This window comes from Homo sapiens, chromosome X (assembly GCF_000001405.40).
Source record: "Homo sapiens chromosome X, GRCh38.p14 Primary Assembly".
NCBI lineage: Eukaryota > Metazoa > Chordata > Mammalia > Primates > Hominidae > Homo > Homo sapiens.
The window spans coordinates 44102942-44391299 of record NC_000023.11 but is presented as its reverse complement, the minus strand read 5'-3'; the positions used below and the strand labels follow the sequence as shown (position 1 = coordinate 44391299).

At 39.7% G+C, this 288358-nt stretch overlaps 1 protein-coding gene and 2 pseudogenes across 4 annotated transcripts, besides 4 other annotated features; 2 read left to right on the top strand and 1 right to left on the bottom strand.

Annotated features, from left to right (window-relative positions):
* EFHC2 (EF-hand domain containing 2) lies at positions 47628–243428 on the top strand. 4 transcript variants are annotated; one of them, NM_025184.4, is made up of 15 exons: positions 47628–47753; positions 78544–78732; positions 118464–118614; positions 130002–130225; positions 140855–141106; positions 142384–142497; positions 142890–143028; positions 149011–149179; positions 155853–155995; positions 158623–158819; positions 161521–161651; positions 212736–212933; positions 214916–215008; positions 227273–227378; positions 242404–243428. In NM_025184.4, the coding sequence occupies exons 1-15, from the start codon at positions 47712–47714 to the stop codon at positions 242503–242505; spliced, it is 2250 nt and encodes a 749-aa protein (NP_079460.2). In that variant the 5' UTR covers positions 47628–47711; the 3' UTR covers positions 242506–243428. The 4 variants fall into 4 exon arrangements, with proteins under 4 accessions (NP_079460.2, XP_047298492.1, XP_047298491.1 ...); XM_047442536.1 differs by lacking the exon at positions 242404–243428 and adding an exon at positions 213092–213093 and having other exon boundaries at positions 227273–227356; XM_047442535.1 differs by lacking the exon at positions 214916–215008.
* Positions 80764–83930, top strand: RRM2P3 (ribonucleotide reductase M2 polypeptide pseudogene 3; annotated as a pseudogene).
* On the bottom strand, positions 104661–107234 carry TATDN2P1 (TatD DNase domain containing 2 pseudogene 1; annotated as a pseudogene).
* Positions 116823–117117: a silencer, noted in NCBI's record as "tiled region #13194; HepG2 Repressive non-DNase unmatched - State 24:Quies". NCBI's record gives its function as "represses a minimal TATA promoter and a strong SV40 promoter by Sharpr-MPRA in HepG2 cells {active_cell/tissue: HepG2}" and the evidence as "EXISTENCE:reporter gene assay evidence [ECO:0000049][PMID:27701403]".
* Positions 136982–137834: an enhancer, noted in NCBI's record as "H3K27ac hESC enhancer chrX:44112712-44113564 (GRCh37/hg19 assembly coordinates)". NCBI's record gives its function as "activates a minimal SCP1, AML or CMV promoter by ChIP-STARR-seq in primed H9 embryonic stem cells {active_cell/tissue: H9 hESC(primed)}" and the evidence as "EXISTENCE:reporter gene assay evidence [ECO:0000049][PMID:30033119]".
* Positions 137835–138688: an enhancer, noted in NCBI's record as "H3K27ac hESC enhancer chrX:44111858-44112711 (GRCh37/hg19 assembly coordinates)". NCBI's record gives its function as "activates a minimal SCP1, AML or CMV promoter by ChIP-STARR-seq in primed H9 embryonic stem cells {active_cell/tissue: H9 hESC(primed)}" and the evidence as "EXISTENCE:reporter gene assay evidence [ECO:0000049][PMID:30033119]".
* Positions 162572–162621: a silencer, noted in NCBI's record as "silent region_20782". NCBI's record gives its function as "represses an Ori minimal core promoter by ATAC-STARR-seq in GM12878 lymphoblastoid cells {active_cell/tissue: GM12878}" and the evidence as "EXISTENCE:reporter gene assay evidence [ECO:0000049][PMID:35858748]".

Genomic DNA, 288358 nt, shown 5'->3' with positions numbered 1-288358 from the left:
ATATAATTTGACCAGGGTTACAGAATTAGGATATAGACAGTTAGAGATTAGAATCCAGCCCTATCTGACTTCACAAAGCCGGTGTTTGCCTCATTTCACCATTAGTCTGTCAGGGGATAGTGGTAGCTCTCCTCCCTGCACTGTGCTTCAGTGTCTGGGTTTTCATTTGGGTCCTTCCAGAAGCAATTCTTTTAAAAAAACTAAATAAAATAAATTTTGGCTGGACAGTGGCTCATGCTTGTAATCTCAGTTCTTTGAGAGGCCAAGGCAGGAGGTTTGCATGAGCCCAGGAATTTGAGAGCAGCCTGGGCAACATAGCAAACTGTCTCTACAAAAATTTTTTAAAAATTAGCCGGGTTTGGTGGCATGCACCTGTAGTCCCAGCTACTCAGGAGGCTGAGTTAGGGAGGTCAAGGCTGCAGTGAGTCGTGATTCTATCACTGCACACCAGCCTGGGTGACAGAGCAAGACCTTGTCTGAAAATTAATAAATAGTATTGTGTATATTTAAGGCATACAACATGATGTTATGAGATACATATATATATACACACATATATACTAAAATGGTTACTATAGTGGAACAAATTAACATATCCATAACCTCGAATTGTTACCCATGCTCCACCTCTCTACCCCCTACACCCACCCTACCCCGTGGCAAGAGCAGCTATAATCTATCCATTTAGCAAAAATCTTGAGTAAAATACACTATTATTAACTATAGTCTTCATGTTATACATTGTATCTTTCAACTTGTTCATCCTTCCTACATATCTGCTACTTTGTATCCTTTGACTTATATCTCCCCATTCCCGGGCCTGGTAAACACTGTTTTATTCTCTCTCTACATATTTGACCTTTTACAAACTATTCCACATGTAAGTGAGATCTTGCAATATTTTCCTTTTTTTCCCCTCCATTCTCTCATGTGAAATATTTTTCTTTCTGTGTCTGGCTTATCTCACTTAGCATAATGTCCTCCAGGTCCACTTGTGTTGTGGCAAATGGTGGGATCTCTTCTTTTTCTTGAGAGAGACAGGGTCTCTCTCACTCTGTTGCCCAGGCTGAAGTGCAGTGGTGTGATCGTGGCTCACTGCAGCTTTGACCTCCTGAGCTCAAGCGATGCTCCTGCCTCAGCCTCCTGAGTAGCTGGGACTACAGGTGTGCTTCACCATGCCTGGCTAATTTTTAAAATTTTCTTGTGGAGATGAGGATTCACTATGTTGCCCAGGCTGGTCTCAAACTCAGGAAGGCTCAAGCCTCCTCATTTAAGGCTGAATAACATTCTATTGTGGGTGTATATGTGTGTGTGTGTGTGTGTGTGTGTGTGTATATATATATGTATAGATATATGTACATATATACATATACATATATATGTATATATATGCACATATATCTGTACATATACATATATGTACACACACACACCACAGTTTCTTTATCCATCTGTACATTGATGGACAAATAGGTTGTTTCCATATCTTGACTATTGTGAATAGTGCTGCAATGGACATGGAGTTGCAGATATCTTTATGAAGTGATGATTTCATTTCCTTTGGGCATATACACAGAAGAGGTATTATTGGGTCATATGATAGTTCAATTTTGTTTTTTTTTGTTTGTTTGTTTTTTGTTTTTTTTTTTTTGAGACAGAGTTTCGTTCTTGTCTCCCAGGCTGGAGTGCAATGGCGTGATCTCGGCTCACCGCAACCTCTCCCTCCCGGGTTCAAGCAATTCTCCTGCCTTAGCCTCCCGAGTAGCTGGGATTACAGGCATGCACCGCCAAGCCCGGCTAATTTTGTATTTTTTTAGTAGAGATGGGGTTTGTCCATGTTGATCTGGCTGATCTCGAACTCCCGACCTCAGGAGATCTGCCTGCCTCGGCCTCCCAAAGTTCTGGAATTACAGGCGTGAGCCACCGCACCCGGCGATAGTTCTATTTTTTTTTTTTTTTTTTTTTTGAGACAGTGTCTTGCTCTGTCCCACAGGCTGGAGTGCAGTGGTGCGATCTCGGCTCACTGCAAGCTCTGCCTCTGGGGTTCAGGACATTCTCCTGCCTCAGCCTCCCGAGTAGCTGGGACTACAGGCGCACGCCACCACGCCCAGCTAATTTTTTTGTATTTTTAGTAGAGACGGGGTTTCACTGTGTTAGCCAGGATGGTCTCGATTTCCTGACCTCGTGATCTGCCCGCCTCGGCCTCCCAAAGTGCTGGGATTACAGGCGCGAGCCACTGCGCCCAGCTGATAGTTCTAGTTTCAAGTTATTTAGGAACCTCCATACTGTTTTCCGTAATGGCTGCATTAATCTACATTCTCACCAACAGTATACAAGAGTTCCCTTTTCTCTACACCTTTGCCAACACTTATCTCTTCGTTTTAATAATAGCCATCTTAACAGGTTTGATAGTGTATCTCACAATGGTTTTGATTTGCACGTCCCTGATAATTAATGATGTTGAGCACCGTTTCATGTACCTGTTAGCCATTTTTATGTCATCTTTGGAGAAATACCTATTCAAGTTCTTTGTCCATTTTTAAATTGGGTTATGTGGTTTTGCTATTTAGTTGTATGAGTTCTTTCTAAATCTTGGATATTAATCCCTTATCTGATATGTGGTTTGCCCAGGGTGCTGGCTAACTTGGTATTTAGCCTTAACTGACTCACGTATCCCCACCCCAGCCCCCATATGAGAGTGGAAGGGAGTTCAGGCGCCATCTTGCCAGGAGGGAAGACCACTGTGTTGTGCAGAGAGAGAACAGTGGTGTTACTTCTCTTACCAGAGGAGTCTTTCTTAGACATATGATTGCCCAGAAACCCAGTGATGCTCACCATCTATAGGGAGATACAAAAACAAATTATATATGACAATTACTGGAGAGGACGGGGGTATGACAGAGGATATGCTGATTCTTCTAGATGCTGTGTTCCAGCTTCTTTGTATGTTACATAACATTCTCAAGGCTCTCCCAGGTCTCTTAGCAATTAACATTTATCATTAAAATCTTATCTACAATTATACTCCCCAACATAAATTGTAGTTTCAAGCTTTTCCTGGTCTTTCCTTCCCTAAGCGCGCAAGTAATTCAGAGGCCTGCAAAATAGACTAACTCCGTAGGGGATTTGATGTCCCAAATCACACTGAAATCTCCGATTTCACCCAAATTTACCAAGAAGGTGAAGCTTTAAAATAAATCCCACTGAAGCTCAAACGTAGAGGTTGGTAAGCTGTTACTGTTAGTTTGTTCAATACTTTTAGTAACAGAAAAATTTCCCTGAAAGTAGCCAAAGAAGTAACTGGGCTCAACGACATGATGAGAGGGCCTGCTCAAAGCCATCAGAGTAACATTTGAGACATAGACATAAGGATACTTCCAGAGAAAACAAACTGTTTCTATATTTATTGGGTTGTTTGAAAAAAGTAATCTGAGGATTCTAGTATTTGGACATGCAAATCCAAATGTAGTATTCTCTATGGATTACACTGTATGACTTCTCAAAAACTGGAAGTTAAGTGTGCCACTTAAATAACTGATTTTCTTGCTAATAAAAATCCAAATTCCTAATCAAACAGGACATACTCGTTGAGTCAAATACTCTTTGGGACTAAGTTATTCAATTGTAAACTAGGCATCTTGATAATTTCTTAAAATTTTCTGGGAAATTTAGGAAAAGTATTCAGTAAGTCATTTCTTCAGGAAACAAAGTCAACTTTTGGTCTGAAAACTACATGAAGTTTACATAAGCAGAATGTAGTTGAGTTCCCAGAAGATCTCCAATCCATAAAAAATGATGGTTCTTTTTATATTATGTTCACTCCTATGTGTACACTTTTACATAACAGGGATCATCCTTTTTGTATTGTCCTATAACTTGTTAGATTTACTAAACAATATGTGGTAGATCTTTGAGTGTCAGTCACAATTAGTTGGCATCTTAACAGCTGCATAGTATTCCATTTGGATATATTTACATAACTGATCTCCTTTTGATAGATATTTAAGCCATGTTCAATTTTTCCCTATGATAAATAATATCTACCTTAATTGAGGATTTACTATGTTCCAGGTACTATTCTAAACACTTCATATATAATAACTGCTTTAATCCTCACAGTAAGAATTATAAAGTAAATATATTATTATCCCATTGTTGATGAAAAAACTGAGGTGAGAGAGGTAAGCAACTTGTCCAAGATTGTTCAGGTAGTAAGCAGCTACAGTATCAGTATTGATGATCAAACTCAACACCCTTTCCCAACCCTTTCTCCTTTATCCACCTCCACCATTACACTAGAAAAACACCTTCTTTGCAGCTGGGAGAAGTCAATGAGACATACAAAGAAGTCTGCCGGGAGCTTCTTGAAAGACTTTGCATTTCTTGCAGTCTTGAACATGGAAGAGATAATTTAAGATGATGCAGCTATCTCACCATCTTGCAAGTATAAGGAAAAGGTCAAGGGCATTGCAGAGATGCTAGACCTGACATTGTTAAGCTTGAAACCAATGTCAGGAGCTGCCTGCTTTTAGACTTCATATAATGTGAGAAAAATGAACTCCTATTTAAACCATTGCTGATTTGCTTTTCTGTAACTTGCTCCTAAAGCATTCCTACCTGATACGTAGTCATCTGTGCACATCCTCCTATATACTTTAAATAATCTCTAAATTACCTACAATATTTAGTACAATGTAAATGCTATGTAAATAGCTGTTGTACTGTATTGGTTTTTTATTTGTATTATTTTTATCATTGTATTATTATTCTTTATCTCTCTCTCTTTTTTTTTTTTTTTTTTTGAGACAGAGTCTCGCTCTGCCACCCAGGTCGGAGTGCAATGGCACAATCTTGGCTCACTGCAACCTCTGCTTCCCAGGTTCAAGGGATTATCCTGCCTCAGCCTCCTGAGTAGCTGAGATTACAGGTGTGTGCCACCATGCCTGGCTAATTTTTGTATTTTTAATAGAGACGGGGTTTCACCATGTTGGTCAGGCTGGTCTTGAACTCCTGACCTCGTGATCCACCTGCTTCAGCCTCCCAAAGTGCTGGGATTACAGGCATGAGCTACCGTGCCCGGCCATCTCTATTTTTAAATATTTCCCGTCTGCAGAACCCATAGATAAGGAGGGCCAACTGTATTCTTGAAGTGGAGCAGGGACTTGGGTCAGGTGGTCTGCATCCAAAACCCATGTTCTTAATCTCTGCACTGTTGTGCACATTTGTATATCTAAACAAGCTGGGACAAACATCTCTGTGCACACATACCGTTACAAGAAAGAGGTCCCAATCCAGACCCCAAAAGAGGGTTCTTAGATCTTGTGCAAGAAAGAATTTCGGGTGAGTCCATAGAGTAAAGTGAAAGTAAGTTTATTAAGAAAGTGAATAAATAGGGCCCAGCACGGTGGCTCACACTTGTAATCCCAGCACTTTGAGAGGCTGAGGTGGGTGGATCACGAGGTCAGGAGATGGAGACCATCCTGGCTAAAACGGTGAAACCCCGTCTCTACTAAAAATACAAAAAATTAGCCAGGCGTGGTGGCACACGCCTGTAATCCCAGCTACTCGGGAGCTTGAGGCAGGAGAAGTGCTTGAGCCCAGGAGGCAGAGGTTGTAGTGAGCCGAGTTTGCGCCACTGCTCTCCAGCCTGGGCTACAGAGTGAGACTCCGTCTCAAAAAAAAAAAAAAAAGAAAGTAAAGAAATAAAGAATGGCTACTCCATAGGCAGAGCAGCAGCATGGGCTGTTCACTGATTATACTTATTGTTACTTCTTAATTATACGCTAAACAAGAGGCAGATTATTCATGAGTTTTCCCAGAAAGGGGTGGGCAATTCCATGGCATTTGTAAACTGTCATGGTGCCGGTAGGAGTGTCTTTTAGCATGCTAATGCATTATAATTAGCGTATAATGAGCAGTGAGGACAATTAGAGGTCACTTTCATTGCCATCTTGGTTTTGGTGGGTTTCAGCTGGTTTCTTTACCTTATGATGTTTTACCAGCAAGGTCTTTGTGACCTGTATTTTGTGCCGACCTCCTATCTCATCCTGTGACTTAGAATGCCAAACCTCCTGGGAATGCAATCCAGTAGGTCTCAGCCTCATTTTACCTAGCCCCTATTCCAAGATGGAGTCACTGTGGTTCAAATGCCTCTGACAATACCACTTCTCTTGCTGTTTTATTAAGGAAGACAAGTTTCCAGGATTACCTATCAGACACTCTACTTGTGTCCAAACCAAACAGTATAGATAAAGGATGGGGGAGATAAGTTTCAGCAGCAGCATGCGTGAGAACGATTGAAGTAATTTAGTATAAAGAACATTCCTTGAGTCATCTGTGTGATGCTGAAAATCTAACTTGACCTGAGGTGTATGTAGAGAATTGTGATGTCTCCATGGAAATGCGGTGTTTAGCTCTGACAACACAAATGAAGACATTTTCTGACAACAATATGCTGAGTGAAAGAAGCCTTACAATAAAGAATGCTGTCTTATCACAGGTGCATTGAGAGGCAGACACCAAGACAACATTAAATGGGTAAAAATTTTATCAAGGAAAATGACCAAGAGAGAAATAGAGAGGGAGCTGGGAAAAGCTGGGAGAACTGAATCTTTCCAACTGCTTATAAAAGCTTTGACTAGGCCCTTGGGTAATCAAGAGAGCAGCCTGGGCTGGGCACGGTGGCTCACGCCTGTAATCCCAGAACTTTGGGAGGCCGAGGCAGGTGGATCACCTGAGGTCGGGAGTTCGAGACCAGCCTGACCAACATGGAGAAACCCCATCTCTACTAAAAATACAAAACTAGCCAGCTGTGGTGGCACATGCCTGCAATCCCAGCTACTCAGGAGGCTGAGGCAGGAGAATTGCTTGAACCCGGGAGTCAGAGGTTGCAGTGAGCCGAGATCGCACCACTGCATTCCAGCCTGGGCAACAAGAGCAAAACTCTGTCACACACACACACACACACACACACACACACACACACACACACACACGAGCAGCCCAGAAGATGGGCCACCAAGGATTTACCAACAGGGTAGGAGGGCACCTATTTCTTTGCCCTTGTTTTCCCCAGGAAGCAACATATGAATGGAGGAGGAAGTTTGGGTCTAAGGAAAGTAATAAAGTGTTATTATTACTATTTTGCATAATAACAGGAGGCTTGCAAATCAGTGCAATCAAGAATTAAGAAGGAAAAGATTTTTTGTAGAAATATTTTAAAACATTTAAAAGTAATGTGGTGGTGGAAGTGGTGGTGGTATGTGAGACAAAGAGAGGGAGAGAAAGATCCATTCACCAGCTCCCTGTTAGATAAACGAGATTGAGAAGACACTGTGCCGTGCTCTCTGATACCAGCCTGGGAACACCCACATCTGCCCTGAGCAGCTGTGCAGGGCTTGGAGTCACTTTGGAGCAAATCATCCGGGAGAGAGGGGCTTCATATATAGCCAACCCTTTCTTATCTACCAGGTGACTTACTGGGGTTAGACACAGCTTAGTACAGTTTTAACATAGATTCTCATTCTGAAAAGTAAGGATAATCTGTTATCTCCCTTTTAAATGCATCTAAATGCTTTAACTATAATGAAGGTTTACTTCAAGAAATTTGTAAATCTTCTTTCATGTATAGTTCAAATCTATGTCTAAGGGACTCATCCACGGTGAAAACAGAAAGCAGCTATTGATCATCCTTCATACCATTGTGTTTCTTGTGCTTGGAAGCTTTTATTTTTTTATTTTTAAATTCCTACCTTTCATTTTTCTCCCTTCTTAGATAATTAATCCCAGTTTCTCAAGTTTAGTCCTTTCTTTTAAATCTTGGGCCTTTGAATTCTAGTAAAGTGCTTTGCCTCTTGAGGTTACACTTTCTTTTTCAGGGAAGTTACAGAAAGATTACATTGTTCACGTGAAAGTTGTTAAAAGGTTTAACAGTCTCTTTGCCTTTTATGTCCATTTCTAGGTTCCTGTCTTGTTGAGAACAGCTATACTGTTTTGTCAATTACCTTGTTTGTTTTTCCAAAAATAAATTTACATTCTCATTGAGTTTTCAGGAAAGTTGTTTGGAGTACAGGGCCAGGATGAAGACAAGGCAAGAAGGCCCTCATCCTGACCCTGCTAGGGTGGTTTAAATATGGTTTTGACCAGAGGCCTGGAGATGAAATACATAACCCTCTGGGTTCTCTCTTGCTTCATGGATCATGGATCATCACTGACCTATGTTCATGCTATTCTGTTGAATCAGGCATGTTCAATAAACAACATTGACTCTGGGGGAAAAAGAATTGCTTCTTAAGGAATACAGGACCTGTAAATATTAAAGGAACGTTTTCTCTCACAGGGATTGTGGTCAACCAAACTCTCTCCAGTGGGAAGTGAATTAACTCAGAGCATCAATCTAATTAGAAAAGCCATAGCAATGGTCCTCAAGAGAGGAAGACCTGGAACAAAATCACCCAGGGAACTACACACATTGCTTCTCCCCTTCTCCCTACCCTCCAGGGTCTGATGGGGGTGAGCATGGCCCAGGGGAAATGGGCACCAGTGGTTTTGACATGTTTCCCAGGCAACGCAGAGAGGCAGCTCTCCCTCACCCAACTGGGAATCACTGGGCAAGAGACATACCCAGTGTTACTTATGAAAGTTTAAGATACATACTCTTGATTTTACTAGTAGAAATTTATTATGCAGAAACACTTATACATTCATTCAAAGATAAATGTGCAAGAATGGGAATTACAGCACTCTGTAATAGTAATGTTAATAATAATAATAATAACCTTGATGTACATTAGTAGTGGACTGGTTAAATTTATGGTTTAGCCATACTGTGGAATTCTGTGCCTTGGTTAGAAAAAATGAGGTCGGCCAGGCACGGTGGCTCACACCTGTAATCCTAGGACTTTGGGGGGCCTAGGTGGGCGGATCACTTGAGGTCAGGAGTTCAAGACCACCCTGGCCAACATGGTGAAACCCCCATCTCTACTAAAAATACAAAAATTAGCCGGGCATGGTGGTGCACACTTGTGATCCCAGCTATTCAGGAGGCTGAGGCAGGAGAATTGCTTGAACCTGGGAGGTGGAGGGTGCAGTGAGCTGAGATCATGCCATTGCACTCCAGCCTGGGCAATAGAGCCAGACTCCGTCTCAAAAAAAAAAAAAAAAAAAAACAGAAAAGAAAAAATGAGGTCGATCTTTATGGTTCCAATTTTAGTATATGTGCTGCCAAAGCAAGCATGTGTTCGATCTTTATGCACTAACATGGAGTGATCGCCAAGGTATACAGTTGGGTGGATAAAGTAAGTGGCAAAATGATATGTATAATGTGATATTTTTGTAAAACAAACAAGAACAACTAGATTCTTTGTATACATGTTTAAGTGTATAAAAAATTATGGCAAGAGATACACAAATTCCTAGCACTGGTTGCTTAGAAGATGAAAGTAGAATAGGGTGGAACTTTCGATTTTTAAAGTGGACTTTGGAATTTGAACTTTTTTTTACAACTAAAATTTATTCATGAATTATTTTTGTCCAGTGAAAAAGTCAATTAAAAAAAAATTAGGCTGGGTTCAGTGGCTCATGCCTGTAATCCCAGTACTTCGAGAGGCCAAGGCAGAAGGATCATTTGAGCCCAGGAGTTCAAGACCAGCCTGGGCAACATAGCAAGATCCCATCTCTAAAAAAAAAAAAAAATAGCTGGGCATGGTGGTGCATGCCTGGAGTCCCAGCTACTCGGGAGACTGAGGTAGGAGGATTGCCTAAGCCCAGGAGGTTGAGGCAGCAGTGAGCTGTGATTGTGTCCTACACTCCAGCCTGGGCAATACAGCAAGGCTCTGTTTCTAAAAAAAAAAAAAAAAAGAAAGAAAAAGAAAAAGAAAAGAAAAGAAAAAATGCCCGATAAGTTTCCTTTGCCTCACGTGGTCCTCAATCTCTTCTCCATTACCCTTATGAGCCTCAAGATGACCCTGAGAGGTAGCATTTTCCAGATTTTATCCAAGCCAATCATGATCTCTCTGTTTTGTTTGTTTGTGTGTGGCGGGGGAGTGGGGGAGGTTGAGAAAGATTCTCACTCTGCCACCCAGGCTGGAGTGTAGTGGTACAATCACGGCTCACTGCAGCCTCCATCTCCCAGATTCAAGTGATCCTCCCACCTCAGCCTCCTGAGTACTTGGGACTGTAGGTACATGTCACTGTGCTTGGCTAATTTTTAAATTTTTTTATTATGTAGAGACAAGGTCTCACTATGTTGTCCAGGCTGGTCTTGAACTGGGCTCAAGTGATCTTCCTGCCTCAGCTTTCCAAGGTGCTGGGATTATCAGCATAAGCCACGGTGCCGGGCCTCTCTGTTTTGAATACAGCTTAAAATGCGGACTTAAATTACGAATAAGTAATTCTTAGTCACAACAGGTCAGGCCCACATAATCCCCCACTGGGATTAGCCAGCATCTTCCCAAATGGACTCAATGTCTTCCATTCCAACCCCCTTTAGTGTGTCCCAAGAGATATTTCTTCCTAACATAAACCTCAACACATCTCTTTCTTGCTTAAAATTCTTCCGGGATTAAACATTGCCTACAGGACAATATCAAAATTCGCAAGCATAGTTTCCAAGTCCCTACACAATCTGGCCTCTGACAATGTTTTCAGTTTTACCTCCTGCCACTTGCCCTACCCTTTGGCAAGCTAAGTTAGTGACAATTCCTTGAATATGCCATTTGTTTTCATTCTTTGGGTCGCTGTACATGTGGAATATTGGGGTTTCTCTGATGAATTCCTACTTATCTTTCTAAACTGAATTCATGTATCTGAAACCTTTTCTGATCCACTTAAACTCTATCTCCTCTACTTACTCCATGTCCTGTATACCTGGTGCTTTAGACATTTGTGTTTTTTTAACCTGTTTTATTTTTATTTTGTTGTTGTTGTTGTTTTGTTTTGTTTTGAGACGGAGTCTCACTCTGTCGCCCAGGCTGGAGTCTAATGGTGCGATCTTGGCTCATTGCAACCTCTGCCTCCTGGGTTCAAGCCATACTCCTGCTTCAGCCTCCTGAGTAGCTGGGATTACAGGCTCTCGCAGCCACTCCCAGCTAATTTTTTTATATTTTTAGTAGAGACAGGGTTTCACCATGTTGGCCAGGCTGGTCTCGAACTCCTGACCTCAGGTGATCCACCCACCTCGGCCTCCCAAAGTGCTGGGATTACAGGTGTGAGCCACTGTGCCCAGCCTTTTTAACCTGTTTAATTGTCCTATTAGACTTTTAACTCCTTGAGCACAGTGACTTTGTTTTCTTTAATATTTGTATCTCCAATACCCAGAAGGCATATGATAGACATTAAATAAATGTTTAGTCCACGAATAAATAAAAAATGAATACATAGTCAATTTAAATAAATTTGGGGAAGATAAGGATTTGAAGAAGAGCATGTGCAAGAGAGTCATTATTTGAAATAATCTCCCAGGAGTAAAAGTTGAAGGCCATTGATCTGCAAGATTTGGGCACCAGATGATATAGAAGAATTCTCAGGAAGTAAGAGCCTTATTTGAATAAGATGTGATTATGATTGATTTCAAATATTTCTTTGCCTTGGAAGCTTTGACTTTGCTTTATATAGGATTGTATGTTACAGACACATCAACTACACAGCAAAGAAAAAAAGAGGTAAAAATCAGACCCATACGCAAACTCAGTACTAAAAATGTAGTTGCAATTCCACACACAACAGATGAGGTGTGGACTTAAAAAAAAAAAGTGACTGAAGTGAAGAAGAAATGTTGCCCAGAGGTGTATTTTTATTTTTGTTATTTTACTAAGTACCTGCATATAAAAATTGATATTAAAAGCAGCTGAAGCAAATTCTAATGGGTGGGGAATGATTTTAAAACAGAAACAGTGGGCCACTGCACTTTCTTGTAATTACTCATCTGGGTAAGGGCTTCAAAATGTATTAGCCATAAAGGAAAGACTTCAGACAGACATCTGCAACCCAAAATGCTTAGGCTGTTTCAATTATGATGACTATTTTAAGTATTCACTCACTCACTCTCTCTCTCCCTTTTTTTTTTTTTTTTTTTTTGAGATGGAGTCTTGCTCTGTCACCCAGGCTGGAGTGTGGTGGCGTGATCTCACCTCACTGCAACCTTCACCTCCCAGGATCAGTCGCTTCTCCTGCCTCAGCCTCCCAAGTAGCTGGGATTACAGGCACCCGCCATCACACCTGGCTAATTTTTTCCTTTATATTTTTAGTAGAGATGGGGTTTCACCATGTTGGCGAGGGTGGTCTCGAACTCCTGACCTCAAATGATCCACCCACCTTGGCCTCCCAAAGTGCTGGGATTACACCGTTTCCGATCCTTCTTTCTCTCTCTCTCTCTCTCTCTCTCTCTCACACACACACACACACACACACACCCTCAAGGCCCAAATATATGTTGATTCATTTTACTAAAAGGCCTTTGCTTTAGATCTTAAGAGATGGGAATAATGACACAAGCCACGAGGAGAGAAAAAAAAGCACCCATGAGATAAACTGTTACCTCAGTGCAGTAAAGAGTTAACATAGAGTCCTAACTGCTTATCCTTAGAAAGGCTTGCTCACAAGGTTGGCTCTTAGCTGGTATCCCAGAACTTGAATTTCAGGAGGGTTCCCACCATTTCTAGAATTGGTAAGAGTGGCTCACTGTGCCTAAACTTCATGCAAGCAATGCGGTTTATGCTGAACATCTATCTGCTTTCCTTCTGGGAGTCTGGAATTTGGGTACCTGCCAGGCAAGGGGTACTTCCATGACCAGCCCCCCAGGAAAAGCCCTGGGTGCTGAATTTCTAATAAGCTTCCCTGGTAGACATTTCAGAACTCATTGCTGGGGAAATCAAGTACATCCCTTGTGACTCCACTGGGTGAAGATTCTTGGAAGCTTGCTCCTGGTTTCCTCCAGACTTCACCCCCATGTGCCTTTTGCTTTTGCTGATTTTGCTTTGGGTCTTTTGGCTGTGATATATCCGCACCATGAGTATAACGGTATGCTGAGTCCTGTAAGTCCTCCTAGCAAATTATGGAAACTGAGGATAGTCTTTGGGGTCCCCCACTCCTCCAACAGCAGTTTGGATGCTTTTACAACCTTACTTGAAAATTATTCTTATTTAATACTCTCATACCCTCTCCTAGCATATTTTCCTCTTGGATGTGCTGCAAATATCCAGTCACAGAAGAGCCGGCGTTTAAAAACAAATTTCATTGTTACATACATAGTCCTACAAAACAAAATATAGCTAGAAGTTAAAATTTCCCCCCAAATAAGCCAGCCATTTCTGTCTAAACTTAAAGTATTAGAATATTGTAACTGACTTGATGAAAAAATCCATAGGCACTTGCCACCTTTTGGGAATATTCTGTTTCCCTGTCAAGTCACCTGCCAGACTTTCTAAAAAAGAGGAATGTCTGAGATTTCTTTTTTTCTCTTTCCCACCTGGCAAATCTCTACTCAGCCATTGTGTTAGTCTGTTCTTGCGTAGGTATAAAGGAATACCTGAGCCTGGGTAATTTATAAAGAAAAGAGATTTATTTGGCTCACGGTTCTGCAGGCTATAGAGGAAGCATGGTGCTGGCATCTGTTTCTGGTGCAGCCTCAGCAAGCTTCCAATCATGGTGGAAGGCGATGGGAAGCCAGCATGTCATATGGTAAGGGTGAGAGCAAGAGAGAGGGGAAGGTGCCACACGCTTTTAAACAGCCCAATCTTGCATGAATTAACTGAGTTAGAAGTCATTCATTACTTCAAGGAGGCACCAAGCCATTCGTGAGGGATCTGGCCACGTGACCCCAACACCTCCCACTAGGCCCCACCTCCAACATTGGGGATCATATTTCAACATGAGACGTGGAGGGGACAAACATCCAAACCATATCAGCCTTCAAAATTTATTTCAGATGTCTCCTCCTCAGTGCAGTCTTCTTTTGTAAAAAAAAATTTAACTTTTATTTTAGATACAGAGGGTACATAGGCAGATTTGTCACATGGGAATAGTGTGTGATGCTGAGGCTTGGAGTATGGATCCCATCACCCAGGTAGTAAGCATAGTACCCAATAGATAGTTTTTCAACCCTTGCTGCCCCCTCCCTCCCCGCTTTGGTAGTTCCCAGTGTCTATTGTTCTCATCTTTAAGTCCATGTGTACCCAGGGTTTAGCTCCCACTTATAAGGGAGAACATTTGGTTTTTTGTTCGCACATTAATTCGCTTAGGAGTATGGTCTCCAACTGCATCCATGTTGCTGCAAAATACATGATTTCATTCTTTTTTATGGCTGTGTGGGATTTTATGATGTATATATACTACATTTTCATTATCCAATCTACAATTTATGGGCACTTGGGTTGATTCCATGTCTTTGCTATTGTGAATAGTGCAGCAAAGAACATATGAGTACATGTATCTTTTTGGTAGAATAACTTATTTTCCTTTGAGTAGATACCCAGTAATGGGACTGCTGGATCGAATGGTAGCTCTGTTTTAAGTTCTTTGAGAAATCTCCAGACTGCTTTCCACAGTGGCTGGACTAATTAGCATTCCCACCAACAGTGTATACGCATTCCCTTTTCTCCACAACCTTGCCAGCATCTGCTGTTTTTTGACTTTTTAATAATAAACATTCTGATTGGTGTGCGATAGTATCTCATTGTGGTTTTGATTTGCATTTATCTGATGATTAGTGATGTTGAGCATTTTTTTCATATGTTTGTTGCCTGCTGATATGTCTTATTTTGAGAAGTGTCTGTCCGTGTCCTTCACCCATTTTTAATGGGGTTATTTGGGTGTTTTTTTTTTGCATGTTGTTTAAGTTCCCTATAAATTCTGGAAAATGAAATACCTAGGAGTATAGCTAACCGAGGAGGTAAAAGATCTCTACAAGAAGAACTAAAAAACACTGCTGAAAGTAATCAGAGATGACACAAATAAATGAAAAAACATTCCATGCTCATGGATTGGAAGAATCAATATCATAAATATGGCCATACTGCCCAAAGAAATTTATAGATTCAATGCTATTCCTATCAAGCTACCAACGTTATTCTTCACAGAATTAGAAAAAAAAAACCTATGATAAAATTCATACAGAACCAAAAAAGAGCCTGAATAGCCAAAGCAATCTTAAGTAAAAAGAACAAAGCAGGAGGCATCACACTATCCAACTTTAAGCCATAATATAAAGCCCAGTAACCCAAACAGCTTGGTACTGGTACAAAAACAGACACATAGACCAATGGAACAGAATAGAAAACTCAGAAATAAAGCCACACACCTACAACCATCTGATCTTTCACAAGGCTGACAAAAACAAGCAATGGGGAAAGGATCCTCTATTCAATAAATGGTACTGGGATAACTGGATAGCCATATGTAGATTGAAGCTGGACTCCTACCTTTCACCATATACAAAAATTAACTCAAAATGGATAAATATTTAAATAAAAAACCTCAGATGATAAAAATCCTTGGCTGGGCACAGTGGCTCACACCTGTAATCCCACCACTTTGGGAAGCTGAGGCAGGTGAATCACTTGAGCCCAGGAGTTCAAGACCAGCCTGGGCAATATGGCAAAACCCCATCTCTACAAAAAATACAAAAATTAGTAGGGTGTGGTGGCTTGTGCCTGTAGTCCCAGCTACTCAGGAGGCTGAAAGGATCACTTGAACCTGGGAGGTGGAGGTTGCAGCGAGCCAAGATCGTGCCACTGCACTCCAGCCTGGGCAACTGAACAAGACCCTGTCTCGAAAAGAAAAAGAATAAAAAAAAGGAAAAGAAAATAAAATCCTATAAGACAACCTAGCAAATACTCTTCTCAACATTGGCCTTGGCAAATAATTTTTGGCTAAGTCCCCAAAAGCGATTGCAACAAAAACAAAAATAGACAAGTGGGACCTAATTAAACTAAAGAGCTTCTGCACAGCAAAAGAAACTATCGGCAGAGTAAACAGACAACCTACAGAATGGGAGAAGATATTTGTAAACTCAGAGAGGCCTTCTAAACACCGCCAGGCTAAGTGGGTCCTTCCTTTATCACTTTGCACGTTGTATTTTGTGCCCACCTCTTCTGTATACTGATCATGTTACATTAAGATGGCTTCTCTCTCTCTCTCTCTCTCTCTCCAGAACTTTGAGGTTCAAGACTATATCTAACGATCCACCAATTCCCAAAGCATACCTAAGTAGGTGACACAAAGCAGGGACCCAGAGATGATTGTTTACCATAGGGGAGGAAAAACTTCTTCCACCCTCTTAGTGTCTCTGGCTGGGTCTAAAAACTGAACTGACAAAGTGAAATTAACAGGAAAAAAATCACACAAATGTATTTAATGTAAGTTTTATGTGACATGGAACCTTCGTAAGGAAATAAAAACCCAAAGAAACTGTTAAACCTGAGCAGTCCTTTCTGTACCTGCTGTTTCTCAAATTCCTTCGGCTTAAAACATTGAACATGCCAAGGTGCCATATTTTGGGGATAGTGTGTTCTGAACTCCATCATCGCATAATATTAAATGAATCATTAGGCATCTATTTAATTCATAGATCAAATATATTTGTGTTTGAGGGACACAAATCTTTTACGAATTGTGGTACTCTGAGATATAACTGAACGATCTTGAAAATTTTTTGAAAACTGTAGAGCATTATATTACTTTTGATTTTTAGTAATTATCATCATCATTGAGAGTTTGTATTATTATTATTACTGTATAAAAACACAAGTCCTGGAATTTTGAAAATCTGAAGTTGAGCATTACTGTTCTAGCTGTTGCTGTGGAGCCAGACAATATCTCATTACACAATATTTCATCTTTTTAGAAACTGACCAAACATGATCACAGAGGAAGCAGCAAAGGGCTAACAGTTGTACTACTTTAAGGCAAACCAGGTAACAAGAAAGTACTATGGGCCAGTGGCTCTGGTCTCTTAAAGATCAACAAGGACCTCCTACTTAGCAAATACAGTGGCCTTTTCACCTTCAACTCTCTGCAGTGTCTGAAGCTGTTGCCTTCCTGTTTCTTGAGAGACTCTCTTTCTTTGCTTTCTAGGACTCTGCACTCTATTATCCACCTTCCAGTTTTTCTGTCCCTTCTCTACTTTCTTCTGTGGCTTTCCTTCCACCTCCCACCCCTTAAATGTGTTCATTCCATGATATTCTATCCATAGCCCTCTTTTCTTTCTATTCCCTCCCTTAGGAAATAAGATAGTTAACAATTATTAAGCATTTACTATTTAGTTTAATCCTCAGACTATGGTATAGGTAATATCTCCATTTAAAGATGAGGAAACTGAGGCCCAAAGAGGCTAGGTAAGCAGTCCAAGACCACATTACTCATGAGGATAGAGGCTGGGATTGAAACTCAGACAATCTGGTTTCAGAGTCCAGGCTCTTAACCACTCCATCACTCTTTCTAGGCAGCATCTATGAAGCAGGACCCTTTGGTTCAGTCTGGAAACCATTTGTAGTAGAATGCTGAGTCTGGAAGACCTGAGGATTGGCTGGTTTCTTGTGAATTCCTGAAAGGAATCTCGATCTCAAAATCAGTTTATTTAAAACAGAAGCCGCCATTTACTCTGAAGTTGTGAGACCAGGCAATTGAAAAATTCTTGGCAACACTGATCTCACACTTGTTTCCCTTATGACTTTCCTGTCTCTGTTATTAATGCTACTGTTCATGCTTTCATCAGACACCAAATCTGAGTTATCTTCGGGTCTTTCTCTTTCATTTTCCAAATCCAATCTGTTGTTTAGTTTTGAACATTCATGTATATAATTTGTCTTCCATATTCACTTCAAATCTCCCTTGTTATTTCTCATCTGTTCTCATATGTTTGTAATAATCTCCCAACCTGTCCACCTGCCTCATTTTACCTTCCTTTACCATTCTATAGAGTAGATCTCTACTGGCTGATAAATAATAGCCTCACTCCTTAGCCTCACTTATAAGCCACTTCTCAGTTTGGTGTCAAATCATCACATTCTCAGCCTTATCCTATCCCCAACTCCAACCCAACTGTTCTACCTGTCAATTCTTTTTATGTTTTGTTTTGTTTTTGTTTTTGAGACAGAGTCTCACTCTGTTGCCCAGGCTGGAGGGCAGTGGTGCAACCTCAGCTCACTGCAACCTCCGCCTCCTGGGCTCAAGCGATTCTCCCACCTCAGTAGCTGGGACTATAGGTGCACACTACCAAGTAGCTGGGACTACAGGCACACACCACCAAGTAGCTGAGACTGCAGGAGTGCACCACCAAGCCCAGTTAATTTTTTGGATTTTTAGTAGAGATGGGGTTTCACCATGTTGGCCAGGCTGGTCTCGAACTCCCGACCTCAGGAGATCCACCCTCCTTGGACTCCCAAAGTGCTGGGATTACTGGCATGAGCCACCATGCCCGGCCTCCTGTCAATTCTTGAATGAGTCTTGGGCTTTTCCTTATGTTTTTCCTTTTATCTGGAATGTTCTTTTCACCATGTCCACATATTGGAAGTCCACTCACTCTTTAAGGCCATTCTCTAATGCCAACCCCATTCATTAAGTCATCCATCCATCCATTCATCTATCCACCCTTCTTTCCTTCCTTCCTTTCCTTTCCTTCTTTCTTGTTTTCTTTTCTTTTCTCTTTCTTTCTTTCTTTTCTTTTCTTTCTTTCATCAAATATTTAATGTCAGACACTGCTCTAGGTTATCAGTGCAAACATGTCCAAGGCTTAGCCTTGCCCTCCAGATATCCATAGTCCCACAGGGAAGAGAGATGGGTAATATAGAGCATGCTATAATCCACACATGCACATGGTGGCAAGGGAAGAGAGCAAGCAGATCAGCTAACTCTTCTGAAGGGGATAAAGGAGGAAGGCATAATGATGGAGGCTTAACAGATAAGTTGTTTGAGTTCCATGACTGTATCAATTCAAAGTAACCTCTTAACCCTCCACTTACTTTAGGTAAGACATAGACATCACAACCATCACGCATTGCATAATACCAGGCACACTGTCATCTTTTGTGAAAAATATTTAAGGGAGGAATGAACACATTTCTACCAGATTGTAAGTTCCTGAAAAGCGGGGGTGGTGGTTCTCTTAGATTGCATGCTGTAAAGTGCCCACTAAGTAATCCTTCAATTAGGTACATCTGTTAAATGCCATTGATTGGAATTAACTTTTCAGTTGGGCACATCTGAATGCAGTGGAAAGCTTATTTCAGGATTTAAGAAATATTTGCATCACTTTAAAGGAGCTTATTAAATTCTAAAAAAACATCCAATTTAAAAGCCTTTTTATTGAACCAAGAGTGAAAGTAATGAAAACCAATTTCGTGAAGTTAAAAAAACAGTGAGACTCTTAATAATAATTGTTTTTGAACTCCCTATTGCTTGACTCAATACATTTTGTCTCTAGGTAAAACTTTTCCATCCTCCTGGGAACTCCCTAGCCAATCCCAAAGTTACACAATAATTGAAGTTGTTAACTACTCTGCCAAGTGCAGATCATTTGCCTGGGAGTTTGAATCACTTTTAAAACTTGCTAATATTGCTTGTGGTGAAGGAACACTTCATGGATGGTTCAGAAAATTCCTGCAGATTCACTTCAGGTTTTTTTCTCAAGTTAAATTAAACTATTATTAAATTTCATATGTTTTGTTAGACATAGCATGTCTAGTCCAACTGTATTCTTATGAAATTACTTCGGGGTGTCTGGATGTGTTATATTCTCTATATCCATCATTGGATCTGTTGACATTGGCTAATTCCACCTGATGAGACTCTGGGGGATTTGTACTTTGATGTATTTCTTGAGTTTTTAAAAATAAAGAGCATTTCTCATTTTTATAAAATCAATTATGTCATTACTTGATTTAAAAAATTTTACTCTCTGTGTTTCAGATTCAATTCAGACAACAAAAGCCTATTGAGTTTCTACTATATGCTAAGATGCAACGTTGAACAGGATGGGGTCTATTCCCTCAAGGACTTTTTAGCTCAGCTGGAGAGAAAAACATATTCATGGACAAAACATGTATGCTGGCAGTATGCACAGGGGACAATGGGAACAGAGGAGGAGGTCTCTTAGAAGAGAGAGCCCTGGCATGACAAGGAGGACAAATAGTAATTGACCAGGAGGCTGGGGGCAGGAAAGGCAGAGGTTCCAGCATGAGCGAAGGGTTAGAGATAAGAAACGACGTGGTTTATATGGCTCACTGCAAGCCTCGCTAGGATTACTGGTGAATAACGTGCTTTTTGAGACAAGGTCTTGCTCTGCCACCCAAGCGATCTTCTCACCACAGCCTCCTGAGTAGCTGGGACTACAGGCGCCCAGTTCATTTCTATACATTTTGTGGATAGATACAGTCAGTATAGGTACAGTGCTGGGTATAGTCAGTATGGAAAGATACTAGAGAGGTGTCCAAAGGCCAGCTCAAGAAGGGCTTCTTCGCTACTCCAAGCCAGCCATGCCATGCTAGGGAGCTTAGCAGGAAATGAGGCACCATGGAAGGGTTGTGAAAAAGAAAGTGACGTGGTCAGATTTGCAATTTAGGTAAATCATTCAGGTGGTACCAGGTATGGATGCGAGGCAGGCAAGACTAGAAGCTGAGACCGCTTGGGAGGTCTTTTGCTACGATTCTTAGATTGAATTAAAGCAATGAAAGCAGGAGTAGAGAAATGAGTGGTGGGTTTGAAGCATATTTTAGTGGGTGGAATTACCAGGGCTTGGTGTTTGATTGCTGTGGAGGGTGAGAGGAGAGCCATAGGTTCATCCTCAGGTTTCTGGTTGTGTGTCTTTTGCTGAGATGAAAGACAGGAGATAAATTTCAGGGGAAAGTGTAATGAGCACTGTTTTGGACTTTTTGGATTACAGGGGCCAATGGACCACCCAAGCGGGCCCATGCAGCAGGAATTTGGATGGGGTATTCTGTAGGGGAGGAAAAAATATTTTTTTTCTTCTACCCTCCTAGGTTCTCTGTTTGGGGCTCAATAAATTAGGTTGACAAAAGACAGATTAACAAGAGAAAAGCATACATATTAACTAAATATAAGTTTTATATGACATGAGAGTCTTCAGAAGGAAATGAAGAGCAAAGAAATCATTAAACCTGAGCATCTTTATACTGGTGTGATAAAGAGTGAAGAGTCATGAAAAAGTGTGATAAGATAAAGCGGTATAAGCTAAGGATAGTTAACCGGGGGAAATTTAGCAAGGCCTGTTCATTTGGATTCTTCTTGGTGTCCCATCTTCGGAGATAAGGATGCCTCTTTCTTCTAGGTCTAGGGAGGGCACCTCTCACATGAGGGTCTTCAGACCTGCTTCAGGGGAAGGTCAGAGAGTCCTTTCTGTACCTGCTGTTTCTCAAATTCTTTCAGCTTAAAATATTCAATATGCCAAGGTGCCATACTTTGGGGTAGCATGTTTTGAGCCCTATTGATTCTAAAGCTTAGGGGACATTTCTGGGCTAGGGCATAGATTAGGAAGCACTTATGGTTAAGTGCATGAGGTCAAGTCGTATCAATCAGAGAGCATGTTAAGAAGTTATAGACTGAGGATGAGAATCAGGGAGATTGAGAGAGGAGCGTGAAGGAGACACAGAAATAACATTCAGGGGTCATGAAAAGAGGCCCCAGAGAGTGCAATGCTATTGAAGCTGGGGCACTAGGGACTTTCTAGGAGGAACTAGTGGACCCCAGTGTCAACTGCTTCAGGACAATCTAGAAGGTAAAGACAGTAAATGTCTGGGCCAGGCACAGTGGCTCATGCCTGTAATCCCAGCATTTTGGGAGGCCTAGGCAGGTGGACCGCTTGAGGTCAGGAGTTCAAGAACAGCCTGGCCTACAAGGTGAAACACTGTCTCTACTAAAAATACAAAATTTAGCCAGGAGTGGTGGCATGCACCTGTAATCCCAGCTACTTGGGAGGCTGAGGCAGGAGGATCGCTTGAACCTGGGAGGTGGAGGTTGCAGTGAGCCAATATCGTGACACTGTACTCCAGCCTGGGTGACAGAGTGAGACACTGTCTTAAAAAAAAAAGACAGTAAAATGTCCATTGGGTTTGACAATCAGGGGTTCATTTGTAACCTTTGTCAGAGAGGTTGCAGCAGGTGAAAATAAATATTCTAACCTTGACCTGCACGAGGGCAGGCCTATGGGTAATGGGAGATTTATTTCCCAACTTAAGCCAGTCCAAGTCAATTAAGCATCTTTATACAGTCATGTGTTGCTTAACAACAGGGATAGGTTGTGAGAAATGCATCATTAGGGTGATAGGGTGCGGACATCATAGAGTGTCCTAACACAAACCTAGATGGTATCGCCTACTACACACCTAGGCTATATTGTATAGCTTATTGCTCCTAGGCTACAAACCTGTGCAGCATGTGACTCTACTGAATACTGTAGACAACTGTCACACAATGGTAAGTATTTGTATTTCTAAACATAGAAAATACATAGTAAAAATATGGTATAAAAGATAAAAAAAGATACACTTGTAAAGGACACTTACCGTGAACGGAGCTTGCAGGGCCAGAAGTTGCTCCTGGTGAGTGAGCGAGTGGTGAGTGAATGTGAAGGCCTAGGACATTACTGTACACAACTGTACACTTTATATACACTGTCCACTTAGACCACACTAAGTTTATAAAAATATTTTTTCTTGGCTGGGCACAGTGGCTCACGCCTGTAATCCCGGCATTCTGAGAGGCCAAGGTGAAAGGATTTCTTGAGCCCAGGAGTTTGAGACCAGCCTGGGTAACATGGCGAAAGCCCTGTCTCCACAAAATGTATAGAAATGAGATGGGCGCCTGTAGTCCCAGCTACTCAGGAGGCTGAGGTAGGAAGATCGCTTGGGTGACAGAGCAAGACCTTGTCTCAAAAAAAAAAAAAAAATTTCTTTTTATTTCTTCAATAATCAATTAGCCTTAGCTTACTATAACTCTTTTACTTTATAAACTTTTTTTTTCATTTTCCTTGTTTTTGAGATGGATTTTCACCCTTGTCGCCCAGGCTGGAGTACAATGGCACGATCTCGGCTCACTGCAACCTCTGCCTCCCAGGTTCAAGTGATTCTCCTGCCTCAGCCTCCTGAGTAGCTGGGATTACAGGCATGCACCATCATGCCCGGCTAATTTTGTATTTTTACTAGAGACGGGGTTTTACCATGTTGGCCAGGCTGGTCTTGAACTCCTGACCTTAGGTGATCCACCTGCCTTGGCCTCCCAAAGTGCTGGGATTACAGGCATGAGCCACCGCGCCTGGCCAACTTTTTCATTTTTTAAACTTTTTGACTCTTTTATAATAAAACTTAGCTTAGAACACAAACACATTGTACAGCTATACAAAAATATTTTCTTTCTTTACATCCTTGTTCTATGAGGTTTTCTCTATTTAAAATTTTTATAAATGATTTTTTTCCTTTTTATACTTTTTTGTTAAAAATGGAGACATAGGCACACACACTAATGTGTGCTAATGCCTAGGCCTACACAGGGTCAGGCTCATCCATGTCACTGTCTTCCACCTCCAATTCTTGTCCCACTGGAAGATCTTCAGGGTCAATAACACGCATGGAGCTGTCGACTCTTGTGATAACAATACCTTCTTCTGGATACCTCCTCAATCACTTGCCTGAGGCTGTTTTACAGCTAACTTTTTTTTTTCAATAAGTAGAAAGAGTACACTCTAACATAACAATAAAATCATTTTATAGTATAGTAAATCCGCAAACCAGTAACATAGTCATTTATTATCATTATCAAGTTTTAGGTACGGTACATAATTGTATGTGCTGGATTTTTATACAAGTGGCAGCGCAGTAGGTGTGTTTACAGCAGCATCGCCACAGGCATGTGAGTAATGCATTGTGCTATGGCATCACGATGGCTACTGCGTCACTAGGACAATAATAATTTTTCAGCTTTATTATAATCTTATGGGACCGCTGTCATATATGCAGTCTGGCATTGACTGAAATGTTGTTACGTAGTGCATGGCTGTATCGCCATTGCTGGTGTGGGGAGTGCATCTTAGGGTGCCATTCCACTCAGAGTGTAGCCCTTGTAGGATCCCAGCCTTGTTTGGGCCCCGGGCGTCTTTCTTGCTCCTGCAGCCTATAGACTTTAGTAGTGTCCTAGTTACTGAGGTTGAGAAACTAACCTGGGGTAGAGCAGCTGACACCATCATTGCCTGCTCACTACTCTGATTCTCAGTATCCTCTACATTTTTGGATCCTACGAGTTTCCTTACTTTCATCAAACTCAGCTATCTATTTAAAAGGAATTTATTGCTTTTTGAATCCAGGCTTTATACATGCCTCCTAGTGTTTAAAAGGATAGCTATTGTATAATATTGCCAGAAATGAAAGCATAGTTCTTGTTCTGTACATTTATTAAATACATCGCATGTACATAGTTTTTCTTTAGCCCCACGTCTATCTTATTTTGTTGCTTTACCACCTTGCCTTGAGTTCTTCCTTTATTAAATTCTTCTAAAGCCTAAAATACTCTTGTGGGGATTTTCTTTTCTATTCCTTGTTATGAGGTATTATTCATCCAGTATGTTGCCAGGTTCAGTTATTTTATTTTATTTTTGAGACAGAGTCTCCCTCTGTTACCCAGGCTGGAGTGCAGTGATGTGATCTCAGCTCACTGCAGCCTCCACCTCCCAGGTTCAAGCGATTCTCCTGCCTCAGCCTCCCGAGTAGCTGGGACTACAGTTGCACACCGCCATGCCCAGCTAATTTTTGTATTTTTAGTAGAGACAGGGTTTCACAGTGTTGGCCAGGCTGGTCTTGAACTCCTAACCTCAAGTGATCCGCCTACCTTGGCTTCCCTAAGTTCTGGGATTACAGGCATGAGCCACTGCACCTGACCCAGGTTCAATTTTCTAATATTTTATTTAAGATTTTAGCATCTATGTTATAAGTGAGATTGACTTGTAGCTTTTTTCTTACTCTTTTCTTCGTTAACTTTTCTCTTTCCCTTTTCCACTCCTTCCCTTCCTTCCATTTTTTCTCTTTTTGTCTGGTACTCATGTTAGGATTTTGCTAGTTGGCATCACAGAGAGTTGGAAATGATAGATTTGTAAGTTCTTTAACAGTATAACAAGAGAGAACCTGTTCTTTAAAGAGCTAGGAGACATCTCTCATCAAACCTTCTGGACATGGTAGCGTTTTTGCATATTTTTGGTTACCTTTTACATTTCTTCAATAGTTATTGGTTTATTCGGGTTGTCCACTTTTTATATTAAAATTATTACATAGTCAAAGGATACAAAATTTCAGTTAGACAGGAGGAGTAAGTTCAAGAGATCTATTGTACAACATGGTGACTATAGTTAATAACAAAGCACTGTATACTTGGAAATTGCTGAAATTGCTAAGAGAGTACATTTGAAGTGTTCCTACCTCAAAGTATGTGAGGTAATGCATATGTTAATTAGCTTGATTTAGCCATTCCGCAATGTATACATATTGCAGAACGTCATCTTGTACACTATAGATATATACAGTTTTATTTGTTGATTAAAGAGAAAAAATTAAAAACCCATTGAATTATACACTTTAAATGGCTGAATCCCCAGCACTTTCGGAGGCCGAGGCAGATGAATCACCTGAGGTCTGGAGTTCGAGACCAGCCTGGCCAACATGGTAAAACCCCGTCTCTACTGAAAATACAAAAAATTAGCCGGGCATGGTTGCAGGCATCTGTAATCCCAGCTACTCGGGAGACTGAGGCAGGAGAATCGCTTGAACCCAGGAGGCGGGGGTTGCAGTGAGCCGAGATTGCACCACTGCACTCCAGCCTGGGCAACAAGAGCGAAACTCCATCTCAAAAAATAAATAGGTAAATTGTTTAGTATGTGAATTATATATCTCAATAATGCTGTGACTAAAAATTACCATATAATAAAATTGACTGTTTTTTCTTTTGATGTACAGTTCTATGAATTTTAATACATGTAGATTTGTGTTACCCCGCCACAATCAGCATACAGAACAGTCACAATGCCCCCTAAACTTCCTTGTGCTCCCTTTATAGTCACACACCGTCCTCACCTCTAACTTCTGGCAACCATAGATCTTTTCGCCATCACTATAGTTTTGTCTTTTCAAGAATGTCATGTAAATGGGATCATACAGTATGGAACCTTACGTCAGGCTTCGTTTTCTTAGCAAATTGCCTTTTAGATTTATCCATGGTGTTGCATGTATTGAGAGTTCATTTTTATAGATGATTAATAGTTAATTTTATGGAGGTACCATAGTTTGTTTATCCATTCAGTCACTGAAGGACATTTGTGTTGTTTCCAGTTTTTGGCAATTACAGTGAAAGCTGGTATGAATATAAGCTTACAGGTTTGAGTTCACGCAGGTGTTTGAGCCTATGTTCTCATTTCTCTAGGGTAAATGAAAGGAGTGGGATATCTGGATCGCATGATAAGAGTATGTTTAACTTTATAACAAACTACTAACTAATTTTCCAGAGCTGCTATACTGTTTTCCATTCCCATCAGCAATATATGAGAGTTCCAGCCTCACCTGTTTTTGTTCACTTGGCTAGTCTTTAAGTTTCTCTGTAATGTTGATGGTGGCTTGTTGCTGTATGTGTTTGATAAATATTCATTGTGAGCTTTTGTGGCTGAAATCTATTTTTACTTATTTGGATTGTGATCTGTTGTACTTTCTGTAAATGATGATTGATGTCGTTCAACCCCTCTGGAAAATCTTTAGTCAATACAACTTTGAAGGTTGCTTTTTCAATGTTCTAGTTTTTTTTTTTTTTTTTCCTGGAACTCTATTAAGCATATGTTGGATCCTCTCATGCTTTTCTACCTGCGTCTTTTTTTTTCATTCATAAATTCCAGTCCTTACCCTCTTTGTTTTGCATCCTGGGAAATTTCCTGTCTTCCAAGTCACCAATTCTCTCTTCAAATAAATCTAATTCTTTAAATTGTCCATTAATATTTTAGTTTTAGTGGTTACATTTGTCATTTCTAGAGGTCATATTTCAATTATTCCTCATCTTGTTTGATGATATATTGTCCTTTTCTCAAATTCTTATTTCTTTACTTTAAACATATTTTAAATGTATTTATGTTACAGTCTTTATTTCTGATATGATTTTAACACCTGCTCTAATTTTTTGCTTTTTTACTCCTATGGTTCTCTCTCTCAGAAAAGAAAGAGGTAAGAGCATCTCTTCTTTGAAGGAAAATAGATCAAATAATGAGGGTACACTAAGAGCCCAGACCTCAATATATGCATGTAAGAAATCTATACTTGTACCCCCTAAATCCACAAGTAATGAGTAAAATGATTCTTAATTTGGTAACTGGGAGGCAAGGAAGAGATCAGCTTACCAACCTGTTCCCTACAATTTTCTCTAATGGAGCTGCCAGTAAACATTGGTGAAATAGTTTTTCTAAATTGCATATTTCAAACTCTGTTATTTTTGTTTGTTTTTTCTTTGTTTGTTTTTCAGATTATGCCAAAATTTGTAGATCACAGAAAATGGAAAATTATTATGAAAATTATATTCCATATAATATACTTTGAATACTTCCTGCATGGAGAACTTTTATGAAAACCTCAACAAAAAACCACATTTTAAAATAATTTTAACACATATGTTTATATGCCTAGATATTACTCTCTCAGGCTCTGATCTTCCTGTTTCTAAAACAAAATTTAAAAACAAAGTGGAATTTATTGAGTGCATATTATGTGCATGCTACAACTCTAAGTGCTTTATGTATATTTTTCATGTAATCCTCATGACCATCCATTTTATAGATGAAAAACTAAAGCACAGAGAGGAAAGTGATTTTCCCAAGATTCCTCAGCTAGTAAACAGCAGAGCTGGAATTTGAACACATGCCTTTCTTTCTTTAAGTCTTGTTCTTTCTAGGAAGTCATTTGACTTTGGTAAGAAATAGTGATAATTAAGGGAGTTGCTTGCCAAGGCTTATTCTCCAGTTCGCTGCTTTGCCTCTTTTATAATCTCCCGTAAGAGAACTCATTTTCAGTTTTTTTTTTTATTATACTTTAAGTTTTAGGGTACATGTGCACAACGTGGAGGTTTGTTACATATGTATACATGTGCCATGCTGGTGCGCTGCACCCATTAACTCGTCATTTACATTAGGTATATCTCCTAATGCTATCCCTCCCCCCTCCCCCACCCCACAACAGGCCCCAGGGTGTGATGTTCCCCTTCCTGTGTCCATGTGTTCTCATTGTTCAATTCCCACCTATGAGGGAGAACATGCGGTGTTTGGTTTTTTGTCCTTGCGATAGTTTGCTGAGAATGAGGGGACATGGATGAAGCTGGAGACCATCATTTTCAGTTTTAATAGTAATCTTGTAGCAGGACGAGTCCCAGACAAAACTCCTCAGACACCGGATTAAAGAAAGAAGAGGTTTTTTATTCGGCTGGGAGCGTCAGCAGACTCGTGTCTTAAGAGCCGAGCTCCCTGAAAAAGAAATTCCTAGCCCGTTTAAGGGCTTACAACTCTTAAGGGGTCTACGTGAAAGAGTCATAATAGATCGAGTAAGCGTGAGGAACATGACTGGGGGCTACATACATCAGCTAACAGAACAAAAAGTTTTACAGTGCTTTCTCATACAATGTCTGGAATTTACAGATAACACCAGTAGTTTTGGTCAGGGGTTAATATTATTATTGTAACCACCAGGGCCAGGTGGTGGCGCCAAGGTCATCTAGCTATTTATCTTACTTCTGTTTCTTTCCAACTTTTTGCTTTCTCCCTTTTCTCCTGTCTTATAAACTAGGGAAAAGGGGAGGTTGGGGAGAAACTGGGAAAGACAACACGAGAAGTGGTGGTCTCATACCATAATCTGTGTGTAGCTTACTCCCAAATATTCTATCTTCAGTCCTAACATCTTTAAACTCCCCTGAACTCTAATATCAAAGATGTGAAACTGGATGTTACCTAATGAGTATCAAGAGGCACAGTTGTGTAGTAGTAAGGTGCGAAGGCCTTGCATGTGGACTGCCAAAGTTTTGAATCCTGCTTCTACTACTTGCCAGATGGGTAACTTGGGCAAACTGCTCAAATTCTGTGTCGAAATTTTCATTCATAAAAAGAGAATAAGATAAATTTGCTATTATGTCTTAAACATATAATTTCTAAAACTAATCTCTTCAATCTCCCCCTAAAAGCACATCATCCCTCTTTCTAACTTCTCCCAACCATTAGATTTGGGTTCTTTCTTGTCTCATTAGCCCCTAGAGCCCTTCTGTGAAGTGTTTTGAATCTATCCCTTTCTTTCCAGTTCCTTGGCTATAATACTTTACTTCTGTATGTATTAAGAACTTTTTTTTTTTTTTTTTTGCTGTTTTGAGGCTTTTTCTAAGGGCTTTTCTCTTTTAATGCATTTTTGTTCATATAATACGCTTTGAATACTTCCTGCATGTCTCTGATTCTTTGTTATTGTTTTTTTAATTCTTTCTTTTCTGATGATGAATTGTGAAAAATCCAACTGTTACAGAACAGAGAAAATGAAAGACTGCCAAACTTGCCCTTGGATATGACCACTATCAACAATTTGGTGCACATTTTATTTAATATTAAGCAAAACCACTATTAAAATTTGGTGCATATTTTATTGGTGCATATTTCCACTATTATCAATTTGCGCATATTCTATGTAATATTTTATGTAACCACTACTAACATTTTGGTACATACTTAATATTACATGTAGGGCTTTTCAATATTATCATTTAACCACATATGTTGTTGACATATTTCCATGATAGTGATATAGACCTATCTATCTCGTTGTTTTTAAAAAATTGGTTTTATTCAACATGGCACATGTTTACCTATGTAACAAGCCTGCACATTCTACACATGTACCCTAGAACTTAAAGTATAATAATAAAAAAAAATTGGTTTTATTTGGCTGGGTGCGGTGGCTCACACCTGTAATACCAGCAATTTGGGAGGCCGAGGCAAGTGGATCTCCTGAGGTCAGGAGTTCGAGATCAGCCTGGCCAACATGGTGAAACCCCGTCTCTAACAAAAAGTAGCCGGGTGTGGTGGCACATGCCTGTAGTTCCAGCTACTCTGGAGGCTGAGGCAGGAGAGTCACTTGAACCCAGGAGGCGGAGGTTGCAGTGAGCCGAGATCGTACCACTGAACTCTAGGCTGGGTGACAGAGCGAGACTCCACTGCAAAAAAAAAAAAAAAAAAAAAAAAATTGGTTTTATTTAATATTGATTGAACACAAAAGAATATGAAATTTGTGTAAGTTATAAAGAATTTTTATACAATGATCACCCACGTTCATACCACCATGTTTAAGGAATAGAATATTATCATTACCTTTAAATTTCTATTCCCTTTCCCCTCAAATGTAACCTGTATCATTTATTTCCTTTTATCATTTTCTTGCTTTTCTTTATAGTTTGCATATATGTTTGTGTAGCTAAACAATATATCATTTGCTTTTGCATGTTTTTGAGATTTATAGAAGTGAATCATTCTGTATGTTGTCTTCTGCAACTTGACTTTTTTCCTCTCTACGTCATGTTTCTTTTAGGATTGTGACTGGAATAACGTTGAGGAGAATTGATATCTTCATGATTTTGAGCCTTTCAACCCATAAATGTTATTTATCCATTTATTTAGGTCTTCTTTAATACCTTTCAATATAGTTTATGATTTTCTCCCTAAATGTCTTGCCCATCTTTTGCTAGATTTTTTCCTAGATCCATGTCACTTTTTAATATTATTCTTAATAGTCTTTTTAAAAATTAGTTTTCTAGCTGTTTGTTGTTGGTAGATATAAATGCAATTGATTTTTTTGATGGAATGAAGCCTCTATTTAACGTCTAGAAAAAGGAAAACAACACATTTATTGCTTTTTGGATACATGACAACTTCCGTGAAATTCTATAAATTTGGTTGGGAAAGATGGACACAAACTTCAGGAGAGTGTTATTTAGAGAGGCAGAGGGAAAGGAATCAAGGAGAGGCACAAAGAGGGCATTAATGGTATTCATAATATTTTATTTCTTTTTGAAGTAAATATGGTAAAATATTAAGATTTGTTAAGGCTTCATAGCTGGTACATGAGTGATTGTTTTATTATTCTTTGCACTTTTTGGAAACAGATCATAATTTTAAAAATAAAATATGCAATGTTAGACATATGCTCAAGATAAATTACTTTTATGATGGATGACCTCAGAATCCATTTAATTCCATCAATTATTCTAAATTGGACATTGCAAAATGGGAGCTGTGTGCTGAATTCAAGCTCCAGATGTAATTTTTTTGTGCCCTATGATTAAACAAATGGATCAGTAAACACCAAAGATTTTACATTAGAATCTGGATTTCAGAATTCTCTTAAAACATTAGAAAATCTGACCTTACTGTGTTTCCATGTGGTAATAGTCAATTAGATATAAGTAAGTATTGGCTGCCTCTATGTGTTTATATTATATTATATTATATTATATTATATTATATTATATTATGTTATATTTATCATTTAAAGATTTCAAATATTTTCAAAGACAGAGAGAAGAGCATAATAATCCCCTAGATTCCCATCATCGGAATACAGCAATTTTTGGTTCATGGTCAGTTTTATCTATTTATTTATTTAAGAGGCAGGGTCTTGCTCTGTTGCCTAGGCAGGAGTACAGTGAAATTATCATAACTCACTGTAACCTTGAACTCCTAGGCTCAAGGGATCCTCCTGACTCAGCCTCCTGAGTAGCTAGGACTATAGGTGTGCACCGTTAGCCCGGCTAATTTTTAAATATTTGTAGAGACCAGGGGTCTTGCTGTGTTGCCCAGGCTGGTCTCAAACTCCTGGCCTCAAGTAATCATTCTGCCTCAGCCTCTAGGAGTGCTGGGATTATAGGCATGAGCCACCACACCCAGCCTGTTTTTTATTGTTAAAATTTTATTTTTTAATTGACAAAAAACTATATATATTTATCACATACAACATGATGTTTTGAAATATGTATACACTGTGGAATGACTAAATTGAATGCTAATTAACATATCCATTATCTCACATGTTTATCATTTTTTTGTAGTGAGAACACTTAACATCTACTCTCAGCAATTTTTAAGAATACAATGTTATTATTATCTACTTTCTCAGCAATTTTTAAGAATACAATATGCTATTATTAACTATACTCACCATGTTGCTCAATAGATCTCTTGAACTTATTCTTTTTATCTAATGGAAATTTTGTATCCTTTGGCCAACATGTCCCCAACCCTTCCTCTCTCTCCCTAGCCCCTGGTAACCACCATTCTACTTTCTGCTTTTGTCAGTTCAACATTTTTAGATTCTCTAAATAAGTGAGATCATGTGGTATTTGTCTTTCTGTCTGTCCCTGGCTTATTTCACATAACATAATGTCCTTTAGGTTCATCCATGTTGATGCAAATGACAGGATTTTCTTCTCTTTAAAGGCAGAATAGTATTCCATTATATATATGTATATATATATATACACACACACCACATTTTCTTTACCTGTTCATCTGCTGATGGACACTTAGGTTGATTCAATATTGTGAATAACGCTACAATGAACTTGGGAGTGCAGTTATCTCTTCAACATACAAATTTCATTTCATTTGAATATATACCCAGTACTGGGATCATATGCTAGTTCTGTTTCTTTCTTTCTTTCTTTCTTTTTTTTTGAGACGGAGTTTTGCTCTTGTTGCCCAGGCTGGAGTGCAATGGCGTGATCTCTGCTCACTGCAACCTCCGCCTCCCGGGTTCAAGTGATTCTCCGGCCTCAGCCTTCCGAGTAGCTGGGATTACAGGCATGCGCCACCACGCCTGGCAAATCTTTGTATTTTAAGTAGAGATGGGGTTTCACCATTTTGGTCAGGCTGGTCTCAAACTCCTGATCTTAGGTGATCCACCCGCCTCATCCTCCCAAAGTGCTGGGATTACAGGTATGAGCCACCGTGCCCGGCCTGATATTTCTATTTCTGAGGAACCTCCATGCTGCTTTCCATAATGGTTGTACTAATTTACATTCCCACTAATAGTACACAAGGGTTTCCTTTTCTTCACATCCTCACTAACATTTGTTATCATTCACTTTTTTGATAATAGCCATTCTAACAAGTGTGAAGTGGTATTTCATTGTGGTTTTACTTTGCATTTTCCTGATGATTAGCGATGTTGAACATGTTTTCATATACCTGGCTACTTGTATGTCTTCTTTTGAGAAATATCTATTTAAATCTTTTGCCCATTTTAAAATAGGGTTACTTGGTTTTTTGCTATTGAGTTGTCTGAGTTCCTTGTATATTTTGAATACTAACCCCTTATCAGATGGTTGGTTTGCAACTAACTCCCATTCTGTAGGTTCTCTCTTCCCCCAGTTGTTTCCTTAGCTCTGCAGAAGACTCATGGCCAATTTTGTTATATCTATTTTCTCTGTTCTCCTGAATTCTAGATTATTTCAAATTCTAGATTATTTCAAAGCAAATACCAGATACTTAATTTCATCCATAGTATTTTATTTTATTTTATTTTATTATTTTATTCTTTGAGACAGAATCTCACTCTGTCACCCAAGTTGGAGTGCAGTGGCATGATCTCAGCTCACTGCAGTCTTTGCCTTCTGGATTCAAGCAATTTTCCTGCCTCAGCCTCCCGAGTAGCTGGGATTACAGGCACACACCACCATGCCCAGCTAATTTTTGTATTTTTAGTAGAGATGGGGTTTCACCATGTTGGCCAGGTTGGTCTCGAACTCCTGACCTCAGGTGATCCGCCTACCTTGGCCTCCCAAAGTGCTGGGATTACAGGCGTGAGCCATCACGCCCGGCCACATCCATAGTATTTTAGTATTTATCTCTAAAAGATTAGTACTTTTAGAAACAATAACCACAATATTATTGTCACGCCTAAAATCGTTAACAGTAATTCCTTAATATAATCAACTATCAGTCAGTATTCAAATTCTCCCAGTTTTCTCAACTTTATTTTACTGTTTGTTAAAATAGAAATTCAAATAAGGCTCTTACGTTGCACCTGGTTAATATGTTTTTGAAATCTCTGGCATCCAGTAGTGAGATCTAGACCAGCAATGTCCAATAAAATTTTCTGTAATAATCAAAATATTCCTTATCTGTGCTGTCCAGTGCAGTGGTAGCTACTAGCCATATGTACTATTGAGGCTTTGAAACATGACTAGTGCAACCAAAGGAATAGATTTTTAATTTTACTTAATTTTAATTAAGTAAAAATGTTGGCTTGGCGCAGTGGCTCACGCCTGTAATCCCAGCACTTTGGGAGGCCAAGGTGGGCAGATCACAAGGTCAGGAGATCAAGACCATCCTGGCCAACATGGTGAAACCCCGTCTCTAATAAAAATACAAAAATTAGCTGGGTGTGGTGGAGCATGCCTGTAATCCCAGCTACTCGGGAGGCTGAGGCTGAAGAATCACCTGAACCAGGGAGGCAGAGGTTGCAGTGAGTCGAGATCGCGCCACTGCACTCCAGCCTGGCGACAGAGAGAGACTCCGTCTCAACAACAGACAAACAAACAAACAAACAACAACAAAAATGTTTACTGACAGCTTTATTGAGATAAAATTCACATGCCATAAAGGTCACCTTCTACAGTATACAATTCAGTGGATTTAGTATGTTCACAAAGTTGTACGTTGTTCACCATCTACTCCAGAACATTTACATCACCCCTAAAAGAAGCTCTTTAGCAGTCACTTCTCATTCTCCCCAGCCCCTGCCAACCACGAATCTACTTTCTGTCTCTATTCTGAATATTTCATATAAAGGAGTCCTATCATATGGGCCTTTTACGTCTACCTTCTTTCACTTAGCATCATGTTTTTAAGATTCATCCACAGTGTAGCACGTGTCAGTTAATTCATTTCATCTTATGGCTGGATAATGCTCTATTGTATGCATATCCCTCACTTTGCTTATCCATTCATCAACTGATTGACATTTGGGTTATTTCTACTTTTTGACTATTATGAGTAATGCTGCTATGAACATTCCTGTACCAATCGTTACGTGGACATATGCTTTCAATTCTCCTGAGTATGTAACTAGGGTTGGAGTTGCTGGGTCATATGTTAACTCAGTGTTTCATTTTTTTGAAGAACTACCAAATGGTTTTCCAAAGTGGATGCAACACTTTACATTCCCACCAGCAAGATATGAAGGTTCCAATGTCTCTACATTTTTGCCAACACTTGTGATTTTCTTTTATTTATTTATTTATTTATTTATTTTTGAGATGGAGTCTCACTCTGTCACCCAGGCTGGAGTGCAGTGGCACAATTTCAGCTCACTGCAATCTCCACCTCTCGGGCTCAAGCGATACTCCTGCCTCAACCTCCCGAGTAACTGGGATTACAGGCGCCCACCACCACACCAAGCTAATTTTTTGTATTTTTAGTAGAGACGGGGTTTCATCATGTCGGCCAGGCTGGTCTCGAACTCCTGACCTCAAGTGATCCACCAGCCTCAGCCTCCCAAAGTGCTGGGATTACAGGCATGAGCCACCCATCCCAGTGTGGTTTTCTATTTTTTAGAAAAATGATGGCCATTCTAGTGGGTGTAAAGTGGTATCTCATTGTGGTTTTGACTTACATTTCTCTAATTACTAATGATGCTGAGCATTTTTGCATGTGTTTACTGGTCATTTGTTTATTTTTGGAAAAATGGCTGCTCAAATCCTTTGTCCACTTTTAAATTGGGTTATTTATTGTTTTTCTTTTTGTAGTTGTTCTTGAATTGTAAGAGTTTTTTCACATATAGATTCTAGATACAACTCAGTTGCTTATTAGATAGATGATTTGTAAACATTTTCTCCCATGTTCTGAGTTGCCCTTTTACTTTGTTGATGATTTCCTCTGAAGCACAAAAGTTTTAAATTTTGATGAAGTTTAATGTATCTGTTTTTCTTTTGCTGTTAGCGCTTTTGGTGTCATATATAAAAAATCATTGCCTAAACCAAGTTCAAAAAAAAATTTACTCCTATGTTTTCTTTTAAGAGTTTTGTAGTTTTTGCTCTGACATTTAGGTCTCTGGTCCATTTCAACCTAATTATTGTATATAGTGAGATATCCATGTCTTGGTGTATGGCAGGTGTACAATTCCCTTCTTTTGCATGTGGATATCCAGTTGTCCTATCATTTGTTGAAAAGACTGTGCTTTCCCCCATTGATTTGTCTTAGCATTCTTGTCAAAAATCAATTGACAGTAAATGTAAGAGTTTATTTCTGGACTTGCAATTCTATTCCTTTGATCTATATATGTGTCCTTACCAGGATCACATTGTCATCATTACTGTAGTTTTGTAGTAAATTTTGAAATCAGGAAGTGTGAGTCCTCTAACTTTATTATTTTTAAAGATGGTTTTTGCTTCTTTTTTTATTTTTTACTTTTTTTGAGACAGAGTTTCACTCTTGTTGCCCGGGCTGGAGTGCAATGGCACGATCTCCTGACGTCAGGTGATCCACCCTCCTCGGCCTCCCAAAGTGCTGGGATTACAGGTGTGAGCCACCGTGCCCGGCCAGTTTCTGCTTCTTTTGTAATACTTGTATTAGAACATAAATTTTAGGATTATGTATTACTACATAAATTTTAGGATTACCTTGTCCATTTCTGCAAAAATGGGCAGCTGAGATTTTGGTAGGGATTGCAATCAATGCGTAGGTCAATTTGGGGGCTATTGCCATCTTAACAATATTTAGTCTTCTTGGCTGGATGCTGTGGCTCACACCTGTAATCCCAGGCACTTTGGGAGGCTGAGGCGGGTGTGTCACCTGAGGCCAGGAGTTCGAGACCAGCCTGGGCAACAGAGCGAGACATCATCCCTATTAAAAATACAAAAATTAGCTGGATGTGGTGGTGCATGCCTGTAGTCCCAGCTACTTGGGAGGCTGAGGCATGAGAATCGCTTGGACCTGGGAGGTGGAGGTTGCAATGAGCTGAGATTGTGCCACTGCACTCCAGTCTGGGCTACAGAGCAAGACTCTGTCTCAAACCCCCTCCCCCAAACCCCACAATATTTAGTCTTCCAGTCCATGGAAAAGATGTTTTTCTATTTATTTAGGTCTTCTTTAATTTCTTTCAATGATGTTTTACAGTTTTTAGTTCAAGTCTTGTACTTCTTTTGTTAAATATATTCATCTGTATTTTATTCTTTTTGATGCTATTGTAATTGCAATAGTTTTCTTGTTTCATTTTTGAATTGTTTGTTAGTACATAGACATACAATTGAGTTTTGAATATTGATGTATTCTACAACTTTACTAAATGTGTTATTTTCAATTGTTTGTGTGTAAATTCCTTAAGATTTTCTATATACAAGACTATGTCTTCTGTGAATAGAGATTACTTTTTCATTTCTGATCTGGATGCCTTTTATTTTGTTTTAGCTTAATTGCCTTGGCTAAAACCTCCAGTACAAGTTGAACTGAAGTGGTGAGAAGGAACATCTTACTCTTGTTCCTGACCTTAGGGTATAAGCATGCAGTATTTCACTATTAAGTGTGGTGTTAGTTGTGAGTTTTCATAAACTGCTTTTATCAGATTGAGGAAATTCCTTCTATTCCTGGTTTGTTGAGTGTTTTTATTGAAAAATGACATTGTATTTTGTCTAGTACTTTTTCTGTGCCTATTGAGATAATCATATGGTTTTTGTCCTTTATTCTGTTAATATGGTACCTTACATTGATTGATTTTCAGATGCTAAACGGACTTTGCATTCTTGGAATAAATCCCACTTGGTCATGGTTTATAATCCTTTTTATAGGTTGCTGGATTTGGTTTGCCAGTATTTTTTTGAGGATTTCTGTGTCTCTATTCATAAAAGATGTTGGTCTATAGTTTTCTTTTCTTGTAATATCTTTGTCTGGTTTTGGTGTCAGGGTAACACTGGCCTCATAGAATGAGTTAGGAAGTGTTCCCTTCTCTTCTATTTTCTAAAGCATTTGTAAAGGATTGGTGCTAATTCTTCTTTAAGCGCTCAGGATGAGGACTTGACATGTGGATATAACCAAGGAAGCACAAAATAATGAAGAAGAGTGCTAGCTTTCAGGAGCTGAGAGGAATGGGGCAGTGATATTTCTGAAGATATCAAGAGAAGGGAGAATTGACAGACAAGGCTTCGCTGGAGGAGAAAAGGAAGTTTGTGCAGAAATACCATCAAAGGCACTCCTTCCTGCTGCCAAGGGCTCTTGCATCTTGTAGAAAGGCTCCAGATTACAAGATGACCTCATTCCGCAGAAGAAATTCTCCAACCGGGCAAATATTTCCTTGCTCTTAGGCCAGTTTGAGCTTGCTTAGAAGTGTTAGTTCTGTTGGCCTCCCCTGCGCTTTCTTCATCCATGGGTGTGTAACACAGGCTCTTTGAACATCAAGAACAGTGCTTCCCAGTGCTGGTCTTGACATGTCCCAAGGTGTCTTCGGTTATTTCAGGGGGTGTCTTGTAATTCCCAGAATTAGTTTACTTTAAATTTATTTTAAAAAGAGCTATATACCATTTCAGATGTTCCTTTGTGGTAGACGTGTCATGAGAGGCAGTATGGGAAGATATGTGTCACAGAAGGGAAACGAAGCAAGATATTACAACTTATAAAAGACTGAGAATCTCAGATCTCGGGTGTTTGGAAGTGTTCACTCTGTCCTAATCACTGATTTGTCCCAGTGTTTGGAAGAGGTTCTGGCACATCAGAGTAGAAGTTCAATAAATATTTGTTAAATGAGAAACTATGGAATCAATTATTCTAAAACTCTGTGTGTGTGTATGGGAGAGCAGACATTATGTGGCGAGTATCTAAATAGGTACAAAATGATAAAGATATCATTGTCCCCAAAGGAAGTGGCAAGTATGAACATGCAGGTAGTAGATGGATGTGTATGGTAGCCTTAGGTCCTAGACTTTTCCAACAGCCCTAATTTAAGATATTTTCCTTTATTACTCCTTAAGAAAATAATTCTTATCAGAACTGCTTTTTGCTTTGTAAAATATCCTCACTGTGAAAGGCAGAGGCCTTCTCTGTGTAGATTGTGGCTGTGATGGAGCAGTGGTCAGCATATGTGAGCTGTGGCATATTAAAGAGAACACTCCACTTGGAATCAGAAGGTGCCAGTCCCACCTTGATGAGTTGCCACATAGGTGGGATCACCATAAACATTTATAAACACATAAGGAAACAATCCACCATGAAGGAGAGTCAGCCAACACAGGAAGCAGGGTAAGTGGCACCCCATGAACATAAGAGATCAGAATTGTTGGTTAAGGACTCTGCTAAGTATGCTTAAAATGATTAAAGAAATAAAATTAGCAAGGGAAATTATAAGAGTAAGACTCTATTTAAAAGAAAGAACATATAGATTTAAAAAGAACAAATGAGATTTAGAGAAATAAAATTAAATTTATTGAAATTAACATTTTAATGTATCAGCTATGTTCACTTTAAAAGGAGTTTAATATTACTTGGTAAAATTGAAGATGTGTGTACCCTATCTCTTAAAAATGTTGTAAGTACAAAGGCAAACACTAGAACAAAAATACAAGCCTTCCTAAATATTCAAAGATATTTATAAATTATAATAGCAAAGACAACAACAGCATGAAGAAAGAGAAACAGTAGATATACATAATATACATGGTGATTACAATATAAAATAATATATTGAAGTTGAGACCACAAATATGAATCTTATCAACAAATGTGAATGGGCTTAACTCACTTACTAAAACAAAAATATCTTCAATGTGGCTCATAAAGCAAGACCCAACTACATGTTGTGTATGGGAGATACATCTAAATCAAAATAATTCAGATGGGCTAAGAACAAAGGCATGGACAAAAAAGTACCAGGCAAATGGAAATAACAAGTAAGTGGGGGCTGAGATCCTGATATCGAAGTAGAATTTAGGCCAACAAATAATTAAATGTGACCAAAAAAAAGTCAGTTTCACAAGGTAGGTTTAACAGTTATGAAAATCTGTGCACCAAATAGCCATCTTTAAAATGCAGAAACTACAGCTGAAAGGAGATACAGATAGAAACACTTGGCTAGTAGGAGAGTATAATACACCACTCAGAGCAAAACAGATCAAGTGGTAGAAATATAAGTAAGGATATAAAGTTAACAGCATAGTCAATAAAATAGATTTATTGATCTATACTGAACTGTAGAATCTAATAATAGAGAATACACCTTCCCTCTCAACTGCATATGCGATAGTTACAAAAATTGATCAAATATTAGATCACAAATAAAGCATCAATAAATTCTACACAATAGAAATATTAAGGGCCGGGTGTGGTGGCTCACACCTGTAATTCCAGCACTTTGGGAGGCTGAGGTGAGGGGACAACCTGAGGTCAGTAGTTTGAGACCAACCTGGCCAACATGGTGAAACCCCATCTCTACTAAAAATACAAAAAAATTTAGCTGGGCATGGTGGTGTGCGCCTGTAGTCCCAGCTACTTGGGGGGCTGAGGTGGGAGAATCGCTTGAACCCGGGAGGTGGAGCTTGCAGTCAGCCGAGATCTCGCCACTGCACTCCAGCCTGGGCGACAAAGCGAGACTCCATCTCAAAAAAAAAAAAAAAAAGGAAAGAAAGAAAGAAAAGAAATATTAAAACAATTCTTATCAAAGTGCAATAAAACTAAGAACAAAATAAAAGCCTCCCCCCCAAATCTTTTCCAACTAGAAACTGTTAACATTTTCTATTAAACAACTCTTGGGTGAAAGGGAAAATACAAGCCAAAATCACAGAATATCTAAAAAGCAAACAAATCAACAACAACAACAAAAAGCAAGTAATGAAAACACTACGTATCAGGATATTGGATACTTTTAAAGTAGAGATGATATGAAAATTTATAGCCGTAAACACTTATATCAATAAAAAAAAGGATGAAAATGAGTGAATTATATTGTCAACCTTAAATAATGATATTCAGGCTGGGTGCAGTGGCTTACACCTGTAATTCCAGCACTTTGGGAGGCTGAGGCGGGTGGATCACTTGAGTTCAGGAGTTCGAGACCAGCCTGGCCAATACGGTGAAACCCTGTCTCTGCTAAAAACACAAAAATTAGCTGGGCATGGTGACAGGCGCCTGTAATCCCAGCTACTCAGGAGGCTGAGGCAGGAGAATTGCTTGAACCCGGAAGGTGGAGGTTGCAGTGAGCAGAGATGGTGCCACTGCACTCTGGCCTGGGTGATAGAGCGAGACCCTGTCTCAAAAAAAAAAAAAAAAAAAAAAAAAAAAAAGAGAGAGAGAGAGAGAGAAAGATTCAGAAAATATGATTAAGTGTAGAGGTTATCCAAGCACAAAACTTGAGGATGGCCACTGGGAAAGCACAGACTCCAAACGAATAGCGTCAGTGGTTTTAAAATGGAGAAGTTAAAGTTTAAATTATATAGGCAGAGACGGAGATGATCCAGCAGGATTACATTTTCCATATAAGACCAGTGCACATGCGCCACAGTGATTTGATTGGTTGCAGATTGCTACATTCCAACGAAGATTACTTTATTACTCTGTGAGGAGGGGTAGTGACTTGAGTCAGGGGTTCTTATCTCTGGAGCTATTTGGTCTTAATTATTTACAGGAAAAAGAGAAAAAAAGGCAGAAGTTGCAGCTGCATGCCTTGTGACCCAGGTTGCATAGTTAGAATCCTCTCAAGGCTCAGGGTAATTTAAAGTTCCAACAGATTTAAGTTTGAATTATTTAATTTTACAATATCAGCTTAAAAAGTGAAAAAAAGAATAACAAATGAGTCAAAAGAAAGCACAAGGAAGAAAACAATAAAAGTAAAAGCAGAAAAATAGTAAAGGTTAAGAATAGAAAGCAGTGGGTCAAATTAATAAATAAAAATTGTGGTTCTTTGAAAAAAGTAAGAAAATATGTAAACCACTAGCTAAATTAATCAAACTACTAAAGGGAGAAACATATTTATACAAAACAAGACAAAGAAGAAATAGGCCGGGTGCGGTGGCTCACTCCTGTAATCCCAACACTTTGGGAGGCTGAGGCAGGCGGATCACGAAGTCAAGAGATCGAGGCCATCCTGGCCAACATGGTGAAACCCTGTCTCTACTAAAAATACAAAAATTAGCTGGGCATGGTGGCGGGCGCCTGTACTCCCAGCTACTTGGGAGGCTGAGGCAGGAGAATTGGTTGAACCTGGGGGGTGGATGTTGCAGTGAGCCGAGATTGCGCCACTGTCCTCCAGCCTGGCGACAGAGCAAGACTCTGTTTCAAAAAAAAAAAAAAAAAAAGACATAATGTGGAATATGAATAGGCATGAACAAACCAAACTGTTTTGTAAATGAATAACATAAGCATTCTAAACAGGGAGGGGGGCAAAAGCCTAAGTAATTTTTGAGCCTAATATTTTGACTGTGTACATTAAGACCAAAGAAAAACACTGCAAGCAAATATTGAACTCTAGTTACTAGGTTTGTCTCTTGTTTTACAAAGACATGAGTTAGGTGTTCTGAGGCTGCTTTCAGGGTCTTGTAGTATAGAGCAAATAAGTAAATACAGTTGTCCCTCAGTATACACGGGGGATTGGTTCCAGCACCTCCGAATATACCAAAATCCTTGAACACTCAAGTGCCATGGTTGGCCTTGGAGAACCTATGTATACAAAAGTCAGCCCTCTGTATATGTGGGTTTTGCTTCCCACCAATATTTTATTTTATTTTTACATGGCAAAGTTGCAACAGTCAGCACAGCAGAGAAAGGGCTGTCTGCCCCACGAATAATTTTAAAAGTCTGTGTATAAGTGGACCAATGCAGTTCAAACCTGTGTTGTTCAAAGGCCAACTATATTTTGAGGATAATGGGAATGAGATTTCTTACAGCTTGAGCAGAGCGTCACCAGTGCAGAAAGGGGAATACCAGCAGGGACACTATTATGTTGATTGGAATTGGAGGTATGAGCATAAACTTATGACTTTTAATATATCTTTTTCTCTGTATATCTATATCTTCATCTTTCTATCTGTAGACAGAAACTTGGCACATTTCACCTTAGCCCAGTGATCAAAGAGAACCTCATCATTGATGGTAAAAGCACATTATGTGCCTGTTCCTTTGATGAACTAGAAGGACACAACAGTCCTCCTGTGGCGTTCTTGTCCAAAAGCCATAAACTGAATCTCCTCATGAGGAAACATCAGTCACACCTAAATTGAAGAACATTCTACCAAATACTTGGCCTAGGCTTTTTTCTTTTCTTTTTCTTTTTCTTTTTTTTTTGAGATGGAGTCTCACTCTGTCGCCCAGGCTGGAGTGCAATGGCATGATCTTGGCTCACTGCAACCTGTACCTCCCAGGTTTAAGCGATTCTCCTGCCTCAGCCTCCTGAGTAGCTGGGATTAAAGGCACCTGCCACCACGCCCGGCTAATTTTTGTATTTTAGTAGAGATGGTGTTTCGCCATGTTGGCCAGGCTAGTCTCGAAGTCCTGGCCTCAAGTGATCCGCCCGCCTCGGCCTCCCAAAGTGCTGGGATTGCAGGCGTGAGCCACCACGCCTAGCCATGGCCTATCCTTTTCAAAAATATCAAGGTCACAAAAGACGAAGAAAGATGGAAGAACTGTTCCCAATTAAAGGAGAATAAAGAGACATGACAACCACGAGACATGACAATCAAACACCATGTGTGTTGTTGCATCAGATTCTGGGTCAAAACAAATTATTTTTCTTTTTGCTAAAAAAGGACATTATAGGCCAGATGTGGTGGCTCATGCCTGTAATCCCAGCACTTTGGGAGGCCAAGGCAGGAAGATTGCTTGGAGCCAGTAGTTTGAGACCAGCCTGAACAACATAGTGAGACCCTTGTCTCAACAAAGAAAAAAAAATTAGCCGGGCATGGTGGTGTGTGCCTGTATTCCCAACTACTAGGGAGGCTGAGGTGGGAGGATCGCTTGAGCCCAAGAGGTAGAAACTGCAGTGAGCCGTGATTGCACCTGGGTGACACAGCAAGTCCCTGTCTGCAAAAAAAAAAAAAAAAAAAGGACATTATTGGTACAATTGCAAAATTTGAATATGTATTTTAGATTAGAAAATAGTATTATAAGGCCGAGATGGGATTGCTTGAGGTCAGGAGTTCGAGGCCAGGCTGGGCAACATAATGAGACCCCATGTCTACAAAAAATAAAACAAATTAAAATAGCTGGGCATGGTGGCACATGCCTGTAGTCCCAACGACTTGGGAGGCTGAGGTGGGAGGATCACTTGAGCTCAGGAGGTGGAGGCTGCAGTGAGTCATGATCATGCCACTGCATTCTAGCCTGGGCAACATTGTGAGACCTTGTCTCAGAAAAAAGAAAACAGTATTGTATTAATATTAAATTTCTGATTTTGATTATTGCACTTCAGTTATATAAGAGACTGTCCTTATTCTTAGGAAATACACACTGAAGTATTTAGGAGTCAAGGGGCATGATATCTGCAACTTAACTCTAAAATGTAAAAGATATATATGGGGAGAATGACAAAATTAATGTGGTAAAATATAAAACAATTGGGGAATCTGAGGAAAGGATAAATGAGAGTTATTTGGACTGTTCTTGCAACTTTTTACTAGCTTGAAATTATTTCAATTTAAAAAGCAACAGGGAATTTTAAAAATGTTTGTAAGAACATGTAGGAGAATAACTGTTCTTTTGGAGTAGTATAAGATTTTTGAATTCACATACAAAACACCAAACAGGCCAGGTGCAGTGGCTCATGCCTGCAATCCCAGCACTTTGGGAGGCCAAGGTGGGTGGATCACTTGAGGCCAGGAGTTCGAGACCAGCCTGGCCAACAAGGTGAAACCCCGTCTCTACTAAAAATACAAAAATTAGCCAGGTGTGGTGGTGCATGCCTGTAATCCCAGCTACTCAGGAGGCTGAGGCAGGAGAATCACTTGAATCCAGGAGGCGGAGGTTGCAGTGAGCCTAGATCACATCATTGTACTCCAGTCTAGGTGAGAGAGTGAGATTCCATCTCAAAAAATAAAAAGTAGAATAAATCAAAAAACCCACCAACCATAACTGAAAGAATGATATATTTGAGTAAAGTAACAAATTTATGTACAATAAAGAACTCTATATAAGTGGAGTTAAAAGACAAACGACAATGAGAAAATATTTGCTATGCCTCGGATTAGTATCCAGAATATCTCTATATCTATCTATCTATCTAAAAAAAAAAAACTACAAATGACCGAAGAGAAAAATCTGCAAAGGATATGAATAGCTGAGTCACAGGAGAAAGTAACAACCATGGGAAAACATGACCAACTGCTTAGGGAGAATTAGGGAGAAACAAATTAAAATAACAATAGTATACCATTCACACTTATTCAGATGATTATCCAAAATTATATAATTTGGTAATACCTATTGTTGAAAGGATGAACGGGGAAGGGGACTTTCTTAATTGGTTTATCTGTCTGTAGATCATCTAGCAAAATCTAGTAAAGATGAAGCCATGCACTCAGATATGTACGTAATTCCATCTTTCAGTATGTGCCCTAGATCATTGCCAAAGGAACAGGCAGAGTCGCTCACTGCAGCATTGTTGGTAACTAGTGGAAAATTGGAAACAATCTAATTGTCATCAACAGATGAGAGCAGATAGTTAAACAATTTGTGGTATAATCATACAATGCGTTTAAAATTAATGAACACTACATGTGTCAATGTGTAGAAATCTCAATAACAGAATTTTATTATTATTATTTTCAAGACAGAGTCTTGCTCTGTTGCCCAGGCTGGAGTGCAGTGGAGCAATCTCAGCTCACTGCAACCTCAGCCTCCCCGGTTCAAACGATTCTCCTGCCTCAGCCTCCCAGTAGCATATTAATATTCTACTAATATTTTTAGTAGAAACGGGGTTTCACTATGTTGGCCAGGCTGGTCTCGACCTCCTGACCTCTTGATCCGCCTGCCTCGGCCTCCCAAAGTGCTGGGATTACAGGCATGAGCCACCGCGCCTGGCCTCAATAACAGAATCAGGCAAAAAAAGCAAGTAGCAGAAATTTAGAGTGTAAAATTTATAAACACAGAAGCAATAATGGATATTGTTGATGAATAAAAAAGGAGATACAGTCCCTGCCCTGGAGGTATTTGGGGGCATTTAAAGAAATGTCAAGTAAACAGGTAATTACAATGTAGTAGGATGAAAGCCACGATCAGAATAGACACCAAATACAGATGGAGGCGGCAGGAAGAAGGTGAAAGAATATATTGAAGAAATGGCAATACCTTCTATGCCCCACTCCCACGCTGGCCTCAAGTCCTGAAAGACAAGAAGGGGTTACTTATGTGAAAGATAGGAAGGAAGGGTGTTTCTAGACGATAGTGTTATTTGCAAAAGCCCCAAGAGGAGAAACCGCAGAGCCTGATTTAGAAACTGCCAGTGGTTTCTCAGAGCTGGAGTAGATGGAGGAGGGGGCAAAGAAAGGGATGGAGGGCATTGGTAGGTGCCCTCTGACAAAAGCTCCTCAGACCAGGCTATAAGGAGTTTCACCACCTTCTGAAGGCGGCGGGAAGGCTAGATTATTGAAGCAGAAGAGTAACAGCTGCACCATGAATTATAAAAACGACGGCTCTGGAGGCAAGATCAGTTAGTTTTTTGTGTGTGTTTGTTTTTCTTTTTAAAGAAGAAAACCAGGCAAGAAACAATGGGATCGCAGCTGAAATAGACGAGGTGGTGACTGAGAGAGAGCATCGAGTCCAACCTTTAGGGCTTCAGGGAGGGATTAGACGTAGGTGTCGGGAGAGGAGGTTCCTGGCCCGGCTATCTTGGGGTGAACGATGGAGTGACAGGGGTTGCGATTTGTGACACCTGACTCCGCCCCGGCCACCCCTGATTGGGCCTTACAAACGTTTAGTTCAAATACAAAAATGGGCCGGACACGGTGGCTCATACCTGTAATCCCAGCACTTTGGGAGGCAGAGGCGGGAGGGCTGCTTGAGCCCAGGAGTTCGAGATCGGCCTGGGCAACATAGTGAGACCTTGTCTTAAAACAACAAACAAACAAACAAACAACAAATATAAAAATATCCAGAAGAAAAACTGAAGGCGGTGGTTACCATTACAACGCGTTTTCGTCAGGGTATATGTGGCTTTAGATTCATCTTGAACGTTTTAATTACAAAATAAAAGCTGATGTCTATGCAACATAGGAAAATATCGACTTGTGTAACATCTCAGTGAGCACACGGGCGTCATATTACTTTCTGTACTTTGCTGTGTGTTTGAACCACATAGCAAAAAACTGTTGGCGACAAGAATTGGAAAAGCAAGAAAGTACAAGAAAGGCTTTGAGTTCTATAAGGGGGTTAAACCAGAAAGCGGCGGGGGCAGGGAACAGTCAATCTTTGTGTGTGCACACTGCGTGTGCAGAGAGAAGACTCCTCAGGAGACCAGGACCTGGCTGAGTGTGTGCGGGGATGAAGCGGGTGGAGGGGAACTGGGGCTGGGGAGGAGGTACGCGCCGCGGAGGTGTCCCCCGCCCCCCACGATCCTTCTCGCCAACCCCCCGCCCCTCCTCCCTCCGTGACGCCGCTTCCCGTCTCCAGGCAACGTGGGGGCCAAACAACACGGCCGGGAGGCGCCGCTGCCTGCCGGGCCCTCTCTTCTGGGACCCTGGATTTTCGGACACTGAGCGCCATGGCCCTGCCTCTGCTGCCGGGCAACAGCTTCAACCGCAACGTGAGTAGGAAGGGCGTCCGAGGTCACAGCTCCCGGCTGGAGTCTGGGGTCCAGGCAGGGTCGTGGCGTGGCCACCTCCGCAGACTCTCCTGGAGGCCCCATGCTGCTGCCCTGGGTTGGTGGCAACTTGGACCAAACTTTATAGGCTGCTTCTCCCATCTCTCCAGCTGCATCTGAATGTTTTTCCTAATTTAGAAATATATAGAGAGAGTCCTTATAGGTGGCAGGACCCTCAAAGGTAACAAATAATAGTGACGATAACCATTGGGGGTTTAATGTGTGCCAGGCGCTGTGCTTTAATCACCTTATGCAGCATCCAGTGTCCCAACAGCCCTTTGAATTAGGTAGTTTTTATTCCCAGTTACTATTGAGGAAACTGAGGCACAGAACCACACAGTCTCAGTGGTGAAGCTGGGTTTCTTTCAAGCAACCTTGTCTCCACAGCTCAGGAGCCTAATCATTATCCCCAGTATCCTGTGTGAAAAAAGATACCGTTTCAATTATCAAATTGAAGAAATCTGGCACTTATCAAGAGGGGTAGGTGGCAGATAAGAGTTCTATCAGCCTGTAAAGTTTACTCCCAAACTTTATAGAGACAGGCACCCAAACTTGGAGGGATTTTTTTTTTCTCTATTTATAATTGGGAGGGGTTCATTTCTTTTTTTTTTTTTGAGACGGAGTCTCGCTCTGTCGCCCAGGCTGGAGTGCAGTGACCCGATCTCGGCTCACTGCAACCTCCACCTCCCAGGTTCAAGCGATTCTCCTGCCTCAGCCTCCCGAGTAGCTGGGATTACAGGCGCCCGCCACCACACCGGCTAATTTTTGTATTTTTAGTAAAGATGGGGTTTCACCATGTTGGCCAGGCTGGCCTCGGACTCCTGACCTCAAGTGATCTGCCCGCCTCGGTCTCCCAAAGTGCTGGGATTACAGGCTGAGCCACTGCGCCTGTCCTGGAGGGGTTCATTTCAAAAGAAGATGAACGTACAGAACAAAGCAACACAACACAAAAAACCCTGAGCATGAAAGAACTTTTGCCAATAAATAGCACCTCATTTAAACGACAGCAGGAAAATGATTCAGGCTTTTGTTTATACTGGTTACTACCCTTCACTTGGGTCAGCCATCTGTGTCTGCAGGAGAAGCTAATTCCCAATTAGATGGGAGGGAATTAGATGGAGCCACTCAAGGCAATTGTGTAAACCTTTGATAACTTTAGAAAGCAGGCAGCAGATTGAAGTATTTGGCTTTATGGTTTCCAAACACTGTCTGTATCTAAGTTGTTGGCCCTGAAGTACAAGTTTTTTCTTTGTAGCTTCACGCCATTGAATTCTGACCCCTACACGTCTGGTCAGTCCAACTTTGAACACTGATTTGTGCATTTCTTGGTTGATGGGCAGAGGCTGGCCTTCCAGCATAGCATTGCCCTTTGGTAAGTTTAAGCCAGTCACGCAAACAAGAAAGGCCCCTGAGAGACGGGACATGAAAACAGATTCCAGAAGTAAAGAAGCATGCTGTGTAAAAGTAATTTTAATAAAAAATGAAAGTAAAGCCTACAGCTTTTTGCCCAGCAACACTCTGATTACCAGTGCCTGCCTCCTGCAGAAGTATCATAGCTCTCACGTGCAGTGATTAAGGATGGGAAGGAAAAACAGTGGATGGATGAAATATTAATAAATCTGCAAGGTTCTGCGTATATTTTTGCTTTTTAAAAAACTTTAAGATCATGAAGTACAACACATATACAGAAAGATGCACAATGGATGATCACAAAATGAATATCAAGAAATTAAATATGGGGGCTGGGCGCAGTGGCTCACGCCTGTAATCCCAGCACTTTGGGAAGCAGAGATGGGAGGATCCCTTGAGCCCAGGAGTTCGAGACCAGCCTGGGCAATATAGTAAGACCTCATCTCTACAAAAGATTGAAAAAATTAGCCAAGCGTGGTGGCACATGCCTGTAGTCCCAGCTACTCAGGAGGCTGAGGTGGGAGAATCATTTGAGCCTGGGAGGTCGAGGCTGCAGTGAGCCATGATTGCATTACTGCACTCCAGCCTGGGCAACAGAGCCAGACCCTGTCTCAAAAAAATAAATAAAATAAAATATGACCTGTTCTCCAAAAATACCACCCTTGACTGGGGTTGCCAGATTTAGCGAATAAAAATACATATCTCAAATACTGCATGGAACCTGTTTATGGGAAAGGATTATTTATTGTTTACCAAATTTAACTGAGAATCTTGTATTTTATGTGACAACTCTACCTATGAACCTTTCTGTTCATTACCCCATCTCTACTCTCCAGATATAACCACTGTTCTGGCTCCTATCACTATAATTAGGTTTTGCTTGCCTTTGAACCTTTTATCAATGGAAATGTTTGGTGTTTATTCTTTTGTGACTGGCTTTTTTAGCTCAACAGTATGTTCGTTAGATTTGTCCATGTGGCTGTCTATAGAGGTAGTTTGTACATTTTTATTACTCTGTAGTATTGCATTGTATGTTTTTCACATCATTTATATATACATTTTACTCTTGATAAATATTTGGCTTGTTTGGGGTTGTTAAGAATAGTTTTACTGTGACTATTTTTGTTCATGTTTTTTGGTAGGATTGCTAGATCATACAGTATTCGTATGTTCAGCTGTAGTAGATGCTGTCAAAGTGATTATACTACTTAAATTCCCAACAGCATTTTATGTTCCTGTTGCTCCACATTCTTTCTAACACTTGGTATTGTTAGTCTTTTAAATTTTAGATATTTTGGTTGGTGGGTATAGCAACTCTTTGTAGTTATAATCTGTACTTCCTGATTCCTAATGAAATTGAGCATGTTTTACACGTTTGTTGGTCATTTGTATGACCATTTATTGGTCACTGCTTTTTTTTTTAGACGGAGTCTTGCTCTGTTGCCCAGGCTGGAGTGCAGTGGTGCAATCTCGGCTCACTGCAACCTCCGCCTTCTGGCTTCAAGCGATTCTCCTGCCTCAGCCTCCCGAGTAGCTGGAATTACAGGCATGCGCCATCATGCCTGGCTAATTTTTTTTTTTTTAATTTTTAGTAGAGACGGGGTTTCACCATGTTGGCCAGGCTGGTCTTGAACTCCTGACTTCAGGCGATCCGCCCGCCTCAGCCTCCCAAAGTGCTGGGATTACAGGCGTGAGCCACCGTGCCTGGCTTTATTTGTATGACCATTTATTGGTCACTACTTTTTTGTGTAGTACTTACTTATCTCTTGTCTAATGTTTACTGGGTTGTCTGCCTATTTCTTAGTGATTTGTAGAAGTTCTATATAAATTTTGGGTATCTTCTTGTCTGTGATTGGCCTTTTCCTTCTCTTAATGATGTTTTTGATGAATAATTTTTGGAAAAGATCACTCTTTCTCCATGTCTCTGCAGAGCCACTTTGTCAAAAATCAAGCATCCAGCTACGTGTGGGTCTATTTCTAGACTCATGAATATTTAAAACATTTATTTACTTTATGCCTGAGAACAATGGGAGTGTGTGCGTGCATGTGTGTATGTGCGTGTGTACTAGAGAATGACAGTACCTTGGACTCATTCAACAAATCAGTATTTATTTATTGAGTATCCTAGTATATGCCAAAATTAGGTGACTACATTTAAAAAATTGTTACACTAGCCTTGGTACTAAATGTACTGTGTGTTGCCCACAAATTAATATTTTAAAAACTTGTACTTAGTTAAAAGATTGGATGTTCTCTGGCATAGAATGGTTAGAAAGTCAGTAAAGCCATATCTGGCCTTTTAGTCTTGCCCTTCCCCCCTCCCCTGCTTGCTGAATTAAATTACCAAGTGAAAAACCTTGGCCTCCTGTAGATAGCATAATTACTTGGCTGTTTGGATTTAAAATTATAACACAGCTAACTTTTATTGCTTTTCCATAGAATTGAAAAGGAACTTATGTGCCCCTTACTTAGCTGCCAGTGGTCAGTCAAAAGCAATAGATTGATTTCTGTCCACGGCTAGGTGATACGCAACCTGTATTTCTCTCTCTCAAATACAAGAAGTATGGTGCCTTCTAAAATATGAACATTTGTACCTCTGATGACATTACAATTATTTTGATATGAGTTGAAAACCTTAGGGAAATATCACAACTAAATTCTAGATACACTGTATCTTTTTTCCAACAATTTCCATGCTGAACTTGTATTGAGCAAGAGAATCTTGGGCATATTATCAAAATTGAAAATATTAAAATTAAAAGGGACATTTCCAGCCAAAGCCAAAAATCCTTTCTGCAGTATTTTGGACAGATGGTTGTGTGGCCCATCCTGATCCTGAGTGTCTCTAATGAATGATGAAGAGCTCACTCTTTCTGCTTTTTTTTTTTGGAGATGGAGTCTCGCTCTGTCACCCAGGCTGGAGCGCAATGGCGCCATCTCGGCTCACTGCAACCTCTGCCTCCCAGGTTCAATCGATTCTCCTGCCTCAGCCTCCTGAGTAGCTGGGATTACAGGTGTGTGCCACCACGCCTGGCTAATTTTTGTATTTTGAGTAGAATTGGGGTTTTACCATGTTGATCAGGCTGGTCTCGAACTCCTGACCTCAGTTGATCCACCCGCCTCAGCCTCCCAAAGTGCTGGGATTACAGGCGTGAGCCACCGCGCCTGGCCGCTCTTTCTGCTTTTAATGAAGCTACCTTGCCACCATCTTAGGAGGGTTTGCTGTAAATAGCCCATCATCTAATTTGTAGTGAAGCAAAGTCCTCCTTAAGAAAAAAGAAAACATATTTGAATTTGCAGCAATAAAAAAAAAAGGAATTTAATGAATCATGACCAGCTTTTTTTTTTTTTGAAAAGGAAAAAAGAAAAAGAAGAGAGTGGGGTAGAATGAAGAATTAGAGTGTATTATGCTTGAGAGGAGTTAAGTGTTGCACGGACCTTTTTGTCCTTCCTGTGTGTGCTTGTGTATGTATGTGAACTGGCCTGCACTAAAATATGCCTATTACTGTGGTTGTGCAATCAGTGTTTGAAAAACACTCATTCGAGCCATCTCCATCTTTTTTTTTTTGCGATAGGGTCTTGCTCTTTCTCCCAGGCTGGGGTGCAGTGGCAGGATCACAGCTCACAGTTCACTGCACGCAGCCTCAACCTCTCGGGCTCAAGACATCCTCCCACCTCTGTTGCCACAGTAGCTAGGACTACAGACATGCACCACCATACCCAGCTAATTTTTTAAATTATTATTTGTAGAGATGCGGTCTCACTGTATTGTCCAGACTGGGCAATTCTTATTTAAATTTAGATCTTCAGCTTCTTTCAAGGTCAGATCTCATCTCTCACCCTTCAAAGAGCCTTGTCAGCCTTTCTTAATGTATATTTTTAAATTTTTTGAGGTAAATTTCATGTAACATGAAATTAACCACTAACTATTTAAAAGTATACAATTCAGTGGTACTTGGTACATTCACACTGTTGTGCAACAACTAACACCTCTAACTAGTTTCAGAACATTTTCATCACCTCAAATCTCAATCTTTTCACCCTGGAGGAGTCTTTGAAATGATTTTGAGGTCTTAGAGAACTCCTGCATAAAAACTATATCTATAGCCCATGGTACATTAGCACAATCTGTGATAATAAATATGTAATTACATAAAAAGATGTTCAACATTATAGCTATTAGGGAAATAAGAATTAAAATCAAGATGAGATACCACTGTATACCTATTAAAATGGCTAAAATCCAAAACACAATACCAATTGCTCACATGGATTTGAAATAACAGGAATTCTCACTCATTGCTGGTGGGAATGCGAAATGGTAATTTCTTATAAAGTTAAACACACACCTGCCATATGGCCAGTTCCGAATTTATGTGAAATAAATAAATTCCCATAAATAATTCTGGGTTAAACTCAAAATAAGCACATATCAATTTCATTTTCAACTGGAATGAGAATATTGTAGCTATAATAATCCAATAATAATTGTCTTTTTAAAGTAAAAAATGGTAGTTTTCTGTGGATCTCTTGATTTCAGCCAACTTATTTACCTACTCTTTCCCTTTCTCACAAAGGGTTATCAACCCTAAAGCAAGTGGGAATGTAGAAGAGGAAACTTCAGGTTGTTTTATGGTAAAATTTTCTACTTGATTTATTTTTCCTTTTTACCTTATCCAAGTAGGCCTAAAAGTTCTCTATAGTTTCTATTATAGAGGGTGCTATTGAGGAATGATATATGGTATATGGTATGAACAAAAGTAGTTTTCTCCCCTATTAAAAACTGAAAAGGACTTTTTACCAGCTTTTTTGAGGGAAAAAAAACCCAAAACAGATAGTTAAACTTAGCTTACCTTTCTTTCCTTTCCATACATTCAAAAAACTTTTCAGTCAGCATAATATAAACATGTTAAATAATTCAAGTTATTTCTGTTTATATCTAAGATGGAATTTACTTTTTCAAAAAGTAGGCTAAGATGATTTAATTTAAATAAAGGTTGTAAACTCGTAATTAATGCTGTTTTCAACATCAAAATGTATTGACAATGTTACATAATAAAGCTACTAAAACTATATGACAAAGCATTATGAGTAAAAATATAACCTAAGATATAATTTTATACAAGACTTAAAAATTAGGTTCTTTTACTGACTGACATGATTGGGCTTAAATATAGGCAGTTACAAAATTATAATCTTGATTTCTTTATAGACCTGTATGTACATAACAGTCTTATTTTTTAAAAGCTAAAAATAAATAATAAAATTTACCTCTCCACTCTGAAATCTGTGTTTATATTTTGCCACATAAATAATTCCGGGTCAAGCTTGAAATAAGCACACATCAATTTCATTTTCAACTGGAATGAGAAGATTTCTGGCCTTTTCAATACTTGTTAAACAAGGAAAGCTTTGCTTACATGTATAAGAAGTTGAAAATTATAGCAAAATGGTCATTGCTCTCCTATGAATGGCAGGATGCTTACTTTTATGTAAATTTTGAACTGGCCATATGGTAGGTGTGTGTTTATCTTGATAAGAAATTACCATTTTGCATTCCCACCAGCAATGATTGAGAATTTCTGTTATTCCAAATCCTTGTAAGCAATTGGTATTGCCAGTGTTTTGGATTTTAGCCATTTTAATAGGTGTATAGTGGTATCTCCTCTTTTCTCTCTCTCTCTTTTTTTTTTTTGAGACTGAGTCTCACTCTGTCGCCCAGGGGAGTGTAGTGGCGCGATCTTGGCTCACTGCAACCCTCTGCCTCCCAGTTCAAGCTATTCTTCTGCCTCAGCCTCCCGAGTAGCTGAGATTACAGGTGTGTGCCACCACGCCCGGCTAATTTTTGTATTTTGGGTAGAGACGGGGTTTCACCATGTTGGCCAGGCTGGTCTTGAACTCCTGACCTCAGGTGATCCACCCACCTCGGCCTCCCAAAGTGCTGAGATTACAGGCCTGAGCCACCACACCCGGCCTGGTATCTCCTCTTGATTTTAATTTTTATTTCCCTAATGGCTATGATGTTGAACATCTTTTTATGTGCTTATTTGCCATCCGTATATCCCCTTTGGTGAAATGTCTGTTCGTGTCTTCTACTCATATTTAATTGGGGAGTTTCCTTACTTGAATTCCTGACCTCAGGCGATCCGCCTGATGAGTTTTGAAAGTCATTTTTAATATAGTCTGGATACAAGTTGGGTGCAAGTCTATTATTGAATGTATGGTCTGTAAATATTTTGTTCCAGTCTATGGCTTGAATTTTCATTCTCTTAAAGCAAGGCTAAAAAATATGTACATATATTTAAGGATAAAATATAACATGAGTTCAAAAACTATTGTTTTCAATGCAAATTAAGGATTATAGGGTTTTTACTTCTTTGATTTTATATATTTACATGTAATCTTGCTTCATAAGTACATTAGCTGAATTACTTATCCTAACATAAATAAAAATATACAACCATATAATAATTTTTAATTAATAATAACATTATTAACAATTTGAGTTTTGAAAATAGTTTAAGATTTCTTTATAGCTATTTCTGTTGTGAGAGTATATCCCACCAGGAATGTATAGTCAAATTACTGGGTTTTAGTTTCATTTAAATCATTGCTGTCGGTATGGTTAAGTCACCAACTCAGTATCTAGTTAGGTTCATTTGTTTCATTGTGCTTTTGTTTCTGAACTTAAAAAAAGGCATTTGTATGGTCTCAAAGTCAAATTTGCAAAGTAAGTTACTTTCAGAGAGCTCTAGCTTTTATCTCTGTCTCTTCAATCTTATTCTCTCCCTCTCTCCATAATAACTTAAAGAAAAAACTTTATTTAGTTTGAGGTTATCCTCTTTCTCTTCCTCCTTCTCTTCTTTCTTTTTTTTTTAATTTTTAAAACAGCAAATTGTTAAATTTATTCACATGTTCCCCTTTTATTCAATACTTGGTAGCATAATCTACACAGTCTTTTGAACCTTCCTTTTTTCATTTTAACAGTATATCTTGGAGATCACTTGGTAGTGGTATATAGGGCTCTTCCTCATTTCTTTTTATAGTTACATAGTACTCCATTTTGTAGACTTACAATAGTTTATTCAACCATCCCCTTTTGGTGTACAGTTACATTATTTCCAGTCTTTTGTTATCCAATAATGTTGCAATAAATAGCCAAACTGTGCTTCAAAAGACACTATCAGAAAAGTGAAAAAGCAGCTGACAGTGTGGGAGGAAATATTTATAAAGCATATTATCTGATAAGGGACTATATTCAGAATATGTAAATAACTCCCAAAACTCAATAATAAAAAGACAAATAGGCCAGGTGCGGTGGCTCATGCCTGTAATCCCAGCACTTTGGGAGGCTGAGGCAGGCGGATCACCTGAGGTCAGGAGTTTGAGACCAGCCTGACTAACATGGAGAAACCTGTCTCTACTAAAAATACAAAACTAGCCGGGCGTGGTGGCGCATGCCTGTAATCCCAGCTACTCGGGAGGCTGAGACAGGAGAATCACTTGAACCTGGGAGGCAGAGGTTGTGGTGAGCCGAGATCGCACCATTGCACTCCAGCCTGGGCAACAAGAGTGCAACTTCATTTCAAAAAGCCAACAAACAAACAAAAAGGCAAATAATCCAGTTTTGGTGGTATGGGATTGCTGGGCAGACAAAACAATTGCTGTCTACTATGCTAGATCACAGGATAGTTTTGATATAAAGAATTCTGTCACTTTGTTCCCAGTAACTATTAAAATATCCTTGAAATTACATTATTTCAGATTGGGCCGCTTATTGAAGCTGCCATCCATACTTTGGAAATAACATATTCCATTGCTATTCCTAAATGTTCATTTGAATTTCAGGAATTAGAGTCTCTTTGCCTATGTAGGATTCAAACACCTAATTTTGGTCACCATGCATTCTGTACTGAACTTCGTAGCTCTGTCACCTAGGGTACATTTGACTATAAGTCACAGAATACCTGACTAACAGTGGTTTAAGCCAAATTAATTTTCTCATAAGAACTTTAGAGGTGTAGCAGTTTCAGATTTAGGCAGTGACTGATGAATGTCATAAAGAACCCAGGCTCTTTTTATCTCTGCATTCTGCCATCTTCAGAATATTGGCTTTTCTTTCTTAGGCTTGTGACCTCATAGTTGCAAAATAGTTGCCTCAGTTCCAGTCATCACAACTACATGTAACCATGTTCAAGACAAGCAGGAAGGAGAGGGAGGGGAAACAGCTCTTCTTATATGAGAAAACAAAATGTTTTCCAGGAGCCCCCCAGTAGATTCCCTCCTTCCATCTTATTTGCTAAAATTGATGCACATGGCCATCCTTTACTACAAGGAATGCTGGGAAATTATCTTGTTTTTTTTTTCACCATCTACTTTTGGAGGTGGGAAAGGGAAAAGAGGGTTCAATAGTGGCCAACAAACTTTGTCACACCAGCCACAGACAATACCTGTGAGTCTGGTATTGTCAGACTTAGTAGTATCCCTTTCATTACAATTTGTGTTTTTAAATTATACAAGTAACACATGAGTATATCAATATTGCGAAGGATACCAAGAATACTGTTCTTTGTAAACTATCTTCTTTTCCATAATGGGAAACAAGCCTAATACTCCAGTTAATCCAGCATGTTCACTGTTTGTCCTTTGGGTATATTTTGGACTTTTCCACTCAATTATTAGTTTGTTTGTCCCCTTGCCTGATAGCAGCATCCTCATGCCTCTTCCTCTTCCCATCTAGATCCTGACCTTCCCTCAAAACTTGGCTTTAATCCCCCCTCCTCATTAAAGCCTTCCCCGATCATCTCAGCAAGAACCATCTGTCTACATAAGCTTGCATGCTCATATTGCCCATTTACCGCCTTATTTCCTGCGTTGTGTTTTGTGTTCTTTATGTGTGATCGTGGCAGTCCTCAGTTGACTAAGAAACTGTGATTGGTGGCTCTTTGGGTTGCCCTTCACGTTCTCAGTGCCTTCCTTACACAAACCGGGTCCTTAATAGGTGATTGTCCATTGCTGCCTCTACCTGCAGCAACCATGGTTGAAACATAGATGGAAATAAACACAGCTTGGGGGAATCTTCTCTGGAATTAGTTTCCTGCTTATGTCTTCCGCTGCTGCTGTGGAACAAAATAGTTCTTGTTTTAGCAATAGTGAATATAAAGGATGAAGAAAGTCATTTGCTTTTGTGGCTTAAATAGGAGATAAGTCTCTCGGGATACATGGTTTATACACAGCAGCCAGGGCAATATGAAGATGTCCCTATCTAAATTGTGACACAAAGCCTCTCTGTGGCCTCTTGCACCATGCTGAGGGATAGTTTTCTCTCTCTTATTGGCATCCAGTTTGGGTTTTCCTGGAAGCAGCAGGTTTGTCTATGCATATTCATCAGTCAGGACTCCTAAGGAGACCATTCTCCCCTCAGTAGGATTCCGGCTATGCTAATGGTAAAGGGATTTCTTAGGCCATTTCCTGGGGGAGTTTATTCTGTTTCTATAGTTGCAGAAAGGGCAGAGCCAACTTCTTGCAGAGGGGGGATTCCCTAAAGCAAAGGGTATTGAGGGATGTGCATTTTTATTTCCCCCTTACCCAGGCCCCTGGGTGCTCAAATTCTACCTGGTGACTCCAGTGTGGCAAAGTGAACAGCTTGACCAGCTGAATACTGAACAAATTCTTTGCTTTCCTAATGGTATGTTTGACATCCCAAAGGAGGGAATGGTCAAAACAACTAGATTTTTTTGGGGTTGGGGGTGGGGGGAAGTTTAGGTCAATTGCATGGTTTAACTGTAATTTAGACTACCTTTTCTTCTTCACATGAATTTGGTAATTGAAACATACTGTTCTGTTAAATTCAAGCACAGATGTTTGTTTAATCACTTACAGGACTATTTCCATATCATTTCGGTTAGAGTTTAGTCATTTGTTGCTCAGCTGTGTTCAGACCTAAACTTTATAAAAGGCACGTGAGTAGAGCCTCTCCTAGTGACTAAGGAACGTGGACCTTCTCTTTCCTTTTTTTTTTAAATTGAAGTTTTTATTGAGATAATTGTAAATTGACATGTAGATTCACTTAAGAAAGAGTACAGAGAGGTCCTATTTACCCCTCACCCCATTTGCCCCAATGGTAACATTTTTCTTTTCTTTTCTTTTTGTTTGTAAGATAGGGTCTTGCTCTGTCACCCAGGCTGGAGTGCAGTGGCATGATCATAGTTCACTACAACCTCGACCTCCCTGGATTAATCGATCCTCCCACCTCAGCCCCTTGAGTAGCCGGGACCACAGGTGCACACCACCACACCTGGCTAATTTTTAAAAATTATTTTTTCTAGAGTTGGAGGGTCTTGCTATGTTGCCCAGGCTGGTCTCGAACTCTTGGACTCAAGCGATTTGTCTGCCTCGGCCCCCCGAAGTGTTGAGATTACAGGTGTGAGCTACTGTGTCCAGCTCATTTTTCAAAGCTATAGTATAATATCACAATCAGTATCTTGACATTGATATACTCCACTGATCTTATTCAGATTTCCCCAGCTTCACTTGTATTCATTTGTATGTTTGTGTGTGTGTATTTAGTCTAACCTACACATGTGGTGCAATGTATACATTTCCACCACAGTAAAGGTATAAAACAGTCTTATCACCACAGGGATTCCTCATGTTGTCCTTTTATAACCACACCTCGCTCCCTTCCACCAACTCCCCCAACCCTACCATTCCTAACCCCTGGCAACAACGAATCTGTTTTCCATTTCTAAAATTTTGCTATTTCAAAATGTTACATAAATGGAGTCATAAAGTATGTACCTTTTGGAATTTGTTTTTTCCACTTGGTATAAGTCCCTGGGCATTTATCCAGGTGGTTGCGTATATCAACTGTTCATTCATTTTTACTACTGAGTAGTAGTTCATGTATGTATCACAATTTCTTTACATTTGCCTTTGGAAGGACATTGGGGCTATTTCTAGTTTTTAGCTATTATGAATAAAGCTGCTGTGAACATGTATGTACAGGTTTTTGTGTGAGCATACATTTTCATTTCTCTAGGATAAGAGCCCAAGAGTGTAATTGCGTGTTATTTGATACTTACATGTTTAATTTTATAAAAAGACAATCAAACTATTTTTGAGAGCAAATTACCATTTTAGATTCCCAACAATATATGAGTGATCTAGTTTCTTTGCACCCTGGTCCGCATTTAGTGTTATCACTATTTTTATTTTAGCTGTCTGAGAGGTGTGTAGTGATATCTCATGGTGGGTTTAATTGGCATTTCTCTGATGGTTAATTAATTGAATATCTTTTCATGTGCTTATTTGTCATCTGTATATCCAGCTAAGTGAAATGTCTGTTTATGTCTTTGGCTCATTTCTAATTGGATTGTTTTTTACTAAGATTTATTTATTTATTTATTTGGAGACAGAGTCTCACTGTGTTGCCCAGGCTAGAGTACAGTGGCATGATCTTGGCTCACTGCAATCTCTGCCTCCCAGGTTCAAGTGACTCTCGTGCCTCAGCCTCCCAAGTAGTTGGGATTACAGGCATGAGCCACCGTGCCCAGCCTTGTTTTTTTTACTGTTAACTTTTGAGAATTCTTTATGCATTCTGAATACTAGTCCTTTGAGATGTGGTTTGCACATATTTCCTCCCAGTATGTGGCTTATCTTTTCATCCTGTTAACAGTATCTTTTGTAGAGCCAAAGTGTCTCATTTTGTTAAGGTCTAATTTATCGGTTTTTTTCTTTTATGAGTTGTGCTTTTGGTGTCAAGTCTAAGGACTCACTGCCTAGCCCTACATCATGAAGATTGTCTCCTGTGATGGTTTATTTTGAGATGGAGTTTTACTTTGTTGCCCAGGCTGGAGTGCAGTGGCACAATCTCGGCTCACTGCAGACTCAACCTCCCAGGTTCAAGCAGTCCTCCTGCCTCAGCCCCCCAATAGCTGGGACAACAGGTGTGCACCACCGTACCAGGCTCATTTTTTTTTTTTTTTTTTTTTTGTAGAGACAGGGTTTTACCATGTTGCCCAGGCTTGTCTCAAACTCTTGAACTCAAGAGATGCACCTGCCTCAGCCTCCCACAGTGCTAAGATTACAGGTGTGAGCCACTGTGCCTGGCCTCCTATGTTGTTGTTTTTTTCTAAAGGATTTATAGTTTTACATTTTATATTTAATGTGATCTGCCGGGCATGGTGGCTCATGCCTATAATCCCAGCACTTTGGGAGGCTGAGGTGGGAGGATTGCTTGAGGCCAGGAGTTCAGGACCAGCCTGGGCAACATAAGGGGACTTTGACTCTACAAAAATAATAATACAAAAAAGCCCGGTGTGGTGGGGTGCAGCTGTGGTCCCAACTGCTTGGGAGGCTGAAGTGGGAGGATGGCTTGAGCCTGAGAGATGGAGGCTGCAGTAAGCTGTGGTCACACTACTGTACTGTATCCTGGGGGACAGTGTTTGACCCTGTATCAAAAAAAAAAAAATTCTGTGATCCATTTTAAGTTAATTTTTATTTAAGGTGTGAGATTTAGGTCATGATGAACTTTTTTGTCCTATAGATGCCCAGTTGCTCAAGCACCATCTGTTGTAAAGGATATCCTTCCATTGAATTGCTTTTGAATCTTTTACAAAACCATTTGAGCATATTCGTGTGGGTTGTCTTTTGAGTTGTCTGTTCTGTTCCATTGGTCGCTGTGTCTATCCGTCTGCCATTGCCACACAGTTTTTATTACTGTATCTGTATAGTAAACCTTAATATCAGGTTCAGTTCTTCCTCCCACTTTATTTTTCTTTGTCAAGATTATTTGTCTTTTTTTTGTTTTTCCTAATATATAAAGAAAATTACTCTTTAGGTCAGTTAATAATCTTATTCTGCTAAAAAAATTAAAAGATAGCTTTTAGAGACTGCATGCGTTAGTTTGTAATGCTTTCTCCTGAAAGTAATGGAATACCTGACTAATAGAGGCTTAAAGAAGCAGGGATTTATTTTTTTCACCAAGTAGGAAGCCTGGAGGTGTTACCAGCGGAGGGTGTTCAGGTTCTTGGCATCGTGAACAAAGAATTGGACAAAATGCACAAACAAAGCAAGGAAAGAATTAAGCAACAAAAGCAGAGATTTATTAAAAATGAAAGTACACTCCACAGTCCGGGAGCGGGCGGAGCATAGGGGCTCAAGAGCCCCTTTACAGAATTTTCTGGGGTTTAAATACCTTCTAGAGGCTTCCCATTGGTTACTTGACGTAGACCCTATGTAAATGAAGTAGTGGCCCAGCAATCAGTTTGACTGGTTGCGGAAAGCAACCAATCAGAGGCTGAAGTGAAGTTACAAAGGTTACACCCTATGCAAGCATCTGATTGGTTGTGGAAAGCAACCAATCAGAGGCTAAAGTGAAGTTACATAGTTACACTCCTATGCAAACTTTCTGCAATCAATCAGAGATACTTTTTGCTTTCTGCAGCCAATCAGATACTTTCAATTTTCCATCTGCCATGCAGAAAAAGGTGGGGGTCACGGGGAGATTGCAAAGGGAGTAGCCTCCCTTGGGTCTTTTTGTTACTTAGGTGTGGAAAGTTGTGGTTTTCCTTTTGATTTAGTTCTAAGAAGTCAGCGTAAATTGGCCTTAGGTTCCCTGCCTCCAGACCCTATTCTCTTGCTTCAGAGGTAGATGGCTGCTGGCACATGTATAGAGGCTCAGCATTGTCTCAGCCAGCATTTCTGCAATCTTGCCCATTATCCCAAGATGGCTGCTGCAGCTCCAGGGATCATATATACATTTCAAGGCAAGAAGAGGTGAATGAGGGGAACGTGACCTGTATCTGTCCCTTGGCTCAAGAGAGCAAAAATCCTTCATAGAATTCCAAAACAGACTCCTAAAAAGAGGCTGAGGAAACAAGTGCAGTGTGTAGCTTTTTCTGGAGTTTTTAAATGGAGACTTGCAAGGGAGAAGGAATTTGGGAATGGCTGCACGAATCAGCTACCGTGAGCCAGTGGTTTCAACTTACTTTGGGTAAAATCTTTAGAATTCTGTTTATTGATTGGTGCCTTAAGTTGAATTATTTAGAGCAAAAATATCATAGCCTTATGAGAAAGATTCTGCAGATCTCCAGATCTTATTGATTTAAATTTTGTTTTTCACTCTACTGATTTAAATACATTATTAAATGTATAAAATCAATCTTATTGTTATATTGAGTTGATGGCTAAGAATCATGAGCACAACACTTTTTCAAGTTACTTTTAGAAAGAGAGGAAATTAGCTTAAAAAATGTTTGAGATTTTCTTTGACGTGCCTTTTTAATTTGCACATTTGGGGTTAGTTTTTGAGTGATTTAGCTTAATTAATAAGTAATGATGGCTTTCATGCTCTTATAGTCTTACATTCTTAGATCCCACTATACCTGAGGCAATTTTGTTATTTTCTCTGGGAGGTTCACAGTATCTGCTGAATGACTTTTTCTTCTCCATGAAAGTACAGCAAAAAAGAAAAGAATAAATGAATTTTTAAAATAAATATTAGACGAGGGAGGAAAAAACCCCACACTATTCACAGAATAGAAGCAAATTAGTCCAGAACCTGATCAGGCAGAAATATCTAAGAATGATAGTTTTAGATAATTCTGTATCAAATTTTCTATTAACCTAAAAAAATAGAAAAATAAGTTGTGTTAATGTTTATTGAAATATTAAATATTAACTATCTCTCTTCAATTCCCAAATTTCCAGTAACTGCTGGTGACTGTAGAGGGATTTCTACAGCACTCTCTTTTAATACTTCCCCAGCTTTTAAGGGATTGAGTCTAGATCCAATTATTTGGTCTATTTCCTCCCTTCCGGGTCATGGTGGATGTTTTTGCTATTATATTTGCCAAAAGCAAAAGTAACAATTCAATCCTGATGACTTAAACAAGGAGACATCTATTACTTTTCTCAAAAAGCACAAAGAATATGAGGCCCATTGCTTAAGGGCTCAGGTGTTGGGTTTGCATTCCTGGATTCACCACTTATACTAGTTGAGTGACCTTGGGCAAATTACTAAAACTCTGTCTCTCAGAATCCCCATCTAGGCCAGACACAGTGGCTCTGCCTGTAATCCTAGCACTTTGGGAGGCCGAGGTGGGCAGATCGCTTGAGCCCAGGAGTTTGAGACCAGCCTAGTCAACATGGTGAAACCCCGTCTCTACAAAAAATACAAAAATTAGCCAGGTGTGGTGGCATGCGCCTGTAGTCTCAGCTACTCAGGAGGCTGAGGTGGGAGGATCGCTTGAGCCCAGGAGGTTGAGGCTGCAGTGAGCCATGACTGTGCCACTGCACTCCAGCCTGGGCTACAGAGTGAGGCCCTGTCTCAAAAAAAAAAAAAAAAAAAAAAAAAAAAATCAGACTCCATGCATAAAATAGGGATGATGATAGAATATACTCAGAGATTTTTCTCTCTGAGGATTAAGAGCATTAAAAAATTTGCATATCTCATTTATTAATGAGGTTAACTATATTTTAGTATGTTTATTGGCTATTTCCATTTCCTTTTTTTGCAAAGTGCCTTTTCAAATCCATTGCCCATTTTTCTGTTGGGTTTTCCTTTTCTTAGTGTACATATATATGAGATAAAGAGTGGTCTTTCCATATGTGTATACAATGTGTAATGAGCAAATCAGGCATATTTATCACCTCAAATATTTATCATTTCTTTGTGTTGAGAACATTCAAAATCCTCTCTTCTAGCTTTTTGAAAATATATAATAAATTATAGTTAAACATATTCATCCTACAGTGCTACAGAACACCAGAACTCATTTCATCTATCTACTGTAATTTTTTATCTGTTAACCAACCTCTCCCCACCTCCTCTCCTTCCCCTTTCCAGCCTTTAATACTCCCAATGATTAAGAGAATTTAATGTGGCCAGACATGGTGGCTCATGTCTGTAATCCCAGCACTTTGGGAGGCTGAGGTGAGCAGATCACTTGAGCCCAGGAGTTCAAGATCAGTCTGGGCAACATGGTGAAATCTCGTCTCTACAAAAAATACAGAAATTAGCAGGGTGTGGTAGTGTGTACCTGTAGTCCCAAGCTACTCAGGAGGCTGAGGTGGGAGGATAGCTTGAGCCCAGGAAGTCAAGGCCGCAGTGAGCTGTGATCACGCCACTGCACTCCAGCCTGGGTGACAGAGCAAGACCCTGTCTCAAAAAAAAAAAAAAGTTTAATGCTTCTAAAGTGCTTAGAACAGTGCTACAATTGTTAGCTATTGTGGCAATAGAAATGACATTTATATTGGCTTATCTAGCTCATGGCTTATCTAGTAAGCTGTCCCATTCTTACCAGGCACCTCACACTACCTGCCTTTGTCTTGTGGTTGTCAAGCATCTGGGCTTTTGAGTGTAGGCTAGAAAGAAACAAGAGACTGCTGTGCTGGAGTTCTGAAATAGAGGTTGCAAACAGATCAACAGCTCCTGATGTAGATGACTATAGCCAGCTTCTCAGTTTGGATTAACTTTACGGTTTCTGTAGCGGCCTTGATAACTAATTGATTAATCAACTTATGCATGTGATAAAATTGCCCTTCCAATTTTTAGCAACGAGGAAGGGGTGCTGATTGTAGCTTTGAATTTGATATGAAGCAGAGTCTGGATTTGGCTGCCACCTTTCCAACAGTGGTGGAATGGGAATCAGGGAGTTGAGATGCCAAGGAGCACTGACCTAGGATCTAGGAATAGTTATGTTCCTAACTTTATCATTTGCTAAGACATTTGCTAATTTCCTTAAATTGAGACTGAGTACCAATACACAGTCACTATGGCAAAGGCAGGTTGCCATGCCATCTTAAGAGGCTATAATGGCAAATCTCAAGTTTTTGTAAGTGTCTGGGGGTGTGTGTGCATGGGGGCAAACATTTTAAATAAGTGCCCTATGGACTGTTACATCATATCAAACAAATTCTCAATGCGTTAGTTTCTAAGGTATAGAATTCTGAATTGAAATTTCAAGCTAATACTCTAATAGTGCAAAAATGGAGTTTTGCATGCTATGTCAATTAGAATAACAATAGCAATTGGCATCACTGGACTTAAAAAAAAGTGTGTGTGTTTTGTTGTTTTGAGTTTGAATGTGTGAATTCACAACTCACAAGCCAAGAGTTTTGGAGAGGTTTTAGTAATAGTTCCTTTCATGCTAAAAGCATTGTTTTAAATAATTACGTGTGGCTGATTTTATTTTATTTAGCAAGAGAATTGGAAATGATTAACAGGTATCTGGATAATACTCTTTGGGTGGAGAATTTGCTCATAAATTTAGCTGCAACTTGGTTGAATGAACTGCATTCTGACTTTGATATATTTTGGTTTCTTCTCAATTTTTATAGCATTGTTGGATTTTATGGGCCCCACATGCTTCCACACAACTCTGTTGGCCTTGGTGGATTTTAATGTTTAAAATTAAAAGGCCCCATCATATATTCTTAGTTATTGTTACTATTATAGCTGGACAAAGATATGCTGGTAAGAGTTTGTAGCAATTGTGTGTGTGTGTGTATGCAGGGGTTGGGGGAGGTGGGTTTGCAGTGGTTGCTGCCCCTCAAAGAAGCAAGCATGTAGCTATCCAATGGGTTCTTCTTACCCACTGCCCAGATAGAGCCGATTTCTCAAAACAGAGGAATTGCAATAGAGTTTCATACACTCAGAGCCAGCTAAATGGGAGACCAGAGTTTTATTACTCAAATCAGTCTCCCTGAAAATTTTGAGACAGAGGTTTTTAAAAGATAGTTTGGCAGGCAGGGGCCTAAGGAATGGGGAATGCTGATTGGTTGGTTTGGGGATGAAATCATAGGGAATTGAAGCTGCCCTCTTTCACTGAGTCAATTCCTGGATGGGGGCCACAGATCAGATGAGCCAGTTTACCTGTCTGGGTGGTGCCAGCTGATCCATCAGAATGCAGGGTCTGAAAATTATCTTAGGTTTTATAATAGTAATGTTATCTATGGGAGCAATTGGGGAGGTTAGAAATCTTGTGGTCTCAGGCTGCGTGATTCCTAAGCCATAATTTCCAATCTTGTGGCTAATTTATTAGTTTTACAAAGGTGATCTGGTCCCCAAGCAAGGAGCAGGGGTTTGTTTTGGGGAGGGGCTGTTATCATCTTTGTTTCAAATTTAAACTATCAACTCCTCCCAAAGTTGGTTTGGCCTATGTCCAGGAATGAACAAGAGCAGCCTGGAGGTTAGAAGCAGGATGGAGTCAGGTAGGTCACATTTCTTTTACTGTCATAATTTTTGCAAAGGAAGTTTCAGGCATACCTCTTTTGACCTTGTTTTTTCCAGCCCCTTCTCTTTCTCTTGCAGCTGTGGTAGTGAGTAGGAAAGGAAGGTTAGCCTTGTGGAGGGCTCTTGAATTTCAATCCACCTCTTCAGCCTCCTTTAGAAATACTAGCAGAAATGAGCCTCATACCCCGTAAGATGTTGTTTAAGTGTCTGATTTTGCTATTTAAGGCTCTCTATGGATTGATTTCCACATTAACTCTTCAAAGTTCATGTCCCACTACTATAGGAAATGCCCCTGTATCTAGCTGGGTCTAGTCCTGGTCCTTCAACATGTTTCAGTGTCTTTTACTCTGCCCAAATTCAGTGCATGGTTCAAGGTTCACTTTAAGACTCAAATTCTACATGATTTTTTCTCTGGCATCGACTGCTCCATAGTATACTCCTTTGAATTCCTGTAACCCTAATCTATATACATAGGGTTGGCTGTTTGCTACAGTGGATTGCCCAAAAAATAAATCATAAAAATAGATGGTATGTTTAAGTTGAAGAACTATTGACTCATGCCTATCAGGCCCTGTGTTAAATGTTGAATGTTTCTTATTCAGCATTTAACATGTGGCCCTGCTTCCATGGAACTAAGAGGAACAGTGTTAAAAGTGACATTTAACCCAGGAATGAAGATCACATAATTTATGTATGTTCATGGAGCAAATATTATTATGGCTAAGAATGTCATAAAAGTGGAGATAAATCTATAAATCTATTTGTGGAAAAGAACATATAAGCTCTTGGGTTGGTTAGTAAGGGAGTCATACTTGGTCCCTTTTTTTTTTAGACGGAGTCTTGCTCTGTCACCCAGGCTGGAGTGCAGTGGTGCGATCTCGGCTTACTGCAACCTCCACCTCCCAGGTTCAAGTGATCCTCCTGCCTCAGCCTCGTGAGTAGCTGGGATTACAGGTACGTGCCACCACACCTGGCTAATTTTTGTATTTTTAGCAGAGACGGGGTTTCACCATGTTGGCCAGGCTGGTCTTGAACTCCTATACTTGGTCCCTTTTTATTGGAGCTCTGACTCAGTTCTCTCTAAAAGCCAATACCAAGTCCTTCCTCTTGAGAAAACAAAATAATAAATGCTAACAGGCAGGCACAGGCACAGATATTCTCTCACTTAGTCCTAACCACTGTCTCGTGAAGCAGGTATTATTATTCTCACTTTAGACATGGCAAGCCTCTGGAGAAGTAAAGTGACTGCTCCAGCATCACATGACCCATAGAGGCAAAGCTGGAAGGTGAATGCCAGGCTTCTGATGCCAGGTCTCCTGTCCTATCCTTTATGACCCTATTACTCCCTGGTGCTGCTCTCCATTCCAAATGTTTGATTATTAGATTTAAGGGGGTCTAAGCCAGGTAACATGAACAGGGAAAGATCAGCTGACAATATCTGATTGTTTGAAAATAATCCACAGCTTATGTTCTATTCATTCGATAGATGCTCATTGAACACCTACTATGTGCAAGGCCCTATAGTCCTTACTGTCAGAAAGTACAAAGCCTAGTATAAGATGCAAGTATATAAACAGGAAACTATAGTATAATATGGTGAGTACAGTGATGGCTGTACAGGAATTATGGGTATAGAATGAATGAATCAAGAATGAACCTTGTGAGATTGTTTGTCTGTACCACTGCTGCCCTTTCAAGGAGCACGTGTATTATTTTTTAGAAAACATTTTATTCTCTGTTCTAGGCACTTGGCCTGGCCCTGGTGATACAGCTGGGGGTGGGGGAGGGGAAAGGGTAAGTTCCTAAATAGTTAAAGAGAGGGTAACCTTCCAGACTTTAATAGAAGATCTATGCAGGAACAGAATGTTCTGCCTCTGGCAGTCAGAGAAGACTTTAAGAGATGACATTTAGATGATCTTTTATTTATTTCTTGCATTTTTCTGAGCTTGGGTTATTTTAAGGAAATTATAAATACTAGAAACTCAAGAGTTTTGATTTGCAATACCTTACCTAGAGCTGTTCAAAGAGCCATATGGTTCACAAGCTATTTCTGTCCCCATGATTCTGCTGAAACCATTCTCGTCAAGGTCACCAGCCACCTCCATGTTGCCAAATCAGGGGGTCAAGTCTCAAGCCTCGTCTTCATTTGAATTATTAGTAGCATTTAACACAGTTAGTCACGTGTTCCTTCAAATGCTTTCTTTAGGTAGTTTCCATGATACTAAACTCTCCTGGTGTTCTTCCCATCTTACCAGCTGCCCCTTTTTAGTCTTGTTTGCTAATTCTACCCCATCTCCCTGATCACGTAACATTGGGATATTTTAAAGCTCAGTCTTGGACTTCTTTTCTGCACTATCATCATTCATTCCAGCACTGTAGCCTTAAATACCATCCATCAACTGATGTATATCAAATTTTTATATCCAGCCTCGACTTCTTGCTTGAACTTCAGACTCCCATATCCACCTGCTAGTCCACATTTCTACTTGCTTGTCTGAGTGGTATCTTGAATGTAACATGTCCAAAATAGAATTCTGGACTCCTGTGCCTGCCTCCTACCTCCAGAATTCTCATTTAAGTTCTCTCCCACCATTCTACATCCCAGCACCTAAAACTCCATTCTTCTCGTTGTTCAGGCCAAAATACTTGGGGTTGTTAATAACTCATCTCTTTTTCCACACCCTACATCTAATCTATTGGTAAATCCTTTTTGTTCTACCTTCAAGATACATACAGAACTTGATCACTTCCACTGTCTCTACTTCTATTAACCTGGTCTAGGCCACTATCATTTCTTGCCTGGACTATTGCAATATCCCCAGTTCTTTGTATTGTGGCCAGAGCGATCCTTTCTATGCCCTGCTCAAAACAAAATCCAGTGTTCCTTAAACCTCTAAGGCACTGGCCCCTGTTTATACTCTTAACCTCATGTCTCAAGTTAGAGGACTCTAGACCTTTCAAACACCAGAATAATGTGGTGTCCTGCAAGGTAAGGCCTAACAGGGGAGGTTGTATGATAATCCAGAGTGCAGGAGTGAATGGAGGGGAGAAGGGACTCTCGGTGACTGCAGACTACTGTTTCGTGAAACATGAAGATAGAGGATGGGAGGGAGTCAAGATGGTAACGAAAGCAAGACTAAGGGCACTGAAGGAGGCTTTTCTTCCTCTAAGAGTTGAAAGACTTGAGTGTCTTTATGAGTTCATTGAAAGGAGGCCATGGAAGGGAGAGGCTAATGCTGTTGATCACTGACTTATCAGGGACACAAGTAAGCCAGTACTGCAAGGAGAGACAGTTAGGACCCACGTGAATATGGAAATCATAAATTGACTGCAGTCACTTTTGTTTGCTTAGTTGCATGGCTTTATCCCACCACTTCACTCTGTCTTCTGGCCAGAGCCTTCTAATTATCTTCAGTCTACTACCAGCCCTTTTGTTATGCCTGCCAGTTAATCCCAGTGCCTTCTCCCTTGTTCTGCTCCAGGCTCCTGAACACTGTGGATGTGACACAGGTCCTGAGGGTCACATTGCTTCCTGGATCACTATTCTTTGTCTCTTAATTCCTGCCCTCCTCCCAGGTGCTTTAAACTTATCTACTCCAAGCCAGTTGCAGTGGCTCATGCCCGTAATCACAGCACTTTGGGAGGCCAGGGTGGGTGGATCACCTGAGGCTGGGAGTTCAAGACCAGTCTGGCCAACATGGTGAAACCCTGTCTCTACTAAAAATACAAAAATTAGCTGGTTGTGGTGGTATGCACCTGTAATCCCAGCTACTTGGGAGGCTGAGGCAGGAGAATTGCTTGAACCCAGGAGGCAGAGGTTGCAGTGAGCCGAGATTGCACCACTGCACTCCAGCCTGGGTGACAGAGTGAGACTCCGTCTCATAAAAATAAAAAAATAAAAAAATAAAAAAAATAAATAAAATAAATAAAAACTTATCTGCTCCTGTGACATTTGTTTGATAGGGTCAGAGGCTGTGAAACTTTAGAAGCATACATGCTGTCTTTGGAATTTAAAAAATGTATCTACATGCCAACCGATCCATTATTTACTTAATATCTCTCTGTGAATTGAATCACTTTTGGAAAACTAAAACATATTTAAAAGGGAAACTTTATATCCTTACCATAAATGAAAACCACATCATTTGATCTAAGTGGAAGGTCATGGTAAGAAAAAAAGAAATGAAAACAAAACAGTGTTTTTAGATTTGATGCCTACAAAAAGTTAGGAGCCTGAGGCCTGCTTTCTTTTTTATAGGCAAGTATTTGGGAGGTATAGTCAGTACTACCAAATTGAGACTCACCCTTGCCTTAATCGAAAGGAAGAGGATAGAGGAAGATGAACATTCTTGCGCGCCCTCTGAAATCGTCTCCATTACCAACTAGGGTGGCATCCCTGGAAAGAGTGAGGCCCGGGTGTTTGTGTGCAGAGACAGCGCAAGGGTTGGCATGCTGTGGCTTGCTTAATCAGTTTCAGTTTAAGATTGGTTGAAGATCTTCATGTTAAGATATGGCAGTGGCCTCTTTAAAAGTCTTTTGTGCCCGGCGCAGTGGCTTATACCTATAATCCCAGCACTTTGGGAGGCTGAGGCAGGCGGATTACTTGAGCCTGGGAGTTTGAGACCAGCCTGGCCAACGTGGTGAAACCCCGTTTCTACTGAAAATACAAAAAGAGCCAGGTGTAGTGGTGGGCACCTGTAATCCCAGCTACTTGGGAGGCTGAGGCAGGAGAATTGCTTGAACCTGGGAGGTGGAGGTTGCAGTGAGCTGGGATCACGTCACTGTACTCCGGCCTGGGCGACAAGAGTGAGACTCTGTCTCAAAAAAAAAAAAAAAAAAGTCTTTTGCCTTCAGACCTTCCCCCTTCCAACCCACCCTGCCCACTGTTAGTGGATCTGTCTTCAGACGTGCTGCCTCATATTGTCCCTGTGTCCCTCGGGAAACTTTAATGGCTCCTTGTTGCCTATTTGATCCAGACCACAATGTTCAATTTGGCAACCAGTGAATCTACCACTCAAGTTTTATGGGCTTCCTGTATCTGCAGCAATATGTTAGATGGTGAGGGGACATAGAAAAAGGCAGAAATATACACCATGGTCCCAGAGTTTAAAAAATGTGTCATCTAGTTGAGACAAATCAAACACGAGTATGTGCACATATTATGGTGCATGTACACGACGAAGGGCTGGTGGTCAGAGAAGGCCTCATGAATCTGCCCATCCCTGGGCTTGGTCATCATATAGCTCATTTGTGGTGTGTGAATCTCATGCTGGCTGGGGTTTTCTTTTTTATTGTGGTAAAATATACAAAGTATAAAAGTTACCATTTTAACCATTTAAATTATACAATTCAGTGGCATTTTGTACATTCACAACGCTGTGCAGCTGTCCCCACTGTTTCAAGAAAATTTTCATCACTTCAAAGGAAACCTGTACCCGGTAAGCAGTCACTCCCCATTCTTTCTTCCTCCCAGTCCCTGCCAACCATTAATCTGCCTTCTGTCTCTATGAATTTGCCTATTTTGTATATTTCATATAAATGGAATCATATAATATGTGGCCCTTTGTATCTGGCTTTTTTCTCTTAGCATAATGTTTTCAAGGTTCATCCACATGGTAGCACGATATCAGTGCTTTGTTCCCTTTGGCGGCAGAATAACATTCCATTGTATGGATATACCACAACTGTTTAACCATTCATCAGCTGATAGACATTTGGGATGTTTCCACCTTTTGGCTATTGTAAATAATGCTGCTATGAACATTTATGTGTAAGTTTCTTTCTGTGGATGTATGTTTTCAATTCTCCTGAGAATATACTGAGAAGTGCAACTGCTGGATCATATGATGATTCTATGTTTAACTTAATGAGAAACTGCCAAACTGTTTTCCACAGCAGCCATACTAGTGTACATCCCCACCAGCAAGGTGTGACAGTTCCAATGTCTCCACATCCTCACCAACATTTATTTTTCATTTTAAAAAAATTATAGCCACCCTAGTGAATGTGAAGCGTTATCACAGTATATGTATGTATATATGTATTTATTTTTGAGACAGGGTCTCCGTCGCTTAGGCTGGAGTGCAGTGGTGCGATCATAGCTTCATAGCTCACTACAGCCTCAGCCTCGTGAGCGCAAGCGCTCCTTTCACCTCAGCCTCCCGAGTAGCTGGGACTATACGCATGCACCGCCATGCCTGGCTAATTTTTGTATTTTATGTAGAGACAAGGTCTCACCATGTTGCTCAGGCTGGTCTCAAACTCCTGGACTCAAATGATCTGCCTGCCTAAGCCTCCCAAAGTATTGAGATTACAGGTGTGAGCCACTGTGCCAGGCTTCATTGTACTTTTGATTTACATTTCCCTAATGACTAATGGCATTGGACATATTTTCATGTGCTTGTTGGCCATTTGTATATCTTCTTTGGAGAAATGAGGGTCGTGGTCAACTCAGTATACCACTGGAGGCTATATGAGTAAACAGCAAACTTTCTCATAAATGCAGAATGTTGGCAAACTGACAAACTGCGTCTGCCACCCAGAAGGAATGCTGAGGGCAGTTATGCCCCAAGTGCAGTGTTTATTGTGATTAGGTACATCAGAAGCCTGTTAGTAATAATATGAACCTGTGATCAATTAAGGAGCTGACCAATCATTACCTCCTCCTCCCTACTCATTCTACCCAATAAATACGAAGGGCTGTGGAAGCTCAGGGGGGCTGCCTTTGCTCACTAGAAGCAGGGAGCTCTCTTCTTCCCCGGACCCTTCCTTTAAAACAGTTTCTTTTGTCTTAAGTTTTCATTTCTATGTTCATCCCCCTTCGTTCAGTCTCGTAATGACGGTCTCAAGTAGTAACAATAGTAACTCTTGTAATGACGGTCTCAAGTACTAACAGTAGTAACTGTTGTAATGACGGTCTCAAGTACTAACAGTAGTAACTGTTGTAATGACGGTCTTAAGTAGTAAAAGTAGTAACTGTCGTGGTGACAGTCTCAAGTAGTAACTGTGGCAGTCTACCACATCCTTTGCCCATTTTTAAATTCAATTGTTTGTGTTTTTGCTGAGTTGTGAGAATCTTTATATATTCTATATAATAGACCCTTATATGATTTCCAAATATTTTCTGTCATTCTCTGGGTTTCTCTGTTTTTTAGAAATGACATCTCACTCTATTGCCCAGGGTGGTCTTGAACTCCTGGGCCCCAGTGATTCTCCCAGCTTAGCCTCTTAAAGTGTTGCTGGGATACAGGCTTGAGCCACCTCACCCAAACTTCATTCTATGGATTTTTTCACTCTCTTGATAGTATCCTTTGACACACAGTTCTAATTTTGATGAAGCCCAATTTATTTTTCCTTTTGTTGCTTGTGCTTTTGGTGCCACATGTATGAAACCCATTGCCAAATCCAGAGCCATAGTGACTGGCTTCTATTCTAGGGTTGGGAGCTGTGGCTTGCCCAAGGCCATGTCCCCAAAGTCTCTCACAACTTAGCACCCAATGGATGCTCACCAGATGTTTGTAGAAGGGATGACTATGTAGTGGGATGTGAGCTGACCCTTGGTGGGGAGAGGGGTTTGTGTAGAAGTATAGCCTGACCAGGGACATGACTTTGAATAGACATTAAGGTACCTTATAAGCTGTAAGATGTGGTCTGACCAAAGAGGAGGGTACACATGAACAAATTGTGGAATTCTGGGGGACAGGTAGCTGAGTGAGGCCTTCAACGGTGGCAAGGGCTTTTTCCATGTGATTATGGAAACCTAGATCCATGGAGGAAACTTGTGAGTAGTGGAGAAAGCTCCTCAGGGGAAGGAAGGCTGGCTGTGACTTCATCTTTATACCATACTCTCTAGAATAGGGCCTGGCCGGTATTAGGCTTTAGTAAATATTCCAGTGGCCTGATGAGGGAGACTTTTAAGATATTTACATGAGAGGCTTTTCATGATATAGTCCTCCTTATATATTCTACTCTAGCTCGCCCTCCTTCCAAACTTGACCTTGACTTTCTTTTTTTACCAGATTCGCCCCTCTCCTAGGTGCTGTCAGCTCAGCTGCAGTACATCACTCCTAACCCTGCTTGGAACATCCTTGCCTCTCCTCTCCTATCTAATTCATCTCATTCCTCCAGGCCCAAGACAGTATCCAGTTATCCACAGAACCTCAACACTACTACTCCAGCACATCAGTGTATGGCTCTAGTCAGCCATACACTTAGCTATACACTTACCAGAGCTTAGGGTCACATGATCTTAGGTTCAGATGCAGGCTCCACTAGTTACTGTGTAAGCTTGGGTGGGCCAGTCTCCCTCTCTCTGCCTTGGTTTCCTCATTGGAAAAATGGCAGTAATAACACTGCTAAAACAGTTCTGTGACAGTGAAATGAGATAATAAATGAGATATAAAACCCTTAGTAAAGCATCCAGCTCATAGTAAGCGGTCAAAAATGGTAGCTGTACTGTTTTCTAGTTGTTTGCTGTATTTGGCTGTTCTCGTGTTGCTATAAAGAAATACGTGAGGCTGGGTAATTTATTAAAAAAAAAAGGCTTAATTGGCTCATGGTTCTGCAGGCTGTACAAGAAGTGTGGTGTTGGCATTTGCTTCTGATGAGGGCCTCAGAAAGCTTCCAATCATGGTGGAAGGCAAAGGGAGAGCCAGTGTATCACATGGTGAGAGTGGGAGAAAGAGAGAGAAGGGGGAGGTCCCAGACTCTTTTAAACAAGCAGATCTCATGTGAAATAACTGAGCGACAACTCATTTATCACTAAGGGGATGGTGTGAAACCATTCATGAGAGATCTGCCCCCACGATCCAATCACCTCCCACCAGGCCCCCACCTCCAACACTGAGAATCACATTTCAACATGAGATTTGGAGAGGACAAACATCCAAACGGTATCATTTTATATATCTAAATCTTGCTTCCTCCGCAAGATTGTGGGTTTTTTTCTTCAGGGCAGGGGCTGAGTCTTATGCTTATTTTAACTCGTATATTTGGCACAAAGTTAGGACTATAGTAAGTACTTAAGAAACATTTGTTGGTTCGAGGTGACTTTGTGATTACTCGGAGTTACTTGCTTTAGGAGACAGTATATCATTATTGAATTCTATATTATTCTACGATTCATTTTCTGAAACCCAACTTTTGCTTTGTTTTATGGGGATCTGGGACTGACTTGTGGTAATCTGATTGTATGTGTGAGCAAGTGTGTGTGTGTGTATGTGTGAGAGAGAGAGACAGAGAGAGAGAGTGGAGGGAATGGTGGAGGTAGCGACAATTGATTCCCTAAGGGACAGAGCCAGCTACAGCTCACCATCCTAACCACTGCATCTAGCTTTCCTCTCCCAGCCCTAGAGCTGGGCTGTTATCTGCCCAGGGCAGCTGTTATGGCCCTGACTCCCCTGGGGAGGGCTGCTCAGGCCTTCCTCATTCTTCCAGGCTGCCTTTACCACAAAAGGAAATGAGGTATTTTTGACCTTATCAGACTTCTCTGCCAAGGCATCATGTTTTGCAAGAGGCTATTGCCCTGGCTATATACAGTCCTGGGCAGTGTGCTAACATTAAAGAAGCAAATTCAGGATAATGGTTACCTCTGGATAAGGGAGGCAGGGCTATGAGCTCTGAGATAAAGCTTCAGTTATCTCTGAGGTATTTATTTTTTATGCAGGGCTGTGGGGCATATGAGTGTTCATTTATTATCATGAACATTGTATAATCTTGTATTTGCTGCTTATCATTTCTATGCATGTATTATCCATAAATATTACCGTATTTTTCGAGTATTTTCCAGCTTTACATATGTGTCGTGAAATTTTATGTGTACTTCAGCTACCTATATTTTTTGCCTGGCAGTTTTTGAGATTTGTCTATTTTGTTTGTTTGTTTTTTTGAGATAGAGTTTTGCTCTTGTTGCCCAGGCTGGAGTGCAGTGGCATGATTTCGGCTCACTGCAACCTCCGCCTCCCAGGTTCAAACGATTCTCCTGTTTCAGCCTCCCAAGTAGCTGGGATTACAGGTGCCCACCACCATGCCCGGCTAATTTTTTATATTTTTAGTAGAGATGGGGTTTCACCATGTTGGCCAGGCTGGTCTAGAACTCTTGACCTCAGGTGATCCTCCCGCCTCAGCCTCCCAAAGTGCTGGGATTACAGGTGTGAGCCACTGTGCCTGGCCTAGATTTGTCTATATTGATACGTGTAATATTAGACTCTGTATTAATATTCCATGTTATAAAGAGATGTATCTTTTCTGCTATTGGGTAGACATTTCAGTGGTTTCCTATTTTTCACTTTTGCAAACAATGCTATAACAATAGTCTGATATGCAGTTCCTTGTGCCTAAGACAAGATACTTCTGTAGGAGTGGATTGGCTAGGCCATAGGACATATATGCCTCTCTCTTTGCTCGTATTGCCACATCGCTCCTCAGAGTGATTGTCCTACTTTACCTTCCCACCAGCAGTGCACAAATGTTGATGTTGGCCATGTCCTTGCCAACCCTTGGTAGTTGTATCTGTGCTTTCTCCTCTCTCTCCAGATCACCAGAAAAGGTGGGAGTTAAGGTTTTTCAATTAAAGGAGAATGTCAGCTCTGAAGAATTTCCTGTTACATTTACTTTAATGAGGAAAAGATTTTGTTCTCTGTTTTGGTGAAAATAATGTTTAGACTTCTGTGGAAAACAGTTACATACACTTTTTATTCTGAAGCAGAGCAGTTTTTTCTTTCTTTCTTTCTTTTTTTTTTTTTTTTTGCTGTTTGCATTCTTGGCAAACAAGTAGGAAAGACCAATTAGCAAGCTAATGTTCTAAATATTTACTTGCAGTAACAGTCATTTTTTAATGTTTTATATAGCATGGAACATTAGGTTTATGTGTACTGCTTTTCAATGTTTTGAATTGATTAAAATGAATTAAATTTAAGAATGTGACACAACTTTATGGATAAAGATTGATCATAATTATTTGCCACTTTATTTGCATTTTGTGAGGGAAAAATACATGGTAAGAAAATGTGTTGACATTTTACAAACAGGTTAGAAAAGTCATAAAGAGTAACTTTGGCTATTTTATGTTGTCTCTTATGTTCACAGGTGGGAAAGGAGAAGTTTCACAAATCCCAACATTGGGGCTTTTGCAACAATGTTATGATGTTGGTGAGTGATGAAAAGCCTGGAATAGGTGGAGAACCACTTCTGGGGCAAAAGATAAAGCCTAAATGTAGCATATATCCTAAAGGAGATGGAAGTGATGTACCATCATGGGTAGCCTTTGATAAACAGGTAAGTCACATGACACTGGGAGGAATGCAGTCTTAGCATTTTACAGATGCTAAATAATTTAGTTTTGAGAAAGTAGGAGTCTTCAGTGTAAATGTTAAGGCTAGTTCTTTTTCTTTTTGCCTTTTCTACTTATTATTGCCTTTATTTTTAGTGTTTTATTTTTAGTGTTTCTCCCTTTGTCTTTATTTGTTTAAATTGACAAACATAATTGTATATATTTATGGTGTACAACATGATGTTTTGAAATATGTATACACTATGGAATGGCTAAATTGAGCTAATTAACATATGCGTTACCTCATGTGCTTCTCTTTTTTTGTGATGAAAACACTATTGTCTTACAATTTTCAAATATACAATACATTGTTATTAGCTATAGTCATTGTGTTATACAATAGATCTCTTAAACGTATTCCTCCTAAGTGAAATTTTGCTTCTTTTGACTAAGGTTAGTTCTTCTGAAAAGATAAATTCAAGAACAAAAGTATCCTAAACAAAGAAAAATCATTCTTGCTCTGCTCTTTTTTATCAGGCACATTGGTTGCAGAATGCCAAATGTTTATCTTTCTTGGCTAATGCTTATTAACCTTTCTCTCATCTCCTTCACTGGACAGGATAATCTGTCCTATAGAAACTAAGAGTCTCGTCAGATTGTCACTTTTGCTTTTGAGTTGCCATTGACTAAATAATTGTGTTTGAGTCTGAATGTGGCTTTAAATAGGAATAGAAAAATGCCTTCTCTTCTTTTCTCCATACTAATTAGTAATAAACCGTAGTAATGATTCCCCATCCCTAAGGGCTAAAATGTGATGTGGCAAGAAGAATAGTGAAAGGAAGTGATGCCATTATTAGACAAGAGTTGGAATTTTTTAATGTATATGTCTATACACATACACACACATATACATATGGACATATTGGCAGTTAGAAAAAGGAATGTATTTGAATATTTTTTAAAAAGGCTAAGATCAGAGGAAAGAAAAGGCGACCAGCTATATGGATATGCTGTGTTTATCAGATAGCCCTGTATCACAGCCCAATGTTCTGTTCTCCAGAAAGAACTAGTTATTAGATTATTTTAGATCCTGTAATTGAAAGATAGTTCAGGACTAGATAAAGAATTGAAACCATAGCATGCTAAGTTTACCAGGTGGTTTTTAGCAGCTTTTAACATGGATTGGTTGGCAGTACTTTGATTCTAATTAAAATGTCCTCAAATTGACACATCCCCATGTCATCTGTGATAGGGTAGATCAATTAGAGTGCACATTTTTTTTTGAAGCCTAGTTCTGACACTTATAGTGATCTAACAGACCACAGGGAGGCTTCCTTCCTGGGAAACCATTTCTCCTTTCAACATGGGCCAATATTCTTTTCTTGGATTATTTTCAGTACCTGGCTCAGTGCTGGACCCAAAGCTCAAAAACAATTCTGGGCTGACTGACTTGGGTGGATTATGCATAGTTTTCTGTTACTCTCAATCTTATAGGATGTTTACTTTGCATGGGCCAAAGAAAAGATTCTATTTTTACCTCATGTAAAATAGAGGGTATCGACAATATTTTAAACTAATCCACTACTGAATAAGTATCGTAGGCCACAATGTATTAATATTAAACTATTCTCTTGCATTTCAAGTCGAAAAGTCATTTCATGTTTTTCTCAATATTTAATATGTGCCTTTCAAGCCTATTTTGCAGGCCTTTAATTACTTATGTAGAATATTTCATGAATCTGGAATAATTTTAGCTTCAGACTACTTGAGTAAACGAAGAGCTTGCTCATTTCAGGGCTAACTAAATGCAACATAATTCTTTCAGTTATTTTGTTGGTCAACTTCTATTAAATATTCATTGAGCTTTAAATGAGACACTAAGACTGAAATATTTACGTGCTCTGATGAGACTGTGAACTACAGACTAGATCCTGGTTAATACCCCAAGCAAATTATAAAGCGCTTTCTACATTAGCGGTTCAACAAAAACAAGTCAACACTTGTTAATCATTTGTCTTAAAAATGAGACATTTTCAGTGCACCCCATCCCAGCCGCCCGGTCCCGGCCCCTCACTCTCCTTTGCCGCGCTACCACCATGCTCTCCGTCCGCGTCCCGCTGCTGCACATTACGGACCCGCAGCAGCTGCAGCTCTCGCCGCTGAAGGGGCTCAGCCTGGTCGACAAGGTGAACAGGCCGCCGGCCCTGAGCGGGACCCGGGTTCTGGCCAGCAAGACTGCATGGAGGATCTTCCAGGAGCCCGCGAGCCGAAAACTAAAGCAGCTGCCCCCGGCGTGGAGGATGAGCCGCTGCTGAGAGGAAACCCTTGCCGCTTTGTCATCTTCCCCATCGAGTACCATGATATCTGGCAGATGTATGAGAAGGCGGAGGCTTCCTTCTGGACCACCGAGGAGGTGGACCTGTCCAAGGACATTCGGCACTGGGAATCCCTGAAGCCCGAGGAGAGATATTTTATATCCCATGTTCTGGTTTTCTTTGCAGCAAGTGATGGCATAATAAATGAAAATTTGGTGGAGCGATTTAGCCAAATAGTTCAGATTACAGAAGCCCGCTGTTTCTATGGCTTCCAAATTGCCATGGAAAACATACATTCTGAAATGTATAGTCTCCTTATTGACACTTACATCAAAGATCCCAAAGAAAGGGAATTTCTCTTCAATGCCATTGAACGATGCCTTGTGTCAAGAAGAAGGCAGATTGGGCCTTGCGCTGGATTGGGGACAAAGAGGCTACCTATGGTGAACGTGTTGTAGCCTTTGCTGCAGTAGAAGGCATCTTCTTTTCTGGTTCTTTTGCATCGATATTCTGGCTCAAGAAACGAGGACCGATGCCTGGCCTCACGTTTTCCAATGAACTTATTAGCAGAGAAGAGGGTTTACACTGTGATTTTGCTTGCTTGATGTTCAAACACCTGGTACACAAACCATCGGAGGAGAAAGTGAGAGAAATAATTATCAATGCTGTTCAGATAGAACAAGAATTCCTCACCGAGGCCTTGCCTGTGAAGCTCATTGGGATGAATTGCACTCTAATGAAGCAATACATTGAGTTTGTGGCAGACAGACTTATGCTGGAACTGGGTTTTAGCAAGGTTTTCGGAGTAGAGAGCCCATTTGACTTTACGGAGAATATTTCACTGAAAGACTAACTTCTTTGAGAGGAGAGTAGGCGAGTATCAGAGGATGGGAGTGGTGTCAAGTCCAAAAGAGAATTCTTTTACCTTAAATGCTGACTTCTAAATGAACTGAAGATGTGCCCTTATTTTGCTGATTTTTTTCCATCTCATAAAAAAAATCAGCTGAAGTATTATCAACTAGCCACACCATGAATTGTCCATAATGTTCATTAACAGCATCTTTAAAACTGTGTAGCTACCTCACAACCAGTCCTGTTTATTTATAATGCTGGTAGTATCACCTTTTGCCAGCAGGCCTGGCTGGCTGTGACTTACTATAGCAGTGACAATGGCAGTCTTGGCTTTAAAGTGAGGGTTGACCCTCTAGTGAGCTTGGCACAGCAGGATTAAACAGTCATTTAACCAGCACAGGGAGTTGAAAGTTGAAAGATGCAGCCTCACTGCTTCAGCGCAGATTTCAATGTTTACTTAAATATAAAACTGGCACTTTACAAACAAATAAACATTGTTTGTACTCACAAGGCGATAATAGCTTGATTTATTTGGTTTCTACACCAAATACAAAGCATTCTCCTGACCACTAATGGGAGCCAATTCACAATTCACTAAGTGACTAAAGTAAGTTAAACTTGTGTAGACTAAGCATGTAATTTCTAAGTTTTATTTTAGTGAATTAAAATACTCGTTAACCAACTTTAAAGTCAGTCCTGTGTTTAGATAGATACTAGTCTGTTGGTGCCAGATAGAAGACAGGTTGTGTTTTTATCCTGCGGCTTGGGTAGTGTCCTGGGATTCTCTGCCCCCTCTGAGTAGAGTGTTGTGGGATAAAGGAATCTCTCAGGGCAAGGAGCTTCTTAAGTTAAATCACTAGAAATTTAGGCGTGATCTGGGCCTTCATATGTGTGAGAAGCCGTTCCATTTTATTTCTCACTATATTTTCCCCAATTTCTAGTTGATAAGAAAAAACTATTGAAGAGTTTTTTTTTCTTTTTTTTTTCTTTTAATACAAGAATATGTCTCTTTTTATTGAGGTCTTTTTTATGTGCTATGATTAAATTAAATGAGATAATGCTTTAAAAGCACTTATATGTGGGAGCTAAGGTAGTATTGTAAAACTTCAAGTCATCCTTAAACAAAATGACCAACCTAAGATCTTGCTCCTGTTAAGTGGTGAAATCAACTAGAGGTGGTTCCTACAAGTTGTTGTTTATTCTAGTTTTGTTTGTGTGTAAGTACGTTGTGTGAGTTAATTCATTTATATTTACTATGTCTTTTAAATCAGAAATTTTTTATTATGTATGTCCTTTTAGATTTTACCTGTAGTTCATACTTTAAAATAATCACCCAGTGTCTTATTCTAGCATTGTCTAAATCTGAGTATTATCTAGGGGAATCTTAAACTTCAGTAGGAAACCATGAGTTATTCATACAGTTTCCATTCAAATATTAATTTCAGAACGAAACAAAATTTTTTTTTTTTTTTGAGACAAAGTCTCGCTCTGTAGCCCAGTCTGGAGTGCAGTGGTGCGATTTTGGCTCACTGCAACCTCTGCCTCTTGGGTTCAAGCAATTCTCCTGTCTCAGCCTCCCGAGTAGCTGGGACTGCAGGTATGTGCCACCACACCTGGCTAATTTTTTTATTTTTAGTGGAGATGGAGTTTCACCATGTTGGTCAGGCTGGTCTCGAACTCCTGACCTCAGGTGATCCACCCACCTCAGCCTCCTAAAGTGCTGGGATTACAGGCATGATAAACAAATATTCTTAATACGGCTACTTTGAATTAATCTGCCTTTATGTTTGGGAGAAGAAAGCTGAGACATTGCATGAAAGATGATGAGAGATAAATGTTGATCTTTTGGCCCCATTTGTTAATTGTATTCGCTATTTGAACATTGTCCTGTTCTATTGTTAGTTTCCTTCATCATTTATGGTATAGTCAATTTTTAAATCTCTGTAATATAATACATTTTCCTATCTTTTAAGTTATTGTTACCTAAAGTTAATCCAGATTATATGGTCCTTATACTTGTACAACATTAAAATGAAGAAAGCCAAAAAAAATAAAAGACGTTTTCAACTTGTTGCCAGTTTTTCCAGTAGCTTTTAATCCTAGCAATATATCTAGCATTACACTCTCAAATAATACAAAGTAAAAATAAAGACAGTTCTTTGGAAAGTGTATTAAAATTAATATTTGTAGTAGATGCTCTTTGTGCCCACCCAGATCCATGCTGGGGTGGTGATCCCCCACCCCCAGCTGTGACAAATGGTTTGACAAACAGCTCACACCTGTAACCCTCTCTGGAGACTTGCTCTTGGCTGATGGGAGTTGCATCTCTCAGAGACACCTGAGAGGTTACACTGGCCCCTTTCCCCTAAGAGGGGGCAGCTAATAACTGATTTATCAAGGGTAAAAAAAGGTCAGCTTCCTTGCCTGAAGGGGGGATAATTCTTTGCTATGATTCAGGCTCCATAGCCCCTCGTGCATCAGACCAAGGCTACACTTGACCTGAGAATGCATCCTTGCTTGCGCGGTTCATTTCCCTTTCCTTTGCTGCTTCCCTCACTCCCTTACAGGTTTCTCCCAAGAGTCTGCCCTTAATAAATCACATGCACTAAAATCCCTGTTTCAGGCTCTGCCTCTATGGAACCCCAACCTAAGACAACATTCCAGGTTTTAATCCATAATTCTGAAAGCAACCACCAAAATGCCTTGCTCAAGTAGACTATCACATTACAAGCAGAGAAAATGCCTTTTGCAATCATGAAAAGGAGCCAGTATTTGTTATCCCGCATGGCCCCTGCGGCAGACACTTCTAGCTGTTTATCCTTTATGCATTCTACCCTTCCTTCTTATAGGCAGAACGGTTTTATGCAGGCTGGAATTGTGCCCACTTAAATGTGTTACCTCCCCAGGCTCCTTGCAGCTAGGGCTGGCCGCATGACTCACTTTTGGCCAATGATATATGCATTAAGATTTATTGGGTGGGGCTCGTGGGAGAGTTACTATTTTTCTAATGAAAACAGGCTCAGCAGGTATGATTTTCCTACCCTTTGCCCTCCTTTTGTTTTTCCTGTCTGGAACTAGTGTTACCGAACCAAACTGGGTCCATTTACCTGCATGCAAGGGAAAGCCAAACGCCAAAGCACCAGGTTTTTGCAGCAAGAAAGGTTTATTGAGTTGATTGGCAAGGAGACAGGAGGAAACACTCAAATCTGTCTCCTGGAGCTGGGGGCTGGGTCGGGTTTTATAAGCATAGTGTAATGAGGTGTGATCTGATTGCATCTTGCAATGAGGTGATGCTGGGAGGCATAATCTGATTGGATCCTGCTATGGGGTGACACCAGAGCACGATCTCTTTGGTTCCTGGATCCTGCCATATGGGGTCCACTTCTTAATTCAGTCCCTGTTCCTTGGTCCAAGCACTTAGGTTTCACCTGTGCACACTTGGTTCAACTGGGCATGCTCGGGTTGTATGACCTTCAACCCTGGGGTCCACGGCAACTGAAAAACAACTCACGATTTTGTTTTATAAAAGTTGAACTAGATTAGTCTGGTGCGGTTACACTAGGACATAATTCCTAGGGCACAGCAGCTATCTTGTGAGCATGACAGAGATAAAGGAAACCTAGGTCCTTGTTGGCATCATGGAGCCACTGTTTAAGGCCCAGGCTGCCTCTCTTTGGACTTGTAGTTATGTGAGAAAAATCAGGCTATATTTCAGAGATTCTCAACCTAGCAAGGTATTTGGAAATATGTGGAGGTGTTTTGAGTTGTCACAATGATCAGGAGCAGGGCCAGACTAGGGTAAGGCAAATGAGGCACTTGCCTTCGGTGCAACATTTGGGGTGCCCCAAAACTCAGCAATTAAGCTAGATAATATTTTATTATCTAATTATTATTATTATCTGTTATTAAGCTAGTATAATATTTTAAAAAATCAAATTAATGCCAGAAATTCATGATGAACAAAATGCCAACATTTTAAATAAAGACAAGATCAGCAACTGTGCCATGGAAGTTATATTGGAGCCTGAGGCAAAAGGAAAAATCAGTAATACTGATCCAATCTTCATTAAAAATTTGGCATTTTGATATTTTGTTTCTCCTGGATATTTTGCATTAATTTTGTTTTATTTTATTATTTTTTTTTGAGGCGGAATCTCGCTCTGTTGCCCAGGCTGGAGTGCAGTGGCACGATCTTGGCTCACTGCAACCTCCGCCTCCCAAGTTCAAGCGATTCTCCTGTCTCAGCCTCCCGAGTAGCTGGGACTACAGGCACCCACCACCACACCCGGCTAATTTTTGTATTTTTAGTAGAGACGGGATTTCGCCATGTTGACCAGGCTGGTCTCGAACTCCTGACCTCAGGTAATCCACCCCCCTCAGCCTCCCAAAGTGCTGGGATTACAGGCATGAGCCACCACGCCTGGCTTGCATTAATTTTGATGTTTTAAATCGCCTCACCCTAGGGCCAGCCCTGACCAGGAGGTGCTGCTACCATTGAGTATCCAGGGGCCAAGTGTATATTTTATATCCTGCAGTGTGGGGAAGGCAACCCTACATTGGGGAAAAATTGTTCTACCTCAAATGCCAATACTGTTTCCACCGAGAAACACAGTGTGTGTACTACTTGCTTAAAACCCGTAGCATTGGGAGAATTTCTAAAAACAGGCAAAAGAATTTTGCTTAATACTGCACCCACCCTTCAAAGACTTCGTTATTTCATTGAATTCATTTAAATAAAAGCAGACTATGATGGGGCCAAGACAAAAACAAGACTATTCCATAATCATAACTGTCTGAACACAGAACACGAACACTGTCCAAGTCACAAAATGCATCACTCACGCCAGTTATTTCCAGTCATCATCCCAGTACCTCCATGAGTAGGAAGCAAATATAGACGGTTGTCCTCATCATATAAATGAAGAATCATTCTCAAGGAGAAATGGAGCAGGAACCAGAGTCTGAGACTGGGTGTTGGAGGCACTGATTCTGGTTCTGGTCCCGCCATTAACTATATGTGTGATTGTGGCTTAGTCACTTTACCTCTCTGAGCCTCAGTTTCCTTAACTATAATGCAGGACTTGGCTAGCTGATCTGTAAGGCCCTTTTACCTCTGGCAATTTACGTCTAAAACTTGACTAAAGTCAAATTCAGCTTGTTTATCCTAGAACTGAGCCCAGACCCTGGATCTAATGGCCTAGGACTCTCTAATTACATCAGGCACCCACTACTTCATTATTAATTGAAATTTGGCATTTAGCAGTTTATGCTACGCTATGGTGGCTGTATAAGATCTATAGTTAGCTGCTTTTATAAAACGTTGGAATATTTAGAAATATACAAATGACTGAATGTTTTTATATGACTTTCGTCTGGAAGTTAAGCCCCATTTACATAGACTCTACAATTTTGCTCTCATTTTTCATTTGTCAACAGCTCCTAGTTAGCCTAATTTGTTTGCTATTTCACAAATGACTCAGTTATAGTAAGTGGCAAGATAAAAGTTGATCTTATGGGATATGCATACATTTGAAAATATTATTTCTTTTTTTTTCCATCTATTGTAAACATAATGGTTATAATCAAAACTACTGACCGCACAATTGAATTTTAATCACTTACATTAATTGACATCGAGCTTGTAATGAGCTGATTATTTATGTAGCTGATTATTTATGTAGCTGTGTGACTCTATGATTTGAACAATATAAAAATAAATTTTTAAAATATAATTTGGTCCCCTGGGTCATCTTGATTTTTTTTTTTTTTTTTAGATTAAACAAGTTAGTTTATTATTCATTTGCAGCAAGGGAAAAAACATACCCTAAGCAACTGTGGGATGTCTAATGAAGCAGGTGTTAGAAAAGGCTTATTATAGGATTTGGGCTTGTGTTAAGTAATTGTGGGGAGTGATTAAGGAAGCAGGGCTTTGCTCTGGATTGGGTGCTATCAGGAAGTAGGGGTACATCTACAACTGGGTATCTTAATAAATCTCAGAGGGAGAGAACAGACTAGAGTGAGTCTATACCTATAATTGGGAGAGAAGCAGCTGTCACTTCTGTGAGCCAGGAGAGGGGGATGTTTGACATTTCATGGCTGGACAAGGTTCATTTTCTGTGTTTAGATGTGACTGTGGAGTGGTCTTGGTTTTGTCTTGATCCGTCACGGTCACAGAGTGGCCTTGTCTGATGTTGGTGGTCTCTGAAATTATTCTTGTTTAGCAGGAGAACACCAAGGCCTAGCTGTGGATGCCAGGCCAGCTTGTAACAGCACCAAGACCAGCTGATAGTATAGGCCGGCTCCTGGATGTCAGGGGCTACTTTTCTCTTTCTTACCCAGTACTAGCTAGAATTTTTAATTTTCCTGCGGTAGGATTAACGAATGATCAGGTACATTATAATTTCACTTGCTTAACAAAGAACAATACGTAAATACAGATTCTTGAAGTTTTGCCTAAAGCCAGTTAGGAATGTTATAAAATATAATCAGAATATATAAAAATAAAATACAATTAAGCTTTTAAAAAAACTGGAAAATACATTAGATATACCATTAAACCATACCCGAAATTTCAAATGGAAATCTTTCTATAGGTTTATATAATTCTCAGATTATCTGACTCTTGCTATTACCATGTCATAAAAGACACCAACATGTATAATTATAAGACAACGTAATTGCAATACATTTGCCGTTTTAATCCCATGTTTTACATCACAAGTACACAGATCTTCAGCTATTTAGTTTTAGAGAAGAAATAAAAAATCTTGCCTGAAATCAACCATGTCATACCCCAAATTCTCAACTATGCATTCTGCATTTGTCACTAAGAATAAAACACTTAGTCTTTAAATTTATATTAAAGTGATAAAGCTTCCAATTTCATTGTATTATGTAGGTTTCTTTAATCTTCTTTTGAAATTCAAAAGGCACTTAATAAAAATAATCCCCAAGTCTGGAATAAATGTTTTTGGAATAAAAAGAATGAGAATCATAAATGAGCCTTTTACTAAAGAAGAGAGTTCTTCCTTCCCTCTTTTCTAAAACCTAGAATTTAGCTATTTGACAACATTTTAAGGCCCTTCCCTCAGGCCAAAACTTTTTATCAGTAACTAGGCCTGTGGCTTATTCTGATTAGTCCAAAGTTAAAATTGTCTTTTTGAACTTTAACTTTTGTAGGTACCACTACATCCCCATTAGAATGGCTATAATTTTAAGACTCTTACCACTAAGTGTCGGTGATCATGTAGAGAAACTAGAACCTTCATACATTCCTGGTAGGAATGTAAAATGGTGCTGCCATTTTGAAAGACAGTTTGACAGTTTCTTAGTTAAACATATACTTGCTGCATGACCCAGTAATTCCACTTCTATGTATCCATCTAAAAGAAATTAAAACATGTTCACACAAAAACTTCTGTGTGAAATGTTTATAGCATCATTATTCGTAGTAGCCAAAAAACAGGGAACAACCCAAATGTCCCTTAAGTAATAATGGATAAACAAAATATGGTATATCTACATAATGAAAACTATACAACAATAAAGAAACCTAATGATATATATGTTACAACATGGGTGAACCTCAAAAACATTACACTAAGTAAAAGAAGCCAGACACAGAAGACTTCCTATTATATGATTCCATATATATGAAATCCTAGAAAAGGCAAATACATAGGAAAAAGCAGATCAGCAGTTGACTGGGGCTGATGGTGGGAGAGGGGACTTTTGTGGGGGAAGTGATAGAAATGTTTTAAACTGGATTGTGGTGATGATTACACAGCTCTGTAAATTTACAAAAAGCCATTGAACTGTATGCTTAAAAGTAGTAAATTTTATGGTATATAAATTACAGCTTAAAATATTAGTTTGTTTGGGTTGCCATTGTAACTGCCCAACTGGTTCACCATGCCTGCTGCCTAGACAGAGCCCATTTATCAAGATAGGGGAATTGTAATAGAGAAAGAGTTATTCACACAAAGCTGGCTGTTCAGGAGACCAGAGTTTTAATATTACTCAAATCAGTCTCCCACAAAACTCAGGAATTGGGTTTTTTAAGTATAATTTGGTCGGGGGGGGAGTGGGTTGGAAAGTGGGGAGTGCTGATTGGTCAGGTTGGAAATCATAGGGAGTTGAAGCTGTCCTCTTGCACTGAATTGTTCCTGGGTGGGGGCCACAAGGCCAGATGAGCCAGTTTGTCAATCTGGGTGGTGCCAGCTGATCCATTGAGTACAGGGTCTGCAAAATATCTCAAGCACTGATGTTAGGTTTTCCTTTTTTTTTTTTTTTTTTTGAGATAGAGTCTCACTCTATCACCCATGCTGGAGTGCAGTGGCGTGATCTTGGCTCACTGCAACCTCCATCTCCTGGGTTCAAGCGATTCTCCTGCCTCAGCCTCCCAAGTAGCTGGGACTACAGGCGTGTGCCACCACGCCCGGCTAATTTTGTGTATTTTTAGTGTAGATGGGGTTTCACTGTGCTGGCCAGGATGGTCTCGATCTCCTGACCTCATGATCTGCCCGCCTTGACCTCCCAAAGTGCTGGTGTTACAGGTGTGAGCCACTGTACCTGGTGATGTTAGGTTTTATAATAGTGATCTTATTCATCCCCAGGAGCAATTTGGGGAGGTTTAGAATCTTGCAGCCTCCAGCTATATGACTCCTAAACCATAATCACTAATCTTGTGGCTAATTCGTTACTTCTGCAAAGGCAGTCTAGTCCCTAGGCAGGAAGGGGTTGTTTTGGGAAAGGGCTAGTATGTTTTTGTTTCAAAGTTTAACTATACACTAAGTTCCTCCTGAAGTTAGTTTGACCTATGCCTCAGAATGAACAAGGACAGCTTGGAGGTTAGAAGCAAGATGGAGTTGGTTAGGTCAGATCTCTTTCACTGTAATAATTTTCTCAATTATGATTTTTGTAAAGACGATTTCACCATAACAAAATACTACAGACTGGGTGGCTTAAACAGAAATTTTTTTTCTCACAGTTCTGGAGGCTGGAAGTCCAAGGTCAAGGTGCTGGCAGGGTTGGTTTCTCCTGAGGCCTCTCTTCTTGTCTTACAGATGACTACCCTCTTGCTGCCTCATCCTCTGTGCACACTAATTATAGTTATTTTGAACATAAAATCCTTGTCATTTATAAGATTTTAGTTCACAAATTAGGAAGAAACTGATAGTCACTATTTGACTTGTTGACTTAAATTTTAGGCTGATTTATATTTTGTTCTGAACTTTTAATCTATAAAAGTCATGGTTATTTATGTATTCTTCCCCCCCGAGTTCAAACCAGCTGCAAGTTTATTTGAAATATTAAAAAAAAAATTATTTACCTTCCTTTATTTTGTATTTGCAGGACTCTGCCCTATGGTAAACTCACTTTTTGTAACGCTGATGGTGGGTGATAGCACAAATGCCATAGACCATATAATCTAGCTGTATTCTTAAAAAAATTTTTTTTAAAGTAATTTTGGACTCACAAAAAGTCACAAAAATAGTACAGAGAGTTCCTGAATACCCTTTTCACAGCTTTCCCCGATGATAACATCTTATATAACAGTTTGATATACCTTATCAAAACCAGGATTTTACCTTCTGCAACATGGTAAAACAAGAACAAAAATGCAGGAAATCAGCATTGGCATTGTGAACCCCAAAGTATCTGAGACAGGTCTCAATCAATTTAGAAAGTTTATTTTGCCAAGGTTAAGGATGTGCCTGTGACAGCCTGAGGAGGTCCTGACGACATGTGCCCAAGGTGGTCGGGGTACAGCTTGCTTTCATACATTTTTAGTGAGACATAATACATCAATCAATATATGTAAGATGTACATTGGTTTGATCTGGAAAGGCGGGCCAACACAAAGCCGGGGAGAGGCTTCCAAGTCACAGGCAGATTCAAAGATTTTCTGATTGGCAATTGGTTGAAGGAGTTATTATCAATATAAAGGAATGTCTGGGTTATGATAAGGGCTTGTGGAGACCAACGTTTTATCATGCAGATGCAGCCTCCAGGAAGCAGGCTTCAGACAGAATAGATTGTAAATGTTTCTTATCAGACTTAAGGTCTGTGTTGACGATAATGCTGGTCAACTTTTCCTGAATTCCAAAAGGGAGGAGGGTATAATAAGGAATGTCTGGTTCCCCCTTCCCATCATGGCCTGAAACTAGTTTTTCAGGCTAACTTGGGAATGTCCTTGGCCTAGAGGAGGGATCTGTTCAGATGGCTGGGGGGCTTAGAATTTTATTTTTGGTTTACAGTATAATACTATTAACTAAACCGCAAACTTTATTTGGATTTCACCAGTTTTTACATGCACTCACTTTTTCCCCCTTAGTTTAACAGTCCTGTGGAATCTTATCCCATATATAGATTCATGTAACCACCACCATGTTCAGGATACAGAATAACTGTGTTCTTTAGGATTTTGCTGTTTGAGTCCTCATTTATTGAGGTAAACTTCATTTTAATTCTTAAAATCAACTTTATTGAGGTATAATTTATATGTAATAAAATGAGCCTTTTTTTTTTTTTTTTTTTTTTTTTGAGACAGAGTCTCACTCTGTTGCCCAGGCTGGAGTGCAATGGCGCGGTCTCTGCTCACTGCAACCTCTACCTCCTGGGTTCATGCAATTCTCCTGCCTCAGCCTCCCAAGTAGCTGGGATTACAAACGCCCGCCAGCACGCCTGGCTAATTTTTGTATTTTTAGTAGAGACGGGGTTTCACCATGTTGGCCAGGCTGGTCTCGAGCTGCTGACCTCGTGATCTGCCTGCCTCAGCCTCCCAAAGCGCTGGCATTACAGGCATGAGCCACCACACCTGGCCAAAATGAGCCTATTTTAAGTATACAATTCCATTAGTTGTGACAAATGTATGCATCTGTGTAACCACCACCCCAGACACCGTCTAGACGTCTCTGTTGCCTCAGGAGGTTCCCTTATTCCCCCAATTCGTTTAGCCCTTTCCCATTGTTCTGACTTCTATCACCATAGCTTAGTCTTTCATTTTTTTCTCAGATTTCAGATAAACGGAATCTTATGGTGCATCTGCCCTGGAATCTAGCTTACTGTTTGAGATTTAAGATTTGAGGCGCAGCTTTGACAATGTGTATATAAACAAAGTGTAGCAAATTCATGTAATAATATACTATAACAGATTTCTGGGCATTTTACAGTCCTTTTTAGTCCTCTGGTTTGATATCCCTTTACTTTAAAACATTCTGCTTCAGTTTTTTCAAATTACTCTTCTAACCTCCTTCAGAGGTTTTAAAATACTTTAAGATGTTAATAACACCACATTATTCAAAGATATGAAGAAATGCTTATCTCCATTCTTTTTTCAATGTTGTCCCATTTCCTTTTCTTTTATTCCATCTCTCTCAACCTTCTTGTCCCTTCCCTTCTGGTGTTTTTTTTTTTTAATTTTATTTTTATTTTTATTTTTTTACCTTTTTTCTGTTTTCTTTTCTCTTTTATTGGACTTCTGTCTCTTCATCCTCATTCTCTTTACTTTCATCCATTTTTATTCATCTTCTATTGTGAGTGCCCTATTTAACTTTCTTCCTTTCCTTACTTTGTCTTCGCCTGTTTCTGGCCTTGCAGTTGCTGACTTCTCTTCTTAGGAGAGTATCATCATTGTTGTCATCATCATCATCATCGGTTTTTTTTTTTTTTTTTTGAGATGGAGTCTCGCTCTGTCGCCCAGGCTGGAGTGCAGTGGTGCAATCTCAGCTCACTGCAACCTCCACCTCTCGGTTTCAAATGATTCTTCTGCCTTAGCCTCCTGGGTAGCTGGGATTACAGGTGCACGCCACCACACCCAGCTAATTTTTATATATTTTTTTTAGTATAGATGGGGTTTCACCATGTTGGTCAGGCTGGTCTGGAACTCCTGACTTCGTGATCTGCCTGCCTCAGCCTCCCAAAGTGCTAGGATTACAGGTGTGAGCCACTGTGCCCAGCCCATCATTGATATTATTATTACTAGGGCCTTTCCCCTTCCCCTTTCCCCTAGGGCTGGACCCAGGGTATATATGTCTCTCCAAATGGAGTGTTGTCTGAAATTAACTCTGTGTGCAGTGTCTAGGGTGTTCTTTGGAAACATGGCCTGCCTGCAATACCTCCTTAATGAGAGGCTCTTTGGTATAGTAGAAAGAACAAGGCTTTTCAGTTAGACTGAGGTTTAGAACCTGGATTTACCATCTATTACCTATTTCATCCTGGCCATGTTTTTAACCTCTCTTAGCCTGAATTCCCTCATCTGTCAAGTGGGAATAACAAAACCCACCTTAGAGTTGCCGTGAGTATCAAATGGGTAATGCATGTCAAATGCCCAGGTCATAGTAGTCACGAAGAATTATTTCCTTACATGGGGTGGGGAGAGCAGTTTTCCTAGGGGAAGTGAAGCATAAGCTGGGACTATCCCAATGCTCATTTGTGCTACAGGATTCTTGCATTTTTCTTTGGGAAAAATTCTGGGATTTTCCAGAAGAATAAATTTGGAGATGCTACCACTGAGCCCAGTGAGTTCTAAAAAGCAGCTATTAAGCTATCATTGTATTGCTCTTTCCAATTGTTCTGGGCACCATTTATGTTGAAATTAGGGTAGTTCATAAAATCATATATTGTTTAAACAAAAGATTTTGTCATGTCTCTTCTATTTTAGCAAATTTACTTAATGGTCTTTTAGGAGGAAAGGTGATAAATAACTACCTTTTAAATTATTTTATTTTTTCATTATTCTGAACTAATAGCAGTCAGTAATAGGCTGCTACAACTGTATTTACATGCCTATTATTCATAACTGTACTCATAGATTTTATACCATGATCCTCTAGGTTCTAGAAATTTCATGCAGGTCCTTTTATGTTTAGTTGAAATTGTACTTCCTTTGCAGTCTACCATGTTCCCCCCTTTTTTTGGCTTAAAATATGAAATATGTTTTGCATGCATTTTATTATTTCTCTTTGATTCTACTTGTTGATATTTTTCATTCAGAATTTCAAAGCATTTATTTTTGCATTTATATTTACATATCAAAAATATCATATTTTAATAGTTTTACATATTAAAACTATTTTCAGTTCTGGTCTACTTGGCTTTTACAGTCAGCTTTATGAATTGAAGCTTTGGTTCTTATGGGTAGGTAATGGAGATAATATTATTGTGTGTTCCCAGCTTTCTCCTTTTCCACATACCCTGCCTGCTAAACAAAAATTTGTCTTTGCTCACTCCACTTTTCTCCACCTCCATCCTCTAAGGATTCTTCTGACTTTTTCAGTTGTTCTTATGCTTTGTGGGATATAGGAAAGGAAGAAGTGGATAGGAGGGAGAGAGAGTATGAGTGGGAGAGCACTGATGGTGATGAAATGTGAAACTCGTGAGAATCGAAAAAGAGAGAAAAGGCTTTTTTGGGGGAGAAGTGTGGATGTGCAGCATAAATTGGATCACCTTTAGATTTTCCTTGGAGGTCTAAGTGAAGATGAAACAGGATTTTCAATTGCTATTAGTTGCTGGGCCTTTTCTTTGAATATACTACCATGCTGAGACTAAGCCACACTGGCTTATTATTTGAGTTACTTCTAAATGTTAACTTACTAAATGATATATTTTTGTGTATGCTTACACAAATAAGAGAACTGCCATTACCCACCCCTCTCCCAACACTGATCAGTTGACCTAAGTCCTCTCGTCTCCCTCTGAAATCTCCCTTTCATCAGTCTGCTTCTTTCCATGGCCACTGCTGCCATCCTAGTTCATCTTTCACCTGGAGAGTAGCCTCCGTTGAAGGCATCCCTGCCTTCAATATAATTCCCTTTCTCAACTGCCCACTCTGCTACAGAGTTAACTTTCTAAAATGTTTAGACTCCTTTGACCTCCTTTGCATGGCTTAGGGACCACCTATATTTTGGCTCTTGTACCTTTGTAGTCTCATCTCCTTTGCTCCCCCATCACCACTCAACCCTTAGCCACACAAAATGACTTGCAGTACCCCACATACCGAACACTCCTATGCTCCCATAACTTTGCACATGCTGTTCCCCTTTGCAGAGAATGCCCTTCCCTTCTTGTCCACTTACTCCGTCTTTCAGCCCATTGAAGACCCATTTCAGATGTTACCTCCACCATGATGCCTTCTGCTTAATACTTTCAGGTGACTGGCAATTCCCTCTCCTTTTGGAGCATTTTCATAAACCCTTATTACTCTTCTCTGTGTCCTCCACTGAGCAGGAGTGAGTGGAGATTTTGTGGCAGTTCAGGGCATAGTGGTTAAGCTTGTGGCCTCTGAGGCTAGGCATCTTGTGTTCCCAGCTGTCTCATTCTCTTACTTTGAGACTGTGTGTAGATTACTTAACCTCCCAAATCTTGAATTCTATAAAATGAGAATCACAGTATTACCTACTTTATTGGTGTTTTGTGAGGAGTAAATGAGATAAGAGTATAAAAGTACTTAATACAATGCCTGACCCATTATAAGTACTTAATCAGTGTTGGCTATTTTATTTAGCTTTGAATTCTCAGAGCTTAGCACAACGCCTGACACATGGAAGACAACTTGGCAATATATACGGAGCTACAATATTATTAAGTCTTTCCTAATGGCTTTTAGCTTTTATCTCCAATGCATTATCATTATTTGGAGGTACCATACTCTGTTTTGCAGTTATTTGCATATAGTCTTATTCCCCTTACTTGACTGTGTACTCTTTGTAGCTGGAGAGATTGTCTTATTGAGTGTTGTATCCACAGCACAGAGCTTTGAACTTAGCAGGTATTCTGTGGCTGGTTTGGTTTGTATTATTTTCCATTAGTAATGGAAGTACCCATTTTGTGACCTTGGTTGGTGATGCACTTGTGGGAAATAAATAACATACTTTGGGATCATTAAAATCCCATTAAAATCATCCAATGTACTGGGAGGTCCAATTTATTGGGTAATTACTAGAATTATAGAACAAATTCTTTGGACTGGAGGAGAACATAAAGGGCATCATATCCAAGCATCTTTCTTCTGACTCTTTTGCATGGAATCCAGCTTTTAAAAAATATTGCAAAATGATGGCATGAAGGAGTGTTTTTGCCTTGGTTCTCATATTATTCCTGCTAATTTTACACACACACACACACACACACACACACACACACACACACACACACGTTGAGTATACCAAATCTGAAAACTTTTTGAGTGCTGACATGATGCCACAAGTGGAAAATTCCACACCTGCCCTCATGTGATGGGTCACAGTCAAAACACAAGTGCACAACACAGTTTATTCAGCATCCCAAGGGAAGAAAAAGCCCTTCCAACCCCCTTCACCTACAGTATAGATTCTTTGCACATGTCCAGATTCCCCCAAACAAGCATGCCTACAAAGTGTAATAAAATGGCACATGTGCAGGCTGGATATGCCAACGGCACGTTCCCCACAATTCCCCGTGTAGGACCAAGACCTTCGTGCATTACTCATTGTGTATTTTTGCTTATTCTCTGCTCTGTGGTGTAAAGATATTGTTGAAAATGTCAAATAGGTCTGAAGATAGCCCTATGGGTAAGAGGAAGGATTTATGTGTATCCATAGCATAGAAAGTCAAGCTGTGGGAGAAACTGGACAGCAGTGTAACTGTGAAGCATCTTACAGGAGAGTATGGTGTTGGAGTGACCACTATATATGACCTGAAGAAACAGAATGATAAACAGTTGAAGTTCTATACAAAAGTGATGTATAGAGGTTATTAATGAAAAATAGAAAAACAGTGCATAAAGCTAAAAATGAAGGTCTCAAACATGTATTGAAAGAGTGAGTCCATCAGTATCACAGTGAACACGTGCCATTTAATGGTATGCTGATTATGAAACAAGCAAAGAAATGGCAAAAATTTTGCCATTGCTTTCAATGGCAAAAACTGTAATTATTTTTGCACCAACCTATAATAGCTGAAATGGTTCTAAATCAAGGTGATGATGAAGATGACATTGCTAACTGTAAAAAAAAGTGCCTATAGATGATGTGGTGAAATTGTGATGGGATTATTGGATGACTAGAGCCATATGCATCCATAACAGAACAAGAAATCATGTCAGTTGATAAAATCAGGGGCACTTATAAGACAAAAACCTCTATTAATGAGGCTGATAACTCTGGAGGAAACATTTAAGAAAGCCATCCAGCAGAATGCCTCCTCATCTCTAGAGGACCTACTTCCTGGTCCCTCAACTTCTTCTGATGTTTCTTCTCACCTAAAAAAATAGAGTGTATAAATTAGCTGGGCATGGTGGCACGTACCTGTAATCCCAGCTACTCAGGAGACTGAGGCAGGGGAATTGCTTGAACCTGGAGGTGGAGGTTGCAGTGAGCCGAGATCGCACCACTGCTGCACTCCAGCCTGGGCGACAGAGCGACACTCTGTCTCAAAAAAAAAAAAAAAAAGAAAGAAAGGAAAAGAAATACCTGAGACTAGGTAATTTATAAAGAGGTTTAGTTGGTTCATGGTTCTGCAGGCTGTACAGGAAGCATGGCACATCTGCTTCTAAGGAGGCCTCAGGAAGCTTCCAATCATGGTAGAAGGCAAAGGGGGAGTGAGGCACTTCACATGGCTGGAGCAGGAAGAAAAGGAGTGGGGAGGTGCCACACACCTTTAAACAACCAGATCTCATGAGAACTCACTATAGTGAGGACAGTACCGAGGGGGAAATCCACCCCCTTGATCCAATCACCTCCCATCAGGACCCACCTCCAACATTGGGAATTACAATTTGACATGAAATTTGGGTGGGTACACAGATCCAAACCATATCACATGTGAATAAGTGTAAGAAAATTATTGCTTATCCAAAGCATATAAATTCAGTCAGGAATGATGATTATGCCAAATAACCACAGATTGTCCATATGAGTGGCTGAGATAGTGACACCTTTGCTTTCTGATGGTTCAATGTACACAACTTTGTTTCATGTGCAAAATCATTAAAAATAGTACATAAAATTATCTTTAGGCTATGTGTATAAGGTGTGTATGAAACATAAATGAATTTCTTATTTAGACTTGTGTCCCATCCCCAGGATATCTCATTATGTATATGCAAATATCCCAAAATCTGAAAAACATCTGAAACACTCTGTTCTCAAGAATTTCGGATATGGGGTACCGAACCTACATATGTACATACATATGTGTTTCTGTGTGTGTGTGTGTATGTGATAAATGAAAAATATTATAAAAGATAAAGGAACAATCATATATGTATATATATACACACAAAAAAACACACATATATATAATTTTTTATATGGTAGGTGTTTTTCTTTTGTATTTTTCATATTGAATGTCAGTTTTCTTGATTCAGTTTATAAAACTCCATGATTAGCAATGTGATTTCTGCAGGATAGGGTGACCCCCTTTCTTCTAGTCCTAGTATCATTTTTCCAGGAAGTCTGATTTTAAACAGTGGTTTGGAATCTCTTCTCTTAGTAATATCAAGTGTTTTTTAATTGCTTGCGCAATAGACTCCATAAGGATGTGAAGACTATTTTAGATATGGTTTTGACAGTATTTTCAAGCTTCCAGCTTTGCATCCTACACTGATTTATATATTATTCAGTATTTTTATACATTCATTTTCTCTCCAAAGCTGTTATATATACATAATTTTCTTAATTCTTTAAATAGTGCTGTGGTTATCACTGTGGTTAGCAAGTGTTGATTTTCTAATTTTTGCTGAAAGGTTAATCAGTGAACAAAGAGCTTAAGTGGTTTGTACCAGTGATGTAGTTAATTAGTGATAAAGCTACGTGAACATTCTAGCATTCTAGCCACTTCCCTTTCCATTTTCATGCATCATAAAATCATGTCTTATGCAGACAAGTAAAACTAAATTTTATGAATGCTTATATTGCCCATACAGGTGCATTTTATCTTAAACCATAGATTTAGTCATGAAAACTTGAGTATCGATTATAAATAGGTTTATGATATTTTTGTAATACAAAAAAATTCTTTGGAAGTCATCCCTCTGTAATTTATCTTTTTTGTTATTCATTTATGCAACTTACCTTTATTGACCATCTCTTATGTTCAACATGCTAAATGAGATTCAGGTTTGTATAACTTGAGTTTTCTTAAAATAAGATACGCCTATATAAACACAGTATCCATAGGAACATAAATTTATCAAAAAATGAAGTGAGAGGAAAAAAATAAGAATTTGGAGTGAGATTATAACTTGAGCATTGGTATTTAGATGTACCCCCACCTCCACAATCCCAATTGAAATCACTGCAAAATTTTAAAATGTGGAGAAACTAAATTCATGCTGGAGGCCAGGGAGGTGTTCCACCTTCATGTTGCAAACTTTGAAGAGTTTCCACCTGATATAGTGCAGATGGGATGATACTGAAAGAATATACCCAAACGAACTTGCAATTTCACTTCCCGAGAAAGTGACAAGAATCGAGTTGGGGGTTAGGACAACCTGTAGGGGTTTCCACATGGTTTACTTTCACAACTATTGATGGCTTAAGAGTGTCACTAGGAGACCCAGAAATATAGTCACACTGAAGTCAAAGCAGGCCCTGCATTCGGGCTTTTCTCTGATGGAACAGGCAACGGCATACAAAGGACTGGCCACTCTTCCTGGAGTGGAGGTTGGGTCAACTCATAAAATGTTTATATGGAAAATTAGAAGTTTTTCCTGCTGGGGACTACCCATGGTTCCAGCTCCCTTCCTACTTCTCTTGACCACTCTACATGAATTTATATTAACCAGAGAGGAGGTATCTAAGAACATTAGGATAGATGGTGAAGGGAGTGAAAGAAAACCCACCCACCCACCCTATTTTGTGGAAAACACCAGCCTAGATAGACTGCTCTTTGTTCAGGAATGAACAAAGAAACTTAAGGTTTCTGAAAAGATTCTACAACATAAATGGAGAACATAGTATTCAAGAGGCAGAGGAAGAAAAATACTTATTTTAAAAGTATGTTTTCTACAGAAAAAAATAAGTATTTTTGATAACAATGTGCTTTGTGTAAGGAAGTATATAATACAAAGTGAGAAGTAAAAGCAAATTAAAAATATTATTGAATGAGACTGCAGGCAAAAAGTCAAAGGGAGATTGCTGAAGAAGGATGAAATGTGAGGAATCTAAAAATGCATTATATGTAGTAAAGAAAAGTATTAAAACTGGGGAGAATGGGATGAGTGATGGAAAAGGTAAACTTGAGAAATTCTCCTGAAATGCAATGGAAAAAGATAACAGAGCAATGAGATGATGGCAGGTTGGACAGAGGATTGAGCTCTAACATGCAGACAATTGTTCCTAAAGAATTAAAGTCTAGATTAAAAGCAACCAAATTGATTAAGCATACCATAAGAAAACAATACAAACAAAAGCAACTTTCTGGATTACAGAAAGACGTAGACCGGGCCGGGTGCCGAGGCTCACGCCTGTAATCCCAGCACTTTGGGAGGCCGAGGCGGGCGGATCACGAGGTCAGGAGTTCGAGACCAGCCTGGCCAACATGGTGAAACCCCATCTCTACAAAAAATACAAAAAATTAGCTGGGTGTAGTGGTGGGTGCCTGTAATCCCAGCTATTCGGGAGGCTGAGGCAGGAGAATCGCTTGAACCTGGAAGGTGGAGGTTGCAGTGAGCCGAGATTGCGCCATTGCACTCCAGCCCTGGCGACAGAGTGAGTCTCTGTCTCAAAAAAAAAAAAAAAAAAAAAAGAAAGAAAAGAAAGATGTAGACCGGCAGATAAAATACTTATTCTGTACCAGAGAAAATAAAAAAGAGATCAATAATTAGATCTACCCTGACAAATTTTCAAGGATAAAGCAAGGAAATTACCAAGCATCAGGATAGAAAAAGTAATTTAACCCTCAAAGGCAAAGTTGACATTGGAATTCTCAGCAATACTAAATGCCAGAAGACAATGAAGCCATGTCTATAACTTTTAGGGGAAAATGTGACTCAGAAAATCTAAACTCAGCCAAGGTGTTATCATTAGTGAAAACAGCAGTAAGATCTCAGTTATATAATTTATCACTAATATGCTATCCACATACTTTTCCTGAAAAAGTTGCTTAATTGCTAGTCAATTAAGAGATAAAGCAAATTAAACAGTTCAACCATGGGGAGGTCATGAAATAAAATGATTAGTGGTGAGTAGTAGAAAGAAACATATATAATAGGTCGTGAAATATAAATAAAATTCAAAACATAACATAAACATTTTGAGTATTTATTGAAAGATAAAAGAATAACAATCATAAAATGAGCCCCAAATCCAAGATAGGGATAGAAAAAAAATATGAATTATTTAGAAGAATATGCAATTTAACAGGCTATATGGTCACAACTATGTCAAGGAAAGACATCAACAACAGTGGGGTTCTAGGTAATAGAAATGCCATATACTTTTTCCTGCTACTCTCTATTTCCATATTTTTGTAATACGTTTGTATTTTTATAGTGTGTAAACTTTATCAAATTAAATCTATGTATACAGCAGAGTTATAATTACAGACACATTTGTAGTATTGACTGCTTTGTTATTGCTCTCCAAATTAAAAATAAACTAAGCATTTAGCTTAAGACATTAAAAAATACACAATAAAACAGACATCAGAGAACAAAAAGAAAAATAAATTTCAAAGCACAATTTTTTGTATCAGTAAACAATAGTTTTGAAAAAGCACATGCCGTCTGAGTTGAGTATTTAAAACAAACAGAATTAAACCTAAACAAAAAATACAGAAAACAATGTATTTAAATCATAAACTCAGAGAAAGTAAAATGTATAGCTATGCTAACTATGAAGTGAATAGTATTAATTAGCAAAATTGACTTAAGTACAATGCTGGAATTGGCCAATATATGGAAATATTAGAGAAAACTGCCAAAGAGCTACTCCAAATGTTAGTGATTGTCTCTAAGTGGGTAGCATTATGGGCTATTTTACTCCCTCTTTGTGTGTTTTTTTTTTTAATTTTTACTTTTTACTTTTTTCCCCACTACAAGCTACTTTAATTCTTTGAACAATTTTTCCATGCGGGTAAACTGTTACCATATTTTCCTATTAAGAAATATTTTCAATAGATTTTTTTTCTACAATAAATTTTACTGGAAACATTTGGTTCATTAATTTTTGTCTATATGAATGCTGTCCATCATGGCTTTTGACAATCTGAGTTTTTTTTGATGATCACATTTCTACCAAAATCAATTTTCCTAAGTCAAATTTTGTATATCCAGATTTTGTAAATATTTGACTCTTCTATTGATTTTTAAAAAATCAATTTTACCATGTGCATTTTTCCTTCTGTTGCTTTTATTTTGTTTGGGTTTTTAAAAAATCACGTTTATTTTTTTGCTTGTCTCAAAAATTTTTAATAAGCAGGTATGAATTTTGAAGTTAGATATGAATAAAAACCAACTGAAAAAGCAAATCCCTCTGTCTCCCAAGACAAAGTGGGCAGTTTGTTTCTTTTGAGCTTTAAAGGTAGAAATAGCTGCCTTTCTAAAATTTAAGTGAAGCGAAATGTTGACATGCCCTGAAAGGACTGCCAAGGTTCAGGGAGCCTGTTAATGGGCCTTGAGAGGCTCTGTGACTCTGGACTAATGGCCCAGGGACCACTAAGAGTAAATTGAATTTCTAGATTACTGGCTACTTTCACAGCTCTCTGATGCCTCCAGGATGGGAGAGTAGACACACCAAATGCCAGAAAAATAAATGCTAAATAATAATTCTTCGAGGTTCAATGGAATATCTATCACTTAAGTAGCAAACTATTTACTAAGTGTCCCAAATTTTGCACATTTGCATTGCAAGATTTTACTAGTAACATGAGTAAGTGAACTGTTCTTTACCTCACTCATGGAATAAGTAAATGAAGGTTGTGCTTTTTGATTTAGGCCACTCTTGATATACTACACTCAGAACTACATTGCTCACTCCCCTTCCTAAAGAAATAAAGGTGAATTGCAACAAGGTTCTCTCCTGCATGTTAGAAACACTGCAGAGTATAATACTTGCATTTGCCACACAGAAATGCAGGGAGAGAGGAGCAGGTTGGAAAAGTAGTTTTCTCATCTAAAATTAAAAAAAATTTTTTTGATAGAAAAATTTTTTTTGAAAGGAAAACTCATTGTGTGTATATCTTGCTTACCTTGTTGAGTGTATACTTACATTTTTTATTTAAAAAATTTTTTTTTAGAAACGAGGTTTCACTATGTTGCCTAGGCTAGTTTCAAACTCCTGGGCTCAAGTGATCCACTCACTTCGGCCTCCCAAAGTGCTGGGATTACAGGCGTGAGCCACTGCGCCCGGCCTATTTTTCATTAAAAAACTTTTTTTTTTTTTTTTTTTTTTTTTTTTAGAGATGGGAGTTTCACTCTGTTGCCAGGCTGGAGTGCAGTGGTGTGATTATAGCTCACTGCAGCCTGAGACTCCTGGATTCAAGTGATCCTCCCACCTCAGCCTCCCAAGTAGCTGGAATTACAGGTGTGTGCCACCACACCCGGCTGTTGTTTTGTTGTTTTTATTTTTTTTTTGTAGAGACGAGGTTTCACTATGTTGCCCAGGCTGGTCTTGAATTCCTGGGCTCAAGTGATCCGCTCGCCTCGGCCTCCCAAAGTGCTGGAATGACAGGCGTGAGCCACCATGCCCGGCCGATTTTTAAATTTTTTTAAATAGAATTCCTATAATATACAAATATAATACACAAATCACCTACCTCACTTTTAAAATTCTACATTTTTTTAAAGACAAGTAGGAGGGTGACTTTATTCACCAAGCGATCAAAAGCAGGCTGCAGAGGACAGGGATTTAGATTGGGAAACTCTTTGTATTCTATCAAGCTGTCTTCTTTACTGGCTACCTTAAGGCATTTTTGCTGGGAAGAAAAACCTTAATAACATCAAGGGCAGTTTACCTTAACCCTCCTGCCATCCCATTGTACCCCACCCTACCAGCCAGAAACAGAAGTCTTACGAAAAGGTTTTGAGGAAAATATCCTGTCCTAGTTTACTCCGTTCCAACGAATTCTTCAAACACATCCTTGACCCAGGACATACGCAGAGTTCAAATCTAGTCTGTATGTTTTGTTAGGCTACCGGTCTCCTTTCTTGGGAAGACTCCTGACTGTGCCTTTTCTGTTTAAAGATGGTAGAGGCGATGGGTGTTCTCCCGCAAGACGGTCAAGGTGTGGGAGAGCGACACACCTTTGATTCTGGCAATCTCTCGCACAGTATGCAGGGCCAGGCCTGGGTGGGCATACTGGCAATAGCTTTTGGGAACCCAGCGAGGGAGGAAGAAGGGAGCATCGGTTTCTACAATAATTCTCTCTAGCGGGATCTTTCTCACAGTTTCTCGGGCTTGCCCAGCAGAAGAGTAAGTCAGAATTGCCGTGAAGCCCACATACAGGTTGGGAAAGTGGTTCAACAGGGGCTCGATGACTGAGTAACTCCCAGTGAAGCAATGGCGATGTATCTTGTGGTCAGAGGGCACGTAATTTTTCAAGATGTGCAGTAGGTCTTCATCGGCTTCTCGGCAGTGGATCATCATGGGCTTCTTTAGAGAGACGGCCAGCCGCAGCAGTCTCTTAAATACTTTCTGCTGCTCTGGGATATGCGTGGTGCACTTACTGGAGTAATCCAAGCCCATTTCGCCGAATGCCACAGCCTTGGGGTGTCGTAAGGCTTTTAAAATACTTCTTTCTTGATAGTTGTTATAATAATGGGCAAAATGAGGGCGACAGCCAAAGACCCCCCAAACCAGATCATCTTTCAACTGATCCTCCCACAGGTTATCACTTAGGTTTTGAGGATTGCAGAAGCAAGAAATGCAGCCCTGAAACTCCTTGGGGAAGGTGTTGCTATAAATTTTTCTGAATTTGGTAAAGGTGCCTTTGAAAGGCAGCCTGGAATATAGCAAGTCTAAATGACAGTGGGTATCAATGAAACCCGGTTGCTCTGGCTGCCAGATGGTCCTTGGCGGAAAGCTAGATGCACGTCCTCCATAAGGATGTCCTAATGTCTCCTCTTGATATACTCTCTCCTCCTTCGCCTCTGCTTCCACATTTCTGGAGTAGTAAAATAAGGAAGAATTCTTGGATCTGCCTTCCTCTGTCATCTTCAGATCTCTGGATGTGTTTTCGGAGCTCACTGGAAAACTGGTGGAATAATCACTCAGGAAGCTCTGGTGGCTGCTCCTCTCACCCTGGAATATGTTGTTGTTGCTTCTGCTGCTGCTGCTACAGCTGCTCTTCCCAGCCTGCAATGTGTTACTGCTGCTGCCCAAGGAGGGATAGCAAGAAGACTTGGTACTGCTGAACCAAGAGCTGGTGTAGTCATGCCAAGGACTATAATGAGGTGGAAAAGTGGTGTAGTCAGTGGCGTAGTATGGAGGCTCTGACACTACAGGAAGACACAGTGAGAATGGCTTCTCTTCAGAGAATATGACTGTGGTTCCACCTACATCAGACCAGTCACTCCCTGAAGAGGGGCGCTCAATTGCCATCTTTTCTTTGTGCTTTTGAATTACTGAATGGGAGTTATAGTTATCCGGAACATTTAAAGGTGGAGAGCTTTTTTCACAAATGACTCTACTTTGGTTGCTAAGTCGCTTTTGGATTATTACATGGGGGTTATAGTCATCCAGAAAATTTGAAGGCTGAGAGCATTTTTCACAAATGAGTGTATTTTGTGTTTTAGGTCGCCCCTCACTGAATTTCTCAGGAGGATTAACAGTCACCCTCTTGTCACAGGAGCTGCTCATTTCTGGGGCTGACTCTTTCTCTTTTTGAGGAGCAAAGATAGTGGCATTCCTGGCTGGTCTTTCTCCACAGTAGGGACACTCTCCTAGGTCTGATTGTGAACTAATGACAGCCTCTTCCTTTACTTTTGGAATGTCATCTCCCAGGATCTCCTGGAGAACACTCAGAGACAATGAAGAGCCACTATCTTGAGGTCTACCCTTCCTGCTCTGGAACTTGTTTGGTTCCTCAGTTTCATTTTGACCCTCACTTCCAGCTGTAAATTGAGGGTTCATGGAATTATAGGAGCTACGTTTGGAATTAATTTTAAGGCTGTAGATACCCTCCTCCAGAGAAGCCATTTCTTTAAAAACGGGGCTGGCAGAGTGCACTGGGGATCACAAGGACGAAAGGAACTCCAAATGCTCCAAATGAGGCAGTCTTTGGAGCCGGCCCTAATCAGGCCAGTGGCTGAGGAATGGGAGGAGAAGGAGGAGAAAGAATTTCTGTGGCAGGATGAACCTTGAGAAAAACACGGTGTGCAGGCCACAAAGTAGCCTTTAGGCCTTTCAGGCCTTTGGGGCCTCTCTCCCCTTCCAAACCACGTTACTGAGCTCCGCGGGGCACCTGTGTTTGCTGCAAACCACGTTACTGAGCTCTGCGGGGCACCTGTGTTTGCTGGGGGATCCTACCTAAGTGCCGCTCCGGTGGTACTTTTCTGCGTGCCGACGGGCCCCAGAGCTGGAGGGCCCTCACGCCACTCCGGCGCCTCCTTTTTTCAACTGTCTATCACAGTTCTCGGTGTTCTAGAGATGCCAAAGCCCTTCCACAATTATTTCAAAGTGCTCTGGAGAAGTCCTAAGGATCCAGGCCTGGTATGGCGTCCGAGCCCGGAACGTACTCCTAAGACTGTCCCAAATGGTCTGATTTTGCGCTGTGCAACTTCCCGGATGTAAAAAAAAAAAAAAAAAAAAGGTACTTCCGTGGAGTCAAAGTGTTTCCGGGGAGTCAAAGTGGCCTGGTATGGCGTCCGAGCCCGGAACGCACTCCTAAGACTGTCCCAAATGGTCTGATTTTGCGCTGTGCAACTTCCCGGATGTAAAAAAAAAAAAAAAAAGGTACTTCCGTGGAGTCAAAGTGCTTCCGGGGAGTCAAAGTGCTTCCGATCGGCCGTGCGCCGTGGCTTACGCCTGTAATCCCAGCACTTTGGGAGGCCGAGGTGGGCGGATCACGAGGTCAGGAGATAGAGACCATCCTGGCTAACACGGTGAAACCCCGTCTCTACTAAAAATACAAAAAATTAGCTGGGTGTGGTGGCGGGCACCTGTAGTCCCAGCTACTCGGGAGGCTGAGCCAGGAGAATGGCGTGAACCTGGGAGGCAGAGCTTGCAGTGAGCTGAGATCGTACCACTGCACTCCAGCCTGGGGGACAGAGCCAGACTCTGTCTCAAAAACAAACAAAGTGCTTCCGATCAAAACTCTTACTTTTGGTTTGGAATACAAGGCCCTTTGGAGATGTCAGAGTCCATGAAATGACTACAAGACACCTTAGGGATCAGACACAGGGTGCCCCTGGGTGGGCTTCTGGCCTAGATGCCCTGATCCCCAACGGCCAGCTGGAGGACAGGGCAGAACATACTGTAGAAGCCGAGTCGGGAAGCCTGCCCAGCCCCCATCACCTCGCCTGCCAGCCTGGGTCAGGCCAGCAGCCCGCTCCATCTAAGAGCAACACTCACCTCCCCACGGCCATCCAGCCCCTCCTTTACCACGCCTCTTCTCACTGCCCAGCCACGTGTCTACCCGAGCTGCAGCCATTACATGCTTTTTGTTCCTCCCCTCCACCCTCAGTTTCTTCCAAAAGCGTAGTCATGGTTTTTAGAGCATAGTTTAAAAACATAGTTTTAAAAAACATAGTTATGACTGTGGTATATAACAATTTTCAGTCTTGTGGTGTTTTTTTTTTGTTTTTGTTTTTTTCTTTGTCCTCCTCTCCCACCCCCCCACCCCCCCCCACCCCCCCCCCCCCCCCGCCCCGAGAGGGAGTCTCACTCTGTCGCCCAGGCTGGATTGCAGTAGTGCGATCTCGGCTCGTTGCAACCTCCACCTCCTGGGTTCAAGTGATTCTCCTGCCTGTGCCTCCCAAGTAGCTGGGACTACAGGCTCGTGCCACCATGCCAGGCTAAATTTTGTATTTTTTTTTTTTTTTTTAGTAGAGACGGGGTTTCACCATGTTGGCCAGGCTGGTCTCCAACTCCTAATCTCAGGTGTTCCACCTGCCTCGGCCTCCCAAAGTGCTGGGATTACAGGTGTGAGCCACCGTGCCCGGCCCAGTCCTGTGTTTTAGTCACTTAACATTACTGTATAGCCTCAGTATTTTTCTTATTGCCTCATGTTTTTCAAAAATATCATGCTGGTGCCTTTATAATACTCCATGGAGAACGTAGATGTGCCGTAATTCACCAAGCCCTTCCCTTTTTGTTAACTTTTCAGGTCCCCTTATTCTACCTTTTTTTTTCTATGATAAAAAGCTGCAAAGAACATCTTTGCACATACAAGTTTCTTCTGTATTTTGGGTTGTTTCTTTGGACTACGTGCGGGGAAATGGAGTTCCTGAGAGGAGGTAGGAATTTTAAATTGGTTCCTCATAACATTACATTGCCGCAGAAAATTGTACTAACTTAAAATCTCATCCGTAATGAGTGGTCCATTTAATAGGAGAAACACACACATAAACCCTATGCCTCGTTGTTATTTTAATTTGCACTTAATCTGACAGTTTCTTAGAGTGAACTTCTTTTTATTTGTTGACCCTCTCATGAATTTTGTTTATGCTGTTTTCCCATTTCTCTTTTAGGGTCTTTAAAAAATTAAACATTTTTATAAAATTAAAGTTTAGCCATATTTTCTAAAATGTTTTGTTAGCATGTTTTTGTTTATATTTTAGTATATCGGAGTTATAACTTATGTAGTTAAATCTTAATTTTTAAAAATGTTTTCTTTCTCTTTTTCTCCCAAGCCTGCAATGTCATTCCTCCTTCTGAGGCTTGACACATATTTATTTTTTTGGAAGGTGAAAGGAATTGATTTATTATATTTAAGCCAATACTTCATCTGATATTTGGGTTGGATTTTACAGGAAGGAGGCTATACACTGATGCTTTTCCAAGTTGGTACTTTTTTTGCTTATTGATATGTGACTCCTCTTTCATTATGTGTTAAATTCCTGTTAACAGAGTCTATTTCCAGGGCATCTGTTCTTTTACACCTACTATGTCTCTTGTTACTGTGGTATTGTACTACTTTAATAAATGAACTATTATATTAAGGTATAAAGTCTGGGAGAGCTAGATTTCCTTCATTACACTTAAATTTTACAACTATCTTTAATAGGCTGAACTATTTATCAGGTAGACTTAAAAAAATAATTCTAGGCCAGGCCCGGTGGCTCACGCCTGTAATCCCAGCACTTTGGGAGGCTGAGGCGGGTGGATCACCTGAGGTCAGGAGTTTGAGACCAGCCTGGCCAACATGGTGAAACTCTGTCTCTACTAAAAATACAAAAATTAGCCAGGCGTGGAGGTGTGCCCCTGTAGTCCCAGCTACTCGGGAGGCTGAGGCAGGAGAATCACTTGAACCCGGGAGGCAGAGGTTGCAGTGAGTCCAGATCACACCACTGCACTCCAGCCTGGGTGACAGAGTGAGACTTCATCTAAAAAAAAAATAATAATTCTAAGTCCCTCCAGAATGACATTGAAATACCCACTTGAAAAGTTATTTTAGTCTGCTTATCCAGAATATACTTCGCCTATCCTTTTAGTCAAGCTCTTCTATTAATATATCTTCTAGTAAATATTTTTAGAGTTTTATCTGGGTCACAGAGTTTTTATTAAAACTATTTTTAAGTATTTTGTAATTTTGTATTATGAACATACTTTCCCCCCATTGTATGGTCTAGCTGGTTATTGCTAACACATAAGAATATTTTAAATTCAGGTATGGTTGTACTGAAATCTTTGTTAGTTTTTCAGCCTTTGCCTAGGTCATTATTTTATCTACCCATAATGATAATTTTTGTCTCTTTCTTGCTAATATTTTTACTTCATATCTTTCTACGTTGTCCAGAGCTTTTAAAAACAATATTAAATAATGATGCTAGTAGGGGCATTATTGTTCTATTCCTGATTTTGGTAGGCACATAGTTTAATTAAGTATTATGTTAGATATTTAGGCTGTTGTTTTAAAGCAGATCTTTTTGTAATCTTGTTAAGGAACTACCCTTGCATTTAAAAATGTATGTGGTAGGAAATGGTGTGAGATCATTATATATTTGCTCATATTTCCTAATTGGGAAACATGTTGGCATCTGTGAGTAAAATGCTGTTTTTTTTTTGTGTAGGTGGCTTGTAACTGTTACAGACTATTAAATTCTGTTTGCTTGTATTTTACTTAGGATCTTCTGTAAATCATAAGTAGTGAAATTGTTCTGTAGCAGTAGTTCTCAACCTTGGCTTGCAGTTTGTAATCACTTGGGGAGCTTTAAAAATTACTGATGCCTAGGCCCACCCTGAGAGAATCTGATTTCTGTGTGTGTGTGTGTGTGTGTGTGTGTGTGTGTGTGTATGGGGGATGGTGGATGTCTGTGGCGGGGGTTGGGGGGCTGGTGGTGGACAGTGTGGCCAATGCATCAGGATTTTTAAAAGCTCTATAGGTGATTCTAATGTGTAGCCAGGGTGAGAACTATTGTTTTACAGTTACTTTTTTTTCATGGTACGTCTATTAGGCATAGGAATTCACCTTTGTAGCTTTCCATCATTTTTGGTATCCTGGAGAGTTATATAATTTGGTAATTTTCTTTTCCTTGAAAGTTGGAACAAATTCATTAGTAAATCATCCTGGTTGGAGACTTTATTGGGGCAATTCTTTGGTAATTTTTTTCACTGCTTACTTGGTTATTAGCTTATTCATTGTGTTTTTGATAAGTCACGGTTCTTACAGAATATCACTTATTTAATTGCAATTTTAAAATTCATTTTCATATGTTTGCATGATTATTATAAGATAATTTATCTTATGGTTTATATCTTATAATTGCATCTCTGTCATGCACTGTATCATTTCTCATTTTATTTATATTTTTCTTGATGAGCTTTCTAAAATCTTATCTATTTTATTTATTTAAAAAGTCCTTGGATTTATTTATTGCAGTTGTTTTTCTTCTTTCAAATTTATATATCCTTACTATCTTTTTTGCTTTCTGTTTTTCTTATGACAAATTTTTGCTTTTTCAAAACCTTTTGTTTATTGTTTTGAGGCAGTCTCATTCTTTCGCCCAGGCTGGAGTGCAGTGGCACGATCATGGCTCACTGCAACCTCTGCCTCCTGTGTTCAAGCAATTCTCCTGCCTCAGCCTCCTGAGTAGCTGGGATTACAGGCATGCACCACCAGGCCCAGCTAATTTTTTTGTATTTTTAGTAGAGACGGGGTTTCACCATGTTGGCCAGGCTGGACTTGAACTCCTGACCTCAGGTGATCTGCCCGCCTTGGCCTTCCAAAGTGCTGGGATTACAGGCGTGAGCTACTGCGCCCGGCCTTAAAAGCTTTTGTTTGAATCATTGCTCACTGGTTCTAAACTCTGGCTATGTTTCAGAATTACCTGGGGAGAGTAGGAAAGAAAAAGAAGGATCTTGTACTTGCCTATCTCAAAGTTCATGGCTGAGACCTCTATAACAAAAGACAGATTAACAAGAGAAAAGCACACAAATTTATTTAATGAAAGCTTCAGGAGACATGGAGCCTTCAGAAATGATCCAAAGAAACAGGAAAAACTATTTTTATGGACAGTCATGTAGAACTGTGACTGGAGGACAAAAGGATATGATCTAATGGTAATAAACTGGGGGGAACTTATAATAGCAAGATTTGTTTGTTCCGATTTTTATTCTTCATCCTTATGTGACACTCCTTTCCTCTGGGTATAGGGCAGGACACCTGTCACATGCGAGTCTATAGGGAAGGAGGAAGGGAGAAGGTCAGAGAATGACCTTCCTAGGTGTTATGACCTGCCTCCGGGGAGAATGATGGAAGAAGGTCAGAGAGACCTTCCTGCTTCTGCCTTTTTCTCAAATGCCAAGGTGCCATGTGCCTCGGCATATTTGCCGAGGTAGCATGTCCTGAACCCCATCAGTAGCTTTTAAAAAATAGTAATAGTCCCCTCCCCAAGGTTCTGATTTAACTTACTTAGGCAAGGGTCTGGGTTTTTTGTTTGTTTGTTTTTCACGGAATGTCACTCTGTCGTTGCTCAGGCTGGAGTGCAGTGGCGTAATCTTGGCTCACTGCAACCTCCACCTCCCAGGCTCAAGTGATTCTCCTGCCTCAGCCTCCTGAGTAGCTGGGATTACAGGTGTCCACCACCGTGCCTGGCTATTTTTTGTGTTTTTAGTAGAGATTGGGTTTTGCCATGTTGGCCAGGCTGGTCTCCAACTCCTGACCTCAGGTTATCCACTCACCTTGGCCTCCCAAAGTGTTGGGATTACAGGTGTGAGCCATTGCGCCCGGCCAGATCTGGTCTTTCAAATTTTTTTTAAAGTTCCCAATGCATAGCCAAGGCTGAGAAACACTGTTAGCAATTTATCCTCTCTCTCAGACTCTAAATTCTTTTATGTAATAATTTTAATCCATTAATTTACCCCAGATTGCAAATTTGCCTATATCCTATAGGTTTGTATGGCCTTATATTTTATTATATACTTTTATATAAATTTATTACATACATGTATATAAATTTTATTTGTATATTTTTTATATTTTTAGATTTATTTTTGGTACAATTATGAGGAGTGACAATTTTCGTTTATAGGTACATTATACACTTCTAGTTGTATTACTTTGTGATCAGTGAATATAACTTGTATAATTTTTCTGTTTTTAAAATTTATTAAAATTTTTGTGAATTAGCATATGTTTCAGATATATTTCTGTAAATATATATATTGTCATGTATAAAGGAGCCATCCTCTATATGCAACACAAAATGTATTATCGTTTATTTCCTTGATTATGGGACTTCATAATCATGAGAGAAACCATTGATTTAATAACAGCTTTTTCAGGAAGAATAAACAACACTGTATTAAATGTACACAAATTTTTCTTGTCTACTAACATATAGAGCATGCATTTATCCTTACCATTATATCCCTTTTATAGTACTTCACAATTTAAGTCTGAACCTTTTTCATAAAACAGAGCTTAAACATATTAAACTTGGACATGTGATGTTGACCTCTTTATAAAATGTTGAGGTTATTGAACATTGCCGATGTTTTGTCTTTCTTTCCTGACAGCTTCTCTAGAAATTCAGCTGTAAGATTTTTTTTTTTTTTTTTTTTTTTGAGCTGGAGTCTCGCTCTGTCGCCCAGGCTGGAGTGCAGTGGCGCAATCTCTGCTCACTGCAAGCTCTGCCTCCCAGGTTCATGCCATTCTCCTGCCTCACCCTCCCGAGTAGCTGGGACTACGGGCACCCGCCCCCACACCTGGCTAATTTTTTGTATTTTTAGTAGAGACAGCGTTTCACCGTGTTAGCCAGGATGGTCTCGATCTCCTGACCTCGTGATCCGCCCGCCTCGGCCTCCGAAATGCTGGGATTATAGGCGTGAGTCACCGTGCCCGGCCTCAGCTGTAAGTTTTTGACATTAGATGTTTGATTCCTGAAGTGATAGTCTTTCTGACTCACGTATTGGCCACATCAGCCTCCCCATCTTTAAAAATTATATGCTTTATTCTAAGAAATTAGGCTTTTGCCTTTGCCTTACAGTTGCATGGTCTAGCCTGCAATGGACAACCTTCTCCACGCAATTATTTTTTGTGTCATACTGCATCAGACAATAATCATTTTCAAACATTTTAAGTGAAAATTAAGAATCTAATGTTAAAATCCAGCTGTTTGGGATATGCAATGCTAAGCAAATAACTCAACTGTCATGAAGATAGGATAGATTCTTCTCTACAAAGCTAAATTTGCACCATATATCAAGTTAGAACTACTTCCCATCAAAATGCATTCTTGACTGCTTTGAGATTCTTTTGGCTTTAATTGTAAGAAGATCCTGAATTCAGAAACATTAACATTTAAAATTTTTCCTTTGTAATGAGGAAATCATATACCTGTTATTTAAAGCTAATTGATTTCAGATTTCAGGAGTTTTTTCTTTTTCTTTTTTATTTTCTTTTCTGTTTTTCTGTCACCCAAGCTGGAATGCAGTGGCATGATCATAGCCCAGTGCAGCCTTAAATTCCTGGGCTAAAGCAATCCTCCTGCCTCAGCTTCCTGAGCAGCTTGGACTATGAGGCACGCACCACCATACCTGACTAGTTAAATAAAGAAAAATTGTTGGAGAGACAGGGACCCATGTGTCACCCAGGCTGGTCTAGAACTCTTGGCCTAAAGTGTTTCAATCCTCCTGATGTAGCCTCCTAACGTGTTGGGATTACAGGCATGATCCACTGTGCCTGGTCTAAGGTTTTATATCCTCTAGGCTAAGATTAAAATTCCAAATGCCTTGAGGATCAGGTAGGTAACCTCATATAATATCATAGGGCCTGCAGAGCCAGAGAGGCCTGTGGAGGACTGAAGATCACATGCCCCCACCAAATGATATTTATATTCCGTTTTCAAGAAAATTGCAGCCAATTACATCCTCTAGGACCTTATTTTTCTTTTTTCTTTTTTTTTTTTTTGAGATGGCGTCTCACTCTATCACCCAGGCTGGAGTGCAGTGGCACCATCTCGGCTCACTGCAACCTCCACCTCCCGGGTTCAAGCGATTCTCCTGCCTCAGCCTCTTGAGTAGCTGGGATTACAAGCATGTGCCAGCACGCACGGCTAATTTTTGTATTTTTAGTAGAGACGGGGTTTCTCCATATTGGTCAGGCTGGTCTCGAACCCCTGACCTCAAGTGATCCACCTGCGTCGGCTTCCCAAAGTGCTGGGATTACAGGTGTGAGCCATCATGCCCGGCCTAGGACCTTATTTATCTAGTTTCTGCTTGACATCATAAATGATGATAACACCTTACATCATAATTATGTTCCTATAAATTTTCATTTTTAACAGTTTTTATTTTAGGTTCTGTTTTCTGGATTCTCTGATACATCAAGTTCCATTGCAATTAGATCATTTATTTTTGTGAGATCACTTTTTAATCTATTTGGTGTCTCTCCTCTTACATTCTACTTCACCACATTTTATAATTTCCTCTTCCTCTTCCTTTTTTATCTTTCCATCTCTACCTCATTCTGACTTGCTCTGTATCTTTCATGCTGGAGTTTGACAGCCCTGTATTCTCATGGGAGCAGACTATGAAATATCAGTCTGTCCCTCATCTAGACATATTGAAGCCCAACCTAAGATAATGTCTTTCCTTTTCTCTTTATTTCAATTTAGCATCCTTCTCTTTTAATGCATCATTTGATTGATAAATATTTAATGATTACATACATGACAGTTGACCTATGCCAGTTGTCAATTGACCTATGCCAGTGTAGTCATTCTCAAATTTATACTGGCAGCATTCAGTATATAGAGGTGGGTGACAGCCAAGAATATTCTCTCTACACTTTCCTACTTGATTACAAAGAAAAAAAAATCTCAGATTAAATATTACGTACACTGAAAGTTTGATGAAGCCCCAGCTCTTTCTCCTTTTAGGTGTTCCAACATCTTTTTTTCCTCCTCCTTTTTTAAAAAAAATTATTTTTGAGACACAGAGTCTCGTTCTCTCACCCAGGCTGGAGTGCAGTGGCGAGGTCATAACTCACTGCAGCCTCGATCTCCTGGGCTCAAGCAATCCTCCCACCTCAGCCTCCCTAGTAGCTGAGACTACAAGTACACGTAACCAAGCCCGACTAATTTTTAAATTTTTTTTTGTAAAAACGGGGTCTCATTATGTTGCCCAGGCTGGTCTCAAACTCCTGGGCTCAAGTGATCTTCCTGCCACAGGCCTGAGCCACTGTAGCCAGCTCCCTCCCCCTACTTTTTAAAAGTTGAAATATAATTCACATAACAAAAACTCACCATTTTAAAGTGTCCAACACAACTCAGTGTCTAATATCTTTTTTTAACTGAGGTAAAATTCACATAACATGAAATTAACCATTAGCCATTTTAAAGTGTGCAATTCAGTGACATTTAACATATCCACAAGGCTGTGCAACCATCACATCTATCTAGTTCCAAGACTTTTTTGTCACCCCAGAAGGAAACTCTATACTTGTCCAACAGCATCTTATCTGAAATATTCACTCAATACAAATGTGACAGCATTCTAGCAATGGGGTTTAGCTAACCTAATTGGAGTCAGGCCAGACAAATTCTTTAAGAAAGCAGCTGAACATAGGACTATTTGGGAATGAAGCCAAAGGTGCCATCCTGAAGGGAGTAGATCTCTGGGTTCACCAGACTCTTATAACCTGTTCCTGTAAGGACAGTGCCTGGTTAGTATTTGTAACTGATATGTGCATTTTGAATACAATCATTTCACTAAAATTTATTCTAATATCATTTATGGCAATTGACAAAGCTTCTTGTGTTGATCAAAGAAAAAGCTACTGAGGCATTCTGTTAGCCACTTCTGAAGTGTGGGCTTCTGATAAAAATATGCTAAACACTCCTGGAGTATATATTCTTACTTAGGTTAACTGACCACCACCCCTAGAGGGTAGATTGCATCTAACAGACTCACTCATATATATCATATTGTCCACATTGAATAACCCTGGAGTTACATCATATGCACAGTTAAGTTTTGCAACTTCAATTATAAAAATTGATCAAAAGTGAGAGACAAAGAGAATATTTAAATGGAGCTCTCACAGAGCTTGAGCCGCAGGTCAAGCTTGAAATGGTAGCCTGAATCTACTTTTCCCACAGTTGTCCTCAATTACCTTGTCGTGCTCAGTGTGTGAGCAGGATGCCATATTAAGAATGTTTCCAATGGCTAAAGATATATATTATTCATACAACATGGCACCTAAGCATAAAGAAATGATTTTAACTGGTCTTCAACTGAAGAAGCAGGCAGTCATCTGCTTCAATATGGGAGAAAAATGGGCTGTGTTTTACTTACTGAGAGGCACAGTTTTCTAAAGTAGTTAAGGAATTTTCAAAGATATTTTTGACTATCTCTGAATTTTACCATAACTGCTTTAGAATCCACCTGTCCTTCCCTTCCTTATTCCCTACCGCCCCCATACAAGATGAGTCTGAGTCTAGCATTGGGCTAGGCTCCTTGAGGTTCCCGAAGTGTAAGGTGGGGTCTCCAGGGCATTGGATGAATTTCAGATATGCCTGCTTGAATTGCCTGAAGGCAAGCAATCATCAGGACTAACAGTCAGGATAATTTTATGCCAGAACCAAGGCAGCTTTGTGTTATTGTTAATGGGAAAAAAATGACAAAACTTATTCATCTTGTGAGAAAGAATATTTTGTCTCTATAACATATACATTTAGAATCCCACTGTGAAATCCCAAAGGCAGACTCTAGTTCAGTTTATGGTAGAGCTGAACGATGGATGTATTACTTGAATATCATTTCCTTGTTTTAACCAGATGGTGATAAAAGTATTAAATAATCTTTATGTATTGTATCTTAGATTGTATATCCATTCGCATGGCTGATGTGTAGAATGAGTTCTTGGAAAAATTCTCTCTACTTTTTTCTTTATATTAACAAAAAGTATACAGGCAGCTGCTTTGTTAATTTTAAGTTTGCTGAATTTTCTTTTCATTTCTTAGTTTCTAATTATTATTCCAACAGGTATTATCTTTTGATGCCTATTTGGAAGAGGAAGTACTTGATAAAAGCCAAACCAACTACAGAATAAGATACTATAAAATCTACTTCTACCCTGAAGATGACACAATTCAAGTAAATGAACCAGAGGTGAAAAATAGTGGATTACTTCAAGGTATCTATTTAAAGCAGAGTTATGGTTCCTTCACTTCTGACTCCTGCCTTTATATACTGCCTGCCTTTAGCTTTTCAAAAGACTGCATGCTACTGTTTAGGCTGTCTAACCTGCTGGCAGTGGTGAATATAAACATGCCATTAGCGTGTAGTTATTGATTGTGACTTACCAGCTTTCTACCCTCTGCATGTCAACATTGGCTGGGTCTCTCACTCCTCCGTGGCATACTTGTATCCTTTCAGGTGCTGCTCTGGTATGAGTAAACTCTCCTGTGCCTTTGACTTTTTCCTCAAACCCTTTGGTCGCCTTGCCGTGAGCAGATCACTTCCTTCACAACACCATTAGGGGAGAAGAGAAAGCTGTTCTCTACTGCAGCTTCCAGATTGGCATTCTCTTCTTTCTTGAATTTACTGTCATTTGTTTCAACCACCCCCTCCTCATCCTCATACCTGTTAACTACAGACTTCGATGGTACCTCACCAGAGAGTCATTGTTCCTTCACCCTGTGTATGCCAGTCATCTTTGTCCATACTCCTCTCAGCCACAGATAAGAGTTAACTCTGTGATGTGGCCACCAGAGAAGCTAATCCTAGGTTGCATTAAGTATGGCAGAGATCAATGGAGATGACTGATTTCTTCTGTTTGTGCTGTGGGTCCTTCTCTTGGGATGCTGCGGAGTTCTGAATGACTTCAGGGGACAGCAACTATGACGGTGAAAGAACTGAACATTTGTCATGTGCAAGACAGAATAGTGAAAAGGGATATTTGTCTGTAATGGGGAGACTCCAGTGTGCTTGATAAATGTCCTCAGGAATCTAAAGGGCTGTCATGTGGAGAAGGGGTGACCTTATTCTCTTTATGTTCATGGATGGGACCTAGGGGTCAGAGTTCAGGTCAGTAAGAGGAAGAACTTTCTGGCAGAGAGCTGCTAGAAGTTATAGGGAATGGACCTGGGTAGGGTTGGGGTTAGGGGTCTGGTGTAGGGGCGGAGGAGAGGAGAGTCACAGATTTGTTTGTTCCCTCGTGTAGATAGATGGCCCTGGGGGCAGGTCAGGGGTGGTTTTTCACTGACAGCCTGCTGGAAGTATGAGAGGATTTGAGTGTTTGTTTGGTTGCTGGTGTAAATGACCTTTCAGGGTACTCAGTTCCTTGACGAGCTGATTCTTGGGTGTGTTGTTGTTTCTTTGCCTTTTAGAGTATTGCCACCTCCAGTATCTCAGTCTCTGAAATTGTCTTCTCTAACTACAATATATACTCCTTTTACTTTCCCTACTTGCTCATAACTACCATCCCTGTTCTTCACTCTCCTAGAAAAACATATCCTGAATATGTCCATGTCTTTCCATCCCCTTCACTACCATCCTCACCTAAGCTACCCTCATCTGTTGACTAGAGGAATAGAATAGCTGCCTAACGTGGTCTCCCTGTTTCCATTCTTGCTCCTCCTACAATCTGTTCTGTATGCAGCAGGGAGAGTGTTGTGTGGGATGTTACCTGGATACAGTGGTGGCCTTTGAGAATTGTACATGCAGGCTCTCCCAGAGGTCACAAAACAGAAGGCTCATGGATCACATTAAAATGCATGAATCACATGTTACATTAAAGTAATTTAAAACACATGATGAGAAGAAAGAGGGAAAGAGATAGGGTAGGTTCACACACTTGGGACAGGGTACAAGTAGGCAGAAGGACCATACTGCCTGAATCCTGGGGTCAGCAATGGTTCTGTCTCTGTTTCACTAACCTTCCCTGCTACTAGTATGGTTTAGAGACCAGAACTGAGGTTCAAGCAAGGAGAACCACAGACAGAAGGGGCTTCGGGCTGAGGGCACACACTTGCTCTGTTGGGGAGATGCAGGGAGAAGTGTGCCTGGCCATGGCTGTAGCTTGTCAATAAGCCTGCTGGATAGTCTTGGGTTTTGTTTGTGTTTCTTGGGCAGAGGTCACATGGGGCTAGAATGGGTGTCACCGATGAATGAGTGGCCAAATTGAGGCCTCATAAATATTGGGTGCTCATGAATATTTAGTGTCCTTATATATTTAGCATATCATGAATATTTAGAGTCCAGGTGCCTCATGTATATTTACGACCTACTGAAAATCAGTTATCTTTTGGTTTTTCCATCCCTTTCTTTCTATGTTTAACATGCCCATGCTCTACTTAGCATACCTACCTACCTATTGTTATTTAACACATCTCATGATTTCTGCCTATGCTGAACAAATTTTGCTTACTAATTACTAATCTAGGCCTGAGGGCTCTGTATTGATATACCACAATGAGTTCAAGGGGGAGAAGCAGGGATTTGAGGGCCATGGGCTCTGAGAATAAGGTTGTCATGCAACCTCATTAAGTGTGCAGAGGACTTCCTTCAATGCTCATGAGATTGAGGTTTTTCTTAGAGCATGGCTTCATTGTGTCTGGTGGTTGGAATAATGAATTTGGAGCCAGCCAGCATTGCCAAGAAGTATTTGTTGGATGCCTATTCTGTGTCAGGCACTGTGCTATGTTTTGGGAAAATGGACAAAAGGACTGAGTCCCATCATAGCCCTATCTCATGGAGTAATAATAGGCCACCAGATTGGAAAGGAAAGGGAGCAAGGCCACCAGTCCAAGAGTTTTGCAATTGTTCAGGCTAGAAATGCTGAGTGTCCAAACCAGGACAATGATGGTAGGAATAGAAAATTGGGGAAGGATTTGAGAGACATTTGGTTGGCAGAGTTGATATGCATTGGCCAGTGATTAAATACAGAGAGTGAGGAGGGGGAATATCTAATGAAAAAGTGCCTACCTTATCATTATCTCATTTAATCTCCTGATGACCATCTAAAGTAGTTACTGTCACTGTCAGCTTTTACAGAAAAGGAAACAGGCTTAGGGAGGTAATTTGCTCAGTCTGTTTTGCATTGCTCTAAAGGAATACCTGGGGCTGGGTAATTTATAAAGAAAAGAGGATTATGTGGCTCACAGTTCTGCAGACTGTACAAGAAGCATGGCACCAGCTTCTGCATCTGGTGAGGCCTCAGGAAGCTTTTACTCGTGGTGGAAGGTGAAAGGAGAGCAGGCGTGTCACATGGCAAGACGGGGAGCAAGAGAGAAAGGAGGGGATGCCAGACTCTTGTTAACAATCAGATTTTACGGTAACCAACAGAAAGAACTCACACATTACTGCGAAGACAACACAAAGACATTCATGTGGGATCCACCCCCATGACCCAAACACCTCCCAGCAGGCCCCATCTCCAACACTGGGGATCACATTTCAGCATGAGATTTGGAGGGGACAAATATCCAAACTATATCGGCCTCAGAGGTCTCTGTGGTTGAGTCATGATACCTTTATAAAGCCCAGGAGCACAGAGCAAGAAACAGGATTGGGGTTTGAATCTGGGGTGTGTTTCAGGGCATGAGGCCTTTGAAGGGGTGTTAGACATCTGTGTGGTGATGCCCCTCCAGGCAGGTACAAACTTAGGATGTGTTTTCAGGAAAAAAGTCAAGACTAGAAATGGAGATTGGGAATCAGAGGTGCCCAGATCATGACCAGGCTATTCTACCATGTTAGAGGAGAGCCACTGGTGAGGTGATGGAAAGATAAAGGGAATTCAATTTAGTGTCTCTGCTTGGTTTTACTAGTGGTGGGAAAAGACGAAGATTAGTATGAGGAGGTAATATGAACTGTCCTCATTGTTCTTTGTGTTCCAACTGATACACTATCCACTCCCTGGCCATTTTATTTGGTGAATTTGGCCTAATGGTAAATCTTTCAGGAAATATGGAAATACCATAACATTTTAAAAACAGGTTTTCACAAATTTTAAGGTTAAAAGTATGACATTTTATTTTACAAAGGGACAAGAGGTTTTAGATTCTTTAGGGTCATTTAAAACATATAAGGCAGTTTTTAAAGATTGGCAAGAATGCATTAGAAAATGGTTGAAGATTATTTAAGAACAAAGAATTTACAATTTATAATTTTTGTGGACATCTATTTTACTTACGTGTATTTGATTATATAATAGTATTGCTGTGGCAAAAAGAAAAAATTTCTTACAGGTTTTCACCTAAACATTTTGTTCTGATATTCCCTCACTAAGCTCTGCTTATTTTCTGATTACTTTCCCACCATGACACCAAACTTGCACAAATGATAGACTGGAGGTCACAGGACACCCCAGGCCTGGGTTAGTGACTTGCATTATTGTTTTCATTATTACCTTTAAAGTGAAAGCTCATAATCCTATAGCTCACTGGCCCCTGTCCAGTTCATCTTAGTTTTATTAAACTATCCAAGAAGAAATATGAAATGTAGCTTCTTTTAGAATCTTGGAAAGGCTTTTATTAAGACTTCTCAATTCTTTCAGACTCTTGATTTCAAATCTCACATAGGCAGATTCCAAAGGCAAGCTGAAGATAGTCATAATGATGTACTTGAAAATCATTCTTGTGTAAGGAGGGAGGAATGCTATCATAAAGTCTCAGAAAAAAAAGACCTGAGTAAAAGACAACTTTAAAGTCTCTGGAAATTTTCCGAATTTTTGATTGGCTCACTGTGGTCAGGACATTTCCCTGTGTGAAGACACAGCTCAAGAGTTGTGTATAGAATACACAGTAATCACGCTGCGTAATGACATTGAATTTGTCAGCAGAGTAGAGAAATTTGGAAGGCTGTAGCAAATCCTGTAGAAAGCAAACATGAATAACCACTCTGTCACCAAGCTTTGTTTAGAGAGAAACCAGTCTCTTGAAATATTTAATATGATAATTCTTGTTAAGGAAGGTCTATTTGGACTGCAGATAGTTTGAAAAATCATTTAAATGCCTTCTTCAAGCTTTTCTAAATTAAGTGATTGGAAAAAAGAAAACACTTAATGAGCCAGTGGTTCAGACGTCAGTGGGACAGGGTAGGTAGTGTTTCTTTCAGTTGTGACTTGAGTGGCCCGGGCTTGCTTTCCATGCATCTGGGCCCTGGGAAGAGGCAAATGGTCAAGATTAGGTGCTGTGCAGTGATGGCGTTCCTGTCACTTCCATAGGATTTTGATATTTTCTAGATGAACTTGGAGGTCAGATGCACTTGTTTCTTGTGTGACCATTTGGAAATTAGTGCAACTGGAGGAATTATAACCCTCCCCTGCTCCCTTTTGGTTGCCTCTATTATCATGTAATTTTTTAGGGTGGGGGGAGTTTGGAATCAGCCAGAAACAAAAGAGGCATCCATTAGCATGGTACCAAAATAGGCATTCATGCAGCTTCTAATCAGAACAACATATTTTTAATATTCACAAGTTCTTGTTGGCAAGGAGATTTGTGTGTGTTATGAGTCAAGAAAGCCAGTATTGCACTTCAAGGCTTGCTTTCATTTCTTGCCAGGACATCACTCTCTTTTCGGTTAGATGTGTTATATTTACAGAACGTGTTGCTTTTCTGCTGGAATGTAGTTAAAACAACATTATATCAAGCCAAGAATGTCAGAGGTTAATCCAGTAGTTTTACCTCTAATTGTCTAACAGAATAATTGTCAGTTAAATACACCAAGTCCAGCCTAATCTGTGCTAAAGAAAGGATAATGATTAGAAATGTGCCGTGATTTTCTGGTATGGTCTATACCAGTTGTTCTCAGTTGAAAGTGATCCTCAGAATCTCCTAGCCCACCCCAGAATTTTTTCTTCTGTAGACATGGGGTCAAGAACTGGCTTCCCTATGATTCTTAGTGCATCTTGGTTGAGAACACTGATTTCCACTAATGACTTGTTTTGGCCCCTTAATAAGGTAGTATTTCTCATATATATATTTTTTAATACTCTAAGATAATCTGCTTGATCAGGCAAATGTAATCACACAAAATAGAAGTCAGTCATTCATATGCCATTCACTCTTATTGGGCATGTACTATATATAGGTATTATATCCCATAAAGTGGTGGAGGGGTGGTGGGAAGGTTGCCAGATGAAGTATAAGATACTCAGTTATATTTGAATTTCAGGTAAGCAATGAAGTTTTTAGTATAATTATGTCCCAAATATTGCATAGGACATAGTTATACTAAAGAATTTGGCTGGGCATGGTGGCTTACACCTGTAATCCCAGCACTTTGGGAGGCAGAGGCGGGCTGATAACTTGAGGCCGGGAGTTTGAGACCAGCCTGACCAACATAGCAAAACCTCGTCGACTAAAAATATAAAAATTAGCTGGGTGTGGTGGCACATGCCTATAATCCTAGCTACTCAGGAGGCTAAGACAGGAGAATTGCTTGAACCTGGGAGACGGAGGTTGCAGTGAGCCGAGATCACACCACTGCACTCCAGCCTGGGTGAAAAAAAATTAAAAAAATTTAAAAAAAAAAAGAATTCTTTGTTGTTTATCTGGAATTCAAATTTAACTGAGCAGCCTATATTTTAATTTGCTAAATCTGGTCACCCTAGAGGGTGGACACTGGGGAGAGAACCAGGTACTTGAGGGATTAGAGGAGGAAAAGCCAATATCCACTAGAGAATCTGGCATTTGAATGGTACCTCAAAAGTTTCTCTAGATAAAGATGGAAGAGAAAGGCAGAATAGTCAAAAGGAGCAACATGAGATAAAGTGGTGGGACAATAAATTGGGAAGTATTTGGGAGCAGATCATAGATTGAATAGGGAAAACAGGGCAAGAAGGTGGTCATGCAAGAGGACATTAAAGCATCTGTTATTTTGGTGCTTTTTCAATAGCTAAGGGGGAGATGCGTAGGGTTACTGTTTCTTATTGTGAGCAGAAATGTGGAATTTTTAACTTCTTATTCTTTTGCTGCAAGGTGAGTGCCCGGTTGTGTATATAAAAATAATTATTCTTGTGAAACCGAAACTCTAAAGGTGACATTTTAGAAAAATAAAAGTAAAAGTATACAAGTCATTTTAGTAGAGGAATATAGTAAGCACAAGAGGAAGAAAAGACACTCTGTTATGTGTGATTGTGGTTAAGCCTCTTAGTATTTTTAGGGCACAAACTTGTAGATGTGATGATAAGTGGCAATTGCAGTTATATCTTCATTTACCTAAGAAATATCTGCCTTTAGACTTGGATGTACTCTAGGCCTGCAGCATTACTAAAATGAAATTAACATACTTAAATTAAAATAGAGGTGACCCAGGTGCAGTGGCTCACGCCTGTAATCCCAGCACTTTGTGAGGCCGAGGCAAAAGGATTGCTTAAGTCCAGGAGTTCAAGACCAGCCTGGGCAACAAAGCAAGGCTGTCTCTACAAAAAATAAAAAGTTAGCCAGGCGTGGTGGCCATGCCCGTAATCTCAGCTACACGGGAGGTTGAGGTAGGGAGGATCGCTTGAGCCTGGGAGGTTGAGGCTGCATTGATCCATGATCATGCCACTGCACTGTAGCCTGGGCAATGATGTGAGACCCTGTCTCAAAAATAAATAAATAAATAAAAAATAAAATAGAGGTGAGAGTTTGGAGTCTTAATTCTGGAAGGTGAATTCCAGAAAAGTAAATTTAGTGGTATGAGCAAAGATCTAAGGCAAGTCTCAACTGAATAACATGAAAACACATGAAACATAAATGGATATATGGTCACTTTGATCTAAACCACAGGGAAATGTTAGAAAGTTAAAGCTTGAAGAGCATAGCCAGATAGCAGGGCTTTTACAAAGGAAGAGAAATGTAAAACATGAAGATGAGGAAAAGCTGGACATGTGTCCCAATAGTCTTTATTGGGCAGTTAAGATAAACTCCTGAAAATTTAAAGGGCAAATATGGTGCTTTAGTTGTTTTTCTGTTTTGTAACAATATCTTTATTTATCTACCTTGATGATTTCACCTGCTCTTCAATGTGGGTCAAGGACATGGTATCCTGCCCATTTCTTTGATATCCCAAAACAAATTCCTGCTGATGGAGTTTCTGCCATTTATCGTGGAAGACTAAAAACATAAAAATTCTGATAATTAGAAATTTTAATTCTCAAAGGACACAGTTGAGAAATCCTATGAATATGTTATTGAAAGCTCTCATGTGCAACTGTACATTTCAAATGGCCCACCTTGGTTTTCTGATTAATATGGAATTGTGACGTTAGATTTTTGGTTATCAAAACTTTACTGTTAGTGTTAGACCTGCCTTTTCTTTCTAACTCATGGGTGTTCAGGATTCTTTTTTGTCACCAAGAAGAGCTTCCCTGGCCTTTTCTGAGAAGCATCTAGTGAGAGAAGTGTAGCGGCTAAGAGAAGGAAGAGTTGGGGGGCTTGAGATCTGCAGGCTCCTGGGAGAGGCAAGTCAGCTGGTGGGGCAGGCCCTGCAGGGTGCATTGCCATAGCAGTGGGTGGGCATCTCTGGAAATTTCCCCTTCGAGGAGAGAGGCTGTTCTTTCGGAAGAGCAGCTTCATCTCTCTTTTCTTTTCATGGTGGCTGGTAGCTCTTTTATCCATTTCCATCCTGTTATGCCTATGGCTCTTCCTCCTCAAGTAATATGTAGCTGCAGTACAGTGAGATACAGCTCAGTGCAAACTATGGAAAGTAATGGTATTTAGTTAGAGTCTGAAAGCCCAACTTCAAGATCTTTTACTGCCATTTGTTAGGGCATGACCTTGGGCATGGCATTTAACCTCTCTGAGCTTTGGTTTTCTCATCCTTAAACTGAATATTCATATTTCATGTATTATCTGCCTTATAGAATTATTGAGGATTAAATGAGAAAATGTAAGTGAAAGTTTATCCTAGGGCTATGATGATGATTGTGATTAGTATTATTTAAAAGCCCAGTGGGTGGGCCAGTTTTTGCCACCTAGAAAAATATAGGACTCCTATTCAAAGTCTTATGGAACAAAAATCATCGCTAACTTGCTTATTTGAATTTCTATAATGAAGTAAAAATGCAAGATAGATGGAATTTTTGAAGAAGCTCCTGACTGTTGAATAATTCTTATATATTTTAAAAACTGTCACAATATAAGTATTTTTAAAGTAGTATATAATGGTTCCTGAAAATACCTGAAATGCCCATCCTTTTATACATGTTTAAGTATGCAATTTGTTCTAAATGTCTAATCTTGAATGATTAAATAATTTGCATACTGTTTTCAGTGCTATGAATTAAAGGCTAATTGAAGTATAATTTTTTCACAGTAAAATTGTATCATCTTTTATGTAGTACATTTAAAAATATTCTAGGCCAGTTCTAATTTTATAGTTTTATTATTTTAATTTAATGCACCAAGTAATTAAAAATTGCTGCAAAGAAAAGAAGCTGAAAATGATTTTAGGTAATTTCCCCTCAACAGAGTGAAAAGATGATAAGTAGAATAATGGAAGAGAGCCCAACACAGTTCCTGGCACATAAAGATATTCATTAAATATTCCTTAATGAATAAGCAATGACTAATTTCTAAGTGTCTCTAGACTTTGAGAAAAGGCACCATTTTCAGTGCTGTATAAAATACAAAGAAGATAGGTTGACATCTTTATATTAAAATACCTCCATGCAGAGTTCCCACAAGCCAATTTTTATTGAATCATTAGATCTGCAGTTTGTTCTGCTTTCCTTTTCTCTTTGTTCTTGGAGTAGATTCTCAGGCCTAAGTCAGTTACAGATATTGAGAGACAATTCTCCATGGTATCATGCATTTCTGTATCTCTTGTAAGCAGAGGCACTGACTTCTCTTTGTTCTGGACTATCTCTTCAAGGATGTTTATATAGCAAGTAGCTGTGGAAGACAAAAATAGTCTCTCCCTCTGGAGCAAAGTATAGGTTTGCTTATAGCGTTGGAAGATAGAGGCTTAGTGTCTCCTTCCAGTCTAATAAAGATAGTAGCTCCCTTGGAGATAAAGAGCAGGGATGCTTATTGCTAATTATAGAAGATTTGGGTTCCCTAAGCTAAGGGTTACTCTCCTGTAATGTAACCCACTGCATGTACAAATGTTACCTGGCCCTTACTATGTCATCCTGTGGGAATTGGGGCTTAGGAAACTGGAAAAAGAAATGCTGATATTTAGGCTATTCTTACTGCTGTTGATTAATAAACTGCCTTTTGTCTCTGACCAAGGCACCTCCTGTCTTCTACCAGCATCCATGAAACTATGGAAGGCTAACTTCTCATCTTGCAAGTAGGATAAAATCTCAAACCCTTTTTTCTTTTTTTCAAATTCTTTTTTCTTTTTCTTTTCTTTTCTTTTTTTTTTTTTTTTTTTTTTTGAGACAGGGCTTTGCTCTGTTGCCCAAGCTAGAGTACAGTGGTGTGATCATGGCTCACTTTAGCCTTGACCTCCTGGACTCAAGCAATTCTCCCACCTTTCAGCCTCCCAAGTAGATGGGACCACATGTGGGCACCACCATACCCAGCTAATTTTTTTTTAATTAATTTTTTTTTTCTTTTGTAGAGACAGGATTTTGCCATGTTGCCCAGGCTGGTCTCGAACTCTTGGGCTCAAGCAATCTGCCTGCCTCGGCCTCCAAAAGTGGTGGGATTACAGGCATGAGCCACCATGCCTGGCCCCTAAACAATCCTTAACAACAGATTGCAGCAATATTTGGGTAACTTGGCTGGTATGGTGTGGTATAGTTGGTACACTCATGTAGGCAAGGAACTCTTTTACCTCCAGTGGCTGACCACTCTTTTGGATATACGTGGGACCCTGGGAACATATTCTCAAGAGGAGAAATGAATGGGCATCAGGGTTGGAAGTAGAAGATGGGATGAGATCTAGAGCTTTTGGCCCAGAGCACTGGCTAGAACTGTGAAGCCTCTGATAACCCTCACTTGAGGTAGTGCTTGGGTGGAGGTGGACAGAGGCTATAGAGGAAGGAGGAGGAAAAATAGGTTGATAGAGGAAAGAAGATTCCATGAAACTTCACAGCAGCCAAAAGTGATTCATCCTTATTGAAACTTCTAAGTCAATGTTGGCACCTATCATTCCAAAGCTTACTAGCTTTTTTTTTTTTTTTTTTTTTTTGAGCCATGAGTACACATTTTTGTGAGCATTCTGCATTGGTGCCTTAATGCCTGTTGAGTGTGCTCACATTGAGTGCTTGCTGGTGGCTGAATGTGAGCAGGCTTGTTCTAGGAAAAGACATGATGGCAGCGTCTGGTATTTTTCGTCATTCTGCTTATGTCCCCTGTCCTTCATCCCCCATCCTCACCCCAGTCTTTATGGTTTATTAAAATACTTCCCAAGCACCACTTAGGCAACTCTAACCACATGCAAGGCTGGCCACAGAGCTCTGAACCTCAGAAATCTCAGCTCATTCTGACTTCCTCAGAGTTGGAATGTACTAATGCTGCTTCCTAGAACGAGTCCTTTGCCCAGTTTTCTGTTGCGGGAAAGTATTCAGGGTTGTTAGTGAATGTGCTGTATCTTCTTACTTGTTAGCCACATGATAAAACAGTTGTATTTTCTTTCATGCCATAGGGACTTCTATCCGGCGTCATCGGATTACTCTTCCGCCTCCTGATGAGGATCAGTTTTATACTGTGTATCATTTTAATGTCGGCACAGAGGTTGTCTTCTATGGCCGGACATTCAAGATTTATGACTGTGATGCATTCACAAGAAACTTTTTGAGGAAAATAGGGGTCAAAGTGAATCCCCCAGTGCAATGTCCAGAAGATCCTTACATGAAGATTCGGAGAGAGGTAAGGAATTGACGTTTGTTGAGTTCTTGTCTTCAAAATAAAAATCCCTTTGGAAAGTCAGTAAAGGGTGTTTGTACTCCTGATGCAGATGTGAAAGAGCTTTTAGAGCCATAGTTATTCCAGTTTTGTTCTTCTTTGGGCTAGAGGGAAGGCTGAGTGTTAGCCACAGAGCAAGAATGACTTCCTCACTGCCTCACCCCAATTCTCTCTGTAGAGACTCTCTCTTTCAGGCAGTAGGAGTCTTCAGTGAACTGCACAGGTGAGACAGATTCTAGGCACCCACAATTGACTTTGTGGTCACTGATGGTATATGAGTTGTATCCACATTTCCTTGGCTTGTGTTTTTGCTTTTTAGTTGTCTAACTCTGGCTAGAAAGATCTTTGCTTCTATACTAGTGATTTAGTGAAGCAAGCCTTGGGTACACATTTTTTCTTCCTCCTAGGAAATTCCAGGTCCTCTTAGGATGGCATTGGATGCCAAGATGCTCTGGAAGAATAAGGAAGACCATGATTCTGATATACCCCCTTTAGGAAAGGATGTTTATGTACAAGGTCTGACCCCAGCTAGTGTAAGGGAGTAAAGACTCAATATTTTTAGTATTATTTTTGTCTTCCTATTTTTTAAACAGTCCCTGGGCCCAAATTTTGTTTTCCAGAAGAATTTGAACACTCAAAGGGGGGTGGAAGGTGACAACACCCAGCTAATCTCCTTGCTGGGACTGGATCGCAAATGTCTTGACTCTTACCCTGATTTCCATCATTGTCACTTGTTTCCTTTTTCCTTTTCTATTGAAGTGTGATTACACACAGTAAAATACACAGAAATTAAGTGTACAGTTGGATGAGTCTTAACAAATACACGTACCCCTATAACCTACCCCCATATTGAGATGTAGAGCATTTCTCTTCCCCCAGAAAGTCCCCTCATGTGTTTATCGAATCGATCCCGCTCCCCACCACAGACAACTGCTGTTCTCATTTCTATACCCATAGATGAGTTTTGTCTGATTTTTATTGTTTTAAAACTTATGATTCATTTCCTTGCAGAGAGGTAACAAAATTTAGAACAAAATTCTCTTTTGATTCTGTTTTGATCTCTTTTTAAAAGCCACTTGTAGGATCATTCATCTATTCCTGCCTCCCAGCCCCAGCAGAATTATTCTTTAATGTTGTTGTAGGCATACAGCCCTCTGGAGAAATATATATATTGTTGATCCTGGAATATCTAAGGTGAAATGCCTGTATATTGATGTACAAAGGGATTTTTTTTGGTTTGGATTCATTTTTATTTTTTCCAAATGCCCTGGATGAAAGAGTCTAGATAAATAGAAAGAATTTAGAACCAGCAGAGAGAACTTGAAGGAAATGGATCCAAATGAATTGCCACCCTTTGCATATGGCTGCAGTCATTCACTAACAGTTGTTGTTATATGATAGTGATTGTGAATAATGATGGATTATATGAAAATGCGCAGAGCACTGTGGGATTTCATAGGTTTATGAAGAAAAAAATTTATGTATATTTAAAATTATACTTTAAGTTCTGGGATACATGTGCAGAATTTGCAGGTTTGTTACATAGGTATACACCTGCCATGGTGGTTTTCTACACCCATCAACCCATCATCTACTTTAGGTATTTCTCCTAATGCTGTCCCTCCCCTATCCCCCCACCCCCTGACAGGCCCTGGTGTGTGATGTTCCCCTCCCTGTGTCCATGTGTTCTCATTGTTCAACTCCCATTTATGAGTGAGAACATGCAGTGTTTTGTTTTCTGTTCCTGTGTTAGTTTGCTGAGAATGCTGGTTTCCAACTTCATCCATGTCCCTGCAAAGGACATGAACTCATCCTTTTTAATGACTGCATAGTATCCCATGGTGTATATGTGCCACATTTTCTTTATCCAGTCTATCATTGATGAGCATTTGCGTTGGTTCCAAGTCTTTGCTATTGTGAATAGTGCTGCAATAAACACGTGTGCATGTGTCTTTATAGTAGGATGATTTATAATCCTTTGGGTATATACCCAGTAATGGGATTGCTGGGTCAAATGGTATTTCTGGTTCTAGATCCTTAAGGAATTGCCACACTGTCTTCCACAATGGTTGAACTAATTTACACTCCCACCAACAGTGTAAAAGCATTCCTATTTCTCCACATCCTCTCCAGCATCTGTTGTTTCCTGACTTTTTAATGATTGCCATTCTTTTTTTTTTTTTTAAATGGAGTCTCACTCTGTTGACCAGGCTGTAGTGCAGTGGCGCGATCTTGGCTCACTGCAAACTCTGCCTCCCAGGTTCAAGAAATTCTGTGCCTCAGCCTCCTGAGTAGCTGGGATTACAGAGGCCTGCCACCACACCCGGCTAATTTTTTTTTAAATATTTTTAGTACAGACAGGGTTTCACCATCTTGGCCAGGTTGGTATTGAACTCCTGACCTCGTGATCCACCTGCCTCGGCCTCCCAGTGATCGCCATTCTAACTGGCGTGAGATGGTATCTTATTGTGGTTTTGATTTGCATTTCTCTAATGACCAGTGATGATGAACTTTTTTTCATATGTTTCTTGGCTGCATAAATGTCTTGTTTTGAGAAGTGTCTGTTCATATCCTTTGTCCACTTTTTGATTTTTTTTTTTTTTGTAAATTTGTTTAAGTTCCTTGTAGATTCTGGATATTAGCCCTTTGTCAGTTGGATAGATTGCAAAAATTTTCTTCCATTCTGTAGGTTGCCTGTTCACTCTAATGATAGTTTCTTTTGCTGTGCAGAAGCTTGTTAATTTAATTAGATCCCATTTGTCAATTTTGGCTTTTGTTGCCATTGCTTTTGGTATTTTAGTCATGAAGTCTTTGCCCATGCCTATGTCCTGAATGGTATTGCCTAGGTTTTCTTTAGAGTTTTTATGATTTTAGGTCTTATGTTTAAGTCTTTAATCCATCTTGAATTAATTTTTGTATAAGGTGTAAGGAAGGGGTCCAGTTTCAGTTTTCTGCATATGGCTAGCCAGTTTTCCCAACACCATTTATTAAATAAGGAATCCTTTCCTCATTGCTTGTTTTTGTCAGGTTTGTCAAAGATCAGTTGGTTGTAGATGTGTGGTGTTATTTTTGAGGACTCTGTTCTGTTCCATTGGTCTATATCTCTGTTTTGGTACCAGTACCATGCTGTTTTGGTTACTGTAAACTTGTAGTATAGTTTGAAGTCAGGTAGTGTGATGCCTCCAGCTTTATTCTTTTTGCTTAGGATTGTCTTGGCTATACGAGCTCTTTTTTGGTTCTATATAAAATGTAAAGTAGTTTTTTTCTAATTCTGTGAAGAAAGTCAGTGGTAGCTTGATGGAGATGGCATTGAATCTATAAATTACCTTGGGCAGTATGGCCATTTTTATGATATTGATTCTTCTATCTATGGGCATGGAATGTTTTTCCATTTGTTTGTGTCCTCCCTTATTTCCTTGAGCAGTGGTTTGTAGTTCTTGAAGAGATCCTTCACATCCCTTATAAGTTGTATTCCTAGGTATTTTATTCTCTTTGTAGCAATTGTGAATGGGAGTTCACTCATGATTTGGCTGTCTGTCTATTATTGGTGTACAGGAATGCTTGTGATTTTTGCACATCGATTTTGTACCCTGAGACTTTGCTGAAGTTGCTTATCAGCTTAAGGAGATTTTGGGCTGAGATGATGGGGTTTTCTAAATATACAATCATGTCATCTGCAAACAGAGACAATTTGACTTCCTCTCTTCCTATTTGGATACCCTTTATTTCTTTCTCTTGCCCTGGCCAGAACTTCCAATACTATGTTGAATAGGAGTGGTGAGAGAGGGCATCCTTGTCTTGTGCCAGTTTTCAAAGGGAATGCTTCCAGCTTTTGCCCATTCAGTATGATATTGGCTGTGGGTTTGTCATAAATAGCTCTTATTATTTTGAGATACGTTCCATCAATACCTAGTTTATGGAGAGTTTTTAGCATGAAGGGGTGTTGAATTTTATTGAAGGCCTTTTCTGCATCTATTGAGATAATCATGTGGTTTTTGTCATTGGTTCTGTTTATATGATGGGTTACATTTATTGATTTGCATATGTTGAACCAGCCTTGCATCCCAGGGAGGAAGCTGACTTGATCTTGGTGGATAAGCTTTTTCATGTGCTGCTGGATTTGGTTTGCCAGTATTTTATTGAGGATTTTCGCATCAATCTTCATCAGGGATATTGGCCTGAAATTTCCTTTTTGTGTTGTTGTTGTTGTTGTGTCTCTGCCAGGTTTTGGTATCAGGATGATGCTGGCCTCATAAAATGAGTTAGGGAGGAGTGCCTCTTTTTCTATTGTTTGGAATAGTTTCAGAAGGAATGGTACCAGCTCCTCTTTGTACCTCTGGTAGAATTTGGCTGTGAATCCATCTGGTCCTGGGCTGTTTTTGGTTGGTAGGCTATTAATTACTGCCTCAATTTCAGAACTTGTTATTGGTTGGTCTATTCAGGGATTTGACTTCTTCCTGGGTTAGTCTTGGGAGGGTGTATGTGTCCAGGAATTTATCTATTTCTTCTAGATTTTCTGCATAGAGGTGTTTATAATATTCTCTGATGGTAGTTTGTATTTCTGTGGGATCAGTGGTGATATCCTGTTTATCGTTTTTTATTGTGTCCATTTGATTCTTCTCACTTTTTTTCTTTATTAGTCTGGCTAGCAGTCTATCTATTTTGTTGATCTTTTCAAAAAACCACCTCCTGGATTCTTTGATTTTTTGAAGGGTTTTTTGTGTCTCTATCTCCTTCAGTTCCACTCTGATCTTAGTTATTTTTTGCCTTCTGCTAGCTTTTGAATTTATTTGCTCTTGCTTCTCTAGTTCTTTTAATTGTGATGTTAGTGTGTTGATTTTAGATCTTTCTCACTTTCTCCTGTGGGCATTTAGTGCTTATAAGCACTAAATATATAAATTTGCCTCTAAACACTGCTTTAGTTGTGTCCCAGAGATTCTGGTATGTTGTGTCTTTGTTGTCATTTGTTTCAAAGAACTTATTTATTTCTGCCTTAATTTTGTTATTTACCCAGTAGTCATTCAGGAGCAGGTTGTTCAGTTTGCATGCAATTGTGCGGTTTTGAGTGAGTTTCTTAATCCTGAGTTCTAAGTTGATTGCTCTGTGGTCTGAGAGACTGTTTGTTATGATTTCCGTTCTTTTGCATTTGCTGAGGAGTGTTTTACTTCCCATTATGTGGTCAACTTTAGAATAAATGTGATGTGGTGCTGAGAAGAATGTATACTCTGTTGATTTGGGGTGGAGAGTTCTGTAGATGTCTATTAGGTCCACTTGGTCCAGAGCTGAGTTCAAGTCCTGAATATCCTTGTTAATTTTCTGTCTCGTTGATCTGTCTAATATTGACAGTGGGGTGTTAAAGTCTTTCATTATTATTGTGTGGGAGTCTAAATCTCTCTGTAGGTCTCTAAGGACTTGCTTTATGAATCTGGGTGCTCCTGTATTGGGTGCATATATATTTAGTATAGTTGGCTCTTCTTGTTGCATTGATCTCTTTACCATTATGAAATGCCCTTCTTTGTCTTTTTTGATCTTTGTTGGTTTAAAGTCTGTTTTATCAGAGACTAGGATAGAAACCCCTGCTTTTTTTTGCTTTCCATTTTTTTGGTAAATATTCCTCCCTCCCTTTATTTTGAGCTTATGTGTGTCTTTGCATGTGAGATGGGTCTCCTGAATACAGCACACTGATGTGTCTTGACCCTTTATCCAATTTGCCAGTCTGTGTCTTTTAATTGGGACATTTAGCCTGTTTACATTTAAGGTTAATATTGTTATGTGTGAATTTGATCCTGTCATTATGATGCTAGCTGATTATTTTGCCCATTAATTGATGCAGTTTCTTCATAGCATCAATGGTCTTTATAATTTGGTATGTTTTTGCAGCAGCTGGTACTGATTTTTCCTTTCCACATTTAGTGCTTCCTTCAGGAGCTCTTGTAAGGCAGGCCTGGTGATGACAAAATCTTTCAGCATTTGCTTATCTGTAAAGGATTTTATTTCCCCCTTGCTTGTGAAGCTTAGTTTGGCTGGATATGAAATTCTGGGTTGAAAATTCTTTTCTTTAAGGATGTTGAATATTGGCCCCCACTCTCTTGTGGCTTGTAGGGTTTCTGCAGAGAGGTCTCCTGTTAGTCTGATGGGCTTCCCTTTGTGGGTAACCCGACCTTTCTCTCTGGCTGCCCTTGACACTTTTTCCTTCATTTCAACCTTGGTGAATCTGACAATTATGTGTCTTGGGGTTGCTCTTCTTGAGAAGTATCTTTGTGGTTTCCTCTGTATTTCCTAAATTTGAATGTTGGCCTGTCTTGCTAGGTTGGGGAAGTTCTCCTGGATAATATGCTGAAGTGTGTTTTCCAACTTGGTTCCATTCTCCCTATCACTTTCAGGTACACCAATCAAACGTACGTTTGGTCTTTTCACATAGTCCCGTATTTCTTGGAGGCTTTGTTTGTTCCTTTTCATTCTTTCTTCTCTAATCTTGTCTTCACGCTTTATTTCATTAAGTTGATCTTCCATCTCTGATATCCTTTCTTCTGCTTAATCGATTCAGCTATTGATACTTGTGTATGCTTCACAAAGCTCTCGTGCTGTGTTTTTCAGCTCCATCAGGTCATTTATGTTCTTCTCTAAACTGGTTATTCTAGTTAGCAATTCCTCTAACCTTTTTTCAAGGTTCTTAGCTTCCTTGCATTGGGTTAAAACATGCTCCTTTAGCTCAGAGGAGTTAGTTATTACCCACCTTCTGAAGCCTACTTCTGTCAATTCATCAAACTCATTCTCCGTCCAGTTTTGTTCTCTTGCTGGCGAGGAGTTGTGATCCTTCGGAGGAGAAGAGGTGTTCTGGTTTTTTGGAATTTTCAGCCTTTTTGTGCTGGTTTTTCTTCATCTTTGTGGATTTATCTACCTTTGGTCTTTGATGTTGTTGACCTTCGGATGGAGTTTTCATTTGGACATCCTTTTTGTTGATGTTGATGCTATTCCTTTCTGTTTGTTAGTTTTCCTTCTAATAGTCAGGCTTCTCTGCTGCAGGTCTGCTGGAGTTTCCTGGAAGTCCAATCCAGACCTTGTTTGCCTTGGTATCACCAGTGGAGGCTGCAGAACAGCAAAGATTGCTACCTGTTCCTTCCTCTGGAAGCTTCGTCCCAGAGGGGCACCCTCCAGATGCCAGTCGGAGGTCTCCTTTAAGAGGTGTCAACCCCTGCTGGGAGGTGTCTCCTAGCAGGAGGCACAGGGGTCAGGGACACACTTGAGGAGGCAATCTGTCCTTTAGCAGAGCTCGAGCACTGTGCTGGGAGGTCTGCTGCTCTCTTTAGAGCTGGCAGGAGGAACGTTTAAGTCTGCTGAAGCTGTGCCCACAGCCACCCCTTCCCCCATGTTCTGTGTCCCAGGAAGATGGGAGTTTTATCTATAAGCCTGTGACTGGGGCTGCTGCCTTTCTTTCATAGATGCCTTACCCAGAGAGGAGGAATCTAGAGAGGTAGTCTGGCTACAAAATCATTGCTGAGCTGTGGTGGACTCCGCCCAGTTACAACTTCCTGGCAGCTTTGTTTACACTGTGAGGGGAAAACCGCCTACACAAGCCTCAGTAATGGGGGACGCCCCTCCCCCCACCAAGCTCCAGCGTCCCAGATCGACTTCAGACTGCTGTGCTGGCAGCGAGAATTTCAAGCCATCGGTCTTAGCTTGCTGGGGGGATCCACTGAGCTAGACCACTTGGCTCCCTGGCTTCCACCTCCTTTCCAGGGGAGTGAGCAGTTCTGTCTCACTGGTGTTCCAGGCGCCACTGGGGTATGAAAAAAAAAAAAAACTGCAGCTAGCTTGGTGTCTGCCCAAACAGCTGCCCAGTTTTGTGCTTGAAACCTAGGGCCCTGGTGGTGTAGGCACTTGAGGGAATCTCCTGGTCTGAGGGTTGCAAAGACCATGGGAAAAGCATAGTATCTGGGCCAGAGTACACTGTTCCTCACAGCACGGTCCCTCACGGCTTCCCTTGGCTAGGGGAGGGAGTTCCCTGACCCCTTGTGCTTCCCGGGTGAGGCGATGCCCCACCCTGCTTCAGCTCGCCCTCCGTGGGCTGCACCTACTGTCTAAGCAGTCCCAATGAGATGAGCCGGATACCTCAGTTGGAAATGCAGAAATCACCCTCCTTTTGCATTGATCTCGCTGGGAGCTGCAGACCAGAGCTGTTCCTATTCGGCCATCTTGCCAGCCACCCCCAGAAAAAGATCTTTTGTGCCAGGAATTGAGAATAAATACCAAGAACAGCTAAGAAATGTTTTAAATAATTTCCTTTCAGAGTAGGAACATCATTTTAGCATTTATTCCCTCAGGGAGAAAATTCTTCAATAAATATAGTAATCTTTGGGAAATTAGGAGTTTAATAAGAGGCTTCTATATTGACTTTCATACATTTACTTCTGCAGTGTTTGCTGTCTTGAACTGTAAAGTTAAAATTAAACAATTTAACTTAGACTGAAAAGAATCCCATATATTATCAATAATGCTTTTCTTAGAGGCCTCATAATGCCAAAGAAACATTTTTCAATCAATTGAAATAGTGGTCCCATAATTTCATTTAAATATCAGAGATAAGACTGAAGAGTCTTTGGAAAGCCATCATGTCTCCCCACTGTCTTGGGTTAAGACTGCACCTAGACTGCCCTCGACAGATAGAAATTTCAAAAATTTACAAAAAGATTGTATAACCTGATTTGGGATAACATCTCCCTTGTCAGTGTGCACTTCCTTATATAACAGTCCTATTTGGTTACATCAGATGAAATGGGGGCAGTTTAACTCCACGACAGGGCTGCGAAAGTGCAAATAGAGGGAAGAGTTGCATCAAGAAGACTATGGAACTAACTAGTGGTTCCTGGGACAGAGGACAGCCGAGGCAGAGGCTCTGCAGACCTTAAGACCTTCTCCATTTGCTGTGCTCCTGTTTCTCCGGGGCATTCTTATCCTTGATACCTAAAGCTTTTTGAGCTGAAATAAAACAGTGAATATATTTCTTCCCTTTTACCTTCACAAAAATCTTTGAATGAGTAAGAATTATGAACACATATGAATTTCCCAGTGAAAAGACAAATTATGTATTTGGTTGAGATATAATTAATACGGAGTCAAACATATAAATCTTAAGTATATAGGTCAACAAGTTTTGTAAAATGTGTGCAATTGAGTAACCAACACAAAAATCGAGATGTAGAATATTTTTACCACCTCAGAAAGTTCCTTTCTCCCCATTTCTGGTCAAATTCCCTACCCAGAGGCAATTACTGTTCTGATTTCTGTCACCGTAGATTAGTTTTGTCTGTTCTTAAATAAGAATTTTAAATCTTTTTGAAAAGTCAGTTTTAAAAAATATTAAAGAAGTATAGTTTTTTCTTTTTTTAATCTTTTTTTTTTTTTTTTTTTTTTTTTTTTTTTTTTTTTTTTTTTTTTTTTACAGAGTATTGCTCTGTCACCCAGGCTGGAGTGCAGTGACACAATCTCGGCTCACTGCAACCTCTGCCTCCCAGGTTCAAGGGATCCTCCTGCCTCAGCCTCCTGAGTAGCTGGGATTACTGGCACCTGCCACCGGACCTGGCTAAACTTTTTTGCATTTTTAGTAGAGACAGCCAGGCTGGTCTCAAACTCCTGGCCTCAAGTGATCGACCCACTGTGGCCTCCCAAGGTGCTGAGATTACAGGTGTGAGCCACCCCGCCTGGCCAGAAGTATAGTTTAGTGTATTAATGTTTAATATGAAAAACTTCCTCAAACTTGTTTGTCTCTATTCTTTTTTTTTTTTTTTTTTTTTTTTTTTGAGATGGAGTCTCACTCTGTCGCCCGGGCTGGAGTGCAGTGGCGCGATCTCTGCTCACTGCAAGCTCCACCTACTGGGTTCACACCATTCTCCTGCCTCAGCCTCCCGAGTAGCTGGGACTACAGGTGCCTGCCACCACGCCCGGCTAATTTTTTTGTATTTTTAGTAGAGACGGGGTTTCACCGTGTTAGTCAGGATGGTCTCGATCTCCTGACCTCGTGATCCACCTGCCTCAGCCTCCCAAAGTGCTGGGATTACAGGCGTGAGCCACCGCGCCCGGCCAGTTCTTAAGGTTAAAACTGGTTATAGATGTGTATGTATCTATGTCATAGTTGAAATTAAAAACAAAATCACAGAATAATCTGTAGAAAAATATATCTTTTTTGTTTTCTTTTCTTTTTTTTTTTTTTTTTCGAAATGGAGTCTCACTCTGTTGACCAGGCTGTAGCGCAGTGGTGTGAACATGGCTCACTGCAGCCTTGACCTCCTGGGGTCAAGCAATTCTCCCATCTCAGCCTCCCAAGTAGCTGGGACTACAGGCGTGTGACACCACATCTGCCTAATTTTTTTTTTTTTTTAAGAGTTGTGTTTTTGCCATGTTGCCCAGGCTGGTCTTGAACTCCTGAACTCAAGCAGTCTTCCCGCCTTGGCCTCCCAAAATGCTGGGATTACAGGCATCAGCCACCATGCCTGACCAAAAATATATCTTTATATATTTGTCACTTGATTGTGTATATCTTAGAAGTGATTATGCAAACCCTGCAACTATTATTGACATTTTCTCCATTTGCAGGTTGTAGAACACGTAGAGCCCTTACGTCCCTACGAATCCCTCGACACCCTGAAACAGTTCCTCCAGTATCATGGCAAGATTTTGTGTTTCTTCTGCCTGTGGGATGACTCAGTCTCAATGTTTGGAGACCGTAGAGAACTCATCCTGCATTACTTCTTGTGTGATGATACTATTGAAATCAAAGAATTGCTTCCACACAGCTCAGGCCGAGATGCTCTAAAAATGTTCCTCCGGAGGAGTAAGCTACCCAAGGTGAGCAGTGGATATAACCACTTTGAATTTGCTTGTGGGTCAAGAGACTAGTCACTGTTTGGAATGTTGTGTGTTATGACTATATGATGATAGTAACCATGCACTAGTGCAGGTATTTAGAAACCTTTCATTTTGTGCCCTCTATTAATACACATCTGTGAAAGTAATACAGAGAATATGATCAATTAGAGTTGGAACATTGAAGTTAAGGCAAGTAAAGGAAAAAAGTCAAATGTAAGAAAAAGCACCTATTCATCATTGAGTTCACATCCAGTTTTATGAAACTAAATGACTCCTTAGTAAAAGAATTGCTTGTGGCTTTGGACAGGGCACTGCAGACTACTGAAGAGAGCCCATGGTTTGGTCTGGGTTGTGAATACAAACACACACTTATACACGTGCACCTACATGTGCATGTACACATGCACTCACAAACATACACATGCAAGTTTACAAACCAAAGTGCCTTTTCTGAATGTAGCAACTAGTCACCAACTAGCCACTAGCTAGTGGCAGTGATGACTTTTGCATTTTATTTAACATTAAAAAGAGTTGTCAGATTGATTTCTACAAATATTTATGGCCATTTGAGAGCTCATGTAATTTGGGTGCAGCAGAAACAGCCCAGACCTGGATTAGAGTTGTGAGTCTGCCCCTTAATAGCTGTGTTACCTTGGGCAAATCACTTAACCTCTTTGAGCTTATTTCCCCATCTTTAAAATGTCATAACATAGTAAAAAAAAAAAACCAAAAAAACACCATCTAAGGACCTGTAAACACCTATAAGGACACTTAAGAACATAAAGGCTTTTTCAAAAGCTCTATGTTATATTTTCTTTCTTATTTGGATAAAGTGTCTTCTTAGTGCACATGAAAAGGTTACCATAATGCTAATTTCCGAGGCAAATAACTGCTGGCCATTCAGTCCTCACCGGGAGGCTTTCCCAGATTCTCTGAGCCCACTGCTGGAAGCCCTACTGCGTTTGCTTGGAGGCAGGAGAGGCACAATTTGTCCCAGAGGGAGCCCTGGGATACCCATAGCAGGCAACCAGGAGGTGTCAGAAAAACCTGTTTTTAGAATGACTTTGAAAAATAGGCTGAATATAAAATAATAATGACATACCTGACATTTACAGTGTGCCAACATTAGTTAATTCATTTTATTCATTCATTCAACAAATATTCATTGAGTGCCACCTCTATGCCAGCCCTGGGGTTATAGTAAGAAAGGGAATGGATTAAATCCTACCACATCTTGTTTTGATTTTGTCTTCCAGAATTGCCCACCTAGAGTCTATCAACCAGGCCAGATAACAGATCGAGCAGTTCTCAATTCATATGGTGACTTTATAAAGAACCAAGCGGATGGCTACCTGTTCGATAGATATAAGGGAAGGAACCTCATATTTTATTACCTGTTTCTAGTGTGACTTCTTTGGAACCTGAACAGTGGGGCGAGTTACGTACTCTTCTCTTGTGAGATTGTGAATGAAATCGATGAATACATAAATGTATGCATTGTACTGCTATTTATCAGTAATAAACATGCTGAAATGTCTATATAAATATATGCAATGCATTGCAGTTTGTAAGTATAATACTACAGTGCTAAAATAATACTTTAGAATATTAACATCAACTGGTTGCTTTTTTATTTGATTTTTAAAATTTAGTTATTAAAGATTGAAGTTTTATTTTTAATTTCCTTTTTTTCTCTGGGAAGGGGTTCCTGGTTCTTTGGAGGGTCCATGGTGCCAATGCTATGTTCCTTTGTCTTTTTTAGCTAGGAAAAGTAGACCAAGAGTTTTACAAAGATAGTGACCTGTCCCTAGGAGTCACCATCAATGTGTGGGGAAGAAAAGTGCTCCTTTATGACTGTGATGAATTTACGAAGTCTTATTATAAGTCTAAATATGGAATTGGTAAGTGATACATATGTCAATTAAAAATATTTTTAAAATTAAATTGTTTGTTCCCTAATTAAGATTTTACTTTGGAGTTTCAAATGCTAGGCTCATAATAGCTACCACTTATTGTGCATTTGCTATCTTCCAGCCGTTTGTTGTCTTATATATTCCTAACAATTCTCTATGGATAGGCTCATTATCCCCATTTTAGAGGTGAAAAAAACCGAGGCTTAAAGGGGGCTCATTTGTCCAAGGTTATACAGTGAGCAAAGAGTGAGCCAAGATTTGAACTTGTCTGCCTGATGCTGGGGGGGTAAATGTTTTGGTTTAGCAATCGAAATGGAAATCTGAATGCTTTTCTTTTCACTTACTTCTTCTTACCACAATGGATATACCTAATTGAGTTATTGAGGGAATTCTCTTCTGCTAGTTTGCTCTACCTTTCCTGGTGAGGCTCAGCCAGGTTTTAAGCTTCTCTCTTCTCAGATATTAACTCCATTCCAGTAAGGTTAGTTCAGTTCAGAATGAAAATGAGTGATTGATTAAGCACCTACTATATGTAGGTCACTGTAGTAGACTTAGGAGATAGAGTTGTGTAAGAGGTTTCTAGGCTGGAAGGGGAACTGAGACCTGCAGCGAGTGACACCGTGTTATGAGTGTCTTGGAAGCTGGCGGAGGATGTGACGTGAAACCTAAAGCATAAACCCTCATTTGTTAAACTCCCCTCTACCTGAGGCTCCAGGTACCTGCTGCTGCTAGGAATTGATGGGACTTGCTGACCTCCCAGTTTGGTACTGGAGTTGGGATAGTGGGTACTTAGTCCTGTACTTCTTTCTGAACCTTGGAGTATTCATATGAACACACTTCCCCGAGGGGCAAGATGGAAGCCAAGTGCAACCGCAGCTTCTTGAAAGACAAGGTGCTTTGTCACTAGAATGAGATGAAGCCATGTTATGTGTCTTGTTGTCCGCATTGTGTAGTATTCCTGGCCTTCTGGGAATCTTTATATTGTGAGAGAAGGCACATCAAGTACACAAGGGGGTTAGAGTGAAAAAGGCTTACAGTTTTACTCTTAGGTTCATTAGGGGAATTTGTTGCACTGCATCTGCATGCCAGATTAGTCAAAATGTATGGGCCCTACTGGGGCCAAATTGGTGGCCTCTTTTTATTTTCTAAAATTAGTCCCCTTCAGTGGACACAGTTGGGCATATTTGCCTTGGGGACTGTGGACAAGAAGCAGCCAGGAATGTGCAGGTGGCAGCTGCTATAGAGAAGCTGCTGGTGGCCCCTAGACTGTGGGAAAAGAATTTGGCCTTTAATAAATGTAGATGCCTGTTTGGAATCCGTCTTTAGTGTAGAATGAAAATTTAAATGTATATATCAAGATGAGTCACCAAAAACCGTAACTTACACCTGATGATTACCTTAATATAAAGGATGTGGTGTTCCAAAGCATTATATGATTCCTTAAACATAAAGTCTAACTTTTGGTTGATGTTTGTCTGTCAGCTTGGTGAGAATATGAAAGTTGCATTTGGGAAAATGAATGTCCTACTGGTGGGACTTAGTATGTTGTTAGGGTCTTAACGGCTTCTCTAGAAAATTTTTTGAGGCAGTGTGAATTCCCTGGTGTGCTCCAAATCGAGCCATCCTGGGTAAATGTATCAGCTTCAAATGTCCTATGGTCCATTTCAGTCGAGTCCTTGTGCTAATTTCTTTCTGTTCACTTCTTTTGTTCACTCCGTGGACTAATTGTATTATGTAAAAAAAAAGTAGTCTGTGCCTCTAAAGCTAATATAACATGAGCATTATGCATTTAAACAGAAAATTATGCAAATGCAAAATTATGATGCATTTCATAGTCACACTGACTTTTTATATTTCTCATAACATATGTTAAAATATCCCATTTAACAGACACTATTATTACACAACATTTCTTGTGTTACAACAGTGTACTTAATGTAAGTAAAGACTAGAAATTATATCTATGATGAGGTGGAGGGGAGAATGAATCAGTGTTCTCTGATAATCTTTGCATTTGCTTTTCCTGATTTTTTGGTAAGGTTAAATTAATATCCTTAATGTTGCTTAGATACAGTTATTTCTGCCATTTTAATTTTATTTATAGTTCATCTGGTCTCAGCAATTTTTTAAATTGACCAAATTACATGCGTTATGTTTTGGTATCCTTAAAACCCAAACCAGGACAAAGTCCCATCAATCATTGTGGTTCTGTCAATAATTGTGGTCACATTTCCTCCTTTGTCAATAATTGTGTTCAGTAGAAAACCTGGGTATCTCCACTGTGCAGCACGCAGGAAGGATCTGACAAGCAGCAGCAACACAGCTAGGGGCGTCTCTAGCAGGAAGTCACGGGAGATTTCTAACGCAGTACGCCGCCTTGGTGCTTTAGTACCTTCTCCTGTGTAATGACACCCCAACATATTTTGGGGGAGAAAAAATGGCAGACAAAGAGAAGGAGTTGGCCACAGTCCCAAGAAAGGTACATGGATAACCTTTCTATTTATGTAGAAGTGGAGGGCTTGCTAAAATTCCAAGAGACATTTGAGCTCCTGTGTAAAACTCAATCTCTTAAGATGATTCCTTCATACATTTAAGGATTCTAAGGAGAAGGTGATTCCATAGATTTCTTCTCTTTAATAGTGCAGTGGGACCCCCTCCATCAGACAGTTTGGCCATCCTGCTGGCCCTGGCTTGCCTGCCAGGCTGTAGCATGTCACTCCCTCATTATTTTATGTGAATGAACACGGTCCGGCAGATGGAGGTCTGTTGATCTTTCCTATAGCATGAAGGTTGAAAAAGGCTCTAGGGGTTCCAGCAGGTGTTTCTTTCACTAAAAGGACAGGGATCAAATGTAAACTGTTCTTACGTAGGAATTTCTGCTTTAGGTTATTATTTGTCTATCAGTGGACTTTCTTATTTTTTCTTAGTGGCTGGGACAATGAAACTAGTAACAAGATTGTTCATTCTTGTTGCTGTTGAACACTTATTGGGCTATGCTTAGATTCAACAAAAATCTTAAAGCACCTTTAATTTTGTGGAGTCATTTCTGGCCATCTCTGAATTTTTAGGAACAGCAGGACATTTAAGATGAGTGTTTAATGATTATTTGAGTGAATTGGACACTTAAAATTGCACCAATAGGATAGAATTGGCTTCTGGTCTCATCACATGGCCCTGATGGACCTAACAATTTTGTTTCTTTTGCTTCCCCTATGAAATGAAGATGGTTGAGATGGGAGGATTCTTAAAGATTTTATAGCTCTAACATAATGTGATTCACGAATTTAGGTTTCATTGAAATCATTTGACATGGGTATTGAATACAAGCACAAGTGGATTTACCTTGAAGCTAATGAAGCGTAATCTTTAGAGGTCTTCCTTTCCAGGGGTCCCAATCCAAGGCCCTGGCCTAACTTTGTCTTAGTAATTTGACATTCTTTGCCTAGAAGAGCTTTGCCCAAATTATTTAAGCTTCCAGCCTCCCAAAACCTGTATTCATCTCTAGGCTACTAGAACATAAGCAGTGAACGTTGAGGTAACTGAAGGCTTTTCCCAGTAGTCTTTCCCACTGAGATGGTGAATAGAAAATCACCACGAAGAAGCATTAAGACTCCTTTGTAATATGTATCATCTGTCTGCCAATTTGTTGGAATCTAGTCAACCATGGATGGGCATTCAATATATATATGTTTTGACAAGTCACTTGGAATTAGAGGAATCAGATAATTAAAAGACATATCTGTCTCAGGATCTAGCAGAATGCCAACTTGAGACATTGGGGAAGATGCTTTGTACAAAAATGTATACTTTTTCATTTATTCAATGAATATTTTTGAACACCTAAAACACGCAGGATGCTGGGATGATGGAAAACCAAAGTGAGGAAACTTGTCATTCAGCTGTGAGTCCAGAGCTTTGTGAACGTATGCAAATTACCCAGATAAATGGGATTTAAAGTTGGATCTTGAGCCAGAGTTTCCAAAAAGATGTATGTGGTGGTATAAAAGTCAGGCATGATGGAGTGGAAAAGTTCTCAGCTTTTATACACTAGATGGCACTGTGGGTGCAGAGGAAAGCTCTAAATTGGTTCTTTTGTTACTTAAATCTGTTGCAAAAATTATATGGTTGAGAAAACAACAGTGTGGTATAAGCCCTGTAATTCTAGGGGGAAGTGTAGAATGCAGTCCTAATTACTTTGAGATTCAATATGTGTCCTCTTTTGGTTAGACTGCTTAGATTGGTATGTAGAGTTGTATGTATATGTCTCCTGTTGAAAGAAACTCCTCAGGCCCAGATTTTTAAATAATCACATACAGCTCTCCTGCCATGGCTATGATGTTCTTCCTGAAATGAAAGACCAAACAGTGGTGTGTTAGATGTAATGGTTAGCAATGATAGAGTCTACTGCAATTCTGCCCAATTCCAAGATTTGAACTCTCCTCTTTATTTCCAAGACTTTTCTTTAAAATCACCATAAAAATAGCAATAGTTGAAGCTCACAAGTCACTTCTGTACTGGCACACTGGCTCCCCCCTTTCACTGAGTCACCTTTATAAACATGTCTGCTGTAAGCAGTCTCTGTTAGGATGTAACAATACTCTTTTGGGGATTGTTTTTGGGGAAATTTCACACAAAGGCTGCTAGGAAGTCTAAGGACATATGAAAGCTGAAAATGTTTTCAACAAGAGTTAGAAGTGGCCTCAAGCCCTTAGCCTTTTGATCATCAGTTAAAAAACAAAACAAAACAAAACAAAACAAAAACCAAACAACCACCTTAATATTAAGAGTTAGGTTATCTTGGATGAAAAATTGATCTCCATTTTCTCTTCCGGAGGTGTGCACTAAAATTTGTACTCTTCCTCTATGGGAACTTTGACAGTGGAAAAGGAAATATTTGCTTATGTAGAACTCCTTTCATACAGGATTGAAAACACCTATGTCATACTGAAGCTTGGGGAAGAAGTAGAAAATAGATTCTGTGGGAGTTTGTTTTGTTTTGTTTTAGGAAAGATGTGGCATCTTTTTTTGCCATTTATGTTGGGGACAAACACAGTGACTTGGATAGACCAGGTCAATATGTTCCTTGCTCTGGAGAGCACGGTTGCTTCTGAGATTGTACAGCCTCGCAAATGAGTACCTGAAAGCTCCTAGGCTATTACAAATATGTTACCAGCTCTCTCTCCACCTCTCTTTCCTCACAGATGATAAGTATATAAATAAAATCAACAGTATTTACCGCGTAGCACTCCCTTGGAGAGAGTAGGCAGTTGGCTATTTTAAAAGTTTTTTCTTTTTCTGTTTTGTTTGTTCGCTTCATTGCATTTGAGTGCAATTGTAGTCTTTTCTTGGGCTTAACAAAAGCTACCTGGGGCCGTGGCTGGTGAGAGGAAAGTTCTGTTTTGGTGTTTGTTTTTGAACTACATAGGGAAGTACTATGACCTGGAGTTACTTTGGAGGCAATGGAGGGTACTCAAATACAGGGTGCAGTAGGAGGAGATGGTGGATGGGGAAGGATAAAGGTGAATAGTCAGGAGTAAGTCCTGTTTGGAAAAGAATTTTATTAGTGAGTGTTGACTGAGATAGGAGAGGGCTAAATTACAGGTTAAAATGTGGAACGAGTGGCCTAAAGTTTCAAGTTTGAATTTTCATATTATTGGAAAAATCAGAGGAGAACAAAAAATATTCAGAAATGGGAATGTGATGACAAAATATAAACGTTTACTTATTTGACATAGATTCTTTTTTTTTTTTTTAACTTTTGAACCAATGGTGATTATTAAGTGAGTTCCATGGTTTTTGTAAACATGATTGAAAAGTACTCTCACAGGATTTTGCTGTTTTGTTTGAAAGAGTTTAAAATAGTCTACAAAGATCTCCATGTTCATCTTGAAAACATAACAAACCTTTCAAAACAGCCATAATCAGGGCAAAAAAAATATTGATGTTTTGTTTGCCTTTGTTTTGTTCTAGAGAACTTTACCTCAGTTTCATGCAAGCCTCCTTCTCCTCCTCCAAAAATAGAAAGGAAATTTCCACCTTACAACGGTTTTGGTTCTGAAGAGGATTCTCTCCGTAACTGCATAGACCTCAAGCCCACACCTCATCGGAGGAACTTCAAGAAGTTTATGGAAAAAGACAGGTGCTTGAGGGAACCATGATTTTAGTCTGATCTTTCCCAAATGTGTTTGGGGTTTATAACATAGTTCTCATGACGAAACAGATGTCACGCAGCTCATCTAATTGCAAGTCCAGGGAGACATTATTATAGGCTTTTAATGAGGTTGATTAACATGCACGTATTAACAGGTTCTTACCTGAGTGCTTATTTTAATAAGTATCATCTGGAGGCCCCTAAAGTAATATTATCTCTAGTCTATGTTGCCTTTCCATATCTATCTATATATCTGTCTCCCGAAAATAGGAAAGATGTAGAGTAGGAGTTAACAAGCTCTTTCTTAAAGGGTCAGATAGGAAATATTTTTGGCCTTGTGGGCCATACGGTGTCTGTCACAACCACTCAGATCTGCCTTTGTAGCGTGAAAGCACCACAGACAGAATGTAAATGATTGTGTGACTGTGTTCCAATAAGACTTTTTTTATGGACACTGACATTCAAGTTTCATGTAATTTTTACATATCACAAAATATTACTCTTATTTTGATCTTGCCAACCGTTTCAAAATGTAAAAACCATTCTTATCTCAAAAGTCATATAAAAACAGGTGGCCTGGTAGATTTGGCTCACTGACTGTGGTTTGCCAACCCCTGCTATAGAGATTTCAAGGATTTATACGTGTTTTTAAAAGTGTTATTTGGTGATTAATGTTGTTTTCACTTGAGAGGTTGGTTGAGTTCAGTAACCATAGGTTTCTCACTTGGCTGAATATAATTTTAAATGATGGACTTTCAGAAGTATTCCTAATAGACATGGAGAAAAACCTGCCTGTAAATCATGCATATAGAATGTAGACACTGCCCTCGGCTACTTTTTGCTTCTGCAGGGAGAGCAGGCCCTGGAGAAAGAAGTCAGGGGAAAAGTGGTGGGGAAACATTGTAGGTGCTTGAATAGGATGTGGGCTAAGGGTTACAGTCCTGTGTGAGGGAAATAATGGATAAGGAGATTCTGGGGAGAAGCAGTGATAAAGGGAATGTGGTAAGTCTAGGAGAAGGAGAAGAAAAAGACATCCTGAATTTCATAAAATTGATTGGGGTCAGGTGCTGTTGTAGCACATTTGAAGGAGAGAGAACAGTAGTTATGTTGTATCTATAAAAGTGGTAAAAATTGATTAAGAATTATATAGAATGTCTTAAAGTCTGCCTTTGCTATGACATGATGTCCTTTGTCTTTCTAGAAATAATCTTTTACTTTTAAGGATTTTAGGGTTCTATTTTTAAGTTTTAGATTTGATGCTTCTCAGGAGTGGTCCCTGTACTTTTTAGAAATGCTAATTATTGTGTCTCCCCCACCCCCAGACTGACTGAGATAGAAGCTCTGGGGAAGGGGCCCAACATTCTGAATTTTCTCAAGTCTTCCAGTGGATTCTGAGACACACCAGTGTTTGAGAACCACTGATTTTTATCACATAAGAGGGTTGCCAGCTTATACTCTGTCCTCCCTTATCGAGAACAGTGTTTAGGTGAGGTTCCAGGGTAGGACTTTTGATGGCTAACTGCTGTTTTTAAGGACAGCCACCCGAAGGAGGCGGGCAGGAAGAATGTCCCTATTGTAAAAGGAGAGGGAATTTTTCTTATAAGTAAACAAGATGAAATATTATCCAGGGTGTTGTTTCTGGAACCCAGGGGAAAACCGTTCTTTGTGAGTAGTTGACTTAGTCCCTCTTTCTGTCTACACTGGGTAAACTTGCCCACAGAACACTGACTGTAGATGGTATTCCATGTTCTTTTCATGTTGTCCTGGCTGGAGAATGGTAGTATAGGCACAAATGTCTCTCATTTTGTTCTTTCTGTCCACTGCTCAATCTGTGCCAGGAATACACTTTCCTCAAGCTCTTCTCACACAGGGACCATGTTTCCATAGTAACTAGCACATTCGGCTGGAGACTTATAGATGAGTTTGAATAACCCAAGGTTTTAAAACTGTAAGAACCTAAGGAAGATGATTTCACAAAGCATACAAAGAATAGTTTTTTAAAATACAAATAAACTGTGAATTGAGACATGGAATTGTACATGACACATTGATTATATATATATTGCTATTAAAAATGTACTTGGTGCTATTATTATGAGGTTAATGCTGATCTATGAGTCATTGGAGGGAATAGTTTCAGATTAAAGCATATGAGCTTTTGATGGATATAAAGATCTTCTTTATTATCTGGGTAGATATCACTGCGGTAGCCTGCTGGGCAGATTGTCTAGTCTGAGGAGGGAGAACCAGGATAATATCTTTCTTGCTGCACCAGGCTGAATTAGTTACTCTGTTCTTTGTGTGCCCACAGTACTCTGTTGATTATATTTCTAATAATAATATTACTACTATTACTGATTACTCATAATAAGCCATTAGTGGTTACTATGTGCTATGTTACAATACTTAATCTAATTTAATCATCAAATCCTTGGAAAGTAGATAATGTTATTGTACCCATTTTTTACATGAGAAAACTGAGGCTCAGAGAGGCCATACAACTTCCTCAAGGTGACACAGCTAATTTTTAGCTGAACTAGGAACTGAACCCAGGGAAATCTGACTTCTGGAATTTACCTGTCTTTCGACAGAACCTATACATATAACAGTGCATCTTAATGACTTGTTTATGTAATTTGTGGGCTCCTTTTAGACCAAGAGCTCCTTGAGGGCAGGGGCCAGCTTTATTGCTTCCATAAGAGTTAGTGCTGGCTATATATTTGGGGATCAATAGTTTGTCTAAGAAGAGAAGGAATGGATGAAGAAGTGAGCAAATAGAATAAATGTTCACTCATCCAGTTCTTAATCATGGATAGAAGAGACAGATGACTTCTCACCAGGAGGGTTATTATACCAGACTTGTGCCAGTCATAACCATATAGCATCCAAAAATTCATGGTTTAATCTTCATCTCTGTCTTGTTACAGATATTGTCCATCTGCTGTCCCCACCAGTCATTTTTTTTCTTCTTTTAAAAATGTTTCCCCATTAATAAAAATAAGCCTTCATGTGTGTTCCAACCATAAGACTCTATAGCTCTAGATATATTTGAGGTTTTTAGTAGGTGTATAGCCCTGGATGAGCCATTCATTATCTTAGTGAATAACTAGTTCTTGAATCCCTGCTGTGTGCCAAGCAGTGTTCTGGGTGTTTGTGATACATCAGTGAACAAAATAGACACCAAGGCCTGCCATCGTGGAACTTATATTCTAGTTCTGGGAGGTGGACCATCAATTAATACATAAGTAAATTATGAAGTATTTACAAGATGTTAAGTACTGTGAAAAAAATAAAGAAGGTATTAAGTTGCTGTGGAAAGAATAAAGGCAGATTGGGAGTATGGGGCTGAGGAACATTCCTGGTTGCAATTTTAAATAGTGTGGTCTTGATGGACTTTACTGAGGAGAGGAAATGTGCTCCAGGCAAAAGGAACAGTCGGTGTAAAGGCCCTGAGCAAGAAGTGTGCTTGGGATGTGCAAGGAGCATCCGGGAGGCCGACATGGATGGAGTAGATGAGTAAAGAGCAGAGCACACAGAGAGGAGATGAGAGTGTATGGGGGACTGGGTACACAGGGCTCTACAGACTGTTTAAGGATGCTTTTGACTTTGAGTGATAAGGGGGCCATTAGAAAATTTGAGCAGAGAAGTGACTTGAGCTGATTTTCTTCTTAAAAGAATCATTCCAGTGTAGTGTTGAGGGCAGACTATAGATGGCAGTGGTGGAAATTAAGACTGGGTAAGAAGCTACTGCAGTAGTCCAAGAGAAAAGTTTTGGTGGCTCAGATCTGGGTGAGCGCAGTGGAAGTGATGAAATTAATTAGTGGATCCTGGAATTATTTTGAGGGTAGGGCCAGTGGGATTCCCTGACAAACTGGATATGAAGTATGAAAGAAGTGAGGAGTTAAGATGACTCTCAAGATTTGGGCTTGAGCAACTGGAAGGGTGGAGTTGCCATCTACTGAGATGAGAAAGACTGGAGATAGGGTAGGTTTAGGGACAAGAGTAGAAGTTCAGTTTTAGAACCAGTTAAGTTTGGGATGTCTATTAGATATCAAGTGGCAATACCAAGTAGGCAGTTGGATACATGTGTGAGTATAGGGTTCAGAAGATAGGTGAATGTGGATGCCATCAGCATGTAGATGGTATTTAAAGCCATGATACCAAATTGTATTAAAGCCTTGAGATTGGATGAAATCACCAAGGGAGTGAATATACCTAGAGCAGAGCATGACCAAGGAATAAACTCTGGAACATCCCCAATTAGGAGCTTGGGGAAAAAAGGAGGAACCAACAAAGGAGACTAAAAAGGAGCAAACAAGGAGGTAGGAGCACAACCAAGAGAATGCTGGATCCCGGAAGCCAGTGAAGCAAGAGTAACACTGAAGGAGTGATCATTTGTGCCAATTGCTGCTGATTGGTTAAGTTAGATAGGCACAAAAAATTAAGCATTGGAATTGGCACCGTGGAGATCATTGTTGACCTCTACAAGAGCAGTTTAGGTAGAGCAAACCTAATGGAAATGGATTCAAGAGAAAATGGGAGAAGAATTTGAGGTAATGATTTTAGATAACTCTGGGCTGTATGTAGAAAAAGTTAAGACATGGCTTCTTGACCTAGGAACTTATAATTTGTTTGGGGACAACGGGAATAAACACATTTTTAAAACAACCATCCAAGAGTAAAAGTCTATATAGAGCTAAATTGGGTGTGGCCTTACAATTGATGCAGGAGGTATAAGTAGGTGGTCAGCTGGAGCATTGTGATAAAAAAGAATATTCTGGGAAGTTTGAAAAGTAGTTATTAGGGAAATATCTGAAAACATTTGCAGTGCTTCTCAAAGTATGCCCAGGGGACCACCTTATCAGAATCTTCTGGGGTGCTTATTAATAATGCAGGTTTCTGGAGATGTGAGCTAACTACTGAATCCCCCCATATCTCTGGGGATTGGACTCTGGATTCTATATATTTAACAAGCTCCCCAGGTGACTTTTATATATAATAAACTTTGTGAACTGCTATTCTAAAAGTTTTATTGAGTAGATTATATTCTCAATTGATGAGATCTCCAGAACACTAGATTTAGGTGAAAAAAAAAAGGCATATTGAACGTGTGAAAAACCCACACTTAACATGTACACTTATAAATTATAAGAAGTTAAATTTACAGTAATATTCCTTTTCCTGAAGTTAGACCTTCCTCAGTTGTTTCAGTGATATTTCTAGTATCTGAAATGTTATGGCTTTCTTGTGTGAGAGGGGCTACCAAATCTATTTGTTACATATAAATCCAATTATATACCAGAGAAGATGGTTGACAAGGCATAGCTTCCCCCCACACTATATGAGGTCTGTCTGAAGCCTGGAAACTGGGTACAGAGAAAACAGCCATGCAGACCTGGCTGCTTTGCTCAGGCTGTTCTGGGGTGAGCCTTCCAAACTGCTGCACACCGTCTCACATGGGGCCTCAAGCCTAGGAATCTTGGTGCTATCCTTTTTCAGCCCGGATTCTTGTACAGCCTGAGAAAGGAGCAGAGAAAAGCACTTTTTGCCTCTGCAAATCAGAAATACTTGGTTTATTTTTTAAATCACTGTGAACACAAGGAAAGAATGATTTTCAGTATAGGAGACCCTGCAAGGGAAGACTTCTCTGCTTAGAGTTGTGACAGAGGACATGGTTTATTCTCCTGTGTACCTCCCTGGGGTAATGATTTTAGTTATCAAAGACCTCTCCAAGGGTTTACTGTTTCTTACAAAGTCCACCTTTCACTAGCGGATATCCACAGACATGCTTCTGCTACAGACCATAAATCAATTTCTTCAGTGACCAGGCAATCAGCTTTGGTAACTTTTAATTCTATAATTTGATCCTATCTTTAGTCTACTAGACTATTCTATTTATGCATAGAATTCTGAGTGCAAATTCCAATCAATACAGATCTCATAACAATTTTCCATAAACATTTATTGAATACTTACAATGTAAAAAGTATTATATTAGATAATGGTTAATAAGACAATCTTTGTCCTTGGAAAACAGACTTGTAATGGCTTACAATACGAGTGATAAGCACTATTTAAAAAAAAAAAAAGGTGGGTCTATCATATTTGTTATAGCATTTGAAAAGGAAAAGTTAATTTTTCCCTTGAAGGAAGTTGGGGGGTTGCTGGGGAGCTGGAGGAGTGAGTCTGAGAGGGGAGGATGTGGGCTGGAAGACAGAAAAGTAAAGGGCATGAGACAGTGAGTGGTGAATGGGGGAGGTAGCCCCAGATACTGGCAGAGCCCAGGATTGCCCAGGCAGTAGGGCTAGGTGCTTGCTCTTCTTTCCAGCATGATTATTGTGATTGGTGACTAGCCTTGTCATTAGAGAACAGCCTGTTAGTGCAGCTGGTTTGAACAGTGTGTTTATGACGTTTGTTTTGGGTTCATTTTCCCAATGTGTTACCCAGGACATGTAAAGAATCAGAGATATCTTAATATACTGAGAAAATTCCTCTGCATTTAGATTTAGAACCTTAATTAGACGATGGTTGAACTCTTTCACTTTGGACAGTTTATGCCTACTATATTAAAGCCATATTATATCTTTTGCAGACTTTTAAAAACATAATATGTGGAAGATTACCTGTATAATGCTCTAACTCTCATTTCTCTTCCATTTAGCTATGGCTCCAAAAGCAATATACTCCGTTTTTTTGCAAAACTAGTCACAGACAAATGTGTTGACTTGGACAGGATGTTTGTTATTTCATATTATCTCGGTGATGACACCATTTCAGTGTTTGAACCTATAGAGAGGAATTCAGGTAAGAGATATACTCTTCACAGTATTTTCTTGAGAACATTTTAAGTGTCTCTTCATGTTGAAAATTAGGGAACATGATCTGATTTTGTAGCTTAGATTATCTACAATAGAGGCTTTATAAAAAAAAACCCTGAACAATAGGGTTCTTTTTACAGATCTCTTAAATGGGAACCTAAACATTTAAAATGATAGAAGTGGAACAGTTTTGGTTGGCTTAGGGCTGGGAGACCTGGGGTTACCTCCTTCTTGCCACTATCCCCACTTCCGCTGTGGCCTCTGAGGTACCTCTGTGGAACCCAAGGGCTTCAAAATCATGGTCTGAGTACCACTAGTTTTACTTGTATCCAGCAAGCCAAGAGGAAGTCTGTATTCTTGGTAGTCCTACTTACAACATTTTTGTTTGGCTGTAAGACAAGAATCCCAGATACACAAATTCAATCGTCAGGGTCCATCTTTATCTGGTCCTTCTGTCTGTTGAGGTTGTTGCCAAGGTTCCAGCACTCAGGCCCACAGAATGCCTCTCTGTAATATGCTGGTACCACTGTCATTGCTGAGGAGAGGCATTGACTTGCCCAATCATGGCACTGTAGGATCCTGTTCTTTGTCTCAACATGTTTAGAACTTTTATCAGTGCTGAAGACACGCATTTGGGAAGAATAATCAGTGATGTGCTGGTTAACTGGCTCTTTGAAAATATTTTAAAAGCCCTGATTTGTACTGTTTGCCAGTTTCCATGGTGTGAATACCCCAACCATGGCCAATTTCAAGCAGCCAAGAGTTTAAAAACTGGCTTGCAAAATCTCTGAAAATTCAACTGTCAGCTCCTATGAGCTGGTATGAGCTACTTAGCACACCAATGAGTAAGGAATAACTTGTATAACTAAGGCTCCAGAGTGATTTGAATAATGGATCAAATCTTAAAATATGAAATTGCCTAGGGATGAATATAAGTCATGCTCTTACAGGTCAAAAATCAACTCTATACACTTAGAATGGGGAAGATGTGGCCAAACAAGTTGCAGCATGTATGAAATAGAAAGGAGTGATGGTAGTCAACAACAAGCTTACTAGTAATCCTAGTGGCCATGATTGAGAACTTACTATTATCCTTACAAGGACTTTATGAGGTTAGGTTTTGTGTTAGTCCAGCTCCTCTAAGAAGCAAATGCCAAGACAGGATTAAATATGCAAGAGATTTAATAGGGGGAATGCTGGTGAGGGAAAATGTGGAAGGAGCCAGAAGAGGCTGGGAGAGCTGTCAGACTGTAGTGCAGTTCTGATGCTTGTGAAGCACAGAGGGAAGGAAGAAAGAGGGAGTCTTAGACTGCAGTGAAATTCTAAGAAAATTTCGACAAGGTTGACAGGGAGTCCTTGAGGCAAAGTTGCTAGTTGGAGGAGTCCTTGTTTTGTAGGAGTGAGCCTGTCTTACTGTCCCTGCCTTGCTCACTCATCTGTTGGCAGCAGCCTGTGGGAAGAGTGACCTCAACACACACCTGAAGATTGATTTAAGAACACAGCAGCTGGGGCCTTCCATCAGTTATGTTCCCCACTATAGGCGACCTGAGAAGTACATTTTCAGGGCCTCCACACATCTGATTCCCATTTTACCAATAAGAATTCAGAGAGATTAAATAACTCCTAAAGATCACCCAGCGAGCGAACAAATGACAGAGCTCGGAAGCCTGTGTCTTTTTACCACCTATCATTTTTGAATGTGGTAGGAGGAGTGGGATGAAGTGACCAAAAAGCTTATCTGGTCTCAGGCTATATTTATAGGTCTGTAGATTTCAGTTCAGTATCAGAAGATCCTGGAGTTCCCTGTTCAACTCTACTGGCTACTTTCCAAGAGGTCAAAACAAATAATGTCTAGAAGAGAACAGATGAAATGATGACAGTTCTGGAAAGTAAGAAATATGAGGCATTACTAAAAGAAGCAAAGGAATTTTACCTGTAGGAAAAAAAGACTTAAGGGGACTCCCATAGTTATCTTTAAACACTTAAGTAATCTCCTTTACAGAAGTAGGGCATTTGCTACCTAATCTGCACGTCAGATTAAGTATAAGACATCATCTGGGACAAATAGGTGGAAATAAGCACAAGTGAGGAATTTTCTAACTGGTACTGTTCAAACGTGCTCTAAAGATGAGTGCCTTCCTGATGTTCCACACTCCCAGTATGCTGCTGGGCATATATAGGAGGTCCTTGCCAAGTGTTTATTGGACTGGGAAGGGAGTAGACAGAGAGAAGAAAAGGCTAGAATTACACACCATTTTTTCTCTGTTTTTTCTTTTTTTTGTTTTTTTGAGATGGAATCTTGCTATGCTGCTCAGGCTGGTCTTGTACTGCTGGCCTCAAGTGATCCTCGTGCCTCAGCCTCTTGCGTTGCTGGGACTGCAGGCACATGCCACCATGCCTGGCTTTGCTTTTTGTCTTGAACATCCTCACCTAGGAAGTCTTATTTCTTCACTCACTGCCTCATTCTTCCCTTAAGTCCAAAAATAACAGGCAATATGAGTTCACAGGTAACTTATATGGTGGTCTGTGCTTGAAGATAAAGTAACTCTGAAGGCAAGTCACGTGGTTCTTTTAAGAATAAAGGCTGCTCATGAACTTTTCTATTTTTTATAGGAATTGCTGGTGGGATGTTCTTGAAAAGAAGTCGCGTTAAGAAGCCTGGACAAGAAGTCTTTAAAAGTGAACTATCTGAATATATCAAGGCCGAGGAGCTGTACATTGGAGTCACGGTGAATGTGAATGGTTACCTATTTCGTTTGCTCAATGCTGATGAGTATACCTTAAACTACATGGAGCAGAATACAGATAAGGTGAATTTACTTTGTATAATTCTTGACTTGCCTCTCAGCCCTCCGCAGTCTGTGTTTTTCTTTCTCTAGGGCCTTTTCTTCTTCATCTTGCCACCAGTTGTACATTGTGCATTCACACATGTGGGCATGAATAATGGATTCGTGTGACTTGGCCACATGTCCCATCACAGAGGCCAGGTTCTTGTCTACTCTGTTTACATGCTGGGTTCTCTTCTGCCCAGCATCACGGATTCCAGGCACAGGCAGGAGGCAGGGCCAGGGTTGAATCAAGTTTCCTGGGTTTTCTGCTGACGCTAACAATGTTTTCAGAAAGAAATTCAACAACTATAGGAAAGGAAGAAAAATCTGGTGCCACACACTGTGCCGTCCCAGTTAATTGGCACAGGCCAACAGAGAAGGCCAAGACCTGAACAAACAGAAACCTCAAGGGAACTGAATAGTTGCTGGGTTTACAACTTCCCATAACAGTAGCCACCTGAGGCCTAAATAAGGATTTAAGGATAAACTGGCAACAGTGAGCTCAAAGAGTTTTTTTTTTTGAAATAAGATGGCAGATGGGTACTGTTACTGCAAGTGCCATTATGGCAATGCTGTTCGGTAAAAATAACATATTGATAAAATCTTGATTTTAAATGTGGACTAGTTCGGTGTACAAACATGTTTATTTGGGAGTCATTGCCTAATATGGAAAAATCTATCTGGAAAATTTTATTTTAAAAGTTTACCTATAAGTGATAATATTTATGTGCCATTTATATACATACAGTGCCAATTTTGTCTCATTTATATATAAAATGGCTGGGGTTAAGTTGCTAAGATTGATGTCTCTGTGTACATCACATCATTCATATCAGTTTGGATCCTCTGAGAAGCAGACGCCAAGACAGAATGAGAAGTGTGAGAGATGTTGTGGTGGAAATTTCTGAGAAGGATAAAGGGGGAGGGGGCAGGAGTGGGCAGGGGGGACCTTCAGACCGGGAGGCAGGTTGAACCCCTATGGAAGGAGAGCGAAAGGAAGGAGGAGGGGTGGGTAGGGAGAGCCTCAGCTGACAACACAGCTCTGAGAAAGTCTCAACCAGGCTGATGGGGAGCCCCAGAGCACAGACTGCCCATCAGAGAGGTCCCCTGTCAGGCAGGAATCACCTGGTTCTAGTCCCCCTGCTGTGCTGTGTCATTGGGTGGGAACAGCTTGGGGAGAGTGTGGCCCCAGCAGCGACATTGCCTGTGAACTCTGTGTGAATCCGGAAGGTATGGCAGCTGGAGTCTGTCAGCCAACAATGCTCTTCTCCACAGGGTCTCTCTTGATAGGAGGCCTGAGAAGCGCCCTCCATGGCTGCCATGCCATCTCTCCATTTGTAGTCTTAGGGATTCAGGTTATCATAAAACCTTGAACCAGTAGCTATTCGAAAACACTGAATCTAGATGAGAAACTCAGTAATTGGGAGTTTAGATTTCTGGAGACCAGCAGGCCTGGCTTGGGAACCTGACTCCACATTAATAGCTGAGGGACCTTAGATATTGTATTTTTCCTGAACTTCAGTTTCTTCATCTTTGGAATGGGAGGAACAACAGTGCCTGTTTGATAGAATTGCTATGAAGATTAGATGTGATAATGTGTATGAAGCGCTGAGCTAACCATGAGGCCCATGGTAAGCTCAATCAGTGTTGCTATTGTAAATTAGAGTTCTATTTCTAATCAGAGGGTGAGCCTATACCTTAATATAAAATATATATAGCATAAATATAAGATATAAAGGTTTTTTTTTCCTTTGAGGACAATAAAAGCAGGGTAGGACATTATCTGGAATCAGCATCCCAAGTCAAAACTGCATTATTTTAAAACTGCCCTTAACAAAGACATTCTAAGCAGAGAAGGATTGCTATACTATTTAATATCAGCCTGAGGAATCTTTTCAAAAGAGCTAATAGATCCTGTCATGGAAATAGATGAAAGGAAATGCAAAAAAAGTGGGAGGAGTAGGGGTCTGCGATAGGTGCCAAACCACCTGGATCATTTTCTGGTGGGAGAGAGGGATCTTTAGACTAAATTGCCATCAATATTTTTATTTTAAAATTTAATCTCATTTTTGGTCTCTTACCTATAATTATTTACGACCTTATGTTTCACTGGATGCAAGAAGTATTCTTACCAAGTCAAAAAGCTAGTCACAGGATAAGAGACAGGAACAGTGGACGGCCCAGAGAATGACTGTGCGAGGGTTAGGGTGCTTGCGTGGATCTTTGATACCCAGCCTTGCTCTCATCAGTGCGTTGCCTAATGGACAGCAGTTCCAGGGGGACCCCATTCTAAAGATCTAGAGAAAATGGAGGGCTACTTATCCAGTTTTGAATCCCCATTTTCTCCATTAGGATCTCCCAACATATTGGGCCACTATCCAAGGGTTAGAGGGAGGAGGCTGAGATGGAAGCAGGGGTTGTTTTCTGATCTCTGTGGCCTGGTGTTCCTTAAGCTCATTTCCCTCAGAGCTGGGGCCTATGCTGATGTCAGCTGTTGTCCAGAAGCTTTAATTGAGGAGATACAAAGCTAGTCATGCCTTCTCGGTGTTGGTTTCTTTGCAAAGACAAATCTGCTAACTTCATATTCACAGTGTGAAGTCCCTTTGCTGGCCATCAGCAAGATTGGGCTCCTGAACTGTTAGGAATATTTAAATATGTTTTTCCTTTCATTTCCCCCTTACAGTATCCTTTCAGTAACCTCAAACTTGCCCTACAAAAGCTGAAGCAAGAAGAAGGAAAATCCAGAGAGCTCAAGCAGGTATTTAAAGCTGCTGACTCTAAGCACACAAATATGGTGGATTATAATACATTCAGGTAAGCCATATTCTGCTAACAATCACCTGTTTTCCCCTCAAGGTTGTCCAAAGAACAGAGAGAACTATTTCTTTCCTAATCAGTTAACTATTTTTTATTAGGAATTGGCATTTCTTTGAGTTTGTATTATTTTGTGGTAAAGTTTTGGCCACGAATACTCTAGTAAATGTTACGAATTTACATATAAAAGGAGTTTGTACATGAGAACAGAGGGACAAGAGCATAGAAAGTCAGCTGGTCACATTGTCTTATGAATCAGGAGGTTGAAGGATCAGCAGAATGCCAGGAATGATGCATCTGAGTGAGAAAGACAGAAAAAAGCACCGCTAAGAGCACGTCCTCCCTACCAAAATCTGGGGGACAAAGGAGGGACATCTCCAGGAATGTGATGAAGTTGGAAAATAGTAAAAACTTCACCGATTATCAGAGCAAAGGTGATATGTATGCATCTGTGTATACATGTGCTTACACACATATGTGTATTCTGAAAGACATGAAAATATAGGAATCGAGGGAAAAATATATGACAGTAGTTGGAAATATTATAACAAATCATGATTAAGATTTTCTCTAAGGTGAAGCTGAATTCTGGGACTATCCAGTGGCTGACCGAGGCAAATTTCCAAACAGCAGAAACACAGGGAAATTCAAATTCAGGGTCTAGTACAATCGTGAGACTTCTTAGGCTGAAAACAAAGTGAATGGAGCATTTAGGAGAATAAATTAAATCATGGATGGAGGACAAAGGGGACTTTCTCTTTAGGCTGAGAATTCTGGCTCCTGACAACGATAGTGGCTGAAAGCTATATAGTAAACTCCGCTTGATGCAGTCAAGATGTGGGCTGAGAAATGAGGAAGTGAGCCCAGGAGAGGGTAGCAGGGAGGTCTTTCCAACTTTGTGTCTGCAGTCGCCTATTGCATCACTACCTGGTGGCCTGGAGCCCACCATTAGGCCCAGAGTGTCCCAAGAGCTCATTTGTTGTTTTAACAAAGCTCTTTTGTGTCTCCAAAATGTTCTTTGGAGAGAAGCAGTCAGAGGACATATTTTTATTGTTTAGAATTCCCAACCTTCTGGGATCAATAAGAATTTATAGTTCTTTGTTATTGTTCATAGTCACATACACATGTTCATAGTGTTTTGGAAAATAAATGGAGACAGTAAAGAGCAGAGACAATTACACAGGCCATGGGCTAATGGAAGGCAGTGGAGGTGAAAGCAAGAAATTTCCATCAGAAATGAGGGAGTGGTTTCGTTTTATTATTTGTGTCCTTTTACAAAAGCATCCATTTTTCCAGCACTCGCAAAGTCTATTGGAAACACTTTAGTGAGTTTATAGGGCTTTTTGGGAAGCACTTAGGCCAGGCAGGCGATCCAAGGAGGAAAAGTTGCTTTGCAGATGGAGGCCTGACCCTAATTGTGGGTGGGATAAAGGGCCACTACGCTGTGATTGGAGGGGTGGCCTCAAGGAGCTGCATGCTCTAAAAGAAGGACCTCCCCGTCCCAGAAATTCCTTAAAATGAAACTCAGATCAGGTTTCGCCTGGCTTGAAAAATCCTTCAGTGGCTTGCCATTGTCCTCACAATAAGATCCAAACATTTGACTGCAGCCAGCAAGGCCTTGAGTGATGTGAGTCTGTTTGTATTTCCAGTGTCATCACCTCTTTTTCTGCAGCCCTGTCTTTTGGCCTTACTGACTGTCTTTCGGTTTCTCAAACACATCAAGCTCTTTCCTGTCTCTGAGCCTATGCACACCAAGTTCCCTCTGCCTGAAATGCAGTCACCACCATCCTCTGCATGGCACACTCTAGGACTCATCTCAAATGCCAACTCCCAGAGGGGCTTTCATTCAGAGGGGCTTTCTAGATCCTATCTAGAGTAGATCACCTGCTGTTATTCTTAGCCACTTGTTTATATTTTTCACAGCACTTAGCACAACTTGCAGTTATTTTATTTAGAGATCTGTTTACTTGGGGGTGGGGTATCTATGTGTATGTGCTGTGTGTGTCTTCTCCTATTCGAATGTGAGCTTTCTGAGGGTGGGGAACTCAATGGTGTTGTTCCCTGCAGCATCCCCTACTGCTGGGCTCAATACATATAGTTACTAAATGAAATAATGAACCACTAGAGTTGTTCCTGGGGGTTCTAGTTTGGAGGTGATGGCATGGCCTTCAAATGAGAGCGTAGACCAAGAGTCTAGATGTCTCAATCCATATGACATGCTTGGTGCCGGATGCTGAGCCCTCTGTGCTTGGGGCTGCTCATTTGTGCTCAGCCCACAAATGGTCCCTGCACCTTGTCTTCAGCCCCATCTTATGCTTTTCAAACTCTTTGAGCAAAGAAAAAGGAACTACATAGCCCGTGTCTATCACATCATACCCTAATTCAATTCTTTGCTCAGTGCTTTTACTAGCTAATATTTTCCTTTCATTATGTATGCGTATGTGTGTGTGTGTTTGTGTGTGTGTGTGTATTCTGACTCTCCTCATCAGAATATAACCTCTTTGAGGGCAGGGACCTTCTCTTTCTTGTTTTCTGCTTTAGCCTTATGACTTATTTCAGTGTCTGGCAAACAATAGGGTGTTAATAAATACTAGTTGAATGGGTACATTTTTTTTTTGTTTAGTGTTTAATATGCCTCAGATGAAATAATTCTCTGAGATAATTCTCTGCTTTTGTGTCTTTTGTGTTCTACCTTCTCTCTTTTCTCTTCTCCTTCCTTCCTTCCTTCCTTCTTCTTTTTCTTTTTCTTTTTTTTATTATACTTTAAATTCTGGGGTACATGTGCAGAACGTGCAGGTTTGTTACCTAGGTATACACGTGCCATGGTGGTTTGCTGCACCCATCAACCCATCATCTACATTACGTATTTCTCCTGATGCTATCCCTCCCCTAGGTCCCGACCCCCCGACAGGCCCCGGTGTATGATGTTCCCCTCCCTGTGTACATGTGTTCTGAATGTGTACATTTTATCTAGCCCTCACTGCTTTGGCTTTGACCTGTAGGCTGATTGTGTCCATGCTAGTTCTTCAAGCTCAGACCTTTCTCCTGAGCTATAAACCTGGAAACACGAATACCTCTGGGACGTTTCCCCCTCGCATGTCTCTTAGGCATCCCAGAAATAACTTTCCCTAACTTGACCTCATTTTCTTCTTTCATAAAGTAGCAGCTAGGAGACTGTATCCTGATAAAGGCCATCATGGGCATCCCCAAGAGTCCAGACCAGGTGTTGGCTTTGTGTCTCCCCTCTCCCCTCTCTCGACCTCTCCCACTCACCCTTTGGAATTATACGTCTTGAACTACCTCTGGGAACTTTCCCTTCTTTACATCTGCAGCTTCACGGTTGTAGTTCAGCTTTTCATCACTGTTTACTTGGACCCTCTGGAGAGCAGTGTAACTGATCTCTTTTTCTTAACTCTCATCCTGCAAAGTTTTGCCAGAGTGACCTTCCTAAACTCTGATCGGATCATTCTTCTGCTCTTAACCCTGCATCAGTGTGTCACATGAGTTTGCCTACCTTTAGCTCCGTATTTCCATCTCACTAGAAGAATACTTTTGTAGAAGCCACCATGTATTGAGCACTTACTGGGGGCTAAGCATCGTGCTAAATGCTTTATACCTACTCTTCACTGGTAGCCTCCTGTCAAGTTGTTACTTGTTTGCTTCCCTGCCTCCACATCAGCTCCTGCCAAGTGCAATAGATGTTTGCTGAATAATTTAATGAACGATCCTATTTCTCAAGGAACGTTCAGTCTAAAGCTTGCAGCAATCAAGTAAATAATTGATTTCCTTGCACCAGGGAAGGGCCATCTGGCTCTTACTTAGGGAAGTAAGGAGAAGCTAGGCCTGATCCTCACTAGCCAAGTAACTTGGGCAACTCACTTCACCTACCTGTATCTCACTCATTTGTTCATATATTGGTCTCTGAGGTCCCTTCTAGGCTCTGACAACTGGAAACTCTGAAAATGTAAGTTTATAATATTCTTGTAAAATGTTCTCTTTTCAAATTTGTACATTGAGATAGTAGAGAAGAGCAGAGGCAAGCAAAGGCAGGACTGCAGCATAGGCCTATGGGCTTGGCCTCTGTGGCCCTGACTCTCTTCTGCTTAGATACCTGGCACTCTCAGCATACACCTGGGGCTTCGGGGCCCAGACCTGCTGCTCTGGGCAGTGGTCCAAGCCCCCAGCATTGCCCTTTTTCTCAGAGATGTGCATCTCCTCTCAGAAAAACTTTGAGGGTAGGAGCTGATAAACTACCTCTGTATAAGGTGCCATGGTCAATAATGGATTAATGTGTGGGCCTCTCGGAGATATTTGCCTCAGAATAGACCTGATGGAATGCAGGGACAGGCAGCCATCAGGAAACAGAAGTAGGGAATGGTTTTTGTTTTTTTTTTTTTTAATTTTTTTATTTGGGTAGGGAACATTTCTCTTTTGCCTTGTGGGAATTCACCACTTCTGCTTCTGTTTCATTGATCCTCTTTAGAATCTTTTTGGCATGGTCTATCAGATTCGCCTGTGAGAGCTGCTGATCGTTATCCAAGAGAGTGCAGATAACCTTTCTTAGAGCCTTAGGATAGATACCTGGTGGCAGTGGTGGGCAGATTTCAGCAGGGAGCAGGGCAGGGACTAAGCTTGGCAGGGCTAGTATTTCATGCAGTTGGGAACATAGGCAGGGTGGGGCTTCCCAGTGAGGGCCCTGGACTCTGAACCACAGGCAGCAGCAGCAGCAGCAGCAGCACTGAGAGCCCAATGCCAAGGAAGATGTGGTCAGTCCATCTCTCTGGCCACCTCCCTGAGCCTTGATCTACCCATCAGAGATGACACCTGGCCCCATGTAGCCTGTGTGTATTTTGGTTAGCTGAGTGCTTGTCTCTTCTCTCCACCTGGGGAAGCTCTCAGAGGGCAGGGCCCATGCCTGGTTCACTCTTGTGTCTTTCCCAGATGCCTCCAGAACCCAGTGTATCAGACCTCAATGAACATAGTGAATTATTACAGATTTTTTCTTCAGGTCCCCGTTATCAGTTGCAGAGTCAGTAGCTCTCCTGTGAACATCCATGTAATAAATTCCTTCTAAGATTTAGAACCTCAAGGAGATTTTCTCCCTTGTAAAACTAAAATTCTTCCTAAAAGAGGTAATATAATAGAAATAGTTCTTATCACTGGTTTTGGAGTTGGCAAACCCAGATCTAGCTCTTGGCTCTCTTGTTTACCAGCTTAGTGGCCTTGGGGAAGCTGCTGAATAATTTTTTCATCTGTAAAATGGGGATAGTAATACATAGGACACAGCTGTTGTGATGAATACATTTGATACTGATATTAAAATTCTTATTGTAGCTGACTAGTGCATGGTGGATACTCAGAAAGTGAAAATGCTTTATCCCAATAGTTGTGAACTGGTGTCACCAACAACAGTAATAGGAAGGTACATCTTGTTTCCAGTATTTCAATAAGCTTTATATTTACTCATGGTGGGGGTCATTCAAAACATTCTTTAATAAATGAGGTTGAAAGAGAAACTCTAAAAACTTGTAGGCCTTGAAGATGGAAAATAATAAACATCATTGTTGGTGGACCAAGGCTGGGAAACATTAATATAATCTACCCTATTGCTGTCCTTTACTTCACGGAAGCAAATTGTAAATTTAGTGCTTAGAACATGGTAATGATCTCATCCTGATTTATCTAGGACAATTATCTCTCCTTTTATATGGTTTTGCCCTATTTTTATTTGGACTACTCTGTGTACATTGCTATTGGTGTTTTTTATTGTAAGCAATCTAGCATCTTTTAAGGAAGCCACTAGTCTATGAATCTATATGAACAAAAGCAAAAACAAAGACAAATAAAATCCCAAAGCACTCAAACATAGGTTCTTATCATGAACTAAATAGATTCTTGGACAGTATTCATAGCCTGTCTTCAAAATGGAAATTTCCATATATGTTTTTGAAAACAGCATTTTGAACTTTCCTAAAAGCATTAAATATAAATAATGTGATGTTGTAGAAAGAATGCTAGCCTGGGAATCAAAAAGATGGAGATCTTTGATTTGATTCTGTCACTGTCTGGTGGTGGTGTTTGTATTGGTGAGGGCTTAGTTTTAAAAAGGAATATCCTCTCTGGCTAGTTAAGCAAAAAAAAAAGGAATTTATTAAAAGGAGCCTGGGTGGTTCACAGTGTCTTTGGAAGGGCTGGAGAAACAAGCTCAAGGCTGAACTATAGGAACAGTGCCCAAAACAGGGCTGTAGAACTTGTCTGATGAGAAAATGACCTCTGTTACCACCACCCATGACTCATTGCTGCACTTGCATTGCTGCCAAGAACTTGATTTTACCACAGCCATAACTACCACTATTTCTGGCAATCGTCCTTTACCACCCCTGAAGGCTGGGCTCCTTTGACACCAAACGTGGCCCACCCTGAGCTGCTTTTCTTCTGTTAATCCCTTCTGAGGCACAGTCTTAAGTAAGCTTCCCTGATTGGTAGAGAGCCTGGGTCACCTGCATATTTCTAACTGCAAGGAAGTCTGGGAAATTGAGCTCTGACCTCTATGTTGGGGTGGTAGGAAACTTACGTGGGAATTTCCCCAAATATAGAAAGGCTATTTAAAAGATAGCCTTTGTAGAAAGTTTCAGTTAGACAGGATGAATAAGTTCTGGAGATCTGGAGATCTATTGTACATCATGGTGACTATAGTGAATAATGATGTATTATATACTTGGATTGCTAAGAGAGTAGCTCTTAAATGTTCTCACCACAAAAAAATAAGCATGTGAGGTGATAGATATGTGAGTTAGCTTGAGTTAATTACTTCTAAATGTATACCTGTATCAAAACATTACATTATGTGCTGTAAATATATACAATTTTATTTGTCAATTATACTTTAATAAAGCTGGGGGGAAATTGAATAAATAAAAGATACCCTTTTCATTTGCCATGAATATTGCAGGGATAGTAAATCCAAACCAACATGAGCCAAACAGGGAACACGAATATATGTTGACAACAGGGACAAAGCACCTACCTAGTTTTAGTACTTTGAAAATATTGTTTTGACTCGCCAAGCAGCTAAACAAGAGGCAAAGCCCTCCCCTACGCTTGGCTACTTTTGCAATCTCTGATGAACTTTTCTGAGTTTCCATTGCCTTAAATGAAGGTATTGGATTAAAAACAGGTTTATAGGTTGAAAGCTGGCAGTTATATTTTGTATGGCTTTTGTTTAATGTTTTTAAAATTGGGAGTTTAAACCTAAGAATATATATATCTGGTGCCTCTTGGAAAATAGAAATTGGACCCACATTTCTCTATGGCAACAATCTTTTGGGGGTGAATGGCACTTGCCCTCCTTAGATAGAGCCTGTTCTCTGCATTTCTTCTCAGTTTCTACAAGTCCTTATTGTCTCACGCTAAGGCACTTTCTCCTATTTATCTTACATACCTACCCCAGTAGGTACTAGACTAGGTAATTCTTGGATTAGATCATATAAGGCACCTCCCAGACATAAAATTCCATTATTTTGTTACTCTAGGTATTGTGGAAATAGGCATTTAGGAATCACTGTATAAATAGTTCAAAATAGAACTGAAGACTAATTTTTTAAAATTAGAATCCAAATATGATTGTATACTTGGAAAATCCAAAGGAATCAATTTTAAAATGGTTGGAACTATTAAGAGTATTCAGGAAAGTAGCTAAATATAAGAAAGCTATATATAGAACAATAGCTTTACTTTATATCAGCAATAACTAGTTAAGAAGTGTTCTGAAAAGGGGAATACTATTTGCTGTAGCAACAAAAATGAAATATCTGGGAATAAATTGGACAAGAAGCGTGAGACTAAAATGAATGCAATTTTTAAACTTGATATCTCTGAATGGGAAGACAATATTGTGAAAATTCTAATTTTCCAAATTTATAGATTTGAAGCAATTCCAATCAGAATTGCACAGCAGGTTTTTGCTCTTGCTGTTGTTAGATTTGGTTTTGTTTAACAGGGTTAAGGGAGATAAATTGACTGATTGATTATGAAGGTTCATCAAGAAGAATAAGGGGTTGAGAATATCCAAGAAAATGTTGAAAAGAATATTAAAATGTAGATACTAGAAAGGTATATGATTTACATACATTTGAAAACATTTTCTAGCAGAGAAACAAAAATATCAGTGAAATACAGTGTAGAGTCTATAGAAGAGCTATTTTTATGAACTTTCGTATAAGTATGGAGAACATTTCAAATCAGTAGAGAAAGAATGGATTATTAATAAAGATTTGGTGACAGTCAACTAGAAAATGCCTTTATACGCTTATTTTGTGGTGGAGCACAGTTTCCAAAAGCCATAAAGGAAAGATTATATTGACTACAGAAGAATTTTATCTCTCTCTATGGCAAAAGCTATCACAAACTTAAAAGACAAGGGACAGACTAAGAGAAAATATTTATAACCAGTGTAAGAGCCAGGGGATTAACATTAAGTACTTAAGAACTCCTATAAAATCAACACACAAAAATGGATCAAAGGCAGGAATAGTTCACAGAAGAAATACAAATAGTCTTTAAACCTATGAAAAGATGCCCAATAATGACACAAACTGAAACAATGATGAAATATTATTTCCACTTACTATATTGGCAACATTTAAAAAGAATAATATAACTGACTCCAGGTGAACATGTGTGGTAACAGGTACTCTCATTTTCCACTGATAGGAGTTTAAATTGGTTCAGCATTTTGGAGGGCAATCGGCAGAATGTGTCTAATGTTTAGACTCTTACCTGGTAGTTGCACTTGTAGAAATTTTTTATTTGAAAAAAATTTGGACAGGTGGATTGATAAATATATGTGTATGTGCATGCACAATATTTATTGCAGCAAATTTTGTAATAGTAAACATTTAGAAAAATAAAATGCCCAACAATAGGGAAATAGTTGGATATATTCTATTGCATTAATTTCAGACAATATTTTTTAGCCATTAGAAAGAGGTAGACCACATAGGCATAACAGAAAAAATGTTTGATGTATCAGTTAGGATTGTCTAAGTAATGCTGCAGTAACAACAACCCCTGAACCTCAGGGAATTAAACCAACCAAGGTTTATTGTTTGCTGACTTTATGTATCCATTGTGGTTGTCAGGGGAATTTTGTTCATAGTAGCCACTCAGAGACTGAGGCTGACAGAATAGCCACTACCTTGAATGTTCGCAGTCACATTGCCATAAAGGAAAGAGAATTTTGGAGGGTCAAGTACAACAAATTCTTACTTGGCAAGAAATACATATCATTTACACTCTCAATTTATTGGCTAGCACTAGTCACAGGACCCCACTCATGTGCTCAGAAGAAGGAGGGAAACCAGATCTTGGTGAACAGCTATGAGTGGCTACCACATATGTGTTGTGCTGTTTTGTAGATAAAGCAAAATCCAGAAGTGTGTTAATATCCTACTTATGCCAAAAATGTAAAAGTTGTGTGTGCATGTATATTTATATAAATATTTCAAGGAATGTATATCCTTTGAAGAAATGCTAGCAGGCTACACACGAAGCTATTAGTGGAGTATGCTTCATTCCTTGATTTTTACTTTTTTTTACAATGAGCAATTATTTTTTAAAACTTCAATTTAAATAAAATAAAACCCAAACAAATAAAACCAAAAAGCCTGGGAAAAGAGCTTATGGAACAGTTTTTCAGAAAGAACATTTTTTATTTCTTGCTTCAGTTTCCAGAAACAGCTAATGGCAGATGCTGGCAGAATGTTCTGAGCAAAAGTCAAGAGGCTTGGAATCATAGAGTAGCGCACAGGTTGCTGTAGTTGGTACTCTACCTACTCTGATTATTGACTACAGTCACATAATTGTAATGTGCTTACTTAAAATTCTTATTTTAGGGGCCACAATATTTTATGTTTCTGCAATTACAAAGTTTCAGAGGTTTAAAGTTAAGTTTTGAGATGAAATAGTTTTTATAATTTTCAAATTCCTATCAAATTAGCATGTTTTACCCATTCATTTTCTCCAACATTTTATGAAAATTTTAAAACATCCAGAAAATTTGGCAAGATTAAACAGTGGACACCCCATATATCCACCACTGTGCCATTAACCTCTTAACTTTACTTGCTTTGTCACACATCTCTCCATTTATACATTCTTATATCCATCTATTAACCCATCTTAATTTTCGTGCATTTCAAAGAAAATCATAGACATCAGTTACCTCCCTCTAAATATTTTAGCATGCTTACTATTTATTTATAGTTTTTCTTTTGATGTGAAATTTATGTTCAATAAAATGCACAAACTTTATACATTTGCTGGGTTTTGACAAATGTACGCTTGTGCAACCCAGATCCCTACTAACACATAGAACATTACCATCACTCCAGAAAGTTCCCTCATGCTCCATCCTAGTCAATTCCTGTGCACATCTGCCATTCAAGAGGTAACTACTGTTCTGATATATATTTTTTTCACTTTAGGTGCTTTTTTTTTTTTTTTAACTATAGGTGGTTTTTCTCTGTTCTAGAATTTCATATGAACGGAATTATACAGTGTGTACTCTTTTGTGACTTCTTTCGTTCAGTATGATTTTGAGATTCATTCGTATTATAGAGTGTATCACTAATTCCTTTATATTACTGAGTAGCATTCAATTGTATGAATATACCACCATTTGTTGATTCATTCCCCTGCCAAAGGGTACCTGGGTTGTTTTCGATTTGGGGCTAATATGAATAAACCTGGTCTGAATATTCCTGGCACAAATATTTTTGTAAACATGTGTTTTTATTTCTCTTGGTTATACCTAGGAATGGAATTGCTGGGTCATACATAAAGTAAGTGTGTGTTTAGTGTTTTGAGAAACTGCCAGACCTTTTACCAAAGTGGTTGTATCAGTTTACATTTCCAAGTCCACATTGTCAGTCTTTTATGGTTGTTGCTTTCTGTGATCTGTTTAAGATGCCTTCGGCTGGCTCAAAGTCGCCTAGGATAGTCTCCTATGTTTCCCTCTAATAGCTTTATGGTTTTAGCTTTCGCTTTTAAGTCTATGACTTATCTCAAATTAAATTTTGTATATGGTGTGAAGTAGGGATCAAGGTTCATCTTAAATTCTTAAAATGCTTATTTGGAATTCTTATATTATGGGCCAGCATATTTTATATTAAAGTAAAGAAAAAAATAATTCTAGAGCTTTAGAATATAATTTTGAAATGGAAGAGTTTTCATAATTTTCAAATTCTTATTTAATTACTGATGTCTTACCCATACTTTTTTTTTCTTATTCTATGGTATAGTTTTGACTGTTAAAATATCAAAATCTCCTTTGCAAAGGAAGCTAAAATACTGGCCTTTTATGTTTTCTCAAATCTTATAGTTTTCAATAGTTTCCTTATGTAATACATTCGTATTTCTTAAAAATTGAAGTATTCTCACTAAAATAATATCTTAGTTAACTGAGGAATGCTGGATACCAATGATCTTATTAACTGAAAGAAACTGTATACTACACATATAGTGGATTATATTTTCCAAAGATTGCTTCAACAGTATCTCCTATCCAACATGCTCCCCTATAATGTGAACTTGACCCTTCTTCTTCTGAGGGATAGGGCTATGTCATTTCCCCTTGAATCTTTTTTAATTTACAATTTCTTATTTTTGTGGGTACATAGTAGGTGTATATATTTATGGGATACCTGAAATGTTTTGATACAGGCATGCAATGCATAATAATCACATCATGGAAAATGGGGCATCCTCTTAAGCATTTAACCTTTGTGTTACAAACAGTCTAATGACACTCTAAGTTATTTTAAAGTATGCAGTTAAATTGTTATTGACTATGGTCACCCTGCTCTGCTATCAAATACTATCATTCATTCTATTTTTTTTTGTACCCATTAACCATCCCCACCTGCTGCCCTCCCCTCTCCCCCACTACCCTTTCTAGCCTCTCTGATAAGCATCCTTCTACTCTCTATCTCCATGGGTTTGCTTGTTTTGACTTGTAGATCCCACAAATAAGTGAGAACATGTGATGTTTGTCTTTTGTGCCTGGCTTATTTCACTTAACATAATGAGCAAATTTCATTCTTTTTTTTTGACTGAATAGTACTCCATTGTGTATGAGTACCACGTTTTCCTTATTTACTTACCTATTGGTGGACACTTAGGTTGCTTCCAAATCTTGGCTATTGTGAACAGAGCTGCAACAAACATGAAAGTGCAGATATCTCTTCGATATACTGATTTCTTTTCTTTTGGATATATACCCAGCAGTGAGATTGCTGGATCACATGGTAGCTCTGTTTTTAGTTTTTTGAGAAACCTCCAAACTGTTCTCCACAGTGGTTATACTAATTTACATTCCCACCAGCAGTGTACAAGGGTTCTCTTTTCTCCACATCCTCTCCAGCATTTGTTATTGCCTGTCTCTCGGGATATGAGCCATTTTAACTGGGATAAGATGATATCTCATTGTACTTTTGATTTGCATTTATCTGATGATCAATGATGTTGAGCATCTTTTCATATGCCTGTTTGCCATTTGTATGTCTTCTTTTGAGAAATGTGTATTCAAATTTTTTGCCCATTTATAAATCATATTATTAGATTTTTTCCCTATAAAGTTGTTTGAGCTTTTTATATATTCTGGTTATTAATCCCTTGTCAGATGGGTAGTTTGTAGATATTTTCTCCCATTCTGTGGCTTGTCTCTTCACTTTGTTGATTGTTTCCTTTGTTGTGCAGAAGCTTTTTAACTTGATGTGATCCCATTTGCCCATTTTTGCTGTAGTTGCCTGTGCTTGTGGGGTATTACCCAAGAAATCTTTGCCCCGACTGATGTCCTGGAGAGTTTCCCAATGTTTTCTTGTAGTAGTTTCATGGTTTGAGGTCTTAGATTTAAGTCTTTAATACATTTTGATTTTATTTTTGATTTGATATGGTGAGAGATAGGGGTCTCATTTCATTCTTTTGTATATGGATATCCAGTTTTCCTAGCACCATTTATTGATGAGACTATCTTTTCCCCAGTGTATGATCTTGGCACCTCCCTTGAATCTCGAGTGGGCTTGTGACTCATATGTAACCAATAGAATATGACAGAAGTAATGCTGCGTGGCTTCCGAGGCCAAGCTAGAAAAGATGCAGGTTGTGCATTGTCTGCTGTGACACTTCCCTTTGGAGTCTGAGCTACTGTGTGTGTAAGAGGTCCTGCCACCTTGAGGCTACTATGCTATGAAGAAGCCCAGGCTACACGGAGAAACCAACCACATGTGGGTGGTAATTTGATTGAGAGCCCCAGCTGATATCTCAGCTAATGGCCCTTGTCAGGCATAATTCAAGCCTCCAGTTATAGAATCTTCCAAGTTAAAGCTCCAGACATTCTTCTGTGCTCTGTCTGAATTGCTCACTCTCAGAAACCATGAAAATAGCAAAATGGGTGTTATTAGCTGTTAATTTTTAGGGTAGTTTGTTAAAAAGCAATATTAACTGGAACAGCATACATCAATGCCTTCCAGGGAAATGAAATACTGAAACTATACTGCATTCACACGAAGTATTTAATTTTTGGTTATTTGGAGAACAATTTGATATCCTTTAGTGCCTCAAGGTCATGGCTTTCCAGTTTTTTAAATGCAGGGGTAGAGAAATCTCATGCCACATCTTGGAAGAATCTCTTGTTCAAAGACCTTCCCTTGTCATACATATAATTAAAATGCAGAAATATGTATGTATGTGGATATATATAGATACATACACACGTTGTGTGTGTGTGTGTGCACGTCAAGATTCTTTGTACTTGTGTCTTCCATCTGCAAGAACAGTAGGGAATCTCTTCCTTTCACCTGAATTCAGCCAGGTGAGGTGGAGGCTTTTGTGAGTTTAGATGTGTTTTCCATCCAAAGAAGATGTGGTCTCCTTTTCTAAGACCACATTTGATTTTTAAAATTTTAATTTAAATTATATTCATATACAATAAGATTCACTTTTTTGGTGTACAGTTCTGGTTGTGATGCCTTCCTAGAGTTGTGTAACTGCCACCACAATAAAGATACAAAACAATTCTATCACGCTGCCTTCCCCCTTCCAACACCCACCACCCCCCCCCAATGGAAGTATGCTTTCTCTTGAGTAAACACATAGGAGTTGAATGTCTTGATCATATGGTAGGTGTATGTTTAAACTTTGTAAGAAACTATCATTTTTTTGTTTTGTTTTAGAGGTTTTCTACATCTTTCATTAGATTTTTCCCTAGATATTTGATATTTTTGGTGCTATTGAGTGGCATAATTTTTAGTGGTTGCTCTAGAGTTTGCAATATACATTTACAACTAATCCGAATTGTATCAGTCAGTTCTCACAGTGCTATGAATAACTACCCGAGACTGGGTCATTTATGAAGAAAAGAGGTTTAATTGACTTACAGTTTTGCAGGCTATACAGGAAACATGACTGGGAGGCCTTAGGAAATTTACAGTCATGGCGGAAGGTGAACGGGAAGCAAGAACCTTCTTCACAGGGTGGCAGGAAAGAGAGAGAGAGCAAGCGGGGAAGTGCCACATGCTTTTAGACCATCACATCTCTTGAGAACTCACTATCATGAGAACAGCATGAGGGAAATCTGCCCCCATGATGTAATTACCTCCCACCAGTTCCCTCTCCCAACACTGGGGATTATAATTCAACATAAGATTTGGGTGGGGACACAGAACCAAACCACATCATAAGTTCAGTTTCAGATAACACTATACTAGCTTCACCAGTAGGCAAGTACTCCTTCCCCCTTCTCTTGTATCATTGCTGTCATTCATTTCACTTACATATAAGCATACATAAGTATAAAACCATGCATAATCAAATACATTGTTGCTATTATTTGAACAAACTTTTATGATAGATCACTTAAGAATAAGATAAATAAAAGCTTTTACTTACCTTCACTTACTCCTTCTCTAATGCACTATCTTTCCTTATGTAGATCTAAGATTTTTACCTAGAGAATTCCTTTCTCTTCGAAGAGCTTCTTTTAACATTTCTTGCAAGGCAGGTCTACTGGCAACAAACTCCCTCCATGTTTGCTGAGAAAGTCTTTATTTCTCCTTCACTTTCAAAGGAAAAATTTCACAGGATACAGAATTTTAGATTGGTGGTCTTTTTCTCTCAACACTTTAAATATTTCAGTGTACTCTCTTCTTGCTTGCATGGTGTCTGAGAAGTCAGATGTAATTCTTACCTTTGCTCCTCTATGGGTAAGATTTTTTTCCCTGTAGCTTCTTTCAAGATATTTTCTTTAACTTTCATTTCCTACAGTTTGAATGTGAAATGCCTAGGTGCAGTATTTTTGTTTTGGTTTGGTTTTGGTTTGTTTTGTTTTCGGCATTTATCGTGTCTGTTGTTCTCTGAGTTTCCTGGATCTGTGATTTGGTGTCTGACATTAATTTAGGGAATTTCTCAATCATTACTTATTCAAATATTTCTGCTGTTCTTTTCTCTCTTTCTTCTCCTTCTAGTATTCCCATTACCTATTTGTTACACTTTTTGTAGTTGTCCCACAGTTCTTGGATGTTCTGTTCCATTTTTTTTGTCAGTCTTTTCTCTCTTTGCATTTTGGTTTTGGAAGTTTCTTTTGACATAACCTCAAGGTCTGAGATTCTCATCCATGTCCAGTTTACTACCCCATTGAAAGTATTCTTCATTTCTGTTATAGTTGTAAACCAAAAATAAAATTCAAAGCCCCCCACCTCATCTGGATGGATCCCTCCTCTCAGCAAGGGTATCCCTGAGGGACTAACTTGAGGGACTAGTTCAGGCCATGATGAGGGGCAGGGGTCAGACATACTTCATTATACCCTCTTCCCTTTTGGAATTACTGATAGAACATACTCTTCAAGTCTGATGAGAAACGTGTACAATCTATTCTCTCTGAAGCCTGCTACCTGGAGCCTTCATCTGCATGATAAAACTTTGGTCTCCACAATACCCTATCATTGTAACCCAGACATTTCTTTCTATTGATTCAGGATCTTGAGATAATAACGTACCTCTTTGAACTAATTGCCCATCAGAAAATTTTAAAATCTACCTATAACCTAGAAGCCCTCGCCCTTTGAGTTGTCCTGCCTTTTCAGACCAAACAAGTATATCTTACATGTATTTGATTGATGTCTTACGTCTCCTTTAAGTATATAAAACTAGGCTGTGCCTCAACCATCTTGGGCATATGTTCTCAGGATCTCCTGGGGGCTGTGTCACGGGCCACTGGTCACTCATATTTGGCTCAGATAAATCTCTTCAAATATTATAGAATTTGACGCTTTTTATCGACATAGTGTTGTTGATTGCTAGCATTTCTTTTTGAGTTTTTCTTAGAATGTCCATCTCTCTGCTTACATTATTCATCTATTCTTGCATATTGTCTAATTTTTCCACTGTAACTCATAGCATATTAATTATGGTTGTTTGTTTTAAATTCCTGGTCTGATAATTCCAACTTCTCTGCCATATCTGAGTCTGATTCTGATGCTTTGTATTTTCAAACTTTTTTTTTTTTTTTTTGCCTTTTAGCATACCTTGTAATATTTTGTTGAAAGCCAGACATGATGTACTGGGTGAAAGGAACTGTGGGCCAGGCACAGTGGCTCACACCTGTAATCCCAGCACTTTGGGAAGCCATGGTGGGCGGATCCCTTGAGGTTAGGAGTTTGAGACCAGCCTGGCCAACATGGTGAAACGCTGTCTCTACTAAAAATAAAAAAAAAATCAGCCTGGCATGGTGGCTCATGCCTGTAATCCCAGCTACTCCGGAGGCTGAGGCGGGAGAATCACTGGAACCCAGGAGGCAGAGGTTGTAGTGAGCCTAGGTCGCGCCACTGCACTCCAGCCTGGGTGATAGAGTGAGACTCTGTCTCAAAAAAATAAATTAAAAAAATAAATAAAAGGAACTGTGGCAAGTAGGCCTTTAGTGATGTGATGGTAAGGTGTGGGGGCAGGGAAATATTCTCTAGTCCTCTGATTAGGTCTCAGTCTTTTAGTGAGCCTGTGCCCTTGGACTGTGAAGTACCCTCAGTTCCTCCCCTCCCCTCCCCCTACTCTAGATGGGACCGGATGTCTGGAGGGGACTGGAGTCACGTATTTCCCTTCCCCCATGTGGATGGCTAGAGCAGGCTGCAGTTGAGTGTTACCCTTACCCCAGGTTGTTAGGCTCTGATAAAACCCCAGTAGGTCAGGCTCGTGGTTACTTTGCTACTCTCTCTGCCAGAAGTCTGAGGACATATTTTTTAATAGTCACTGTGAGAACCTGATGGAGATCGTGGAGGTAAAATTCACTTAAGTGCAGGCTCGCCGCCCAACCCCCCTCATCCACTTTGACTGGGCCGTCTACAGTTTTAAAAGGCATTAAAATTTTTTTTGTTCTTTTTTAGAAGTGGGGTCTTGTTACATTGCCCAGACTGGATTCAAACTCCTGGGCTTAAGCAGTCCTCCCACCTCAGCCTCTCAAGTAGCTGGCATTACTGTGTCCTGAGACCTCAAGAGTTTTTATCCCTCAGGCATATCCACATTGAGCCTCCAGCATTCCAATTACAGTCCAGAGTTTTCTACCTCAGTACTGGTTCCCACAGAGGTTTCTGCTCCAGTAAATTGTGATTCTCTGTATGTTCCTGCTTGTCTGTCTAATTTTGGGGACAGTGATTTGCCCTGTGACTTCACTTCTCTGACAGATCTAAGAAGAGTTCTTGATTTTTCAGTTTGTTCTTTTTTTTTTTTTTTTTTTGAGAGGGAGTCTTGCTCTGTCGCCCAGGCTGGAGTGGCGTGATCTCGGCTGACTGCAAGCTCCACCTCCCGGCTTCACGCCGTTCTCGTACCTCAGCCTCCCCAGTAGCTGGGACTACTGGTGCCCGCCACCACGCCCAGCTAATTTTTTGTATTTTTTTTGTATGTTTAGTAGAGACAGGGTTTCACCATGTTAGCCAGGATGGTCTCGATCTCCTGATCTCATGATCTGCCCGCCTCGGCCTCCCAAAGTGCTGGGATTACAGGCTTGAGCCACTGAGCCCGGCCAATCTTTTTTTATTTTTTCTTTTTTACTTCCCAAACTGTTTTTTGTTTGTTTGAGATGGAGTCTCACTCTGTCGCCCAGGCTGGAGTGCAATGGTGCGATCTCAGCTCATTGCAACCTCTGCCTCCTGGGTTCAAGTGATTCTCCTGTCTCAGCCTCCCAAGTAGATGGAACTACAGGTGCACACCACCACGCCTGGCTAATTTTTGTATTTTTAGTAAAGATGGGGTTTCACTATATTGGTCAGGCTGGTCTTGAACTCCTGACCTCAGGTTATCCACCCACCTCAGCCTCCCAAAGTGCTGAGATTACAGGCGTGAGCCACTGCCCTGGCCTCCAAACTGTTTTTTAAAGTAGTTGTATATTTTTCTTTTTTACCAGGAGTCTTGGAGAGTTCTAGTACCTTTACATGCTTATCACCCTCGATATGGTCTGTCTTTTAAATTTTAGCTATCCTAATAGCTGTGTAGTAGTATCTCATTGTGATTTTGATTTGCATTTCCCTAATGATTAATAATGTTGAACATCTTTTCTTCACTTATTTGCCATCCATATATCTGGTGAACTACCTATTCAAGCCTTTTGTCCATTTTTAGTTTCTCTTATTACTGAATTTTGAGAGTTTTAAAAGTATGTGCTGGATACCAGACCTTTATCAGATATATGATTGCCAAATGTTTTCTATTTCTCTGTGGATTTTATTCTTTTAAAAGTGTCTTTCAAAGAGCAAAAGTTTTAAATTCTGATTAAGTCCTATTTATCAGTTTTTGCTTCTATGGATTATGCATTGGTATTGTATCTAAGAAGTCTTGGCCTAATCCAAGGCCACACAGGTTTCTTTTCTACTGTATTTTCCTCTAGAAGCATTATCATTTCAGATTTTATATTTAGGGCTATGATCCACTTTGAGTTAATTTTTGTATGGGTGTGAAGTATTTGTTAAAAAGTTTTGCTCGTTTGCACATGGATATGCAATTTTTTTTAGCATCATTTGTTGAAAAGACTATCCTTTCTCCACTGAATTGCCTTGTTGAAAATCAGTTGTCCATGTAGGAATGGGCCTATTTCTGGACTCTATTCTGTCCAATTGACGTATTTGTCCATTTTGATACCAATACCGCATTTTCTTGATTACTGTAGCTTTGTAAGTCTTGAAATCTGATAGTGTTAGTGCTCCAACTTTGTTCTTCTTTTTCAAAGTTATTTTGGCTCTATACTGGATCTTTGTATTTTCTTTTGAACTTTGGTATCAGCTTGTCAATTTCTATAACAAACCCTGTTGGGATTTTGATTGAGATTGCATTGACTCTACAGATAAATTTGGAGACAATATTGAGCCTTTTGACTAATGAACGTGGTATGTCTCTCCATTTATTTTGGATTTCCTTTATCTCAGAAATGCTTTATAACAGTGGTCCTCAACCTTTTTGGCACCAGGGGCCGGTTTCATGAAAGACAGTTTCTCCATAGGCCCAGGTGTCATGGCTGGGAGATGGTTTCAGGATGATTCAAACACATTACATTCATTGCACAGTTTATTTCTATTATTATTACATTATAATATATAATAATTAATGTAGAATCAGTAGGAGCCCTGAGCTTGTTTTCCTGCAACTAGAGGGTCCCATCTGGGAGTGATGGGAGTCAGTAACAAATCATCAGGCATTGGATTCTCATAAGTAGCGTGCAACCTAGATCCCTCGCATGCACAGTTCACGAAAAGGTTTGCACTCCTATGATAATCTAATGTTGCTGCTCATCTGATAGGAGGCAGAGCTCCGGCAGTAATGCGAGCAATGGGGAGTGGCTGTAAGTACAGATGAAGATTCGCTTGCTCTCTTGCCCACCCACTGCTCATCTCCTGCTGTGCAGCCCAGTTCCTAACAGGCCACGGACTGGTACCAGCCCGTGGCCTGGGGGTTGGGGACCCCTACTTTATAGTTTTTAGGGTATAGTTCTTGCACATCTCGTGTCAAGCTTGTCACTAAATATTTTATTTTTGATGTTTTCATAAATATAATGTTTTAAAATTTAGTTTCTTATTGTATATTGCTAATATATAGAAATAAGATTGATATTTGTATATTGATCTTATATTCTGCAACATTGCTAAACTCATTTATTAGTTCTGGTAATTTTCCTTTTTATTCTATCAGTTTTTCTACGCTGATGGTCCTGTCGTCTGTGAATAAAGACATTTTCACTTCTTTATTTTCAGTCTGGATTCCTTTGATTTCTTTTTGCTTGCTTTATTGCACTGGCTAAAAGTGCCAATATGGTGTGTTTTGTCACATGAAAGCTTTAAATTTTTAATTATACTTGAATTTGTCCATCTTTTCCTTTATGGGTTTGTGAATTTTGCATTCTGTTTAAGAAATTATGTATGCCCCACATATATGAAGATATTCTTCTCCATTTTCTTCTAAAAGTTACAACATTTGCCTTCCACATTTGGGTCTTAAATTAATCTAAGATTAATTTTTGTGTCTAGGTTAACACACACACACACACACACACACACACACACACACACACACACACACACACACACACACACACACAGATTGCCAATCAACCCAGTATCATGCATTGTCTGTCCTTTCCCCAGTGGTTTGTACTGATACATCTGACATATGTCATGGACCCATATCCATATGAATTGGTTTCTAAGCCCTCCAATTTTATTAAGTTTGTTTGCTTGTCTATTCTTAAATCAGTATTATCTGTTTTCATTTATTACTATAGCATCATGATATGTCACGATGAAATATAAGCAGGGTAAGTTCTAATTTTTCTTCAGATTTGTCCTATTTGCAGACTTTTAATTTTCCATATGAACTTTATGACCACTTTTTCTAGCTCTATGAAAAGGTGATTGTATTTTGATTGGAATTGTGTTGAATTTATACATTAATTTGAGGACAGAAATTTTTCACAAAAATTTTAGATTCAGAAGGTACATGTGCAGGTTTGTTACATGTGTATTTTGCATAATGCTGGGGTCTGGGCTTCTACTGACCTTGTCACCCAAATAGTGAACATAGTACTCAATAGGTAGCTTTTCAACCCTCGCCTTCCTCCCTTTCTCCCCCTTTTTGGAGTCCTCAGTGTCTATAATTTCCATCTTTATGTATGTGTGTACGTTTTGTTTAGCTCCCACTTACAAGTGACAATATGTGGTATTTGATTTTCTGTTTCTGCATCAATTCACTTAAGATAATGGCCTCTAGCTGCATCCATGTTGCTGCATAGGACATGATTTCACTCTTTTATTTATGGCTGCAGAGTATTCCATGGTGTATATGTACCACACTTTCTTGCACTGATATGTTTATAAAAGTGGTATTCACAATAACCACCTCATAGAATCAACCTAGGTGCCCATCAACAGTGGACTGGATAAAGAAAATGTAGATTTCTTTTCCTTTGGGTAGATACCCAATAATGGGATTGCTGGGTTAAATGGCAGTTCTATTTTTAGTTATTTGAGAAATCTCCAAACTGCTTTCCACAGGAGCTGAACTAATTTACATTCCCACCAACAGTGTATAAGCATTCCCTTTTCTCTGCATCCTTGCCAGCATCTGTTATTTTTTGACTTTTTAATAGCCATTCTGACTGGCGTGAGATGATATCTTATTTGATTTTAATTTGCCTTCCTGTGACAATTAGTGATGCTGAGCATTTTTTCATGTTTGTTGGCTGCTTTTATGTCTGTCTGCTTTTGAGAAGTGTCTGTTCATGTTCTTTGCCCACTTTCGAATGTTGTTGTTGTTGTTGTTGTTGTTGATTTAAGTTTAGATTCTGTATATTAGTCCTTTAGTCAGGTTCATAGTTTGCAAATATTATCTCCCATTCTGTGGGTTGTCTGTTTACTCCATTGACAGTTTCTTTTGCTGTGCAGAAGCTCTTTAGTTTGATTAAGTCCCGTTTGTCAATTTTTGGTTTTGTTACATTTGCTTTTGAGGTCTTCAATATAAATTCTTTGCCTAGGCAAATGTCCAGAAGAATTTTTCCTAGGTTTTCATAGTTTTAGGTCTTACATTTAAGCCTTTCTTTTTTTTTTTTTTAGAGACGGAGTCTCACTCTGTCACCCAGGCTGGAGTACAGTGGCATGATCTCAGCTCACCGTAACCTCCGCCTCTCGGGCTCAAGCAGTTCTCCTACCTCAGCCTCCTGAGTAGCTGGGATTAAAGGCACATGCCACCATGCCCAGCTAACTTTTCTATTTTTGTGGAGACGGAGTTTCACCATGTTGGCCAGGCTGGTTTTGAACTCCTGGCCTCAGGTGATCTGCCCACCTCTGCCTCCCAGAGTGTTGGGATTATAGGAGTGAGCCACTGAGCCCAGCCACATTTAAGTCTTTAATCCATTTTTAGTTCATTTTTGTATATAATGAGAGTTAGGGATCCAATTCATGTCTAGCCAGTTTTCCCAGCACCATTTATTGAAGAGGGTGTCCTTTCTCTATTGTTTATTTTTGTCAGCTTTGTCAAAGATCAGTTGGTTGTGGGTATGTGGCTTTATTTCTGAGTTCTCTATTCTTTTCCATTGATCTATTAGTACGTGCCTATTTTTTGTACAAGTACCATGCTGTTTTGGTTACTATAGCCTTGTAGTATTGTTTGAAGTTGGGTAATGTGATGGCTCTGGCTTTGTTATTTTTGCTTAGGTTTACTTTGGCTTTTGAGGCTCTTTTTTGGTTCCATATGAATTTTAGAAATGTGTTTTTTCTAATTCTGTGAAAAAAATGACATTGGTAATTTGATAGGAATTGCATTGAATCTGTAGATTGCTTTGGGCAGTATGGATATTTTAATGATGTTGATTCTTACAATCCATGAGCATGGGATGTTTTTCCATTTGCTTGTGTCATCTATGATTTCTTTCAGCAGTGTTTCATAGTTCTACTTGTAGGGGTATCTCACCCTTTGATTAGGTGTATTCCTAGGTATTTTATTTTTTGTGTCTATTGTAAATGGGATTTCATTCTTCATTGGTTCTCAGCTTGAATGTTATTGGTGTATAGAAATGCTACTAATATTTGTGCAGTGATTTTGTATCCTGAAACTTTACTGAAGTCATTTTTCATGTCTAGGAGTCTATTGGAGGAACCTTTGGAGTTTTTTAGGTGTAGAATCACATTATTGGCAAACAGAGATGATTTGACTGCCTTTTTCCCTATTTGGATGCCTTTTATTTCTTTCTCTTGCTTGATTGCCCTGGCTAGGACTTCCAATACTATATTGAATAGAAGTGGAGAGAGCGGACATACTTGTCTTGTTGCAGTTATTAGGGGAAATGCTGCCAACTTTTGTCTTCCTGATGTAAGCCTTTAGCACTATAAACTTTCCTCTGAACACTGCTTTTACTGTATCCCACAGGTTTTGGTATGTTGTGTCTCTGTTTTCATTTGTTTCAAATAATTTTTTGCTTTAATTTCATTGTTTACCTAAAAGTCATTCAGGAGCAAGTTGTTTAGTTTCCATGTATTTGTGTGGTTTTGTGAGTTCCTCTTGGTACTGGTTTCTAATTTTATTCCACTGTGGTCCAAGAAGATGCTTAGTAGAATTTTGATATTTTTGAATTTATTGAGACTTATGACTGAGCACGTGGTCAATCTTAGAGACTATTCCATGTGCAGATGAGAAGGATGTATATTCTGTGGTTATTGGGTGGAGTATTCTGTAGATGTCTATTAGGTCCATTTGGTCAGAAGTCCAACTTAAGTGCAGAGTTTCCTTGTTAGTTTTCTGCCTCAGTGATCTGTCTAGTCCTGTCAATGGGATGTTGAAGTCCTCCACTATTATTGTATGGCCATCTATGTCTTTTCTTAGGTCTAGTAGTAATTGTTTTATAAATCTGGGTGCTCTGATGTTGAGTGCATATATATTTAGGATAGTTAAATCTTCTTGTTGAATTGAACGCCTCATCATTATATAGTGCCCTTCTTTGTCCTTTTTTAATGTCGTTGGTTTAAAGTTGTTGTTGGTTTTAATGTTGTTGGTTTTATCTGATACAAAAATAGCTACCTCTGCTCTATTTTGTTTTCCATTTGCATGATAGATCTTTCTCCATCCCTTTACTTTGGGCCTATCAATGTCATTACATGTGAAATGGGCCTCTTGAAAACAGGAGAAGGTTGGGTCTTGTATTTTTTTTTTTTAATCTAATTTGCCATTTTATGTCTTCTATATGGAGCGTTAAGGCCATTTATATTCAAGGTTAGTATTGATATGTGAGGTTTTGTTCCTATTGTAGTGTTGTTAGCAAGTTGCTTTGTAGTATCAATTGTGTAGTTGCTTCATAAGGCTCTCGGCTTTATACTTATGTGTGCTTTTGTGGTAGCAAGTATTGTTCTTTCATTTCCATGTTTAGAACTCCTTTAAATATTTCTTGTAGACTGGTCTGGTGGTGATTAATTCCCTTAGCATTTGCTTGTCTGGTAAAGACTCACCTTCGTTTATGAAGCTTAGTTTGGTGGGGTATGAAATTCTTGGCTTGGATTTATTTTCTTTAAGAAGGCTAAAAATAGGTCTCCAATCTAGGAGGTCTACTGTTAGTCTGATGGGATTCCCTTTACAGGTAATTTGGCCCTTTTCTCTAGCTGCTTTTAAAATTTTTCCTTATGTTTTGACCTCAGATAGTCTGATGACTATTTGCCATGGGAGTGGTTGTCTTGTATAGCATTCTGCAGAAGTTCTCTGAATTTCTTGTATCTGCATGTTGACCTCTCTAGTGAGATTGGGGACATTTTTCTGAATTATAGCCTCAAATGTTTTCCAAATTGCTTGCTTTTTCTCCTTCTCTCTCTCGAATGCCAGTAAGTCATAGGTTGGGTCACTTTACATAATCCCATATTTCTCAAAGGTTTTATTCATTTTTAAAATTATTTTTCCTTATTTTGTGTGACTGGGTTAACTTGGAAGACCAGTCTTTGACCTCTGAAATTCTTTCTTCTACTTGATCTAGTCTATTGTCAAGGCTTCAAACTATATTTTGAAATTCCTGTAGTGAACTTTTCAATTCCAAAAGTTCTGTTTGGTTCTTTCTTAATATATCTATTTCATCTATTTCATCTGTCATTTCCTGGATCATTTTTCTGTTTTATTTGTGCTGGATTTCAACTTTCTCTTGGATATTGTTGAGTTTCCTTGCAATCCATATTTTGAATTCTTTATCTGTCATTTCAGACATTTCAATCTGGTTAGGATCCATTGCTAGGGAGCTAGTGTGATCCTTTGCAGGTGAGAAAACACTCTGGTTTTCTGTACTGCCAGAGTTCTTGTGCTGATTCCTGATTCCTTCTCATCTGAGGCTGTTGCTGCTTTTTTTTTTTTTTTTTTTGGGTTTGCTACCATTTCAGAGGGCTTTCTAAAAATTTGTTATTCTTTTTTCCTTTGAGGGTATGACTGTGGTGTATGTTGTGTGTGATTGATTGGCTTCATTTCTGGGTGCTTTCAGGGGGCAAAGCTCTGTACAGTTTCCTTGGTTGCAGATAGGTTCTGTGCTGTGGCTTTGTCAGATGCTGCTTATTGTAGCAATGCATTTTTGTTTGGTGGTGCAGTTCAGGCTGCAGTACAGTAGATGGTGCTTAAGAGTAGCAGCCAGTAGGTAGGTTGGTGTCCAGGTGGACGCACCTGCCCTGATGGTGGTGGCAGGAAGAGATGATGGTGTGCTAAAGTCTTGGGGGACCAGGCTTGGTGGCTCACACCTGTAATCCCATATTTTAGGAGGCCAAGGTAGGAGAATTACTTGAGGCCAGGAGTTCAAAGCCAGCCTGGTTAACATAGTGAGACTGAATCTCTACGAAAGAAAAATTTAAAAATTAGCTGAGTGTGGTAGTGTGCACCTGTAGTTCCAGATACTGGGGAGGCTGAGGTGGGAGGATTGCTTCAACCCAGGAGTTCAAGACTGCAGTGAACCATGACCATATGACTGCATTCCAGTCTGGGCAACAGATCGAGACTCTATCTCAAATAAAAAAATGAAGTCTCAGAGGCGGGTTTGGGGAGTGCACCAGCTTCTTGTCTTAGACCAGCAGGAATCCATCTATTTTCTTATCATGTCACTCTCAAGGGCTCACGACCTGTTTGTAAAGGTTTTGTCCTTTGGTTCTATGCCACTGTGTGGCTGTGGGCCGTGAATCCACCTTTCTGATGGCTACCATTAGAGTGGGGGTCAGAGCAGAGCCTATTCCCACAGTCCAGGGAGGGTAACTCCGAGGTCTGTCCTTCATTGCTAGGGCACTGCCATTCTGTTTAGGGAGGGGGAGTTGGGCCTTACACTTTGTGCAAGCACAAGCAGACACGGGCTTGCTTTCAGTGGGGTTGGAGCTGTGGGAAAAGTGTGACAAGCACTTTCTTTCAGTGTGAGCTCACTTTCAGCAGGGGTAGAGCTGCTAGAAAAGCATGAAAAGTGCTTTCTTTCAGTGTGCTCTGACTTTCATTGGAGGTAGAGCTTCCAGAAAAGTGTGAAAATTGCTTTCTTTCAGTGCACATTCACTTTCAGGGGGAATGGAGCCACCGGAAAAGTGTGAACAGTGCTTTCTTTCAGTGCATGCTCATGGGGCCCTGGTGGGGAGATCTGCTGCTGCATCTCCAACAGTTACTGGGAGAGGGGTGAGAGATGACCCGTCTCTCCATATCTGTTCCCAGGCATCAGTAATATCCCCTTCAGCAGTTGGTACCACACCCATCATTCCTTTGTCCCAAAGAATGCTTTGGTGGGCTGTGCTCCCCTCTCCCTTAGGGGCAGCCCACAATGAAATTAGATCTCCAGGGGACCTACTGGTCCCCTGTGCTTGCCAAAATTATAGTGGGTTCTGGGGTATGTTTGTGGGTTGTCTGGTGGTGCAGTGGCTCAAATGCAGAGGATCCCTGGGCACGGCAGTGACACCACATGTGCACAGCTGGTGTGGTACCCTCCATCTCAGTTTCAGTCTGAGAGTTGTGTGGCATGGCTGCACAAGCTGGCCACCTGATTTTGGGGACATAATTTCTGTCACTTTGAAATAGAAACTTCTCATCCATAAATATAATGTATCTTGTTTTATAATACTTTATAGTTTTATTGTTATTGTAGCTGGTATATTTACTTTAAAATTACATTTTCTAGTTGGTGGTATGTATGAATGCTATTGTTTTCGTTTGTTTGTTTGTTTTTTGTTTTTGATGGAATCTTGCTCTGTCGCCCAGGCTGGAGTGCAATGGAGCGATCTCCGCTCACTACAGCCTCCGCCACCCGGGTTCAAACAATTCTCTGCCTCAGCCTCCCGAGTAGCTGGAATTACAGGTGCCCACCACCACGCCCGGCTGATTTTTGTATTTTTAGTAGATACGGGGTTTCACCATCTTGCCAGGCTGGTCTTGGACTCCTGACCTTGTGATCCACCCGATTATGTTTTGTATATTGATCTCATTTTATTTTTTGAATTCTCAGAGTCTGTAGATTCTTTTGGATTTTAATTTTGGACCATATTATATAAACTATAAATAATGACAGATTTGCTTCTTCCTTTCTAATCCTTATGATTTTTTTTTCTATTTTTATTATATTGGCTAGGGCCTACAATGCAACATGTGAGTAGTAATAGCAGATCTCCTTGTCTTTTTCCTTACCTTACAAAAGATATTTTTACTAAGTACTTAGCTTATTATGAGTTTTTGGTAGATGCAGATATTTTCTTTAGGATTTTCACATCTTTATTCATAAAGGAGATAGGTCTATACTTTTTCTTTCTCATACCACCTTTGTCCATGTCAAATGTGTGTTTTATAATTGCTTCATAAGATGAGTTTCAGAACATTCACTGTTTCTTAAAGCAGCTTGTAAAATGTAGGTATTGTCAGTTTTTTTAAGGTTTTGTGTAAGTTGTCTGTAAAACCATATGGCCCTTCCTTTTTTCAGTGGGTAGATTTTTAATGATTCACTTCCTCTAATACATTTTATTCCAGATTTCTATTTCTTCTTGAGTTGGTTTTGAAAATTATGTAGCTTCTAGAAACTTTCCCATTTCACCTAATTTTAAATTTTTTATAACCTTTTTAGTCCTGTTACTGTTGATTTGTACCTTTTCAAAAAATCAATTTTACTAGAGTTGTTTTTTAGATTTTTTTAAACAACCAAATTTTAACTTGTTAACCCTCTTTTTAAACTTTGTTTTCTATTTCATTAATTCATCAATTTGTATTCTTATTTTTATCATGTTGTTCTTTGTACTTTTTCTGTGTTTATTTTCTAACTTCTTGACTTGAATATGTGTTTCACTGATTTTCAGTGTTTCTTTTCTAAGAAATGCACTTAAGGCTTTAATTTGCCTTCTGAGTATTACTTTAGCTGTGGTGTATTTAGTGTTTATTATCCTCCATATATAAATATTTTCTAGTATTATTTCTTTTTTGACCAATTAGTTATTTAAAAGTTTGTTTTGACATTTCCATATGTGTATGAAGTTACTCTCATTTGGTTCTTAATTTCTCTTTTTATTACGTTTAGTTAGAGAACATTGTCTGCATCTTCTTAATTCTTTGATATTTAATGAGACTTGCTTCATAAACCTGGGAATTAAGTCTTAATTTCTGCAATGCATGTATTTTTCTCTTACTTTTGAAGTTTAAACGGGTACATAATTCTAGATTTAACTATTTTCCTTTGATCTTTTGAAGATACTCTATTGTCTTTTGCCTCCATTGTTGGTACGTCTCTTGTTAATATAATTGTTCCTTTGTAGTCATAAGCCTTTATTCCCTCTGGCTGTCTTTCTTTGTTTTTGGTGTTCTGCAGTTTTATTACAATGCATCTTGGGACTATTTATAATTCTTCAGTTTGAGAATTATTCTGAGCCATTATCTCTTCAAATAACTTCTCTTGTTCATTTTGCCTGTTTTCCTTCTCAAACTCTCAACCTGTTCTTGTTATCTCTTAATATCCTGTCAAACTCCTCTTTTTTCTCCATGTCTTTTGATCTTTCATTCTTTTCATTTATTTTTCATTCTGTGCTGCTACATTTCTGGAATTTTCCTTAAATCTCCCATCTAGTTCATTGATTCAGTGACTCTGCCTTCTTATTCTTTAAGTACTATTTAATTGTTGTGTTTCATGTTTCCATCCTTTTCCGTAGCATCTTGTTCTTTTCTTATGGCTTCTCTGTGTTTTATCTCTTTAATAATTTTAAACATCATAATTTCATGGTTCATTACTGATTTTTGTTCTATTGTCCCAAATTCATGGAATGCCAATTTTTCTGTTATATCTGCTGACTTAGGGTGGATTGTTTCCTTTTGTTTTCTGAGCTCATCTTAAATTGGACTTTCTTCCTCCACTTCATTGTTCCTTTGTTGCTTGGGTTGACCATTTAGAGTAGTTTTTAAAAAATCTTTTATTTTGAACTAATTGTAGACTTACAGAAAATTTACCAAACTAGAGTTCCCATATTTCCCTCACCCAGCTTTTTCTATGTTAACATCTTACCACAGTGTAATTATTAAACCCAAACAATTAACACTGGGACAGTTCTACAGACTAAAAACTTCATTTGAATTTTACCAATTTTTCACTGTCATTTTTCTGTCCCAGGATCCTATCCAGGATCCCACATTGCATTTAGTAGTTGTTTCATGTTAGTCTTCTGTGGTCTGTAACAGTTCCTCAACCTTTCTTTGTCTTTTATGACCTTGATACTTTTTAAGAATAGTGGTCAATTATTTTGTAGAATGTTGTTCAATTTGGAGTTGTCTGATGTTTTCTCATAGTTGGACTGAGATTATACACTTTTGGAAAGAATACCACAGAAATGATGTTGTCTCCTTCTTAGAACATCATATCAAGTGGTTCATGATGTCAGTATGTCTTACTACTGGTGATGTTGGCCTTGATCACTTGATTCAGGTAATGTCTGCCAGCTTTCTCCATTGGAAAGTTACTATCTTTCCTTTTGCATTTAATAAATACCTTGAAAGAGACACTTTGAGACTATGCAAACCCTACTTTTTCTCAAACTCACCTGCTAATTTTAGCATCTGGCAATAGAACTCTTTGAGTAATTTTGATTTTACCTTTCCAGGCTAGCTTATAAACTGGTCTAATTTCATGTTAATTTTGATGTTAATTAATTGCCTTGGAACATGGATTAGTCAATTTTTTTTGTTATAAAGGAATACCTGAGGCTGGGTAATGTATAAAGAAAAAATGTTAATTTTGGATTATGGATCTTCAGACTGTACACGAAGTGTGGTGCTAGCATCTGCCTCTGGTGAGAGCTCAGGAAGCTTACAATCAGGGCAGAAAGCAAAGTGGGGAGCTGGCATATTACATGGTAAGAGGGAGCAAGAGAGAGAGTAAGGAGGTGTCAACTTCTTTTAAACAAGCAGATCTCATGTGATCTCAGAGCGAGAGCTCACTCATCACTGAGGGGATGGCGCTGAGCCATTCATGAGGGATCTGCCTCCATGATCCAAATCCCTCCCACCAGGCCCCACCTCCAACGCTGGGGATTACCTTTCAATGTGAGATTTGGAGGGGACAAACATGTGAACTGTATCAGAGCTTTATATAGTAAGTGGGCAAAATAAATTTATACTCCAAATTCTTATTAGGTGGAATATTGGCTTTGATTTCTATCAGATAACTTATTTTTTTTATACCTAGAGACTCAGCAGAGAAAAGCCTCATTGTCATCTCTCTTGTCCAATGGGTAGAATTTATTAATTCTTTCACTTCACTTGCAGCCTTTTACAGTTCTAGCTTTATGCATAGGTTTAATGTGTAGGAGTTCCCAATTGCTACTCTCCTGGACTGGAGGTCTTGTCGTTTGTGCCCTGGTGAGTGTTAAAAAATCTAAGCTCTTACCTGCTAAAGGGTTTGATCCCACTTCCTCCCCACCCCAACTACCTCTCATCCTGCTGCCACCTATTAGCTTGTTCATCTTCCTCTCTGGCTGTCAGCTACCTCTTCGCGTTGGTACCTGGGGACATTTCTCTCTGTTTTCACAAGCTCAGCCAGGAGTGTGAGTTTTAATTGCTGCCTAGTCTACCATTTTGCCATGCACAATCTCTCTCCCATGCCATAAGACTCTCTAAAATTACACTGGGGAAAATACTGACTAGACACGTTATTATTAGGGAATGTCACTTTATTATTAATACCTATGCTAAACTGGATTTGGCTGTGATCGTATAGGCCTAGTTAAAATCAGTTCCACTATTTAAAAATCTTAATCACGCTTAGGCTTCTCTCTTTCTATTTTTGAAGCACATCCATTCTTATAACCTTGAATTTTATGGGACGCTAGAAAAAATTATTGGCATTTTAGAATAAATAAATCATATAATGTTGTGCCAAAACAGATAGAGTGTTTCTTATGTTTCTAAAGAGTGGAAAAAGGACCAACTCTTTTTCTGGGGTTTTATATATACATATATATTTATATTGTGTTTATTTTATTTCTTTTTCCATGATTATATTCTTGTGGAAATGAGGAAATCATTAACAGTGAAACTACTGTTTCATCCAAAATACAGTGTTCTAATGGTCTGTTTTCTAAATGAAGCTTCTATGAATAAAAGCAAGGCCGCTATATAGCCATTTAGTTGCTAACAAATGACCTGGTTAGTGCCACCCATGATTTCTTCTTTAATTAGATTGCAAATTTTGTGTTTAAAAATGGGAGCAGTAAGTAAATGCTAATTTGTAGTTCCTCAGAGGGAGAATTGTGATGTAAAAATTAGGATATAAAATGAGAGGATACCGCAGGGCAGGAGGGTAATGGCACTTGGGCCACCATAGGGCAGGCCCTGCCAGGCTGCTTTTCATTCAAGTAAATTTTGCAACTCAAAGTACTGGGTATGGAAGGCGTGCCACATAGTACAGTGTTTAATCATGTAAGTTTATTCTTTCTTCATTCAATAAACATATATTGTGCATGTGCTCTGTATTGGGTCCCATGGTGGATGACAGAGGCTCAGAGGTGAATGAGCTGCCTTTTGGGAGTGCCAGCCTCATCTGTGGCCTTGGACTGCTGGTTCTGTGCTGCCAATCTGGGTCACTCTCTTCCCACACCATTTTGGAGGGGTCTCTCCTTTGCTGTCCAGTTTCTTCTGCCTGCTCCTGAAGACATGAACTAAATTATATTTCTTCTCTTAAGATGTTCCTTACCACTGCAGCTCAGAGTAATCCTTGCCTCTTTGAACTCATTTTATTTATGGCTGGTGCTACCCAGCATATCTTTTTATTCCCACATGCATGTTAGTTGGAGAATAGATGGATGAATGAATGAATGAATGAATGAATGAACGAACAAAGGTGGTGCCTTTTGTTTGGATTCAATTTTCACTCACTTAATAGGATCATATTGACAGGGCATTCCTAGACTTATTTTGACCTTTCTTGAAGGATGATTCATTCTACCACTTACTAATAATTATCATAAAAGCTAACATTTATATGCTTGCTGCTTACCATGTGACAAATGTTGCACTAAATGCTTTCTACATATTAACTCATTTACTCCTCACAGCAATCCTACAAAGTGGGCACTATTATTATTCCCATTTTGCAGATGAGGAAACTAAGAAGCAGAGAGGTTAAGGAATGTACCCAGAATTACATATTAAGTTGCAGAGCTGGGATTTGCATCAGGCAGTCTAGCAATTTCATCATGAGTTATGATTTAGAATCAAACTAGCTAAGGTTGACAATTCATTCTGCCTCTCTAATGCTTCAGGTTCATCATCTGTGAAATGAGAATCATTCAATGGCTTACTGGGGGCGTTAGATGAATTAACATATGCTAAACACTAAGCCAGCAAATATCCATGACATTAGTTCCATCCATTTCTTCTTACCACTGGCCACATGGAACTTACACTCTGGGTCTAGAAAGCATGTATGTGCCCCTGGATGGCTCAGCAGCTGTCTCCACCAACTTTGAGATCTTGGCTGTGATTAAAATCTTTTTCCTTGACTCTGCCTTTTCTGGAAGACTGTCTTTTGGAATGGGGGCAGTTGGGGTAGGATTAAAAAACACTTTCTGAGTAAATACCCCTTCAGTTCTTCTTCTCACTATTGTATGTATTTTTATATTTATCTATTTTGCCTTGTTTCAGAAATGGATTTAAGGTAAGCTAGAAAGATGTAGACAGTTCTGTAGGATAAAATGAATATGCAAATGCTAAAAATAAAAGAAAAAATATAAGTAAGAAAGAACAGGGGAGCCAGGAGTGGGGCTGGCATACAGAGTATATTTACAGGCTCTGAAGTTAGAGGCATTTACTAGCAGTCAGCCACAGGCCTGGCTCTGAGCTTCCTAGAAGTCAGTGCAAAATAGGAGACCATGATCCGTTCATGGTGTTCATAAAGTAACTATAAGCTGGGTGTGGTGGCTCATGCCTGTAGTCTCAGCACTGTGGCAGGCCAAGGCTGGTGGACCACTTGAGCCCAGGAATTTCTGACCAACCTGGGCAACATGGTGAAACCCCATCTCTACTAGAAATATAAAAATTAGCTGGACATGGTGGTGCACACCTGTGGTCCCTGCTACTAGGGAGGCTGAGGTGGGAGGATCACCTGAACCTGGGGAGGTCGAGGCTGCAGGGAGCTGTGATCACACCACTATACTCTTAAGTTGGACAACAGAGTGAGACCCTGTCTCAAAAAACAAGCAAACAAACAAAAAACAAAACCCAAAACACAAAAAACATAAAGCAACAATAAGCCAAGTTGCTTAGGAAAAGGGATCCTAATGCAGAGTGCAAGAAAGACTTTCTCCACTGGCCACTCACAGAAAGGACTCTCTGGTAGGTGAGTGGTGGTCTCAGTAGCGTGCCCCAGGATACCCAGGGATAAGGTCCAGGTGGCTGTTTCTGACAGTATTCCCTAGAAGAAAATAATATCATTCCATCAGAATACTGTTCAGTCAAATTAATTCTGCCAGAGGCATCATGTGCCATAGCCCAGGTGTCCAACTTTCTGAGGTCCAGCTTAACACTGGGGTTTGAAGCTGCCTCATAGCACTGGGGTGTGAAGGAGAAGAAAGTGCAAGAAGGCAGGACTTAGGAGAGTACATCAATAATCAATTGCCAGAATTTTGATGTGTAATAAATGACCTGAAAATATCTGTCACGCAAAAAAACAAAAAAACAAAACAGCAACAACAACAAAAAAAACCACACACACACACATTTATTTAGCTTACAGGTCCGTGGGTTGGCTGAGGGTTCGTTGATCTGAGCTGGGCCCAGCTGGGATGGCTCTGTTCCATATGTCTGTCATTCTCCTTCAAGGAGCAGCGGGCTAACCCAAGTATGTCGTTCTCATGGCGATGGCAGAAGTGCAGTCAGAGTGGGAAACAAGAAGACCTCTTGAGGCCTAGGCGCAGAACTGGCACACTTTGACTTCCACGTCATTCTCTTGGCCAGAACAAGTCCTGTGGCTGACCCCATTGTCAAAGAGCAGGAAAATTGTGCCCCTTTAGAGAGTGCGACAGCAAAGCGACACAGGAAAGGGCATAGATAGTGAGAGGGAAGTATTGAAGGCAATGATGCAGTATCCCACAGAGGGAATGGAAATGACTTTGAGAAAAGCTCACTGCCCCTTGAGGCACAGAGGCCCCTGCACTGGTTGTATCTGCTGCCACCATGCAGGTTTAATTCTCTGCTGCAGGAGGCTTGGGCATGAAGTGGCTCTGGTTGTGGCTAGTTACCATTGCGACAAATGAGCTCAGTACAAATTGGACCCTGCGAGTCACCATTCTGTAACCTGGGTAGAACTTTGTGCCAGCGCCTGCTAGAGTTGCACACTCCCTCCCTAAGCTGGAATATGGCTGGGCCCCTGAAGTGGCAGGGAAGTTAGGGTTATAACTGACAACCAGCTCCCCCATTTTGTTTGATCTTAATTAATTCGTGCTCATTTTCCCTTATATTTTATAAGTAGAAATGTGAAACACTTACTAGGTGAGCATATTTACTTTATTTTTTGATTTAGAGCCACCTAAGTTTTAGAGATGAAGCTATCAGCATATGGATTTCTTCCATTACTTTGAAAACTGCTATATTTGGTACTGATGTTCTGTGGTTACATGCTGGGATCCATTACATAGAATTTAAGCACAGAATGTTTAAAACAAGGAGCCAAGAACAAGTTCTCATTACATTATCTGGATTGAAAATGATTTCTTACTGACATTGTAAAGTTTCAAAATTCCAGCCACTGTCAAAACGTAGCCGGGTAACTTGCCTAGATCGTGTCTATGACTTCTAATTCAGATTTGATTCTCAGCCCAGTACTACCCTCTCCCAAGCTCAGAATTCTTCATAGAAGACCCAAAACAAATAAAAAAAATAAGCCACAACAATAAAATGTAAGAAATTCTCCTACTTCATATTCTGGGAAGGAAGTAAATCATTTTATTCATTGATGGACTTATATTTCTGCCTTTTTGATTTATTTCCTGGCATGAGAGACCTAGTTGCCTTAATGACTATTTGTCAATTGAGCACAAGCCCAAAAGTCTACCCTGGGGCTTCCATGTGAGTCAGTGGTCCCAGGGAAGAGCCACTGCTAAGGGTTGTGCTGGTTGTGAACTACACAACTCTGGAACACTGCATGGAGAGCCTCTCTTGGAATTCCTTTGTCAGTGGTTGGGGTATTGGCACAAGGCTCCCAGCTTTTACTCTGCCCCTCATCCTCTTCTTTTCCTACCAAACACCTATCCCAAATTTGGCTTCTTGGTCTCTAAATCAAAAGCTGGTCTTTCTTCCTCCCTCCCACCCTCCTTCCCTAAATAAATGTGCCCTCTTTTCATAGTGATTTGGCACATTTATTTAGAATGGATACAACTAGGTCCCTCCTTTCCTTGACCACTCTCCCTCTGTCTACACACACGGACACATACACATGCATGCCATCTGTGACAGAGCCTGTGGAATTTGTGAACCATAGCCACACACCAATGCCCAGGACTGTTCTAGAGACCTCTTTGTAAAGTTGCATGAGCAGAGAAAAACTAAACCACGCAGTACAGGAGAATCCATACAGATTCTGAAAAGTTAGTTTTATTGTGTGAAAAGTTAGTTTTTGTTTGTTTGTTGTAGGAAACTAGTTACGTTATTGTAAATCAAAAGTATCTGAGAAAGGTCTCAATCAATTTAGAAAGTTTATTTTGCCAGGGTTAGGGACATGCCCATGACAGAGCCTGAGGAGGTCCCGAGACATGTGCCCAACGTAGATCAGGGCACAGCTTGGTTTATGTATTTTAGGGGGACTTCAGACTTCAATAAATATATGTAAGATGTACATTGGTTTGGTCCAGGAAGGTGGGACAATTTGAAGGGGTCGGGGGTGGGGCAGGCTTTCGGGTCATAGGTAGATTTAAAGATGTTCTGATTAGCAATGGGTTGAAAGAGTTATTACCAATAGAAAGGATTGTCTGTGTCATTATAAGGGGTTGTGAAGACCAAGGTTTTACTATGCAGATGAAGCCTCCAGGTAACAGGCTTCAGAGAGAATAGATTGTACATGTTTCTAATGGACTTAAAAAGTCTGTTCTATCAGTAATTCCACAAGGGAGGAGGGTATAATGAAGCATGTCTGGCTCCCACTTCCCATCATGGCTTGAACTAGTTTTTCAGGTTAACTTTGGAATGCCCTTGGTTGAGAGGAGGGGTCCATTCAGATGGTTGGGGGGCCTTAGAATTTTCATTATGGTCACAACAAAATATATCAGAGTCTCAGCAGGAGCAAGCCATTTTGAGAAGCAAGCAGAGAAGAATAAAGAAAGATGTGTTAGAACTTACAAAACACATTTTCTGAATTAAAAATTAGAGGCACTAATAGAAAACTGGACACTGCAGAAACTTGGTAATAAACCAGAGAACTATCTTTAGAAATACCACCAAGAGAGCAAAATTAGAGAGGGATTGAAACAATGACAAAGAAGAGAGCAGAAACGAAGGTAGAGAGAGAACTAAATAAATGTAGCTAAAGTGATAATCAAAGATCGTTTAAAAAAATCATTTTCTAAGCTAAGTAAAGTATTTGTAAATTGAGAGAATTCACTCTGATCCCTGTAAAATATACGAAAAGAGATCATTAAATATACCTTGGTAAAAATGTGAAAGGTCACATAGAAGACTCTTATAAGAATCAAAGCAAACTTATCCAAAACAACGCTTAAAAATACCACCATCACCAGCAGAACCAATGCCCTAAAACCCAAAAAGATATGACCTCAGGCAATACACAGAGGCAGTGGTTAAATCTTCAGTGCTTTGAGGGTAAACAAGTTGTTTTTTATGCATGGAACAATAGAAATGTTTTTTAAACCTTTAAGAAAACAAAAAATATCTAGTTTCTTTAGTAAATTGCTCAAAGTAATATATTACCTTAATAACTTAATCCAGAATATGATGAAAAAATCAAAATTAAGAACTCAGGAGGACATCATATCTTTAAAAATTGGAGCAGCATTGGACATTAAAACAGGTTTTATACACACACACACACACACACACACACACACACACTTACATATGTGAATTCAAAGTGAAAACATTGTTTCAAAGAGGTGAATGACATGATTAGAAAAATTAAAAAGGTAGATGAAATGGGTTATGCCACAGATAAAATAACCGAAACTCAGAAAGAGAGTATAAGGAGACTAAGGGCAAAATTCCTCATATTTTATCTGAATGTGAAATCATATTTCATCCATTTCTTTGATAATTAGGTATATATAGGTTTAAGATATTTTAGGGCAATTTCAAGTTAATCAAGAATAAGATTCTAAATGGAATTGCAGAACCTAAGAGCAAACCAAATATGGTAAATCCTTAATGCTGTCAATAGGTTCTCAGAAACTGACTTTAGGTGAATGACATATAATGAAACCAATTTTCCCTTAGGCTAATTGAGATAAACGAAAGTTAAGTTCCTATAGCATATTTCTGTTCACAAAAAAATCACCAAACTTCTAAATAAAGACCCAAACACTTATAATATCAAGCATTGAAATAAATGGGAGTTATACATACATTTAAGAAAGATGAACAGACTGGGTGCAGTGACTCATGCCTGTAATCCCAGCATGTTGGGAGGCCGAAGCAGGTGGATCACCTAAGGTCAGGAGTTCGAGACCAGCCTGGCCAACATGGTGAAACCCCATCTCTACGAAAAATACAAAAAATTAGCTGGGTGTGGTGGCGGGCGCCTGTAATTCCAGCTACTCGGGAGACTGAGGCAGGAGAATCGCTTAAACCCGGGAGGCGGAGGTTACAGTGAGCTGAGATCACACCATTGCACTCCAGCCTGGGCAACAAGAGTAAAACTCTGTCTCAAAAAAAAAAATTAATAAAAACAAGACAATGATTTACCCAATTTTGGTGAATCAGTGAGTGGCAGTGGCCATGGTAGTGATGGGTTAAATCAGGGAATAAATGTTTGCAGAGCGAACATTGTAAGGAGCATCTTTTCCCACCTTGCAGTTCAAAACCAAAAAATCACAAGTAGAGCAGGCTTGCTGAGCGCTTTTGTCCCATGTCCTTTATTGTCATAGACTTGATGAGTTTTTATTTTATCCTAATTTGTATTCATTTGTTCATTCATTTTCCAATGTGCTTATTCCAGTTCAAGGTCATGGGTGGCTGGAGCCTGTCCCAGCAGCTCAGGGTACAAGGTGGGAACCAGCCCTGGACAGGACACCATCCCATCGCAGGGTGCACTCACACATCCACACTCAGTCACACTGGGACCATATAGACATGCCAGCTCACCTCATGTGCACAGCTTTGGGATGTGAGAAGAAACCAGAGAAAACCCACGCAGACATGGAGAGAAAGTACAAACTTCATGCAGACAGTGGCTCCAGCCTGGAGCCATTTTTTTTTCCCCATCAACATTATCATAAAATGATGTTGAACGAGGTGATGTTATTCAAGAACCTGCTATATTTAGGATGTATTGCAAAAGACAAGAAGCAATCAATATAAGGTAATGGTAACAATACATGAAAAACTGAAAACACAAAATAAGATGACAGGAGGAAAAAAAATCAAGAGAAATCCTCACCATAAATGTGAACTCTTGATTGCCCTTGAACCATCATGACACATTCCACCTGCTCCAGATTGGCATATGGTCACCTCTCTTTTACTTTCTCATTTAATTCCCATTTGCCATATTATCTTGAATTCCTCTTGGAGATTTGTCAGTATATTCTTGAGACCTGTTCTCTTTTCCTTTGCCCTTCATTGTCCAGGAACCCCAGGGATGCTTATTTTGTCTGGAGAGGGCCAGACCACTGCCAAACACTGCTGCTGTGGCTTCTTGTTGTCACCAGGCTGCTGTGGAAGACAGGTTCTGCCAGGCTGGTGGACACTACCAGGATGACTTTACCGGGCAGAAGGTCATGGGCTGGGTTTTGCTGTTGTTTTAAGTTGAGAGAGACATGAACATTCTATATGCTGAAAGGAAAGGACCAATAAGGTCCAAAAGGAAAGGGCCAATAGAAATCAAAGTCACAGATGACAAACTGGACAACTGATGGATCAGTGAGTAGCTGAGGATGAAGAAGCAGTTAAGGAGGGAATCAAGGCCTAGTTGTACCTGTTTCCACTCTCCACAATGGATATTTCAGACTTTCTCACTCTTAAGCTCCTAACTTCACCATTTTCCTCCAATTTATAACAGAAAACCTCATCTCCAGGTTAATAGAGCATATAGAGATCCTGAGATGTAAACCACACCCATGCCCCCACATCCACAACTTGCCATTCCTTTTTCATCTCGGTAGAAAAGGTGTCCCTCCTGCTGTCCAAAGCTGGCTTCCATGATGGCCCTGTCTCCCTAACACTCAACAAGAGGCTTAGAGTCCATCCGAGGCCCAGCACATTCAATTCTAGTTTATGCCTCTGAGCTGCAACCTCAGCCCATTCTCTTCATCTCAGATGCACTCCCGTGCCTACCTCTGCATTGCTTCCTGAGTGGTGGGGCTTCTAACTCTCTGCTCATATTGCTGTCTTGCTCAACACCCTTCAAGAGATTCCGTTCACCAAAAGAAGAAAACCTGGGTATCCTACATGGCGTACACATGCATCTCTCATGAGTGGGCCCCGCCTGCCAGCTCTCTAATTTATCTCTTGCTTTGTTTTCACTATATTCTAATCATTCTATGAATCCTGAACATTGTGGTTCAATTCTTGGCTCCACCACTTACTATTAATAGTACTGTGCCCTTGGGCAATCTGTTAAAGCTCTCTGGGCCTTAGTTCCTCATCAGTAAAATGGGAACCAAGTTCCTACTGAAAGGATTGTCATGAGGGTTAAATGAGTCTATGTGTGTGAAGCAGATCAATGTTTGACATACCCTGAGCTCTTGATAATGTCTGTGCCTGTTATTAACACTTTGTACAGCTTCTCAGATGTATTATACCATCTTCTTGCCCTCTTTTTTTTTTTTTTTTTTTTTGAGATAGAGTCTTGCTTCGTTGTCGCCCAGGCTGGAGTGCAGTGACACAATCTCAGCTTACTGCAACCTCCGCCTCCCGGGTTCAAGCAATTCTCCTGCCTCAGCCTCCGAAGTATCTGGGACTACAGGTGTGCACCATCATGCCCGGCTAATTTTTTTTTATTTTTAGTAGAGATGGGGTTTCACCATGTTGGCCAGGCTAGTCTCAAACTCCTGACCTCAAGTGATCCACCTGCCTCAGCATCCCAAAGTGCTGGGATTACAGGTGCGATCCACTGCACCTGGCTCTTCTTGCCCTCTTTGAATCTTTGAGGATATGATTCTTTCTCCCATTCCTCTCAGCCTCCTTCCCTTACTCAGCTCCCACTTCTCTGGTTGGCAGATTGCCTTTCATCTTCAAGATCTGCTCTGCTACCACCTCTGCTGTGAAGCTTTCCTGGATTTCTCGCTATATGTATACACATGTCAGACTGGATGAGGGGTACTTTCTCGGAGCTTTTGGACATATCTTTATTGTAGCACTTTTTCTGCTTCCTTGACTTGGCTTTCCCTCTAGTCTGTGATTAATTCTAGGATGTAGATATTGAGGGTTGGGGGTCAAATCTGGTCCATTCCTCTATTATTCTCCATCATTTGACATAAAGTTAATATTTAATCAGTGTTTATTGAATGAATGAATGAATGGATTCATGGACAAGGGATGTGTGCAGACAGAACACAATAGAAGAAATATTTCTTAACAAATAAGGGGAAGAGATGTTGAAGTTTATTAGTAATCAAATTATTATTGATTAAAATGAGACATCATTTTTACTTGTTGAATTAGGAAACACTTTTTATGGCCAGGCGTGGTGGTTCATGCCTATAATCCCAGCTTTGGGGAGGCTGAGGCAGGCAGATGGCTTGAGCCCAGGAGTTTGAAACCAGCCTGGGCAAAACAAAAAGCCAACCCCGTCTCTACCAAAAAAAAAAAAAATTGCTGGGCGTGGTGGCACATACCTCACATACCTGCAGTCCCCAGATACTCGGGAGGCTGAGGTGGGAGGATCACTTGATCCCAGGAGGCAGAGGTTGCAGTGAGCTGAGATTGCACCACTCCACTCCAGCCTGGGTGACAGAGCGAGACTCTGTTAAAGAAAGAAAAAAAAAAAACACTTTTTTTTTTCTTTTACTTCTGTCTCCATGTTTGACAGGAAACACTTTTTGAAAGGATATTCCATTGCTGTGGGCTCTTACTCATTGCTGATGGAAGGGTAAAAGCAGCTTAGTACTATGTGTCAAGACCTTTTTAAGTGTTAGTTTCTTTTAAATTTTTATTTTACTTTTCATTTTTGAGACACTTTCTCACTCTGTCACCCAGGCTGGAGTGCAGTGGTACTATCATAACTCACTGAAGCCTCAAACTCCTGGACTCAAGCGATTCTCCTGCCTCTCAGCCTCCCAAGTAGCTGGGACTGCAGGCACACACCACAATGTCGAGCTAATTTTTAAAAATGTCTGTAGAGACGGGGTCTTGCTATGTTGCCTAAGCTGGTCAAATGTTCCTTTGTTTTGCCTCACTAATTGTACTTCTGGAACACCATCCGAAGGGAATAATTGTAAATACAGACAAATGTTTATGCATATAGATGCTCATTATGGCATTATTTATATAAAAATTTGGAAAAAAAATGTGTAATATCTAGTAACAGAAGTATGGTTTAGCATTTTGGTTTCAGAATAGTCTGTAATAACATGGAAATGTATTAGTTAAGTGAAAAAGATGAAAATATGTTCACACCTATTAAGAAAAAGACAAATGCCCATGCATAGTAAAGAGACTGCAGAGGAGTGTACCAGGATGTTTACTTGGTTATATTTCGGTGGCAGGGGTGTGTATGGTTTTTCTTTTCTTTTTTTTCCTTGCTTTTGCATATTATCCAAAATCTCTATAATTGGAAATGTATTACTTTTATAATGGAGTAAAGCCCATATATATATATATATACCATTTTGTTTTCCTTTGAGACATGGTCTTGTTCTGTCACCCAGGCTGGCATACAGCAGAACGATCATAGCTCACTACAACTTTGACCTCCTTGGCTCAAATGATCCTCCTACCTCAGCCTCCCGAGTAGCTGGGATTACAGGCATGTGCTACCATGCCTGGTTAATTTTTTAACGTTTTGGTAGAGATGGAGTCTCATTAGGTTTCCCAGGTTGGCCTTGAACTCTTGGCTTCAAGTCACCCTCCCACCTTGGCCTCCCAAGTTGCTAGAATTACAGGCAAGAAACTCTGTGCCTGGACCAAATTTTATATTTTAAAGTGTGTGTTCAAAAAGATTTAAGAATCTGATTATATTACTGATAATTATTTGATATGAGTAAGTCTTGAATTACTAAATTGATTACAAGCACCAATATGGCACAGACTGTGTTTTGTATTCAACCGTTGTGTGATCAATAAGTACCTGTGGGTTTATTTGGAGGCACCCTTCATCATGTAAGGCCCCCTGATTGTCACAGAGCTCACCATGGTCTTGTAGGCCTCTAAACCATCGGGAACCAAGTGAGAGACAGTTAAAAACAAAAAGCCAAACAGGTGGGATTTGCTTGGAGACAAATAATCCCTGAACATAAAGTGGGTGTTAATGCAAAGGCAGTGGTAGAAAACGAAGAACTCTGCTTGTAAATGAAATGAATATTCACTCCTTCTGCTTACCTTGCAAGTTAAGCACCAGTATTGAGACTTCATTTGCTGTTACCAGTTACCAAAAATGTTGACACAATTTAAAAAACAAAACTAAAAAACCCACTGTTGCTTTAGCTTGTTTAAATGCATATTGTACCAAATCATGGAAGAATTATAGATGAACATTTTAAAGGATTTCTAAAATTATACTTCTATGAAGAATAGACTGTTAATGGTATACAGCAATTACTCTTAACTGCATGAAAATATCTCATTTTGTTTGGCTACACTTAAACAGGCCTGAAGTCTAGTGCACCAAGACATACTGAATTTCAAACTAAATAAATTAAAATTACCATGTACATTCCACTACATGTCAAAACAGGAAAAACCATAGTATTATAGTTGATATGAAATGAAGATTACATACAACAGTAATACAGAGAAAACATGAAGCTGCTTATATTTATTTGGAATAAGACAACAGGGTCAATGATTTTCACTGCAGATGTACTTCTTTTTGAGAAAATATATCCAAAAATCAATTTACAAGGCAGATGAATTTGGCTGTTATTATTTATAGTATGTAAATATTATTTAGTTTCAAAAGGATTTCTTTAAACCAGGCACAGTGGCTCACACCTGTAACCCCAGCACTTTGGGAGGCCAAAGTGAGAGGATCACTTGAGCCTAGGAGACCAACCTGGGCAACATAGCAAGACCCCATCTCTACAAGAAAGTTTAAAAATTAGCCAAGCGTGGTAGTGCACACCTGTGGAGCTAGCTACTTGGGAGGCTAAGGTGGGAGGATCGCTTGAGCTCAGGAGTTCGTGGTTGCAGTGAGCCATGATCACACCACTGCACTCCAGCCTGGGTGCAGAGTGAGACCCTGCCTCTTAAAAAAAAAAAGACTTATTATTTATTTCAGGGTTCAGTGTCCTTGCTTGTCATTAAGAACTTGACAGAAATTAGAGGAATTTAAAGCTATGATGTTAGATGCCACTGCCAATTTAAAATGACCAAGATAAAGATAGCATATCTTTATATGTAATAGAGAGTGAAAGAGGGCATCTAATTCAATTTCTAAAAATTAAGTATTTATGGAGCATTTCAGATCTATTCATTGTATAAAAGAAGGCACACCTGGAGTTTATTTCTTTAGCACTTTAGACTTACTCCTGAATATGACTGTTTAAAACAAGCATGCCATTTTCATTTTATATCCTGCAGATAGATTCTAAGGTTTCAGAGTCATCAAAAGCATTTCACATTTCTCCAAGGTAAACTTACTTAAGAGAAGTAGTGCTTTCAGTTTAATACAACTTGAAATTATCTCCATTGTGAGATGGTGAAAATAGTAAAAATTGCTATTATTTATTGAGCATTCATAGTTCAAGGTACTATGCTGAATGCTTTTTATATCTTGCTAACTTAATCCTCATTTTTCATTTATTCATCAGACTACTTGTTATAGAGAGCTTACTATGTGCCAGGGGCTACTTAAGGTGTCACAGATTCAACAATGAACAAAATAGACAAAAACCACTACTCTCTGTGGATCTTACACTCCAGTGGGGGTGGGAGGGAGATAAAGACTATCTTCAAAATAAGTAATTATATACCGTTAGAGTGTGATGAATGACACTGAGGAAAAGAAAGCAGGAAAAGGGTTAAGAAGTGCCAGAGTTGTAGAGGAAGGGGTCACACTTTTTTTTTTTTTTTTTTTTTGAGATGGAATTTTGCTCTTATTGCCCAGGCTGGAGTGCAATGGCGCAATCTCAGCTCACTGCAACCTCTGCCTTCCAGGTTCAAGCGATTCTTCTGCCTCAGTCTCCCAAGTAGCTGGGACTACAGGCGTGCGCCACCATGCCCGACTAATTTTTGTATTTTTAGTAGAGACGGGGTTTTGCCATGTTGGCCAGGCTGATCTCGAACCCCTGACCTCAGGTGATCTGCCGGCCTCAGCCTCCCAAAGTGCTGGGATTACAAGTGTGAGCCACCACGCCCGGCCAGAGGTCACACTTTTAAGAAGGTTGGCCAGAGAAGGCCTCACAGAGAAGCTGACATCTAACAAGATAAGATGCCCTACAGGAGGTGAAGGAACAGCCTATGTGACTGTCTTGGGGAAGAACATTCCATTCTAGGTAGAGAGAACAGCAAGTACAAAGGCTCTGAAGTTGAAATGTGCCTGGCTTGTTTTAGGCAGGTGTAGAGGGAAAGATGGGAAGGGTTGTAGAGGATGAATTCCTAGCGACAGCAGAGGAGGGGCCAGATCATGTCAGGCCTTGTAAGCCATCATGAGGCTTTTGAGTTCTACTTTGAGAGAGATGGCAAGCCCTCACAGGGTTTTGAACAGGCAAAGAACATGATCTGACTTCTGTTTTAACATATCATCCTGGCTTCTATAGGAAAATAAAATTCTATTTCACAAGTGGTCTTGTCCCATTTCACAGATAAGGAACTCAGATTCAGAGAAGTTGAGTAGTTTACCACAGTTCCCATTTACTGGTGAATTAGTGGGACTAGAATTTTAATACAAGTCAATGTAATTTGAAAGCTCACACTTTTTCCAGACTGCCTCCCAATTGAAAACAAGCTTGTGACCTCAGCTGGAGTAGTTTTCTGATAGTCTACAGTGACCCCTTTTTTCTCCTTTTCTGTGGAATTCCTTGGTCTCTCTTGTGAGGCCACCATGTTGCATAACTCCGGAAGAAACCACTTATACCACAAGTCTATAACTGTGCCCTCTGGAGGTGGGCAGTATGAAGCCAAAGTGAAGTGGCCATCTATGGTGGCCTTGTTCTCCAGTGAAGTTGAAGAGCTTTGTACATGGCATTAAACTCTAGTTAGGCCTGTAGCAAAACCTGTTTGGTCAGACATTTGTGTCGGACTCTCTGTGATGTATTTTGCCATCTCTCCTTCCTCTGACACATATTCTACCAGCTATCTCTACCACCCTCTACTGTCTGGCAATACTCTAGCTGCAGATTCAACAATGAACAAAACCACAGTATGACATGCTGGAATATAAGTGGCAATACGGCAAGGGTTTCTGTTTTGTATGGGCAGCTTAGGCCCACAAGTGTAAGAGAAAGCCTGAGGGAGGGTAGGATATGAGCAGGTGTGCACAGCTTCTGATTACAGGAAGCAAAACACATTTTATTTGATGAATATCAAATTGAAAGTAATGAGAAAGGGTGCTACCTAATTGTCGCCAAAACTGCTGCTTGGCTTAATTTAGGCTCAACTAGATTTTGTTGTATGCCTTAGGGTCTGAAGGCTTAGGCTCTTGAGCCCTTGTTTATGCTAAAACTAATTTTTTTTTAGTTTATTTGAAAGACATTGCTTAGACTTTAATGATTCAACAAGTAAGAAAATACCCTGAGATTCAGAGCTTTAAAAGGAAATTTTGATTCACCATTTTACTGGATGACTTTAATGGAATTATGTCTTATAAAGCTGTTTAGCGTTTCATGTTTCAGAATTCTGCGTAGAATTCTCAATACCCTAGAGCATCTTGGCATTTTTTTGAGTCTTATGACTTTAGTTACTAAAGTCAAGAGAAAATCATGGCAGCATCCTTTATAAGATTAACTAAATAATACTGTGATATTATAGTATTATACTGTATAAAATATTAGTGCCAGGAATGTAGTGCAATGTTGGCTAAAGGCAAAGGTAACTTGCTATCTAAATCTTCAAGATTAGTAATAATAATCACAGGACACAAGATCAATACAATCACAACTGCCTTTTAAAATACATTTTTATTTCCCTGAAATGATTGGTCAAGAAGTACTGAGATCAGATTTTGCTATCAGATCTTATTTCAAGTTCAGTATGACATTTTAGGTGAGGAAGGGCTATGCTTGATGGAAGTTGTACCTATGTTTTTGTGGCTGCTGCTAAGCAAAAATAGAGTGTGCAGAAAGCAGTTTGGCAGTGCCACAATAGGTTAAACAGACTTACCTGTGACTGAGGAGTTTCACTCCTTGGTATATATACCCCAAAGAATTGAAAACAGGTGTTTACACAAAACTTGTACACAGATTTTCATAGCAGCACTATTCACAACAGCCAAAGGTGGAAGTAACCCACATGTCCATGTATGTATGAGTGGATAAACAAAGTATGGCACATTCATATAATGAACAATAGTATGATAGTACAATGAATAAGAATTCAGCCGTGAAAAACGATGAAGTCCTGATACATGCTACTACATGGATGAACCTTGAAAATGTGCTGAGAGAACCCAATCACAAAAGAATACATATTACATAATTCCATTTATATAAAATATCCAGAAGCTGGCAAATCTGTAGAGATAGCAGATTCTGGGTAGGGAGGAGGGTTAGGAAGGAGGGAGGAAAGAGGCGTGGTTGCTCAATGGGTATGAGCTTTCTTTGGGGTGATGGAAATGTTTCAGAACTAGATAGAGGTGGTGGTTATACAACATTGTGAATATACTAAATGTCACAAATGGCAAATTTTATGCTATGTGTATTTTACCACAATGAAAAATGGAATGTGTGACTTTTGATTTTTAATTCTTTGTGAATCCTACTAAAGTTTAACAGGGCGGGGGTGAGTCCTGAAAAACACACTTGTGGCAAATGCGGGGCAGAGTGGTGACAGCCATCTGAGGTCTGCAAGGTGAGGCTTGTACATCCTGATTGAGATCCCTCGTGCAGGAACCTGCCTCATGTGGGCACAGCAGCCACACAGGCAGCCGCTCCAGGAGCCCCTGATGCCCTGCAGGGCTGTTGGCAGTTTCAAATATAGCACAGCTTCTTTGAAACTTTCATGTAAAGTCATGTAAAACCGGAATACTGAGCTGTTTAAAACCCAAGCATACAGAAACCCAGCAGATATAAATTTTAACTGCAGTGAAGCCAGGATAATTTCAGTTTATCCAATGAAAAGGAAAATAAACTTTTATGTTCTGGTGGTGCTATAATAAGTTTAGTGAAAGGTGTATGGAAAGTTTCTAGTTATTGCTCCACATGTTCTTTTTCCTTGTCCTTGGGAGCATGCCACTTTCTCTTCTTCACGCCATATTCTACTCTCAAAAGGAAATGCTTTCGAATGTTTTTTTTTTTCATTTAGACAATGAAAATAATATTTGATTATTACAAAAATTCAGAAAAAATGGAAATACTTTTTTTTAAAAGACATCTCAACCATTCAGGATAATACTATTGATGTTTTGGCATGCATCCTTCTGGTCTTATTTCTATGACCATATGTGCACCTGTATCTTGATTTTTCACTGGGATCATACTACATTTATCAACATAGCATGGACATCTATCCTACCAATAAATATCAATCAATACCATACTTTTCTTTTTTTAGAGATGGGGTCTTTGTCTGTCACTCATGCTGGAGTGCAGTGGTATGATCATAGCTCACTGCAGCCTCAAACTCCTAAACTTCAAGTGATCTTCCTGCCTCAGCTTCCCAAGTAGCTGGGATTATAGGTGCATGCCACCATGCCCAGCTATTTTTTTTTTTTTTTGGTAGAGATGGGTTCTCACTATGTTGCCCTGACTGGAGTACAGTGGCATGGTCATAGCTCACTGCAGCCTCAAACTGCTGGGCTGAAGCAATCCTACCTCAGCCTCCCAGACATCATAACTTCTTTTTTTTAACTTTTAGATTTATTCTTCTATAATCTTCTTTTTTATTTTTATTTATTTATTTATTTATTTGAGACAGAGTCTCACTCTGTCACCCAGGCTGGAGTGCAGTGGCATGATCTCAGCTACCGCAACCTCTGCCTGTTGGGTTCAAGTGATTCCTGTGCCTCAGCCTCCTGAGTACCTGGGATTACAGGTGTGTGCCACCATGCCCAGCTAATTTTTGTATTTTTAGTAGAGATAGGGTTTCACCATGTGCCAGGCTGATCTCAACTCCTGACCTCAGGCGATCTGCCCATCTTGGCCTCCCTAAGTGCCGGGATTACGAGCGTGAGCCACCACGCCTGGCCCCAAACATAATGCTTTTAATGGTGATGTAGTGTTCCATTTTACACACATGGCATGACTGTTTCTTGATCAGCGTTGTAGAGGAGCCAGGGGCTTTCCTTGGAGTGGCTCTTTTGTGGTTACTTAGCCCTCTGTCAGAGATGGTTGGTGACTCAGGTTTTCTGAAATTATTTTCTCTTACTTTTTAAATAATGATTAGTGATAGCCCTCAAAGCAGAGATGATGGACAATAAAGGCAATAAAGGTCCATAAAAAATCAGCTTAAACCCCACTGCCTTTAGGCACATTTCCTGACTGAGCCCCACTCCATCAGTTCTCTCCGCCTTCTGTGTCCCAACAGAAGAGGGATAGAGTAGTAGGCAAGAGCATGAGCTTTAGAGCCAGACTACACGGGTTCACATTCTGGCTTTTGTGACATTAGGCAGGTTATTTAACATTTCTGTGCCTCAGTTCACATCTGTACAGTGGGGATAATAGTAGCACCACCTCCTAGGCTAGATGCCAGAAGTCCCTGCTAGCACAGGACCTGGCACACAGTACTCAACAAATGGCAGAGGTTATTGCTATTACTCAGTTTATTTAAGTGGCCCTACCAGTTTGTGGCTTTGAAAGATCATCTATATGCTTGGACAGTGCAAATAGATAACAGATTCTGAAAAGTTCAAATGCCAGAGAGCCTTTTACAGTGTTTTCCATATAGCGAGCCTCCTGCCAATATTACTAATTGATTGTCTGACCTGACTTGCTGAAATTCTGGGATCATCTTGGTTGGATTTTGCATTCATTTCCCATTAAAAATACAAAAGCAAAACCAAATTTAAACAAAACAAAACAACCCAGGAAACTTGAGAAGTAGATGTAGATTAAATGAATTTCCTTTAGATAGGTCAACATCAATGCTGTGGGCTTTCCTAGACTCTATGGAAATTCTTGACTAGGAGAATCTAGAATTATTAGATGATAATGTCCAGAAATACCTAAAAGAACTGAAAGCATTTATTCTGAAAGACCTCTTTCTAGCAGAAGGCCAAATAAAATTTTCTATTCCCTTGTTTATTCAGGATTCTTGGGAACTGAATTATTTCCAGTAAATAAATTTTCTAGACAGTGGAAGCTTATTCCTGTAACCACCATAACATTTTGCATTTTAATCATTTTGATATAATTCTGTCTGGTGTATGCTGCTTAGTTTATGGCTTTCATACAGAGTTACATTGAAAACAATTCAGCCAATTTGCTAGGCCTTGAGTCGTCTTCATTGATATGTTGTTGTTTAGTTTTTTTTTTTTAGCTCTGCCTAATAATCTCAGTACCATTTGCCTTCTAAAGATGCAGACAGCTGTACGCTTACATAGGTCTTTTAACTTTTCATTTTTTTTTCTCTTGTTTTTTTTTCTCACTGCCAGGGTGTGTCCAGTTTTACTTTTTATTACAGAAATGTGCATGATTGCTTTCCCCATCCCAAAACACCTTTCTAATTTATTAACTTACAAATTTTATGTCCCAGGAAACCAGAAACCCAAGCCTGTTACTATTTTGTGTAAGGAAGATTAATAGGCATTGAATAAAGTCATGTACTTAGTAATAGGTTTTTTGACCATTCAAAGCCTTTAAAAATTTACTTCCTGGTTGCAGGCTGTTATTTGGTAGGTGTTTAACTCTGGGCAAAATGCCATTTTATTTATAAGCTACAGTGCCTATGATTTTCCATTCTGGCATTGGTGCCTTCCTGCTGCTCCCAAATTAAGAAGAGAAATTAAGTTAAAAAAATCACATGACCTCTGTACAGTTGGTAAAAGTTTTGTAAAATGGAATTTGGATCTTTTAAATAGAAGGAGATGTAAAATACTGTATTCTTAGATATCAGTTTATAAATGTTTTTCCATTTTTATTACAGAGACATATTGATGTCTTTGACTGTTGGAAACCTTGCAGAGCAAGAATTTGTAACCATTGCACGTCACTACCGTGTGCCTGAGGGCACATGTTCAGATATGGATTTCTTAATCGCACTGGCCCACGAAAAGTTCAAGAAAAATATGTTTGAGAATTTCGACACTTTCATTTATTCCTGTGTGTATGAAGATCGAGAAAAGTAAGCTTTTGTTTTATTGATTCTAATCATTTACATTTCTGTGAACCTGAGTAATGAAGGAATTTCTATTTTATCAAAAAGTGCAAAAAGAAAATAGACATGTGTCATCATACTCATACTCTACTATTTAGCACAAACACCTTAAATCATTTTCGGAGAAGTATTTAGGTACAGATATTTCCCAGTGATGGAGAGCTTGTGTGTGTGTGTGTGTGTGTGTGTGTGTGTGTGTGTGTGATATGGCATCTGGCCCTGTCGCCCAGGCTAGAGTGCAGTGGCGCAACCTCGGCTCACTGCAACCTCCACCTCCCAGGTTCAAGAGAGTCTCCTGCCTCAGCCTCCTGAGTAGTTGGGACTACAGGCTCGCACCACCGCACCCAGCTAATTTTTTTTTTTTTTGTATTTTTAGTAGAGACAGGGTTTCACCATGTTGGCCAGGCTAGTCTTGTTGACGGAATAGGGGAGGCCCTGTATCTTTGAAAGAATAGGCTTCTCCCTTGCATGTTCTTTTCATTTGTTTCTAGAAGCTTTCAACTGAAGCATAGTAAATCAAAATGTTAGGAGGGTTAATTCTGAGATGTCGTCTTTTTACATTATTTTAGTACTGATGGGGATTTATAAATGTAACTTTTATAATAAATAGAAAATGGAATTTTCAAGCAAACATTCTGTAGAATTTCTTTGAAATTATTTCTTCTTGAAAATAATGAAGTTCAGTATAAGCTATTTCTTATACATTGATTGTGTGCGTGTTGAGCTTCATTAAGTCATTGTTACATACAACTGGATGCAAACAACTTAATGTGTTTTTTTTGCATTCATCTTACAGACCTTATACAGTGGGGAGAAATATAAATTTACTGATTTCATCTGGAATTAGAAAAATCTTAGTTCTTGCTCTAGCTTCTAATCCGTATTGCTGCACACCACTGCCATCTCTCTTCCTTGTGACTTCTTGCCTTATCCCCAAACTTGAAGTCTGAACCCAAGTGGCCAACTGCATTCCCTGAATATCTGTGTAGGTCCCATAGTTTGTCTTAGAAATAATCATTTTTTTTATTAATCCATAATGCATCCTCTTTGAGTTTTTATAAAGATGGTATTTTTCCTTGACTCTTTAAGCTTTCCCAAGCTTCCTAGAAGATGTGTGGCCTGAGTTTTGCATGGCCCTGGCCCTGCCTTCCACCCTGGTGTTGCCCCCTTCCCCAGAGTGAGAAGTGTGGCCCTCCTTCATTCAAGGAACACTTCTTAGGAACAATGGGGCTGCTTGACCAGATAGCCTGAGGTTCTTCCAGATCCATCAAGCTTTGATTCTAGATATAAACATTCTCATTGCAAAGAAAAGAGCCAACTTTCTTTCCTGTTGGTTCTAATTTTGCCCGATGCCTGGAAAAGTGTTGGCTGAATGAGAACATTGGACAAGAATGTCTTTGCCCCCATAAGACTGGAGAAAATGACTTTTGGGCTGCTCTAGAGAAAACTGCTAGCATCTGAAAAAATTGAAGTGAATATTGAGGCCCCAGCTGGGGCTTCCAGGTGATAAGGTTTGGGTCCAAGGAAAAGAACAGAAAAACACCCTCAAGTCATATCATACTTGTGTTGGAGGCTCTAGATGCCTGTCAAATTAAGAGATGTTTTCAAATATCAGAACCATTTTTGACTAGTGGTCAAGAATGCAGATCAATTACTTAGAGCAACACTTGTGGCTGTAGCCTTAATAGGCTGTACTGTCACCAACCAAGAATCTGCATCTTGAAGGAAAAGCCTTTGTAAGGATGGAGTCTGGTGGCCTCTGAAATAGAAAAAGTTGATGAAATGAAATGTGACTGTTCTTCCTTATTGTGAATTCCAATACCAATTTTCATACTTCCATGTGTACATTCTCAGGAAACATCACAAATGTATTTTCTTTCCTATAGTATGTAATTATTACTAAAGGTATACAAGGTATATAAAAGCTCATTTACGTTGTTTTAATGCAGAAAAAATGTATTACCCACCAAAGACATTAAAAGGCTGTGCAAATCCTCCAGATTACCTTTGAGTGATGATCTTCTAGAATCCTTATTGTCAAGGTAAGTTAGAGTTCCACTCTTGATAGGGATTGTCCTGCATAGTTTTATTTGGGGGACCATTCCTGGTTTTACATCTCCCTTTAATTACCCTTGATTTACCCTTAACTGTTTTGATTATATTATTGGTGACCTGCCTCCATTTAAGTGTTACAGAAGGAAAAGTTTGTCTTGATTTTGAATGTTAGAGAGCCTATTACAAATTATTATTTTATCTTTTTAACATGAATACACACTTATAGATCCACAGATTCCTGGGACAAAATGAAATACACAACTTTGTTGGTTAGGAGGACATTAGATGTAAAATTCAGGGCAGGTTTTTCAAAGCAGCAGTTCCTGATAGCTATAGACATGCAGTAAGAGAACCTAGGGTTATTAGCATGGGGCTCTGTCCTGATAGAGCACCAGATGTAAAACATAGAGATTATGATGCTATAAAATGAGAGCATGGTGAACTGCTTTCTAAAACACATCAGTTCTCCTGTTGAACCTGACTTTTGATTTCCTGGCATGTCCCTCTCAGCCACCTAGACTCTGGCCATCTCTTATGCTTCCTATAGCATCACTCACTCTAGCTCCTCCTCTGACTTATATATCTTGATAATTCTGACATTTTCAGCTGTGTTCTAGGCATTGTGATCATTGTTTTGGATATATTATCTCATTTACTTTTTGAGAACAGCTTGGTGAGGTCGAAACTGTTATCCTTCTTATCTCATACGTAAGGATGCTGAGGTTTAGAGAGATGAGGTATTTTGCCCAAAGTCACATAGTGTAGAAGAAGAAGAGCTCTGATTTGAATCCTGAACTTTTCAAATGCACATCCTCTGCTTCTAATCATTTTGAGTTACTGTCTACAAATAGCCAGTAGATTAGGATGTCTTGACAGTTCTACCTCCTCCTTACTGCTTGCTTCTACTCTCTCCTCTCCATTTCCACTATCATCATTCTTGTTCTGACCCACATTGCTTCTTAAATACTGCGGTGCCACCACATTGGTCTTTCATCCACCAGTGTCTAAATGTTTAAATCCATCTTTACATATAGCAGCTAAGTACCTTCTAAGAGCAAAAATGTATGTCATCTTATTGCACTTTTACTCACAAACCTTCTGTGGTGTCTCTTTGCTCTCTAAGGAAGGACCAGCTCTTTAACTTTGAATTAAGCTCCTTCTCCATAGTGGGGCTTAGGGTTCGCAGCTGGAGCATTGTTCTCAAATAGGGTCTGAAGTAGGGAGTCCTTGTTTGAGACAAAAGGAGAAACCAAAGGAACAGATAAAGCCAAATTCTATGTCAGGGAACTAGGGTCCAAGGTATCAGGAGGGAAACCCAGAAGAGGGCAAATCTAGTTGGATGTGTATGTGCATTGAATCAACCTGGAATAATTTTCTAGATTATCAGTTCTATTTGTTTTGTTTTGATTTTGTTTTTGTTTAACTCTATTTGCTTTTATTTGCTAGCAGCCGTGTGAGGGATCCTGCCGTGAAGGAACTGAGATGAAGTAGGCAGGCCTTGGACTCAGAGTTCTTCACAGATATCATCCCCCACTCCCAAAACTCCCCTTCCTGTTCCCAGTAGTCCAGCCACATGGGCCGTTTAGCATATTACACATATACCTCCTGCCTTCCCCCTCCCCCCCCCTTTTTTTTTTGGCCTTTTCCCTTGCTATTTCATCAGTAGGCAATAGCTCCCAATGGTTTTCACTTGCTGAAAGCTTGCTCTTCCTTCAAGACCCATTTCAAGTGGCACCATATCCATGAAGCTCTGTTGCATTCGTTTGGCTGATAATCAGAGTGATTATCTCCTGCTCAGAATTCTCACAGTGCTATTTATGTGTCTCTTTATCCCTTACCTTGGAATGAAGAGTTGTGACTTGAACTTCGATTCATTCAGATGCAGACACTGCTTCTGTGTGATTTACCACCTATAAATAACCAATGGGTTGTCACATCCTGACAATTTTACCCCCCTCCTCCACTCCCATCTCTTAAATTCTTTGAGTCCACTTATTAGCTGTGTGATCTTGTGCAAGGGTTTTGACCTGCCTGAACCTCAGATTCCTTATCTCTCGAATGACGTAACAGTACCTATTTCCTAGTGGTTCAGAGGATTAATTGAGATAACATACATAAAGTACCCAGCACAGTACCTGGTGCAAAGAATTGATTGAGGACTAGGAGAGAAATTTAAGTCAGGGACCATAGACCACACACTCAGACTTAGAAATGAACTGGAAGAAACCTGTGTCTTTCTATGTAGAGGAAGCCATGTTTTTCAACAATTGGATCTGAATGCCTTTCACACATTAAGCTGTCTTCTAGTCAGGAAGCTGTGGATGTTTATTAGATTATCTTTTGATGGTCTTAAGGATGAGTTGTCCTGGAAAGTCCAGTAATGTGGGAGCCTGGCCTCTGGAGGACCTACATGTTTCTTATCCAGTGCTGAGGCCACCAAGTCATCATCCTCTCATTCTCTCAGCAGACTGTTTTGTCTTTGCCTTTACGATTTGACATTAAATGCAAAAAGATTGTTTCAGAACTTGCTTCGAAGTCATCTCAGTCTCTGAACACATCTGTCTCCAAGCCCAGCTTAGCTTTGAGGAGGTCATCCCGCTCAGCTGCTAAGCAGACCATGTTCAGTCTAACTTTGCCTCTAATTGTGCAGTGACCCTTCTCCACACTCAGGGGAAACTTCAGACTAATCAGATTAGAAAATGTCTCATTCCCATTCCCCTCTCCCTCCAATATGCCCTGCCATGATTTGGGTCACATGCTTAGTGTTTTGCATCATCTCTGCAGATTCCTTTCAAAGACTGCCCTAATTCCTAATGGGCCCATCAGCCTGCAGCTTACATTTATATTCTGCATTCTTATTGTTCCCCACAGACTCCACAGGGCTTTACAGAGCCCTGACCAGAGTCTCTTTCTGCACAGCCCTCCTTATGGCACGCTAAGCCAGAGCCCCCTCTGACGTCTACAGTCTCCCGTGGGAGGCAGGCATGGAGCTTGTTGATTTTGTTCAATGCATGCTCTTGCCCAGGAATAGTTTTACCTGCCTTGGAATGGAGCTGGGCAGCTGCTGAGCAGCCGTGTAACCCTGCTGTGTAAATTCAGATCAGGAGATGAAAAACAATATGGCTAAAGGGTTGGATGCTTTCTTTCACCCAGTAATTGTTACCCATGTATTTCTCCTAACCCTATATTTTGGTACCAGGATTTTCCTTCTACTCCATTCCCATTTTTCTTATAATTCAGCTTGATCTTTTCCTTATTATGTTAACATAACTCAAACTGGAATCAGGACTTCAAAACCTTTTTGTACCTGGTTACCTCAGCCCCTGTCAGTTTGTGCTGTGGGAGCTGGTATAAGGTCACCTTACTTACCAAGCAAATTCATTTCATTAATGCACAGAGCATCAGACTTAAATGTTCTATATAGTGGTAGCGATTATCCATTAATAATAGGAGTGATACTTTGTATTGATGTAGTGCTAAGGGCCTTAGAATATTTTGTAAATTTTTGAGCATATTAAAAGGTACATTTTAATTGGCAGTAGGCATTATTCCTCATTTCATAAGTATAAACTCTGAGAGTCTCTCACTGAAAGACTGTGCTCCAGGCCAAGATGAGCCTCTAATGGAAGTAGAACTACAACTGCCTAAGATACTCTAAACCTTTGCCTCTATCTGAGCTCCTGAGGGTAGGGACTAGATCTCGTTCATTTTTGCAGCCTCAAAGACTTGTCCTGTGCTAACGCACTGGACATGGGGTAGAAAAACATGGGCTCGGTGTCCACCAGAGCTGCTCCTGCCTCTGCAGGTCAACTCTACTGTTTCCTGACCATGCGATTCTTGGGCATTTACTCAACCCCTCTGAGCCTTCATTTGGATATTCATATTCCTCTGTAATAATAAGCAAAAAATTCTGATTGTTAGACCATAAGAGGTAGAGGGAATTCTGAAGCCATTCCATTCTGTATTCTTCATGGGACTGGGAAGGAAAGAGGCAGCCTTCTCCCCTAATTGTGGCCTTCTGAATCTAGACTTGGAATAACTAGAGATTCAAGTGCAACTCTTTCCCCAGCAGCTCTGTCCTGAGCTAGACTTTTATAGTTGGCTTTGGGTTCCATGGAATGCCTTAGAACTGGCCTCCCAAGAGAGCTGGTGCCTCATCCAGAAATATCAGTTAAAATGGAAAAAGTTAACAGGGCTTTAAAATCATCTCATTATAGTCTACCCAGCCTTGCCCCCTGCCCTGCTCCCAGAGGCACGGTTAGTGCTCCTGTGATTTCACCCAACAATACCTGGCAGTGAGGCTGAAGGGCAAGGGCTGAGCCATGTGGTAGTTATTGTGGCAGAGTGTTTGGTGTACTGATGAAGTTTTCACAGAGAAGCCCCTTCTCTCTGTCTCTCTGTCTCTCCCTTTTTCCTCCTTTGTGTGCTCTCTCCTCTCACTCTCTCTGTCTCTTTGTCAGACCCATCCACCCACCCAGATGCTTTCTACCTTTTCAAATATAAGGGGATTTCTAGTTGAAAAGATTTTTCTTTTAAATCCCAAACCATATGGACAAACAGAGTATCGACTCTATGTACAGGCCTTACCTGGCAGCTGTGACCCACCTCACCAGAGATCTGTGCTGGAGTCAGAATTGGAATTTAGAGGCATGACTATTTAGAGATAACCAGAATTACTTGTTGGCAACTTGACGCAGAGGCCCAGAGCTCCATCTCTTCTCAAGTGTCTGGCCTTGACGACTTTTACCAGGTGTTTCAAGATGCACCCCTGGGTTCGTTGGGTAATGGACTGAAACCAAATACAACTGAGTCAAAAATGGATCTTCACCGTCTTCTCTCCCTTCCAGACCATTCCCCTAAATGATGAGGTGACCTTTGCAATAGAGGAGAAGAAGGCTCCTCTTCAGCAAAATACAGCTGCCACTGAGCCTTTTACCTCTATCAAGGGTGGAAATAGAGCAGTTCAGGATTATTCCCCGTAGCAAGAAGATGGATGGCTTCTTGGCTTCTGTGGTTTTCAAGCCATTTATCATTTTGGGGAGGGGGAGTATGAACATCAGTCAAACATCACATCAGACTCAGTTCTAAGAACTCCCACCTAGCATGACATCAGGAAGCATGTTCGAGGGGTCGTATTATCTAGAAAGGAACCAGAGGAATTGCCTTCCCTCCCCCTTTTTCCACAACATGTCTCTGAGTTTGTGTAGTGGAGAAAATGGTGGATTCGCAAGTATCAGAGGGAAAGAAGAATTTATGGAGGTTTTAGGAAAACACTTTCGCACTGTGAGCTAGGACTTGAAAGTAAGAAGGCTGACTTTTTAACAAGCGTAGAAACACTTAAAAGCCAGAATTAGTGCTGCCCTTTAGGGCAGTCACCCTGGAAGGCTGCACACTGATTCCAACAATGTGGCCATAGAAAGTTCTTCTTTGGAATTGCTTTTCAAAGCCTTTTGAAAAGAATTTCCTCCAGAGTGGCAAATCTTTGTCCTTTGACCATGGATCAGAGTTTTAACAAGAGCCAATGTCGTTTGGAGAGGAGTGAAGCAGGGGACTCAGGTGGAGAATTGGGACCACTTTTTTTTTTTTTATGGAAAGCACAGCATGGCCATGAAATAAGGAGATTTATCTTCTATATGATTCATAGGCTTTTCCAGATTATTTTGAAAGGATGGCTAGGATTTGGTAAATGATGCTTCTAGCCATGAGACAGAGGGAGGCCTCTGTGATGGGGGACTTGGGGAGATAACCTTCAGGGGTAACTCTAGTCACTGACTGATTGATTTGTTCTCACTCCTGTAATATTCAGACCTTTGTCTCTGAACTGCTTCCCCTGCCTCCTCCTCCTCCTCTGACCTATACTATTGTTAGGACTGGAGATCTTCCTTATGTCCTGATTCTCTCCTTACAACCTCATCTAACAAGCATGGTGTATAGAGTGCATGTTATAATAACAAATGATGGCATGAAAAATCACCCTATGTCAGTGGCCCAGGAAGCTACGGGCAGAATTTTGGAGCAGGGAGGAAAACTGAGAGACTCATTCCTCCTGAATATACTCCTGACTAGTAGCACTTCTTTCTTTCCACATCTGACTTTTACATGTTTACTACCTGGAAAATCATGTCTCAGAGTCTCTCATCTGCTTTTTACACTCCTTAAAATTTTCTTCATATCAAACTGACATATGTTGATAGTCAAAAATTATCAAATCATTCTAAAAAGCTTATTTCAACAACAGCAGTCTCTGGCCACATTCTTCTCCACCCCCCAGACCCATTCACAAGAAGAAGCCACTTTCAGCACTTCTAGCTGCTTCTGCTATTTAAAATAGCATGTACATATTGAGTGCACTGCACATGATATCATAATTGATCATTTGCAGATACTGTCTGCTAACTTCCTGTTATAGTGACTGAAAATTTAGCTTAATATTGATTTACATTGCTATTTATTCTTTTGGAATGCTCTTAGGATCTTCTCTTTATTCCTAGTATTCTGGAAGTTCATGATGAGAGAGAGAGAGAGAGTGTGTATGTGTGTGTGTGTGTGTGTGTGTATGTGTAGCTATATATAGATTCATTGTGCTTAACACCCTATAGGCTTTTCTAGTTTGGAGTCACTGTCCTTTGGTTCTGAGAAACTTTCTATTAATTATTTAATAATTTCTTCTCTATTATGAGAACTCCTATTGCTAAGATTTTAAGGCCAGGTGTGGTGGCTCACACCTGTAATCCCAGCACTTTGGGAGGCCGAGGCAGGAGACTTGAGCTCAGGAGTTCTCGGCCAGCCTGGCAACATAGTGAGACCCTGTCTCTACAAAAAATAAAAATAAAAAATTAGCCAGGCATGGTGGTACGCACCTGTAGTCGCAGTTACCCAGTAGGCTGAAGCTGGAGGATCACTTGAGCCTGGGAGATCGAGGCTACAGTAAGCTATAATTGCACCACTGCACTCCAGCCTGGGCAACAGAGCAAGACCCTGTATGAAAAATAAATAAATAAATAATAAATAGAAAGATTTTAGAGCTCTCGAATTTGGATATTTTCTCTCCCAGATTTTGTTTTTTATTAGGATGCATTTACTAAGGGATTTCCTTAAGTTTATATTCCAGCCCTTCTACTGCATCTTTTACTATCATATTAAAAATTTTAATTCCAAGAGCACGTTTTTCATCCAGATATTCCTTTCTTGTAGTCTTCTGTTCTTTTTTCAGGAATGTAATACATCCTCATATCTCACATCTTTCCCTGTGTTCCCTGAATTGCCTTTGGTTCCTTTTGTTTTTTGTTTTTTTTTGTGTTGCTGTTTTGGCTTCTGTCTTTAATGTTGGATGCTTTGGTCAGGGGAAGGGGTTTGTTGATTAGTGGATTTCACTACCCAGTCAACTCCTGAGCCTTCATTTTATTAGAGAATCCCCAGAAGCTGGAATCTGGAGATTTCTCTGGAACCATTCAGAGTGTGGAGAGAAGAATCCTATCTTCTCCTGCAAAGATAGGAGGGAGGTTGTGATGGGGAAAGGGAGAGTTTACGCATGGCCACTGGTATTCTAGGAATAGAAAAGGGGAAGGAAGGCACCTGACCGCCCCTCACCTCTGCACTCCATTTTGCCTCCTCTCCCCAAACTGGAGCTTCTTTCATTGAATTTCTCTGGAGAACAAGCCTCTGGTCTCTACAGGGAGGAGCACAGTACGGAGGAAGATACTTGGCTGTTCAGTTGCTCTTGCTTTCTTTTTTTTTTTTTTCTTTTGAGACGGAGTCTCGCTCTGTCGCCCAGGCCGGAGTGTAGTGGCGCAATCTCGGCTCACTGCAAGCTCCGCCTCCCGGGTTCACGCCATTCTCCTGCCTCAGCCTCCTGAGTAGCTGGGACTACAGGTGCCCACCAACACGCCCAGCTAATTTTTTGTATTTTTAGTAGAGACGGGGTTTCACTGTGTTAGCCAGGATGGTCTCGATCTCCTGACCTCGTGATCCGCCCACCTCGGCCTCCCAAAATGCTGGGATTACAGGCGTGAGCCACCACGCCCGGACACCGCTTTCTAAAGGCTTTCAAACAATCCGTGTTTTCAGTGCCACACCATATTCCTGCCTTTATTGGCACCTGGAGTCTGCAGTCACTTAGTCTCCCAGGAATTTTGTGGGCCAAATCGACTGGACTCTGAGTGCCCTCTCCCCACTGACAGGGACATTTAGGGTTCAGCTTCTCTTCCTCAGCTCTGCCAAGTTAGTTACCAATCCTCTGTTTACTTTTCATCTTGAAAAGAGTTTGACGTCTCTTCTCTACCGTGGTCTTTTTTCCAATTCTCTTTGTCATTGTGGGTTATAACCTATTTTTATTGTTTTTTGGTCATTTTGGTAGGATTTTGGGGAAAAGGGAGAGAAATACTTGTGATTGATTCATCGTGATTTACTGCAACCCTATCTACTTCCCAAGAGCAAAGAATTCTTCCAAGAAACATGAGCTAGTTTTATTCCTTTTAATTGAAATATCCTTTGTTCTTTTCTCCCTTGTGCCTCTTGGGGGGATTCCCACACACACTGAGATCCTCTAAGACAGAACTGAAAAGGAAAACTTGGAGTATTTTACCACATTACCACAACTCTTCCTTTAGGCCTGGCTCTGGGATTTTGGAAAGATGAACTCGTTCAAGCATTTTTTCTCAAAAAACTTTTAGACATTATTTCTGAGCTATGTATACTTTTATTCAGTGGACCTTCCTGAATATCATTTGATTCCTAAATATTCTTCTTAAATGTCCCCCTAAATGGATAAATGGTTCAATGTTTTGAGTCTGACATATGAACTGGGCAGGAAGGAAGACTGGGTGTTATGAGGTAACAAGTAAATATCAGAGTTAGTGGTAACAACATTTAATGATAGGACTTCGTGTGGTGACTTCCAGAAATTTTCCAGTAAGTTCCAGAGCCATCATCTAGGGCAAATGCAAATTCAGGCATAGGGACTCAGATAAGAGGAACTTCAGGAGGACTTTCTAAGGAAGCAACATTTGAAATGGGACTTTCCAGACAAAGGGACCAGAAGTGCAAATGCCTTGCATTTCTGCCAGCAATCTTGGCATGATCAAGGAACCAGAAGAAGGTTAGTATACCTGAAACATTGTAAACAGAGAGAGTTTTCAAGTGAGGAGATGTAATCAGAGAGGCCATCAGCAGCCAGATTAAGTTGGGTCTTATAAACCCTGATAAGGAGTTTAGCTTGTGTTCTAAGTGGATTGGGAAGCCACTGGAGGATTGCAGGCAAGAAAGTGATTGATCTGATCTGTGTTTTAGAAAGAGCACTGTGGTGGAGGATGGTCTGCTGCTAGGTAAGAGTAGAAGTAGCAAGACCAAGACAGGAAGTTATTGCTATAATCCAGATGAGAGACAATAGTGGCTTGGAATTAGGGAGTGGTAAAAGAGATGGAGAGAAATAGATAGACTTGTTATATGCTACAGTGGTAGAACCCACAGGACTGCTTAGTGGATTGTATATGAGGAGTGAAGTCTGATGTGATCCTAGATTTATTTGGTAGTCTTTGACTGGTTCCCAGATTACCAGGATACTATACTTCTGAAACCCCTAGGATTGAGTAAGTGCCTCTTATAATTGATGTAATGGGAATTTACTGACAAATTCTGTACTTTAAGAACAGATAGAGAAACTTATTTTATTGATGATCTCCTCAAGTCTCCCAATTTTTTGGCTTTAAATACCTTCCATATGGCTAATGACTCCCACATTTATATCTTCAAATGGACTACTTCCTTGAGCTTCAGACTCATAGCCCCACTTGCTCACTTTCCATCCAAATGTGGCATATCTAAAACTGAGCTCATGATCTTTCCAACCAGCAGCCCCTACAGTCTTTCTCATCTCAGTTAGGGCAGCTCCATTGCTCCAGTTATTCAAGCAAAGGCATTGGAGTCATCCTGAATACTCTCTTTTTCCCTCTCTCTCTTACATAATATATATAGTCTTTTAGGAATCCTACATTCAAAATATATTCAGAATTGGCCACTCCTCACTGCCTTCCAGTGCCACCACCCTCATCTAAACTGCCGTTATCTCTCATCTGGATCCCTGCAAGGGACTTCTAACTGTCCTTGCCACTTCTGCCTTGCCCTCTGTGTTCTACTCTGAATGTATCAGTCAGAGTGATCTTTTAAAAATATCATAAGTCCCTTCTTAGTCTGTTCAGATTGCTATAACAATACCGTAAACTAGGTGGCTTATAAACAACAGAAATTCATTGCTCAGAGTTCTCATGGCTGGGATGTCCAAGACCAAGATGACAACAGATTTGGGTCTGCTGAGGGCCCACTTCCTGGCTCACAGATGATGCCTTCTCTCTGAATCCTTACAGGATTACATGGCAGAAGGGGCAAGAGTGCTCTCTGGGGTCTCTTTAATTAATATAAGGGCACTAATGTCATCATGAGGGCAGAGCCCTCACTATCTAATCACCTTTCCTAAAGCCCCAACTCCTAATATCATCACATTGATGAGGCCTCAATATATGAATTTTGAGGGGACACAAACATTCAGAACATTGAAGGTCTCATAACCTTTCTGTATAATATGCCCTAGTGACTCTTAGTTTTCCTCAGCATAAAAGCCAAAGGTCCTACATGATCTCATTCTTTGACCTTAGCTCCTACTCAGGATATTAGGAAATACTTTCTTTCAAGGCTCTGTGCTAAAAAAAAGTTTATTATGAGACATCTTTAATTGAGTTTTCATTCTTCCCCCAAAACATACACAAATAAAAGAAATAATGGTCCTACATTTTGGCTATAAATATTTCCATAAACAGAGTATGTCCTTTAAAGGAGTTGAAATGACTAGTGAGCCATAATTTAAAGGGTGGTAAACAGTGGGTAGGGGGCAGCATATTGGAATTGTATCTTAGAATCCTTGGCCAAAGAAAATGTACACAAAAGAATTACAGAATTCCCCTTTCCCCTCTTCTGGTCACTTTGTTTATTCCATTTTGTCTAGATTGATGAGGCTATGTGACTTCAGCTTGTAACATTTAATTTATTGCTGCTAATTTTTATTAGTTTATAAATATAAGCTATTAATTTTTTAGTACTTTGAGAAGAAAAGAGAAAAATCTTTGGACTGATTAGGAGTATATTTTAAGGGCAGGATCCTGGAATAGGGTGCCTGGAACAATGTCTAGTGACCACTTTGTATTTTCCTTCAAAAACTGGTGTTACATGATAATTAGCCTTAAAAACTGGCAGAATGTGATCAAATTTAGGATAGGTGGCATTGAGGCATTACACTAAGTAATTTTGTGTTTAGGTCATTGTAGCAATTGTGTTGAAATTACTGTATCTTCATGGCCAAATCTCTATTATGGTTAAGGAAGAATTTTATCTAATATCCATAATTAGGAAATAGTGGTCAAAGAGATTCATTATTTTGACCTATATTTTTCTGGTACAGAATAATCATTTGTTAATTTTTGTTCAAAATGAAAATGAGCTGAAGTTTTTCTGATTATAAACTTAAAACAATTCAGATGATACACAAAAGTCTAAAGAAAAATCAAAAATCAGAATCTCTCTTCCCAGAGATATCTATTCTTAATATGTAAGTCTATTGCTACCATATTTTTTCTGTTTTTTAATATATAAACCTAAAGTGGGATTGTAACTCTACATACTGTTTTACAGCCTCCTTTCTACTTAACCGTGTATCAAGAACATATTTATACGATAGCAAATTTGGATCTAAATAACCCCTTTTAATGGCTACATAATAAATGATAAAGATGCCTTTTATTTTTTCAAAACATATACTGGTAGAAAAATGAATCTAGCTTGCCTTAAAGATTTAAAAGGTATGCAATTGAAGAAATATAAGGACATTCTATTTTGCTGACATGTAATATCAACCATTAAACTAAAAGGACCTTTAAATCTTTTTAACAAAATTTCACTATAGTCTTCATTACTGAATGAGCAAATTTGCGTCTGTGGCAACTACAACAAGTATTTATTGAACACCTACTAAGTGCCAGCACTGATCTTGTTGGGGATATTTTGATGAATTAGATAGGCAAGATCCCCGCTCAAAGAATTTACATTCTGGAGGGTCAGAAGCAATAAGAAATTGTAAGAAATAAGAAAACTATCAGATATTGAAGCATATATGGTATTATGTTTTCATGATAAAATTGAAACTGACATTTTGGTCTTGAATTCTGCAGATTGAGTCAAATTATATATTATAATTATATTTTCAGGTTTGAAGACAGTGAAAAACAAATAGATTATAAGTCATTTTTCTCTGCCCTGAACTGGAGAAAGAATCCAGTGCCTGAATTGCAACCAGCATCATACCTTAAAGAGGTAAAATGAATACCTATTTTAAAAACCATCTATGGTTACTTCCCTTGCATGTTTAATATCCTTTATCTTTAAATTATTTTTCATTATAAAATATTAACATCAGTGCTTTTGGAAAGAGTGCTTATGTGTTTCTGGGCATTTGTGTTAAAGGTTAATTTACTTTCCATGCTGAGCAAACATCTGCTCTGTAAAAGCATGACTTTTCTTATGCAGCTGAATTTTTTTTAACCTCGATCGCATCCAATTATATGGAAAATAGGATAATAGGTTACAGTTATAAATAGATATAAACACTGTTATCAAGGGATTCTGGTAACATCATCATAAGCCACAAGAGCAAATCTCAAATGGTGCCTATGGCAAGAATCCCTAGGGTATCCGGGTATCCGCGGCTGTGCACACAGGTTTGCCATGGGTGAAACAATAGAGAATGGGGATGCACATTTCACAGTGAAACCAAATTTAAAATCAAAATTCTGTAGAAAAATGCTTGGTTAGGGAAAACAAAGTTCACATGATCAGATGGTGCTCTCAACATTGTGGAATTGTCTGAATTCTCTAAGATCTCTTTGGACTAATTGTCTTTAAGAAGTGGGTGGGTGGGTGGTGGTTTGTTTGTATTTTAACATGCTCCAGAAATTGATTTTCTTGGGAAAGTCCCTTGATAAAGCAAATGTCATGTGGTTGATACTCCCAGAAAGGAGGCATTTATTTCTCCTGGTCTCTGCTGACCAGCTCATTCTGGCTGGAGCTGGTCTAGTGCCTCTGGGAGTTCCCTCAGGCATGCAGCTACTCCAAGGGCAGCCATAGAACTTCCAGATGGTTGGGGGAAAGTAGTAGCCTTTGGAGTCAGACAGAGCTGGGTTTGAATTTTGGCCCTGCCACCTACTTAGCTGAATGACTTTGGGTCAGTTAAGTTACTTATCTTGTTGATTTATGAATGTAATCCCCAGATAAATCAGGATTAAGTATTGACTCTCATCAGGTTCTCTGCTGTAGGCTGGGGTCCAGAGACAAACATTGTCACTGCTACCTTTGAGGGGCCCACTACTGATGGGGGAATTGGTACGTTCGTGATTTGGAGTGTGGCATGATACAGCCTGCATGGGATTCTATGGGATGAGGTGGTAGCTGCTTCTAAACAGACTGGGGGGGAACAGGAAGTATTTTCAGGGGAGGTGACATTTGAAATTTCAATGATGAGTAGTAAGAGTTAGCAAGGTAGGAAAGTGACATGGTCTGGAAAAGGCATTTCCAACAGAATTCTCTGGACATGGGACAGCATGGCACTTGTACAGAACCAGGAGGAATTGGTGTGGCCAGAGCGAAGGCACATGGGGAAGAGGTGAAAAGGATGAAGCTGGAGATACCTGTAAGGGTGACATTTGAATATTGTCCTGCGAGGTCTGGAGACCACTGACTAACTTCAAGGAAGACAGCAACATGATCAAGAGTGCCCTTTACAGGGAACTTGCTTTGGCTGGATGGTGGGTAGACTGGAGATGGAGTCTCACTCTGTCGCCCAGGCTGGAGTGCAGTGATATGATCTCAGCTCACCACAACCTCCACCTCCCAGGTTCAAGCGATTCTCCTGCCTCAGCCTCCCGAATAGCTGGGATTACAGGTGTGTGCCACCACATCCAGCTAATTTTTGTATTGTTAGTAGAGACAAGGTTTCACCATGTTGGCCAGGCTGGTCTCGAACTCCCGGCCTCAAGTGATCTGCCTGCCTTGACCTCCCAAAGTGCTGGGATTACAGACACGAGCCACCACGCCTGGCCATGGAGGCTCTTGTCCTGTTGTCCCCATACATAACAGCAAACAAAGCATTTACTGTGTGCCAACTACTGTTCTAAGATCTCAAAATCACCTAGCTTATTTAATCCTCTTAGCAATCATAGGTGCATTTATTATTCCCAGTTTAGAGATGAGGAAGTTAGGGAAACAGCAATGTAAGGCAGAGTCAGAATTTTAACTCAGGTCTCTTGCTGCAAAGAATACAAAAGAAAACTGTCCTTTAAATATAATTATTTTTGAAGACAATGGATTGGATTAACCCAAATCTGAAACACTATCACAAAAACAAATCAATACTGTCATTTGCCCTGATAACCCTTTCATTCTCATCCATGTGAATATTTAATTTTTACATACAAATAGAAACATGGTAGATGGGATTTACATTCTTCTACCTTTTTGTTGAATGTTCTAGTAGTCTATATTGACTGTGTCCCTGTGTCCCTTTAGCACTGCTCTCCAGAGCCCTCTACCGTGCTCTGACCCTGCCCAGGCCAGTCCTTGGCAGCTGACCTTTGTAGGCACATCAGTGGGTCCCCTAGGCCTCCAGTTGGGTTGACCAGTGGGATGCACCAGCAGGAGAGTAGAGGGTGAAAGGAGAGAGAAATCTTCTTCCTCCCTGCCAGTCACAGCAGATTGACGGCCTCCTCCTTCCAAAGTCCACAGCACTTGTCTAGAGGCTCTTTGCATATGGCTGGTCACTCCAGGCGCTGGTAACCACCCTCATGTGCCCCTTCAGCCTCAGGTGGTAGTAATGGCTCCCTGCTGTTATAAACCCAGGGGACTAGCCCCTATTGGTTTTTCTAAACACTTCCCACAACTTTGTAACTAGTCACTTTATTAAACTCTTCTCGATTTCCACAGTTTGTATATGTCTGCCATTTCCCATGAGCCCCTGAATAATATACAGGACATACCTATTTTTGCTATAAGCCTTTGTCATTGTTTTCCTTACTTTCTACTTCTCTCTTTCCTCTTCCATTCCACTCAATCCACCACCCAAATGTTTACCTCTGTGTTGGGGGTTTTATCATTTCCTCATGTATTGTATGAAAATAAGATCATACCACATGCATTTATCTGGAGTGTGCTCTTCTTTCTTAATCGTGGAAAATTTCCCTAGTTTAATATGTATAGACCTAAGCCATTCTTAATAGCTGTGGTATGAATATATAATAATTTATTAATCTCTTTTTTTTTTTTGAGACGAAGTCTCACTCTGTTGCCCAAGCTGGTGTGCAGTGGTGTGATCTCGGCTCACTGCAAACTCCATCTCCCAGGTTCAAGTGATTCTCCTGCCTCAGCTTCCTGAGTAGCTGGGACTATAGGCACACGCCACCATGCCTGACTAATTTTTTTGTATTTTTAATAGAGACAGGTTTTCACCATGTTGGCCACGCTGGTCTTGAACTCCTGACTTTGTGATCCGCCTGCCTCGGCCTCCCAAAGTGCTGGGAGTACGGGCATGAGCCACCGTGCCTGGCCCTATTAATCTGCTCTTTATTGACAGGCATTCAGGTTGTTTTTACATATTTTGCCTCTGAAAACATATTTTACTACTTTAATTTTTATTTTCCTGATGACTATTGAGTTTGAATGAGATCCTGTCATCTTTTTGTACTACAACCTACAGTAAGAAAGATTTTTTTTCATAACAACACAGTATGCAGATATATAATGGAACAAAAATTTCACGGATTAATATTGTTCTGACTACATGTGGTGCAGTATGATACATTTTCTTTTTTCATTTCTCTCTTCCTTTCTTTTCTTTTCCTTTTTCTCATTCCCCACCACCTCTTTTTCTCCTCTCTTTTGAATGTTGTTCGTGACCCATTAAATTGATTTCATGACCCACAAAAAGATCACCATCCACACTAGAAGAGAAGTCACTGCATGGGAAGGCCAAAGATCCACTCTGCCTTTAATCACCCCTCCCCAGTTTCATCACTTCAACTCTGTCAACTGGGACAGGTATCGAGCTGTGGACCTCAGATGCTTTTGAGAGGCAATGTGGAACAGAAGGTCTCCAATCACAGGGACCCTAGTTCAAATCCTTAGCTCTACGATCAACTAACTGGGTGACTTTTTACAAAGCACTCAACCTTTCAGGTTTTCCCATCTCAAAAATGGTGATAAGAATAGTTCTTCCATTAGGGTTGTGAGGATTAAGGAAGTCAATATACACAAGTCACTTACCACAATACCTCTCCCATAGTAAGGGCTTAAGTGTTAGATGCTATTATTTTCTGTAAAATTGAGATGTCTTACTTTCCTCAAGTCAGGGGGCTGGGCAGTCCCTGCCAAGGTTAAGATGGGAGATTCTATTCTTTAATGGCAAGAGAATGGTTCTAGGCCAGGAATGTCACATCAGAAACAGCTGTGCTTCAGCACTAGGTTCTTCTAATTGCGATTCATTTACGGTGAGAAATTTACTCATAGGGCCTCATCATTTCTGCTGATAAAGCCTAGAAATATTTCAGTCTGCAGGAGGCATTCAGAAAGGACTATTCTTTTTCAGCCAATTAAAAAGAAAAGAAAATAGATATAAAATGGTACCTGATCAATTTCACCAATAATGAGAATTTAACTAGATTCCAAAGAGTTCGAAGCACTCTGGTACTGATAAGCTTGTTATTATTTCATAAAGAAGACATAAAATACCTTGGGAATGTTACCAGTGAGTCTGTAATCTCATGTGAAAATATTTAGCATGAAGGGGTTGAGCACAATGTTGAATAGTTTATACAGTAGAATACAGGAGCAAAAAGTATAATATCTACTGACCCATGTAAGTGTGCTCAAATGTTATTAATAATGTTGAATAATGCCCTGAAACACTGCTGGGTCAGAGTTTGTCACAGGTGGGGTTCTCCAGGAAGCAGATGGAGTCTAATGTGCAGGATGTTTTTTTGGGAGTGTCCTTGGGATCAACTCCCATGGAAGGTGGGGGAAAAAAAGAAGAATGGGCAGAGGGAGAAGTCGAACTGTGATGGAAGCCCAAAGATATCCTTGGCCAACCCATAGGGAGCTCTGGAGTTAGCATGTCTTTTCAGCGTTGTCCTGAGTTGGGCCAGAATGGCCTGGCCTTTGTCCTGGTGGGTTGGTTCAAGAAGAGATATGACTTTGTGCAGCGTGGCTCTTTGTAGCCAAGACATGTTTGTAGCTCAGGAAATCCAGGAAGGGGACTCCCAGCAGCTGGGCCACCAAATCCCTCCTCAAGGGGATTCTGGGTAGTATATCACAGCTTGGCAACCAACTACTCTTGAAGCCCCTGTTGACTGTTCTTGGTATCAACTGAGAGCCTAGCAGTGTGACAGCCTCCTCCCCAGCTTGTTCCTTGGTTATTTCCTGATCTTCTATTCATGGTAGGGAACTGAGAGGAGAGTGGTTATGCCATAAGAGGCCATGGTGGAGTCAGACCAGATGTGTAGGTCCCGGGGGTGCAACTGGGCAGAGAAAACCTCCCAGTTATGACTTTGGGGATTGCCAACGTTTGGGGAGTCTTCCATAGCCAGCCAGTCACATGTAGGGCTTCAGGGTAAGATCCATCAGGTTGTGAAGGCACCCCAGCCCTGAGTGTGAAGTGATGAGACCAGAGGTCTTTTGAGAAGAAGGAATGGCAGGCTGAGCTCCCGTGTGGAAGCAAAGCTTAGATGGAGGCCCCAGGGTTGGGAAGCTGCACCCTTCCTCCAGTATATGAGCCGGACAGGCTGGCTTGGGTTAAAGTTTCAGAGGTGTTATGAAGAGCTCTGTAGAAGTTACCAGGACAGGCCACCACCTGGAACGTGGATATTTTTACTCCTGGGCTGCATATTGTCATCAGCAGGATCTCATTTCTGCACTGGGAATCTTCCTTAGAAATAAAAAAAACTTATTGGCTGATGAAAGCTGAGTAGGCTTCAGTACTAGATTCAACTCTAATTCTGTCTGCATCAGCGTGAATGGATAGGATGGATGTTATGGGTGGAAATTTGGGACACCTTCCCAGTCTAGTGTGACTAACCATCATGGGGTGAGAAGGGAGAGGTCAGAAACCAGGAACAAGACCACAGGCTTCAGCCAACCACAGGCTGAGTAGGGGTGTGGTCTGGTCCACAAGACTTGAGATTGGAAGGGAGTTCTAGCAGGGCATCCCTCCAAAACAGTGAGCATAGTGATGGGGAATCTTGAAGTTAGCACCATTCGGCAATCAGAGGGAGCCACTCAGCAGGCTCAGACCAAGCTTTCACCCTGCCAAGGGGACAGAGCTGGCTAAGCCCCTATACCCGTGAGGTTATAGCTGGAAATACACAGCATACTCAAAGGGATCCTGGAGATGGATTTGATAAAGGGACTGTTGACGGGGTGGGTAGGGTTAAGGGAACCAAGCGGGGCGGGGAGGGGGGTGGAGCACTCAGGGACTGGCAATAACGGGAGAAGCAGGGAGGGACTGGGGGACTGGTGTTATTGGAGCCCAGCAGAGGAGCTGGAACTATAGCAGCAGGTAGAGTAGTGTAGCCACTATAGCCACTCCCAAACCATGGCCTGGCAGGGAGGGAACAGGATGAAGGGAAGTGAAATCCATACTCTGACCTCTTGCTTCTCCTGTTTTCTGATCTCCTGATGCTGCTTCACATTGGCTGAACCCACCCAGAAGCCAGAGAGCAAGGAAGCTTGAGGAGTGATGCAATCCACAGAGTCAGTCTCCCAGGGCAGAAAGCAGAGTGAAAAGGGCAAAGAATGGATCTTGAGGGGCAAATGGAGACTGACCCAGCACAATCTATTTGTTACCAGAATAAAGCCTTGAGCTCAGAACAAGCCCCACAGCCAGGATAAAAGCTAGGTCTACACTAACTGCTTCTGGGGCTTGGTCTGCTGGATTTGAGGACCAGTTTCCTGGACTCAGAGGTGGCTCCCCTACATGTGCTAGTTAGGTGGCCTCAGCTAGTAAGAATAGGGGTCAACAACAAACAAGGAGAATTTAAAGAGTACTATAGTATAGCTAGTCTAGCTTTGATTAGTCCTACTGTCCTTTGGTGACAGGTTTTTCCTACATGGTTGGATGTAAGCCATCATCCATCATGACTGTCGGCTATGGCCTGTAGCCAATGGCCTGTAGCCTGGATTCTCATTGGACTCCCTTGGTTATCCCTCTGCCTGGCCCATCAGCAGCCCATGGTGAGCCATGGGGCTGTAATTTAACTCTCACTCCATTATGTGACTATCTATGGTCTCAGCATGTTGCCCTGGCACTGTCATGGCCTGGAGACCCCATTTCCATTCTATTGTGTTTGCTCACAGATGGTAGCTGTAAAACTGGCAGAATAGGTCCCACTGTTTAGAGCCTGTCTGGTTAATCTCAGAAGTCACGTTTTAAAAAATAACACTAAATCGGTTCTCATATAAACTTTATAACTTACACTGTGTGACTGGCGTCTTATCTTTTGACATTTCTGAGAAAAATTGGATGTGGCTTCATTTTATGAACATCGTAACTGCAGAAGCATTAGCAGTCAGCTCTAAAGCACTCTCTTTCACAATAGGATGATATACGGCCTTGGCATCAGGAAGTAGGGGGCAGTTGGGTACACCTTGGGAAACATCTTTGGACACCCGCCTTGTTGAGACTCTCCTTTTGGTATTTAGAGCATGGAATAACCTGTGACATTTTGTTGTCCCAACAATCTTGCAAGAATAAGTATTATCCCCAATTTATAGACAGGAAGCTGAGGCTCGGAGATATTCCTAATGGTAAGGATTGTATAGTCAGGGGCTGGTGCCAATTTTTTAAATAAGTAAAGTTATTTCTAATATTTGTGGTTGAATATAACAGTCGAAATAAAAGGTTGTTAACCATTCCTCTTAGACTTAAAAAATAACTGGCAAACACATACTGGTGACCTAACACAGAGCAATAACCTAGTAGGAAATGATACTCCTGGAATCCACTTTCATCTATAGCATCGGGTTATGTCCACTTGAATTGTACACATAAGCCTATCACTGAAGCTCAAAAATCCACATCTCCCTGAAAACTTTACTTGCCCTGCATTGCACTTCCAAGGAAAGGTTTTGTTTAGAAACTACGCCTGTCTTTTAGCTACAACTCACACATAGATGACAACTCTGTTGAAGCTTTGTCTAGGGAAAGGGGAGACAATCATGAAATATTGGCATTGCTGTAAAGTCAGAAATGTATAGAAATATAAGCTAATCTTCTGGTTTTATATATGAGCTTTTCCTTATGTTATCAGAACGCTCTTGATTATCTCAAGAAATATTCGCAAAATCCTCTTCCCCAAATTTATTTCAATTTGATTTGCTTAAAATTTAATTGCTTTTATGATTTTGTCAAACTAATTAGATTATTTCCAAAGCCATGTTAACTTTATTTGAAGGGAGAAAATCTGAGAAAAACACAATTTTAATACTATACACACCACTGGCCTTTTCCATAAATGTATAGATATTTCTCATAGAAACATCCTTTTCCTAGTGAATAGAGGGGAGTAACATGGTGAAATCACCAACATGACTCTATCTGCCTTGCATTTGGGAGGAATAAAAATAACCTTATTTCAGTGAAGCATGGAATTTAATTGGCTCCCGATCTTTTCCCCTCATGCATCTGGTGGCCAGTATTACAGCAGAAAATTTTAAACTAGAAGGAGACATAATCCAATTAAATTTCCTTTTAAAAATGTCAAAGCAAATAAATCTAGGGCCCATTAGCTCACACACAGCTTTGCTGTTCTCACTGGGCAGCTGCTGTTTACTGGGTTTTCATCCAGTGCCATCTTTGCTTCCCATTTCAAGGGTGTGCGATTTTACAGATCGGCAGCTACATTTTTTCACCACTGATGAACGAGTAATTTATTGCCAACTGGTTTGACATCTTAAGTGCCTCGAGTGACAGCCAGCTTGGAAGATGTCATAGGGCCTTCTTGGAGACAATGATTCCCAGACATTTTAGAATCATGATTTTTGTATCATTGAATTTCACTCTGCATTTCATAGTTCTTCCTTCTTCCAGAAAACACTATGTGGCATGTATTGTTTATGCTCCAGATTACATCAAGTTTTCTTCTGAGATTTGGGTGCTGTCTTTTGAGTTATCTGGAAGTGACTTGGAGACTCTGGATCCATCCAGTTTGCCAGGAAGTTGCTTTGTTTCAAGCTGTGCTGTGGCTTTCTTAAACATATTCTTAATTTTGATAAATGCAAAATTGCATAGAATCTACATCTGACTTCCTCTAGAAGCAGACTTGGAGACAAAGATTTAAGTGTAAATCATTTTTGGGGGAGGAGTGAAAACACTAGTAAGGAAGTGGGAGAGTGAGAAAGGAAAGGGAAGGAGCTACTAAAGGCATATTAGCAAACCAGTTACAAATGTAGATGATGTAGACGATTAAGAGTTTTGTTTTGTTTTGTTTTGTTTTGGGACAGGGTCTCACTCTGTCACCCAGGGTGGAGTGTAGTGGTGCGATCATGGCTCACTGCAGCCTTGAAACCCTGGGCTCAAGCAATCCTCCTACCTCAGCCTCCCAAGCAGCTGGGACTACAGGCCCACACCACCACACCCCGCTACTTTTTTTTTTTTCTTTTGTAGAGACAGGGTCTCACTATGTTGACCAGGCTGGTTCAGAAGTCCTGGCTTTAAGTGATTTCCTACCTCAGCCACCCCAAATGGTGGAATTGCAGGTGTGAGTCCCCACACCTGACCTAATGATTAGAGCTTAATGCAACTGGGAAACACTGACACTTCAGAGTCATCCCACCCAAAGTGCAAGGGAGCTGCGGTATTCATCCATCAACTCCCATCAGTCACTGTTTGAGGGCTGCTCTTGAAGTGGAGGAAAGGAAACAATTCCCTGGCACTTGTGGCTTGCCACAGGGACAGCCAAAGCAAGCCTCAGAGGCCAAAGAGAAGCCCAAGGGCAAAGGAACCCAGGTGCTGGCAGTTGGAAGTCAGATTGGTGTGCTCCAGAGTGGAAAGAATGAGGGGATAGGAAGGGGTGCTGGCAGAGCCTGCTGCACGTAGACAGTTAAGATCCCAAATTCCAAACCTGCACTGCCAGGAGAATCTGTTTTACAGAGACACAAGTAAGCTTGTTCTCACCTGGAATGGGTGGGATCAACTTCTGTGGATGACTCCTCCTGTTGTAAAAGTACCACGCAGTTATTCCCACTTAAAATTGATATGCATTGCTGGGAAAGCCATATGATATGAGTTTGCTTTGCATTGCATAGTGTAGGATTAATAAAAAGTCAATGAAGACAGTATTTTAACTCACTGCCCAGATTTTCATAAAGATTCTATAATATTTGGAACATTTGCAGATTTATTAGGAAGTACAATTAGGCAGTGGTAATATGTGGATTTCTTATGTTGCCAAAAATGTCTTCATTTTACCAAGGGGCTGGCCATGAGATTCCTTAAGTAAATCCGATTATAGACAAAATTATGAAGAAAGTGCCTTTCCCTCTACTTAATTGATGCCCCTCACCCCATCCCCTGAGCCTTGGAAACCTCCCCTGTTTCCTAACCTTCCTTTGGTCCCAAATTTGATTCCATTAGTCAATTGTAAGCCAATAGGTGTGATAATCTCCCTGAAATTGGGGGTTGGCAATAGATGGACCCACAGCACTGTTAATGTGCTTGTGGCATTTATGAAGTATTTGGACAGAAAGTCATTCCCATCTGGAACCTAAGGAAGAGTGACAAAAGGAAAAATAATCAAGGGAAGTGGTATTGATTCGAAAGAAAGAGCACAATGGGGCCGGCATAGTTAGGAGAGCTTTGTGAGAGCCATGGGGTTTAAAGTGGTCAGGATTTAAAGAAATGGACTGCTGTTATCTTTTCATCTTAAATTATCCTTAATTCCAAATCTCATGAATATTTACTTGAGTTTCCTTGTGCCCAAGTTGCTAACAAATTTGATCTCATCTCCAGATTCTTGAGTTGTCAAGATTGCATTTTAAGTTCTATTATTTTCTCTGTATTGTCAGCATTTAAATCACAATTCCTTGCTCAAAAAATACAAAAACAAAACCACTTTTGCTGACTCATAAGCCATGAGGCAGAATCTTCTAGTCCTGACCTGTTTCATAAGAGGATCCAGTCCCCGAATAATTTCATCATATTTATATGAGTTACATAATGCATTATTTCTGTGTTGAAAACTTTTATTTGGAAGACCTATTAGAGGATGGTGATTTTTGAAGGCATATATTTGTACTGTTTCTCTATAATGAGATTAAATTTACAAACATCACTTAAGAGCAAATATTGCTGTAAGTTTTGTAATGAAATTTTTGAGGACATGTTAAATAGTGGAGTTGAATGACTATTGATCTTAGCCTTCATTGATTAAAATATATTGTTTTGTGTGTGTGTGTGTGTGTGTGTGTGTGTGTAATGGTTTACTACTTTTTGGTGTAAGTAGTAAGTAGTAAAGTAGCAACTTTGTTTTACCAAGTTCCATGTGGTATGAGTTGCACAAAACACCCCTTAGGAGTGGGTTTAGCCATCAGCCGTCTGAATGGTGATTTCCCTCTTCATACTGCCAGTTGGTGGTTTGGGCTCAACTTCTGAGAGGCAGCATCCTTGAGAGAGAAGAGTAGTGTCGCTTCAAGAACTGCCTTGTTTTCTACTTAACTTTTCTTGTTGGAAGTGTGAGGACCAAATGTAGCTATGTAGGACGAAAGCCAGCTGCTTCTGAATAGATCCTTGTCAGCTCTGGAGGGTAGCCCCGCAGACGAGCATAGTTCCGCAGCTCCACTGCCCAGGTTATTATAATCCAGGCTTCTCCACTGACTGGAGGTTTGACTTGAGACAATCTATTTAATCCTTCTGTGTCTCAGTTTCTTTTTCTGTAAATAGATTATCATCATAATACTTATCTCGTAAGGGGTTTCTGTGATGATTAAATAACTTAATACATGTAAAACACTTAAAAGAGTATCAGCCATGTAGTAAATATCCAATAAATTTATTGTTATTCCTATTACTACTAGGTAATTACAAGATTCCTATCTATAACCCTGCACAAATCTGCAACTAGTTTATCATCATCATAAATCATCTCTGAAATTAAGGTTTTACACCTGAATTAGAGATGCTGGTACTTAGTTCTCTTCTGATTCTATGACAATGTTATATTTCATATATGACTCATATTTCAGTGACTTCTATATCTTTGCACAGTTCTGGATTCTAGCTCTGTGCTATATAGAACCGTATTTACAGATGTTTACCAGAATCTTCACCTTGATGTCCCATGGACACCTGAAAGAAAAAATGCCCACAGTTGAACTTAGAATTTCCCTCTGAGCCTTGTTTTCCTACTAAAAAATGTTTTTCAACTTTTCCTGCTTTCCTTATGATATAACACCGGATTGAATATTGTCCCCTCCAAAACTCATGTCTACCCTAAACCTCAGAATGTGACCTTATTTGGAAATAATCTTTGCAGATATAATTAATTAAAATGAAGTTATGCTGGATTAGAGTGGACCCTAAATGCATTGATTGGTGACTTTATAAGAAAGCTGCGTGAAGACATATTGGTATACACAGAGAACACCATGTGAAGTTGGAGGCAGACGTTGGAGTGATGTGCTTACAAGCCAAGGAATGACTGCCAGCCACCACCAGAAGCCAGGAGAGAGGCATGGAATAAATTCTTCCTTAGAGCCTCCAGAAAGATCCAACGCTGCCAACACCTTGGTTTTGGACTTCTGGCCTTCTGAACTGTGAAAGAATAAGTTTCTGTTGCTTTAAGCCACTTACTTTGTGGTACTTTGTTACGGCAGCCCCAGGAAACTAATAACAGACACTGTCAACTATTACTGAATTTAGAATTCTTAGAACCATCCTTACCTGTATTAGTTTCCTAGTGATGCCCTCACAAAGTACCACAGACTGAGTTGCTTAAAACAATAGAAATTTATTCTTCCACAGTTCTGGAGGCTAGCAGTTCAAAATCTAGGTGTCAGCAGGGCCATACTTTCTCTGAAACCTGTGTGGGAATCCTTCCCTGCCTCTTCCTAGACTTTGATGGTTTTCTGGCAATCTTTGGCGTTCCTTGGTTTGCAGCTGCAAACCTCTAATCTCTGCCTCTATGGTCACCTGGTGTTCCCCCTGTGTGTCTCTGTCTTTACCTGGCTGTCTTTTTATAGGGAGGCCAGTCATATTGGATTAGGGGCCCACCCTACTCCGGTATGATCTCATTTTGCTCATCTTAATTTACCTAATTACATCTGCAAAAACCCTATTTCCAAACAAGGTCACATTCTGAGGTACTAGGGATTAGGACTTCACATAACTCTTTTGCATGAGGACACAACTCAACCCATAGCACTACACCTTTCTTTTGTCACCATTTCAAGTTGATCCCCTTCTAGCTATTTCATGTTCTCCTGCAGCAGCATCTCTCAGAGTAGCTCCTGTCCTCCATGCCCGCTTCAGCCACCCTGGTTATGGCACAGTCATTTTTCTGCGGTATTATAGTACTCACCTCCAGATTGATTTTCTTACTTCATGTCATTCTCTGTACATCCAGCAAGTTAGCTAATCAGTTTCTAATCAGATTTCTGTCATTTCCCTGGCCAAGACCTACCAGTGACTTCCCCTAACCACAGCCTCAAGTATAAACTAGCACAGAAGGCCAGAAGTTTGGCCCCAGCTTCTCCTTCTAACCATCTCTCTTGCCACTTTGCACCATGTGCCGCAAACCACACTGGGCTACTCACCCTTTCTTGAAAATAGATTTTAGATCTCCAGGCCTTTGCTTACGCTGGTCCCTATGCCTGGAATACCCTTCACAACCCTAAACCCTCTGCTGAACTGTTTTTCATCCCATAAGGTGCAACTGAATCACCACTTATTCAGCTTGCTTCCAAAATTCCATCACATCAAATTATTGAGCCTTTACCTATGTTTCTGTGACACCTTGTGATTCTGGATACTAATGTAACACTAGTAAAGATATAGAACCTCTTATATACAACAATTAACCTTGACAGTCATATTTTAACCTTGAAAGTAGAAATATAAGCAACCATATGTATGAACTTTGCCTCCTGTTGATATTAATTAACCATTGAGGCATATGCAAAAAGTTTGTGTGTGTGTATATACACGTATTTATGTATTATATAAAATGTGCATCTGTGTGTGTATATGTGTACACACACACACACAAATAAAGTGGCTTATCTGCAAGATCATACTGTGAGTGATCCAGTGTTCTTTTCATTGTTTACTGAAGAAACAGTAACCAATCAGCCAGTATAGATACCAGTTTGTATTTTAAAAATTGGGTTCTTTAGGCAGCAGTTCACGTCTGTAATTCCAGCACTTTGGGAGGCTGAGGTGGACATATAACTTGAAGCCGGGAGTTTGAGACCAGACCAGTCCGGCCTATATGGCGAAACCCGTCTCCTAGAAATACAAAAATTAGCCGGGCATGGTGGCATGTGCCTGTAATCCCAGCTACTCGGGAGGCTGAGGCATGAGAATCACTTGAACCCGGGAGTTGGAGGTTGCAGTGAGCAGAGATTGTGCCAGTGTACTCCAGCCTGGGCAACAAAGTGATACCCTGTCTTTAAAAAAAATAATAAAATAAAAATAAAAATTGGGTTCTTAAGAAAGTATAGGAGGATCTATCAGCGTATTCATGCTGCATAACAACTCCTTAAATTTCAATGGTTCACAACAAGACACATTTCTTTTTCTTGTCTATGGGCATGTAGGTCAGTGAAGCATGGCTGGATTCAGCTAAGCTTGGCTCTTAGTCCGCAAGTCCAGCCTGGTCTGATCCACCTTGGTCATTCTAAGAACAGCAGCATCCTGGGCCATGTTCTTTTCATGGTGATGGCAGAGGCACAGAAGGCCAAGCCAAATGATGCCAGCACGCTAGAGCCTCTGTCCATGATATGTCTGCTAATAGTACATAGGTCAAAGCCAGTCATGTGGCCAACCCCATATCAAAGGAACAGGAAAATATACCCTTCTTACTCCACAGGAGGTTCTACAGAGTCATATGACAAAGAGTGTGGGCACATAATTCTTATACAGGGAGGGAATGAAGAATCAAGAACAAGTATCCAGTAGACCACAAAGTCCTTATGAACCTAAAGTAGATGGTAGAAATTTTCACTTTGCAAATAAACTGGTGTTGAATTTTCAAAACTGTACTTTGAAATGTGGTTCTAATCATATCCATTTTTGGTTTTTTTCTAGAGATGTGAAGATGTTTGGCTTGGTATGCCATCACCTATTCCTGCGAAATACATTGACTACTGGACCTTTTTGAAGGACGCGTTTGGCTTAGAGGAGGAATAACCATGCCAGTTTTGGTCAATTCTCTATGATTTACTTCTCTCATTTTGCCACATTTACTTTAGTAGATATAATTTCATTAAAAACAAAAAAGAAACAAGGTTTATATTAAATGGAAATCCATAAACCACAATTAATCCTATTTTGTCATGTTAGTTTTACAGAACATCATGTTACATTGCCGACGTACTGTTACTATTTAAAATGCCATCTTAAAACATGTTGAATATTTTTATTATATGTATGGTTTATTAATACCAAAAAATCTTCTGATAATTTTTGATCCAACATAATTTGATTCATTACTATATGAACAGAAAATGACTTTTGAAGGTTATACATGACAATACAAAATCAAATTATATCACAGCAATAAGTTGTGATTCTATTAAACATTTTTGAAACCTTTTTGACACGTTTATTACTTACATAATTAAGTTTTGTAGCAACCCACCTCATCAAAATAATTCTTAAACCTCTCTAGAGTAAATATATTTATCTTTTGAACTTAGTAAAGCTATGGGAAGAAAAAGAACCTCCAACACACACACACACACACACACACACGCACGTGCACACACACTGGAAACATATGCAGTATTTATATTTGTAATGCCCTTTTTTCTATCTAAAGTCAGCTTGTTAGCTTAGGAATATATGCATGTGTGTATAATTATAGTTTGACCAAAACTTTATTATGTCTAAAATATTTACAAATGTGAAAGCTGAAGATTTTGAGATTTTTGTTTTTTTTTTGGTTTGTTTTACACACACATCCCACGCGCCCCACCCTAGAGGTTTAAATATTCAGAAACTACAACATTTTTCCCCTGCATTTTTCTAGTTCTATTTTTATTTTTCTTCAGCAGAACTCTTGTCATGTAGTGTACATTTGATTAAAACCCATAGCCATGTACCTCTGGGAATTCAGTGTAAGAAGTCTATCCCAGTCTATGCCATTGTTCAGTGTTGGATGCTATGTATCATAAATCCATTTGCCTGGTGTTCTGGGAGACAATGGAGGTCTCAAAAAGGAGCTGCACCATTTACCTTTCAGGGACTACCCTGAGAAAAAGAAGAGCTGATGACATCTCAAGGGACCCTTCGGACTCATTATTCTTTCACTCCACATTTGCAGCAGTGTCTTGCTGGCTTCTTGGCACTCAAATGTACCAATTTATTCTCCACAACAATGGCCCTTTCATTTTTAAAAAATTGGAGTTAATCAATAAACGATTTCTATATGTAAGCCTAGGATAATTCCACATGTGCTATTGTTAGAATAGACGCTCCTCCCAACCCTTTCAGGACTTAACACTAAACTAGTATACTCAATTTATATACTAAAACTATCTACCATAAATCCTAAATTTGACTACTTGATTTTTGTCCCAGGTTTTTTTTAAGGCAACTGACAGTGCCAAGCCATTTTGTCACTTTAAGATTTTTCATTCCCCAGAGAGCAGGCTTTTAGAAGGATGACACTTTCCTGGAACTTTTCAAGCTGACACATTCGTCACTTACCTATTCAACTCTTCAGTCAGTTGTCTTTCCTTCAAGAGTTTAAATACGTAGATAATTTAGCCCTTGTAGAGGCTCATAATGTAGTTCATTTGAGAAGTGGGGGGAGAAAAAGAAAGGAAGCAAACCAATGACAATGCTCCTGAGTTGTGGGGTGACAACTGCTTATTCTATTGCATAGATGTGTGTTACTGCCCTGGTTGTTTCTGGTTCAAGCCCACAATTAGCAATGAAATGGCCATTATAGGATTCATGCCGATAAACATGATACGTTGCAGCCATACAGACACTTTAAATAATCATTCTTTTTATAACTAAGCCATATACTGGACAAGATTTATAATTTAGAGATAATATCCCCATTAGTAAAGTTTATGACCCAATAAACAGCTCCCACTAGTTAATAAATGCCAAAGCCATAAAAACAAAGACTATTAATGTAATAGAATTTCTGTACCTCCCTCTTTTGCTGGTGGTCTCAAGACACTGAAGGGAAATGCTATCTTAGGAAAAACATTTATTCTCGTTATGTAAATATCAGTGAATTGTCTTACAATCCATCTGGAAGTCTCCCAGCCCCCCTTGGTCCCAGGTGGTCCTGAAATGCTGATGCATTCTGCTTAGGTTTCAAGCAGTAGATAACTCTGGCTTTCAGCACAAATAAATCCCGAGACTAAAATTTTGGGGGGAGGAGGACTGGAATTTCTGCCTCTTCTCTTCCCTCTGCAAAAGAGAAATCCCAACTATTGTCATTGTTCCAGGGTAATAATTTGAAAGAAGTTTCACAACCTTTCCATATACTTATATTTTCAGCTGCTAACATGATCTCATTTTGATGAAAAAGCAAGTGCCACCTTTGGATGTCTGGGTGAGTTGAAGGTTAATATAGGCAAACCTTTTGTCCTAAGAACTAATTGTTATTTAGTATTCTTGGAACTGTGGGAATGATTGATAAAGCCATTTGAAAACCCAAATCAAATCATGTCTTTTCATACAAAACTGATTAAAAGCTGTTGAAGTTCACATTAAGTGGTTTGCTGAGGCACTGTTGTGAGGTATGATGTCGCCAGCAGAGGATTAATTTGCAGTACTTATTTGCCTTTTATTACCTTTTTTACCTAACCACTTGAAAAGTAATGTGGGTAAGTCTGTTGGTTTACTTTAGCTTAAGTTTACTAAAATGGTTAAAATTTTAGACAACAGAGGGGAGATTTGTAACTTTCAAGCATTATAATAGTTTAAACATTTTGCCTACTTTATTTCCTGTATTGCCTTTGGTTCAATTACTGACAAATATACTATTCTTGTTATTTTTTTTTTTTTAAACGCTAGAGTATTTGAAGTTTGATTATTTGGAGTCATAGAGCTTCCAGGCTTTATGGACCCCTCAGTCATGAGTTTAGAATATTTAAATTGCCCTTCCTTCTTTCAAATAGGGCATTATTGATGAGTAAAATGAAATCTCAAATCAATACAAAACACAAAACTCTTGCCTTTCCAACTGGAATTTATCTTGAGTTGGGGTTGCTTCCTAGCCTTTTCTATTTATTTCTTCTTTCTCCTTTCCCTTCCACCACACATTATGATTTTGCTATAAGTTTAGTAGTTGGAGTCATAACGAAATAGGGCCTTCCACAAAATATTTATGATATTGAATAATGCAGAATCCATTATAATAAAGTGCCATGCTCTCAATTACATGTACATTCATTTTAGTTATGAGTATAGATCCCTGAATTTTCAATACCCTAAAAAACGGTCTGTAAATGACCTTTCAGACAAACAGCTTCCCAGTGATGGTAGAAACATATACACGAGTGATGTGTCTCTGCTCTAATGTTTGTTTGGGCAAAGTCTGAATTGCTTCAAGTTGAAGGCAGGTTAAGACCTTTTCAAAAATGAGTGTTTTCAAGTTGACTGAGCATCTTCAGAGACACCGTGCTTTTCAATTCCCAAGAGAATGTAATGTGTAAAAATGGAAAGCCCACTGAGGCAAGATCAATGAGGCTGTTTAGAAAATAATAAACCTGGAGCGATAATGGAGCAAACATTCATTATTACAAAGGGTAGGGCTGACTGTGCAATTAGTTTAAGAGAATTTTGTAACTCACCTCCTCCGCTTATTCTACCAGGTTATACATATTGGTTTAAATATACATTTTCATTCAAGGTCAATTAAGTTCCCTAAAACTAAGAGTTCTGAGACATCTTTGTCAACAGAGTGGCTAGAATATGCATCTTCTTTGTAATTTGTTCCTGGTCCCCAGTAAAATTCCTTGCAAGGGGACTTTCAAGCCCATTATGTGTCTGGTGTGTGGTACACACAGGAGCCCGGGGTCAGCACTGCTGCTCAGAAGCAACTTGGTAAAAGCTAAAAAAATGTGGCCGATGAAAAACTCCACAGTGGCTCTGCAAGCAGAGAATTAATGACTCGCTGGAATCAGTAGGAGCCTTTACTTCTAAATACTCATTAGTTAAAGCAGTGAGGCCTGATGTTATGCAAGTTAGAGAGGGAAAGGGGGGACTGCCCCTCCCCATTGTCTATTTTGAACAGAATATGCACATTTAACTCAAAGTGCTGAATGATTCAAATACATCAAACCCACTATTCATCAGTCTCCTAGCTTCCTGAGCACCACTTTGCATCTGTGTAAAGCCAACAATAGAGGAAAGCTTGTTATGACCCCACTATAATATTAAAATCCAGAGGAGCTGATAGCTTGGTGAAAACATAAAAATGCATTCTCCTTTAGAAATACTTCCACCAAAGTCATCTTTGTGTTTCTTTTTTCCTACTTTGCCTATACAACAAGAACCTCTGACTGAAATAGGAACTTGATAACATTACTTTTGCCTGCTTTTTTCTCCTGTGCTACCACTGGTCATTATTGCTGTGAGGCCACCCGTTGAATAAAGAACAGGAGCTGAACGGCCATTTCAGGCGCCTGCGAATACCCCCAGTTTTAACTATGACTGGAGCTAGGAGAGTGAGAAGGGAAGTGGCAAAAGATGACCATTTTAGAGGGGAGTCGGGACAAAAATAGGGACCACCTTGTGTGTGACTCATGTTGAAGAGTTTGCACTTCATCCCAAGGGAATGAGAAGTTTCTGAAATATTTTAATCTGGGGAATGGAAAGATCATGTCTGTATTTAAAAATCTCTGGCTGCTTTGTGTGTGTGAACTCTAAGAGTGTGTTTGGCGGCAAGAAGACTGATTAGGAGACTGTTGCCAGAGAAGTGATGGGTAGTTTGGATTAATGTAATGTTGGTGAGAAGTGGAGGGATTCACGATGCATTTGGGATGTTGGAGATGAGGGAGAAGAAATCAAAATTATGACTGGGTCATTTTCACAGCTGGATAGATGGTGTTGCCTTTCATTGTGCTGGGATACATGAGAGAAAAATCAAGTGAAGGGAGAATATCAAAAATTCTGCCTTGGGCATGCTGAATTAGGGTGCTTGCGGAACTGATAAGTGGCCATGTTAAGGCAGCTGGATTAACAGGTCTGAATCTCAGCAGAATGGCCTGGGCTGGAGATGCATATTTGGGAATCATCAGAGTATGGATGGTAATTGTGAGTTCGGATAAGATTACCCAGGGGAGGCATGTTGTCTGAGAACCATAGTGCCTGGCATATTACTAACAGTAATAACTTTCTAAAAACCAGCTTTATTGACTTAACAGTGAACTGCACATATTTAAGTATACAATTTGATGAGTTGGTATATGTATATACCCATGATACATCACCCCAATCAAGATAATAAATTGTTAAATTAAACTAAATTTGGCCTGAGGCTGCCTTCCTCCTTTGAGTCCTAACTTAATGAGCTGTAAATAACTGAAAGCCTGACTTAGGAGTGTCAGAGACATTTGAACTAGAGCGACTCCATCTTGAATAGGGGCTGGGCAAAATAAGGCCGAAACCTATTGGGCTGCATTCCCAGGAGGTTAGGCATTCTTAGTCACAGGATGAGATAGGAGGTCAGCAGAAGAAACAGGTCACAGAGACCTTACTGATAAAACAGGATGTGGTAAAGAAGCTGGCCAAAATCCACCAAAACCAAGATGGTGATGAAAGTGACCTCTGGTTTCCAGCTTCATCCATGTCCCATCCTGCTTAGCAAACTGTCGCAAGGACAAGAAACCAAACACTGCATGTTCTCACTTATAGGTGGGAATTGAACAATGAGAACACTTGGACACAGGAAGGGGAACATCACACACCGGGGCCCGTCGTGGGGTGGGGGGAGGGGAGAGGGATAGCATTAGGAGATACACCTAATGTAAATGACGAGTTAATGGGTGCAGCACACCAACATGGCACATATGTACATATGTAACAAACCTGCACATTGTGCACATGTACCCTAGAGCTTAAAGTATAATAAAAAAAGAAAGTGACCTCTGGTCATCACCACTGCTCATTATATGCCAATTATAATGCATTAGCATGCTAGAAGACACTCCCACCAGTGCCAGGACAGCTTACAAAGGCCATGGTGATATGGTTTGGTTCTGTGTCCCCACCTAAATCTCACCTTGAGTTGTAATCCCTATAATCCCCACGTGTCAAGGACAGGACCAGGTGGAGATAATTGGATCATGAGAGACAGTTTCCCCCATGCTGTTCTCATGATAGTGAATCAGTTCTCAAGAGATCTGGCATTTCTCCTGCTTGCACTCACTCCGTCCTGCCGCCATGTGAAGAAGGTGCCTGCTTCTCCTTTGCCTTACACCATGATTGTAAGTTTCCTAAGGCCTCCCCAGCAATGGGGAACTGTGAGTCAATTAAACCTCTTCCCTTTATATATTACCCAGTCTCAGGTATTTCTTCACAGCAGCGTAAAAATGGACTAATAAACATGTCAACATCCGAAAGTTACCCTATATGGTCTAAAAAGGGGAGGGACCCCCAGGTCTGGGAAATCTCCATTCCTTTCCCAGAAAACTCATGAATAATCCATCCCTTGTTTAGCATATTATCAAGAAATAACTCTAAGTATACTCAGTCGAGCAGCCCATGCCACTGCTCTGCCAATAGAGTAGCTATTCTTTTATTCTTTACTTTCTTAATAAACTTGCTTTCACTTTATGGACTCATCCTAAATTCTTCCTTGCATGAAGTCCAAGAACCCTCTCTTGGCATCTGGATTGGGACCCCTTTCCAGTAACAAAAACACAATACCCCAAAGTTTAGTACCTTGATGTGCTGAGTACTTTAAAGGAGGTTTGAAGTCCTCAAAGGCAACGTCTCTCTGACCCTCTCCTGCCCTCCTCTCTCTATCCCCGGTTTTCTCCTAGAAAAGTGTCATAGAAACCAGAATTCCTCTTCCCCAATGCAGGTCATAGAACCTAGAAAGGTCGTTCTCTGACCTTCCCCCTTTTCCCTTGGAGACCCTCATGTGACAAGTGTCCTGTCTTATACCCAGAGGAAAGAAATGCTACACAAAGAGGCCAAAAAGCATATGAATGAACAGGCCTTACTGAGCTTCCCCCTTCAGTCCATTACCATTAGATTGTACCTTTTTGTCCAATCACATTTCCACACAGCTGTCCATTCTTCATCAAACCTAAGCATAAAAATAGACAGTTTGTCCTGGGTCTTTGGGTCTGAAGGCTCCCATGTCACATAGAACCTTGATTAAATAAATTTGTTATGCTTTTTTCTTGTTAACCTGTCTTTTGTTATAGGAGTGTTGGCCATGACTCTTACCGTGAGGAAAGGTAGTACACATTTCTACCCCTACACTTGTTATGGTTAATCTTTCAAATTTTAGCCATTCTAATAGCTGTGTAGTAGTACAGTCAATTGTTCATCTCCATGGGTTCCACATATGTTGATTCAACCAACTGCAGGTAGAAAACATTTTTTAAAAATTGCATTTGTACTGACATGCACAGACGTTTTTGCCTTGTCATTTTCTAAACAATGCAGTATAACAACTATTTACATGGTGCTTACATTGTATTAGGTATTATAAGTAATCTAGAGATGATTTAAGGTATATGGGAGGACGTGTACAGGTTATATGTAAACTCCTATGCCACTTTGTATATCAGGGACTTGAGCATCCACAAATTTGGGTATCTGCAGGAGGTCCTGGAGCCAATCGTCCACAGATATCAAGGAAAGACTGTAGCTCATTGTGATTGTTTCTATTCTTCTGATTGAGTTTTGAGAGTTCCTTATATGTTCTGAACACAGGCTTTTTATCTGATGTGTGATTTCCAAATATTTTATCTCGGACTATAGTTGTCTTTACTTTTTTTTTTTTTTAATATGAATGTTAGATCTTTTGTTATAGTACCACAGGTTCCTGATTTGTTTTGTTTTTGTTTTTTCCAGTCTGTTTTATCTCTGCCCTTTTTTTTTTTATTATACTTTAAGTTTTAGGGTACATGTGCACAACGTGCAGGCTTGTTACATATGTATACATGTGCCATGTTGGTGTGCTGCACCCATTAACTCTTCATTTAACATTAAGTATATCTCCTAATGCTATCCCTCACCCCTTCCCCCACCCCACAACAGGCCCCGGTGTGTGATGTTCCCCTTCCTGTGTCCATGTGTTCTCATTGTTCAATTCCCACCTATGAGTGAGAACATGCGGTGTTTGGTTTTTTGTCCTTGCCATAGTTTGCTGAGAATCATGGTTTCCAGCTTCATCCATGTCCCTACAAAGGACATGAACTCATCCTTTTTTATGGCTGCATAGTATTCCATGGTGTATATGTGCCACATTTTCTTAATCCAGTCTATCATTGTTGGACATTTGGGTTGGTTCCAAGTCTTTGCTATTGTGAATAGTGCTGCAATAAACATACGTGTGCATGTGTCTTTATAGCAGCATGTTTTATAGTCCTTTGGGTATATACCCAGTAATGGGATGGCTGGGTCAAATGGTATTTCTAGTTCTAGATCCCTGAGGAATCACCACACTGACTTCCACAATGGTTGAACTAGTTTACAGTCCCACCAACAGTGTAAAAGTGTTCCTGTTTCTCCACATCCTCTCCAGCACCTGTTGTTTCCTGACTTTTTAATGATCACCATTCTAACTGGTGTGAGATGGTATCTCATTGTGGTTTTGATTTGCATTTCTCTGATGGCCAGTGATGATGAGCATTTTTTCATGTGTCTTTTGGCTGCATAAATGTCTTCTTTTGAGAAGTGTCTGTTCCTATCCTTCGCAAGGACTTCGTGTCTAAAACACCAAAAGCAATGGCAACAAAAGCCAAAATTGACAAATGGGATCTAATTAAACTAAAGAGCTTCTGCACAGCAAAAGAAACTACCATCAGAGTGAACAGGCAACCTACAGAATAGGAGAAAATTTTTGCAATCTACTCATCTGACAAAGGGCTAATATCCAGAATCTACAATGAACTCAAACAAATTTACAAGAAAAAAACAACCCCATCAAAAAGTGGGCGAAGGATATGAACAGACACTTCTCAAAAGTCTTTACATTTTCTTAACAGGGTCTTTTGGAAGGCAAAAGGTTTTAATTCTGATGAAGTCTATTTTATTAATTTATTCTTTCATGGATTATGTTGTTGGTGTTATACTTAGTAAATCTTTGTATAAACCAAGTTCACAGAGGTTTTTTTCTGTGTTTCCTTCTAGAAGTTTTGAAGTTTTAGGTTTTTCATTTAAGTCTATAATCCATTTCAAGTTCATTTTTGTGTACAGTACAAAGTATGGCTCCAAGTTTATTTTTTTTTGGTATATGGATATCCAATTGTTATAGCATCATTTGTTGAAAAGATTAACATGTCTCCAGGGAATTGACCGTTGCAGAAAATCAGTTGTCAATTATGTGTGGATCTATTTCTGGATTTTCTATTCTGTTCTACTGATTTATGTGCTGATCTTTACATTAATGCGACACTGTCTTGTTTACTATAGCTTTTTAATAAGCCTTGAAATCAGTAGCATTAATTCTCCAACTTTGTTCTTTGCATAGTAGTTTTTGCTATTCTAGATCTTTTACAATTTCTTATGTATCAGCTGGTCAATCCTAAAATCATGCTAGGGATTTTTATTGGGATTGTACTGAATCTACAGACCAATTTGAAGAGAATTGTTATCTTAATAATATTGAGTCTTCTGGCCCATGAACACAGTATATCACTCTGTTTATTTAAGGCTTCTTTATCTCAGCAATGTTTTGTAGTTTCCAGTGAGCAGGTATTGCACATATTTGACAGATTCCTTGCTAAGTATTTCAAATTTGTTAATGCCAATGTAAATGGTAATTTTTGAAAGTTTTAATTTTTGATTGTTTGTTGCTAGAAGATAAAATACATTTTTAATTTATTTGATTTTTATACATTGATCTTGTATCCTTCAACCTTAATAAACTCATTTATTAGTCTTGCAGCTTTTTTTTAGACATCATCAGATTTTTCACATGGACAATACAAAGACAATCATAGATGATCAGATTTTTCATATAGATGATATTAGTCCATGAATAAAGTTTTACTTCTTCATTTCAAATATGGATTCCTTTTATTTCCTTTTCTTGTCTTATTGCACTGGCTAGAACTTCCAGTACAACACTGAATAGAGATGATGAGGGTGGACATCCCTTTCTTGTCACTGAACTTAGAAGGAAAGCATTCAGTGTTTCAACATTAAGTATAATGTTAGCTGTAGGATGTTAGTAGACAACCTTTATCAGGCTTAGCAAGCTCCCTTCTATTTCTATTTTGCTGAGAGATTTTATCAGGAATGGATTTTGGATTTTGTTAAACATTTTGCTGCATCTGTTAAGATAATCATATTTTTCTTTTTAAATATAGTAATTATTTAAATGACTAATTTTTAAATGTTTTTTTATTAAGATAAAATTCATATAAAATTAACCATTTTAAATTGTAAAATATGGTGGCATTTAGTACATTCACAATGTTGTGCTACCACCACCTCTAGTTCCAAAATATTTTTATCACCACAAAAGGAAACCCCATACCTGTGAAGGAGTCACTCTCTATACCTCTTGCCCTCAGCCCCCTGGCAACCAGTAATCTCCTTTCTGTCTTTATGAGTTTACTTACTCTAAATATTTCATATAAATGGAATCATACAGTATGTGACCTTTGTATCTGGCTTCTTTCGCTTAGCATAATGTTTTTGGTCATCCATGTTGTAGCATGTATTGCTACTTCATTTCTTTTTGTGGCTGAACAATATTTCATTGTATGGATATACCACAATTTGTATATCCATTCACGCATCAGTGGACATTTGGGTTCTTTTCACCTTTTGGCTTTTATGAATAGTGTTGCTATATAAACATACGTGCACATGTATTTTGTTTGAGTACTAGTTTTCAGTTCTTTTGAGTATATACCTAGGAGTAGAAGTCTAGGGTCATATAGTCATTCTCCATTTAACTTTTTGAGGAACTGCCAAATTGTTTTCCATAGTGACTGAACTATTTCATATTCCCACCTTAAAGGTATGAGGGTTCCACTGTCTTCACATCTTCACCAACACATGTTATTTTCCATTTTTTAAAATAGCTATCCTGCTGCATGTGAACTGGTAGCTCGTTTGATTTGTATTTCCCTAAAGACTAATGATGTTAAGCATCTTTTCTGTGTTTTTTGGCCATTTGTAAATTTTCTTTAGAGAAATGACTACTTGAATCCTTTGTCCACTTTTTGATTGAAAGTGACATTGAATTTTGAATATTAAAATTTTGAAACCAACTGTGCATTACTGGAATAAACCCTATTAGGTCATGATGTGTTACCCTTCTTATAAATTGCTGGACTAAATTTGCTGAAATTTTGTTTAAACTTTTTCTCCTATGAAAATCTATGAAGGACATTAATCCACAGTTTTCTTTTCTTGTCATGTCTTTGTCTGGTTTTGGTTTCGTGATAATGTTGGCCTCATAGAATAAGTTGGGAAATATTCTTTCCTTTTCAATTTTATGGAAGAGTTTGTATAGAATTGGTATTATTTCTTCCTTAAACATTTAGTAGAATTTACTAATGAAGCAATCTGGCAGACAGTTGCTCCTGGGGAGGGGATTTATGACAATTGAGTTCTTTTGGGAGGCACTGCTTTTAGGCAGAGAAAGTTTTTCAGGAGCTCAAATGCCTTCAGCTCAAAATAATTTTTATGCCACAGTGGCTTATTCTGGACCCTTTCATTGTAACTCTTCAATTTGTTATTATATTGGTTGTTTTAGGGTTTGCAGTATATGCCTTTAACTTAGCATTATCTACCTTCCAATGATGTATGGTATAGTATAGTAATCTTAAAATAGTATACATCCATTTCTCCCCTATTAAATTTTGTGCTATTATTACCTTACTTTTCATATGTTTTAAGCCCCACACTGCATTGCTATTTTTATTTAATAGTCAATTATCTTTTAAAGAGATTTAAATAGCAAGAAAAAACTAATATAGTTATCTATGTAGTTACCCTTTCTTGTGCTTTTTAACCCTTTGTGCAGATCCATATTTCCATCTGCTATCATTTCTCTTGTGCCTAAAATACTTCGTTTAACATTTCTTGTAGTATGGGTCAGTTGGTGATGAATTATTTTGCTTTCTTTTTAAATGTCTTAAAATGTCTTTATTTTGCTTTCATTTTAGAAAGATATTTTCACAGGGTATAAATGCCCAAGTTGAAAGTTTCTTCTTTCTATATTTTAAGTACATTGCTCCCCTTATTTCTGGCTTACATTGTTTCACATGAGAAATCTGTCAACTTTTTTTTTGTCCCTCTGTATGTAATATATGTTTTCTCTTTGGCTAATTTCAACATTTTCTATTTATCACTAGTTTTAAACAATTTGTTTATGATGAGCCTTGGGCTAGTTTTCTTGTGCTTGGGATTTGTTGAGCTTCTTGGTTCCTTAGATTTATAGTTTTCATAAAATTTGGAAAATGTTTGGCCATGTTTTCTTCAAGTGCCTTTTTTTTTTTTTTTTTTTTTTTTGAGACGGAGTTTTGCTCTTGTTGCCCGGTTGGAGTGCAATGGCACGGTCTCAGCTCACTGCAACCTCTGCCTCCTGGGTTCAAGTGATTCGCCTGCCTTAGCCTCCCAAGTAGCTGGGATTACAGGTGCCCGCCACCACGCCTGGCTAATTTTTATATTTTTAGTAGAGACAGGGTTTCACCATGTTGACCAGGCTGGTCTTGAACTCCTGACCTCAGGTGATCTGCTTGCCTCAGCCTCCCCAAGTGCTGGGATTACAGGCATGAGCCACTGTGCCTGGCCCAAGTGCTTTTTCAGTTACCACTCCTCTCTTTTCCATTGGTGACTCCTATTACATATATATTAGGCTGCTTAAAGCTGTCCCGTGGTCACTGATGCTTTGTTCACCCTTTTCTCATTTGTGTGTGTGTGTGTGTGTGTGTGTGTGTGTGTGTGTGTGTGTGTGGTTCATATTGGATAGTGTCTTTTGCTTAGTTTTCAAGTTCATTAATAATTTTTTCTGTAACATCTAATCTGCCATTAATCCCACCCACTATATTTTTCATCTTGTACTGTACATGGTATTAGATTTAGGTCTTTTTATATCTTTAATGTCCCTACTTAACATGCTCAGTTTTTCCTCTAGCTTCATGTATATATGGAATAAAGTTATAATAATGGTTCAAATATCCTTATCTACTAATTTTATCATCTAAGCAATTTCCGTGTCTGTTTTGAGTGATTTTTCTCCCCATTATGGATAATATCTTCCTGCTTTTTGCATGCTTGCTAATTTTTTTTTAGATGCCAAAATTTAGACTTTTATTTTGTGGTGTGCTGAATATATTTGCATTCTCTTAAACAGTTGTGAGCTTTGTTCTAGGGTATGGTTAAGTTACTTGGAAACAATTTCCTTCTTTAAGGTCATGCTTTTAAGCTTTGTTAGGCAAGACAAGAGCAGCCTTTAGTTAAGGGCTAATTTTTTCCCAAAACTGAGGCAAACCCTTCTTAGTACTCTACCCAATTCTTCATCATTAGTAAAGTTTTTGACTCTGACTGATGGGAACAAGAATGTGGTGGGCAGAATTCTAAGATGTCTGCCAGTGACCCATACCTTTATATAATCCCTTCCCATTTGAATATGGTTGTGAATCATGAATATGATAGGACAGTCACTACCATAATTAAGTTATGTTATGTGGCACAATTGATTTGAGAAAGACTGGGCCAGGCACAGTGTCTCATACCTGTAATCCTAGCCACTTGACGTTGGGAGGCCAAGTCAGGTGGATCACTTGAGGCCAGGAATTCGAGACCTGGGAGACACAGTGAGACTCCATCTCAAAAACAAAAAACAAAACAAAACAAAAAAACAGTAGTTATATAATTTTTAGTTGGTAGTGTTCTAGTTCTAGTGCCAGTTCTAGTGGCAATTTAGTTGGTAGTGTTCTAAACATTTTTCTCTTTGGCTTCATATGCATGATAATTCTACTTCTTGCTAGTTTCCACAGTGTTTAGCATGATGCCTTATATATAGTAAGCACTCAATAAATGCTTGATTTGATATTTTAAATTTGATTTTTTAAAACCATTTATTTTCAGTGAACTTTCAGAATTGCTGTGGGTACTATTTCACATTAGTTTTCAAAAGTATCATTGCATAACTACATCCAAACTAGATTAATATATGCATATATACATGTCAATATTCTATGTTGTCATATTACGCTGGCTTCCCCTAAGAGCAGATCCAAAGATTAAGTCTTGTTGGCAGGTAGTTTATTTAGAGGTGTGATTCCAGGAAGCAGTTGTGCACAAGAAGCAGAGTGGAACAGGGAAGGAGGAAAAGAGTCAATCTAAGCAAAAATAGAGTTGGCCACCACTATAGAACATTGGTGCTCACTCCACCTGGGATCTCTTGTAAAGTGTTAAGAAATGAGTCTCAGAAGTGTCTGCTCAACAGTCAAAGGAGGAAATCAGTTATCTATTGGCCCCTGTTCCCCATTGGTCAAGAGCAGCTCCATGTGTGTTAAACTCCCTCACACTTTCTGGTTGTCTATGTCTAATACAGAGGAGGTTCCTAGTGATGGACCCAAGCCCCAGGAAAGGAAGTGAGAAGTGTATGGAACCAGCCAAGGAGGGGCACTGTCCAATTGCACCCATGTGAAGCCAGTCAAAGTGTGAATGGAACTGGGTGCTGCAGCAATGCCTGGAGTAAAGGGAGAGGCTAAGAGGATTTTGGAATGGTATAGAGGAGTTGTCCAACATACATAATGTTCTGTAAGTTATTTAACAATTTAATCCACTCCTGGTTTCTAATAGTCTTTTAAATTGATATCCACACAATTTCGAGTATCCTCAAGCTGCAGAAGGACTTCCAAGGTAGTGATGAGAATAAGCCACTGAGGGGAATGCACCCAAATTATCAATAATATTCTTGAAATAATGATTTTTAAAAGTATTACTGTTCATTAGAGTTCTGCTTCAAGCCAAGATATATAGTATGGGGGACCAGATTTATCCTCTTGCCTGAAACAACTAAAAAACTGTTCAAGATATATGAAACAATTATTTTCAAGATACTGGACTTCAGGCAATGAAGGAGAGTGATCCATGAGAAAGAGGAAAGTGGTGAACCTCACTTTTGCCCTAGATTACTGCCTAGGGAGAGTTTCTTGCCAATGTTGAGGGAAGAGGTAAACCAAGTAGAATATAGCAGACCCCATGACTACACTACAGGAGATAGGGCCAAGAGTCGAAGAGTACCCAGGGAGCTAGAGTTCACAGGACACATTATTTGAGAGGAGAGAACTGCACAGAGATAGAACTTCAAAGATCTGTAGGGGGCTCCTCACATATTTAGCTGAGTACTGAGCAGTGCGTGTGTGCAAGGAAACTACCCAAGACTGGGGAAAGAAGCACCTGAAAGGATTAGAAGAAATAACACTTGGTACACAAAGATAGTAATAATGCCTATTCTCAACAAATTGTCTGCAAAGTCTTATAATTCATGAACTATTGTACCCAGAACGTTCTTGCCTCAGTAATGAGGAATAATTAACCCTAGATGAAACATGGTGTTATCCCACCTAACAAATTTCAAAAGTGAGACCTAAAAGGATCAAACTGTTTCCAAGTAATTTAGCCATGTCCTAGAAAAAAAGCTGAAGAATATCTATAGGGATACATAAATATCCAGCACTTAAAAAGGTAAAATTCACAAGGTATGGCATCCAGCAAAAAAATTACCAGGCATGGATAGGAAAGGAAACGTCAACTCACAATGAGGAAAAAAAATCAATAGGAACTGATCTAGACCTGACATAGATGTTATAATTAGCCGACAAGGACAATCAAACAGCTATTATAACTATCTTCCATATGATCAAAAAGTTAATGAGAGATATGGAAGATAAGAAAAGACTGGACTTCTGATAAAAACTACAGTGTGTGAGGTGAGATGAAAAATACCTTAAATGTGATTCATGGGAGATTAGACTTTGCAGAAGAAAAGATTAGCAATAGAAATCCCAAAATGAAGCTCTAAGAGTAAGAAGATTGTAAAAAAAAAAAAAAAAAGACAAAGAAAAAGAATAAAGAAAAAAAAATGAGCACAGCAGTGGACTGTGGGCCAACTTAAGGCATTCTAATGTGTGATTATAGTAGCAGAGGCAGAAGAAAGACAGGGAAATAATGACCTAAAGTTTTTCAAATTTCATAAAAACTAGAAACACATGAATCCAAGAATATTATAAACGAGCACAAGAAATATTAAGAAAAATCAGACCAAGGAACATCATAAACTGCTCAAAACTAGATATAGATTGAAAATCTTAAAAGCAGCCACAGAAAAATTATATGTTATGGACAGAGGAACAAAAATAAAGATTTCAGCAGATTTTTCTTCAGAAACAATGCAAGCAAAAAGATAGGGGACCAACTGGGCGCGGTGGCTCATGCCTGTAATCCCAGCACTTTGGGAGGCTGAGGCGGGCGGATCACGAGGTCAGGAGATCGAGACCATCCTGGCTAACACGGTGAAACCCCATCTCTACTAAAAATACAAAAAATTAGGGCGTGGTGGTGGGCGCCTGTAGTCCCAGCTACTCGGGAGGCTGAAGCAGGAGAATGGCGTGAACCCGGGAGGCGGAGCTTGCAGTGAGCCGAGATTGCGCCACTGCACTCCAGCCTGGGCGACAGAGCGAGACTCCATCTCAAAAAAAAAAAAAAAAAGATAGTGGACCAATATCTTTAAAGTACTGGAAAAGTAAAACTGACAATGTAGAATTCTATGCCCAGTAAAAATATCTTTCAAAAATGAAGGCAGAACAGGTACTCAAATATTTATGCACAAATGTTCTTAGCAGAAAACAACCCAAATGTACATTTATAGATGGATGAGCAAATTATGGCATATATATACTGTGGAATATTATTTAGTCAAAAAAGGATTGAGGTATGGATACATGCCACAACATGGAGGAACCTCAAAAACATGCTAACTAAAAGAAACCAGATACAAAAGGTCATGTATTATATGGCTTTATTGATATGAATATCCAGAATAGGTTAAGTTCATCAAGACAGAAAGCAGAGTGAGCTGGAGGAAGGAAGGAATGGGGAGTGACTGCTTAATCAAGACAGGGTTTTCTTTGGGGACAATGAAAATGTTTTGGAACTAGACACAGGTGGTGGTTGTACAACATGGTGAATGTACTAAATGCCACTTAATTTTACACTGTAAAATGGTTAATTTCATGCAATGCGAATTTCACCTCAAAAATGTCAGTTGACTATGAACTGGAAGGCTCAATATAATAAAGATGTAAATTCTCCCAAATTGAAATACAAATATAATGCAATTCCCACTAAAAGTTCAGCAACACTTTTTGTAGATATAGACAAGATTATTTTAAAATTTATATGGAAAAAGAATGGAACTAGAAAAGCTAAAATGATTTTGAAGAAGGTCAAAGTGGAGGAGTCAGTCTATCTGATTTAAATATTTTTATTATATAGCTACAATCATCAAGACTGTTTGGCATTGGTAGGAGCATAGAAACATAGATCATTGGAAGTGGATAGAGAACCCAGAAATAGACTCACACAAATATCATCAACTGATTTTTGACAAAAATACTAAATCAATTTCACCAAGTGGTGCTGAAGTAACCAAACATTTATAGGCAAAAAGAAAGAAAAGCCTTGACCTAAGCTTCATGCTTTGTACAAATATCACCTCAAAAAGGATCATGGGCTTAAGGGTAAAATGTAAACACGTAAAAGGTGTAGAAAAAAACCCAGGAGAAAATACTCAGGATAAAGGGTAGGTGAAGAGTTCTTAGACTTAACACCAAAAGTGTGATCCATAAAAGAAAAAAATATATAAATTGGACTTTTAAAATTAAACATTTGCTCTGCAAAAGACCCTATTAAGAGGATGAAGAGACAAGCTACAGACTCAGGGAAAATCTTTGCAAACCATGTATGCAACAAAGGATGAGTATCTAGAATATGTAAATAAATCTCAAAACTCAATCCATTACAAAAGACATGAACCAACATTTCACCAAGGAGGATATACAGATGAAAAGCACATGAAAAGTCATTCAACATCATTTAACCATTGGGGTAACACAAACAAAGTTACAATGCGATATCACTACACATCTATCAGAATGTTTAAAAAAATGAAAATAGCAACGTAAAATACTGGCTGGTTGTGGAAAAGCTGGATCACTCATACATTGATAGTGGGAGTGTTAAATGGTACAGCCACTCTGTAAAACAGCTTAATAGTTTCTTTAAACATGTAACTACCATACGACCCAGCAATTTCACTCCTGGGTACAAAACCTATATATGAATGGTTATAGTAGCTTTATTTACACTAACCCAAACAGCCTAACTGTCCTTCAAAGGGTAAATGGTTAACTACAGCACCTCCATACTGTGGGATACTACTCAGCAATAAAAAGGAATGAATTGTTGATACAATGTAACAACTTGGATGAGTCTACAGAGAATTACCGTGTGAAAAAAGCCAATCCCCAAAGATTACATACTATATTATTCCATTTATACAGAATTCTTGACAAAATTATAGAAATGAGCAGCAGATCAGTGGCTGCCAGAGTTTAAAGGGGTAGTGTAGAGGTTGGGAGGAGAGGAAATGGGTGTAGATACAAAAGGGCAAGTGATGAATCCTTGTGATAATGAAAACGCTCCGTCTCTTCACTATCAATGTCAGTATTCTGGTGTGATACAGTACTATAGTTTTTCAAGACGTTACCAGTGGGGGACCTGGGTAAGGGCTACATGAGATTTCCCCGTATTATTTCTTACAACTGCATGTTAATCTACTATTATATAAAAATAAAAGGTTAATTTAAAAAAATTTAAAGAAAGGCAAAAATAAAGACTTTTTCAGATATAGAAAAAATGAAAGCGTTTATCATGAGCAGTTCTCTCCAAATTGATCTATAGATTCATAGTAATCCCAATCACAATGAGAGTAAGCATTTTTGTAGAAATTGACATACTGATTCTAAAATTCAGATGAAATGCAAAGGCAGAAGGAAAGTGTCTTCACTCGGGAATTGCACCAAACATTTCATAAAGAAATAATACTGATTCTACATAAACTCTTCCAAAAAATTGAAGAGAATGGAATACTTCCCAACTCATTCTATCAGTTGAATGTTATTCTGATACAAAAACCAGAAAATGATATTTAAAGGAAAAGAAACTACAGATCAATATTCCTCGTGAACATAGATGCAAACTTTTTTTTTTTTTTTTTTTTTTTTTTTTTTAGATAGAGTTTTGCTCTGTCTTCTAGGTTGGAGTGCAGTGGCACGATCTCGGTTCATTGCAAACTCCACCTCCCGGGTTCAAGCCATTCTCCTGCCTCAGCCTCCCAAGTAGCTGGGATTACAGGCATGCGCCACCACACCCAGCTAATTTCTGTATTTTTAGAAGAGATGGGGTTTTGCCATGTTGGCCAGGCTGGTCTCGAGCTCCTGACCTCAGGTGATCCACCCACCTTGGCCTCCCAAAGTGTTGGGATTACAGGCATGAGCCACCACACCCGACCCAAACTTTCTCTTCTAAAAAATTATTTTTCTAATAATTTATTTTGAAATCTTTTTAAATGTACAGAAACATTGCAAGGACAGTACAAAGAACTCCCGTATCCCCTTCACCCAGATTCTTGCACATTTTATCACATTTGATTCATCACCCTCTCTTTTTATATATACCTGTTCATCTTTTTCTATTTTTTTAAGATTTTAAACAACAGTTTTGTTTGATGCTTCATTTTCAGACATTTTAATATCAGTCATTCCATTGACATTCCACGAGCAAAATTTTTCCAGAACAACAGTATGGAATAGTTCTGAATTATGGTATTGCACAGGTAGAAAAAAATGTCCATATACCTTTTTAAAAATTTACTTCTTACTGCACCCTAAATGTCTTCTCAAAGAAGGAAGTCTCAAGCTGACTTAATTTCTTTTTAGGAAGTTTTTTATAGGCCACCTTAACCAAACTCCTTCAAATAGCTGAGGAAATACAATCGCTGGGAAGCCAAAGGGCTCACCTTCACATGATTCAAAATTTCTTAACATAATTTTAGAAAAATAAATCCAATAATCTATAAAAATGATAATACATCATGACCAAGCAGACTTTAGCTTAGTGCAAAGTTGGTTTAACATTCAAAAAATCAATGTTAGTAGCAGATTTTTTAAAATTACATGATTATTTCAATAGATTTCATAAAAGAATTTGACAAAATCCAAAATTCCCGATTAAAAACTCCCAGCAAAGTAGAAGGGAACTTCTTCAACATGATAAAAAGCACCTACAAAAAACCCTACAGCTAACATCACACTTAAAGGTGAGAGACTGAATGCTTTCCTTCTAAGATCAGGAAAATATGATGTACACTTTCACCACTTCTGCTCAGCATTGTACTGGAGGGTATGCAGATGGCAAATAAGCACATAAAAAGATGCTCAATATGAATAAGGAAATGCAAACCAAAACCATAATAAGATAACAATACATACCTAATAGAACATCTCAAATTACATCATCGCAATTGTTGGTGAGGATGTGGAGCAACCGGCATGCTGCTGTTGGGAATGCAAACTAGTACGACCATCTTGGAAAACAATTTGGTAGTTTCTTAAAACGTTCAACATACACCCTCCTAGCTATTCTACTCCTAGGTATTTACCCAAGAGAAATGAAAGGACATTTCCACACAAAGTCTTACATACAAATGTCATAACAGCTTTATTTATAAGAGTTAAAAACTGGAAACAACCCAAATTTCCAGGTAAATGAATAAATAGCAATATATCCAAAAAATGCACTATTGATACATGTCATGAATATGGATGAATCCCAAAGTAAAAGTGGTTAGTGAAAAACCGGAAATAAAAGCATACATACTATGTGATTTCATTTACATAAGTTTCCAAAGAATGCAAACTTGTCTATACTGACAGAAAGTGGATTAGTATTGTTCACTGTGTATCAGTTATACATCAGTAAAGTTGTAAAAGAAACCTGTACAATTTATGAAATATGAATAAAGTCGTATTTAAAGATAAACTCATAGCTTAAATTTCTAAAGTATTATATAAAGCACGTGTATAAACAAATTAGATAAAACGCTATCAAAAGCTGGAGGAAGAAAAACATGAATTTAAAATCAGAAATAGGCTGGGCGCAGTGGCTCACGCCTGTAATCCCAGCACTTTGGGAGGCCTAGGCGGGTGGATCACCTGAGGTCAAGAGTTCGAGACCAGCCTGGCCAACGTGGTGAAATCCCATCTCTACTAAAAACACAAAAAATTAGCCACGCGTGGAGGTGGGCGCCTGTAATCCCAGCTACTACTCAGGAGGCTGAGGCAGGAGAATTGCTTGAACCTGGGAAGCGGAGGTTGCACAGTGAGCCGAGATCGGCCATTGCACTCCAGCCGCGGTGACAAGAGTAAAACTCTGTCTCAAAAAGAAAAAAAAAAAAAAAAAAGAAACAGCAATCAGTAGAATTTTGTAATAAAATTCAGGAATCAGCTCTATAAAAATAATATGTAAATATTATTACTTATAATGAAATGGAGAATCATACATGTAATAGAGGATATAGACAGCGTTATAAAATTATAGGGAATATTATGTACAAATATATGCTAAGAAATTAGAAAAATATTTTTTAAAAAGAAAACTAAGGAGATTAAGTAACTTGCCTATTATCGCTCAGCTAGTAAAGTGGTGAATCTTGGATTCAAGTTTATACAGTCTAGCTCTAGAGTCTGTACCCTTAACTACCACACTAAAAATAGAAAACTAGTTATTTTTGTAAAACTCACATAACATTCATTTCATAACACGTTAAAAATAGTGCGAAAAGGAAAATGATTCAATGTCACTTATACATGCAAATATCTTAAAGTATCATTAAATCAGATCCAACAGTGTATTAAAAGGATAATTCACTGTAACAAAATAGGCTACGTCACAGCAGTAAAAAATTGTTAAATATTTAGAATCAGTTAATGTATTACATCTTAAGGCATGTGATCTTCACATTAAATGCCAACAATACATTAGATAAACTCCACTCATTTCTTATGAAAGTGCTTCAAAAGTTAGCAATGTGTGAATACTTTCTTAGCAAGATAGGGAAGATTTATTTCAAAGTAATAGCAAACATCACCCTTAACAGTGAAAAATGATATTCATGTTAAATCTTAAGCAAGGATAGCCAGCGTCACTATTATTATTTGTTATTATTTACGGAAATATATAAGCAAAGATTATAAGATACATAACAGAAATGAGAAGTAGTACTATCAGATAGGATAAGCTTATTGGATAGGATAATTCTTATTTTCAGATGAAAGGATAGTCTACAGAGAGAAACCAAGAGAATAATTTTTAAAGATCGTCTTATAATTAAACAATTCAGAAAAGTTATGCATATAAGGTGTACATATATATGTATATAGAAATATACATAGAAATCAGCTTTCTGGTAAATCGGCAAAAGAAATCACTTTCATAATAATGCAATCTCTTAGAAGACCCAGGAATAACCTTAGATTAACAAAGCTATTTGAAGAACACTACAAAATTAAAACAGCTAATATATCCATATGTTCAATAAGGCAAAGGAAAACATGAATATGATAAGGAGCAAGGAAGATATTAAAAAGGCCAAAAAAACACACTGGATGGGAATAGCAGCAGATTAGACACTGCAGAAGAAAAGATTAATGAACATGAAACACAGAAAAATGTGATGAACTTGATCAAAATTTATAATTTTGTCCAAAAGAAATGATTAAGAAAATTAGGCAAGTCACAGACTGGGAGAAAGCATTTGTAAATCACATATCTAACAAAGACATATCCAAAATATATGAAGAACTTTTAAAACTCAACATTAAGATAACAACCCAATTTAAAAACTAGGCCAAGGACTTGAAGAGATAACTTCACTAAGGAAGCTATTTGGATGGTAAATAAACACATGAAAAGGAGTTCAACATCATTTGCCATTAAGGAAATGCAAATTAAAGCCACATGTGCCGTCATTACATATCCTATTAGAATGGCTAAAATAAAGTTTAAAAAAATATCAAGAGCTGGCTAGGATGCAGAGCAACTGGTGGAAGTGCAAAAATGATATAGTCACTTTGGAGAACAGTTTGGGAGTTTCTTACAAAATTAAACATACCATACGAAGCAGTGATCCCATGCCTAGGTATATGCCCAAGAGAAATGAAAACATATGTTCACACAAAGACTTGTACTGAAATATTCATAGCAGCTTTGTTAATGGTATTCCCAAATTGGCAAGAATCAAAGTGTCAATCAACTGGTGAATGGATACACACACTGATACATCCATACAATCAATTACTAACTAATAAAAGGAACAAATTATTGATATATGCAACCGCATGGATGTATCTCAAATGCCCTATGTTAAGTGAAGGAATACAGACAAGAGAAGTCAGTATGATCTACTCATAGGACGTTCTAGAAAAGCCAAGACTATAGTGACAGCAGATCAGTAGATGCCAGGGGTGTGGGCAGGGGATTGATTGCAAAGAGGTACATGGGAGCCCTTAGGGATGTTGCAGATATTCTTAATCATAGTTGAAGTGGTAGTTTCATGACTATATGTTTGCCAATACTCATCTAATTTTACATTTAAAATCAGTGAAGTTTATTATATCTAAGTTATACCTCAGTTAAACTGATTTTTTTTTTTTTTTTTTTTTTTTTTTTTTTGTGAGACAGAGTTTTGCTCTTGTTGTCCAGGCTGGAGTGTAATGGAGTGATCTCGGCTCTCTGCAACCTCTGCCTCCTGGGTTCAAGCAATTCTCATGCCTCAGCCTCCCTAGTAGCTGGGACTATAGGCGTGCACCACCACGCCTGGCTAATTTTTGTATTATTAGTAGAGATGGGGTTTCTCCATGTTGGTCAGGCTGGTCTTGAACTCCTGACCTCAGGTGATCTGCCCGCCTCAGCCTCCCAAAGTGTTGGGATTACAGGCATGAGCCACCTCGCCTGGCCTTATGCTGATTTTTTAAAAACAATCAGTGAGTCTCCTGATGTGATGCCCTGACAAATACAAAACATCACCTGTGTAATTTTTCTAATAATAATAATATTTCACGAGGATCTGTCCTTGAATAAATTATCAGACTAACCAAATTGTGAGACATTCTACAAGACAACTGGCCTGAAACATTACCAACTGTCAGTATCATGAAAGGCAAAAAAGAAGACTAAAGGGCTAAAATGACTAAATATAATGTGTGATCCCGGATTGGATTCTATATAAGGAAAATTAAAGCAATAAAGGACATAGTTCAGGAAAATCAAGGAAATTTGAATATGGACTCTGTTAGATAATAATGTTGTATAAAAGCTGTTTTCCAGGTATTTTATTCATATAAGAATCCCCTTGTTTTGCAGAGATACATGGTGAAGATTTTCAGGTGAAGTGTCAAAATGACTGCATCTATTAAGTGGTTCAGGAAAACAAAACAAAGATAGAAGATAGATAGATAAACAGATAAAAAAGAGTTAAAGGAAATATGCCAAAATATTAACAATTGGCAAAGGATATATAGGTATTAATTGTGCTATTCTTTTAATTTTTCTGTAATTTTGAAATTTTAAAAAATGAAACATTGGGAAATAGGTATTAAAATAGTCTTGATTTAAGACTTTAAGATAGTTTATTGCTTGTGTTAAGTGAAGATTTTAAAAATGATGCATATTCAGTCATATTGCTCTCACTAGAAATATTAATGTTGGTGGGGGGAGGGGGGAGGGATAGCATTAGGAGATATACCTAATGCTAAATGACGAGTTAATGGGTGCAGCACACCAGCATGGCACATGTATACATATGTAACTAACGTGCACATTGTGCACATGTACCCTAAAACTTAAAGTATAATAATAATAAAAAAAGAAAAAAAAAGAAATATTAATGTTTACAGAGCAAAAGTGTTTTGTACCATTAACAAATAAAATTAAAATTTTTAATGTAAAAAAATTCAGTGAGGCAGGGTGCGGTGGCTCATGCTTGTAATCCTGGCACTTTGGGAGGCCAAGGCAGGAGGGCCCTTGAGCCCAGGAGTTCGAGGCTGCAGTGAGCTATGATTGTGCCACTGCACTCCAGCCTGAGTGACAAAGAGATTGTACCTCTAACAACAACAATAAAAACAATTCAGTGGGAGAAAACACCCGTTATTCAAGACACTGAACAGAAAAACAGTTATTCAGAAAATAAAACTATATAACCAATCTGAATGTTAATTATAAAAGTTCACTGTCAAAATTCAAGCCATCAAAATTGAACATTTGGGCTGGGCTCAGTGGCTCATGCCTGTAATCCCAGCACTTTGAGAGGTGGAGGTGGGCAGATGGCTTGAGCCCAGGAATTTGAGACCAGCCCGGCCAACATGGCGAAACCCCATCTGTACAAAACAATACAAAAATTAGCCAGGCATGGTGGTGCATGCCTGTAGTTCCAGCTACTCAGGAGGCTGAGGTGACAGGATCACCTGAGCCCAGGGATGTCGAGGCTGCTGTGAGCCATGATCAGGCCATTGCACTCCAGCCTGGGCAACAGAGTGAGACCCTTTCTCAATTAAAAAAAAAAAAAAAAAAAGAACATTTGTTGACTAAGTGTAGTCTAATAGGGAACTTTACAAGTGTAAAAGAAATTGAAAGCAACAGAAAAAGATTAACAGATTTGATAACAAAATTAAAATTTTAGAACCTCAAAAACATAAAATTAGACAGCAAATATTTTAAATATGACAAATGATGGATCATCACATTTATTTGTAATATATAAAAAGTATGTTATACACATTTGATAAGGAATATTCTATGACTAATGAAAAATAAGTAAAGAACACAGTCACAAAACAGAAAAATGGTCGACAAACCTAAAATTGCATTTGATGTTGAATGTAAATCAAGTAAAGGAAATACTATAATAAGATTCTATTTCCATGAAATCAATGTCATAAACGTTAAAAAGTAGTAATTTATTGCCGAGGAAAATGAGGAATCTGTACCTTCTCTTATTTCTGGTGGGAATGTAAATTGGTACAACCTTTATAAATAGCAATTCAGGAGCATCCATTTAAAACCTTAACATATCCATCCTCTAGAAGACAACCTAAGGAAATAGTCAGAGATGCTGACCAAGATTTATGCACTAAGTTAACATTTGTAATATTATGTAAAATAGTGAAGATATGGAAATAACAGAAATGTCCTACAATTAGGGCCTGGTAAAATCCATTTCAGTACATATAAGGAAGCAATATGATGCAGCCGTTAAGAAGATGCGTATGAAGCGTTTTTTTAAATGACGTTAGGACTTACTTAAGATACAAATACGAATGACAGGAGGACTTAAGATACAAATACGAAGGGAAAAAGATCAGAGTTCAAAATTCTATATCAAGAAAATGTCAATTATTTAAAACCATGTGCTTAGAAAAGGGCTTATAGGGCTTATAGGAAATAGTCCAAAATGTTCACAGTAGTTATCTCTGGGTAATAGGATTTTTACTGATTTTCATTTTCCCTTTACACTTCTATAAATTTTCTTCAGTATACCTATGTTGGTAACACTGACAACATTATTAATATGAAAGAGGCGTGGTCTCACTTGGGGAAGGAAAGCCCTGTACTGAAATCTTGATGCTGAATTGGCCCTGGGACCATCTTGTTCACCTTGTCCCATTCAGGATTCCTTCCTGTGGTACCTCTGGGCATGGTAAGTGCACAGGTATTTTGAGGTAACACATTTACAATAGATACGATTTTGATTATTTGGAAGTTCTTCCCTATTGAGCTGAAATTAAAGTCTTCTTAATGTAATGTAACTTCCTCTCACTGCTCTCGGACCAGCTAAGTGTGCACGTATTCCTCATCTTCAAATATCTGAAGACCACCTAGGTCCTCACCTCAACTATTCTTCCTGTGTCACAGTTTTCAGATCCATCAAGATCACGGTTGCCTTAGCTATGCTACTCAAAGTGTGCTCTGTAGACCAGCAGCATCAACGCCACCTGGAAGCTTGTAGGAATTTAGAATGTTAGACTCCATCTCAGACCTCCTACATGTAATCTGCATTTCAATAAGATCCTCAGATGATTTGTCACACATTAGAGTTCAAGAAGCAATCGCCGTGAGAAGGACGCATTCTCATTTGCCAGCATTTCATTTAATGAGTGCTCTCCAGACTGAAGAATATCCCAATATTCCTATTTTATTTTATTTTATTTTATTTTATTATTTTTAGACAGGATCTTGCTCTGTCACCTAGACTGGAGTGCAGATATGGGATCATTGATTATTGCTCACTGCAGCCTTCACCTCTCGGGCTCAAGCGATCCTCCTACCTGAACTTCTTGAGTAGCTAGTTCCACAGTTGTGTGCCACCACACCTCGCTAAATTTTTTGGTTTTTTTCTAGAGACGGAGTCTCACTACGTTGTCCAGGCTTGTCTCAAACTCCTGGACTCAAGCAATTCTCCCACCTTGGCCTTCCAACATGCTGGGATTACAGGTGTGAGCCACCGCACCTGGCTCCTATATTCTTGTAGTATATAAAGCAATTGTTATAGCTTCTGATCTCTCCATTCATCATGGAAACTAATATTTATGGAGCGTGTTGCTTTATACAAGCCACTGTTGTCAGGCACTGTTAAGTGGAAGAGAAGTGTGAAAAATTATATTGCTACAAAGGTCTAAGAGTTTCAGTCCCCAGTGGAAGAGTTGTCATAAGACGTAAGTGATAAATTGGCAAAAGGATTATATAGGCAATGACCGCTGTTGAGGCTCAGAGGAGAAAGAGATCATCTGAGAACAGGGTGGTTACAGAGGAGTAGGCTTGTATCTGGGCTTGTAAGGATCAAATGCTCATGGTAGGGGCAAAACTGTAGCCAGCTTGTCCTTGGATATGGTCATGGTGGATTTGAAAGGCAATGTGATCTGGGACAGGAGTTCTCAAACTTTAATGAGCATCAGCATCACTGGGAGGGCTTGTTAAAACACAAATCCATAAATTGCTGAGTTACTGAGATTTGAGTTTCTCATCCAGTAGGTCTGGTGTGAGGCCTGAGAAAGTACATTTCTAACAAATTCCCAGGTGATGCTGAGGCTGCTGGTCTAGGGATCACACTTGGAGAAGCATTGATTTTAAGGAAATAGCATGAGTCAGCCAGTTTTGATTCTATCACTTATTAATTTAGGTAGCAAGGATTTTTTTTACTTTTTGAGGTTTCTCTTTGAGAAATGGAGAATTATAATAGCCATTTTACAACTTTTTGAGACAAGTAAAAGAAATACAAGTCTATAAAAGCCTCCTACTGTATACTGCCTGGTACATTGCTGTTGCTCCATAGTTTAACTTAGATTTCATTCCTTCCCCTAAAGTAATTCTGCTTGACAATGTTAGTTACAACATCTTTGGGAGTGAAGGGATAGTGTTTTTGGTGCGAGGGTCACTTGGGAATAGGCACAGGGCCTTTTTGGAGAACCTGGGGCGAGCCTTCCATACTACTGGGTTATAACAGATAGTGTCTTTTGTGTGGCTGTGTTGGTCCATATTTTACTCTGATGACGATTCATATTGTCTGGCAGTGAGTCAAAACAAAGATACCTTAAGGCTTAGAGAGGCCAATGCCATTTCAGGTACACTGCCTAAAAAAATGATTTGAGAAATGGAATTTAGAATTTACATTCTACCAGTGAAAGAGGAAAATATATTTTTAATTTATTAGAACTGAGGATTCTGAAGTCACTCCCTTAGACTTTTTTTTTTAATTTTAAAAATTTATTTTTTTAGAAATGAGGGTCTCACTATGTTACCCAGGCTGAACTTGAACTTATGGGCTCAAGTGATCCCCCTGCCTCAGCCTCCCAAGTAGCTGGGACTACAGGTGCACGCCACTATGCCTGGATGATTTTTTTTTTAGAAATTCAAGTTATCCTGTGTATTTGGAAAAATATAAATGTAGACCTTTCCTCTTTCTCTAATAGGGATCCTTTCATTTAAACACCATTAAATAGGGAACAAAATGATTTGGCAACTGAGTGTATTCGCCCATCACAACTTCTTTGGGAACTACTAAAATCCTTAAAACATTGAGGGATTCCCCAGGTATTTCTTCATTTCACTTTTAGTGTTCACAGTAACAGAATCCATTAACAAAATAGGACCTTCCTACATTGATACCCAGATTGAAGTGGGAAATTGATGGATTTTCCTTTTGCCACCATTAGCCCTTGACTCCTTCTTGGGAATTTGTTTATTAGATTATACAATAGCTGGCAGCTAATTAATCATACAGCAAACTTGAAGGATAAGACACAGGTACATTTTCGTTGATGTGAAGAAAAGAAAGGATCATTCTAGAGCAGGAGTCATTGCTTAGTTGAGTTTGGGACATTTAGGGGTCATCTTCAGGATGGTGGGCATCTACAGGAAGGGCATCAAGCAGGTGAATGAGATAGGAAAGGGGACAGAGTTTTCCCACTCTGCAGTTTCGTTTGAGATTTCAAAATTAGACTTAGGGCCTGTTCTTGTTTCTTTACCTTCTCAATAGCTGAACTTTAACAGAGAAAACATGTCACCTCCCAGATTATGTGTCTTTACTGGCTCCACTGGTTGCCTGCTGGATCAGATTTAAACTGCCTATTTCAAGAGCAGCCAGTATCCCTTGCCTCCAGTGGTGTGTTGTATAAATAGCCATCATGGGCAATTAGTGTCTCTGATTTTCTTCTTTCTAAATAATGCGGTTGAGGGTTGTTTAATATATTTCAGTTTTTCTCTCCCCAAATCATGTCAAGTAAATTATGTTTTCTTATGCCTTGCAAAGTTCATGCATATATCACTTCAACCATGATTAAAAAGGATAAGGATATTTTAAAACAATAAAGGATATGAACCAGCCACTCACTAACATTTTATGAGCATAAGACAGTTTTGGTTAGAAATTTCCTCAGGAAAATATTTCTATATTTTTAAGAGAAAACATTTTATTTTTTTGTATAGAGAATATTAAGTTACAATATAACATTAAATGGGAATTTTTTGTTGCTTATTATTCTTGTCCTTCTTGCCCACCCACACAATCAATGTCACACACATTTACTGCTCTGAATCACTTTAAGTGAGCCATAAGTGCACTCACGTAACCCCAATAGCAGAATAAGTCTGTCTGAAATCAAGGGAGAGAACATTCTCAACGTGTTGATGGTCCTAGTGTTCCATGCTATTGGATTCTCAAGGAATCCACAATTTCTTAGGCTTGATGCCTGAGGCAAAGACTGACTGAGCGGGAAAGAGTTGTATCAGCACTTGGGCGGGGTGGCACTTCAAATCAAAGTACCAGAATACAGTCACAGTGACCACATCGATGAGTTTTTTAAAGACATCCAGGAACCAGCTTAGCAGTGATGTGTAGCCTCTACTCCTTCAGACTTCTCATTTGGGCAATAGGATTCTATTATATTTCATAATCACTGCAGGGCAGGTAGCTGCCACTGGCCTAAAGAAGGCAAAAGAGCTCAAATTATGTCCCAAATTGATTATCTCCAAAGAGTGTGCCTCCAGACACCTCAGTTGCTTTTTCAGCCCCCCAAGCCACAACCCACCCTGCAGCATTTTTTCCTAGTGTCCGCCGGCCTCTTGGGGCTGCTGTTTTTACTCACTTCCTGCCCTCGGGCTCCTTAACTTCATCTGGTCTGTTGGGCCAAGGATAACCCAGGCTTTTGCCCACCCACACCCCAAAGAAATGGCTCAGCCCAGTCCAGAACTCTGTCTTCCAGAGAGCCAAAGTCGGAGAAGGCAGGCCCGGGCCTGTCTGTGCAGAAGAGCAGATGTGAGAAAGAGCTGGCATGAAGAGAATGGGTTTGGCGGGTGGAGCAGAAGCTGTTGGTGCCCCATCAAAGAACCCTCAGCTCTCACCATTCCCATGGACCCTGACCTGGTGGCTTCCTACTTCAAATTCCTGGGACACTACCTGCGGGCTTTCTCTGGCCATCAGAGTAAGCTAGACTTGTACACAGGGCATGCCGGGAGTAATGGGTAATTAATTAGTCTAGAAGTAGCCCTCAACCAGTGACTGGCAGAAGTTGGTGACTAAATCCCCAGGCCCCTCACTCCCTCAGACAATAAAACTCTGAGCTATGCTCCATGCAGTCTTCAGAGACACCCAGTGAGATGGAGCCCCAGTTGCCCACAGCAGTAATCTTCTTATTAATTCATACCGTATTGGTTTCCTTTCCTTCCCAGTCTCACTTATTGCCTCTCATACTATTGCTCCTGGCATTGCTCTTCAAATCCTTGTCTCAGGATTTGCTTCTGAGGGAACTCAATCTAAGTACTAGAACATGGGATGTGTGAGATTGTGGCTGCACACATCAGTGGGGACCACGTTGTGGAGACCCTAACAACTGCCATATTGAAGTGAGACTTTATTCCATGGTGACTGGGTGGTGAGTGTTTGATCAGACCTCAGTACTAGAGGATCACTCTGGAAACAGAGAGAAGGATGGATTAGAACAGTAGTTTCCCAAGTGTGGTCTCCGGACCATGAAAGTAAGAATCATCTGGGAACTTTTTAGTGAAGTAAATTCTTGCCTCCACTCCTAGACCTACTAAATTAGACAATCTGGGGGTGGGGCCTAGAAACCTGTGTTTTCACAAGCCCCCAGGTGATTCTGATGCCCCTAAAGTTGGAGAACCACTGTATTAGAGAGTAGAGGAGAAGCTGGCAGTGTGGAAGAGTCCAGTTATCAAGCTACAGGAAGATCCTTAGCAAGAAACTGTAAGGGCTGAGCTATCAGTTTTGATTCCCTTCCCCCATTCTTTTTGCTTTGGACTGTGTTCTGCATGCAGAGTGTACTTAATAAATATTTTGGCTTGATGTCTCCCATCCCATTATCAAACAAGTGGACAAAGTAAGGAGAGGGGCAAGGATGGGGATGGGTGGGGTGCAACGGAACCTGTGTGCTGAAGTGACTTAGTTCATATAAGGTTCAGCTGCCACTGACCACATGGCATTTAGAGCATTATCCCTTCCTCAGTTCCAGGGACAGAGTCTTCCCCTAAAGAAATCAGGGCATTGGCCAAACCTGATGTCTTCTTATGAACAAACAGCAGCTACTCCTTCTTCAGAAATTAAGATTCCATGGCTTATGTGTATGGAGTCTGAGAGGTATTGTAAATCTGAGAATGAAATCACCATAAAGTGATCAATAAAAGCTTTTAAACAGAAATTACTTCCTGAGAAAGGGAACATTGTGTGTGTTGACAGGAGAGGGATGGAGTTTGAGAAGATGAATAGGAGGTCTCCTGCTAAGTGGCCTGAAATCTCAAATTAGTTTGTGTTAGTTTGAGACCTAATCCGTATTATTGTTATCTGCTGTTGCTTGACGACATTTTCTTCTTTATTTTCGGAGTCAACTTGACCAAGGTCTTTATAAGTCACAAGATTCAGAACCCCATCATTATGCACTGCAACGTTGTCCAATGGCATCCCAGACTCTCATTGCCTGCTTCTGGGTCTGTGGGAACTCAAAGTCCCCCAACAGTCCCCAGGGCTGGGGTGGGTGAGGGAGACGTGATTGGCAATGGCCTATCCCACAGGGGTACCAGCTCTGGGAACAACAACGCCTTTGACTGAGGCCCTCACAGGAAACTGGACAACATTCTCTGAGCCAAAAGGAGTAATTGGAAAGGTAGTTTTGTGGGTTGGCTTCTGAGCCAGAGTTGAAACAAGGCTGTAGCAAGTCTGAAAGAAACCTGGCAGAGGAGGAGAAGGCTCTCCCTGTGCCAGGAACTGCACAAACCCCTGACCAACCAAACAGAGCTGGTGTGGTAAGGAAATATTTCTGACTGGCAAAGATGGCTCCACAGTCTAGTGATTTACCATCAGTGGTAACAGCCAATGTCCTGCTTGGTGGAATGGGGCCTGTTGAAGGGGAGCCTGTTTGGAATGATTGCTGTATTATTTATCTTTGACCAGGAAAAAATATGCCTTTTCAAGAGGAACTGAAGAGGGGAAACCTTTTGTGATTGCAAAACCTTAAAAGGGCATCGTATGCCCTTCTTAACCAGCCAGATTGAGCTATTGCTTGACCCATGTCATATAAAATTAATATGAAAATAAAAATGTACATGCACAAGAATTTACTATGTATATGGATTTTTTTAAAACAAATAATTAGCTTGAAGAAGCATGCTATGGTTGGCTATAGACGGACTTTTCAAGTCAACCAGAGTTGCTTTGTGGATTAAATACAAAGCTGTCATAAAATGAGTAAGCACAAAATCTTGTGTCAGAGAGAAAGGCTAATGGGACCAGTGTCAACCCTGGGCAGGAGAGAACAAATCCACAGGGTCAACTCGGCCCCTTTAAAGTTCTCATAGCAGAGGGGCATCTGGTTGTGTCCATTTCTCTCTAGTAAGTCTTTGGCGTTTGCAGCAGTGTTTCTGGCTGTCATAACAACCAGCTGTATAATGATCGATCTGGATACTGAAGGGCCTACCCAGTTCAGTGTTTAAAAACTAACATAGGTTTCAGTGATTTTGGGGAGGTTTCAGTGATTTTGGGGAGTTTTGTGATTGATGTGAAAAGATCTGACAGTGATTGGCTTGACTGCTCAGTTATCAACCTGAGGATGATCAAAAAAACGAGGAGAAGGGCATCAGAGATTGGAGATTGGTTCATCCAACTTCTTCCTCTAGATCTGAGGCCCAGATGGGGAAAGTAACACCCAAGTCACCTGGTAGTGTGTGGTAGAATTGGGATGAGACTCCCAGGCGAGAATTCTCCACTTTTCTCCATCTGATCAACCCACGGTACCTACTCTTTATTCACAGAAATAAAACAAAGCCATTTTAAAAAAAAGTTCTGCTCCTTTCCAACAGAAGTTAATTCCCCAAAGACATATCTTAATTAAGCTAGCATAAGAAAAATAGCAGCAATAACTATAAAAATGATGCAAGATAAATACGGGCATTCTTTGCCCCTTAATTTATTATTACTTTAAAAGGGTTACTAAAGCTTGCCTTGCTTCTGTGAAACATGGTGCATTTTTGCAATTCCCCTCAGTTATAAATTAATATAGGCCATCAGGGATGAGGCTAATGGTGGATGAAGATTTTCTTGTGGGGAATACATAGCACCTGAGAAAATGAATGGCTGTGGTGTATGGGCCCCCAACCAGTCCTACAAATGACACAACTTGTCACAAAACTAGCCCCAAAAGAGGCATATTAATTTCTAATAAATAAACCCAGCCAAATTTTTTTCTTTCCTCTATAAGCATGTTCTCCATGTCACTCTACCCAGAAGAGTTTTGGTGTCGGTATCAAGGAGCTGCGATAGGCCAATCTGAGGCCAACCTGCATAAATACTCTTTGCTGACACTTGGCTCTTCCTTTTAGAAGGTCCAAGTTCACAGCTGAGATTATGTGCTAATGAGAAGAAAAGCCAACAAATTTGAGGACTGGTTAGCCATTATCAGCATATCCAAAAGCTGCTTTTTCAGAAATATAAGAAAGCCTCAGAATCTTTCTAATTCCCAGGGTAACAAAGTAAAATCTAGGGAGCTTTAGGAAAAGCAGCAATGAGATGAAACAATATATCAGAAGGTTTTTTTCTCCCCCTCCTCGTAGCATCGTACAAGGCTGCTGAGCGATGTTTAAGGGAGCTTAATAACCTACTGGGGGAGGCTTGAGATAAAAACCAAATATTATGCCCCTACAGATTTCTGGTTAGAAATGTAGCAACTTTGAAACTGAAAAACCAAGCTTAAGTCTTAGATTTACAGTGGCCTTCTGAACTCAGAAAAGCAAGGCAGTCTGTCTGAGGACCTAAGATTTGTGCTGTTATCCCACGGACAACATCATCTCTAGACAAGCCATGCCCAGGTGAACTGCTGATTTCAATGCTTCCCTTCCCACCCCCGCCATCACCACCAGTGTGGGTGTCCCTGTTCCTTTGGACTTTAGTTCAGGAGACTTCAATGTCCAATTCTGCCTTTTCTCATTCAGGAAAAATAAATGTAGTCCCTCCTTGTGTCAAAACCCCACAATAAATTAATGCGGAAGGATGAGCATGCATCTGGCATTAGGGATTCTGATTTATTGTAGAAGCCCTGGGGTCACACACACCCCCAGCTGCCTGCTTGCACACACACACAGCCAAAGAGAAGCGATAAATGATTGGGCCCTTGGAGACAGCTAGGCAGCTGTGGGCATCACATCACACAAAGTGATCATCTGGGCTGCCCAGCCAGAGTCTCTGTGCAAGCATGAAGCAAACCACCATTTGGAATATCTTCCAGTGAATAGAAGGTTAGTTTGATTTTTCTCAGTTTATTTCAGTAAGGGAATGATGGGAATGATTGGCTAGGTAATCAGCTCCTGATAAATCATGGTAATGGCCCAGTGTATCCATGCTCGGTCCAATCCAGAGGTGAGGCTGACATGCACCAGAAACAAAACACACAATTAATTAAAGTTAATAAATTAACTTTTCCCTAAAAAAGGTCATTGTCTCCCTGAAGGAATCTCCCTTTTATCAGAACAACTGTGACACAACTTTTAGAAAATGGGATTGGGACATAAACTAGCAAGTCATCATTTGTGACCCTGAGAAACACAGGCCTTGTGTCTTTCAGGGATAATTCAATATGGAGTGTGGTTATCTTTTAGCAGGAGAAAGAACAGGTTTTTTTTTTTTTTTTTAAAAAAAGGAGACTGTTCCTTCAAATTCATTGCTGTTTTTGCATTTGGTCATGCAGGACGTTAGCTATTATAGGAACAATGGTTGAAATAGGAAACAAACTTGACTGATTGTTGACTTCCTTATATTAACTGAGAAGATATAATATATGGAATTTAATATACCCATGATCTACCACCAGAGCAATGACTACTGAATTTCATAGTTTTCTTCTCTATATTCCCAGTGTCTCTTCCAGTACCAAGCACGTAGGAGACCTTGATGAGTGTGTCTTGAATGAATGGGTCCTTGAGATGAAAGGGAGCTCAGACACAACCACCCAAGGTCCTATTTCCTTATTTCAGAGAAGAGGCCAAGGCATGTGTGTGTTGCCAGGGGAAGGTTTATTAACTCAGTCAAAACCACCCAAGCGGTGAGGGGCAAAAACAAGACCAGAACTACCAGTTCCTCTGATTGTCTACCCAGTGGTCTTTCTACCACCTTGTAATGCCTTAGCCACCAAGTTCTTCCAAACTTGCTTGCTTTAGCTTTGCTGAAATTAATTTTCTATTACTTTACCTACTTTATGTCTTCCATTCTCTTGCTATCTAAAATTTCATAGTTTGTAATTGTCATAATCAAAACAAGATTCCAGCTTTCCTTGGATAAAAGATACATACCTAGAAAGAAATATCTTGTTTCAGACACTCTCTGTGAAATGGTCCATACGTGCTAAGCATTCCTGATGACTTGCTACCTGTAAACCAGACACCACAGCTGTGTGTTTCTTTTTGACAGGCTGTAATTTGTACTCTGGATTAGAAAATACTTCTGATGTCAGTAAAGCACTTGTGGAACCCATCAACATGCTCGATGCAACAGGGGACAGAAAGGAACACTAAGGCATGACTCCGACCCTCAAGATGCTTATTGGTAAGAGCAAACCGGCACACATGAAACAATGCTAAGGTGTGCAGCAGGAAAGAGAAAGGATCTGCTGAACCCAAAGGTTTTATAAATATTATCTCATTTACTCCTAACAATAATGCAGATGAGATCATTGTGTTTGTCCTGATTTTTAAGATGAGGAAATAGAGGCTCAGAGAGGTTACATAGTTTCCCTAAGTTCACTCAGCTAGTAAGTGGTAGAGTTGAAATTCAAGGACAGGCAGTCTCACACTGGAGTCCAAGCAAGCTTCTGCATACCACGTTGCTTTCTGTAGCTTGGCAGCACGGACCACGTAGTAAGGAGACCCCAGAGGTGAGGAAGGTCCCTAAGATTTAGAGTACCCAGAAAAGATTTCAGAGAACAGGTGGGATCCAAGTTGGTTCACAATATGGATAAGCAGAGGACAGAATACCAGGTGAAGAAACGAAATGGGCAAAAGCAGGGAAGAGGGACACTCAGGAACTTTATAATGCTTTCTACTTCTTGGGCACACTGTTAGCTGTTCCATACATCATCTCACTTAACTCTCCCACAACCATAGGAATGATCCAAAGGTAAATTCTCAGTCTTTGTATTCCTCATTGGCAGCATTTGACCCAGGGAATCACTCCCTCCCCCTTGAAACACTCTTCTTGGCATCCAAGACACTTGGCTTTTTGAGTTTTCATTCTATTTCTGGTCATTCCTCCTCTGTTCCCTGCCCTCTAACCGTTGGATTCTCCTAGGCCTCAGTTCTTGAGCCTCTTTTCTTTTCTATCTAAACCCATTCCTTTGTTGGTGATCTCATTCAATACGAATCATTTCAATAGCATAAATATCCAACCTAAATGGTTGATATAAATATCACACACACAGCCACACACACTCACACATGTATAAAACTTCCAGGGCCAGCCAAGATGGAGTAAGCCTATTTAGTCTGTCTCTGCCACCAATTATATCTGAAAACTCCAGACAGAATATACAAAGTAATTACCGAAGGACTCTGAAAGGTAAACAATAGTGGATAGATTCGAGAATGAAGTCAAAACTTGAATAAGGACCAATACCAGCCAGATTGCTATTTCTTTTTTCCTCATGTCTTCTGACTTGTTATGAGGGTGGTCTGGTGGCCTGAGTCACAGAACATGAAATGGGGGTGGGCACCCAAAACTCTAATAGAAATCCAAATCTTTCTGGCTAGAGGCCTGGAGAAAGGAACCCCTGAGAGTCAGAGGGTTCAGGAAACCACCCATTCTTTTTCCTTTTTCTTTTGTTGTCTCCTGGCTTCGTCCTAGGGCTAGCCCCAGTCACTGCTATAGTGACAGTGGCAGTGGCAGTTCAGGCACCTAAAATTTGTTTCCCTGACTAATAGAACTGGGAAAATGGGTCCCTGTGTTTGAAGAGTGTAGAAGGAATCCCATCATTTTTTTTCTCTGTCTTTTCTGTCGCTGCTTTACCCCAAGGATGGCTCCAGTGATGCAGAACTGTATGACAGTACAGTAGTGGGGAAAGTTAGAACTCTGAGGGAAACCTATTTTTCTGGCCAAATGAATTGGGGAAAGTGGTCCTTGGGAGCCAGAGAGTGTGGAGAAAATCTTAGAGAGGAGAGAGCTGGAAAAGGGAATCCCCCTAATTCTGTGTATGAACTGACACAAGTCCTGGGCTCTTCACAAGTCAGCTGTCATGAGCAACACAGACCCAAAGAAGCACAGTAAAGTCTTTGAGAACTGAGCTATGATAGGAGTGGTATGCCCCAAGTCCCATACAAGCTCCTGATTTCCAGTCACATAGACTAGGACAGTAAAAACAATGACATTCAATCCTGAAATGACATTTGAACCACTACCCACAGACAGTGAGAGAAAACTTCTGGCCTTAACCTAACTGTGCTGATTTCCTGCTAAAATAAAAACAATATCTACTGACATTCTCAAGAGAACTTTAACAGGACCCAGTCTCACAACATAATAGTCAGTATGTTCAGAATGTAATCTAAAATTATTCAACATATAAAGAACCAGGATCAATTCTGAAGGGAAAGGACAATAGACAGATGTCAACACCATGATAATCCAGATGTTGGAATTAGCAAAGACTTTAAAGCAGCTATCATAACCATGTTCCACGAAGTGAGGGTGAACATTCTTGAAATGAATGGAAGGATAGAAGTTCTCAAGAGAAAAATAGAAACTATAAAAGAAGAATCAAATGGAAATTTTAGAACTGAAAAATATATCTCTAACAAAAGAAACACTAGATGGGTTCAACAGCAGAATAGGGATGACAAAGAAAAAAGTGAGTGCACTTGAAAATAGATCAATAGAAATTATAGAATCTGAATAACTAAGAGAAAAGAGGATTTTTTAAAATGGAAGAAAGCATAAATTGAAAAAAGAACAGAACTTCAACAAATGGTGCTAGAATAGTTGGATACCTGCTATGGTCTAAATGATTGTGTCCCCTCCCCACCCTGGCCCTGCAATTCATATGTTGAACCCTAACCTCCAAGGTAATGGTATTAGTAAGTTAAGTGAGGCATTTTGGGAGGTGATTAGGTCATGAAGAGCCTTCATGAATGGGATTAGTGACCTTATAAATGAGGCCCCAGGAAGCTAACTTGTGCCTTCCACCATGTGAGGATGCAGCAAGAAAGAGCCTATGAGAAACGAGCCCTCGTCAGACACTGAATCTTCTGGCACTTTGATCTTGAACTTCCCAGCCTCAGAACTGTGAGAAATAAATTTCTGTAGTTTACAAGCCATCCAGTTTATATTTTGTCACAGCAGTTCAAATGGACTAAGACAATACCCATACGCAAAAAAGGTACCTTGACTATACCTGAAGCCTTATACAGAAATTCACTCAAAATGGTTCATAGACCTAAATGTAATACCTAAATTTATAAGACTTTTAAAAGAAAATAAAGGAGAAGATCTTTGTTACCTTAAATTAGGCAATGAGTTCTTGGCTTCAACAACAAAAGCATGATCTGGAAAAGAAAAAAAAAATGTTAAACTGAGCTTCGCCAAAATTTAAACCTTTTTCTCTGCTAAAAATACTTTTAAAAGAGTAAAAAGAGAAGGTACAGGCTTGGAGAATATGTTTCCAAATCACATATCAGACCAAGGACTTTTAAGCAGACTCTATAAGGGATTTTTCATACTCAACAATATGAAAGCAAATAACCCAATTTAACATGGGCAAATATTTGAATGGATACTTTACTAAAGATACTCAGATGGCAAATAAGCACATGAAATGACACTCAACATTATTAATAATTAGGGAAAGGCAAATTAAAGCCACAATGAGATACTCCTACACACCCATTAGAATGGTAAATGAATAAGTAAATATCTGACGTTGCTGGTGGAAATGCAAAATGGTACAGTTACTTTGGAAAACAGTTTGGCAGTTTCTTGTAGGGTTAAATGTACATCTACCCTACGATCCAACAATCCCATTCCTAGTTTTGTACCTGAGAAAACTGAAAACTTTTGTTCACACAAAAACCTGTACATGAATATGCATACCAGCTTTATCATAACTGCTAATAAGTGGAGACCACCCATGTGTCCTTCAGTGGGTGAAAGGGTAAGCAAAATCTGGTACACCCATGCAGTGGAATACTACTCATCAGAAAAAGTAATGGACCATTGATAAACACAGTGACATGATTGAATCTCAAATGTACTATGCTGAGTGAAAGAAGCCAGATTCAAAATCCTACATACTGTATGATACGGTTTGGCTATGTCCCCGCCCAAATCTCATCTTGAACTGTAGCTCCCATAATCCCTACGTGTCATGGGAGGGAGTAAGTGGGAGGTAATTGAATCATGGGGGCGAGTTTTTCCCATGCTGTTCTCGTGATAGTGAATAAGTCTTACGAGATCTGATGGTTTTATAAAAGGGCAGTTCCCCTGCACACGCTCTCTTGCCTGCCACCATGTAAGACGTGCCTTTGTTTCTCCTTTGCCATCTGCCATGATTGTGAGGCGTCCTCAGCCATGTGGAACTGTGAGTCCATTAAACCTCTTTTTCTTTAGAAATTACCCAGTCTCAGGTATGTCTTTATCAGCAGTGTAAGAGCAGACTAATACACTGTGTGTTTGTATTTATGTGACATTCTGAAAAAGGGAAAACTATAGTGACAGAAAATAGATTAGTGGTTACCAAGGGCTGTAGATGGGGGGAGGGTTTGATTACAAAGGGGCAGTATGAGGGAGTTTTTTAAAGATGATAGAACAATTCTGTATCTTGATTATGGTGGTGGCTACATGATTATGCATTTTTTAAAAAACTCATAAAACTGTATAACAAAAAGACAGACTTTTGCCGTAAGTTTAAAAATGAATATTAAAATTTTTCCAAATTTACATCTCTGGATCAGACATCTCCCCTTCAGCCAGATATCTGACTGACTGTCTGCTATTTACACTCAGATGTTTAATAATTATCTTAAACCTAACCTGCCTGAAATCAAACTCTTGATCTTTTCTTCCAAACCTGCCCCATTTACTGCATTCTTGGTCTCAGTTGATGGAACCATTTTTCTATTTGCTCTGGCCAAAATGCTTGAAGTCCTCCTCGGCCTCCTTCTTTATTGTATATCCCACATCCAATCCGCTATAAACCCAGTTGTCCCTATCCCTCAAAAACATATTCTCACTACTTCTACTTCTACTCCTATTGGCTTGGTCCAAGCCACCATCATTTTGCAATTGCTTTCTCACTTAGACTCACTGCTTATGTTAGATATGGATATCATTCCCCACAACTCACTTGTATTAGTCCATTCTCACACTGCTATAAAGAACTACCTGAGACTCGGTAATTCATGATGAAAACAGGTTTAATTTTCTGGAAGTTCTGCAGGCTGTACAGAAAGTGTGCCTGGGAGGCCTCAGGAAACTTACAATCATGGCAGAAGGCAAAGAGGAAGGAAGCACATTTTACCATGACAGAGCAGGAGAGAGAGCAAGAGAGCAAAGGGGGAAGTGCCACACACTTTTAAACCACCAGATATCATGAGAACTCACTCACTATGACAAGAACAGCAAGGGGGAAGTCTGTCCCCATGATCCAATCACCTCTTACCAGGCCTCTCCTCCAACACTAAAGAGCACAACTCGAGATGAGATTTGGTTGAGGACACAGAACCAAACCACACTATCCCTCCTCTTCCAGGAAGAACATGCTGCCCAGCTGTGGAAAGTGCTGTTAGCAGAGAACTTCCACCTGTTAACTCCTTCAGCTTCTGCTTCAGCTGCAGAAAACCCATCACTCCCTCCATCCCGAACACACAGACCTCCTTGCTCTTTCCCAAGCAGGCAGGCAAAAGATCTGCCTCAGAGCCTTTGCACCTGCTATTCTCTCTGTTTAGCTCTCTTCCCTTAGATGCTGTCTGTATTGGTTTCCCAGGGCTGCCATAACAAATCACCACAAGCTTGGTGACTTACAACAAGAGAAATTTATTCTCTCACTGTTCTGGAGGCCAGAAGTCTGAAATCTAGGTGTCACAGGGCCATGATCCCTCTGAAGGCTTTAGGAGAGAATCCTTTCTTGCCTCTCCCAGCTTCTGGTAGCTTCAGGCATTCCTTGGCTTGCGGCCACATCACTCCAATCTCTGCCTCCATCTTCACATGGTCTTCTCCTCTGTGTCTGTCTTCTCCTCTTCTGTCTCTTATAAGGACACCTGCCATTGGATTTAGGGCCCACCCAGATAACCCAGACCAATCTCATCCAGAGATCTTTAACTTAATGACATCTACAAAGACCCTTTTTTCCAAATAAAGTCACACTCACAGGTTCCCAGGGTCAGGATGTGGACATATCCTTTTAGAAGGGCTATTCAACCCACTACAACCTCTTAGCTCACTTCTTCAGTTCCTTCAAGTCTTTCCTCAAAAGACGTGGTCTCAGCGTGTGACCTGCCCCCCACACCCTACTTAAAATTAGAACTTCCCCACCCCCCTTCCCTGCTTAATTTATCCCTATAGCACTTATTACCATCAGACATACAGTATATTTTCCTTATTTATTCTTTGTTATTACAGTAAGTCTACCACTCCCATTATAATTGTCAGGGTTTTTTGTTGTTGCTGTTTTTCTTTTTCTGTTTTTTATTTTGCCTACTGTGTTCATTGCTGTATTCCCTTTTCCCAGGACAATGCCTGGTACAGCCGTAGGGTTGAATGAGCAATTATCCCCATATTATGAATACTTAAGCAGGCACAGAAAGTTTAAGTCATTTGCCCAAACATGACATTCAAAGCATGGTCTCTCGCACCAGAACCCATGCTCCTAACGTGATCACATGCCACCCTTCCCGGAGAACCACCCTTTATAGGCTCTGGAAAATTCCCTGGTGCGTTGCTGACCTCTAGGGACGTCTATTGTCTCAGAGTCAAGGAAACATCGAATCGACTTCTTTTCCTGACACTGTCTGGAATACACGAGACCCTTCCCTCATCTAAAAGTCTTCCCCTGCTCTCAATTCCACTGCTTTACCTTCCCTGTTAAAGAAGTTTCCCTTTCTAACTAGCCTAAATCTTTCATGGTGCTGTGGAGGTTTCTTCTCCCGTCCTGAGTGGTGAGAGCAGCTGCTCTCCAGTCCCCTTGCATTTGGAGATTATTATCGAGTTGCCCTGTGGGCATTGCTGGTCCAGACAAAACATGCCAGACAAGTTCCTTTAGCTTTTTCCAGAAATCTCATTTTATTTTCTCCCTCCCTCTCCCTTCTCCCCTTCCCTGCAATGGGTTTCTGATAAAATGCAGGATGAGATTTTTGGCTTGTAGCATGCGCTGCCCTTAGGTGATATTCTATAAATAATGAATGGAACAGAACAACATTTTTAAAAATGCATGTTTTGGTACAAATTCAATTACTGATGTTGGCACTTGCTAACCTAGCAAATAAATGCATTTTCTCTGGCAACCAATGCCTGGCTCCAGCTCTTAATGCCTATTTTCTGGACATCCTATTCGCAAACTGCACTTTCATAAACAGCAGAGAGCCCTCAGAGTGACAGTGGGGAGGCAGGTAATAGTCCCACCCAATCCACAGAAAAGGAAACTGAGGCGGGAAGGGATTGTGCCCCTCCAGGATGGACAGATAGCCTGAAGCTTCCCATACTGGGTCACACTGATTCATAGAGCTCCAGAGGCCAAAGGCATTTGCTCATTCCATCATGCAAGCTGCTCTGGAAAGCAAGGCCAGATAAAATCTAAGCCGACGTTTGGATGGACATTATCCTGTGCTCTGTGGGCCAGATTCTCAGCCTATGAAGCTTTGTGGCAATGTGTGTGGAGCCTCATCTCATGCTAGTTGATGGGAATTTCTATAATAAGAGAAACTTAAGCCAAATTCTCAACCAATATAACTCTGTGAATTCCCATAGAATTACGTAAGTTGAGAATCTGGCTTATGTGTATGTGCATGTATATAACTCGCATTATTTTATGAGGTCAATCTAACTGTAGAGATGACCATAAAAGTCCCTCCATTACATTAGTATTTTTTTTGGAGGGGTCATGATCTTAGACTAGGATTCCATAATGGAATAAATGGGAAATTATATGTGTGTGTGCATATCTATATGTATAAATATATGTATGTGTATACACACACACACATATATATATATATATATACTAGATTCTGTACAAGAATAAGGAAACTCCATGTTACTTGAATCCATTAAGTACCATTGTGATTTTGTTTTATTTTATTTTGTTTCTGTCTTTCCAGGAAGTTTTGTTTTCCTCCATTTTTTTTGTTTGTTTGTTTGATTGAGATATGGTGATCCCATTTTTGGACAGTTCTACTCCAACTTCGGCAGATGAGCTCTTCAAATTGTTGGGAGAGCGCTTGAGAATTCCGTTCAGGAAGTTCCAGACACTAGAGCAATTTAGAATTGGCTGTTGGTGCCTCCCCCAGCGCAGGTGGCTTTTATCTTTATTATGGATTGTTCCATGAAACATTTTGGTCATTTGAATTTATTTTCAATGTAACGTTTAAACTTGTAAAGAATAAATCCCATGTGTGCAAGAGGGAATAACAGCAGAAAAGGAGACATGGAAACTTTCGCCTTCCCCCTCCAGCCATTGGTTCAGGGCCAGTCCGGGTCTGCACTGGCAGAACATATCAGCCTTTCAACGAATGCCATTTCATGTACTGTGTAAAAAAGGTTAGTGGTCTTGGTCTGGTGGGACTATGTGGGCAACTGACTACATCACTAGGCCGAGCCCAACGGTGAGCACTGATTCTATGGCACAAAAGCTGAAGAGTGGTTGGACTTAAAAGGGGACATTTCCCATGTCCCTGACTCAGAGCTATTGTGAGACATAGACAGTCTTTGATGACTCTTCATCACCTCTTCTCACCTGACTGCAGAGACTGGTTTTCTTCCCTGCAGTCTGTGGATGCTGTCTGTCCTCTTTGGTTTCAAGCTTCTCTCACATTTCAAAGGCATTCAATTCAGCCAATTACTAAGCAGATTCTACATTCTCCAGGCCTCTGGTTGGGCTCTAATCTGAGAGAAGGAGTCCAAGTTTAAAGGAGTTCACAGCCTGGAGGAGAAAGGGGAGGCCAAGGTCACGGCCAGCTCATGGCATCATGGAGCTGAGCAGAAATGGAGGTGCAGAGAACTATAGCTTGGGGGGCAGGGTGGGGATCCAGCGGAGAGGATGTAGCCATGGATGAAGCACTTGAAATATGAGTAAGACTTTGTCAGGAAGTAGGAAGGGGAATGGGGGAGAATGTTCCAGGCTGAGGAAACCCCATGTACAAAAGCACAAAATAGTAAAGTATGTGTATGGTTTTGGGAACCCCCTCAGTGGCTCCCCTTAGCTGCCAGACTAAAGGGCAAATGCCTCAGCATGTCTAAAAAGCCCTTCACATGGCTGCTGTTGTTCTGCCTCAAGATTCTTCTTTCTTTGTTTCCCTTCTTCTTGACCTTCACCACAAACATCCTTAATTACAAGGGCCATGCCTGCTCATATTCCTGCATGTTTGCATTTGCTACCTGAATCATCCTTATCCTCTTTTTTTCTGGCTTTCTCCCATCCTTCAGAACTCTACTTAAACTTTTCCAGGATTCTTCCCTGACTCCTTCTTTCCTCCCTCGAGGGACATTTGATGTCCC

Excerpts from the sequence above, each read along its gene's own strand:
- EFHC2 (NM_025184.4), top strand. The coding sequence starts at position 47,712 with ATGGCCCTGCCTCTGCTGCCGGGCAACAGCTTCAACCGCAAC. Across the intron at positions 47,754-78,543 it reads GCAACAGCTTCAACCGCAAC|GTGGGAAAGGAGAAGTTTCA; the intron begins GTGAGTAGGAAG and ends TTATGTTCACAG. Across the intron at positions 149,180-155,852 it reads AAGTTTATGGAAAAAGACAG|CTATGGCTCCAAAAGCAATA; the intron begins GTGCTTGAGGGA and ends TCTTCCATTTAG.